Genomic DNA, 288,358 nt, shown 5'->3' with positions numbered 1-288,358 from the left:
TAAAAAAATTAGAAAAGATATTCAGTGTAAATAGAACAAATATATTGTAAGTAGGGGAAAAGAATGCTGACATATCAGATAGATGATGTTGGACTTTAAATAAAAAGTATCTAGCACTCTATTTCAAGTTTGAAGGAGAGTGGTAAGTACATTTTTACATCAGAAACATTCTTTGAAAGTTATTATTATTATATGAACAAATCATTTAAAAACATGTAATAAATCATTTATAGTGAGCATCATTTTAGTTATTTAAACCATAGAACTTATGATAATTTTCTGATCTAGAGCATACACACTGTAATTTACCATTATATAGCATCTATATAATACATAGGGACTGTACTGCATGGAAAATTAATGATAGTGTTTTTTATTTCTAGGCCAATTCAGTTATACTTACAATTCTTTTAACTTCCATTAAAGTGCAGAAAGCAAAAAAAAAAAGATTTCTATGTTAACTTAAAAAAGAACTTTCAAAATATAAGAAAATTATATTTATCATACTAATTTTTTCAACGAATTCTGGAAAGTTACATAAATGTAATTTCGTTTTATGGAAGGCATATAGCTCATTCTAACTAGCCAGTGTTTGCCCGGAAGCAATAATAATAAAGGCTCAAATATCATTCTTCAATTTCTCTGATTAAATATCTTGGTCTTCTAATATTTTACTAATATTTTATATTTTCTGGAGGTCTTTTTTTAAAGTTTTTTTTATGTGGACCATTTTTTAAAGTATATTGAATTGTTACAATGTTGATTCCATTTTGTGTTTTGGTTTTTTGGCCGCGAGGCATGTGGGATCTTAGCTCCCAGGCCAGGGATCGAACCTGCACCCCCTGCATTGGAAGGAGAAGTCTTTAACCACTGGACCTCCAGGGAAGTCCATGGAGGTCTTTTGTTTTTAAATAAATTTGACTGGTTTAGAATACATTGTGTTAAACAACATTTTAATTTTACACAGTCAGGTAAGCCAAAAAATGCAGTGAATGGTTACAGTAAACTGAGGTTTCACTGTGTTAATTAATAATATGATCATAATTAAAACAATTACTTACTGAAGAAAATAGATCTAGTATTTGTTGGTAAAATAAAAATTTGAGATGGAACAGGTTAAAACATATGGCACGTGTGAATTCTACCATATGGAAGTTAAAAACAGCATTTCTGTGGTTAAAACCATAGAATGTACATAGGAAAAATAATATTGAATTATTTATAGAAAAAAAAAAAAACAAGAATAGTATTTTCTCTGGAATTAACACCAACACCACCACCAACAAGTAATCTATCTGGCAGAACCAGAAGTGGTTAAAAATCTGTATTTATGAAGATTAAAAGAAAGAAAAAACCCAAATATTACACACTGATATGTGTCAAAACATCTCATAACCTAACTTCAGATACTGGATCAAGATTTAGAGGTTGTCCAAGGCCTTGGGTCTCTCTTGTACCCTAAGTCCAAGGATATAGAACAAATTCATGAACAGTTCTGAAATATCAGAAGAATGTGTAGAAATTAAGAGAAATCACAGAAAGAATAAGGGCAAATTTAATTGATTTAATAAGGAATTCATATCCTGAGGTAAGGTAAGAAAGAAGTGCTATAATAGTGCACAAAATAGGAGGACTCCTGGGGCCACTTTCATTGGAATGTTTCAAATTACCAGATAAGGAAAAGCAGGTAGGTTTATTATTTTCTGTGCCTCAGTAAACCTAGTCAACAGAGATGTTTGTTCCCAATTGAGATATGAGAATGGGTATGTTTGGGTTAGGGAGACAGAAAGTGTGATGTATGGCTGACCAGAGCCCAGGAGAATGGAGATAATCCACAAGTCTAGCGACTGGCAAAATCCACCAACACATTCCAAAGTGGCCCCATAACCACAAGGAGCGGGTATAAGTAAATGGTATAAAATCAGACACTTATTCACAGAACAGCTGAAAGGAAGTCTCAAATTTGTAAAAAGGACTCTTCTTCTTCACAGATAAATTTATACAGTATCTTTTAGAATTGAGTATGTTGTAATTGGAAAAATAGTAAAGTCACACTAGTTCTGCCAAATTCAAACAGTTTGCTTATAGTGAAAAAACACTTTCCTTTAGTGATTCCATGAGTTGTCACAATAGACACAGGCAATGATTTAATGATTTGGATGGTGCATATGATGAGCTGGCAGTCTCCAGGCCATTAGCTGTACTCACTACCGTTAGCTTTTTTAAGACAGATAAGCAGTGCAAACTTCTACCCATTACCCAGAGGGTTAGTTGCCTACAACCACTTCTGGTAAAAATATCTGTATCATCCATGGTTCCTAATTTAAGGACACTACAGATTTAATAAAAAGAGACTGAAGGCCTCTATGAATCCCTGCCAGCTCCAGAAAACTAGACTTAGATACTGAACAGGCAGGGAAAAATATTCACAAACTTCCATGGAACTCTTAGGTTCTCACTATGCCGCCACCAGACACAAACAGAGAACCTGTTGCAACAAAATTATCAATTCTGAAGTCTATGCACCTCCACAAGTGTGACTATGGAAAGTATATGTTGTTTTCTCAACTGCTTTTCTGCCTCCACTGAAAAATATTCTACATGGTCCCTCTTTTATCTTTTTTTTTCCTTCTCCTCTTCTTCCTCTTTTTAAAAAAAAATATTTATTTATTTACTTATTGGCTGTGTTGGGTTTTCGTTGCTGCGCGCGGGCTTTCTGTAGTTGTGGCCGGGCTTCTCATTGTGGCAGCTTCTCTTGTTGCGGAGCATGGACTCTAGTTGCACAGGCTTCAGTAGTTGTGGCACGTGGGCTCAATAGTTGTAGCTCACGGGCTCTACAGCGCAGGCTCAGTAGTTGTGGCACACAGGCATAGTTGCTCTGTGCCATGTGGGATCTTCCTGGACCAGGGATTGAACCCACGTCCCCTGCATTGGCAGGCAGATTCTTAACCACTGTGCTACCAGAAAAGTCCCAATAAATATCAATAGTAAAGTAAACTATGTACTCACTGGAGTGCTTTATAATTAATATTGTTATAAGATGGTATTTTCCTATCATCAGTGAGGCTGTGTTATTATTTATTTTGTGAGTCATAATCTTGGATAGTCACTGATCTATGCTTCTGTTGTAAGAGGTATTTATTTGTGAGCTAGAATTTTTAGTCTTGTGTAAGGCCTTGAAAGAGAGAGAAAATCACAGTTAGTCTTTGGAGTAAATGTAAAGTTTATACACTGCCCTATACAGCTCTCTTTTCTGAACCACCACTCTTAGTTTTTTATATGTTTCTTTAGAAAACAGGAAAGAACATTGACTATAATCCTTGTTTTCACTACCAAACAAGAATTGCACATGTAATAATACAAAGTGAGTTAGTTTGCAAAGTTAGCAACCTTGAAATATTTTATATAGAGCACTTCATGTGCCAGTTATTAAGTTATTTTGTTACCTATGTCTACAAAATCCAAAGTACTCCCCTTATTCTCTTCCTATCACAAAGGAGACATTTGCAGAACTATAAGTGATAGTGATTTGCAGCTCTTGGATGTGGAAAGAGAATGAATATTAAAATCAATTGTTAAAAAACCACTGTAAGCAAATTTATTTTAATTTGTTCTATTTTTTAAAAAAATTAGAGAAAATCACAGAGTTTAATAATAACTAATGTACAAATTAAGGAATCATGTTAAATTTAACATCCAAGTAAAATATACATTGTGGAATGGTTCTACATGAAAGAATTTTAATTCTGACTCACATAAAGTAAAAATAATGGTGTTTCTACTTGGCAGGGACTGTAGTGATTCATAGACCCTGGCTCTTTTCATCTTACAGATCTGCTATCTTTAATATATTATTTTAATGGTTCCTTGTGATGATTAATTTTATGTGTCAACCTGAATAGCCACAAGGTGCCCAGATTAGACATTGTTTCTAGAATTATCTAGGAAGGTGTTTCCAGATGAGTTTAGCATTTGAATTGGTGGACTCAGTAAGTGGAATACCCTCCCCAGTGCGTTTGGGTGGGCATTATTTAGTCTCTTCAGAGCCTGAATAAAGCAAAAGCTGGAGGAGGGAGGAATTCACCCCATTCTTTTAAAATTTATCCCAGTCTACCTCACTGGTTGAGGTGGACATCTCATCTTCATTTCTGCTCCCAGAATTGACATCATCAGCCCCCTTGGTTCTCAGGCCTTCAGAGTTGAACTGCATTACGCCATTGGTTTCCTAGGCCTCCGGCTTGCAGATCATGGGTTGTGGGTCTTCCCAGCCTCCACGTCTGTGTGATCCAAATCCTCATAATAAACCTAATGTGTGTGTGTGTGAGAGAGAGAGAGAGAGAGAGAGAGGGAGAGAATCTCATTGACCCATTAGGCAATAAGAGAGGGAAAAGACCCGGCAGGGAGTCTGTGTTGGGTGAGGTAGTGTTTCTCACACAGATCTGGTTTCTGTCCACATCACATCTACTTAATTCCCATTCTCAAGGACATAGTGACTTGGCTAAAACTAACTGTGGTGAGGCTGGAAAATGAAGTCCAGTTGTCCATGAAGAAGAGAAAATGGATTTGGTGAATAGCTGGCCAGTCTCTGCCACATAGAATTTAGCACTGAAATTGTGACTGTAAATTGAGTACTTTTAATGTCGAGTCTTTATGTGGTTAAGACTATCAGAATGACTTACTTCACTCTGTATGACAGATTGTAGTTCTGTCCACCTCATTACATATAGCTCCATCTCATCCCTTTTTATAGCTGAGTAATATTCCATTGTGTATATATGCCACATCTTCTGTATCCATTCATTTGTTGATGGGCATTTAGGTTGCTTCCATGTCCTGGCTATTGTAAAGAGTGCTGCAATAAACATTATGGTACAAGTTTCTTTTGGGATTATGGTTTTCTTTGGGTATATGCCCAGTAGTGGGATTACTGGATCATATGGTGGTTCTATTTGTAGTTTTTTAAGGCACTACCAACTGTAAAATAGATAGTCAGTGGGAAGTTGTTGTATAACAAAGGGAGTCCAACTCGAGGATGGAAGATGCCTTAGAGGACTGGGGTGGGGAGGGTGGAGGGGACTCGAGGTGGGGAGAGTCAAGGAAGGGAGGGAATACAGGGATATGTGTATAAAAACAGATAATTGAACTTGGTGTACCCCCCCCCCCAAAAAAAAGACTATCAGAATGGCCACTTTAAAATCTGTAATTTTATATTTGTATATTGTCATGCAGAAAAGAGTGTGAGTTACTAGTTAAAACATAGATATCATGCCCCTTATTAGTGCAAAGAAAGGATGTTAAACACACTTTCAGAGCAAACTGAAATCAGTGAAGACTTTTATAAAAACATTTTTTTGGTTTCATTTTTTTCCTTAATCTGGCTTTCTTAGTATTCTGTGTTCTGATTTGGTTTAGTAAATGTTGCAAAAATGGCCCACCTTATAACATAACATCAGTTTTGTTAGATAAAATTGAACATTTCTGTGATGACATCAATCCATTTAGATATTTCTATTTTTTAGTTAACCAATATTGTTGCTTTTGTTCAAAGAACTGTGACCAATTAGGTTGATTATGGAAAAGTGTCAGAAGTCTTCAGTCACAAAGGCAGCTGAAATCTGGAATGTTTATCATAACATGAAGTTTTAACCTCAGGCTATTCAAGCCAACATGAAAGAAGAAACAAATAAAAGACCGGGAACTGATCCTATGCACTAATCAATATTAGCTTCCGTACTGATGAGATGCCAGGGATAACGGACGTAGTCTCAGGCACTTGGCTAATACGACTTTATTGTTTGGTTCTATACTGGAGGTGTTCTGAGACTCACATAGGGATTGTTCTGTCAATCTTCTAGCAATTTCCATTATTGCAGTGATAGAAGAGCCTTACTCTAGTGTAGAGGAGATAAAACAGTGAGCTAGGATGTCTCAGTGCAATCTAATAATCACACACAACACTGTGTACACTGCACTCAAAATTAGTAACAAGTTCTACTGCTCTTGCCTCTGTATGTGCTGAACAAAATGTTTCTTCAAACTCCAAAGGGAAAGTAAGTTTTCTACCCAATTGCATCTCGTGTTCTTTGCTCATATCATACATGGATGAATTAGAGGAAAAGAAAAAGAGCAGGAGAAACGAAAACATGTGTTTGAATAAATATATACATAAATAAAGAAATGTATTATGTAAATATATCTATATATATATGCATTCCTCACAAAGCTTGTCATCAGTTGTAAATATTTAATCAGTGTCTTTAAGCTAGAAACAACATGAACCGATTGTCTCAAAGAAATTTTATTCTAGTAAAGGTAGTTAATAAACAAAGTCCAGACGTAATTGTCTTGAAGAAAATAACATAGAATATAGTAGGACCGTGTGAGAAGGGGTGTTTGAACAGAAACCTGGGTGCTGAGGCTCTGTCCCTGAGTCAATGCTCTCCACAGTCATGAAGGCGCTGCTTTTATTTTTGACTATTCTCTAGAAAATACAGAATGACTTAGACATATATACACTACCAAATGTAAAATAGATAGCTAGCGGGAAGCTGCCGCATAACAGGAGATCAACTCAATGATTGGTGATGACTTAGAGTGGTGGGATAGGGAGGGTGGGAAGGAGTCACAGGAGGGAAGGGATATGGGGATATATGTATAAATACAGCTGATTCACTTTGTTGTGCAGCAGAAACTGGCACAATGGTGTAAAGTAATTATACTCCAATAAAGAGCTTTAGAAAATATATAGAAATAAAAAAAAGAAATTAATTCAGCCCCATCAAGGGAGTTAACTGATGTAGAAAATAAAAAATGTGCTCATATAACTAAGTAGTTAGGAAAATATGCCTGCGCACTCTCAACAGTTGTCAGGACCTCTTTCTGATTCTTAGAAATGGACACTGGCATAACCATCTCCCTGCCCTATTACCTCATCTTTGTCACGTCCATGTTACAGGGAGGAAAATGAGGCTTTATGAGGGAAAATAGTTTTTCAGCTACTTAAGTCCAAGATCTAGAATTCTAAACTCAGATCCTGTGAATTAAATATCCCATGCTTTCTTCATAGCAATCTAATGTAATTTTTGAGTCCAGCTGTTCTAGCTTTAAATCCTGGCCTTATCACTCACTAGTTATTGACTGTGGACCCGACACTTAACCCTTCAATGTCTCAATTCCTCACTCATATATCAGAGATGATAAAACTTACCTTAAAACTTTTTTGTGGGTATTTGAGAGGTAAATTATGGATAACATATGTAAACTGGGCATATATAGTAGGCAGTAAAATATAATCTTTAAAATGTCTTATAATGTTATAATAGACATTAAAATAACATTGACAATGATAAAATAATAACATTAATAGTATTTTTTCCATTTTTATATAAATTGAATGCCTGGTTTAGATACAATTTTAATGAGAAAAACTACCAGTTAATAATTGCTAATAGCTTGCCATCAGAATCTAAATAAACACAGAGAATGTGGATTTATTTTTTAAATCCACGGAATGGTTCTTTCAAGTTCCATACAAAACATGTTCGTCGGTTATCTTTGGCTGTATAATGGAGTAGATTATATCAACAACCACTTCCTGTATCTTTTGACTCTGTGGGCAGCTGGGTGGGCAGCCAGTTGCACTGGACAGCTCCTCCAGGGTAAAAATGGCAGTTTTCAGAGGGGCTCACTCATGCAGGACTTGGGGCTCTGCTTGGCTAGGGCATCTATGCTCTCTTTTGTCTCATCCTCTTCTGGGATGAGCTGGCCAATGCAAGCATGTGCTTCTCGTGGCAGTGACAGTGTATATCAAATAGCACAGATGCATTTTCAAATCTCTGTTTACTTCACACCTGCTAGCATCCTATTGGCCAGAGCATGTAACACAGGCAAAGGAACTTGAGGGCCATGAAGGTATTCTCTGTCTTTTGAGGGGAGGAGTTATAAAAGCAGAGTAAAAGAGCATGGGCACAGGAAAGTTGAATAGTCTACCACAAGATGTAAACTTTCCCTTGGGAGAAAGGTATAAGAAAAACCCATTTTTGTGGTTTAAGGATGGATTTTCTTCTCCTTGGTAGAAGAGAAGTTTAGTGTATGGTTAAATATGTGCTGTGTGACCTTGGGAAAATTATTTAAACTTTCTGTTCTTTACTGAAACAGGATAATAATTCAACCTATGGCTTAGAGTTTTTTTAACAATCAAACAAGATAATCTATAGAACAGGCTTTAAAAAATAATGTCTGCATATAGTAAGTGATCAGTAAATGTTTGCTGTTATTTGTACCTGGTCTTTGAGGAAGAAAATTAACAATTTTATGTAAAGGTCTAAAAGCCTCCTGGGACAAGGGGAATCCAAGACTCCAGAGCCTCTTTATTTCAAGTTTTAAAATTGGTGGTGTAAATTTTAGAATTTTTTTCTGATTATTTTTACTATTCTGAGCCTGTGAATTTCCATTTAAATTTTAGAGTCAGCTTATCAAAATCTGCCAACAATCTGATGAAATTTTTAATGATATTGTGTTGAATTTTCCAATAAATTTAAAGAAAACTAACATATTATAACATTGTTTCTTTCAACACATGAACATAGTGTATCTCGGTAATTATTTAGGTTTTACATTTCTCTTTGATGCTCTGAACTTAGTGTAGAAATCATGCACATATTTTGTTACACCTTTGAACATTTTATATATTTCAATGTCATTGTAAATGGAATTATTTTTATTTTATTTCTCAATTGTTTAATTATATAGAAATAAAATTAACTATTCTAAAAACTGCTGCCACTTATTTCAGAAACCTTTTTGTAGATTTCTTAAAATTGTCGATTAACAGAACCAGGCTGTGCAAATAATGACAATTTTACCTTTTTTCCTAATCAGTGTGAATTTTATTTTTTTGAATTATTGAAATGACTAGGACCTCCATTACAATGTTGTATAGAGTGGTGAAACTGGCCATTCTTGCCTTGGGCCAGATCTTTGGATGGAGGAGAAATTTGTCTTTCAGTGTTTGTTGGTAATATCATGGATGCCTTTATCCGTTGAGAAGTTCCTTTTTACCACCTGTTTGTTGAGAGTTTTTATCACAAATAGATGATGAATATTTAAATGCTGTTTATGCAGCTATTAAAAGTATCATTTGCTATTTGTCCTTGTCCCATTATTATGGTAAATAGATTTATTTTGAATAGAAATAAAACTTCCCATTTCATTGATAAACTCCTTTTCTCCAATGCATTATTCTTATAATTAATGGGCTCATATTTACTTTCATATTGTTAAGGCTTTTAAACATCTATGTTCATGAGTGATATTCATTTAGATTAGTTTTTCTTTTTAAGGCACTGTTTGGTATTGGTAGTAAGGACATATTGGCCTCATAAAATAAACTGAGAAAGGTGGCCCCTTCTATATTTCCTGGTTAATTTTGTATAGACTTTGTGTTAGACTTTGTGTCATCTCCTCCATAAATGTGATAGCATAAATCAGTGACTCTACCTGAGTGTGGAGTGGTGTTTGTGGGAAGGTTTCATATTACGATGAGAATTTCTTCAGTGGACATAAGACTGATCAGAGTTTTCTATTTCTTTTTATATAAGTTTTGGTAATTTTTGTCTTTTCAGATATTTGTCAGTTTTTTTCTACATTTGTAAATATGTTGGCTTGGTTGTGCAAAATATTAACTTTATTATCCTTTGGATGACTTTGGAATCTCAATTAATAACCTTTATTTATTCCTGATATTGAAAATTCCATTCTATTTTCTTCTGACTTCTTTTTTTTTTGAGAAGTCAGTTATCAACTGAGTGTTTCTACTTTGAACATCATCTGCCTTGATCACTGTCTAATTTTCAGATTTATCTTTTCATTTTTTCATAGTTGTTATTATGAACTTACCAGGCATAGTTTTATTTTGTTTGGTGCTGCTTGGGGTTCATGGTGCTTTTGGAATCTATAGAAAGAACTTTAATAACTTTTGAGTATGTCTTAGCTATTATGTATTAAAATGTTGCTCTGTTTCATTGTTGAATTTTCTTTGATTCCAACAAATTGTCCTCTATTAATCTTCTTTCTACTTTGTCCACCTTCCTGCACTTCTCTGCTCATTCAGGAATTTTTCCTGAATTAAGTTTCACTTCCTCAGTTGTATCTTAATTAGTCTTATATGTTGTTAAACATCTCCATTGAATTTTGTTTTATGTTTTTATTTACAGAATTCCTTTTTTTATTACCTTGCACATTTTTTTTCATATCTATGTCCTTATCAGAAATTTTAGTACAAATTGCCTAGCGTATCATTATCAGGTTTGGAAGGCCAAAATGATTTTATGTTGACATTTTATATTTTCATAACTTTTTTAGCTATTTAAATCATTCATCTAACTGTACTTACTGTTATTCAAATCTCATCAACATTTCAGTGATTGTAATTTAAATTCACAAATAGACTCCTGATGGAAGAGAGAATGGTGAGCAAAAGACTTGTTAAACCAGTTTATTCTTTATATAGACTTAAGTTAGTGCATTCCAGTGTATATATCAATTTCTTATATGCTGGATGATGCTGAGAGAGTTTTCTTAGTTCCTCTTGGTTTCAATCAACTGAGATACACAGAAGATAGCTAAGTTATCTTCTTTGCCACTCTAATAACTGGATTTTGATCTGTGGTGACTATTTAGAGAAAATATCCATGCTCTGGAGGCTTTTTCATTGTCAGGCAGTTAGCCTTCCTAAGAAATACTTATCCTCTTATAACTTTTCAGTCATCAATAGGTATATAAGAGGTTAATTTCACATTTATTTGAGAGAAGTTACTTAGTAACTTCTTTCTTAGATTTACAATAGTCTGATCTATTTTTCTTTCTCATATCACACGATCAAAATTACTGCTGATAAAATCCCCATTGATTGGTGACACATTTTACCCAGTCAGGAATAATGTTAACTAGTTATTTGAATGGGAGTTTACATAATAGTATAGTCAGGGTAAATGGAAGCACTGTCACAAGAGGAGGAATGTACTAGTTCAAGATCTAGCTTAGTTGACAAATTAATAAAATTATAAATATAACCATATTTTAAAATAGAAGATGAACTTCTACATTTTTGCAAATTAAACAGGTCACGAGATCATCTAACTCTTTGCTTTATGAAATTGGTAGATGAAAACTTGAGAAAAAGGTGGGGGATCACTAGCATCTAACAGTAAGAAATGAGAGATACATGTGTTGCCTTTAAGCATAGAAAACAATATTTAAGAGAAAAATAATTCAGAAACAGCCACATAAATAATAAACACCAGTGGTGTTCTGCATTAGAGGAGTCATTGACTGTCAACAAGCTAATGTAATCTAAGCTGAAATAATATAAAGATAGTAGGTAGTGAGGCCAGTCTAGTTCTACTGCATTGATTAGAAACACGGGAAGAATTAACTTTCAAATTCTTATTTTAAGAAATCCATAGATGAGTCATACTGTTTACATAGGAGTTGCATTTGAATGAAGAGAAAGCTAGAAAACGAATCATATCATATATGGAATTTTAAAGGAAGTGTGAATTTTTGCCTGAATAAAAGATAAGTGTTTGAAGATCTACCGTGCAGAACAGAGGTTTGGGCTTATTATAATCAATAAGATACTGACAAGGTTGTCTAAAAATATAATTATTGTTCTGCCACTAAAGTTGTTCAAGAAGAAGATGACGACTTCAAAAAGAATTTTAAGAGGAAATTCAAATATCTGATGAGATATTCAAGTGAAAACTAGATAAACTTTAAGATTCCTTTCAATCAAGAGATTGCCTGACTTTATGAAAACAAACTAGCAAATTAACTGTTCTTCAAAAACACTGTATCTGTTCTCTTTCCTCCTATGATCAGTGGCATTTATATTTACATACTCCTTATATTTTTCATATTCCTTACATAGTTTTTCATGTCTTATAAATGTCTAATTTATGACAGATTTTTGCTTATAAATCTAAATTGACCTTGTACTCATGAATTTATTTTAGAATCAACTTCTTTCAAAACTGTTCCTCTGAAACTAATCTAAAAAACACTCCTGTCCGTTTGGAGAGAGAGGAGACATCATTTTGTTATTACTTGCATTAGTTTTCTAGGGATGTCGTAACAAATTGCAACCCTGGTGGCTTAAAATGACAGCAGTTTATCCTCTCACGGTTGTGGAAGCTAGAAGCCTAAAACTGAGGCGTCTGCAGGGCCACGCTCCCTCAGAAAACTCTGTGGGACAGTTGCCACTTGCTTCTTTCATCTTCTGGGGACCCTTCATGTGTCTTCACTTGTAGCAGCATAACTCCAGTCTCTGCCCCTGTCTTCACATTGCTTTCCTCTGCCTGTGTGTGTGTGAAAACTGGCAGAACGTGAACTGCCTTTTAATTACTGTTTGAAGGCCTGATGAAGCATGATACTTGAAACACTCTTGCTTAACATCCGCTTGTAGACTAAGATCATTAAATATTGTGTCCCGGGATTTGAGTACTATTATTGTCTGCCCTTGGTCTATCACGTTAAAGCTTTTCTTCGTGAGCACCTAATAACCTTCAAGCTGCCCTGCCCTTTTTCTGGAACTAATAAAAGGAGAGCGAGGTGGAATATTAATAAGCTTATACCCAACATATAATACAATTTTGAAATGTTTATTTCTACTTAACTCCTGAGATTGGGAATAATGGGTGACAGTCACTCATCAAAATAGATCAGCAGAGGAGCCAGGTCAGCTGCAAGGTTCACTTTTACCCTTCGCTTTCAGTCCCTTTGGGTCCTCCCCGCTCCCCACTAATGAGTGTGAACCCTGGGCAGCTGCTCTGTACCCCAGCCTTTTGTCAGTGTCTTGTTTGCTTTCTTAAATAATCAAAACAAAATAAACATTTTTCTTCAATAAAGAAGATTCAGTAGCTAGAAACCACTGGTGGATAAAAGAGTGGTTGCTATTTGTTGGAAAGAATGAAAAATTTCACACAAATGCAATGAGGAAGAAGCTGAACGTTGTAGATTCTTAACTAATCTTGAGGTTTTTATATCCATGAAGTTAGCTTGGAGTATAACTAAAACAAATTATTTTGTTAATGACAGGTATTTAGAAAAGCATATAGAGCATTAACTGATGTCAAAAACAAAATATAAGACCCTGCAAAAGAAATCTGAAGGTTGCACTTTGCAAATTGCCTAACAGTAATCAAAGGCAGTAGAGCATTTCTATTTTATAGAAATATAATAGATGAAAAATGAACAGATTACCTGGAAAGAAGATGCTTTGCTAAGATAATTCTTACATTGTTAATACAGTGAGGAATTAGGATTTCCTTCTGAATTTTTTCCAAAAGCATTTCAAATTTATTTCAGTAAATAAAATCTCATTAACTGAATTTAGCTGATACCACCTCTTTTTTCTTCTCAGATAAAATCTATATGGATAATTCTGTGACTCTTACCTATATTAATTACAAAGTTAAAAATGATTATACAAATGATGAGAGGTTTCCAAATTCATCCTTTATATAAAAAGAGACAATAATTTTGTACAAATTATGTAAAAAAATAAATTACATGAAACATTTGGAGAAAAGAACTGTGCCACAAAGTGTTAAATAAGTTCCCCAATATTACGCAAAGATGACAATATGTGTCAGAAGAATGTAGCAAAGAGTTTCTGACTAAAATAGACAGATGGACTTATCACAAAAGGGATCGCAATGCTTTGTATATTTACTATTCCTTTCTCGCTTTCACTCCTTACCGTCATTATCCGTATTCCTGACCACTCTTGATCTCAGTATCTAAATGGATATCTTTATGATGTTATTGTGCATTTGTTTTTAAGGGCAAGCATTCTCTAGGAGCTCAGCTCCACTGCAGTGGTAGTTTATTATGACACAGTAGAATTCTTAAAAAAAATGCTAAGAAACTATACAGAGATGCAATTAAATGGTTGTTACAGCATTGCTTTTCTAATGTTTCTGCTTCCTTTTGTTGAATAATTTCAATTTTCTAATTCAAAGCTTTATATGACTTTTAAATGCATATTATAATTAAAGTTATTAGATATATAGCTGTACATACACGTAGGAACAACTAAAGCACAGTATAAAAATAAAATAGGAAAGAGATAAAAGCAAGTAAAGCAGAAAAACAGAAAAAGACATCTAGGTCTAAAGACAGTGGTCTGGCAGAGCAATAAATGTAATACTATTTTCTTATATTGAAATAACGGAGATACTAGGTTTTAGTAAATATGCTGAGGAAGAAATCATTGTTAATCTTCCCAATAACCTAAAACCAGAGTTGTGTATAGGTTTAATTTGTTAAGAATATCTGTGCACTTTAAATATGGTAGATTCTTTTGCATTGCTCTTTATGACAGGTGAAGTATATGAATGGGTCAAATGCGTTAAGGGTACTTACGTTGTAGTATCATTATGTGTTGATTAAGATAAATGACAATGATTCACAGTGTACTAAGCCCTTCTTTCTTTAGATATTTATTATTATTTTAATTATTATTATAATTATTATTGTTTACCTTTAATACTCATGATTAAATGTTAGAACTTTTTTCCTTACTGGTTAAAGTGATTTTGATACTACTTTATTTATTTATTCTTCCTCAAACTATACCTGACATCTGACATAATCTGATAAATTTGAGTTAGGCATTTTTTTCTTCAAGCTATAACATACTTTGTCATTTTTTCTCATTTGGCTATTATTTTTCAATTCATTCTCAACTTACAAAGTTTACTCAAACTGTTGATTTATTCTACAATCAGCTATGTCGGCCCATATGTAAGGGTATTACAGAGCATAATTAATTGTGACACTTAAAAAGAAAGAAAAAAAAAAAGCCTGTATCACATTTTGGAACATGCCAGCACTAGCCAAGAAGGGCTTAACATTTTCCTGACCTGGGGGAATGCGATCTGAAGTTCCTTTGGCTTTCAGCCTCACAACAATGCTATCCATTATGCTTTCTCATTAGTCTCCATCTCACATCATCCACCAGTGCAGCTGCTTTTCCATCTTTTCCAGGTTTTAACGTACACCTTAGGTGTTATGTTAGCATCTTCCAGAGCTGCCTCATGTACAGATCAGCAAATGTCCTCTTCCTTCTTCTGAAAGTATTATTGAATGGTATTATTGATTCATTAACATTGAACTCACAGCCAACAGTACTCTACCTCACCCCTGAAGGAAACGCATCTAACTCACATTTTTTCCCTAATGCACCTCACAGCCATCTTGCTCTTTGCAACAGTAGACAGTACTTCATCACCACGTTTGGGGCTATATTAAATGTAGAAATTATCCAAAACACCCCATAAGAGTGTGAGAAGCAGTGACAGTAAACAGACTGAAAATAGGATACTTCTTTACAATATGAAGCTGAAACAATTAAGACCAAGTGTTGCTTCATTGGACCTCAGCTGGGAAGCCGTCAATCATATGACTCATATTTTGCTGCTCTGCACATGTTCACAAATGACCACAAAATCCTGCCAGTATTTGTCTTCAGGTAACAAATTTCAGGGAGCAGGTGAATCCGTGTATAATAAGGACTGTAGTTTGATTAGACTAGAAGCCCAGGTCAAAGGATACTTATTTAAAAAGTGAGTCAAGTTGGTTTGTTCTCCATAATCAATCATACGAACTCATGCCTTATTTTACATTGTGCATAGAAGACAGCTTTTGTTTTTAAAGTCTTTTTTAAATTAATGAAAACATTATTGTAAATGAAGTAGTCCAGGATTTTGGCATTTTTTAGTACAGAACTTTAACCATATATGAATACTCAGGTTAACAAAGCAAGAAGAAAATACTGGTATTTTCTTTTCATTTTTATAAATTAAGATTACTTACATTTAGTAAAATTCTCCTTTCTTTGTTTACATTTCTGAGGGTCTTGACAAAGTTATGCAATCATGCAAACACAATCAAAATCAAGATATAGAAGAGCTCCAACACCATAAAAAAATTTTTTTTTGCCCATCCTGTACAGTTAGCGATCTCCTCCACAGCCCCAATCATAGATCTGTTTTCTATGTCTATGGATTTTCCTTTTCTAGAATATCAAATAAATGGATAAATCCTAAGGTACATAGCCTTTTCAGTCTGACTGTCTTCACTTAGTATTATTTATTTGAAATTCATCTATGTTCTGGTATGGATCAATAAATCATTCTCTTAAATTGCTGGGTATTATTCTCTTGTGAGGATGTACTTCAGGTTGTTTATTAATTACCTAGGTAAAGGACATTTGATTTGATTGTTTCCAGTTTGGGGCATTTACAAATAAAATTTCTTTAAACATTAATGTAAATGTCTTTGCATACGTATATGTTTTCCTTGCACTTGAGTAAACATCTAGAAGTGAAATTGCTGGATATATTTAACATACTTCTGAATAAAGCCCACTTAGTCATGGTGTATAATTCTTTTTATTCATTACATATTAGGTTGGGTTGCTGATATTTTGTTGAGGATTTTTGCATCTATGTTCATGACAGATATTGTTCCATATTTTTCTTTTTTTGTAATTTTTTTTTTCCTGGCTTTGACATCAGGGTAATGTGGGCCTCATAGAATAAGGAAGTGTTCCTTCTGCTTCTGTCCTCTGAAAGAGACTGTAGAGGATTGATGTAATTTCTTCCTTAAATATTTGATAGAATTTACCAGTGAACTCACCTGGGCCTGGTGCTTTCTGTTTTGGAAGGTAATTAATTATTGATTCAATTTCTTCAAAAGATAAAGGCTTATTCACATGGAATGTTTTTTCTTGTGTGAATTTCGGCAGACTGTGTCTTTCAAGTAATTGGTCAATTTCATCTAGGCTGTCAAACTTAGGGACGTAGAGTAATTCATAGTATTCCTTTATTGTCTTTTAATGTCCACGGGATCAGTTTTTTCCCTCTCTCTAAAGAGCTTCATTTAACATTTCTTGCAAGGCATGTCTACTGGCAACAGATTTACTCGATTTTTGTTTGTTTGAAAAAGTCTTTATTTCTTCCTCACTTTTGAAGGATAATTTTACAGAGTACAGAATCGTAAGATGATGGGGTTTTTTTCCTCTCAATACTTTATTTTGAGATACTCTTTTCCCATCTGCATGATTTCTGAGGCAAAATCAGTGTAATTATTTTCTTTGTTTCTTTAGAGATGAAGTGATTTTTGCTTTTGTTTATTTTCTGCATTCATCCTGCTTGGCATTCTGTAAGCTCACTAGAGCTGTGATTTGTTGTCTGACATTAATTGGAGGAAATTCTCAGTTACTATTGTTTCAAATATTTTTTCGGTACTTTTCTCTCTTTCTTCTCCTGGTATTCCCATTATGTGTGTGTTACACCTTTTGTAGTTGTCCCACAGTCCTTGGATATTCTGTTTTGTTTTTTCTGTCTCTTTTTTCCCTCTGCTTTTCAGTTTTGGAGGTTTCTTTTGATGTATCCTCAAGCTCATAGAGGCTTTCTTCAGCTGTTTCCAGTCACTAATAAGCCCATCAAAAACATTCATTTCTGTTACAGTGTTTTTGATGTGTAGCATTTCTTGTTGCTTTTTAGGATTTCCATCTCTCTGCTTACATTGCCCATCTGTTCTTATATGTCTGCTGTATCCATTAAGGCCCTTAGAATAGTAATCATTGCTGCTTAAATTCCCAGTCTGACAATGCCATGTCTAGTTCTGATGTTTGCTCTGTCTCTTCAAGTTGTGGTTTTTTTTGCCTTTGGGTATGCCTACTAATGTTTTCTTGATAGCTGTACATGAAGCAAAAGGCACTGCTGTAAACAAGCCTTCAGTAATGTGATGGTGAAGGTGAAGCTTTCTCTAGTCTTATGACTAGTCTTTTTGTGAGCCTATGCCTCTGAACTGTGAATTTCACAAATGCTTCCTGGTTTCTTTCTACTCCCACTCCCCTGAGGTGGGACAGAGCGGCTAGAGTGGTTTGGAGTTAGGTATTTCCCTTCGTCTATGCCGAAAGCTAGACTTGGCCCCCAAGTCAGTTAGACTGATAAAACCCCAGGTTAGGTTCTGGTTAAATAGTTTTTCTTGAGAGTGGCCTTGTTGAGAACAGAATGCTCTGGTGTATTTCAAAATAGCTCCTTTCCCCTTTTCCTGGTGTGAAGCATGAGGGGATTTTTCTCCAATATTTACTTGAGAACCTTTTCAAGCTTCTGGAGGCAAAACTCACAAAAGTGTGCGGGTCACTGATTACTGGGTCCCTATATAATTTGTAACCCTATATAGTTTGTCAATTTATCCATATTGAGCCCCTAGGAATTCAACAATTACAGTTCAGCTTTTCCTCTCCTGGCACCAGTTTCCATGGCAGTCTCTGTTCATAAGTGTCTGCTCAGGTAAGCTGTTACTTCCTGTATTCACCTGTCTGTCTCTCCAGTCTAGGGGGCTGTGGTTTCCTTTGAGTCCTCAGCTCTATACAGATCCAAGAAGAGTTGTTGATTTACCAGATTGTTCAGCTTTTTACTTGCTGTTCGGAAGGAATGGAAACTTCCAAGCTCCTTGCATGCAAAACCCGTAATTTCCCTGAAAATATTTTTAAACTTTATTGTAAGGTGTGTGTGCATATCTAAGTGTGTATGTTTGTGTGTGTGTCTGTTTAACTATAGTAACCATAGGTTTTGTTTTCCTTCTAAGTCTGATTATTCCTGTTTATGAATATTCATGGGTCTTTTCCCTTTGGATGATTGCATATAGGACCTTGTTGCCTTTTTTTTTTTTTTTTTTTAATTTTAAGCTGTGCACACTCTCTTGGGAAATTATTTGGGAGAGTATTTAAGTTTTAGTTTTAAGATAATTTCCACCATAAATGATTACCCTTTGATATGCCAGGCACCAGGGAGTATTACCTATCAAGTATCTTATACTTAACTCAGAATTTGTATTTTTAACACCTAGGTTACATAAATTTTTATCTGTAAATGCAAGTGAAGATGAGCTTTCTGCTTTCTTAGATACTCATTTTGCCTTCTAACTTTGTTTACTGCTACAGTTTCTTTTATATCAGTTCTTTTTGGGTAGAGGCTCAAGAAAATATATTTGTTTCATCAAACATTGAAGGTGTTTCCTTTTGAAGTTTGTGCTTTATTTGGAAGGGTCATCCACCTTGTAGTGGTCCTGGACTTTGTCTGTTTCTCTTATTTTAGACAAAGCCAAGAAAACTAAAGTTCAATTTTTGTAAGACTCGGCAAATATCATCAAAACAAAATCTGCTTCTCTGAGTTTCTGTTTCACTGAAATTTTAACTTGATATTTTCCTACTGTCTTTCAAGAACTTTGATATTTCAGAGTATATTTTTGGGAGTTCATCCAGTTCAATTTTTGGTCAGAGGGTCAGAGTGGCTAGAAGTGGACTCCCTTACAAAGATTTTAATTCTTCTTTACCTCATACACTGAGAAGCATGTGCTTTGACTATATCACTAATTTTTTCATATTATTAATACTGTTTATGAAAGAGTTTTGCTTTAGGACAATTTTCTCTGATTTCCCAAAATTCCTATGTTATAATATCCGAATATCCCTTATGATGGCATTGTGTAGATCCTCAGTTCATTATAGCTCATTTTCTCTGTCTTTCTTGCAGTCCTGTAGGTGAAGTTAAAGTATTGATCTCTTAACTGATACTCTTTATTTTTTTTATTTTTTTTATTTTTTTTGGGGGGGTACACCAGGTTCAATCATCTGTTTTTATACACATATCCCCATATTCCCTCCCTTCCTTGACTCCCCCCCGCTCGAGTCCCCCCCACCCTCCCCGCCCCAGTCCTCTAAGGCATCTTCCATCCTCGAGTTGGACTCCCTTTGTTATACAACAACTTCCCACTGACTATTTTACAGTTGGTAGTATATATATGTCTGTGCTACTCTCTCGCTTCGTCTGTTTCCCCTTCACCCCCCACCCCCTCCCATACCTCGAGTTCTCCAGTCCATTCTCTGTATCTGCATCCTTGTTCTTGTCACTGAGTTCATCAGTACCATTTTTAGATTCTGTATATGTGAGTTAGCATACAATATTTGTCTTCCTCTTTCAGACTTACTTCACTCTGTATGACAGATTGTAGTTCTATCCACCTCATTACATATAGCTCCATCTCATCCCTTTTTATAGCTGAGTAATATTCCATTGTATATATATGCCACATCTTCTGTATCCATTCATTTGTTGATGGGCATTTCGGTTGCTTCCATGTCCTGGCTACTGTAAATAGTGCTGCAATAAACATTATGGTACAAGTTTCTTTTGGGATTATGGTTTTCTTTGGGTATATGCCCAGGAGTGGGATGACTGGATCATATGGAAGTTCTATTTGTAGTTTTTTAAGGAACCTCCAAATTGTTTCCCATAGTGGCTGTACCAACTTACAGTCCCACCAACAGTGCAGGAGAGTTCCCTTTTCTCCACACCCTCTCCAACATTTGTGGTTTCCAGACTTTGTGATGATGGCCATTCTGATCGGTGTGAGGTGATACCTCATTGTGGCTTTGACTTGCATTTCTCTGATGATGAGTGATGTTGAGCATCTTTTCATGTGTTTGTTGGCCATCTGTATGTCTTCTTTGGAGAAATGTCTATTTAGGTCTTCTGCCCATTTGTGGATTGGGTTATTTGCTTTTTTAGTATTAAGCTTCATGAGCTGCTTGTATATTTTGGAGGTTAATCCTTTGTCCGTTGTTTCATAGGCAATTATTTTTTCCCACTCTGAGGGTTGCCTTTTAGTCTTGTTTATGGTTTCTTTCACTGTGCAACAGCTTTTAAGTTTCATGAGGTCCCATTTGTTTATTCTTGATTTGATTTCCATGATTCTAGGAGGTGGGTCAAAAAGGATCTTGCTTTGATGTATGTCATAGAGTGTTCTGCCTATGTTTTCCTCTAGGAGTTTGATAGTGTCTGGCCTTCCATGTAGGTCTTTAATCCATTTGGAGTTTCTTTTTGTGTATGGTGTTAGGCAGTGTTCTAATTTCATTCTTTTCCATGTTGCTGTCCAAATTTCCCAGCACCACTTATTGAAGAGGCTGTCTTTTTTCCATTGTATATTCTTGCCTCCTTTGCCAAAGATAAGGTGCCCATATGTGTTTGGGCTTACCTCTGAGTTCTCTATTCTATTCCATTGATCTTCCTTTCTGTTTTTGTGCCAGTACCATACTGTCTTGATCACTATGGCCTTGTAGTATAGTTTGAAGTCAGGAAGCCTGATTCCACCAACTCCATTTTTCCTTCTCAAGATTGCTTTGACTATTTGGGGTCTTTTGCGTTTCCATACAAATCGTAAGATTTCTTGCTCTAGTTCTGTGAAAAATGCCATTGGTAATTTGATCGGGATTGCATTGAATCTGTAAATTGCTTTGGGTAGTACAGACATTTTCACGATGTTGATTCTTCCAATCCAGGAACATGGTATGTCCCTCCATCTGTTTGTGTCATCTTTGATTTCTTTCATCAATGTCTTAAAGTTTTCTGCATACAGATCTTTTGCCTCCTTAGGCAGGTTTATTCCTAGGTATTTTATTCTTTTTGTTGCAGTGGTGAATGGGAGAGTTTCCTTAATTTCTCTTTCTGCTCTTCTGTTGTTAGTGTATAGGAATGCAAGAGATTTCTGTGCATTAATTTTGTATCCTGCTACTTTACTAAACTCATCAATGAGTGCTAGCAGTTTTCTGGTAGAGTCTTTAGGGTTTTCTATATATAATATCATGTCATCTGCAAAGAGTGACAATTTTCCTTCTTCTTTTCCAATTTGTATTCCTTTAATTTCTTTTTCTTCTCTGATTGCTGTGGCTAAAACTTCCAAAACTATGTTGAATAATAGTGGTGAGAGTGGACACCCTTGTCTTGTTCCTGTTCTAAGAGGGAATTCTTTCAGTTTTTCTCCATTGAGAACGATGTTGGCTTTTGGTTTTTCATATATGGCTTTTATTATGTTGAGGTAATTTCCTTCTATGCCCATATTCTGGAGAGCTTTGATCATAAATGGATGTTGAATTTTGTCAAAAGCTTTTTCTGCATCTGTTGAGATGATCATATGGTTTTTATCCTTCAATTTGTTGATATGATGTATCACGTTGATTGATTTGCGTATATTGAAGAATCCTTGCATCCCAGGGATAAACCCCACTTGATCGTGGTGTATGATTTTTTTAATGTGCTGTTGGATTCTGTTAGCTAGTGTTTTGTTGAGGATTTTTGCATCTATATTCATCAGTGATATTGGTCTGTAGTTTTCTTTTTTTGTGACATCTTTGCCTGGTTTTGGTAGCAGGGTGATGGTAGCCTCATAGAATGAGTTTGGGAGTGTTCCGCCTTCTGCAATATTTTGGAAGAGTTTGAGAAGGATAGGTGTTAACTCTTCTCGAAATGTTTGATAGAATTCGCCCATGAACCCATCTGGTCCTGGGCTTTTGTGTGTTGAGAGATTTTTAATCACTGCCTCAATTTCTGTACTTGTGATTGGTCTGTTCACGGTTTCTATTTCTTCCTGGTTCAGTCTTGGAAGATTGTATATTTCTAAGAATGCATCCATTGCTTCCAGGTTATCCAACTGATTGGCAGATAGTTGCTTGTAGTAGTCTCTCATGATGTTTTGTATTTCTGAGGTGTCCGTTGTTACTTCTTTTTCATTTCTAATTCTGTCAATTTGCATCTTCTCCCTTCTTTTGTTGATGAGTCTGGCTAATGGTTTATCAATTTTGTTAATCTTCTCAAAGAACCAGCTTTTAGTTTTATTTATTTTTCTTATGGTTTCTTTGCTTTCTTTTTCATTTATTTCTGCTCTGATCTTTATGATTCTTTCCTTCTGCTCACTTAGGGGTTTCTTTGTTCTTCTTTCTCTAGTTGTTTTAGGTGTAAGGTTAGGTTGTTTATTCAATAATTTTCTTGTTTCTTAAGGTAGGACTGTATTGCTATAAACTTCCCTCTTAGAACTGTTTTTGCTGCGTCCCATAGGTTTTGGGTTGTTGTGTTTTCGTTGTCATTTGTTTCTAGATATTTTTTGATTTCCTCTTTGATTTCTTTAGTGATTTCTTGGTGGTTTAACAGTGAATTTTTTAGCCTCCGTGTGTTTGTATTTTTTGCAGTTTTTTTCCTGTAATTGATATCTAGTCTCATGGCCTTGTGGTCTGAGAAGATGCTTGATGTGATTTCAGTTTTCTTGAATTTGCTGAGGTTTGATTTGTGACCCAAGATGTGATCTATCCTGGAAAATGTTCCATGTGCACTTGAGAAGAAAGTGTATTCTGTTGTTTTTGGATGGAATGTCCTATAAATATCAATGAAGTCGAGATGGTCTAATGTGTCATTTAAAGCTTGTGTGTCTTTATTTATTTTCTGTTTGGATGACCTGTCCATTGATGTAAGTGGGGTGTTCAAGTCTCCCACTATTATTGTGTTCCTGTCGATGTCCCCTTTTATAGCTGTTAGCATTTGCCTTATGTATTGAGGTGCTGCTATATTGGGGGCATAGATATTTACCATTGTGATATGTTCTTCTTGAATGGATCCCTTGATCATGATGTAGTGTCCTTCCTTGTCTCTTGTAAGAGTCTTTACTTTCAAGTCTAATTTGTCTGATATGAGTATTGCTACTCCAGCTTTCTTTTGACTTCCATTTGCACGGAATATCTTTTTCCATCCCTTTCCTTTCAGTCTATATGTATCCCTTGGTCTGAAGTGGGTTTCTTGTAGGCAGCATATAGAAGGGTCTTGTTTTTGTATCCATTCAGCCAGTCTGTGTCTTTTGGTTGGAGCATTTAATCCATTTACATTTAAAGTGATTATTGACATGTGTGTTCCAATTACCATTTTCTGAATTGTTTTGGGTTTGTATTTGTAGGTGTTTTCCTTTTCTTGTGTTTCCTCCTTAGAGAAGTTCCTTTAGCACTTGTTGTAAGGCTGGTTTGGTGGTGCTGAATTCTCTTCACTTTTGCTTGTCTGGAAAGCTTTGGATTTCTCCCTCAAATCTGAATGAGATTCTTGCTGGGTAGAGTATTCTTGGTTGTAGGTTTCTCTCTTTCAGGACTTTCGGTATATCCTGCCATTCCCTTCTGGCCTGCAGAGTTTCTGTAGAAAGGTCAGCTGTTATCCTGATGGGTTTTCCCTTATATGTTGTTTGTTGCTTTTCTCTTGCTGCTTTTAATACTTTTTCTTTGTGTTTAATTGTCATTAGTTTGATTAATATGTGCCTTGGTGCATTTCTCCTTGGGTTTATTCTGTATGGGACTCTCTGTGCTTCTTGGACTTGGTGAATTATTTCCTTTCCCATGTTGGGGAAGTTTTCCACTAGAACCTCTTGAAATATTTTCTCAGACCCTTTCTTGTTTTCTTCTTCTTCTGGGATGCCTATAATTCGAATGCTGGTATGCTTAAGGTTATCACTGAGGTCTCTGAGACTGTCTTCTAATCTTTTTATTCTTTTTCCTTTTCCTGCTCTGTGGCAGTTATTTCTCCCATTCTATTTTCCAACTCACTTATTCGTTCTTCAGCCTCAGTCATTCTGCTGGTTATAGCATCTAGAGTATTTTTAATTTTAGTTATTTTGTTATCCATTGCTGTTTTTTTTTTTTCTGAGTTCTTATGAACTGTTTCTTGTACTTTCTCTATTTTGTTATCGAGATTTTGTATCATTTTTACTATCATTACTCTAAATTCTTTTTCAGGCATTTTTCCTATTTCCTCCTCATTTATCTGGTCTTGTGGGTTTTTTTCCTGCTCCTTTGCCTGCATGGTGCTTCTTTGTTTCCTCATGGTTGTCCAAACTTTTGAGGTTGCTTGTCCTGGTGATAGAGGTGTTTATAGAAGACTGTCCAAGCCTCAGACTAATGTCCAATTATTGGATTAAACGAATATTAAGTCTAGGAAACAGATACATGTATAAGACACACAATTACTGAATCCGTTAGGACATAAGGCTCTAGAAAGACCTGACAGAACCCCAGTGTGCTATCAGATATTCAAAGAGAACCCCAACAGAAATGGACAACTGAAACAGAACAAATCAGAGAGAAAAGCAAAAGCAAACACACAAACAAATAACACCTTACACATACAAACATTAATCCAGGGAGATTTTGTAAGCTAGGATCAAACATAGAAAAGAGCCAGAGTACCACCAGAGAGAATGGAGATTCTCAGAATGTAATTAGACAACTGTACTAAGAACTAAGATAAAGACAAAAGCCTAATATTAAATACCAAGGCAGTGCATCATCTGGAGAATAGAGCAAGGAGTCTGAGCAGACCGATAGTGTTGCTTATAAGTATGTTAAGATAAAATAAACTTAGAATGGCTGGAAGAAAGGGGAACAGAAGAGCGTAATGTGGTTGGAAATATGCAAATAAAAAGAAAGGAATAGAAATGTATAAAAGATAGGGATGAAAGGGAAGTATGAGAGATATATTGTCCGTACTACCAAAAACTTAGCTAGATGTAGAAGTATATAAAAAGGCAAAAAAATAAATAAATAAAAAATATCATTAAAAAATTATGTTATAAAACTTGTAGATCCCTTAGGGCTAAGATCTTATTTAATAAAGAAAAAAAAAAAAAGAGAGAGAAAGAGAAAAAGAAAAAAAAAAAATCCAGAACTGATCCCAGAATGGACCAGTTCAATAGGTATTGATACTACTATTTCTGTTTCCTTAGCGTCTCAGCTGTAAGTGTCCTTCTCCTTGCCTTGGGTTTTTTTGCATTATTCTGTGACCAGCAGAGGTTCCTTTATTGTTTGTCTGTAAGCGTCAGTGTGTGGGGAGGGAGAGGGTACAATAGTGGCTCCTTCTCCTGGGAGTGAGTGAGCAGTGGTTCACTGTTGTTTCAGTCGGGCTTGGAGGTGCCTGTTGCAGAGGGACGCCAGTGGCTCAGGTGTAAACAGAAAGTCTTAGAGTTGGGCCTCTCTCGGGTATTTTTTTTTTTCTCTAGGCAGCCTCCCTGCTGCTGGCGTTGCAAGGGGTTTTAATCTAGCCCCGCCCGAGTGCCTGAGGGTGCTTGTTATCCCTGAGCGCCTTAGGTGGCCCACAGGGCGTCTCTCCACTGCCTGTTGCAGAGGCACCGCAAGAGAGGGAGAGGCTACGCGCGCCGCTCCTCCCCCCGGCAGGTGAGTCTGCAGCATCCAGCCGCCATCATGGCCGGGCAGCTCTCAGGGACGGGCACTCCTCTCCGCGGACCTCCTCCTTCCTGTCCTCTCGGTCCGTCACCCTACCGGCAACAATGTTTCTCACCCTGAACCAGCTCTCCGGTTCCCACGCTCCCGCTCCTGGACCCTCCGTTCAGCCGCGGATCGATGTCTCGGTCCGGGAACGCTGAGCTGCGCTGCGGACCCTCCGTATGTTTCTCACTCCCTCCCGTCTGCCACAGCTCCGCCGCTTCACCCTCTTTGAGCCCTCGTAGATGCCTCCCTACCGGCTATGTCAGGCTCCCCGCGGTCCTTTCTGGTGTCTGAGGCCGTCTGCTGGTGTTCAGCTGGTTCTCTGTGGGAATGACTGCGTCCTTCCATGCATTCCCAATGCATCTGTGGAGAGGGATGCACTCCCCGTCTCTCTACTTCGCCGCCATCTTTTCTTAACCCATACTCTTAGTGTTGTTTTCCTTAGAAAGGGTATAAGTGACATACAAGTTTTGAGTTCTTGATTTTTTTTCTTATGTTCTTTGTCTGTTCTCATATATGCACTGAGAATACTACTGCATATAAATTCTAGATTCAGAATATTTTCTCATTTTGAGGGAATTGACGCAGTATAATTTTGTGAGTATATTTCCCAATATCGCTTATATTAATCTGATGTCAATCAGTTGCTTGTGTCTTTGCCAGTAGATTTATTTTCTTGGGAGAAAATTCTGTTCTATTTAGCATTAATGCATGGTACAGTTATATATGGATTGTTTTAATTTATTCTATATATTAATCTCTAAAATTAGTTTTGAAATTTCTATATGACTTAGATAATGAACATACTGTATTAAGTATCTATGTCTCTTACCTTTCTCCTACCTCATATTTATATTTTTCATTTTGTCTTTCTACTCTACTCTCCAGAAATTTACTTCACAATTGGGAGGGTTTTGATTTCTCATTACTTTTCTAACTTTTGAAGTTAGAAATTTACATTAATGACCTTTAATCTGTCTTCTTTTCTAATATATGCATTAAAATCTATAATTTTATTTCAATATCTGGTTTAGCTAAATCACAAAATTTGATATATTGCATATTTATTTTCTTAAAAGTATTTTCTAATTTGTTTTTCACAGCTATGGATTATCTAGAACTATTTTTATTTATTTTTTGTACATCCTGGTAATTTTTCAGAATTTACCGTATTCTGTATCATTACAATTTTTGAAATACTAGGACTTGCTTTTTGACTCTGCTTATAACCTCTTAAGACAAGTTCTATGTGCACTTAAGAATAATATATTCAGCATTTGTTGGAAAATGGCATGTAAGTAAGTCATATTGTTTAGATCACGTGTCTTTTTGGAAGATGCACAGAATAACTGAATGAACTTAATTTTCTGAAAGTCTGTGTTTTAATTTGCTTAGGTCTTACTCATTTCAGGTTTGCCCTAATTCCTAGGACATTGTTCTTAATCCTTGTGTGTGCACTAATGCCTTGAGTATGTACCTTAATCTCATTTTTTCTGAACTCTGAAATGAACTGATCAAAGGTCTTCTACCTTAGCTGGATTTTGAACTCAAAACTTATTCTCTTCACCCCTAAAGAGCTGTTAATATATCTGGGTATTAGAAATTAATCTATGGGAAAAATAAAAACATGTTGAACATAATAGTTACCTCATGTATTTCCTCTGTTCTGTAGGAAAATAGAGCCAAAAGTGCTGGCTGAAATAATAGCACTCTTAGCCTTTCTAATAAGAGGCTTATTTGCTAGAAACTGTTTCTATTGTGGGAAGCACCAAAAGTCCTTGGTAGCCTTTCAGTATTTTTCTCTTATAATTGTATTTTGAGTATCTTTCACATACTGTATTATAATAGCAGCTGATACTTATGGAATTCTTACTATATGTCAAGCCCTATTATAAGCTCTTTAAGGATGAATTCATTTTACCTGATAAATTCAATAGTATTATCATACTTATTTTAAGAATAAGGAAACTGAACCACAAACAGAGTATGTGATTTTTCCAACACTGAAGAGCTAGAACTCTGGGGATCCTGGATTCGAACCTGTGAATGTACCTCCAGAGCACTCATTCTCAGCCACTGCATTTATGTGTCTACTGTATGCCTTTGATAAATATTAATAAGTAAATGAGTGACATCAGTGTGCATGGATAGATGAAGTGACAAAAATAATCTCTCCTGGACTTAAGACAAAGAAGAAACTCTTATATAATTGATGGTTTTATATGGTCACTACTTGTTATGCATTGAATTTTGTCTTGCAAAGAAAGATATATTGAAGTCCTAACTCCCAATACCTCAGAATGTGACCTGATTTGGAGTGGAGAGTCATTGCAGATATAATTAGTGAAGATGAGGTCATACTGGAGTAGGGTGAACCGTGACTCCAGTATAACTTATGTTCTTACAAGAAGGAGACCACGTGAAGCCAGACGCACAAGAAGAACATCATGTAACAATGAATGAGAGATTGGAGTTATGCAGTTGCAAGCCGGGGAATGCCAAAGATTGCCTTCGAAAGCTTAGAAGCTAGTAAGAAGGAAGAAGGATTCCTCTGCAGGTTTCCATGGGTGCATGGTCTTGCTGATAGCTTGATTTTGGAGTTTTAGCCTCCAGGACTGTGAGAAAATACATTCCTGCTATTTTGAGGCACCCAGTTTATGATACTTTGTTAGGGAGTCCCAAGAATCCAATACACTAATAATGCATTTATTAAATCTTACTACAAAGAGTGCATAGTTGAATACTCACAACTACTACTTTGAATCTACTACTTCATGAGTCATTATAATATTCAAGAGGAATGTTATAAATTTTAACCAAGAAGTTGACTTTCTCAGAAGAATACCACCAGCAACAAAAAACATGATAAAATTTTCTTGAAATATTTATAAGGGAAAAAATGCTACCATAAAGTTAGGAAAAATTGATTTCTCTTTAATTCTTGAATGTGGTAAAAATAAGGAATTTTATAGCTTGGGTTCTAGTAATGTACTTATTAAAAGTAATGCTTGAAGTATTAGAAATAAGAAATCCTAAATAGTTGTGTTTATAATTGAAACTATGTCTTTGTCATTAAACCATAACTACTACACAGCTGCTTCTGTCCCCAAATTTCTGTGTTTTAATGGATACTTTTATTTATTTGTAAAAAATACATATAGGAACATATAAAACGTTTCCTATAGTTTTCTATAGGAATTGTCTTATTTAAAATAAATAACTTTTCCCTCAGAATTCATAATGTAGATAAATCATGCTTGATTAGAAAGATAAAACAAAATGTTAATTTTTTTCTCACAAAATACTGTGTATTAACATAGAGTTTAACATCTAGTTTCTAAGAGAAGTGAATACAAAACGAGAGATTTGTAGCTACTGTATGGAGATCAGATATAGTGCTTGACTTATATCTGGTTTGTGTAATTACTTTTTAAACTAGTAATTCCCTAAACTTCACACACACACACACATACACAGAGTCGGTAGCACCATTTTCCTCCATGGGAAAAATAAAACAGACTTTGGTAGTGCCTAATTCATTTAAACTTGTAGCAACTTTAAGCCTGCTAAGAATGTTCTTCTTATTGAAACACAAAATCACTTGTTGACTTCCATGCTACTTTTAAGTTGATATCTTATCTGTTTACTTTTTTTCTTAAACTATAGTCTGTCCCTAAATAATTGTATCCATTCACAAAAATGCAATTATCACCTATACTCAAATGTGTTATTGCTTTATAACTCTAACTTATGATTTTCTATTGAATGCTAACCATTTACGTACGATCCTAATTGAAATTGTACATATGTGAAAGGAACTTCAGTCATTCCCCTTCCTTAACACCTTAACTGGTACATTTTTTTAAAATTTTATTTGTTTCTATAAGTGGCAAGGTTCAATCTACATTTTTTTTTTTTTTTTGCAGGTCACAGAACTAGCAATAAACCGTATGTCCAGCTGCTTCACTCACAGTACTTAATTTATCACCAAGGCCTCTGTATTTTTTCATCCTCAACATTTCTAAAATCCGATCCACTTCTCTCCCTCTCTGTCACCAGTTCAAACTCACAACACCTCCTTTTGGGGCTTTAAGAAATATCTTTGCAAGTGGTTCACCTGCACTCACCCTGCCATCGGCTCTTGACATTGTGGACACAGTGATCTTGTTTTTATTCCCTCCCTCATATATCTGATTGTATAAGTTCTCCCAAAACTTTGACCATCTCAGAGGATTCTCATGGTTCTTGGAATAAAAGCAAATCTCCCATAACACGTCTTACAAATTTCCCATCGAAATATTCACTTCATATTGCAATATTCTTTTAATCCATCTATTCTAGCCATTCTGAACTTTTTCAGTTCCCTATCATGGAGGATCACAGATGATTTTCCTGCATCTTGAAGCATAATTTCCTCTTTTCTTTATTTAGATGGCTAAGATGCAATTCCACTTAAAATTCTCTTCCTCAGAAAAGCCTTTCGTAACCTCTCTGATGAGATCAAATCACTATTTTATCCTCTTCTATAAAACATTTTAAGTCTCCTGTGTGGCATTATTCTGAATTACAATTTCATGCATTTATTTTGAAATTATCTGGCCAAGTGTATTTTCCTCTCCAGACTATAAGCTCCTATAAATCATGACCATGTTTGTTTCCTTGCCCTGTACCCTGCATCTGCAGGATGCCTGGTATTCAGTGAATATTTTCAATCATTCATGCACTCATTTCTAAATAACTTACTAAACATTTTTTGTGGTTACAGATGCACATGGGCTAAGGGTATAACGTTGAGGGAAAGCACAAATGATCATTTCTCTAGGTGCTGTTGATCAAACTGAGCCAACAGAAATCCTGTCCTCTAAAAGCTTCATTTTAATGAATTAAGATTAAAAATTGATCATATAAATATGAAATATCAATCATATATAGAAGAAATAAAGCCGGTGAGTCATTGTGTGACTGAGATTCTACTATAAGTATGGTTTTCAAAAAAAAGGACCACTTAGATAAATGCTTTTAAAAGAATTATTGTAGTTGCTGAATGAAATGGATAATTATGATTAGTTACTTAAAATGGTAAACTTAGAGAAGTTTGTTAGAGGAAAAAAATCCCAAAGGAGTGGATAATTGAAGAAGATCCCTGATAAAGAAACTACATGCTAAAGTGCTAAAGATTAACTTTATCCTAATAATTAAGTAATAAGAAAGATAACTTTGCAATAGGGGGTCATGGAGGGTTATTTATACCCAAATATTTTAAAAATAAGGTAAAAAAATGGTTAAAAAATAATCAGTACAGCAGTAAATTAAGTTGGTAGAGGATGGATTAGGTAAACTTAAGCAATGTATGGAGATTTCAAATAAGGACAGTCCAAGTCTATAAAAAACCACGGACTGCCGACAGAACCTCTATTCTTTTTCTAGGGCTGCCTTAGTAAATTACCACAAAGTGGGTACAGATTTTATTGTCTCTCAGTTCTGCAGGCTAGAAGTCCAAGAATAAGATGTCATTTTGAGGTTAGTTGGCAAGGTTAGTTCATTTTGAGGAAGGGTCTCTTTGATGCCTCTCTCCTAGGTTCCAGAGTTTTACTGGCTTGTGGAAGCCCCATGAATCTCTGCCTTCACCTGCACGTAGTATGTTCTTCCTGCGTGTGTATCTGAGTCCAAATTTCCCCGTTTTATAAGGACATCAATCATGTCATATTGGAGGCCTACCCCACTCCAATATAATGAAATCTTAATTAAATAGAGCTATGACAATGCTATTCCCAAATAAGATCACATTCTGAGGTAGGGACTGGGCGAGAGCACTTAACTTGTGAGTCTTGGGAAGGACACAGATCAACCCATAGGAGGCACTCACACAAACTAACAGGCAAGACATTTTACAGTTGGCTATTTTTTTATCTGTTAGGAAAACTATGTACAACTAATATTTCTATCACATCACATCTTAGCTAAGTATATCCACAACTTTAATAGTTTAAACATTTTCATGCAAAATTTCATGTCATCTACCCATCACTTCTATGTGGTAGGTGTCGTTTTCTTATTTTACCTATAAAACTGAGACTTAGAATGGGGAAGTAACTTAGGCATTTTTAAGCTAGTGAGTGGTGGAGTCCTTATTTCAATTCTAAATTGCCAGTGTCGAAAATCCATTTAGACCACTAAGTGGACATTTTATGGACAGAGAAGGATAATTCAAGAAGCACAAAGCAAGCATCTGATGTTTTTTATTGTGAGGATGGAAACAAGTACATCAATTTGTCACATTATAAAAGTCTTTTAAAATGTATTATTATAATCTCAATAATTTACTTTAACAATATTATATTTATTTGAAATTTTATATGGCTGCTTCTTTTCCTTATCTAGTTATCAAAGTTTTTATTCAGAATATTTAAGTAGTATTTTTCTTTTACTTCAGTTTTTTACTTGCAATAAGTAATAGTTCTCAATGAACTCATTTCCACTTTTCCCATTTTAAGACCAATCACCAGTTTCTTTCACTACTGTCTTGAAATTTTATACTTTACTTTCTATTCTAGCAGCTCTAGAATTTAAGGGAGCTGAAGGAATCTGTTAAATATTCATTCACATCTAGTGACAGGCAACGAACTACTTATCACCAATTCTTCCTGGTTTCCTAAGACATAAGAAGGGGAGAAAAAAAGGCTTATTTTCTGTTACCCTTTTCTGATGAGAGTGACTCCTCTTAGTGTTAATTATATAGTTGGAACCTAAGTTCAACTGGATGTCACTGAAAAATGTTGTCAGCTTAATTGACTATAGAACATTTCCATAAATCTAGCAAGTGATAGGGGCTCAGATGTGACAGACGGAAAGACCTTCCTTCACAGAGCTGCTCCCAATGCAGTGAGTAAACCTAAGTAAGACAGTTGGTTATTTTTATTTATTTATTTATTTTCAATAAAGCTCAGAAAATTGGACAAATTGTATTATTTACTGGGATAAGGGTGGTGAATCTTTTAGATCGTTAACTAAAGAGACAAAATGGATTTTAGGAAAAATGATTACTCTAGATTGGACGGTTGTATATCCTATGGGGTAATGTTTAATATAATTTTTCTATTTGGATTTAAAAATTATCTCAACATTATTTGTTTAAGCTATTTTATATGTAGATATGGGTACTGTTCATAAAATCATGTTTGATGGTTATTGTTTTAAAACTTTAAAAGCTATGATTCTAGAATATTTATAAGTAAAGAGAATTTATGTTTATCAAAAGGAGTCAATATACGTTAATAAGAATTTGGTAAAAATAATTTGGTAATTTTAGTATTTAAAACTATGTACTTAAAAATAAAATCACACAAATAAAATGTAGTCTACTAATACAACAGATGAAATATAATATTGTATTAAAATACCTAGAAAAAAAGAATTTAAGAATGAAAGTTAAAATAATAATAAAAGAAAGAATATACATAGGATGAAAAGTATATTTTGTTTTTCCCAGAATTTTGATGATTTACACCTGTTTTCCTGGCATGCTTTCTGTTTTAGTATTTGCCCTTGAAAGTTCATTCTTAGTGGACTCTTATTTATCTTATAATTAATTGTTGTACTAAAATAACACTTGGTAGTTTGGGGAAATGGTCATTTTGTTCCTTTTCCTTTTTCTATTGTCTCTTCTAATTGTAAATTAAAATGCATTTGCAGTGACCAGTATATATTCAGAAGAGTATTTGACTAAATCTGGTAGACAGCTGTATTTGTCTTCACTTGATCGTTTCCAGACTCAATGTAATTATACTTTCCTTTCAAGGAAAAGAGGGCATTCACTAAAATATTGAGGAGTTCTTGGGATGTGAGTGGCCAGGGAGAGACAATTTATTCTATTTTCAGATGTTGATGGAAGATGTATTTGATACTACTGTGTCTGCCAGCCTTTAGGTAAAATAGCAAATTGTGCCAAGTTGGCTAGATCTGTGGGAAATGACATATGTGATACTTGAAATAGAGGATAAGCAACCTGCCATTGAATGTATTGAATAACATGAACTCTCATGTCAATGGTAGCACCATTTATTTTACACTGCACATTTAAATCCATTTATTTGTTATTATTTGGTGATTTTTTCATTTTATTTTTTAATTATTTGTTTTTTCATTTTGCAATAAACCACATAGGTTTTGTTGTTAAAAACAACAAAACAGAACTATATATTTAACGAACAAATCTAGTACTTAATTTTTGCTTTTAAAGAATGTTGACGATGAATGGGAAGCGGTAAAAATTGTAAATGTTTTGCAGCATTAATGTGGGGGGGAGTTGTAGTGACGTCATTGATTACACTAAAGTTAGATGACTCAAAAATACTAACAAAGTGTGTAAATCTAATGTTAGTAATTTTAATAAGGCTTTCCAGAAGACAGTGATTTAACATGCATGACTTTGAGGAAAGAACACTTACATGAATTATCTGGAATTCCACACGGAAGTTTTGTCTCTTCTTCTTTGTTCATTTATTTATTTAATAATTTATTTGCATCAATGTGGACACTTGGCTATGTATTTTATACTTACAGTTATAATCTAATACTACTTTATTTTGTTGCTCAAATTGTTTCAGCTTTGGCTATTGGAAACGCTTTCAGGTGTATCCTGTGTCCCTTTGACATACCTCATGAATATGGTTTCTTTTATTATTTGTTTTCTGTTTGTATTTTTTAAATTTATTTTATTTTATTTTTTGTTTGTTTGTATTTTTAGACTTCCTTGATGTCTGTCACTGCAAGATGCTTCATGCCGATCTTAGAAGTTTCCTGCCCAGTCCTAGAATCAGCTACTTCTCCAAGGTACACTGTTTCATTTTATTAAAAATGCTTTCGGAAACAAAGACCTGGGTGCAACGCGTACACTGTTACCATTGAAGTGTTGTTTCTTCTAGGGCTCTAAACTGACAGGGCTCTAAACTGAAGTCTGTGAATGTATACTAACCCTATACATATCTATAAATGTTTCTGTATGTAACCATCTGTGTCTATATTGAGCTAAAAATAAGTTCGCACTCACCTTACCCCCTTGGCTATCTGTAGTTTTTCCTTTCAAAAGTAAAAAACTTGGTTCCTAAGTAAGAAACATGGTATCAATTTACTTAATTTTTAAATTTCAGCATACATGGATAGCAGTATCAGATTGTTAACTCATACCCTTGTGGGATACATCTTGATCTAGTAAAGTGAAGTATTCTGTGCATGTGATTTTGCCTCTAGTCTTACAGACTCATATTTCCAAAGTTAATCAGGTCAGCACCCCCTTCAGTGATGTTGTTTTATTTTCAATACAGTTTGATTCCTTCCTCACAGTCTGCATTCCTTCCTGGGATTCCCTGACCTCCTGTATGATTTTTTTTTAATTGTGCACATTGTTTCTCTAATTGTGTTGTAAAGCTCTGTGGATTTTTACATATGCATAGTACTATGTTTCTATCATTACACGGTCATTCAGGGTAATTTATCCACCATAAAAATCTCCTGTGCTTCTGGAGAGTCAATCTTATACCTCCCCCCAGCCTGCGGCAACCACTGCCTTTCTGACATCCAAAGTTTTCAATGAGAAATCTGCAGAAATATTTAGGAGGACCCCTGTGTGTTATGAATTTCTTCTCTTTTGTTGCTTTCAGGATTCTTTCTTTGTCTTCCAGATATTTCCATTTTATACACTTCTTGACCTTCCTCATGTCTTCCTTTAGTTTGTTGAAGCATTTTTAACACAGCTGTTTTAAAGTTTTTAATTAGTAAGTGCAACATCTGGCCTTTTTTTCTGAGATAATTTTTGTTGTTGATTGCTTTGAATTGGCCATAATTTTAGTTTCTTTGTATGCCTTGTGATATTTTGTTTGTTTTTGGGAAAATGATATTTGAATCTAATAATATGATAACTCTAGAAATCTGATTCTTCTTTTTCCTGTTGGATATGTTGTTTTGGGTTTGTTTTAGCTTTGCTTCTTCTTCTTCTTCTTTTTTTTTTTTTTTTAAATTTGTCAGCTGTCTCCATGGTGAGGATCAGCCTGACCTGTAAACTCCAGGTCTTCTCACATTTTTTTCTGAGTCTGTGCCTTTCCCTGTGCATTTGTGGTGACTTTCTAAATTCCCCATAAATGAGGTTGCTTTTGAATGTTAGTCTTTAATGGCTGGCTCCCAAAAGGGGGAAAAAAAAAGCACCAGACCTTTAAATCCCCAGAAGTTACTTAAAGTAGAGGGAAGGGGCTTGCAACAATGCCAGGGTTGGGGGTGGGATTCAAGAATGGTAACTTCAGTATCTGCACCTCCATGATCTGAAGCAATAATCAGTGATCAGGACACAGATCCCCAATATTTGGAGCTTAGGGTTCTTATGGCCCACTCTAGCTCCTGCATTCTGCATGCAAGGCACTCCAGGAATACTGCTGGACTGCTACTACAAGGCTTCAAGTGGGAAATGGGTAGCCACTACTGAGCTAAGAGCTGAAATCAAGAGATATTAACAACAGCTTAATGCCTTAGCCTTCCTCAAAAGTTGCAAGCTTTTAATATATCCTAGAGTTCCAAAAAAGTCACATCAGATAGATTATACTAGAGCATTTGTTGTCTAGGTTAGGAGACAGAATATTGGTGCTTCTTACTCTACTATCTTAACATAATCCTTCAAACTTTCTTTGATTAGTGTTCATATGCTGTATTTGCCTGTTTTCGTTTACTTTTTTCCTCAAGTATTGTTGATTTATAATATTATATTTGTTTCATGTGTACAACATAGTGATTCAAAATTTTTATTGATTATTCTCCATTTAAGGTTATTATAAAATATGGGCTATATTCCCTGTGATGTGAAAGATATCCTTGTAGCTTATTTATTTTATACATAGTAGTTTTTATCTCCTTATCCCCTATTCATATCTCACTCCTATCCCTTTCCTCTCCCCACTGGTAACCACTAGTTTGTTCCCTATATATGTGAGTCTTTTTCTGTCTTTGTATATTATTCAATTGTTTTTTTAGATTCCACGTGTGAGTGATAACATATGGTATTTATTTTCCTCTGTCTAATTTATTTCACTAAACATAATACCCTCCAGGTCCATCCATGTCATTGCAAATGGAAAAATTTCATTCTTTTTAGTGGGTTAGTAATCTTTCATCATATATATACACCACACCTTCTTTATCTATTCATCTGTTGATGGACATTTACATTGCTTCCATATCTTGGCTATTGTAAGTAATGCTGCTATGAACATTGTGGTGCATGTATGTTTTTGAATTAGGGTTTTTGTTTTCTTTGGGTGTATATGTATACCCAGCAGTGGAATTGATGGATCATATGGTACTTCTGTTTTTAGTTTCTTGAGGCACCTCCATACAGTTTTGCATAAAAGTGATTCCATTTACATTCCCACCAACAGTGTACAGGGTTCCTTTCCTCCACATCCTTGCCAACATATGTTATTTGTCAGAATGGCTTTTTGATGATAGTCATTCTGACAGATGTGAATTGCTCTCATTGTGGTTTTGATTTGCATTTCCCTAATGATTAATGATGCTGAGCGTCTTTTCATGTGCCTGTTGTCCATCTACACGTCTTCTTTGAAAAAAAAATGTCTGTACAAATCTTTGGCCCATTTTTTAATTGGACTGTTTGCTTTTTTCTAAATTGAGTTATATTAGCCGTTTATATATTTTGGATGTTAACCTCAAGTCTCATATCATTTGTCAATATTTTCTCACATTTGCTAAATTGCCTTTTCTTTTCATCAATGATTTCCTTTTTCTGTGTATGTATTTTAAGTTTAATAAGGCTGTATTTGTTTATTTTTGGTTTTATTTCCTTTGCCTTAGGAGACAATTTCAACAATTTATTGCTACAATTTATGCCAAAGAATGTTTTGCCTACATCACTTTTAGGAGTTTTATGGTTTCTGGTTTTACTTTTAGGTCTTTAATCCATTTTGAGTTTATTTTTATATGTGGTGTGCGAAAATGTTCTAATTTTATTCTTTTAGATGCAGCTGTCCAGTGGAATAAGCATCACTATTGAAGAGACTGTCTTTTCCCCATTGTTTATTTTTACCTTCTTTGTCATAGATTAATTGACCATAGGTGTGTGAGTTTATTCTGGGCTCTCTGTGCTATTCAGCTGATCTGTGTGTCTGTTTCTGTGGCAGTACAGTACTGTTTTGATTATTATAGCTTTGTAACATAGTCTAAAGTCAGGAGGCATGATACCTCCAGCTTTGTTCTTTTTCTCAAGATTGTTTTGTCAATTCAGGGTCTTTTGATGCTCTGCATAAATATTAGGATTATTATACGGGGATATGTGTATAAAAACAGTTGATTGAACTTGGTGTACCCCCAAAAAATAATAAATAAATAAATAAAATTTAAAAAAAAGTGAAAAAAACAACAACACAAAACCATCCTTTCCCCATTTGGAAAAAAAAAAATTTAGGATTATTTGTTTTAATTCTTTGAAAAATAGCATGGGTATTTTGATAGGGATTGCATTAAATCTTCAAATTGCTTTGCGTATTATGGACATTTTAACTATTCTTCCAACCCATAAACTTGGGATATCTTTCCATTTTGCTGTATCATCTTCAGTTTCCTTCATCAGTGTTTTATAGCTTTCAGAATATAGGTCTTTCATCTCCTAGGTTAAGTTTATTCTTAGGTGTTTTATTCTTCTTGATGTGATTGTAAATGGAATTGTTTTCTTGCTTCCTCTTTCTGATTATTCTTTATTAGTGTATGGAAAAAGAACAGATTTCTGTATATTAGTCTTGTATCCTGTAACTATACTGAATTTATTTATTGGTTCTAATAACTTTGCAGGGGGGAACTTTTGGGTTTCTATACATAGTATCATGTCATCTGCAAATAGTGATAGTTTTGCTTTTTCTCTTACGATTAGGATGCCTTTTATTACTTTTTATTGTCTGATTACTGTGCCTTGGGCTACCAATACTATGTTAAATAGAAGTGGCAAGAGGGTTATCCTTATCTTGTTCCTGATCTTAGAGGAAGAGCTTTCAGTTTTTCACCTTTGAGTGAGATGTTAGAGGTGGGTTTGTGATAAATGCCTTTATTATGTTAAGATATGTTCACTCTGTACCACATTATGAGAGTTTTTAATCATGAATGGATGTTGAATATTGTCAAAAGAATTTTCTGTGTCTATGGAGGTGATTATGTGATTTTTATGCTTCCTTTTGTTAATGTGGTTTATCACATGGATTTGTGAATACTGAATCATGCTTGCATGCCTGGAATAAATCTGTCATGGTATGTGATGTTTTTTATATATTGTTGCATTAGGTTTGCTTATATTTTGTTGAAGATTTTTGCATCTGTATTCATCAGAGATATTGGCTTGTAATTTTTTTTTTCTAGTTCTTTTTCTGGTTTTGGTATCAGTGTAACGATGACCTCATGGAATAAATTTTGCAGTGTTCTATCCCCCTCAATTTTTGGAACATTTTGCGATAGATATTAGCTCTTCTTTATATATTTTGATGGCATTACCCCGTGAAGCCATTGAGTCCTGGACTTTTATTTTCTGAGTTTTTTGATCACTTATTCAATTTCACTACTAGTGATCAACCTGTTCAGACTGTCTGTTTCTTCCTCATTCATTCTTAGGATATTGTATGTTTCTAGAAATTTATCCATTTCCTCTATGTTGTCCAAATTGTTGGCATATAATTTTTCATAGTATTCTTTTATGAAGCTTTGTATCTCTGTGATATCAGTTGTAATTTCTCCTCTTTCTATTCTTATTTTGTTTATTTGGATCCTCTCTCTTTTTCTTGATGAGTCTGGCTAAAAGCTAATCAACCTTGTTTACCCTTTTAAAAAAATTTGCTCTTGGTCTCATTGTTCTTTTCTTTTCTTTTCTTTTCTTTTCTTTCTTTTTTCTTTTTGATCTTTGTTTTATTTATTTCCTCTCTAATCTTTATTATTTCATTCCTTCTGCTGACTTTGGGCTTTGTTTTGGTTTTTGTTTTCTAATTCTGATTATTTTTGATAGTAGGTTACATTGTTTATTTGAAACTTTTCTTGTATTTTGAGGTAAGCCTATATTGGTATAAACTTCCCTCTTAATGCTAATATTGCTGTATCCCATAGATTTTGGAAAATTTCCTGTTTATTTTCATTTGTCTCAAGGTTTTTATTTTCCTTGCCCCTTCTTAATTGATCCATTAGTTTTTTAGTAGCATGTTGGTTAGTCTCCACATGTTTATGTTTTTCCTATTTTCCTTCCTGTAATTGATTTCTAGTTTCATACTGTTGTAGTCAGAAAAATATGCTTGATATAATCTCTATCCTCTTAAATTTGTTGATACTTGTTTTGTGGCCTAACATGTGATCTATCCTGAAGAACATTCTATGTGCACTTGAAAAGCATTGACAATAATACAATAGTAGTAGGGGATTTTAACATCCCACTTGCATCAATGGACAGATGTCCATACAGATAAGGAAACAGTGTTTTTAAAAAAAACATTAGACAGTTGGACTGAGTAGGTATCTACTGAACATTTTTTCCAAAACAGCAGAGTACTTTTCATTCTTTTACTTTTAACCTGAGTATTTAGATTTAAAGTTCATATGTTATGAACAGCAATTACTTGTGTGTTCTTTCTATCCATTCTGACAATATCTGTCTATTAATAGGTGCATTTGCACCATTCATATTTAAATTCATTATTGATATAGTTATATTAATATCTGCTAAGTTTGTTACTCCTTTCTCTTTGTTGCACCCATTGTTCTTTTTTCTTCCCATGTTTTTCTGCTTTCTGTATTATTAGTTGACCATTTCATATGTCTCCACATTATATTCTGTCTTAGAATATCAATAATACATTTTTAACAAATTAATATTTACCCTAGAGTTTGCAATATACATTGACAACTAATCTCAGTTCCATTTCAAATAATACTATATCACTTTACTAATAGTGGAGGTACCTTATAACAGATTATTCACAATTTCTTTCTCCTTCATCACTTATAAATTTTTTTCACTTATCCATATACTGTAATCATCCAATGCATTGTTACTATTAATTGTTTAAACCGTTATCTATTAGCTCAATTAATAATAAGAAAAATAAGATATTTCCGTTAACTTTTTTTATTCTTTTCCCCATGTTTTTCCTTTCTTTATGTAGTTCTGTATATCTGACATATATCATTTTTCTTCTCCCTGAAGAACTTCTTTTAACTTTTCTTGAAAGGCAGGCTTGAGGGCAATGAATTCCCTCTGTTTGTTTGCCTGATAAATTTTTTATTTCTGCAGCACTTTTAAAGGCTCATTTCACAGGATATATAATTCTGTGAGGGTGGTTTTGTTATTTCAACACTTTAAATAGTTCACTTTCTTCTGTCTTGTATGGTTTCCTGTGAGAAACATGGTATAATTTATGACTTTAAGCTTTTTACATATTGGAGCTAAAACTGGAAGCCTCTTTTAGAATTTTATTTTTACTTAAAGTATAAATTTAGGCAACCTCACTCTAGATAAAAGATGTAAAGCACTGAATTAAGGAGCAGAGCAGTCATATATTAAAATCTAGAGAAATGAAAACAGTAGATAATAATTGGTGATTAGCAAAGGACTGTATAGGAGGAGAAATAAAAAATATGATTTAAATTCAGTTAAGCAAGGGTAATAACTTTTTTCATACCAACTTTCAGCTAATACCTTATACTGGACAAATTGCATATTAATGACCAAGTCACATTGGAACATACAACCTGAAGCACAAATGACCATTTAACATCCTTTCACATGTGTTCTATTTTTATAAAATTGACAGTGTTTTAGTATGTATGTCAGTGTTTAGCTCTAACAGAGGACTTGGGCCTTCAAATAAAGAGGGATAAAATCTTCAAGTAATCACTTTTGTTTTTGTAGTGCAGCTCTTTGAGAAACACAGTGCTCAGGCATATATTTCCCCAATAGGTAGGTACGGCCTTCTGACATTTAGAGAAGTGAGATACATACACATTGACACAGAATAGTGGTTGCTCAGCTTGTTCTAAATTTAAAAGAAAAATGCAATATAAAGAATATTTTAATAAAATTTTAGGTGATTGGTAATAAGTATTCATGATTTCTATTGAAACAATATTATGTTTTTAACTAAAATCATACATCAGCTTCATCTATAAGAAAACCCATTGGCTATCCAGAAAAAAAAAGTTACTTTGGACTTAATACATTTGTAAGATATATATATATATATATATATATATATATATATATCTAGCAATAATTACATTATATCCAAATTTCTTTTATATTGTAATTTCTCTCCACTAGACTGCAAGTTTCTTAAGAACAGTGAGTCATTATTTGTCATAATATTCTCACATTTTGGCATATATTAAGTTCAATTTAGAACTGTTGATTTTATGAATAATTGAATGAATGAATGGAAATAAAGCAGAATATATTCTTTTCCTTTTCTAGTACTTTTTCTTACGTAGGGGAATTCTTATGTGTATAATTAAATATTGATATTTCTGGCTAAAGAATCACATAAGATCATGAAAATCAAAGGTTCCATTCAAAAAAAATATATATATATATACATATTTAATATATTAAATGTATATAATATTTTTCTGAATAACTCATGCTTAATATATGTGTTAAGATATATTTATACATATTAATAATATATATGAATATATTTTTTCATTTATTTAATAAGATATAAGCATCAACAACGTGGTTGTGAGTGTAGTTCTGAATTTGAAAGTGCTATTCAGTTTGGGGAATTTTTCTATCCCAAATATTGGAAAACAGATAAAATTGTACTCACCTAAATCTTAGCCTGTTCTTATTAGGCATATGGTCATGTATGATTCCATTTTTTACTATTAAAATACCCCTATTGTAATGTTACCAGTACTTTTAGGGTTAAAGTATAGGGCTCTTCTATTTGTATGATATAATGTATTCATACAAGGGTCAGGTTTATGACCATGTCACCTTCAGTCATTGTCTTGCTTAAAAGCACAAGTTTAGAAAGACATCTACCTAGCTTCTCTCCATCTCCCATAAACATTAGAAGCCTTGATTACCCTACAAATATTAGAAGGCCCCCTCTCCAAAGAGGGCATGATGTTGAGTAGTCTCCTTGTGTTGAATTGGAAGTATAATATATTTTGAAGTGAGGCAAACATGGGACTAGCAGCCTTCATATACTAGCAGATATTTGTTACAAACTCAGAGGTTATGAGGATTAAATAAGGTGACATATGAAAGGACCCAGCACACTGCCTAAAATCTAATAGTTGCTCTTTCTGCTCACCACTTGACAAGTATTAAATGGTCACCATGCATAAAGTGACTTAAAGTTGGGTTGCACATGTTGCATATGCAAACAGTATTTGATTTTTATTTTAATTTTCTCGAAAATCACTTGAATCAGAATATCTGTCTTAAGGAGTGCTTATAAAAATTCCTTAGGGCACTACTGTAATATCACTGGGGAGCTGGGAATCTACAGTTGGACAAGCTTTTTGGATTATTCCTATGAACTTTAAATAAATAATACTGAATATTTAGCTTTGAGTTTAATGTTGTCTATTTTTGTAAGGGAAATATATTCATGACTTACTGTATATTAGACATTCAAATGATAACTAATGCTTATGGATTGCCTCCTATAAATTAGGGATGATTCTAATTTCTTTCACATTTTTTATCATTTAATCCTTACAACTTCATTTAATGTCTACTATTATATTTAAACTTTACATAGATTTACCAATATAACATATAGAGTTTAGACTGTTTGCCATGAGGTCATGAGAATCTAACTGAGTTTCATTTTTCCCAAATACATATCAATGTTGTGATAAAATTGGACAATCATGTGTGTGAAATTGTTTCAGAACTACTAAAACTCTCTGTAATTGTTGATATTCTGATATTACTGTTTAGAAAAATTAGAGAGGCATGTCCTTTCAAAAATTACTCTTACAAACAATGCATATGAGTGGTAATTTCAATTACTTTACAGATTTATATTTTAAACTTTAGGATAATTTACTTGATATTGTCTCTTCTATGGAAACAATAACTTTATTGTCTAAAACAAGCCTGAAAATAGTTATTCTATTTTGCAGAATGTAGTAACTCAGAAAGAATAATCTCCTACTACAAAGAATAAGCTTGAAACAAATTTCTCTCATTCTCTCACTTTCTAATATCATCTTCATGTAGCATAAGTAATGTGTCCTAACATTTATAATAAAAAAAACCTAGAATAAAAGTTTATCCAGGGCTTCAAGGAGGGGCTCCTGCCCCAGTGAGAGCCCGGGGTTCCGCATCTGCCAACCCACACCCTGCCACCTCCCAGCTCCCGGGCCAACACGGCAAAACCAAAAATCATATGAAATAGCATTTAAAACTAAGCTTGAAAGATAGGATCAAGATGGCAGTGTAGGAGGACATACGATCACTCCCTCTTGCTGGAGCACCAGAGTTACAACTGACTGCTGAACAATCATTGACAGAGGGACACTGGAACTCACCAAAAAAGACACCCCACATCCAGAGACAAGGGAGAAGCCTCAATGAGATGGTAGGAGGGGCAAGATCACATTAAAATAAAATCCCATAAATGCTGGGTGGGTGACTCACAAACTGGAGAACAGTTATAGTGCAGAAGTCCACCCACTAAAGTGAGGGTTCTGAGCCCCACATCAGGCTTCCCAACCTGGGAGTCCAGCAACGGGAGGAGGAATCCCCAGAGAATCAGACTTTGAAAGCCAGCGAGATTTGATTGCAGGACCTCTACAGGACTAGAGGAAACAGAGACTCCACTCTTGGAGGGCACACAAAAAAGTGTGCTCACCAGGACCCAGGGGGAAGGAGCAGTGATCACACAGGAGACTGAATCAGACCTACCTGCTGGTGCTGGAGGGTTGCCTGCAGAGGTGGGGGGCAGCTATGGCTCATGGAGGAGACAGGGGCACTGGGGCAGGGGTTCTGGGAAGTGCTCATTGGCGTGAGCCCTCTGAGAGTCCATCATTAGCTCCACCAAAGAGCCTGTAAGCTCCAGTGCTGGGTAGCCTCAGGCCAAACAATCAACAAGGTGTGAACACAGCCCCACCCATTAGCAGACAAGGGGATTAAAGTTTTACTGAGCTTCGCCCATCAAATCATATTAAAGTCTTATTGAGCTCTGCCCACCCAGCCCTACCAACCATCAGTCCCTCCCATCAAGAAGCACACACAGGCCTCCTAGATAGCTTCCTCCACAAGAGGGCAGACAGCAGTATCAAGCAGTATCAGCAGTATTTCATCTTGTGGAACTGAAAACCACAGCCACAGAAAGATAGAGAAAATGAAAAAGCAGAGGACTTTGTACCAGATGAAGGGACAGGATAAAACCCCAAAAAACAACTAAATGAAGAGGGGATAGGCACCCTGCCAAAAAAAGAATTCAGAATAATGATGGTGAAGATGATCCAGGACTTTGAAAATAGACTGGATGCAAAGATCAAAAAGTTTACCATAGACCTAGAAGAATTAAAGAGCAAACAAACAGAGATATGCAACACAATAACTGAAATGAAAAATACACTAGAAGGAACCAAAAGCAGATTAACTGAGGCAGAAGGACAAATAAGTGACCTGGAAGACAGAATGGTGAAAATCACTGATGCAGAAAAGAATAAGGAAAAAAGAATGAAAAGAACTGAAGATAGCCTAAGAGACCTCTGGGACAACATTGAATGCCCCAACATTCACATTATAGGGGTCCCAGGAGGAGATGAGAGAGAGAAAGGACCCGAGAAAATATTGGAAGAGATTATAGTTGAAAACTTACCTAACATGGGAAAGGAAACAGCTACCCAAGACCAGGAAGCGCAGAGAGTCCCAGGCAGGATAAACCCAAGGAGAAGCACGCCAAGACACATAGTAGTCAAATTGACAAAAATTAAAGACAGAGAAAAGTTATTAAAAGCAACAAGGGAAAAACGACAAATAACATACAAGGGAACACCCATAAGGTTAACAGCTCATTTCTCAGCAGAAACTCAGCAAGCCAGAAGGGAGTGGGATGATATATTTCAAGTGATGAAAGGGAAGAACCTACAACCGAGAATACTCTACCCAGCAAGGATCTCATTCAGATTCAATGGAGAAATCAAAAGCTTTCCAGACAAGCAACAGCTAAAAGAATTCAGCACCACCAAACCAGTCCTACAACAAATGCTAAAGGAACTTCTCTAAGCGGGAAACATAAGAGAAGAAAAGGACCTACAAAAACAAAAACAAAACAATTAAGAACATGGTAATAGGAACATACATATCAATAATTACCTTGCATGTACATGGACCAAATGCACCAACCAAAAGACAGAGACTGGCTGAATGGATACAAAAACAAGACCCATATATATGCTGTCTACAAGAGACCCACTTCAGACCTAGGGACACATACAGATGGAAAGTGAGGGGATGGAAAAAGATATTCCATGCAAATGGAAATCAAAAGAAAGCTGGAGTAGCGATACTCATATCAGATAAAATAGACTTTAAAATAAAAAATGTTACAAGAGACAAGAAAGGAGATTACATAAAGATCAAGGGATCAATCCAAGAAGAGGAGATAACAATTATAAATATATATGCACCTAGTATAGGAGCACCTCAATACATAAGGCAAATGCTAACAACTATGAAAGAGGAAATGCAAGGCAGAAATAGAGACACAGATGTAGAGCATAAATGTATGGACACCAAGTGGGGAAAGCGAGGAAAGTTGGGGGGGAATGAATTGGGAGATTGGGATACCAAATTGTATACTCCAAATATATGCTGTTTATTGTCTGTTAACTGTAGCTCAATAAAAGTTCTTAAAAAAAAAAGTTTATCCAAGCAAAATATGTCCATCTGCACTTTTTGCCTACTGCTAGGATCCTGTGTAAACCCTTCAGTCTTAGTTGGCTACTAGATTCATCTCTCCCTGGTCTCTGCACTTTACACTTCCTACTTCACAACACTACACGAAGAAGCCCGAGTCGTACTTGAAAATATGTATGTCAGACTATTGTACTCCTCTGCTTAGGAGAATCCAAATTTCACCAGAATGAAATCGTATGCTTTGATGTAGACAGAGACCCCGTATGGTTTGATCTCAGTTACTATTTTTAGAACCACAATGTTCTTTAGTTCTTTTTGTATAATTCTCTCTGCTTTTATATATCCCTCCAAATGGCTGGATCCTTCTCCTCCTTTAGGTCTCAAGGGTAGTAGGACCTGTTCAGAAAGGTTTTCCCTCTTTAACCAAACCAAAGATGAATTTTCCCCAGTTATTCTCAGTTATTTTTCATTATAGCACTGATCATGTTTTATTATGTATTTATATTTTATTTAGTTTATTCCATAAAGGCATACATTAGATATAGTTTTTTCCTTGGTGAGCATAGACAGTGAAGTGGTCGACAAATAACAGCTTCTCAATAAATATTGTCCCATGAATAAATAAAGACAGTAATGAATAAAAATCAATATGTTAAATAGAAAAATACAATGCATTTTTATGAAGATATTTTTATGTGTTTGTTGATTCATGTGGGATTAAATATTTTATTCTATTTTCTTTCTAAACAGCTTGAAATGTCCATTTATTTCAAAAATGAAAAGTAAAAATTAGATCATTTGTATTGTTAGGTTGACTAAAGAGTTATACTAAAAACAAGTTTCCTGCAGTGTTTGATTAGAAATACTACATAGTTGTTGATGATCAGTCTCCTCTACTCTTTCCTCTCAAAGATTCTATTTAAATCCAATTGTTATAAAATGAAATAAGTGAATTGCAATAGTATTTTAATGGGGAAGCTATAGGGTATCTGTTAATTGGAATTTCAAAATGTGTAAACTTTTTCATTAGCTACTGAGAGCATTAGCTATGCACAATATTACTTTCCTTTTGTTCCATAAAATTATCAGATTGCAAAATACGCATTACCCGAATAACCCAAAATGTAACATTTTCTTATTCTTTGTGGTGTCACAGTGTGATGGGATGAAAAAGCACAGTGATCCCTTTAGATCTATTAGATATTTAATTGGCATATTTTAAAATTAATTTTAACTGATGTGACTGCAAGAACCCATTCATGTTTTATGTACTGTTCTTTGCATCAATAGTCAAATCTTTAGGAAAAGCAGAGCAGTGAAAAGAAGTGCAAAATGTTTCATCAGGGTAACTCTTTAAAAAAATGTCCTAACACTATAACCAAATTCCGTTAATCAACACTGCTGGTTGCCTGCTTTTTAAAATCATTTCCAGAGTTAACTGGAAAATCTTGTAACCCTGTGCCAGCTGTGTGTTAGCTAGCTCTTTTTTGTTTGTTTTGTTATCTAGAAATCTTTTTTAGATACTTCATTTTTAAGTGCAAGTTCCTTGTTTCTCAATAGCACTTTAAGTACAAGTTAGGACTAGTTTATCTCTGGAGAATCTGCTTTAGCTTCTATATGCTATGAAAACAGAATAGGTTTGGGACTTCCCTGGGGGTCCAGTGATTAAGACTTCACCTTCCAATGCAGGGGGTGAGGGTTCGATCCCTGGTCGGGGAGCTAAGATGCCACATGCCTTGCGGTCAGAAAACCCAATAAACATAAAACAGAAGCAATATGGTAACAAATTCAATAAAGACTTTAAAAAATGGTCTACATTAAAAAAAAACAACTTAAAAATCGAAGAAAGAAAATAGAATAGGTTTAAACTTTTTGTTTAAGAGAGGTAGAATGATGTAGAGAGATAGAAAAGAAATTGAGAAGGATTTCTTTAACTGGTAGTTGCAAAAGAAAGACTGACAAATTTTATGTCATTTGGCCACCACGGATTCCCTGAAGAATTATAGAATCACAAAGAAAGTTCATTTCTTTTGATCTTCCCTTTATTGTGGAGATATCTCAAAATCGATACTAAAACCACATGGAGGAGACACTCTCAAATATATTTGCAGGAACATATTATTTTTGTTGGACGGCTGACTGCTCCAGAATGAACGTAGCATTTCAACTCCAGCTTCACTTAATCTGACTTCGTGGAGCGAAATCCGTTTTATCATTCTCTGTTTCTTCATCACAGATATAAATGGATTGTGTCCCCCTTGCGTCTAGGATGCTGCTGTGTTTCCTCCTTTGGGAGAATTGAGAAAAGAGCCACACATATTGTCTTCTTTAGGGTTTAATTCTGTTGCACAAATCTGGGTGAGAAATTTGTAACTCTGATACACAGTGTGTATCAGGGTTGAACCAGAAACATGTCCATCACCAGAGGATGATAAGAAATCAGAATCTTAGGCCCCAGCCCACATGCACTAAATCAGAATCTGGATTTTAATAAGATCCACAGGGGATTTATATGCATACACAATTTTGAGACGCACCGATGTTTTTATTAAAGCATTAAATTTTTTTATTTAAAATTTTTTGACTAAAATTTTACCCCATAATTTAGATTCTGTGGGACAGAAATTACAGAATGGTACAGGAAGAATGTCTTTTCTCAGTTCCACAACATCTGATGACACCTCTGGAAAGACTTGATGCTGGGGCAAAATCTTCTGAAGGTGTCTTTAATTGCAGGCACATCTCATTTTATTGTGCTTCACTTTGCTGTACTTTGCAGATACTACATTTTTTACAAATTGAGATTTGTGGCAACCCCATCTCAAGCAAGTCTATTGGCCCCATTTTTCCAGCAGCATTTGTCCACTTTGTTTCTCTGTGTCACGTTTTGTTAATTCTCACAATATTTCAAACATTTTCATTATGTTTATGGTGATCTGTGATCAGTGATCTTTGCTGTTACTAATGTAAAAAAGTTATGATTTGCGGAATGCTCAGATGATGGGTAGCAGTTTTAGCAATGAAGTATTTTTATTTAAGATATATACATTATTTTTTAAGACATAATCCTATTGCACACTTTAAAGATTACAGTATAGCATAATCATAACTTTTATATGCACTGAGAAACCAAAAAATTGTGACTTAGTTTATTGCGATATTTGTTTTATTGGCAATAGTCATTTTATTGTGGTGGTCTGGGAGAGAACCCACAATGCCTCTGAAGTCTGCCTGTACATGTTTTGCAGTTGACCGTAGACATCAGTTGAGAAACAGTTTCATTTTAAACTTACCATGTCCTAATTCCTTTCTTTATATTTAATAGTTTGTTCTTTAGCTGTTCTTTCACATCTCAGATTTATCATCAGATTTTGTCTCTTCTCGGTTCTTCTCATTGAGAAGAGGCCAGATTTTGTTTTCTTTCATTTTCTCTAAGGAAAGATTTTTAGCTAGATCAGTGAGTTCCTTAGAAATGTTTCCTGTTTTCCACATTACTACAAGTGACAGCTTTGCCAAACTCTCTTCTGACACATAACAAGAAAGATTCCAGGAGAGATACTGGTCTTTGAGTGTATGAAGATTAGTTACACATGAGATGGAAAGTTGGTGCTCCTCAACTCAGTAAGACTATAACAAGAGAGAGCATGGGCTTAAGTTGTAGTATAAACAATTTATATGCACAATTTCCTGGGCATGGGAAAAGTTAAACAATAGGAAGAATGCTTTGGGGGATGTTACCATGGCTGTATTGGTTAATTTTATGTGTCAACTTGACTGAGCCACAAAATGTCCAGTTAGCTGGTTAAACATTATTTCTGGGTGTGTCTCTGTGGGTGCTCCAGGAAGAGGTTAGCATTTGAATCAATGGACTGGACGTAGTGAAACAGGTGATTCTCCCCAGAGTGGAAAAGCATCATCCTATTAACTGAATGCCCAAATAGAACAGAAAGGCAGAGGAAGGGAAAACTTACCCTCTCTGCCTGACTACAGAGCTGGGACATCCGTCGTCTTCTCTGGGGCTGGGACTTATACCATCAGCTATCCCGCTTCTCAGGCCTTCAGACTTGGATTGAACCACACCCCTGGCTTTCTAGAGTCAGATGGGCTCCTCATGTTGATTCACTTAAGTAGCATTAGTGCTTCAAAGCTTAAACGTTTTGTTTTGACGAGCAACTTGTTTGGGTCATATGAAATAGTGTTTGAAGATTAGAGGATATCACAAATTCATTTGTCATTCTACTTGAAGCTGGAACTGAACCTAACTTAAATCACAGAAGTATTCTTAAACTTCTTCATAACTTTCCTTAGATAGCAACATTTAAAAGCTACTATCTAACAATTCTATCTGAGTGTAATTGAAATTAGACCTGTGGTTTACTTTCACTAGGAACTGAGTAGCTGTTCTGTTTATACTGTGCTTTTGGAACCATCAGTAAGTCAAAAAGAATTCTTTGTTTTTAAGAGAGAAGTTTGCGCAGAGGGCAACTTGCATGGTTTTTTCCTTACAATTCTGCATAAAAGAATTTAGATTGTGATAGCTCTATAGCTAACTAATGTACATTTACAACCAGCCTCTGATGGTCTGTATAAATAGCATTGTATTAAACACTATAGAATAACTGGGGTATTTCTTAATCTTCCCTCAATAATAATATATTTCTACACATTGTGCAATCTTTTAAACATAAATAAACATAAAACAGCTCAACGTTTATTGGGAGGCGGTGCTCCTGATATATACTTTCATTTAAATTAAGGTCTAAGCAAATGCTGAGGAAACATGAATTATTTCTTTAATGGTATGTGAAAATCATATGTATCTATGATATGAAAATATTGATTTTTAAGCATGGACAAATATATATATATTTGAATACATGCATATGTATGTGTTTTCCAGAAAGAAAGAGGGGAATATTCACTTTTCAGGTGAAACTAAATGTGGGACTTACTGAAAATATAAGAAATTGACTAGTTTTGATAGAAATTTCAGAGGACCAGAACTCTCCCTATGCTCCTCTACCAGCTTCCTGTTACGCTCACTAAACCCACAGGCATCCACTGAGTTGTCTCCTGCGAATTCTCTCGTGAGAGTCACATTTCTCGCTCTCCTCAGAATACTATATCTGCTATAATAATTTTGCACTTCTGTCATGACTCCATCAAAAGCCATAATTTCATTAGTGCCTCTATTTCATGTAGGCATTAGGAAGCTGAAAGGACAACTCAGTTAATGAACTACAGATTGAATTCTCTCAAGATGCTTGTGGTAGCAGTGAGAAACACTCCTCTGGCTCTATCACCATGGAAGGAAATTTAAATAATCCATTTCCCTTCTAATTGCTCATTACCAGTACATAAATTTTCTAAAAAAGTGTTTCACATGTGCTCCTCATGGCTTGCGTACCAATGAAATGAATGATTTCCCTCCTGTCCTTCCCAGGGCTTTTTGGTGGCATCTCTGCCACTCCTCATGCATAGCAGTGGGCTGCTTTGAAATGCAGTACCTTTCCCATCTCTCCATTAGGTCTTCCAATGTGCAAATAAAGCCTTTAACTTTTCACATCTCTTTGTGTTGTTTCGCATTGCAGATAAACAAAACCGTGTTTTTGGTGCCCCTAATATGTTATAGCAATTTTATTTTTATTTATTTTTTAAGAACTTTTATTGAGGTATAATTGACATACAATAAACTGCATATATTTAAAGTGTACTACTTGATATTTTTTTTCTTATTAGTAATGTTTATATGGCAATCCCAATCTCCCAATTCATCGCACCCCAACACCCTGCCCCCCCCCCGCTTTTCCCCCTTGGTGTCCATGTGTTTGTTCTCTACATCTGTGTCTCAATTTCTGCCTTAAAAACTGGTTGATCTGTACCATTTTTCTATATTCTGCATATATGCATTAATATACTATACTTGTTTTTCTCCTTCTGACTTACTTCACTCCGTATGACAGTCTCTAGGTCCATGTCTCTACAAATGTCCCAATTTCATACCTTTTTATGGCTGAGTAGTATTCCATTGTATGTATGTGCCACATCTTCTTTATCTGTTCATCTTTTGATGGACATTTAGGTTGCTTTCATGACCTGGCTATTGGAGATAGTGCTGCAATGAACATTGGGGTGCATGTGTCTTTTTGAATTACAGTTTTCTATGGGCATATGCCCAGTATAACAATTTTAGTTGTTATTTTCTAATGCTCCTATCCTATGGAGAGGTGTGAGAGAAAGAATTTTAGCAGCCTTTATCCTCCTGTATTTAAAATAATTCTTTTACTCTGTGGTTGACCGATTACTTCTGGCTCTCAACTGTTCATTTCTCCTCTTTTTTCCTGTAATCTACCTTCTTTCCTGTTACAGGTCTTCAGACATGGTAAAAAGTAAGCCCTAGTAGATTGGTCCCCGAAGTGCTCCACACATGAGTGGGACTATATAAAGCTTATGCCAGCCCTCTAGAAACCTACCGTAATACTATTGTGTGGATAAGTAACACCTTGTCTTTTCAAGGATAAACTGTTTTCTAATATAAAATCTGCTTTCCTGTAAGAAATTTGAACTGAGAAATCGTTAATAAAGCATCTCTATGCTGATAGTTTCCAAACTTGGGTGAACACCAGAAGGCCCTGGGAAGATTTTGCTGTATACTTACTATATTTTACCCCCAAACAATTCTGTGACTATTATTATTACTACTACCATTAGGAATAACAAGACATCACATGGGGCACAGGGACAGAAAATGCACCCTGGCCTCAGCAGTGGTTGAAAATAGGTACTGGAAAGCTGTTAGAGCAAAGGCAGAAACCGTTACCATTTCCTTCTCTGATGCCACAGTCTCTCATCTCTTCTGTATATTTGTATCTTGCTTGTCCTTTTTCTGGCTGTTGTCTCTACTCTGCTATTTATTTCCACATTCTGCCATTATGAATGATTCAAAAGAGAGATCTCATTCCCCAAGTTTTCATGTTCTCATTCTCTAGTCATCTCTATCAATTTAGTCATCTGCTTTTAACCCTATACCCTGATTCTAGATATTTTAAGGAGAAAAATTGTATTGAGCTACATTATTTCAGTTGTTTGCCAACACAGCTGTCAGAGATGGCTAAGAACAGCATCATAGGCTGTGTGTTATTTTCAGGACTATGATAAATACGTGCTACTATCAGAGCTATAGGAATTTTTCTTTATTTTTAAAAAATTTACTCTTTAATAGATCAGATAATATGATTCCACTCTCAAATTTCATAAATAAGCATATTTAGTTTATTTTAATGCAATATTTAAATTATTTGCAATATTTGCAGTAGTTTTTAATAATTTTTGCTAATGATTTATAGTAGATTGAAAATATGCATTGTCAAGCAAGTGACACCTGTTACCACCTCCGGGGGAAGAGTCCCATGCATGGAGGACAGCAAAGAACAAAGCAGTACCTGCCACCAAGAGCTGCAACCCCAGGAAGTCACCCTACTGAGTAGTCTGTAGGTGTGTCAGTCAACAAGAAAGACACGAATCACACAAGCACTGGATGGTACAACACTTTACCCATGAAGAGAAGACAGGGCAAAATCAGCCCAGAGCCATCGGGTCTTTTTTTTTTTTTTTTTTTTAATTTAATTTTATTTATTTTTTTTTTGGGGGGTACACCAGGTTCAATCAACTGTTTTTATACACATATCCCCACATTCCTTCCCTTCCTTGACGCCCCCCCCTCGAGTCACCCCCACCCTCCCTGCCCCAGTCCTCTAAGGCATCTTCCATCCTCGAGTTGGACTCCCTTTGTTATACAACAACTTCCCACTGACTATTTTACAGTTGGTAGTATATATATGTCTGTGCTACTCTCTCGCTTCTTCTCAGTTTCCCCTTCACCCCCCGCCCCCTCCCATACCTCGAGTTCTCCAGTCCATTCTCTGCATCTGCTTCCTTGTTCTTGTCACTGAGTTCATCAGTACCATTTTTAGATTCCGTATATGTGAGTTAGCATACAATATTTGTCCTTCTCTTTCTGACTTACTTCACTCTGTATGACAGATTGTAGTTCTATCCACCTCATTACATATAGCTCCATCTCATCCCTTTTTATAGCTGAGTAATATTCCATTGTATATATATGCCACATCTTCTGTATCCATTCATTTGTTGATGGGCATTTAGGTTGCTTCCATGTCCTGGCTATTGTAAAGAGTGCTGCAATAAACATGATGGTACAAGTTTCTTTTGGGATTATGGTTTTCTTTGGGTATATGCCCAGGAGTGGGATGACTGGATCATATGGTAGTTCTATTTGTAGTTTTTTAAGGAACCTCCAAATTGTTTTCCATAGTGGCTGTACCAACTTACAGTCCCACCAACAGTGCAGGAGAGTTCCCTTTTCTCCACACCCTCTCCAACATTTGTGGTTTCCAGATTTTGTGATGATGGCCATTCTGATCAGGCTGAGGTGATACCTCATTGTGGCTTTGACTTGCATTTCTCTGATGATGAGTGATGTTGAGCATCTTTTCATGTGTGTGTTGGCCATCTGTATGTCTTCTTTGGAGAAATGTCTATTTAGGTCTTCTGCCCATTTGTGGATTGGGTTATTTGCTTTTTTGGTATGAAGCTGCATGAGCTGCTTGTATATTTTGGAGGTTAATCCTTTGTCCGTTGTTTCATAGGCAATTATTTTTTCCCATTCTGAGGGTTGCCTTTTAGTCTTCTTTATGGTTTCTTTTGCTGTGCAAAAGCTTTTAAGTTTCATGAGGTCCCATTCGTTTATTCTTGATTTTATTTCCATGATTCTAGGAGGTGGGTCAAAAAGGATGTTGCTTTGATGTATGTCAAAGACTGTTCTGCCTATGTTTTCCTCTAGGAGTTTTATAGTGTCTGGCCTTATATGTAGGTCTTTAATCCATTTGGAGTTGATTTTTGTGTATGGTGTTAGGAAGTGTTCTAATTTCATTCTTTTACATGTTGCTGTCCAATTTTCCCAGCACCACTTATTGAAGAGGCTGTCTTTTTTCCATTGTATACTCGTGCCTCCTTTGTCAAAGATAAGGTGCCCATATGTGTTTGGGCTTACTTCTGAGTTCTCTATTCTATTCCATTGATCATCCTTTCTATTTTTGTGCCAGTACCATACTGTCTTGATCACTATGGCCTTGTAGTATAGTTTGAAGTCAGGAAGCCTGATTCCACCAACTCCATTTTTCCTTCTCAAGATTGCTTTGGCTATTCGGGGTCTTTTGCGTTTCCATACAAATCGTAAGATTTCTTGCTCTAGTTCTGTGAAAAATGCCATTGGTAATTTGATCGGGATTGCATTAAATCTGTAAATTGCTTTGGGTAGTACAGTCATTTTCACGATGTTGATTCTTCCAATCCAGGAACATGGTATGTGCCTCCATCTGTTTGTGTCATCTTTGATTTCTTTCATCAATGTCTTAAAGTTTTCTGCATACAGATCTTTTGCCTCCTTAGGCAGGTTTATTCCTAGGTATTTTATTCTTTTGGTTGCAATGGTGAATGGGAGAGTTTCCTTAATTTCTCTTTCTGCTCTTCCGTTGTTAGTGTATAGGAATGCAAGAGATTTCTGTGCATTAATTTTGTATCCTGCTACTTTACTAAACTCATCAATGAGTGCTAGCAGTTTTCTGGTAGAGTCTTTAGGGTTTTCTATATATAATATCATGTCATCTGCAAAGAGTGACAATTTTACTTCTTCTTTTCCAATTTGGATTCCTTTTATTTCTTTTTCTTCTCTGATTGCTGTGGCTAACACTTCCAAAACTATGTTGAATAACAGTGGTGAGAGTGGACACCCTTGTCTTGTTCCTGTTCTTAGAGGGAATTCTTCCAGTTTTTCTCCATTGAGAACAATGTTGGCTTTTGGTTTGTCATATATGGCTTTTATGATGTTGAGGTAATTTCCTTCTATGCCCATTTTCTGGAGAGCTTTTATCATAAATGGATGTTGAACTTTGTCAAAAGCTTTTTCTGCATCTATTGAAATGATCATATGGTTTTTATCCTTCAATTTGTTGATATGATGTATCACATTGATTGATTTGCGTATATTGAAGAATCCTTGCATCCCAGGGATAAACCCCACTTGATCGTGGTGTATGATTTTTTTAATGTGCTGTTGCAGTCTGTTAGCTAGTATTTTGTTGAGGATTTTTGCATCTATATTCATCAGTGATATTGGTCTGTAGTTTTCTTTTTTTGTGACATCTTTGCCTGGTTTTGGTATCAGGGTGATGGTAGCCTCGTAGAATGAGTTTGGGAGTGCTCCGCCTTCTGCAATATTTTGGAAGAGTTTGAGAAGGATAGGTGTTAACTCTTCTCGAAATGTTTGATAGAATTCGCCTGTGAATCCATCTGGTCCTGGGCTTTTGTGTGTTGGGAGATTTTTAATCACTGCCTCAATTTCTGTACTTGTGATTGGTCTGTTCATGGTTTCTATTTCTTCCTGGTTCAGTCTTGGAAGATTGTATTTTTCTAAGAATGTATCCATTTCTTCCAGGTTATCCAATTTATAGGCATATAGTTGCTTGTAGTAGTCTCTCATGATCTTTTGTATTTCTGAGGTGTCCGTTGTGACTTCTCCTTTTTCATTTCTAATTCTGTTGATTTGCATCTTCTCCCTTTTTTTCTTGATGAGTCTGGCTAATGGTTTATCAATTTTGTTAATCTTCTCAAAGAACCAGCTTTTAGTTTTATTTATTTTTCTTATGGTTTCTTTCCTTTCTTTTTCATTTATTTCTGCTCTGATCTTTATGATTTCTTTCCTTCTGCTCACTTTGGGGTTTCTTTGTTCTTCTTTCTCTAGTTGTTTTAGGTGTAAGGTTAGGTTGTTTATTCGATCATTTTCTTGTTTCTTAAGGTAGGACTGTATTGCTATAAACTTCCCTCTTAGAACTGCTTTTGCTGCGTCCCATAGGTTTTGGGTTGTTGTGTTTTCGTTGTCATTTGTTTCTAGATATTTTTTGATTTCCTCTTTGATTTCTGTAGTGATTCCTTGGTTGTTTAAGAGTGAATTGTTTAGCCTCCATGTGTTTGTATTTTTTGCAGTTTTTTTCCTGTAATTGATATCTAGTCTCATGGCGTTGTGGTCTGAGAAGATGCTTGATATGATTTCAATTTTCTTGAATTTGCTGAGGTTTGATTTGTGACCCAAGATGTGATCTATCCTGGAAAATGTTCCGTGTGCACTTGAGAAGAAAGTGTATTCTGTCATTTTTGGATGGAATGTCCAATAAATATCAATTAAGTCGAGATGGTCTAATGTGTCCTTTAAAGCTTGTGTGTCTTTATTTATTTTCTGTTTGGATGATCTGTCCATTGATGTAAGTGGGGTGTTCAAGTCTCCCACTATAATTGTGTTACTGTCGATGTCCCCTTTTATAGCTGTTAGCATTTGCCTTATGTATTGAGGTGCTCCTATATTGGGGGCATAGATATTTACCATTGTGATATGTTCTTCTTGAATGGATCCCTTGATCATTATGTAGTGCCCTTCCTTGTCTCTTTTAATAGTCTTTACTTTCAAGTCTAATTTGTCTGATATGAGTATTGCTACTCCAGCTTTCTTTTGACTTCCATTTGCATGGAATATCTTTTTCCATCCCTTCACTTTCAGTCTATATGTATCCCTTGGTCTGAAGTGGGTTTCTTGTAGGCAGCATATAGAAGGGTCTTGTTTTTGTATCCATTCAGCCAGTCTGTGTCTTTTGGTTGGAGCATTTAATCCATTGACATTTAAAGTGATTATTGACATGTGTGTTCCAATTACCATTTTCTGAATTGTTTTGGGTTTGTATTTGTAGGTGTTTTCCTTTTCTTGTGTTTCCTACTTAGAGAAGTTCCTTTAGCACTTGTTGTAAGGCTGGTTTGGTGGTGCTGAATTCTCTTCACTTTTGCTTGTCTGGAAAGCTTTTGATTTCTCCCTCAAATCTGAATGAGATTCTTGCTGGGTAGAATATTCTTGGCTGTAGGTTTCTCTCTTTCAGGACTTTCAGTATATCCTGCCATTCCCTTCTGGCCTGCAGAGTTTCTGTAGAAAGGTCAGCTGTTATCCTGATGGGTTTTCCCTTATATGTTGTTTGTTGCTTTTCTCTTGCTGCTTTTAATATTTTTTCTTTGTGTTTAATTGTCGTTAGTTTGATTAATATGTGTCTCGGTGTATTTCTCCTTGGGTTTATTCTGTATGGGACTCTCTGTGCTTCTTGGACTTGGTGAATTATTTCCTTTCCCATGTTGGGGAAGTTTTCCACTAGAACCTCTTCAAATATTTTCTCAGACCCTTTCTTGTTTTCTTCTTCTTCTGGGATGCCTATAATTCGAATGTTGGTACGCTTCATGTTATCACTGAGGTCTCTGAAGCTGTCTTCTAGTCTTTTTATTTTTTTTTTCTTTTTCCTGCTCTGTGGCGTTTATTTCTCCCATTCTATCTTCCAACTCACTTATTCGTTCTTCTGCCTCAGTCATTCTGCTGGTTATAGCATCTAGAGTATTTTTAATTTCAGTTATTTTGTTATCCATTGCTGTTTGTTTTTCTGAGTTCTTATGAACTGTTTCTTGTACTTTCTCTATTTTGTTATCGAGATTTTGTATCATTTTTACTATCATTACTCTAAATTCTTTTTCAGGCATTTTTCCTATTTCCTCCTCATTTATTTGGTCTTGTGGGGTTTTTTCCTGCTCCTTTGCCTGCATGGTGTTTCTTTGTTTCCTCATGGTTGTCCAAGCTTTTGGGGTTGCTTGTCCTGCCAGCCTTGCCTCGCTTTTCCCTCAGCCGACTCCACGCGCTGCCGCGTCCTCACAAGAGACCACTGAACGAGCGTCGGGGAAAAAAACTCTTCAGAACCGGGCCTGATTGCCTCAGCGAGTCCGACCTCTACGGCTGAGACAGAGACTCTCAGCTTTCGGTGGGTTCCACAGCCAGACGGGCCACCATCTTACATTAGGGTCGAGCCATCGGGTCTTGCCAGCAGCCAAGACAGGGATGTGGACAGCACCTTCTCGTGCTGCACAAAAAGTACCCAGTTCCCTCTCCACTGGGAACAAAGGTAGTTGTGGGGTTGTACCATATGATGTACAGGAATTAAGCAGAACAGAGAGGAACACATCAAGTCTAGACAGGGAAAGAGGTTCCCAAAGAAGCTGAGCTGCCCAGCACAGGCTGTGAGGGCTCTTTTATCCTCATGTAGGGAAATGTTCTGACCCAAAGCACACTCTTATGCATCCATGCAAGGGTGACCATCTTTCCCACCGCACATCTAACATTTATGTTAAAAACAATTGTTTTGCATGAATTTTGTTATATGTTTAAAAATTATGTGTTTCAAGTAAGCTAAAAATTTATTTCTCTAATTTTCTATTTAATTCTCAATATAAAATAAATATCAAAATACCCACATTGGTGGTTTGGCCTCAGTATTAGCATCTTCGTGTACTGAGAAGTGTGGTTAACATAGTCTTGGGAAAACAAATTTATATTAAATTAATAATCTTTGCTTTAGCATGTCCAAACATATTATGTTTGCTATGTTCATAGATTTATATAATCTATTCTGTTTATGTGACTCTATCACTTCATGATCTAAGATCAGAGGGAAAGCTCTCTGGGGCTCAATGCAATTTTGTTTACTTGTGTTAAAACAAGTATAATCAATTCTTGATTTACCATACCAGAGCAGACCAAGATCAAGAGAGAAAAGTAATGAGTAACCAAAATCTAGTTAAAATAAAATTTTTCAATATGTAATATGGAAGAATGTAATCTTTATCTTAAAGTTTAATCTTACCTGCATATAATACATCAGGGCATATTTGTAATTTTATAGACCTCATGCAAAAGTGTAAAGGCAATAGAAGTATAGGAGGGTAATTTATTTGAAATATAACCAGAAAGTCTCCTGAGAAATTAGTTTGCAGTTAGTATTTTATAACTATAAAAAGGAAGGGATGAGTTATTTTCTTCCCTACCAAGAAAATATCTGGGCCATTGTATCTAAGGTCCAGACTTCCTTTATAGTCATAAAAAATAAACATCCTCTGTTTGATCACAGGACTGGCTTGCTGAGTTACGCAGTGCTTTCCCAAAATTCTAGTTCAAGTGAATGGTTTGAAAGTGAATAAGAAGACTGAACCTGAGTGGGTTCATAAGAATGCAAAAGGAAGAACTCAGGAAACTGAGGGTGGAAACATGAACTCTTTAGAACCTTCAGACACTGTGGAATCACAGAGGGAATGTGGCTGTGGAATAATGGTCACAGCAGGTCACACAACTTAAACACTGTGTAGGCTGCACCATATCCAAGCTCCAGCAAACCTCTGCCATACGTCCTGGAAGCAGAGCAGGACAGGAAATGTCATAATTGCACTGGAAAGCACAGACAGACGTGACAGTAGCCTCTGACAGTGGTGATCAGTGGCTAAGTGTGGAGGTGAGATGTGTCTGCAATGGCAGAACTCGTTTATAAAAGTATCTCTGTGCAAAACTCAGCGTGTGTTGAGGATAGTGACAGAAACATAGAAGCTTATTTACACGCTCTCAAAAGCAAGCTCAACATACAAGAGGACAGTAATGCCACTTACATAGTGAGAGTTCAGGTCTTTGGATGTATATTTCTTGTTGTTTGGTTTGCTCTGGCTTTCCCTCAAATGCACAGTCAGCCCTGTAGCCTGCTTGCCAGGTTGTGGGGTTAATTTTGTGACTGTGACGCTCTCCTGTTCCTCCATTCCCGACACTCCGTCCACTAACTGGAGCAGGTCTGATGGGTTCCTCCTGGGCATGTGGACCTCTGGCTCCTCAAGTCCACACTCAGGTGGCTCTCTAATCATGCCCGCCTCCTCCGAGACACGTTTTGCTTTGGACGAGGACAGTTTTTTTGTTTGTTTGTTTGTTTGTGTCTTTTTGGCCAACTTAGAAGGACAGAACTTTAAATACTCCTCACAAATATTTCAATGCCATGACTCCTTTTGTGTATAAAATTACATAGTGTTATCTGGCATATCAACAGGCAGGTGGTTTTTGTGCTCCAGTTAGGACTTTTCATTTAGATAGAAAAATTACTAGACATTTTACAAAAGAATGTGGACAGAGCTGGAATTGAAGTTTGCTAAGCTCATTTTATTAGCTAAGTAAAAGTTTGGTATATGATGCTATAATTCCTCATAAAACCTTTAAACTAAATCTTTGTTCTCAGCTCATGTGATCAAAGGATCAATTAGGATGGTTCAGATGTGTAAACAAAATAAGTTAGTTTGGGGTTATGAAGAAAGAAGCATTGTTTCACATAATAAGCTGCCCACCAAGAAGTAAAAACTCCCAGCAACAATGTATTTAGGCTCTGGTTCTCTGTAAATGGGAGCTGTTCTTTATATGTCTCTGTTTTCAGGGAGGTTGCAAGATGGCCACAGCGTTTGCAGGGATTATAAACAGACACTGTTTTGTCCAGAAGCAGAAATGCAAATTTTCTTGTATTTGTTTTAAGAGCAACGAGGACACCTTTCATAAAAGGCCTTCAGCTAGCCTTCAAGATTTTTTGAGATACAAACGTGTGCCATTTGCTATAGTGCCCAGAATCTCAATATCACATTTCTGGCACCTAGATATGTTGCTTTGCTTCAGTTTGCCTTGCCTCAAGGATTTTTGTAGTGAAGAAATGGAAGATGAATGGATTTTTACATTATTGTTAAAAGCATTCACACATTGGTACGATTTTGTTAGCTGGTGGAAAGGAAGGGGGGGTGCGGGTTGGGAGGAGAAGGAGAGTCATCCTAGGTGACTGGGAAAGTGACAGAGTTCATCTGGATTGATGGTGAATAACACCTGTTCTGTTGCACCATTAAGAAGAAGTAAAAATACCAGAGAGAATAACCATGTGATACAAAATAAGGAAGCTGGCCCATAGGCACAGAAGTCTTAGCTTTAGCAAATTAATCACGGTACATCTGTGGCATAAAAGCAGAGAACCACCAAATTTTAGAGAATAATCTTCAGGTGAAGATCAGATCCATCTTCATAAGGCACCATCAAAATTTCTTAATATTTTACAGTAGCAGTCCCTAACCTTTTTGGCACAAGGAACTGGTTTCGTGGAAGACAATTTTTCCACAGACTGGGGTGGGGGGTTATGGTTTCAGGATGATTCAAGCACATTACATTTATTGTGCACTTTATTTCTATTATTACTACATTGTAATGTACGATGAAAAAATTATACAACCCACCATAATGCAGAATTAGTGGGAGCGCTGAGCTTGTTTTCTTGCAACTAGATGGTCCCATCTGGGGGTGATGGAAGACAGTGTCGCCTGACGTGTGTTGCTTATGTGCAGTCTACTGTGTGAGCTGCAGCTTAATTGTCACTTGCCACTCACTGATAGGGTTTTCTTTTTTTTTTCTTGTTTGTTTGTTTGTTTGTTTGTTTATTGGCTGCATTGGGTCCCCACACGGGCTTTCTCTAGTTGTGGCTAGTAGGGGTTACTCTTCATTGTGGTGTGTGGACTCTTCATTGTGGTGGCTTCTCTTGTTACGGAGCACAGGCTCTAGGCGCATGGGCTTCAGTAGTTGTGGCACATGGGCTCAATAGTTGTGGCTCACGGGCTCTAGAGCAGAGGCTCAATAGTTGTGGCGCATGGGCTTAGTTGCTCCACGGCATGTGGGATCTTCCTGGAGCAGGGATCAAACCCGTGTCTCCTGAATTGGCAGGTGGATTCTTAACCATTGCACCACCAGGGAAGTCCCACTGATAGGGTTTTTCTATGAGTCTGCAAGCAATTGATTTATTATGGTCTCTGTGCAGTCAAACCTCTCTGCTAATGATAATCTGTATTTTCAGCAACTCCCCAGCTCTAGCATCACTGCCTCAGCTCCACCTCAGATCATCAGGCATTAGATTCTCATAAGAAGCATGCAACCTAGATCCCTCACATGTGCAGTTCACAGTAGGGTTCACGTTCCTATGCAAATCTAATTCTGGCCACTGACCTGACAGGAGGTGGAGCTCAGGCAGTGATGTGAGTGATGGGGAGTGGCTGTAAATACAGGTGAAGCTTTGCCCATTCGCCCACCACTCACCTCCTGCTGTGCGGCCTGGTTCCTAACAGGCCATGGACCAGTAGCGGTCCATGACCCCAGGGATTGGGGACCTGTATTCTATAGCAATAAGTCACTCGTAAGGGAGATAATATATTTGGTGCTATGTAGGCAACAATCCAAATTTTGATGCATTCCTAGCCTTCTCTAATGTTTCTTAATAAAGCAATTGACACTGTATTTTGCTTATTCAGTAATAAGTTATTCATTTCATATATTCACCACATCATTATTGAACTATATCCTGTACCAGTAATGCGCCTTTGTTCTTGGGCCTTTTATTTTAGTGTGTATTAGGGATGAGGTTTGAGGAAAGATAAAAAAAAATGAAATATGTAGCAGATAGTAAATAGGAGCTATGAAGACAAATAAAGGTTCTGAGAAGAGAGTGAGTGTTATTTAATGAAATGTGATCTAGAAGATCAGGTAGATAAGGAGACATTTCATTAGGAGTCTGATGAAAGTAAAAGGCAGACGTTGAGGGCAGGGAGGTTTAAATAGAAGAAACAGCAAGTTCAGAGGTCCTGAGGAGACCTAATGGATTGTAGACTTCTCTACGCCATTGGCAGGTACCTCTTAATATTGAATACACAAAGTAATTAAGCTTTTGTATCACTTCGTGTTGGAAGATAAAGGAGAAGTTTGAAAATATGTAGGCATTTGGTACCATTTTTTATTTTTTAACTTATTAAATACAAAGTAAACGTGTGTATATATTATCACTAACGTACTTTATGTACAAGATGTGTATTTTATACCTATGAACTGACTGAAAACTCTTCTAGACATTGGAATAATGTAAAAAATTACATTACGGAGCATTTTATATGTTATTAATGGTTTTGTAAGCAATCAATAGAAATCTACTCTAGCTCATTTAAGCAAAATATGCATGTATTGGAAGGATTCAGAGAGACCCAAACAAAGAAGCAGCTGCTAACCCATGTTCCTTTGCTTGGGGAGAAAAACGCTCAGGAAAGCCATAGTGAGAAAAAGAAAGCTTTGCACAAAGAGCCCTTTCCAGGAGAAGGGAAAGTAAATGATAGGTGTCCCAACATGAAAATATTCTTTATTAATCTCTTCATTTCTCAATGATATACTAAATATTATTATAGCAAAATAATCATGTATCATAAGTTGATATAATAGTTATATTTTACATATACACATCCTTTCAGTAAAAATATATGAATACAGAATTGTTCTTTCACACTAATTTCAGGAACACTTGAAGGACTCCAGGAATTTCCATGGAGAGTGAAGGGCTTCGGTGAATAGGACAGCAGGGATATAGCAAGCATCGTGGTTGGAAAAATACAGAACTGTTTTAATTACAGACCAGACAGTTCCTAGGTTTGTGACCTTGGACAATTTAATTAATCCCTTTTTGCCTCATTTTTCTCATCTAGAAGAGTAGGGGTGATGTTGGCAGTGCTCTAATGATATAATGAGGTAAATTAAAGTTTGGTATACATTATATGCTCAGAATTCTTTATTTGCATAATACAGTGATATTTAGATATTTTTGACATGAAAGTTATATATAATAAGTATTAATAAATAACATAATTGGTCTTTTAAAATTAGGTAACAATATGCATACTGAACCTAAAATACTGGAAACTCTTACATTAAACTGAACTATTTTTGATCCAGGCAGTTAGGGCAGGGTGATAAAGTAACCATATCTGTTGCCATTGTGAATAAAGTCTATAAGCTTCAGTTTTCTTAACTATCAGGTAGAAAAATAGTAGTTTTCTTTTCTATTTTAAGAAATCACTGAGAGTCAAAATAATTAAGCAATAATAATTAATGAAAACAACGCTGGAACTATTTATCCTGTATGTTTGAGTTGTTGCCTAGCAAATCAGAATCAGTTTCCTACTTCTTTATTAGTACCCATTTTATTTTTCCCTTTCATTAAGAGTGTTTCTTTTAAACAAACACATATTAGCTTCTCTCATTTTTCTTAATTATCCATTTTTGTGATTAAATGATATATGCTCAATTCTCTGTTACATCTTCTTTTATTATATTGCCTATTCCACCTTATTGAATGGCATCTTAGTTTGTCCATCATGTATCAGCACTTTTGCTTACAGATTTTTATTTAGCAGTATCTCTGACCAAATAGTTCTATAAGCCATTGAAAATCACATTCTGTATTCTACTTTCTGATCCATCCAGAAATATAAAAGGATGTACCAGTAATATAAACTAATTGAGTTTATATCTAAAGCATACAGTGTCAGAAAAAAATACCACTAACAGAAGGTACTTTGCAGTCTCGTAAACTGTCATCTTGATTACTTGAAATTGGGTCATATTACTACTGTTCATATTATAGCTATTCATTGTTCTTAATACTTTTTTGAGGTTTACGTAACCAGTGTTTGTGGTATTTGATACCACACTCATGACATATTTGGAAGAAGAATGATTTACTGTTTCTTTCATTAAAGAATTTTACCAAGAAAAGGAGTAGTTTGTGTGTACAGTTCATGAGGCATCTACACTCTATAGGAATCAATTAGTCCTCCAATTTATTCTCAGAATTTATATATAACAAACATTAATGGACTATTTCCCCCAAGAGAGTGGTATAATTTCTGTAATATTATATAAAAATACATTGCAGAAAATAAAACTTTCTATGCAAGTATGTTTTGTCCTCTAGTGGAGAAATTCACTTCAAAATTTTGTAACTTAAGGAAATATTTTTATGAAAACTAACAGGGCATAAATTTTGCTTTACAAAGTTCTACAAATGTAATGTGTAACACTTGGCACTGGTTGAAGGAATCTAAATGGATATATATTTGTGTCTATGGAAGTAGATTCCGTATTGGTTGGATTGGATTCACATACTGAGTTTGATGTTAAAGGTAAAATTCTGGGGCATATGAAGAAGATGCTCATAATAGTGACTGATGGTCTTCAAATGTCTTTTAATTAGAAATCATTCCTGATGGTTTCTATATTTTAGTTATTTCACTTTTACTTGCAAAATAGAACCTTGACTATTACCATTTAAACTTGGCATTGACGAGTTCTTGCAGCAGCTGAAATTATAATTTCTTCATATGATATCACTAACTAGTTACATTTGAACAGATAGTTTAGGGCTTTTAAAGGGCAATTAAGATTATGTAGCAGGTGTTGATGCCTCAGTTCTTCAGTTGCTTGTATGAATGCATCATATAGTACTTCACAAACAGAAACACAACAATTAGAAACGTCTGCATATGCCCAATTACACTAGTAAAATATGTGTAGAAAGTCAATACCATTTCATTTAGTTTTATCCAAACAATAATTTGTAACTAACTTTGGAGTCTGAAAAATAATTTATTACTGTATAGATCTGTCTGGAGGTTGTAACCATTAGGTTCATTGTTTTTCAGCAGAATTTCTGCCCTGCGGACACTTTGTAAATGGAGGGAAATTAAGCTGACCAATAAAACATTATACTTCTAGAAATTTTGAGAAAAAAAATAGTACACTAAGGAAAGAATGCACATGTATTAGATATAATTTTGTAATTTTAATGCATGTACTTGGCATTTTTGTTTCATTTTACATACAAAATACACTCAAAATAAGACAAGATAATATCCTCTATAGCCCTCAATTTAGCAGACTGAAGGACGTGTATTTTTTTTTTTTGATGAAACTATTTGAGTCCCTAGTTACTTTCTATAAATTGTTCAACTGCGCTCTTTGTAGTTGGCTCCTCCAGGAGAGGGTATTTCTTTCCACCTAATCTCATTGTAAATGATTTGGTTTTATGGTTTTGGAAAATATACATTTAAATATTTTATTGTACTCAATATTAGAAAAAATAAACCTTCCTCAGCACTGCTAACCAAATAAATACCAACCAGTTGATTAGGCTTATTTTACTTACACTTATTTGGTGATTCTGTGAGTTTCGTTCTTTTTCCTTTCATTCTTGCAACAGAATTTTTGAATTACCTACCAGCTGAAAAACAAGGCACTGGTGTGTCTTATTCTGTCAGCTGTAACTGTATTTTTGTACTGTTTTCTCTCTTGGAAGGTAATTTCTTACTCATATGTTATAGTGTACATTTCATTATTCTCATTTTTTTAAGGAGTTAAAGCTTTTCTTTTTCTTATCACATCCACAGAAACTATTACATTATCAATGCAGAGTGACAGAAAAGAGATTTAATTTCCTGATCCTCACCCTATTGAGAAACAAAGAGAAATCATTGACTTTCTTTATTAGAGGATGTTTCAAATGTGAATTCACCAGGTTTTGGAGAGATAGGAGACTTGGTTTTTTGCCTTTTTTCCTTAGTATTTGTGAAAACAATGTTCCCTGCCTCCTATACATGCAGTGATGACTCCTCTTCTCATGCTGCATTTGTAAGAAAAGCATCCCACACAGATAATTATAGTCATAGCTCATTGGGGTGAAATTTGCATAGGCAGAAGGATAAGAAAATAAGACTAAGAATTTATTCTTATATGTTTCATGCTTCCATCGTGGAGCTCTGTCACTGGGGCATACTTTTCCTAAATTTAAGATGCAAAATGGGAGTGGGAATTACATTCTATTCTAGGGTCATTTCTGATAGGGAAAAAATCTCTTACATAGGAAAAGTGTCTCTGTCGTTACTGTTGATAGTGACCATCGCTTAGCAAGTATGTGTAACTTGATGTAGAGTGAAAAAGTAAAATAATTCTATAAATGAGGAAGTACAATTCAGAAGTAATCTCATATTTAAACATTTCTAACTTGGTAAGCATCACTCTAATTCTCCCGTTGGCTTTGATTGAATATCCCAAACAAAGGGAAACAAATGACCTAGCTGCATATACACTTACATAAAATCACCTAGATAAACAATCCCATGGCAAGCAAATAGTCTTATAGAAATGTTACTTTCTAGTCCTAAATATCTGTTCTTCTATCTGACCTATTTATACATTAAAAAGTATTTTCATATCAATCTCCTTTTTTTTTTTTGGTAACATGACACCGTATATTTACCTAACTATAGGCTTTTTCAGGATATAAAATATTTTCTAGAAACTACCTTAGTGATGAGGTCATAATAGGCAATGAATATATATTTGGATTAGATTGCATATCATATATATGATATGACAAGTAGAAATAAATATATGAAAGTTCTGTATTTTACCCTTTAATCGATTCTTATATATAATTTATGTCCCATGACTTAATATAGAATTAATTCTCATGACTAGGCAGTGCTACTACATAGAAAGATAAAGTAGGACTTTCAATTTCATTGCATTGTTAAAATTTACAGTACGGCAACTTGCTTTACATCAGTTTTCAGTGATAATGCATAAACTTTAGCTTTTTTCTTCAAGTTTTATAAAATCTCAATCATTTTAATGGCAGAGAACGCAGTTCCTAAAAGTGCTTAATAAATGTCCACCTAATGTATCAGAACCATGGAGGGCTTTGTGAATAGCAGAACTTTGGCAAGGCTATCTCTGTCCTCTTTCTTCTGTCTTATTTCGTCTCTACCTAACTCCATCCAGTCTGTCTCTGTGAAGCCTTCTCTCATCATTTCAATTAGAAATGGTCAATAACTTTCTGGAGTTTGTATTGCAATTACTAATTATTCCACTCATCTCACAAAAACCATATAGTTCTTACTTTACCCATATCATTATATATATTCAGGCACAAAATTATCTATTACATTTTGAAGTTTAATTTGTATCATGATAAAAATATCAGGTCATTTTTATATATCTTTCTGAATAAATTATGAAAATATAAAATTATTGATAAAAGAATTTGAGAATAATGAAGGAAAAGTCCCTAACTGGAAATTGAAGACTTAGGGAGTCGAGGTCACTTGCCCAGCTTCACGTAGGTAAATAAAATCTTGAGTAAGTTCCCCGATATCCTAGGTGCTATACCAGATACCACGTAGTGTTAATCTCATTATGCCGGCAATCATATGAATATTGGCCAAAATTTCCAGATTGTAGATTGCTGCAGTCTTTCCTAGACCCTCTTTTGACAAATGTTTTTCATGTCTATGATTTGAATAGTGGTATCATTGGTGTACACAGTAGACTAAATAATAGCCCCTCAATGATATGTCCACATCCTAATACCAGAACCTCTCATTAGTATCTCATAGGTAAAGTGTGAATATTACATTACATAGTAAAATATGTCATCAAGTTAAAGGTTTTGGGAGGAGACATTTATTCTGTATTGTCCATGAGGGCCCTAAATCTAATAACAAGTGTCCCTATAAGAGTGAGGAAAAGGGAGATTTGACAAAATAGGAGAAAAAAACGTGGCCATGGAAGTGGAGATTGGAGCGATGAGCTCACAAGTCAAAGAAAGCCTGCAGCCGTCCAGAGCTTGAAGAGGCAAAGGAGAAATTCTCCTTTTGTGCCCCTAGAGGGAGTGCAGCCCTGTCAAGGCTTTGGTTTGAAATTTCTGTCCTCCAGAAATGTGAGTGAATACATTTCTACTATTTTAAGCCATAGTTGGTAGTAATTTGTTTCAGCAGCCACGGGAAACTTACAGAGTACAGAAACCCAAATTGTACATGGCAAAATGCAGATTTGGATAAGTAGAGCACTTTCTGCCATCTGAGTGGCAAAATTTTGCCTAATTGAAAAACTGAACAGTTTTTATTTTATTTTATTTTATTTTATTTTATTTTATTTGTTCTTTATCGGAGTATAATTGCTTTACATTGTTGTGCCATTTCCTGCTGTACAACAAACTGAATCAGCTGTATTTATACATATATCCCCATATCCCCTCCCTCCCACGACTCTTTCCCACCCTCTCCATCCCACCCCTCTAGGTCATCACCCATCATCCAGTTCATCTCCCTATGTTATGAAGCAGCTCCCCGCTAGCTATCTTTTACATTTGGTAGTATATACATCAATGCTAGTCTCTCACTTCTTCCCAGCTTCCACTTCGCCCCCCACCCTGTGTCCTCAAGTCCGTTCTCTACATATGCATCTTTATTCTTGCCCTGTCACTGGACTGAATAGAGTTTTTAATGTGTTTTTACACAATAGGAAATATACATCAAACGATCAACATCATAAGTACTGATTATATGTTATTTCATTGATTCATGGCAAAAGGACTTGAAAGTACATAATCCTCAATGCAAATGAAGGAACTGAACAGGGAGATTTACCAACATCACGGTGCAAAAGTGAAGGCCCAAAGTGATGAACACATTTGTCCATGGTCAGGCAATAAGTAAAGACTAACAACCTAAATCCGATATGATTAACTTTCACAGAAATAAATGTGAAGTCACAATTTGCATTAAAATACAAACAAGGAAAAAAGGTGAAATTAGGGGATAAAATCAGCAATTCTTAATTATTCCTTGTGGACTTGTAGGCTGTAATTCAATGTGATACCAAATAAGCATTTGAGGGGAGAGAAGGTCTTAAAATAGTATTAATGCTGCTATGCTAAGAAGTGTACCATGGCAGTCATGATGTGCAAAACACGATCAGTGGTAAATTTTTACATCCATAATTAGATATCATTCTCCTTTCTGGGAATGGAAAAGCTGTAATGAGAATTTTGACAAAGTGAATAACACACAAAGTAATGAGCAACATGCAACAATATTTTCTGCAGAATGTTAGGCAATGTAACTTGGAAATGGGAAAATCTGTATCCTTAAGTTTATGTTCAAGTATGTGATAGTATCCCAAATGAAAGACGAAATACACTTATATTGGCTACAGCACAGAATCTGGACTAAGGGTAGAAATTGTAAGAAGATGGTTATTAATAATTAGAAAATCGCTAAGCCATGTGCAAAAGATTCTGAGAAACTATATAAAATGAAATGATGTATTACAGGAGAGATCAAATCAACTGAGGGCAAAGTGAAACTGTATGCTGATGAACTTGGACAGGCAATATTGAATGAAAAGAACAAGGCCTGGGAAGAAGCATAAAATGCCATATGATTAATCAAATAGAAATTCCAGATGTGAATAATCAAAAGATATACATGAAAGAGAGTATTTTAGGAAACCTGTTATGACTTTGATAGAGCTTCTTTTTTCCCTGCTTATTACAGTCCATACAAATTGCATTTCTTAATCATAAGAAGACCATATCTGACACAAGTAGAGACATGCCAAGGGCACATTTACTAGCAGAGTGAGAAGGCAAAGCAACTAAATAAGGTGTTTGCTTACCATTCACAGAGAGGGTGAAAATGAGATGGAGGTTGAGATTGGTTGAGATTCTGTTGCTTCATCAGGAAATCAGTTGTCCTGTGCCTCTTAGAGTGTGGACATCTCTTTGACTGAGCATTACCATCATATTTAAACATAGGAAATTTTCATGTAATACGTGCTCTAAACAAAAACTGAAGCTGAATCAAAACAATAATCGGGGCCAGTATCTGGAGTTAACTTTATTGAGATAAGATATTAATTTCCAAAGGTAATATTTATAAGCATTTAAGAGTGACTGTGATTGCCAGTTTTGCACCGTGAGATACTCTTTAAATAATCATTAATAAATCACAGGCCAGGCTGTTGAAGTGGTATCTTATATCTTTGGAAACCTATACTTTGTTGTGAAGCACTGAATGTTGCTGTCTTATTTGAATCAGCTTAGGTAGCTGGGCAGTATATATGCTTGGTTAGAGGGTTAGATATCAGGTTTGGAAAGAAAGGACCTGTGTAGATGTCCAGAGCTCTCATTAGCAGGAACTGGAGTCAAGGATCTACTGCAGCAGGAATGGTCTGGTCAGGACCCTTCCACTTCTACTCTGGAGGTCGCTATCATCTGTATTGCTGTGATGTCCAGTCCTCCAAGTGTCTCTGTTTTTTGTATCACATGCTCAAGCAAAAATATCCCAGCTGGAGCAACAGACGATAATTGTAAGTCACTTGCCTGCACTCTGGCTACCAGGGTTTGTATGAAGAGGGAGTTTCTCTTCCTGTAACAAGGGAGAGTGAAACTCAGCCCACCAGAAACACACACAGTGGGAGGGAGAGTCTAGCCAAACTGGAAAGAGTAATGCTACAGTTACAAGCAGTAAAACCAATTAGTGAATCAGTAGTCAAGTATTAAATGATACATTAATCTTTTACTGTAAGGTGATAAATCTAGGAAAGGCACATGGTATTCTGAAGTCCAGATGTTGAGAATTCTTGATAAACAGTGCTCCCTGGAAATGTTATGGGGCATTCTGGATAAATGAGTGCACTGCATTCGTGGGCATTCTAGAGCACTCAATTACTAGATTTCCTCCAGCATTTTCTAAATTTTAAGATTTTTCTCCCATAATTCCAAAGATATACTCATATTTAAGTGGCAGGTAGCTAAAAATATCTACTGAGTTTACAAACATTCAGAGGATGAATTCCATGGTCTCTAGTCCTTGGACCAGTCCTTGCAGGGAAGTGCTCAGAGAAGGCCAGGTAATACAATGTCCCTGATTGTATTTACATGAAGCAATGGCAGTAGTTTAGTGAAATAAAAGTGAAGGATGGATAAACTGTCAATCAGCAGGCTAGAATAACACATTTACACACAATTTAAAGCCTTACTGCCTTTGCTGTTCTTATTGTTTTGGAGCTTCTGTTTAGGGCTAATAACACTCCAACTAGCGAAAAATTTAAAGTATATACTTCCCTCTACTTTTCCTAAGATGACAGGGGGAGTGATGATAAGAAGGATGTGATGTCTTGCTTTAGGGATCTTTAAAATTTTTAGTCGTATATTCCTAAAATGATTTGTAATATGTATGCCTTTATCACAACTTTAATTTGTCTCCTGAAATCATTAAAGTAAGTTTAAATATTTGCAAAGGATGGGGTCCCAATATATTGTAAATATTTGACATTTTAAAATAAATCTACTATGATATGTTTTTTAATGGACCCAGTAGAGTCCATTTCAAAGTGAATACCATTCACTTTGAAAGTTAAATTCATCAATTAAAAAATAAATAGTATTTTAGGTATTATTAGAACACGAGTATTTTTGTTCTTGAATTTATATTTTTGTATTTTTCCCTAGGTCCAAGTATTTTATCCTCATGTAATATATTTATATGCTTGAAAATTTATTATTTATTTATTGTCATGCTTCTTAGAGGAAACATATATCTACATTTATTACTTTAAAAAACTTTCTGTGGACTCTAAGTGCTTTTTTTTCTGCATTGAGATAGCATTAAAAGTTTTAGTAGTACACAATTGGCCAATTTGATTTGTTGGAAATTTATTTCTTAATAACATAGATGAGATTTATATGTCCAAATACTTTCGGAATTCATAGATGAATATGACATAGTGCTAAAAAGAGTTTTCAGCATTTATTCTTATCTTCCTTTATATTGAGAAATCGTTTTTATGTAAACAAGTAGGTAGGAATGAAACAAGTTTTTTATTCTAACAATATCTTCAGTATTTTGATCTTTTTATATGTCAAAATCAAACATTGTTATAAAATAAAAATTAAATTTAGTAATCTCTCTGCTGTCGAATTTTACATTTCCTTTTAACTTCTTTGAAAACAATGAATCAGAACCCACCTGTTTATCAAGACATCAAATGATGTGGTTATGCCTGTAAAACATTCATTTCACCTTGTTTAATGAGTTGAAATGAAACTAGAACAAGTCTCACCATATAATTGGAAATAGTGCCATTTAAGATCTTGACAGCCACACACAGATTACATGTGTATCGAGGCCTGTTTTCATGTTCCATATCCTTTTAACATGTCTTGAATGACATGACTTGGACTTCCAGCTTCCGTTTAGGGTGTTGAAAGCTGGAAAGAGCATCTTCTCCAGCCTTACAAGCACACACAGAGACACATAAATTGCAAAATTACAAATTTTTTGGGCCCATCAGGGAGCTGATGTTGCAGGGCCACCAGATTACCCTAAATCTGAGGAATGGCAGTTGCCAAGAGCGATGAGAGGCAAGCACCGCTCACCAGGGTAGAAACCAGATGTTATAGAGACAGTAAAAAGAGTTTAGCTAATAAGTGTTGATTAATTGCTAAAGGTCAAGTGTGAAGTAGTGCGAGAGTGTAGAACACCTGGTAGTCCAGTGCAAGGGGCAGTCACAGCCACCGAACAATCTCTTCTCCACTGACCTCCCCGGATCCTCTGGGGAAAGATTGGCTTGGGGCAAGAGTCCTGAGAAAGTCTCCCTCACCTGAGGGCCTGGGGGAGGGAGCAACAGCTGCTGAGGGAACGGTACACAGCCCCGCCCCTGTCTCCCCTAACTCCCCCCAGAAACAGCAGCCTTAGGGGACTCAGTGGAGGGCAGTAAGACCTGTGGCTTGCTGCCTTGGGCACAGGTAAAATTAGACTCCAGCTGTGTGTGGAGGTGGTGAGGGAGATGCAGAGAAATTTTTACATCTGCAGGAGAGGGGCAAAAACACAGCCTTGGCCTCGGGAGGAGGGCAGAATTGCTAAATCCTGATTGGCCACATATTCAGGTACACAGTGCCTAAGATGGGTCAGTGGAACAGCAGAGAACAATCCAATCCCCTGCGGACCTTAATAAACCAAAAGACTAATAAAGGTCAAGTCTCAGGCAACAGATAAGAGCAGCCATTTACAGCTGCAGAATGGTCAAGCCTGCAAATGGGAAGATCTGAAGTTGAGGTTGCGGTCGACTCTGAGAAAAAGCCAAAGAACAAGGTAATCCACGCTCACAGTACTCGCCACGGGAATGCAGAGCAGCAGAGGTACCTGCTGAGTGCTCTGCAGGGCTGTGTTACAGCTCAGGAACCCAGAGCCTGGGAAACTTTCGATCTTACACAGAGGCTGATGGTAAACCTTCCCAAACTTTGCCTTGGAGGGAGGTATTTCTTTAGTATTTTGGTCAAAAAACAAATCTACCTTCTTTCCTGAAGGAAGACACCATCACTATCTTTCAAGACTATTTGCTCCGTAGACATCCTTGACAAATAGTTCAGAACAAACGATGTGCTTCTTCACAGCAGGAACCCAAGAAACCCATGAAGAACTGCTTCCCAGCGCTCTATTGTGCTCGGTTGTTTCCGCCAGTAACTTGTCTGTTAGATTGATCCATGGAGACGAATGAATCAGCAGCGTTATTTGCATTCTTGAGCTGTATTCCATTGTATCAATAAGTCTTTGTATCCATATGCCATGGTTTGTTTATTCTTTTACCTGCTGATCTATCTTTGTGTTGCTTTTGCTTTTGGATAGGATTTTTAGTAGCTGCTATGAGCATGTGTGTACAAATCTTCATATAAACATACGTTTTCATTATACTTTGGTAAATATATAGGAGTGAAATTGCTAGATCCTATGATATGTGTGTATTTAACATTGTAAGAAACTTTGAACGTGTTTTCCAAAGAGGTGGTACCGTTCTAACCACAGGTGTATGAAATTTCTAGTTGGCCTCTATCTTCGTTAACATTGGTAATGCCAACGATTTGAATTTTAGCTATGTCAGTGCTTGTGAAGTGGTATCTCATTACGATTTCAATCGACTAATCGTATTGAACAATTTTTCATGTCCTTATTTGCCATCCATATATCTTCTTTTCTAATGTCTTTTGCAAGCTCTTGCCCATTTAATATTGGCTTTTTTGTCTTATCCTTTGTAAGAGCCCTTTATAAAATTATGAATACACGTCATTTGTAGATCGTAAATATTTTCTCAAAGTCTGCACTTTGCCTCTTCATTTTCTTGAGAGCTTCTTTTGAATGACTTTATCAGTTTGAAGAAGTGGTATCATTATTTTATTTCATACTTAGTTTAGTCCCCTCTACAAAAATCTTTCCTTCTCTAAATGTTTACACCTAGAAGTTTGTAGTTTCAGATTTTGCAGTTAGATCTACAATATATTTTAAACCAAATATCATTATAATGTAAGAATGTGTTCAATATTCTTTTTTTTTTTCCATTCAGATATATAGTTGTCTGGGAATCAACTGTTGAAAGTGTGTCATTTTCATCTTCAATTACTTTGGTGGATCTTTTCAAAACCAATTGATGATGTATGTGTAGGTCAACTTTTGGACCCTCTATTCTGTTCTATTGATTTATATGTCAGTAATTCATACTAACCAAACCATATTTTATTATTTACTGTGGCTTTATATCAATTTATAAAATCAAATAGCATATATTATTGAACTTTGTTTTCATTTTTTAATAAATTGTTTTGGCTATTTTGAGTCCTCTGCATTTCCATATAAATTGTAGAATTAATTTCCCGATTTTTGCAAAAGCAAAAAAAGACAACATAAAATCACCCACTGGTATTTTCATTAGAATCACTTAAATCTACAGATCAGTTTAGGGACAATGCACCTCTCTATAATCTTGATTCTCCCAATCAATGATGTGTTATATGTTTTATGAAGTCTTTTCTCATTTATTTCACTAGTTTTGGTAAACTTCAGAGTAGACATTTTGAAGATAGTTTATTCACTCTCTTTCTAAGATGTTTTCAATTTTTCTTTAGTTTAAAAAAATAGGCAAAATATTTATAACATAAAAACTTACCATTTTAACCATCTTCAAGTGTACAACTGAGTAGCACTAAATACATTTACATTGTTGTTCAGCCATCACCATTATCCATTTCTAGAATATTTTCATCATTCCAAGATGAAACTCTGTATCCATTAACAATAATTCTCCATTTGATCCTCTCTTTACCCCCAGGAATCACTATTCTTCTTTCCATCCATATGTCTCTTCTATTCTAGGTAACTCATGTAAGTAGAATCATGTGATATTTCAATACTTGTCCTTCTTTGCCTAGATTGTTTCATTTAGCATAGTGCTTTCAAGGTTCAGCCATATTGTAGCATATATCAGAATTTCTTTTTATTTAAAGCTGAATAACATCCTACTGCATGTATATACCACCTTTATTCACAGGTTGCTTCCACTTTTTGGCTATTGCCAACAATGTTATGGACATTGGTATAAATATATGTAATCTGTCTCTGATTTCAGTTCTTTTGTGTATGTACCTAGAAGTGGAATAGTGATTTCATATCATAATCAGTGTTTAATATTTTATGGAACCACCCTATTGTTTTCCACAGCAGCTGCATCATTTTACGTCCCTACCATCAATGCACAGTGGTTCCAGTTCCTTTACATTCTTGCCTTTACTTTTTATTACTTATTTATTTATTTGATCATATCCATCCTAATGGGTGTGAAGGGGTATCTTGTTGGAGTTGTGACTTGTATTTCCCTAATTATTTGCGATGTTGCTCATCTTTTATTTGCTTATTGGCCATTTGTATATCCTGTTTGGAGAAAGGTCTATTCATATCCTTTGCTCATTTTTTAATAAGGTTGTTTGTCTTTTATTGTTGTTAAGTTGTGTGAATTCTTTTAAAAGAAGGTAATAATCTCTATCAGATATATAACTTGCAAATATTATCTCTCATTCTGTGGATTGCCCTTTCACTCTTGATATCGTGCTCAATGTTTTGAAACTTCTATTGTAAATGGCAGTTTTAAAATTTCATTTTCAAAATGTTTTTGTTTACAGTCTTGTGCTGCCTTTTGTCCACTGCCTAAAAACAGTTGCCTTATATGTGTTATTCAGATTTATCGATTTTTGGTGTAGAAGGACTCATCCTATATCTTTATCACTTATGACCAGAGGTGAAAGTTAGAGATACGCATGGTCTTTAAATTGAAATAGTTACCATCCTTTCTGTCCTACTCTACAATATATTTGAATTTAGAATGTGGGCCAAAATATCTATTTCTGTCTATACACTTTACTCTCAACACAAACATGTCTAAGGCGAAGAAAGCACCATGCCCCTCCCATGGGTTTATGGTGACTTAATTGTTTAAGGGAAGCTTCACTGCCATTCACATTTCAAATTTTATATTTGTTTGAAGGCCTGAACGCAGGAACAGATGGCCTTGAAGATAATGAACTTCAAGTTTTAGAGCCCCTCCCTTGAATAGAGAGTTTACTGTCAGTTGTAGACTATTCTAGGAGAGGAAATGAAGACAGATTACAAGCAAGAAGCATTTCTATGTAAGCGATTCTGGTAAATTGCCTAAAGCAGTTTCACAAGAAATGGACCTCAGACTCCAATGTTCCAGTAATTATTTATGACCTCTTTTCTTATTGCAAATAAATATTTACTTCCATACCTACCTTTATACTTATAATTTTGCATTCTTTTTCCTAAAGCAGACTCCTTATCTTTTATAAGTTTCAATCTCCTTAAAATCATGATCTGTCTTTGCTACTGGAGCAATGTTCAATTGTGAAAATTGATTAAATGAGAAATATGCCATTCTTTTCTGAATGTAGAAGAAGGATAATTTAGATAAAAAAAGATAAGATAGAGGACTTGACATGATGTGTCAAAAAAACACTTTCTTCTAGGCAGGACACATTCAGTATTTATAAAATTTGAGTACATAAAAAAAGTTCCTTTTTAACAGCCTTACTTATTTACCCTTGCAAAATCTTCAGGTATCTAGGGTGTGTGTGTGTGCCCCAGCTTGAGGATTGCATCCTGAGCAACTTTGTTGGTGGTTAACAAGCCTTTCAATGTGATTATTTGAATGGTTTAATTATTTAATGCTACTGTGTTATACCTGTGTACAGTCTAGAGATTGCTTTTCATTGTGTCATATAGAATCCAATGTATGTTCATAGATTCTGAATAATTTTTCACTGACAGATATTTTGTTCTTTTTTTTTTTTTGACAGATACTTGTTCTGTCTTTATACCTATTTATAATATATTTCCTTTATTTCTCAATGAAAACTAGTTAGCACGGTGTAAACAGCAAATCACTCAGCATAAAGTGAAGCTAGCCAGGGTCTGTTACTGGCATCTATTCATTGCTGTGTGACATTGGAACAAATAAATGTCTGGAGTCTCTGTGTTATCTCTAGGAGTTCTCAGTATTTGAGTTAGCCACCATTCACTTATAGTATATGCTGAACACTCTGTGAGGGTAGAGATACTACTTTCAGTTAAGAAGGAAGCTATCTTTTCTCTCTTTTTTGTTTTTTTCCTACATTTTTATACATGCGTGTGACGTAAAGATATAAATAATACCTCAAGGTTTGTGCAGTTGCTTGCCCCACTCCTCCGCCTTCCCAGCTGCAAATCTCATTCTAGAGACACAATCACTTTTAACTCACTTGTGTCTGTGTAAACGACCAGCTCTGTAATATTGAGTTCATATGTTTCCTAACCCATTACTCTGTCTCAGATTAGCTTGTTTCTTACATTTTTCCCCATGGCGTGCACATCGGTTTTAGCTACTCTGCTAAATCAGCTATGACTAATTTACTTGAATTTCTTCCAAAAGCTTTTACTAGCACTCATTTGTAGTTGTCCATTTTTCCTTCATTTTGATTCTATATTTTTGTACCTTTTCCCTTTCTTTTTATTAGCATTTTATTTGAGTTTCAGTAGAGAATTGATATAGTACTTATGTTTACTGCAGGATTTTTAAACAAGGACTTATCAATTACACGGGGTCACTCAGTTCATTCTATGGTACTCCCACATAAAAGCATTAAGTGCAGAAACTGACATTAAAAGACGTTTGATAAATGTAAGTCTCCTTTTCTCCTTCCTTCCTCGTCTTAGTACAGATGTAAGTACTCTATTAGGTTTGATGAAGCGTCTAGTAATGGGACTGCACTTGTGGATGGGTTCCTTTCCTGACATGCACAACTTAATGAGTTAACATAAAACACAAACCATTTTCTCTGGAATTTAGGTGATTACAGGAAAGGCATACACAGCTGATTTGTACTTTGCTTGCTTTAGATCACCTATAATAAAGCCTTTGTGTCAGTTCACATAAATAATTTCTAATATAGTATCTCATTTTTGGACTGAAATCATAATATCCTATAAATTTTCTAACTAAATTGTTTCTGTGTGTGACATAAATGTATAACATTTTTATAATAGGATCATAACATGTCAAGGAGAGCCTAACATATTGACGTTTGAAATTTTCTGGAAAGCCTCATAAATATTGTGGCTCAAACGTACACTTAAAAGCTCACAAAGCTTTCAGAAATCTAAATTCCAGCACCATGTGTTTATTTTTTCCTCAGGAACAAGGAATGCATTTTTACACGTGTATAATACATAAGGAAAAAAATTAAGATTTCATCCCCCAATTTTCAGAAACATGAATTACTATGCACTTTCATTTGTTCAAAAGAGCAACCCAATTAAAATTATGAATTACAGTATTTCAAAAATAATAAAACTATTATGATCTATCAAGTAGCACTCTTGGAAAAGTTATTGAAATTCTACATGATACTCATAGCTTGAAACTTTAGCTATGCTTGTATCTTGCCTTATAATCCAATTTTTGTGAATTGAATGTAGAAGCTAGAAAGACGGTTAAGATATGAAAATCTTATGAGGTAAGAGGAATAAACTTTATACAATGATGACCTCCAAGGAAGGATACAGTATAGGACTATTACCAATTTTTTGTGGTTTGAAGTTATTTACTATGTTGTGTGTTTTAGTTTTGATTCAGGCATAGTTTTTAGGCCATGTGTTTTAACAGGTGTCCATGATTTAAAGGATTTCAGGAGGTAGGTAAATCCATTAACCTTTTATGTAAAAAATATTATGCATATTAGTTTCTACATGTTTTCAACGAACTCTATAAAATAAATTTTTAAGAATTACTGCAAGCAGTACACTTAAAATGATCACTTGATGCTTCTATATCATTGACCAATTTTATAAATAGTAGTCACTGATAGACATTATCCTACTTCCTATTAAAAAATAACTATTTTTAAAAATCAAAAGTTCAGCATTTTTGCCTTTTGCAAAGTGCTTACCTATTTGAACTTTGCATGTGAGTTTATGTCTATAATATTTAAATTTTAAAGGCTAAAAACATAGAAACAAAAACAAGCAATACAGTAGAGTTTGAGAGAATTTCTCCCAATGTCACAAAATACAACTAAAGTCCTCAAAAAAGAAAATAAGATGAACAGCGTCATCTGAAAATAAACACCAATAGGCCATTATGACTTTCCCAGGCTTTACTTGGAAGCAGTAGAAGTTATCCAGTTACCATTACCCTATATTTCCAGTTTACATTAGGAAAGAAAAGAAAAGAAAAAAAGAAAAATTTAGGAAACAGTTGGGGTATTTGTTTAACTTCCAGATTTTACAGTGCTCATAGTGCAAAGTTACGCCCTTACCTCATGTGAGAGAACAAGTGGGGCCCTCAAACAAGTGGGAAGTGCTCTAAAATAATACGTTATTAGTGGAGATTGAGAATGTCTGCAAAAAGGAAAAACTGATATTTCCTTCCCTGTCAGATCTGCAAGCTCACCATTGTGTAACCAGCAGAATGAAGCAGAGGGTGGTGGGAGAATTCTTGGAAGAACTTGACATGGGTGAATACAGAAAGTTCCTACCTGTGATGCTGTAGTCAACCTCTCCTCACACACATCTCCACACCCGACCTTAGCAACTAGTATGCATTCCATGACCACAGACACATTGTTCATTTTCTACAATTACACAAGAATAGAATAATGTATATATAGGATATTTCTACTTAGTAAAATTTGTTTCCTTCCTTTTGTTTCATTCATCAGTTAGTTGACCCCCTTCAGTTGCTACATAGTGTTCTGTTGAATAGATATACCGTAAATTGTTAGCCATTCACTGGTTAATGTATATTTGGGTTGTTTCCAGATTTGGGCTATTGTTATTAAAGCTATTGTAAACACTTGTGTATATACGTTATAATGTGTTCATAAATTTTCATTTCTTTCGGGTAAGTAACTAGGAATGAAATTACTGGGTCAATTATAAATTTATAAGAATTTTTTAAAAAATAATTTTATTGTTTTACACTTAGACAAGCAGTGCATATGTGTTCCAGCAACTTTATATCCTCACTAAACCTGATATTGTTAATGTTTTTAATTCTACCATTTTAGTGTGTGTCAATACTATAATGTTAATTTCAAGTTCTCTGATAAGTAATGGTAAAGAGGAACTTTCTGTAATTTTATTGGGCATTCATATATTTGTACAATGTTTACTCAAATCTTTTGTCTGGATTGTCTTATTATTTATTTCTAGGAGTTTATTATAGATTCTGTTTACAAGCTTTTTATGTAGTATATGTTCCATGAACAATTTTTCCCAATCTTTGAAATATCTTTGTATATCTTAAGTGGTGGCTTCCAAAGAATAGAAAGTTGTAAGTTGTTGTTGTTTTTTAAGAGCTTTTATTGAGATACCGTTGACATACAATAAACTGCATATATTTAAAGTGTACAATTTGATGTTTTTTTTCTTGTTAGTGATGTATATATGCCAAAGCATAGAAAGTTGTAAGTTGTTTTTGTTTTTTAAGAGCTTTTATTGAGATACCGTTGACATACAATAAACTGCATATATTTAAAGTGTACAATTTGATGTTTTTTTCTTGTTAGTGATGTATATATGGCAAAGCATAGAAAGTTGTAAGTTTAATGTAGCCCATTCTGCTATTTATTTTCCTTTACAAGTTGTCTATTTTGGGCATTATCTACAAGATTTTTTGTCTACTATGAATCCCATAGATTTTGCCTCTGTTTTCTTCTAGAAGTGTTATACTTTTAGGACTATGATGACTATTTTTTGTGAGTACTGAGTGGTAATGATTGAAGATTATTTTCCATTTGAATATATAGTTGTTTCATCACCATTTGTTGAAAAGATTATTCTTTCACCATTGAATTAAATTGATAAAGTTGTTGAAAAACAGTTGAACATGTACATATGGGTCAACTTCTCATTCTCTATTCTGTTTTATTGATCTGAATGTTTATGATTATAAGCCAATTCGAAAGGACTTAATCACTGTAGCTTTAGAGTTTGGAAATTAGGCAATGTAAGTCTTCTAATTTTTTTTTTTCTCTTCCAGATTGTTTTGGATATACTAGATCATTTGAGTTTCATATAAAATTTAGAATAACTTTATCTTTATTAAGAAAAAACACAACTAATGTGAAATAGAGACACAGCTGTAGAGAACAAACGTATGGACACGAAGTGGGGAAAGTCGGGGGGGGGGTTGTGGGGTGGGATGAATTGGGAGATTGGGATTGCCATATATACATTACTAATAAAAAATATAAATTGTACACTTTAAATACATGCAGTTTATTGTATGTCAATTATATCTCTAAAGGTTGTTAAAAAAAAAGAATACATGAGGATCTCTGCAAGCCTGCAAAATAAATTATTCAGGACAGGCAGAAACTGCAGTGGAAAGGAGGTTAAGAAAGATTACAGACTTTACAGGAGAAGCAGAATGAGTACTTTCTCTAGTAAAGAAATTCAGAAAAGATTTTGTAAATAACAATTCATAAGGGCTGGGCTCTATGCACTTTAGTGAAAGTCCTTTCCGATTTTGCTGCACTTTCTTAGCTTAAAACAGTGACTGGCACACATTAGATACTCAATAAATATCTGTTGAATAAAACAAACAAACAAACAAAAATAAGCCCCCCCCCCAAAAAAAAGAGAAAATTAATATGATTACTATTGGGATTGCATTAATTCTACAGATCAATTTACAGAAAGTTGATAACCTAAAAATATTGTGTCCCAGTTCATTAAGTATATCTAAAATAATTTTCAGTTTTTCTTTGATCTTTCTCACAGTATTTTGTGGTTTCCAACCAATCTTTAGATAAATTAATCCCTATGCATTTTATACTTAATGATGCAAAGTAAATTAAATAATTTAATTTTTCTATTATTTGCTCCTATATAAAAATACACTTGACAATGTGTTAACTTTCTCTTTAATGTCCTTGATGACGTATTAGTTCTTGCCGAGTTTTAAGAATTCTTTACGTATTCTGGAAGAAATCTTTTATCAGATAAATGATTTTCAAATATTTTCTCCTAGTTTGTGTGTTTTTTTAAGGATTAGACTTTATTTTTTTAGAGCAGTTTTAACTTAATAGCAAAATTGTACAGAAGATACAGAAATGTCCTATATACTCCCTACCCCCACATGAGTGACACCGTTATCAACATCCCCCACCAGAGTGGCACGTATGTTATAGTTGATGAAACTGTAACATTGACTCGTTATCTCCCAAAGTTTATAGTTTACATTAGGGTTCACTCTTGGTGTACATTCTGTGGGTTTATACCAACGTATAATGGCATGTATTCATCATTATAGTATCTTTCTACTTTCTATAGAGTAGTTTCACTGCCCTAATAATTCTCTGTGTCTACCTATTTATCATTCATTTCCCCCTAACCCTGGCAACCACTAATCTTTTTACTGTCTCCATAGTGTTGTCTTTTTCAGAGTATATACAGGCATATCTTGGAGAAATTGTGGTTTTGATTTCAGACGACCACAATAAAGCAAGTATTGCAGTAAAGCGAGTCACAACATTTTGTTTTGTTTTCAAATCCATTTAAAAGTTATGTTTACACTAAACTGAGTCTATTAAGTTGCAGTATCATCTAAAAAACAATGAACATTCCTTAAACTATATTTTATTGCTAAAAAAACGCTGTCAACTGAGCCTTCAGCAAGTCATAAACTTTTTGCAATAGTAACATCAATGATGACTGATCACAGATCGTCAGAACAAATATAATAATAAGGAAAAAGTTGGAAATATTTTGAGAATTACCAAAATGTAACACAGACACAGAAGATGAGAAAAAGTGAAAAAATGGTGCCAATAGACTTGCTCGATGAAGGGTTGCCACAAAGCTTCAATTTGTTAAAATAAACAAAAAAAAGCAACATCTGTGAAGCATAATAAAGCAAATTACAATAAGATGAGATATGCTTGTGTACATATCATGTAGTTGGAATCATACGGCATGTAGCCTTTTCATATTGGCCTCTTTCACTTAGTAATATGCAGTAGTTTCCTCCATGTCTTTTTAATTTTTATTTGTTTTTATTATTTTATTATTTTTTACTTATGTATAGTTGATGTACAATATTATATAAAATATTATACAAGTTACAGGTGTACAACATAGTGATTCACAATTTTTAAAGGTTATACTCCATTTATATAAAATGGAGTATTTTATTATTATAAAATATTGGCTATATTCTCTGGGTCGTACAATGTGTCCTTGTAGTTTGTTTATTTTATTTTGTTCTTTTTTTTTAAATTAATTTTTTTGGTTGCACCAGGTGTTAGCTGAGGCTCCAGGGCTCCTTAGTTGTGGCATGCAAACTCTTAGCTGTGGCATGCATGAGGGATCTAGTTCCTTGATCAGGGATCGAACCTGGGCCACTTACATTGGGAGCGCAGAGTCATATCCACTGGATCACCATGGAAGTCCCTTCTGCCTTGTTCTTTTTTTTAATTAATTAATTAGTTAATTAATTAATTTTATTTTTCTTTGCATTGCGTCTTTGTTGCTGTGCACAGGCTTTCTCTAGTTGTGGCTAGCAGGGGCTACTCTTCATTTCAGTGAGCCAACTTCTGAGAGCAGTGAATTCTCTTGCTGCAAAGCACAGGCTCTAGGTGCACGAGCTTCAGTAATTGTGGCACTGCAGGCTCAATAGTTGTGGCTCGTGAGCTCTAGAGGGAAGGCTCAGTAGTTGTGGTGCATGGGCTTAGTTTATTTTACACATAATAGTTTATTTTATACATAAAAATTTGTACCTCTTAATTCTCTACCTCATCCTCCCCCATCACTCCATCCCTCTCCCCACTGGTATCCACTACTTTGTTCTCTATATCTGTGAGTCTGTTTCTTTTTTGTTATATTCATTAGCTTGTTTTATTTTTTAGATTCCACATGTAAGTGATATCATACAGTATTTGTCGTCGTCTGACTTAGCTCACTTAGCATAATATCCTCCAGGTCCATCTATGTTGTTGCAAATGGCAAAATTTCATTCTTTTTTATGGGTGAGTAGTATTCCATTCATGTGCGTATGTATACGTTATATACATACCATTTCGTTTTATATGTATATATATACCATTTCTTCTTTATCCATTCTTCAGATGATGGACACTTAGTTTGCTTCCATATCTTGGCTGTTGTAAATAATGCTGCTATGAATGTTGGGTGCATGTATCTTTTAGAATTAAGACTTAAGACCATAAGTCCTCTATGTCTTTTTTATGGCTTGATAGCTCATTTATATCTAGTGCTGAATAATATTCCTTTGGATATACCACAGTTGATTTATTCATTCACCTACTGAAGGAATCTTGGTTACTTCCAAATTTTAGCAATTATGAATAAAGCTGCTATAAACATTCATATGCTGGTTTTTGTGCAGACATAAGTTTTCAACTCCTTTGGGTAAATACAAGGTGCAGAATTGTATATCATATAATAAGAGTATGTTGACTTTGTGTAAAACTGCCAAATTTTTTCTAAAGTGGGTGTACCATTCTGCATTTCCACCGGGAATGAATGAGAGTTCCTGTTGCTCGACATTCTTTTGAGCATTTTGCCTTTGTCAATATTCTGGATTTTGGCTATTTTACTAATTATGTCATGGGAACTCATTGTTTGAAGTTGCATTTCCCTGATGGCATACAATGTGCAGCATTTTTTCATTGTCTTATTTGCCATCTACATATCTTCTCTGGTGAAGTGTCAGTTAAGGTCTTTGGCCTTTTTAATTGAGTGTTTTTTTGTTTGTTTGTTTTTTTGTTTGGGTTTTTTTTTTGTTTGTTTTTTTGATTATTAAGAGTTCTTTCTATATTTTGGATAAAAGTCCTTTATCAGATATATCTTTCGCAAATATTTTCTCCCAGTGTAGCTTACCTTTTTTTCCTGTTGACAGTGTCTTTCACAAGGCAGACATTTTAAATTTTAGTGATGTTAAGTTTATCAGTTTTTTCTTACATGAATCGTGTCTTTGGTATTGAATCTAAAATGTCATCATTAAACCTGAGGTCATCTAGAATTTCTCCTATGTTATCTTCTAAGAAATTTTATAGTTCTGAATTGTACATTTAGGTCTGTAGTCCATTTTGAGTTAATTTTTGTGAAATATAAGATCTGTGTCAGTTTTTCTTTTTATTCTCTTAACAGTTCTTTCAAAGAGTAGACCTTCTTGTTTTGATGAAATCAAATTTATCAATTTTTCCTTTTATGGATTGTGCTACTGCTGTCATGTAAGAAACATTTTGGGGGTTACAAGATCAAGTATGTTTTCTGCTTTGTTCTATCATGGAAGTTCTATAGTTTTAAGTGTTACATTTAAGGCTATAATTGGTTTTCAGTAATTTTTAATACATGATGCCTGATATGGATCAAAGTTCTTTGTAATTTTATTTTTTACATATGAATTTCTAATATTTCCTGTACTATGCATCAAAAAGGCATGCATGCATTTTCACATTTTAACTTGAAAATGAAATGTATTTTTAAAAAATTGAACAGTTAAAATGAAGAACAAAACAAAACAAAACAAAATACATAAATTCCCAATATAGAATTTAATTTAAATGTGTCATTTCAGGAAAAGTTTTGTTGAGAATATATAAAGCAGCTGTAAGAACACATTATAAATGCTGTCCTGGAAAGAGGGGGGCACAAGAGAGAAGGTCTACCTTACTTGAGTGATTGAGAAGGCTTACGTATAGGTAGAAGCCTTATGTGTTCAGCTTTGAAAAATGAACAGAAATTTATCAATTGAAATAAATGTGAGATTGTTAGCATTTCAAGGAATAAGAGAGAAAACGCTTGATAAGCAGCATTTGTATAGTCGTATATAAAACTGCCAAAAAATTATTTGTAGGACTAGCAAGAAACAGTTTGTAAATGAAATCTAGAGTTTGTAGAAAATTCTTTGAATCTCAATTCCTATATGATATAAATGGCAATAAGAAAATTATCCTAAAATAATAATTGCTCTAAGTTTCATAAGTTTCTTAGAGTCTGATAGACTCTCTGAATAATCATGGATTTACTGCATTCTTATGTGATGTGTGACTAATATTATTTGTTTCAATCATCATTTTATCAGTAACAAATTGACAATTGGATGTAAATTCCTGAAAATCAATCACACCAAGTTCCTTACCAAGATTGACGGTTAACTTGACCTCTGACTTTGAAATTAGACAAATTTTATTAACTAAAATTAATACTTTCTATTAGCCCTGGGCACTTCCTAACTTGACATTTGGGGGGATATTGTTGTGTCACAGAAAAGGAACTTGGAATCTGGAGTCAGAAAATGTAATCCTGAAAATCTAACCCACCATTAGCTTCTTTTATAACTTCAGACATATAATTAACCTCTTCTGGTTTCAGTGCTTTCATATCTAAAATTATGCACCAAGATAAATTCCAAGGTCACTCCAGGACAAAAATTCTATGGTCTATGTAAATGGAAGTTTTTTTGTTTGTTTGTTTCTCAGCAATAAGAATTTCCCTTAGAATTCACAAGCATGGTAAAATTTGAGAGTAATGTCAAATAAACATATGAAAATATTTAGATTGCTGCTAGAGTCCTAGATGGATATCAGAAATTTCACCCACTGACTAGAAGGTTATAGCCATTTTGCTAAATTAAAAAAATAAAATCTTAGTTAATGGCATGAACCGTTTTGTATTTTATTTAAAAAGGTGACACTTTTATCTCAATTCCTCCTCTTGTACACTGACTTTTTCATTCACTTCCCAAAAGCCAACTGTCCTAGTTATTAAATATACATTCCAAAATTCATTCATATTACCATTCATTCTGACACCCTATTCATTAATAATAAGCAATTCTTTGTTTATGTCTCTGATGGTATAGATTTGGCAGGACATTACATCAATCTGGAACAGTGACCATTTTACAGTTGTCAGCCCTTAAGTGGATTGTATTAATTGCTTTATTATGAACCCAGCTTCTACTTTGCAAACAGAATGTCATTTTACTGATAACTTCAGTTGAAAAATTAATTGCAGGAATATAAACATGTATTATAGAATATTGTGTGAATTTTTTTCAGTTTAGTATCCTGGGAATGTTCAGACTTTTTTGATTGTCTTTTCCCAGTCAATACATTCATACAAGTTTGTGTGTGTGTGTTTTTAAACAGAAATCTTTTGTAATGGAAATTTTATGAACTGTATTAGAGTAGAAATTGAAAATCTTAGAAGGCAGACTGAGCTTTGCGGTGCTCCTGAGAATATATACTGTTTGTAGACATCTCTTTCACAAAAATTATCCCTGTATAACTTTGAACATCAACCTGGACTGAGACTTAAGTCACAGGGGGTTGTAAAATATAAAAAAAAGGATTCATGGAGAACTGGCAAACTAATGTCTCAGTGTTTACCAAGAAAGATAATTTTATTTCATCTCAGTCACAAAAATGTCCTGAAAAATCTTAGCCTGCCGCATAAGAAATTGTATCACTTGGCCGTTTTAAGAGCAATAGAAGTATAAGATTTCCTCTTCAAATTTTGTTTTATAAAACATTTTATTATGAAACATAAAATGGTAGGAATGTAAATACAAAATAGGCCAAAAATTAAACCTATAGACTTCAGTCAATCAAAAACTAGTAAAATCTACAGAGTTAATATAGCTATCTGTGTAATAATTGTTGCATTTTAAGAGTCAATGTTTGCATGACATTGTAAAAAATAAAAATCTATAACTTGGGTATCTAAGATATTTGCTTCACCACCTGAATAACAAAAACAAAGAGATTTTCCCATTAAACACCTAAAATGAAATTTTGGGAGGAAGTACTAATACTTTGTAAATGTACTAGAGTTTTCATATATACTTCTCAATATCATTTATTTATGTAATAGTTATAAAAGAAGCCAAATTCAAACTAGAAATTGAGGTATTTGAATTACATAATGAAAGAAATACCAGAATTGTATTCAGGAAATTTGAGTTGTAATATTTCACTTGTATAAATATTTTCTAAACTACCCAAATTACTTAGGAATGTAAAATTATATACACCTGAAGAATTATCAAAACTAAACCTAAATAAACCCCACTACTTGAACCGTCTTAAGGTCATTCTTCTAAAGTAATTTTCCTAAACCTCAAAAAAAATTTTTTCTTTTTTCCCGTTAAATCTTTCCTAAATTGCTCAAGTACCATGAAAAGGTATCATGTTCCTAGGGTTCTCTTCCTCTGAAATTAAGCTTTCCTCATCTCTAGTAAATGTTTTACAGAATCTTCTTCTTTTTTTTTTTTAACAAAAATTACTTAAAGTGCTTGAAATAAAGCTACTTCTTATGTAGAAAATTGGTACTTAAAATCTCTGGATGTTTTTGAAGACTGGCACTCTATTTCTGCACAATGGAAAGAATGGATTTAAGGTTACTGAGACTAATAAATAGTCCATATAAAATATATCGACTCCCTCTCAATATATACTTAGTTAAGGTTATAAATATTCTTAACAACTTAACTTGATAGTTTGAAAGTAAAAGTATTTTATATATTTGAGAGAAATGTTTTTTATTTTAAATTTATGTTGATATTTTTCATATAAAGGGCACAGATTTCAAGATTGTTTGTCAGTGCAGATTCACAAGTCAAAGTCCTTCTACATAATATTGATACCACTAAAGCAACCAATTTCCTGAAACTGTACTTTACTTTATATATTTTTTCTTATTTGATGTTTTAGAGTCTCTGTACTAAAGATAATAAGCACTTATCTGTCATTTTATTATTGAAAAATCTCAAAACAAAAGCTAGTTTAAAATGTACATCATGTTGTACAGTAATGGTGCCATCTGGAATCAGGGGAATCTTTTGAGAATGAGCCTGAAAAATTGATAACTAGATGTTAAAATAATGAATGAGCTGATTAATTAATGAAGAAAGTATATTGGTCAATTTTCACTTTTCTTTTTTGATTTGATTATATTCTTTTGAAAATCAAATTTATTTAAAGACTACAGAAAGAGTACATTGTGGTTGTTTTCTAAAGTAATCCTTGAACAGTTTTAATTGTTCTTAAAGTAAGTATAAAAGTGATTCTAAAGTTAGAAAGTCCAAGATGGTAACTAAGTTTCAGTTTCATTTGTGGTTTTGATGCTCGTTTCTCATTTAAGGTTGGGCAGGTCCCAGTGCTTAAGTGGGATTTTAAGGTGTTTAAATGGTAGAAAATACATGTTCAAGTGGCAGTTATTGTGTGATTGGCTAAAAGCAGTAGCCAAAACTTTTTATTATTATCCCCCTTTAGCTAGCACTCAGAACTTAAAGGCACGAAAACATTCCTGCTATGGGCAATGTAGGTGCTTCCTTGGTAGCTATTTAAGTTACTCTTGAAGTTCACAGAGTGAAAGAAAAAATAAAAATTAAGGATGAAATGATTATAGTTAAATTCCTGTGGGAATGTGTAATGTGATGATATAGGCAATATTTTAGACTTGTTTCTCTCCTTACTATTCTAATGCTGAAATTCATTCACATGATCACATGTTGCTATAAGTCATTCACTATTAATTTGGTATAATATCCCATTGTTTGATATCATTTTGTCCACTTACCTGTTTATAGATTTTGGGTTTATTCAGGCTTTAGCTAACATAAAGAGTGCTTCTGTGCATACTTTTGTGCATGGTTCCTGGTGTACATGTGTAAGAGTTTCTCTTTAGTTTAACAGCTACAAGAGAAACCTTCACATTGTATGGAAGGAATATGTTCAATGTTATTAGAAAACACCAAATTGTTTCCCAAGGTATGTTTAACAGTTTTTACTGATATGAGTAATATTTATAGACACTATAGATTAACTTTCTCAGCAACAGTTGTTATGGTCAGACTTTAAATATTTCCCATTGAAATGATATCTATTTTTAGTCTCAACTGCATTTTCCTGGTCACCAGCAGGACTGACTTCATATGATTATTGGCAGTATTAATGTTATACAATTAAACATTTCTGATCAATAACTTACTATACTATTCTCTAGGAAAATGTAAAATAGATGAAGAATAAAATCCTCTATGTGACAGTCTAAGGTTGATTATAAATGTTAAGCTTGATTTAATTTTTTCCAAGTGCAAGACGCTTCAATCCTTTGATAACAGGGATAGTGAATAACGCATAGATGAGTCTACTTTATCTAAATGACCTGGAATTTGTGGCTTTATTTGTTCAATTATTTCTCCACTCTTTCTATAATTTTCTTTTATATTTATCATACATACAATGTACGTATCCTTACCTGATTTTTATTTAATATGTCTTTTCAAGCAACATTTGTAATACAGTTCATCGTTGTTTTCCTTGTTTTTTAATATCTGTTTTAATTTGTGTTATTGTTGGAATTGACCTTTTCCTGGTCCACTGTGCCTACATTTTAGACCCTTTAGGACTTGTCAAATTCATAATAAAAATGATTGAACTTATTTCTCATTTATTCTTCTTCACAAACTTACTAGTGACTTTTTATTCCTTACCACGTCAACATAACTGGCCCACATTTTTATTTTATATGATACATTCATAGAAATAGCACCTTAGCTTTTAAATTTTTTTTAACACATTAAGCTTTTTGTATTTTGTGGAATTTGAACAGCAGTGTGGTATTGAGAGCATATGCTTTTGATGAGAGATATTTTGTCAACTATTTAATGAAAATATTGCTCTTCTCATATTACTTGTCAGGGTGATAACAATAACACCAGTGTCATAGGCAAGGTTCTAAAAGATCAAGTTGAGAATTCCAGGTGAAGACAAGAGCAACTAAAGGAAGCAGCTCTCTACCCTGACACACTGATGCATGCTTGCATGATTGGTTAAGTAAGAGTAATTTATAGACTTAAGTGATGAGGGATCAGGATTATTTTCTGCCACCAGAGACTCAACTTTTGCAGGTGTCAGTGTATTTGGGTCTGGGAACTAGGGGAACTAGTTGGATATCAACAAATGTGTTAGTCAACAGCTAATGTGTATGGTCCCTTAAGAAAAAACTTTATACTTGGTGAAGGACCTTGCAAGTAAAAATCATAAAACCTTTTTCTCTTAAAAAATAATCCACTATAACCTAAGTTGTATCACATAGTTAAACTTAGTATTTGCGACCAAATTTACTGATTCCTTTCTTAATTGGTAACATTCACCCATTCAGCTTCCATTACTCCTAATACTCCTGAAAATACACCAAACTAAGTAAGGGCATCCTGTTAGGGGCGAGATTATCTTTGCAGACCTTCCGTCTCACAGCCACAATCACAGCAGTCTGGATCACACAATTAGGAGGCATGGGAATGGGAAACAACGTTTCAGAGGTTTCAAGGGAAGTGGGTGGTAGGAGGTCTGGGACCTGGGAGGAGAGAGGTGAAGGAAAAGATCCCACATCTAGGCCCTAATTTCTGCTGTGCCGGGGGCTTGCTCTACAACCACTGGAGTCACTAAGGCCGTCTGAGCTTCAATTCCCTGTCTGTCCAAGAGAGCTCTGAGCTACGTCTCTTTAATGTCTCCTTTCTATCTCAGGAAAATATTTCTAAAACACATTGAAAGTGGAGATGATCAAAAAGTCAGTACTGGTGATTAATAAACAATATATAATATATTCTTTTATTCATTTGATCCACTTATTTATTGTAATGTGATTGCCATTGTAGAGATAGTTAGCACCTCTATCATGTCATGTACATCATTTCATTTTTTGTGGTTGGGGTAATTAAGATCTATACTTTAGGCAAGGTTGACTATTATAATATTGTTGTCTATATTCACTATACTGTGCATTAAATCTCTAGGGCTTATTTACTACTCATTGCAAGTTTGTACCCTTAATCTCTCTCCTATCTCTCTACCCATTCCCTGGTAACCACCATTTTACTCTCTGTTTTATGAGTTTAGCTTTTTTAGATTCTACATATAAGTCATGCCATACAATATTTGTGTTTCTCAGTCTGACATCACTCTTAGCATAATGTCCGCAAGGTCTATCCATGTTGTTCCAAATGGCAGGATTTCCTTTTTTCTCATGGCTGAATAATAGTTCATGGTATACATGTATATGATATCCTTTTTTTTCTTATTTTATTTATTTATTTATTTTGAGGTACATCAAGTTCAATCTTCGGTATTTATACACATATCCCCGTATCCCCTCCCTCCCTCGACTCCCCCCCACCCTCCCCATCCCAGTCCTCTAAGGAATCATCCATCCTCAAGTTGAACTCCCTTTGTTATACAGCAACTTCCCACTGGCTATCTATTTTACAGTTGGTAGTATATATATGTCTATGCTACTGTCTCACTTCATCTCAGCTTCCCCTTCACCCCCCACCCCCCAAACTTTGTGTCCTCCTGTCCATTCTCTGCATCTGCGTCCTTGTTCTTGTCTTGTCACTGAGTTCATCAGTACCATTTTTAGATTCCGTATACATGAGTTAGCATACAATATTTGTCTTTCTCTTTCTGACTTACTTCACTCTGTATGACAGACTGTAGGTCTATCCACCTCATGACATATAGCTCCATCTCATTCCTTTTTATAGCTGAGTAATATTCCATTGTATATATATGCCACATCTTTATCCATTCATTTGCTGCTGGGCATTTAGGTTGCTTCCATGTCCTGGCTATTGTAAATAGTGCTGCAATAAACATTATGGTACATGTTTCTTTTGGGATTATGGTTTTCTCTAGGTATATGCCCAGTAGTGGGATTACTGGATCATATGGTAGTTCTATTTGTAGTTTGTTAAGGAACCTCCAAACTGTTTTCCATAGTGGCTCTACCAACTTACATTCCCACCAACAGTGCAGGAGAGTTCCCTTTTCTCCACACCCTCTCCAACATTTGTTGTTTCCAGATTTTGTGATAATGGCCATTCTGATCGGTGTGAGGTGATACCTCATTGTGGCTTTGACTTGCATTTCTCTGATGATGAGTGATGTTGAACATCTTTTCATGTGTTTGTTGGCCATCTGTATGTCTTCTTTGGAGAAATGTCTATTTAGATCTTCTGCCCATTTGTGGATTGGGTTATTTGCTTTTTTGGTATTAAGCTTCATGAGCTGCTTGTATATTTTGGAGGTTAATCCTTTGTTGTTTCGTTGGCAACTATTCTTTCCCATTCTGTGGGTTGCTTTCTTGTCTTATTTATGGTTTCTTTCATGGTGCAAAAGCATTTAAGTTTTTTAGGTCCCATTTGTTTATTCTTGATTTTCTTTCCATGATTCTAGGAGGTGGGTCCAAAAGGATCTTGCTTTGATAGATGTCATAGTGTTCTGCCTATGTTTTCCTCTAGGAGTTTGATAGTGTCTGGCCTTACATGTAGGTCTTTAATCCATTTGGAGTTTATTTTTGTGTATGGTGTTAGGAAGTGTTCTAATTTCATTCTTTTACATGTTGCTGTCCAATTTTCCCAGCACCACTTATTGAAGAGGCTGTCTTTTTTCCATTGTATATTCGTGCCTCCTTTGTCAAAGATAAGGTGCCCATATGTGTTTGGGCTTACCTCTGAGTTCTCTATTCTATTCCATTGATCTTCCTTTCTGTTTTTGTGCCAGTACCATACTGTCTTGATCACTATGGCCTTGTAGTATAGTTTGAAGTCAGGAAGCCTGATTCCACCAACTCCATCTTTCTTTCTCAAGATTGCTTTGGCTATTCGGGGTCTTTTGCATTTCCATACAAATTGTGAGATTTCTTGCTCTAGTTCTGTGAAAAATGCCATTGGTAATTTGATCGGGATTGCATTGAATCTCTAAATTGCTTTGGGTGGTACAGTCATTTTCACAATGCTGATTCTTCCAATCCAGGAACATGGTATGTCCCTCCATCTGTTTGTGTCGTCTTTGATTTCTTTCATCAATGTCTTCAAGTTTTCTGCATACAGATCTTTTGCCTCCTTAGGCAAGTTTATTCCTAGGTATTTTATTCTTTTTGTTGCAGTGGTGAATGGGAGAGTTTCCTTAATTTCTCTTTCTGCTCTTCCGTTGTTAGTGTATAGGAATGCAAGAGATTTCTGTGCATTAATTTTGTATCCTGCTACTTTACTAAACTCATCAATTAGTGCTAGCAGTTTTCTGGTAGAGTCTTTAGGGTTTTCTATATATAATACCATGTCATCTGCAAAGAGTGACAATTTTACTTCTTTTCCAATTTGGATTCCTTTTATTTCATTTTCTTCTCTGATTGCGGTGGCTAAAACTTCCAAAACTATGTTGAATAATAATGGTGAGAGTGGACACCCTTGTCTTGTTCCTGTTCTAAGAGGGAATTCTTTCAGTTTTTCCCCATTGAGAACGATGTTGGCTTTTGGTTTCTCATATATGGCTTTTATTATGTTGAGGTAATTTCCTTCTATGCCCATTTTCTGGAGAGCGTTTATCATAAATGGATGTCGAACTTTGTCAAAAGCTTTTTCTGCATCTATTGAGATGATCGTATGGTTTTTATCCTTCAATTTGTTGATATGATGTATCACGTTGATTGATTTGCGTGTATTGAAGAATCCTTGCATCCCAGGGATAAACCCCACTTGATCATGGTGTATGATTTTTTTAATGTGCTGTTGGATTCTGTTAGCTAGTGTTTTGTTGAGGATTTTTGCATCTATATTCATCAGTGATATTGGTCTGTAATTTTCTTTTTTTGTGACTTCTTTGCCTGGTTTTGGTATCAGGGTGATGGTAGCCTCATAGAATGAGTTTTGGAGCGTTCCTCCTTCTGCAATATAAGAGTTTGAGAAGGATAGTTGTTAGCTCTTCTCTAAATGTTTGATAGAATTCACCCGTGAATCCGTCTGGCCCTGGGCTTTTGTGTGTTGGGAGATTTTTAATCACTGCCTCAATTTCTGTGCTTGTGATTGGTCTGTTCATAGTTTCTATTTCTTCCTGGTTCAGTCTTGGAAGATTGTATTTTTCTAAGAATTTATCCATTTCTTCCAGGTTATCCAATTTATTGGCATATAGTATCTTGTGTAGTCTCTCATGATCTTTTCTATTTCTGAGGTGTCCGTTGTTACTTCTCCTTTTTCATATGATATCTTCTTCATCCATTCATCCATTGAAGCGTACTTAGGTTGTTTTTATTATCTTGGCTACTGTGAATAGTGCTGTAATAAACCTGGGAGTACATATATCTTTCAATACCCTATTTTTGTCTCTTTTGGGTATATGCCCAGATGTAAGATTGCTGACTTATATGTTAGATGTATTTGTAATTTTTTGAGGAACCGCCACATTGTTTTTTATAGTGACTGAACCCATTTGCTTTCCCAACAAGAGTATACAAGGGTCCCTTTTTCTCCACATCCTCACCATCACTTATTATCTCTTGTCTTCTTGATGATACCCATTCAAATGAGGTGATATCTCATTGTGGTTTTGATTTGCATTTCCCTGATGATTAGTGATGTTGAGCATCTTTTCATATATCTGTTGGCCATTTTGATATTTTCTTTTGGAAAAAAATGTCTGTTTAGTTCCTCTGGCCAATTTTTAATTGGATTGTTTGGTTTTATTTTGTCATTGAGTTGTATGAGTTCTTTATACTTTTTACATATTAACCTTTTATCAAATATATGTTTTGCAAATATTTCTCTTATTCCATAGGCTGTCTTTTTATTTTTGATTGTTTCTTTTGCTGTGCAGAAACTTTTAACTTTGATGTAGTCCCATTTGTCATTTATTGATCTTTGCTTTTGTTTTTCATGCTTTTGTTGTCATATCCAAAAAATCATTGCTAAGACCAGTGTGGAGGACTTTCTTCTCTATGTTTTCCTCCAGGAGTTTTATGGTATCAGGTCTTATGTTTTTCTTTTATCCATTTGGAATTAGTTTTTGTGAGTGGTGGAAAGGAGTCCAATTTCATATTTCTGCATGTGTTTATCCAGTTTCCCCGATACCACTTGTTGAAGAGACTATTCTTTCCTCATTGAGTGTTCTTTGCTTCCTTGCTGAATGTTAATTGACTGTATATGTGAGGGTTTATATCTAGATGCTGTATTCTGTTCCATTGGTCTAAATGAACGTTTTTATGACAATACCATACTCTTTTGATTACTTAGTTTTGTAATGTACTTTGAAATCACAAAGTGTGGTGCCTCTGGCTTTGTTCTTTCTCAGGATTGCTTTGGCTTTTCAGGCTTTCTGTGGTTCCATACAAATTTTACAATTGTCTTTTTCTATTACTGTTAATATATTCTTAGTAATAAAAGAGGTAATACTAGTTGGACTGTTCTTTTCCGTCTGGTATGCTGCTATGTAATTATTGATAAATTTGGGTTTGGTCTTCCATTTTATTGTTTTTTTGTTTGTCTCCTTTGTCTCTGTTTCCCCTTTTCTGCATCCTTTTGAATTATTTGAAAACTTTTTGTATTCCATTTTAATTTGTGTATTGGGTCTTTTATTATATTCCTTTGTATATTTTTAATAATTTCTCTAGGGATTACAATACATATTAAAGCTTTAACAGTGTAATTAAAATTAATATTTTACACCTTTGAGAGAAATGTAGAAACTGTACCACCATATCAGTCCCCTTGCCCTCCTTTATTTTTATTGTAGTTTTTATACATTTTATGTCTACATACATTAAAATTAACTCCAGACAATGTTATAAAATTTTACTTTTAACCCTCATACACATTTTAAAGAAAACAGTAGGGCAAAATAGTTTAGTATTGTATTTATCCAGATATTTGCTATTTTTCTTCCTTTTCCTTCATTCCTTTGTTTCAGTTTCTTTCTTCATCAGTTTGCCTTTTCCTAAAGAATCCCTTTAGCATTTATTTTAGAGCAAGATGGCTCACAAGGAATTCTCAGTTTACCTTTACCTGTGAATGTTTTTATATAACATTCATTCTGATGGTTATTTTTGGCAGATATAGAATTTGGGTTTGCAAGAATTTTTTATCACATTAACAGTGTTGTGCCACTGCCTCTATTCTCCATGGTTGCTGATGAAAAAATCTGTATTTATTCATATCATTATCTCACTATACATAATGTGTAGTTTTCTTTGGTTGGTTGCAATTTCATTTTGCCTTTGATTTTCAGAATTTCATTTGACTGTGATGCTTTGGGTGTGGAATTCTTTAAGCTAATGCTTTAGAGTTTACAGAGGCTCTCAAATCTATATGTTTGTGTATTTTGCCAAATTAGGGAAATTTGCAGACATTACTTCTTCAGTGTTTTATTTCTTTCTCATGCCTCTTTTTTCTCTCCTTCTAGGACTTTGATGGCATAAGTATTAGACCTTTTGTTATTCTTTCACAGGTCCCTGCTGCTTTATTTCTTTAAATATTTTTCTATTTTATCCAGATTCAATAATTTATATTGAGCCATCTTCATGTTCATTGACTGTTTTACTTAACATCACCATTCTGTTACTGAATTCATCAAGTAATTTCTAAGCTTGGTATTTTCAGTTCTACAATTGCAATTTGATTCCTTTTATAACTTCTATTTCTCTCCTCAGGGCTTCTAGCTTTCCTTTCATTTCATCAGCAATGCACAAAGGGTATTTCTGATTCACGTCTGCACATTTTCACTTGTGGAAAGGTGGTCTCTTCTATCCTCTTCCCTCTAAACATATCCAGAGACACCTAAACACCTAATCATTTTAATTCATATACACAAATAGGAATATAAGTTTGTTTTTCTATTTTCTGCCTAAGTATTTTTAGAACATATATCTTAATTCATTTTCTTTTCTTCTTTTAATATATGTCAACTTAATTTCTCTTGAAAAACCTCAAAATATATTCACTTGAAAACCTCAAAACATATTACATCCCAACATTTTTATATACTGTTACTCTGACTCAAAAATATTTGATATTTAGAACTTATGCAATTTTCAGTAGGTTGAAAATTAGTAGAATTGTTAGTTAAAGTTGTTGTAAGAGCAAAGGTGAGAATTGTAGTATCAGATAAACATGTCACTTCACTATTTATTCTATTACACTTACTTTCACATGTTTGGCAGATTTGCACTTAACCAACTTTATTGCTAAGGTGACAATGTAAGGAGCAAACACAGTACACTTGAGCATACACTATGCACGAATCTGAAGTGGAAAATATTTAGATTTACTAAAATGAGCTCTCTTTTTCCTATTCTTAGAGAAGTAAACTGATAAAAGACTCAGCTGCCCAATATTTTTGAGCAGTTAAAGAGTGTTGAGTGGTTACATGGTCATCTGCCAGGGCAATTTAGAATGTCTTAAAAGCACAGATGTGACAGCTCACAGGATTTGTGTGGAGAGAAAAATCTGTGTCACCTACTTTAAATAAAGTTTTTATCTGCCAGTCAAATAGCCTATATAAAAAAGAGTAAATTAATGTTATGCAAACCACAAATGATATTTATAAAGTTTTATTTGTTTTTACTTATAGGTAACATGAAAATGTGGTATTTACACTGTAACAAAATACCTAGAACACTGTTTTTTGTTTTTTTTTAATTTAAGATTAAGAAGCTATGAACTAAAATTATATAGGAAATTAGTGTATGATCATGTTGAATATCCTCACATGTTTCTGAAAGTCACATTTTTGTTTTCCATACCAGAACATATTTTGGTTTACAGGCTACTCTGTAACTTGGCATCTATTAAGACTTTCTGTGTCCCAGAAGTTTTATAAATTGACTATTTTATAGAGAGATGTGTTTCATATCCAAAAAGTCAAACCAAAATAAAACGGGATAAGATGAATGCTGCAAATATACAAAATATTTCATGACAATAACAGTTATATTTTAAAATATAACTATGCTCATGCATATATGAAAAACTGATTAACAATAAAAATACAGCTATATAGAACTATAATAATATTCCTTACTTGTATGAAAATTGCAAATATCAAGTTTTTTACCAGAGTGTTTGGTCATTTAACAGATATTTACGGATACCATACAATGTAAAAAAGCATTATTTTAAGGACTGGTAGTAAACAAATAATAATATAAATATTCTAAATATTTAATAAACTAAATAAGAGAAAAATAATAAAAGTATAATAAAGTAAATAATAAAATAAAGTATAAAAATAAAGTATCCCAAGTATATGTTAATTTCAAATAGTGTAATAAATAAAAATATTTGTTTTCTTTTTCAACATGTGCCCTGTATATACTTAAACATATGGAGACAGTTGATCTGATTCAAATGAGACACAGAAATGTAAATTTATTCACTTTCAGGGAAATTATCTTTGTTTCTCCTCTACATCTAATTCTTATCTACCTAATCTCCTGAGACAAACAGCTGCCAGGTTTGGGCTTCAGCAAGCAGGTTCATTCCCAGTTCCCAAGAGAAATAGGAAAATAAAGTTAGTTCTTTTCTTATTTAACTTTTTGTTGTTTGTTTCAGGATTTAAAATTTTTATTGGAGTATAGTTGATTTACAATGTTGTATTAGTTTCAGGTGTACAGCAAAGTGAATCAGTTATATGTATACATATACATATATCCACTGATTTTTTAGATTCTCTTCGCATATAGGCCATTACAGAGTATTGAGTAGAATTCCCTGTGCTACACAGCAGGTTCTTATTAGTTAACTATTTTATATATAGTAGTTTGTATATGTCAATCCCAGTCCCCAATTTATCCCTCCCTGCATCCCCTGGTAACCATAAGTTTGTTTTCTACATCTGTTACTCTTCTGTCTTGTAAATAAATTCATTTGTACCCTTTTTTTAGATTCCATATATAAGCAATATCATATGATATTCATCTTTTTGTGTCTGACTTACTTCACTCAGTCTGACAATCTCTAGGTCCATGCACATTGCTGCAAATGGCATTATTTTGTTCTTTTTTATGGCTGAGTAATATTCCGTTGTATATATGTACCACATCTTTTTCATCTATTCCTCTGTTGATGGACATTTAGGTTGCATGTCCTGGCTGTTGTAAACAGTGCTGCTATGACCATTGGGGTGCATGTATCTTTTCAAATTATGATTTTCTTTGGGTATATGCCTAGGAGTGGGATTGCTGGGTCATATGGTGGTTCTATTTTTAGTTTTTTAAGGAATCTCCATACTGTTGTTCATCTGTACCAACTTACTTTCCCACCAGCAGTGTAGGAGTGTTCCCTTTTCTCTACACCTGCTTCAGCGTTTATTGTTTGTATATTTTTTGATGATGGCCATTCTGACAAGTGTGAGGTGACATGTCATTGTAGTGTTGATTTGCATTTCTCTAATAATTAGCAGTATTAAGAATCTTTTCATGTGCTTTTTGGCCATCTGTATGTCTTCTTTGAAGAAATTTCTATTTAAATCTTTAGAGGTTGTTTTGAGTGTTGCCTGTCCTTAGTAGGAAACACCAGACATAGATTCATGCAACCTGGAGAAATCTTGGTGTCTATGAGACACAAAGACCGCTTAAGGAGGGAAGTGCACATTGGCCATGTAAGAAAAGCTATTCCCTGACATCTATGGAGAGGACAAGTAGAAAAGAGGTGTCTGATGCCCCTCCACTCTTTCTTTTTAAATTAATTAATTTTTTGTTAAGTGTAGCTAATTTACAATGTTGTGCCAATCTCTGCTGTACAGCAAAGTGACTCAGTTTTACACATATATACATTCTTTTTTTAAATATTCTTTTTCATTATGGTTTATCCCAGGAGATTGGCTATAGTTCCCTGTGCTATATAATAGGACCTCATTGTTTATCCATTCTATATTATATTCTACCAACCCCTAATGCCCACAAGTCTGTTTCTGTTTCTTAAATGTTTATTTGTGTCATATTTTAGATTCCACATGTAAGTGATATCATATGGTAATTTGTCTTTTTCTGACTTACTTCACTTAGTATGATAATGTCTAGGTCCATCCATGTTGCTATAAATGGCATTATGTCATTCTTTTCTGTGGCTGAGTAGTATTCCATTGTATATATGTACTACACCTTCTTTATCCATTCATTTATCAATGAACATTTAGGTTGTTTCCATGTCTTGACTATTGTGAATAGCACTGCTATGAACATACGGTTCATGGATCTCTTCAAATTATAGTTTTGTCTGGATACATGCCGAGGAATGATATTGCTGTATTATATGGCAGCTGTAGTTTTAGTTTATTGTGGAACCTCCATACTGTTTTCCATAGTGGCTGCACCAACTTACATTCCTACCAACAGTGTAGGAGGGTTCCCTTTTCTCCACACCCTCTCCAGCATTTGTTACTTGTAGAGTTTTTAATGATTGCCATTCTGACTGGTGTGAGATGGTACCTCATTGTCTTTTTGGTTTGCATTTCTCTAATAATTAGCAATGATGAACATGTTTTCATGTGCCTTTTGGCCATCTGTATGTCTTCTTTGGAGAAATGTCTATTTAGGTCTTCTGCCCATTTTTCAGTTGGGTTGTTTGTTTTTTTTGTTATTGACTTGTATGAGCTGTTTGATTATTTTTGAAATTAAACTCTTGTGGGTCACATTGTTTGCAAATGTTTTCTCTCGATCCTTGGGTAGTCTTTTCTTTTTGCTTATGATTTCCTTTGCTGTGCAAAAGTTTTTAAGTTTAATTAAGTCTGATTTGTTTATTTTTGTTTTTATTTCTACTGTGTTGGGAGACCAACCTAAGAAAACATTGGTATGATTTATGTCAGAGAATGTTCTGCCTATGCTCTCTTCTAGGAGTTTTATGGTGTCATGTTTTGTTTTTAAATCTTTAAGCCATTTGAGTTTATTTTGTGCATGGTGTGAGAGTGTGTTCTAACTTCATTGATTTACATGCCACTGTCCAACTTTCCCAGCACCACTTGCTGAAGAGACTGTCTTTTTCCCATTTTATATTCTTGCCTCCTTTGTCAAAGATTGACTGTAAGTGTGTGGATTTACTTCTGGGCTCTCTATTCTGTCCCACTGATCCATGTGTCTGTTTTTGTACCAATACCACACTGTTTTGATTAGTGTAGCTTTGTAGTATTGTTTGAAGTCTGGGAGAGTTGCATCTCCTTGCTTTGTTTTTGTTCTTCGGGATTGCTTTGGTAATTCAGGGTCTTTTATCATTCCAGATAAATTTTTGGATTATTTGTTCTAGTTCTCTGAAAAATGTCATTGGTATTTGGATAGAGATCACATTAAATCTGTAGATTGCTTTGGGTAGTATGGCCATTTTAACAATATTAACTCTTCAATCCAAGAACATGGGATATCTTTCCATTTCTTTGAATTCTATTTAATGTCCTTTATTAATGTTTTATTGTTCTCAGTATAAATGTCATTTGCCTACTTGGTCAGGTTTATTCCTAATATTTTTTTGTGTGCATTTTATTTATTTTTTGTTTTTTAGTTTTTAAATATTTATTTTATTTATTTAATATTTACTTACTTTTGGCTGTGTTGGTTCTTAGTTGTGGCATGCAGGATCTTTGTTGGGGCATATGGGATCTTTCATTGTAGCACATGGGCTTCTCTCTAGTTATGGCATGCAGGTTTTCTCTACTCTATTGTGGCACGCAGGCTCCAGGTTGTGTGGGCTTCTCTCTAGTTGAGGCATGCAAACTCAGTAGTTGTGGCACGTGGGCTTACTTCCCCCACAGGATGTGGAATCTTACTTTCCTGACCAGGGACTGAACCCTAATCCCCTGCATTGGAAAGCAGATTCTTTGCCACTGGACAACCAGCCCCTTTTGGTGCAATTTTAAGAGGTAATATTTTTTTTACATTCCCTTTCTTATATTTCATTGTGTTTTTTTTTTAATTCATAACTATATCTCTTTTTTTCTTTCAATCTTTATTGGAGTATAATAGCTTTACACTGTTGTACCAGTTTCTGCAGTACAACAAAGCAGATCAGCTGTATTTATGCATATATCCCCACATCCCCTCCCTCTCCTCTCCCTGCCCACCCCTCCAGGTCATCACCCATCATCGGATTGATCTCCCTGTGCTCTGCAGGTGCTTCCCACTAGCTATGATGACGGATAAATCCCTATTCTAGAGAAGTAGTGAACAGCACATCTAAGGGAGCCCCGTAGTCAGCGATGTGAATGCTGGATAGAATTCTAAGGGTAAGACTTATTTATACTTACATACCTATAAGTATAAATATATGTGCATGTGTCTTTGTGCATGGTTTTACATATATACATATTTGTATGTGTGTGGTGTGCTTATGGAATTTCATATGCAAGATGAGATCACTATTCAAAAAAGTAACACAATTTTAAAAAAGCAGTTATTAAATTAATTGAAGAAGAGGAAAGTCATTGCTGTGTTCAATTGATGTCTTGAAAAACACTCTTTGTAAGAAATATTTCAAAGCAAAAAAGCAAAATGATGAGGGTAAACACCTCCTTAAGACAATCAAAAGAGACCTGAGAATTTACCCAGGGAATCTGACATGAAAATTGGAGGAGTCTCAAAAGGAAAAAAATAGAAAAGATGGGGAAAAAAGAGAGAGAGAGAGATGGAGCCAGCACCATTGTATTGCACAGCAGCAGGGGGCACTGTCTGTGAGGCTGTTTGGTGATTCCGAATGGAGAGGAGGCAACAGTAAAGATATGGCACTTTCTTTCTTTTTTTTTTTTTTTACTTTGAAGAAAACCTGATTTTTAAGGCTTAATCTGCTGCTCATTAAATTCTTCAAGCATTGACTATAAAACATACATACGTAGATACATCCTAGTAAGATGACTGAATGCCTAGGACAATATTTTTAATACATAGTTTCAAAGAAAAAGAAAATGTGATTTACAAAGATATGACTCACACTGATATAGAACTTCTTATCTCCTAGAAATTGGTGGTAGAAGAGCAAGGCTAGTAAAAGAAGAGACCAGAACCCCATAATTCTATATATCTAGATAGAGTAAAAGGAAGGCATTTAGAAGAGGCAGAAATTCACAGAATATTTACCCGTACACTCATCTGAGAATGCACTCAAGAAAAACATTGGATTAGAGGCCGAGATGAACAGGAGAGAAGGCAGAAAGTAGTAAGTGATGTGCAATCTTGCTAAATATCTCTATCTATATTGTATCTGAAAGAAAAAAATGATATAGGAGGAGTTTTTAATGCAATACAAGTAAGTGTCCATGAAGTATAAGACACTTTTAGTAATATCCAGAAAGTAAAATACTCTTCTTGGGCACCTCTCTCTCTAGATACCCTAGAATACCTAAATAATACCTAAAACTCTTTTTAAACACACAAACCCAGAGATTCTTCAGGATACGCAATCACAATATTCTTATCACTCAGGCAACCAATACATTTACATTCTCATCATCTACAAAACACTACCTAATTTTTGTACTTCCTGAAAAAGTTTATCCTAGCATCAAGAATACTGCTAATCTCAGGCATACACAACACAAATGCTAGGTATTTGTTATGAGCTGTAAAGTCCACAAATTGGCTTCGCAAATATTTTATACTGTCCGTGGACCCATAAGGAATCTGTGTTTATCGACAGAAAATCAGATATTCCCTTTGTGTGTATGGGGTGGGGGCGTGATTTAAAGTTGAAATTAACTTGACAGTTTTGATTGTACCGAAATGGACAGTTTTCAGGGTCAGCCAACTATATTTTAAATAACTCCATAAACCTTTTGTGGTGAATATTTTCTATTTTGTGTGTGATAATTGTTTTAATTCCACGTACTTTGTACGATACTGATGCTGAAAGTGCTTTTAAGTACAAAACATGGTCAAAACTCATCAGTCTATAACATATCAATGAAGCAAAGCTCATGGTAAAGTTTCAGGATATAAATTAGAAACAAAAATTGCACTGAATTGCTTTCAGCAGGCACATTCCAAAATAATGTAGATTTCTGCTAAAATATAGCATTCTATAAAGAGAAAACTATTTACGTGGACTATTGCCTCACAGTGGGGAATTTGGGGGATGAAAATGAATGATTCCAGTAATTGTTTATATGCAGGAAAGTGTGTTTCCTAAGATAACTTAAGCAAAACAAAGATCACATAACCTTATGCCATGAAAAAAGTATTAGCACTTATACAGTATCGCTTAATGGAGTTCACAAGTATGTAGTGAATCAAAATCCTTATTTTTTGGTGGATTTTTATTCAGCACTTAAAATTATTAGATAATATCTTTGGAATTTTTTAGCTATAACTAAGTATAGTATAAACTATAAATCTGGGTTTTCAAATGATATATATTTTGGCAGAGTCTACCTTATACTAAAATTAAACTTAGTTATCTCCTTAAGTCAGAGCAGTTTTAATATTCATAGAAATAACATTTGAATGATTGGTGCTTCCTAAAATTTTCATAGGCTTGCTGAAAAAATAGGCTCATTAACTCTCAGTATTAAAGTGTGGAGTCATGCTTTTTTATGCAAATACACTGCAATATTATACAATTTATCTGAGAGAGCATTCAGATTATCAGAGAATACCCTTAACAGTTTTTTCAGCCAGAGTGAATATGTGCTGTAAGACACTCAGGAAGTGAACCAAGCAATAGGATAGTTCCTGACAGGAAGAGTTAAGTGGGAGAATTCCCAACAATAATGAATCCTAGCGTGAAATAACGTAGTTGGTGCCAGGCTTTTAGATCTAGGCTTGTGGGCCAAATGAGACACATGAATATGTTTTATATGATGGGAACAGTGTGCAACCGTGCTGTTAAATATTCAATATAAAATGGGAGATTTCATATCAAAATCATTTTTTTCATATCATCTTTTAAAAAACAGAAACTTTTAACACTAGCCTTCTGCGTAATAGGTCATAAATCAGTTGAAATGCCAGAAATGAAATCTCTGTTGGCACTACTTTTAATGGAGCTACTGTCACACTTCAGGTGGATAATTTCACCTTCTAAACTTGCAATTATGTATTACATTTATTATTGTCTGTCTGTCCATGTGGAAAATGAGAACTAGGGGGTAAAGACTTTTGTTTATTGGTATATCCCAAGAACATACGAGAGGGTCTGACACATAGGAAGGACTTAATAAATGTTTGATAAAGAGAAAGTCAGTTGGATAATTCATTAATAAATACTTGAATAATCAAATAAGCTTGGTCTTCTCTTGTCTGTCATTGCTGCCTTGACATTTAAGTCCCCTGCTTAAACCTTATTGACCATTTTGTAAAACAGAAGTTGGGGCATACCATGGGAGAGAAAGTGGCAAGCAATAAGCAATTAAATATATATAAGAGTGAGGCAAAGAAAAATGTAGGTGGTCAGTCAAGATAGAGAAGTATTTAATAACTAAAGTACTCAACTTTATAAACAAGAAGGAGAGGACTTACCGTTATCTTACTTCTGTGTTTTTAAGATGGCAGCACTAAAAAGTATATTTTTCAATTGGTGTTAAACATTTATTCATGAGTATTGAGAATGACAACTATGAAATGCAGAGTACCTGATATTTATACTTTAGAATTAGGAGTGAAATATGATCATTTCAGCTGTTTATACATAATCAGAGTTATTGAAAAAAATATGCTTCTGCACTTTTGAGTTTTTAAAAACATAAAAGTTTCATAATGATTCACTTCCTGTTCTTTAAATCATCAGCAGTGAGTGAAGGCTCACATGCCATGGACCACACGTTTGTGTCCCCCGACATTCATATATTGAAATCCTAACCCTCCAGGCGATGGTATTAGGAGATGGGACCTTTGGGAAGTGATTAGGTCATGAGGGGCTTCACCCTCATGACTGAGATCAGTGCCCTCATGAATGATGCCCTAGAGAGCCAACAGCCCCTTCTGCCACATGCGGAAATGAGGGGAAGTCTGAAACCCAGAGGAAGCCCCTCACCAGACCATGCTGGCAACATGATCACAGTCTTCCAGGCTCCAGAATTGTAAGAAATAAAATTCTATTGTTTGTAGGATACCCTACAAAGGATTTGTCAGTGGTATTTTGTTATAACAGCCTGAAAGGATTGAGACAATCGATGCTGAAAACTATTGCACAATCATCTTTTGGATTTTCTTAACTTTAGGCAGGGACACAAAACCTAGTATGTGGTGTTATTTTGAGGGCAAAATGGCACAGTTTGTGAAAACTTAGTGGAAGAAACTTGTGAACTTGTGTTCAGGTATTTGATTTCCCAGTCTTATGTAGTAATAGGACCTTTGGTTTTTAACTCTTTAACCAGTGTTTAATCTGTATAGATGAAGTAGCTAAACGTAACAGGAGTTGAACAAGTAGAAATCAGAGAAAAGCCTCCATAGACATTTTTTGACTTGCTGATTAATATTAAGCACCACTAGAAAATCAGAAAAGTTAGAAAGCACAAAAGAACAAGTATTGCTCTTTCAGTAGGAATGTTCAGAATAAATTGTTCAAAAATGTCTGTACACCATTAAGAAAGTGAAAGGCTCGCTGTTTCCGCAAATATTTCAAAACTTAATAAACTCTAAATAATGTGATTATTTGAAAAATAAGAACTTAAAAATAAGAACTTGAGAATTAAAACTTACTTTGTGTTCATTAGTTTTCTCCATCAGTTTATTTAACTCCATACTATTTGTTTTTAATGAGCTATGTAATGGTTCACTTCATATATGAATTCATCATTAGCATCTGCTAATGGCATTTTCATCAAAAGATTAGTTTTCAGAAAAATCAAATTATGACTTAATTAATACACGTTAAGAACAACAACAAACTCAAAGCAAATGTGATTAGACATGATTTTTGGAGCCGTTATTTACACAGCAATACTGCTGATACTTTATGTTAAGAAGACCTTTTTTTCCTAGAAGAGTTTACCTTACATTTAAAAAATAAATTAAGCGTGAATTGGTAACTATTTTTTCTTTAGGAGTTTAGAGTAATGTACATATTGAAAGACACTGCGAGAGAGAAGTTGAGTTATTCTGTCAGGTTGTTTCCTAATGACCTTGTCAATGTTACATTCAGCCAATCTGTGTAACAAACAATATTCCTCATGAATAATAGTATATTGTCCTGTTCATCATTGTATTAGTCAAATTCCAAAAGAGTTCCCTTTCCACTATCATATTTCAATATTCCTTCAAATGCACCTTTCACTGTAGCCATGCCAAACCACATTACATCAGGGGTGTCATCCCTGGATTGGTATTTGGTGTATTGGTATTTGGTGTTTTGGAATTGGTATCATGGTATTTGGTGTTTATGCTTTTGTTCATAGTCTCCCGGCCTGGATGGCCACCTCATACCTTCTATTGGTCATCTTTGTCTTTCAAGGATGGTCAAACATCATTTTCCTTGGAAGTACACTGTAGATATTTATTCAGGTTTTTCTAACCCTGGTCTATTTTCCATACCAATCTTTGTATTTAATAATTTTTATACTGCTTTATGGTTGTTGAGTTACTTTTCTTCAACTCGTTACTTTCTCCCATCTCATTCTGACATGGGCACACGTGCCTAAGACCAGACCATAACTGACTGTATATATACCAGTAGAAATATGCACCTCAAATGAGATAGACAATGGATAAATGTTTTCCTGAATTAATGAAAAAAAATGGTTTCTATTTAATACACTTGGGATTTAGAAATCTTTACATAGCAATGCACCACTGATTCTTTCTCCATTGTATTTGATATTTAAAAATTACAAAGTAAGACATGTTTCTCATTGCAAGTAGGATTGATACAAGGGTGCTCAAGGAACAATTGGTCTTTAGCCTCCCACTTCTGCAGAATAAAGAGGTTTTGTTGGTTTGCTGCATTATAAACCTAAAATTTGTCTATTGACACTATAAATAATAGGTTCCTAGAAAAAAATTATAAATGTTATATAGGCAAGTAGTTCTAGGCTTCATTTTTTAACCTTTTCATATCCAGTCTTTGTCAAGCAGGTACCACTATAATGATATTGTACTTCTCACATTCTAAAAATGCTTTTTAGGCATTTTGCTTTATTTTGGTAGTTTAAATGTGTATTGATTTTTGTATTTGTACATAGTATGAAGTAGTGGTATACTTTTATTATCTCTCAGATAGATGCTTTTATTTAATAAAATCACACTATATTTTGAAAGGCTACTTATTTATACAGTCATTTTATGTTTTCTTTAAGTGACTTTCATTTTTTTAAGGTTCCACTGACTCTTGGTTCATTGTTTTGAAAATTCTAGGAATATAGAAAAAGTTCTCACATGCTTAGAAGAGTTCTGATTATTCTAGAGCCATCATAACAAATAGCGACAAGAACCAGCTTCACTCTGTCTACAGCTTGCACCAGTGAACACTTTCTCGATGCAGCAGCCAGCATCGTTCTCACATCTCCTCCCCCTGTTCCCACTTCATCATAAAAATCAACAAATCAGGGATGGACACACTTTGGGGTGAAAATCGGTCAACAATACAGATTTTAAGTTTCCATAATTAAGATATATTAGCAAACTTCTTTTTATTACTTCATCTAACATTTATGGAATTACAATTTGAGAATGTGTCCTATAAAACCTTTACTTTGAAAACATTTATGTAGGATTTCTTTTTACCCAGAACATGATTATATGATAATAAGGGGAAAATTCTATTCCCAATTTTAAGAATATGTGTCTCTGTATCTCTTAAATGGAATTTGTCAATAAGATTTGAAAATATTTCTATTTAATACTCCCTTTTTTCTACTATAGATATCTGCTTCTTTTAAAATACATACATCAAAGTTTTTCACTATCAGATTTTTTATCTGATAAAAAATGTGACCAAAAATTTTTTTTTTAACGAAAGATTTAATTCACTCTGCATTTACTATAAATGTGGATAATGGTTCTTTTTTTTTTTTTTTAAATCTTACCTGTGTTTACTATTAATTTCACTTTCTGGCTTATCTTTCCAAGTTTTATCTAATATTTTTCTGATTTTACTAGGTTGCTATTTATTCATATTTCTCCTTGATTAATCTGGGAGTTCAACTTCATTTTTTTATATTAATTTCCCTTTTGTTGTTTTCATAATGGAACATGAATCTCTCTATCAATGTGTGAAAGCCAGATGTTATAATATCACCAACTGCTGCATTTTACCTGATCTTCTACTTCCATCCCAAATAAAATATTTGAGAACTTTTATTTTTTTCTTCAGTATAATCCTTCCCTCTCTAAATTTATTATTTTCTTAATTCAGAACAGTGGCTTCTGACAATTTAAATTTTTCATGAAAGTATATCCTTTCTGCATAAAGAATCGTATTTAGAACTTAAATTACATATCCCTAAGCACGCTCAAGGTTATCCATTGTGAATGTTTTCCCTTCTTCATCTTTCCTTATTGAGGTCTATATAGTGATTTACTTGTTGTTGAGTTGGATTTTTTGGTAGTTTCTTTAAAATACTTACCTGCTTATATATTTTCTCAGCATATTTATTTCACTTTGACAAGAAATTGATATTTTGCTTGAATGTAATATTTATCTTGTACAGTATTAAACATTAATGAATGTAATTTCGTTTGTAAAGAACTTAGAACAGGACCTAAAACAAAAATGTGTTTATTTTGTTTTTGCTTTTATTGTTTTATTACTTTGAAAAAACAATTTTGTTACCTTTATCTTTATTTTTAAGCTTCACTCTTTTGTAGAAATAGACACATTTATATAAAAACTTTTGTTATATACTGTTATGTAAATCCAATTTTAAGTGAGTGTGTTTGTATGTATATACTTATACACACATATTCTAAATATAAATACACATACATACACATACATGTATGTGTGTATATATATGCTACATACATAATACATTTATATATGTTTTACATACATATGTAATGGTAGGTGATAGGATTAGAGATTACTTTATTTCAATAATTTTGCTTTTCTGTAATTCTTAACAGATTAGTAATGAGCCTTTATGAATTCCTCAAGGTATTGTTGTATACAGTGTAGAACAATAATAGACTAAACCCAAGTTTATTTTTAAATTATATAGTTGGGCATTATAGGTCTCAAGAGGGTTAATAACAAATTCCAGTAAAGGAAGAAGCACAAAAGTGCAATAAGTCTTTACTTTTATAAATACGGTTATAAATACCAATTTAACTTTAATACACTTGGACACATTTGCTAACTTGAAGGCAAAGAAAATTTGAGTATCCTTTGAGTAAAATTACCCAATAAAATTTTTAAAGGGGAGTTTAAATGAAACCTTATTTCCTGCTCTCAACCATAAATAGAAATTATCATGAAAAATGTAATGCTAACAGCAATTTTTTTCCTTGAAAGATAAATTACATTTGTTTATGTGTTATGCTGAGAGCAGGTATCTAGTATAGAGGAATTTCTCAAATTTATTCTTAAGGTTTCATACATAGAAGATAATGGAAATGATAATAGTAATAGTTAAGGACACAGAGTCAAGATTTCCCATATGGGCCACATTCTAATTCTAGTTCTATCATTTAGAAGTTTTATCTTTGCACAATTAATCTGTGCCTTAATAATCATTGTTCTACCTATTTGGGATATTGTACAGAATTGGTGGCAAAAGTCCTCTTTTTATTTAAAGAAAAATTTTTCCTACAGAAGAATTCTCAATAACATGTATAAATGCTTCCTCATTCAGTAGGTAGAGCTTATTAATTCCTGCTCCTCCTCCACTTGAGGGTGGCCTAGACCTAGCGACTCCATTTCAGAGTATATTGGAAACCTTTGCCCTGGAGGAGCCTGATGAACACCACCATAACTGAATGATAGAGTCAAAATCATTAATGATGCCATATAGGTATCATCACCCCTGATATGATAGGACTAGAAGGGCAGTTTACCTCTGTCGCATCCTTTCAAAAAAGGAATAACTCAACTTAAATCATGAGAAAAATGTTAGACAAGCCTGGTTGGAGGACACTGTATGGGATTTCTGGCAAATATACCTTAAGTATCAATTTCATGAAAACAAAACAAAACTAAAACAAGACTGAGCAACTATAGCATAATTAAGACTTAAGCCCTCTCTCTTCAAAACCCATGTTCTTTTTCACATTATGTTTTAAAGTGGTTCATTTGCACTCTGTTCTCCAGGACAGTGTTGGGAATTAGAGGCCCTAAGTACCCTGAAACTGGATACAGGTGGGACTAAGACAGAAAAGACTATTTAAATGAATGTAGAGGAAAACTTGAGACCTTAAGATAATTTTTTTCTGGCTTCACAAAGGCCATGTGACTTCTCTACTTTTACTTTAAAGATATTACACTCTGAATTTATGAACAGTAGGAAGATCTGAGGGATGTGATGTTATAGTGATTACAGAGATATTAAGTGAAAAATCTGCGTATTAAACAGTGAAATTCCAGCCTCCTACTCCTGCTTGGCTTCACTGAAAAAAAAACTGATTGAAAGGTTTGTATTTTTGAATCAGAAACTTAGAAAATGTCTCCTTGGAGTAACAGAAAAAAGACAGAGTATCATACTATCAGTGAATGACCACCTGCCCCTCTCCTCCACCAACCAAGCTGCCATTGCCAGTGATTCTCTGTGGTTTAGCTCACTAGTCAATAAGGCCCACCCGTGCAAATGAAATGTTATTCTACTTTCACATTTATTCCACTTAAATGTCATGGACATCCAAGGAAAACCCCCTTTTTTCCCCTTGAAAAGTCAGAAGACAAGAATAAGCAAAAAGTACTTAGAAAAAAAAACACAAAACTGCCAACCCCCCCCCCCCCCAAAAACAAAAAACAACCCAACAACAAAGTGATTAGAAGAAACTGGATTATATGGATTTATATAATGACTTCTGAATAAGAGAATACTGCCATCTCACCTGAGGCCAAATTAAAGGAATGCAGGCCCTGCACATCAGCAACCCTGTCCTTGAACCATTGCTGTAAAACTCACTAAATCCCTTCAGGTTGGAACACAGTTTTGAGGGCTTGAGCCCACTGTTTCCACCTTTGCCTGGCAAAGCAATAAAGCTATTCTTTTTTACTTGACCCCCCCCCCAAAAAAGAAGAGAGAATACTGCATCTATTATACAAGAAGAATATATTGTTTAAAAAGATATAAAATCAGAAAAAAATCACAATGCTTAGGGGAATAGATATAGAAATGAAATTAAAATAACAATAGAAATGTTGGAAGAGGAAATTGAGAGAATCTGCTAGAGAGGAAAAATGAAAAAATGATGAAATTAAGAAGAAAGGTAACCCAAATAAATACAATCGATGGCAGAAACCACTCTCTCTATCTCTGAAGAACAGAAACACAAACTTTTAGCTGAGAACAAATTCCTTTTAGCTAGCTAATTAAGTTCTATATGATGCAAGGAGAAATATGGTGTGACTTCTGAGCCATCTCATATGGGATTAACACATCATTACTCAAGAATTCCTCCATTTTTCAAGACTGTCATCTACTTATAATGACTAGAGTTCAAGGAGCAATACTGGGCCATGAAATGTAAAAAAGACTTAAAAACTGAAAAATAGTAAATTCCCAGTCCCTGAAAATGAGAAACTCTATAGTAGTACTGAATTGACTCTCTCTGGACTTATGTTGGAAGGTAAAGAAATTCTGTCATTTTTAAATCACTGTCATTTTCAGCAAAAACAACCAAAAATTATACAAATGATTAATCTATAAATTCCAATATCTGAGCAGTATAGGAAGATTAAAATGGACAAATTAGACAGGTAAGAAACTACTGTATAGAAAGAAACTGGAATTAAGGGGAATAAGTTTCCAAATTGAAAATTTCCAACATAAGGGGTGGATGTGTGTTTACAACAATAACACAGTTTAGCAAGAATAATGGAAAAATAAGATGAATAGATTATCACTTAATTCCCAGAAAAAATATTCAAGACAGAAGAATAATATCTGATACCAACTTCACATTCAACTTTCAGCTACAATTCTGAAACCAAGAAGAAAACTTCCCCAAAGTTCGACTGGTATTAGTTTTTAAACTAGAATTTGAAACCTGTCCATACAATCAACTTAGGACAAGATAAAAAATTTTAAATACATTTTAGACATACAAGAACTGGTAGATATGACTTCTATTGCAGCAATTACCAGGATTAGTGGAGAGGGAAATCAAACATGAAATCTAGGGCATGGGATCCAGAAAACCAGCAAAGTAATAAAGGGAAGAATTGCAAAAACTTCCAAGATGCTTGAGGATAGATATGAATTGCAAGTATCAGCAGGGTAGCAGGCCTATAAAAAATACAGCCCAGAAATAGCTAACACTCTTGGAAATATGTCTCAAAAAAATAAAAAGAAAGAAAGAAGGGAGAAGAAAGGAAGGACAGGAGGGAGTGAGGAAGAAAATCATGGACTAGAATAAAGTAACTGATATGTGTGTGTGTGTATTTCTCACTGTCAGAATTCTGGAAGATAACTTAATTGTAGGTTTAAAAATTGAAGCCAAAAGAAGGTGTACAAGGAAAGAAACATAGTCATAGCACTTGCACGGTGATGGGTGAAGGCGTACACTACAATACCACACGTCGAAGGCACGAAGCAGGATTTACTGGGGAAACTTTGGAAAGCAGAGCATTAGTGTAATACATTAGTGTAATAAGTTACTTGGTTTCCAAAGCTCTACTCATTCAACAGCAAAACTTGAATTGATGAGGGCATAATGAATTATGCTCCAGGACAGGGAACCTGCAACCTGCTCCTTTATCTTTTTAAAGGATAAACGTGAGGGTATCCTTGTGCAACGGAGAGCCTGACCAAGATTTGGCCAGGGGATTTCTTCCCTGACGCCGCTGGGAATGCCATCTTCTTAGGAGCATTGCATTCCTTTGCAGACTTCCCTTCCTGGGGTTTGACGGCCACAGAGGTTCTGTATGAGATAAAGGCTCTTCACATCTCAGTCCACTCCCCAGACCCATCCTCAGTGCCCACAGGTGGCAGAAATCAATGGAGTTTCCAGTATTGGCTGAGCCCATTGGCAGAAACACTGTATAAGGGACCAGAGTAATTGTATAAAGTCCATGATGAAGTTGCTTGAGCAGTCTAGAGATGGCGTATGGACCAACTGAAAAATGGACCAAAGTTCTACTTAAGGGATTGACCAGAGCTTCTGCATTCACTGTTATGACTGCTCAGCTTGACCTGAATTGCTGACCCAGAAGAAACAGCAGGTGTTGGCCAAAAGTACGAGGGTGAGTCAAATTTTCCACACTCTGATTATATTAAAATGTCAATAAATTCTACAGCCAGAGTGTGGCTAATTTTTGACTCACCCTCATAATTAACATAAAAAAGTTTTTCAGTATTTTATTCAATATGTTTTTGCCTGCAGATATTTTACTACTGACCTGGATTTTTTACTGTATTTGTAGTTATTTATAAAAATATATAATTTAAAAAATCTGTATATTAAAAATATATATTTATAAAAATATAAAATTGCTTTTAAGTCCAGTGATCATGAGAAATGTTTCAAGGGCATATAAAAGTATAAACTTCAAAACAGTGAATCTAATTCTAATTCTGAGAAACAAGTTTTAGCACTGTGTGTGAAAGGTCCTTGGATAAGTTCTGCTGTATTGGTACTCAATAGCTGAGTCAACATGATCCCTTTATTCTGTATTCCAAGGGAAAATCAAGTGGAAACGTTTAGAGACATAGTGAAAGAGGTTAATAGAAATTTTAACTGAATAAATCTTTCATAGAAAATTTTAGACACATTAAAAGAAAGTACTTCTCATAGTTAAATATTTTAACAGTTCTACAGCTGTTTTATTTCAGCAGAGCCCAAGTTATTTGATCACATGCACCCACTTAAAATCATAAGTGGATAGTGTTAACTTTTTAAAATAATTTAATGAGTGCTTCATATGAAAAGATGCTTTTGATATTTTATTCTCCATTAAAAAAATGCCCATTTTCTTTCACAATTCCAATTTCCATAATCTTCATTTATTCATCATTGTTAAACAATTAATGAATTTATTGAATACAATTAAAGTACTCTCCAAAAGAATGTATACTTATTAGTGTCACTAGAAGTGAGGTTGATTTCATGTATACTTTTGTGTTTCAGTCTCACTGTTAAGCAAAATTTATCAGGAACATGAGAATATCCTCTTTGCTCTCAAGGGCTTCAAGGTTTAGTTGATGTGACACATATTTATATAACTCGCTAAAGCAACATGACAAGAACTCAAATACAGAGCATATACTTTGGAACCACAGAGAATTAATTATTTATAGATATTCCAGGAATGACATTTGGACTGATGCTAGGTAATGGGAAACTGATGTGTAAAGCATAACATGTATGAAAGAAAAATACATCTTGAATTTTTAAAAGCTTTTCACATACCACACATTAACCCTGTCTATACCAGGTAAAGTTCCCAGTGTTAACAGTCCCCTTGTCATTTGTCAGGTAGGGAATAAAACAACAGAGAAAGCAAGGACAACCTCACATCATTCAATGTGCAAAGTCTGATTTGTATTGGACACACAGTTCTGGAATGGTATCTTGCCTTAAGTTAATTCAGTGAACCTATTGGGTGGGTCAAAAGGTTCATTAATTTTTTTCCCATAAGATGGCTTTAGTAGCACTTAGTTGTCTTTAACTTCATTCAAAACAATTTCGTTAGATTGTATGTGACAGCTATCATATCAGCGTGCATTTTAAAAAAGACATCAAAATTGGTGAATTTTTGTGTAGCCATTTTCATATTGAAGATGGAAGAAAAATACACTTTCGGCATATTATGCTTTATTATTTCAAGAAAGATAAAAATGCAACTGAAACACAAAAAACGATTTGTGCAGTGTATGGAGAAAGTGCTGTGACGGATCGAACGTGTCAAAAGTGGTTTGTGAAGTTTCATGCTGGAGGTTTCTCGCTGGACAATGTTCCACGGTTGCATGGACCAGTTGATATTGATAGCGATCAAATCGAGGCATTAATTGAGAACAGTCAACATTATACCACATGGGAGATAGCCGACATAATCAAAATATCCAAATCAAGTGTCGAAAATAATTTACACCAGCCTGCTTATGTGAATTGCTTTCATGTTTTGGTTCCACGTAAGTTAAGTGAAAAAAACCTTCTTGACCATATTTCTGCGTGCAATTCTCTACTGAAATGTAATGAAAGTATTCTGTTTTTAAAACAAATTGTGATGGGCGATGAAAAGTGGAACGGAAGAGATCATGGGGCAAGCAAAATGAACCACCACCAACTACACCAAAGGCTGATCTTTATCCAAAGAAGGTGATGTTGTGCACATAGTGGGATTGAAAGGGAGTCCTCTGTTATGAGCTCCTTCTGGAAAACCAAACATTAATTCCAATAAGTACCACTCCCAATTAGACCAACTGAAAGCAGCACACAATGAAAAGCGTCCAGAATTAGTCAACAGAAAATGCATAATCTTCCAGCAAGATAAAGCAAGACCACATGTTTCTGTGATGACGTGGCAAAAACTGTTACAGCTTGGCTGGGGAAGTTCTGATTCATCCGCCATATTCACTAGGCATTGCAACTCTGGATTTCCTTTTATCTTGGTCTTTACAAAATTCTTGTGGAAAAAATTTCAATTCCCTGGAAGACTCTAAAAGGCACCTGGAACAGTTCTTTACTCAAAACATAAAAAGTTTCGGGAAGATGGAATTATGAAGTTGCCTGAAAAATGGCAGAAGATAGTGAAACAAAAAGGTGAATATGTTGTTCAATAAAGTTCTTGGTGAAAATGAAAAATGTGCCTTTTATTTTTACTTAAAAAACCAAAGGCACTTTTTGGCCAACCCAATAATAGCAAAATGATGGGTTTTTCAAAATAAAATGGGAAATAATAGCTTCCTTTTATAATATATGTGTAAAATCAATTTAAATAATAGCAATAAAACTGAATCACAGTCTTATATTTGACCTTGTTTTCATGAGGGTCAATCGACAGGCCAGGAGGTCTGTGAATCTATCCTGCCAATTTCTTGCCAGCTTTGGAATCTAGGGTTGTAATAGGTGTAATGAGCCAGTTTCAGAGTACTTTTGTTAGCATCCTCAGTTACAGAGAGTATTTTATTGTGGTAGGAAAAGCCAGTTGGAAACTACGGGTGCTTTATTCTCCACCACACTAAAAAGATCCACTACAGGGGTACGCAGGAGATGCTGAGGGTTTAGTTTCATACCACAAATATCACAATAAAAAGAGTCTCAATTTTTTTGGTTTTTCAGTGTGCATAAAAGTTATGTTTATACTATACTGTAGTCTAAGTGTACAATAGCATTGTAGTTTAAAAACAATGTAACTACCTTAATTAAAAATATTTTATTGCTAAAGAATGCGAACCATCATCTGAGCCTTCATCAAGTAGTAGTAGTAACATCAGAGATCAGTGATCATAGACCACCATAACAAATATGATAATGAAAAAGTTTGAGATATTGCAAGAATTACCAAAAAAGTGACAAAGAGATGCCAATTGAGCAACTGTTGTTGGAAAAACTGGTGCAAGTAGACTTGCTCCACGCAGGATTGCCACAAATTTTCAATTTTTGAAAAATGTAATTATCTATAAAGCTCAATAAAGAGAAGCACAATAAAACCAAGTGCAGTAAAATGAGGAGTGCCTGCATTCTCCTGTGTGAATCAGAATTATTACAATGCCCACTGATGACATGTTTACCATCCCACTTAACTGTCCTGTGCAGAGCGCAGGCAGGCCATGGAGAATGCTAGTGCATTATTGTAACCTCCAATTGCAGGTGCTCTGTGTGTGGTCCCTTTACTGAAGTGAATAGCATAGACCCTGCAACAGTTAGGCAGTCATTGATCTGGATTTTGCTCTTATTTCTTTTCTTTTTTTCTGTCATAATAAGTGACATTTTACACAGCAAGGACAGCAACATGTCTGAGCAGTATTGCAACAAGAATATTAGTAGAAACCAAGGTCTATTCCACCAGAAGTTCCTTGATCATTTTACCATTACTTAGATCCACTATACTGGTAAGATATCTTTCTAGGACCTAGGGAGTAAGAAGTAAAAGTACGCTCCTTTCCTAAACAAGAAAAAAATAACAATGCAATTATAGGATCCTGATACCACAGTATATTTTCTGAAGTCTCAGTGGTTTGGGATATTTTCACTATCTCCTCCACAGTGAAAAGCAAGTTTACTCTGCCTTGCACTCTTATTGCTAAAATATTTTATATGTAATAAAGAGGAACCCCTAGCTGGTATAGGATAAGGTGGAAGCAAGCTACTCCTGATGGCTGTTATGACATATCTAACAGTGCAAAAAATATCTCTGCTACAATATCGGTGTGATATATAGAAACGGTAGAAACCCTTTATAGGAGAATCAGATCTGACAGTCGTAAGGTTTTGGAGCAGTTTCTCTTTCAGAAGTTAGCTTTTTCACTTCAGAAATAGATCTTGGCTTGCTTCTATGTCCTTGAAGAAAATATAAACCCAAACATAGAAAACTAACTGTCCAAGTGAGCTAAAGTGTCCATCACAGATTGGATATTATTCATCCATTAGGTCATAATTTTAGAGTAGCCAGCAGTACTCAAACCTTGTCTGCAGCCACCATTCCCAGTGTGCCACCTCCTGCCACACTGACATTCCTTCTTAAACAAACATCTGTTACATTTTAAAGACAATCTCACCTCACACCAGTAAGAACAAGCATCATCAGAAAATCTGCAAACAGTAAATGCTGAAGAGGGTGTGGAGAAAAGGGAACCCTCTTGCACCGTTGGTGGGAAGTAAATTGATACCGCCACTATGGAGAACAGTATGGAAGTTCCTGAAAAAACTAAAAATAGAATTACCATATGACCCAGCAATCCCACTACTGGGCATATACCCCGAGAAAACCATAATTCAAAAGGACACGTGCACCCAAATGTTCGCTGCAGCATTATTTACAATAGCCAGGACATGGAAGCAACCTAAATGTCCATCAACAGATGAATGGATAAAGAAGATGTGGTACATATATACAATGGAATCTTAACCATAAAAAGGAATGAAATTGGAACATTTGTAGAGACATGGATGGACCTAGAGACTGTCATACAGAGTGAAGTGAGTCAGAAAGAGAAAAACAAATATCGTATAGTAACGCATATATGCAGAATTAGAAAAATGGTACAGATCAACCGGTTTGCAAGGCAGAAATAGAGACAGAGATGTAGAGAACAAACATATGGACACCAAGGGGGGAAAGCGGGGATGAGGTGGGGTTTGGGTGGGATGAATTGGGAGATTGGGATTGCCATATATACATTACTAATAAGGAAAAGAATATCAAACTGTACACTTTAAATATATGCAGCTTATTGTATGCCAATTATATCTCGGTAAAAGTTCTTGAAAAAACTAGGACAATCTCATTATAAACTCTGTGCATTTAGTCATTCATTGTACCAAACTACAAATGCATATGAACCCTAAGCTCTGGGAGCTAAGTGTGCTCAATGCTACTGGTGGATTGTTAATTCTAAATCTCAGCGTACAGAGCAAGACAATATATGTGCGGAAAAATAGCACATGTACACACACACACACACACACTCACACACACACACACACACACACACACACACACACACACACACACTAGTGCTTCAGGTATTTCCCCTAGGACCAGAACACATTGAAGGAAAAATACTAAGCCAAAAATGTAGGTAGATTGACACAAAATTCTGTTGTCAACCACAGGAGAACTTTTGCAGTAGATCTGTAGGTGGCTCAGAAGGAAAAGCAGAAGGAAAATCCTCCCAGCAGTGAATTCTCAAGTATCACATCATGTTTGCTCTAAAAAGGAGAGATATCTTTAGTTATTCCTCTAACAAATTTTGTTCAGTACCAAACATTTGAACTAGAAGGGAAAACAGAAAAGCAAACAAAAGAAATTGGAAATTATTTGACACAAAGGTGTGGAAATAGAAACTAGGAGGAACTTCTAGGACAGCTGCACTGCCGAGGTCCTGAGTGTGTATGTCACTAACTTGCTACCCCAGAACCCCCGCAACTGGGGTTACTTCAAACACTTGGACTTTACTTGACCCGAGCTCATCTAGCTGTGCTCAGTGTTCTGCTGACTGATCTTAAGTCTGTTTTCCAGGGGTTCAGCAAGTCTCCTGGTTACAGTTTCATTTTATTAGTCCACTTCCATGTAGTAGGGAACAAGGATTTTTTTATTACCATAAATCACTTATTCTTAATTTGCTTTCCATTCCTGTCATGCTTCTGCCGTAATGCCCTTTTAGTATTGAGTTCATATCTTTTCAGCATCATGGTATCACACAACATTTTGCTTCTAGTTGTTGCCTTCATTTTTTATGAATAGAAATAAGGAAACTTTAAGGGGCTGTTAAAATAAACCGATCTTACCATATCCCCTTTTATCCAGATGCACCTGTTCTTTGAGAATCATTAAATGATTTAATAAATGCTTGAATCAAACTAGTTGTGGGAAAAAAAAACTTGTGAAGTTGGGGTGAATTATCACCCACATAAAAAGGCTTTTTTCCTGTGATTGGAAAACATGTATCTGGGGACCAGGTGGTTGCCATAGTTTTCAATTGATGTTAACACAGGATTTGAAATTGAGAGTGGGACCTTGCACCAGTATATCTAGTGACACCTGCAAAAATGTGTTCCCTGCAGTCATGATTCAAGGCTGTATCTGTATCTGGATGGAAGACAATACTAAGACTTAGAGTACACTGAGCACAGAAGTTTAGCAATTTATTCAGGCACATCTGTTACTTATTTATTCATGGCTGCACCACGTGGCATGTGGGATCGTAGTTCTGGGATCAGGAATCGAACCAGCACCCCCTGCAACAGAGTCCTAACCACTGGACTGCCAGGGAAGTCCCTGTTACATTTGAAAGGCAATCTCATAATAAACTTCATGGTTTTAGCCACTTTACCAAACTACTTAAAACATCGTATTTTTTAGAGTGTGAGAATTTCATCGTTAATTTTGTTGTTTTGCTATTTGGTGGAAGTTTAAATGTGAAAAAGGAGCGTACAGTATATTGAATAGTCAAGGAATAGATAATAGTGATTAATCATATGTCATTTATTCCTGTACATCTTTTGAATATGCTTCTTATTTGGGGGAATTTTCCCATATTGCTAAGACCTGCTTCCCTGAGGAAGAATGGAAATCTGCTCTTCTTCCTTCCTTGAAAATAGAGTGCAGGTGTGTGACCTAGGTCTCCACAATCAGATACACACTTGTGAAGCTTTCACTTGAGAAGTGAGCCATGTGAGAGAGCAGATGTCAGGCAGAGTCTCTTTTCTGAGAAGGAGGGGATGGTGACATTTACCTTTGAATGCGAGCATCAGTGGTGTAAATTGTACCAGCACGTTGCCACTGTCACCAAGTAAATACCTACAGTGTTGATCATGCGGCCTGCATGGAGGTTCTCGGAGCTTCCTAACAGATTCTTCTGTTGGAATTAGCTAGGGTGTGTTCTGTTGTTTACAGTTTTGAACATCAGCTAATAGTGTCCTCTCGCCTTAGTGAAAACGGCATGTCGGTTTTAATATCAATTCATAAAAGGTAGGGAACATGAGATATTTCACTAGCTCTTTATGTCACACCATCTACTGAACTTGTGATCCTGTCACACTTTTTAAACCTGTTCACAATCATGACTATTAAATTAGAAATCTCTTTAAACACATGTCATTTTATCTTCTAAATATAAACTTGAAGACGAAAAATGAATAATATATTCACTCCTTTGGGGACGACACAGCTTTGGGTCCCTAGTAACCCAGACTCTTTTGTTGCATTCTTGCTTTTCCTCTGATTATGACTTTTTTCACCTTAATGTATTGCTTCCACTCATATTTACCCATCTTCGTCATCTCTATAAATACATAAATTTCTCTAAGATCACATAAGAGACAGAAGTAAAGAAATCAAAACAAATTCCGAAAGTTGATTTTGCCATATTATCAATGAATGTAAATGGAGCTAGCCTGATGCTTTATGTTACATTTGCATTTAATTTGCCTGTTTCTGTATATCTGCTTCCTTCTACCCTGCTTTCAGTTTCTTTTGCTTTCAGGGCAAGTTCTCTTTAATTTTGCTGATTTTTAGATCCCATCTTTCTTCCTTTCATAACTCTTTAAAAATAACTATAAGTGGTGTAAACTTGCTTCACAGAAGCCCAAGTGTTTAATATGTGAGTGAATCTCTGACAATTAGGAGGTTTTATTGTTTGGTTTTGGGGGGTTTTTTGGCCCTTCTACGTGGCTTGTGGCATCTTAGTTCCCCAACCAGGAATCGAACTTGGCCCCTTGGCAGTGGAAGTGCAGAGTCTTAACCACTGGACAGCCAGGGGATTCCCTAGGAGTTTGTTTTAATTCATATTATGTGCTTTATAGAGAAAAATGTTCATTTCATTTGTATTATTTTGAGTTTATTTCTTATAAAATTTATATACAATATTTTATTGAAATGCTAAGATATGAATACAATCTAAATGTTTGAGAGATGAACGGATAAAGAAAATGTGGTATACATACATTCAATAAAATATTATTCAGCCTTAAAAAAGAAAGGGATCCTGCTTATATAAAACAACATGGATAAACTGGAGGATATTATGTCATGTGAGATAACCCCCGTCACAGAAGAGCAAACTGCATGATTCTACTTATATGAAATATCCAAAGTAGTCAAACTCATAGGAACAGAATAGAACGTTAGATGCCAGGGACTGGAGAGAGGGGGAAGTGGGGAGTTGCTGTTCAATGGGTATAATGTTTCAGTTTTGCAAGGTGAGTAAGTTCTAGAGATTTGCTTTAAGACTCTATGATGTGCCTATAGTTAACAGTATTCTATTGTGCATTTAAAACTTTGTTAAGAGGATTGGTCTCATGTTAAGTGTTCTTACCTAGATAAATAAATAAATAAATAAGTAAATAAATAAATAAATAAATAAGCTTTGTCCTATGGACATGTTTATAGCAAACAAAAAACATAAGTTCACTTTTTCTAAAATTTTAGAAATTTACTAATTGTATTTTTTTCTTTATTTTTTTATGGAACAAATTGCTTTCCCATTTGTTACAGTCAATTGTTCAACTCAAATTCTTTTGAAAAATTTACACAGTGATAAAGGGAAGGAATAATAGGCATATTGTTTGAATAATCACAATTAGAACTTATCATCTGGTTTCCTATATACATTACCCTTACAATCCATGTATGTAGCTCTTGAAGATCACGGGGGTATATCAGAAAGCGGTTTGAGCCTGAGTTTGTGTATAGGGGAGGAAATTTGTACTAGAAATGGAGAAAGGAAATGGTTTTTGTAAAAGGAATTTAAAGTTTTAAAAGTCTAGATGAACTCATCAGAAAACAAAGTTAGGTGAAGGAAATCTTTTCATTTTATCCTGGGCAGTGATAGAATTGTGATCAATTATTTTTCTTTAGAGACTGAAGGACTTTCTGATTCTTTCATTCTTTTATATATTCTCTTTCTCTCACATCTATATCTATGTCAGATTGCTATTTAATAAATGGTCCTTGGTATATCTGCTAAACAACCGTTCATCCTACTTTATATTGAGAAAATTAAGTAGAACTTTTCTTTTTTCCAGTCTTAATTAAATACCAATGTGATCCAAACCATATTAATATGCATGTATAAAATTCCCATGCACCTATTTTATATATACTATAAACCTTTGCGTAATGTTTCTACAAACTCTGAATTAGTTATTCCAAGAATGTTTCTACAAATGATCCCCAGTGGATGATCTTATTAAAAAGGAACAAACAGAATTTAATCATTAGCTTTCTTCAAATTAGTTATGCTAAGTATCAATTAGGTTTTAGCTCAAAAAAAAGCAAATGTGTATTTTTAAATATTTATTGCGTGGTATTAACATTAATTGTATTAGCTATAATTTTGTATACATCAAAAATGTGTAGTAGGATCTGAAACTCACAAACTGATGGGTTATGGAGGACAACTGAAAGGGAGATTATTGCCATCCCTATACCTCTTCATATTTCACTCATATTTACTTTCCTTCACATATGGTCTTGAGTGTCTCCTTCCTACAGAGATAATCATAAACTTAAATACCTGTGTTGCTTTTATATGATTTTCTTTTAGAGGTTTCTATTTCTATTCTTTGCTCTTATAGTTTTACTGTATTTATATGACCCTAAACAATATTTTCCCCTTTGACATGTTTTAAAATTTATAGAGATGAAAATACATTGTAAATTATTCTGTGACGTTCTTCTCTTCACTGTGATATTGAAATCCAGCCATGTTGATGCGTGCAGCTTTAATTCATTTGTTTTCACTTGTAACAAATTCATTTTTTTTTAATTAACACAGTTTATCCATTCTACTGTTTATGAGCATTTGGGTTGTTCCATGTTTTTCCTGTTGTGGACCACTCTAAGAGAAACATTCACATTCACAGATTCTAGTGCTGTTGTATATGGTTCCTTAGAGTAATGTGATTGGGGGACACAGGCTATGCGTTTTTTACTAGAAAAGGCTAATTGTGCAAACTGCTAATAATCGCCTATGAATGAAGATGTTCCACAATTTTACCGTTTGTCATTTTATTTTTTTATTTTGTATTAATCTGATAAATGTGAAATCTCACCTGAGTTAATTAGCATGTCCATAATCCCTACTGAGTTTGAGCCTCCTTCATCTCTATATGGCTGGTCATAATTGTATTTATCTGACATGTCTGTTCATGTTCGTGTTTTTTGTTCATTATTTTATTGAACTGTTAGTTGTTTTCTTAAGAACTCTTAAATGTTTATTATAATTGTGAATACTAAATGACTTGGTTTTATGTATTATTAAAAATGTGCACGTGTTATAAATATACTATTAGTAAATACTCACTTTTTGGTATCTTTTGATGAACAAAAGTTCTTAGTATAATGCAGTTTAATTCATTGATTATTTATTTATTTATTTTTTGGCTGTGGTGGGTCTTCATTGCTGTGCATAGGCTTTTTCTAGTTGCAGAGAGCTGGGGGCTGCCCTTCATTGTGGTGAGTGGGCTTTGCATTGTGGTGGCTTTTTTTGTTGTGGAGCATGGGCTCTAGGGCGCACCAGCTTCAGTAGTTGTGGTGCGTGGGCTCAGTAGTTGTGGTTTTTGGGCTTTAGAGTGCAAGCTCAGTAGCTGTGGTGCACAGGCTTAGCTGCTCCGCTGCATGTGGGATCTTCCTGGACCAGGGCTCGAACCCATGTCCCCTGTATTAGCAGGTGGATTCTTAACCACTGCGCAACCAGGAAAGTCCCTAACTCATTGATCTTTTACTATATGATTTGTGCTTTTTGTGCCTTATTTAAGAAGTATTTCCGTATAGTGACATAAAGATATTTGTATATTTTCTTACAAAGGTTTTATATTTTTTTATATTTGTCTTTAATAACTCTGTAACTGACTATGTACGATGTGAAGGAGTAGTCCGTGTTCATTATAATCCAATACAGATAAATCATTCTTCCCGTAGCTCTTGTAGATCTACAAGTCCCTCATGATATATGCAGCTACTATATAAGTGTATTGTTGTTGCTTCTGGTTTTCTATTCTGTTTCTCAGTTTACTTTTCTATTCTGGCACTAGTGGCACACTGTTATAATAACTTCAGTTTGGCAAGCGAAACCAAATACTTGACCCTCGCAATAGAAGTGTAGGGTTTCTAGTATCCAGTTTCACAACTTTGGATAAGATTCGTCTCCTGGCCTTTTATAGATTGTGCATATTTGCCCTCCAGTCCTGCAAAGTTTTGCACAGTCCCAAGACCCTAGATAGTAGCCATTTGAGAAATTTCTAATTTAACTCAGGTTCTATAGACCGCTGAATTTAAAAGTTTTTTGGAGTTTGGGGTTCACAACTACTTTTTTTTTTTTTTTTTTTTTTCTGTTAGAGATGTCTCTTACTTGGACCCTAGCAATTTCTCTTCCTGATTTTCATGTGTGGACTGTCATTGGGTATATCTGAAGTAAATAGAAGGGAGGGATTCAAGATATGCTTAATCCATCAACTTAAAATTAAAACCATTGTAAACCTTTCATCTCAGTATATATAAATATGATGAAAATTTGGTTATACTTATAGAATGTGTCCAAATGGAATCAAAACATTTTTGGAAGTAACCACATTGAGTTAATACAGTTATATTACATTTCTAGTAATAAATCAATATTTTCTCTTAATACATTTTTTTCAAATATGATGGAGCCTTGCAAAAATATTAGCATTGTTGCTTTATAGTCATATATTATTTTTATTAAAAATAGTACTATCTAGCTTTCTAGCTCACTTTATTAGCCTTCCTTTTTCAATTTACTCCATAAATATTTATTGAACATGAGCTCTAAATGTCTTTAGATTGTGTAAAAACATTAAAATTCTCACAATTCAGCTCCTGAATACAATTATATACTGTACTAAGGACAGTGAAAACATGTTCAATATTTATTTTAAGTAAAGTTGCATCATGAAAAAAGATAATATAGCATCTTACATGAACTATTTTAAGGAAACATATATTTAGATACATGGTTTCAAATGTGAGATTTTTTTGTCTTCCTACTTTATAATCAACATTCTCAAAAAAAATTGGAAAGAGCATTAATGTTTTGCTCAATCATTTGCCACAGTTTTAAGAAGAGATGTTATTTGGTTAAGATTGTTATTTTCTCAGAAGGAACAGAATAGTTTCAATCATATATCCAATTATGTGTATTTTACATGTGGTTCATCTTCAAAATAAAAACAGTAAATTAGAGGTATTATTGTAACTAGGTAGAGATTTCTCAGCTAGAAAGGGAGACCTGTTCTATCAACAAGAGTAAGAAATATCAAGCACCACTTTCCAGTAATAGATCCACTTTCCTTCAGATTGATTTCACACCAGCTTGACCTTACATTTATACCCAAACCATTTACAATGAAAATCTCATTTCTTCTGGAAAGAGATGGGAGTTCAGTGTGTGCATAATGTCATAAAGAGCAAAAAAATGTTGTTTTTTAGAAACAGTATGATGGTGCATAATATATATCTTTGTTAATTTCTCACTGAAATAATGGGACAGTTTTATCGACAGCTCATTTATATGTATTATTTAAATTTTAAATGGTTAACTTATTAAAGTTAAGTAGTAGAAGTCATTGTGATTATAGCCACAGAGAGTTACAAATGTTGTCCCTATGAATAATAATGCTACAGGTTTGTTTGTTTGTTATTTGGTAACATATTTGGAGCTGTCATGATAGTCCAATTTAAAAATTGAACATTGTTTTTAATTTTTACTCATGTAGTAATAAATCATTATTCTGAAAGTTATGTAGGAGGCTTCATTGTTAACAATAGGACTTCATCATCAACAAATGTTACAAAGAAAATTGGAAGAAAAAAAAGTCTTTAGTTATCTTCATAGCAGTCACGAAGCAGTTAAAGGAGTCTCTCCTTGCTTTCACAGGCACTGCTAAATGAGAGAGCATGTTTTCATTAGTGGGCAATTTTCACCCCAGGAAGAAATGGGGATATTTTAGAGTCAAGAAACAGCCACAAAAGAAAGAGATCATATTCCAGGCAATAATCTATCCAAAAGATTTATGTTTTGTGTACTAAACCAATAAAACCTCACAAGTCCCTCTCTGTAATTCAAGGAGAGTGACAGAGGATGTAAGTTGTTTATGAAAGTTAGATCACCTGAAGTCTATATGTCACAGTGATTCTTTTTGCAGTAAGGGATTATCCCTATTATTATTTTCATTAAAAGTCACAAATCTCTGGAAGCTTGATTATGATCCCAGAACTGTGCCAAATGCATCATCTCACACAACACTGTCCTGTTCACCTCACAACGCTGTGTAATAGATAACACTATTGCCTTCATTTTATAGGTGAGCAAAATGAGCCTCTGAAACATTCAATCTTTTGTCCAAGTCACATGGCTGATAAATGTTACACAAAGACCTCACAACCCAGTCTAACTCTAGAGCCTGGCCTCTTCACAATGAAGAAAGGAGAATTACATAGAGTAGGCGAACTGCTTAGACATACAAAGCATCAACTTTGTTATTTATGTTAGTTATGGAAAGGCAGTTTTGAAAGAGGCCTCTACCAGCCTGATGTAGACCTACATACGAGAGAGGAATGAAGAACATAGCCTGAGTAATATTCCATTGTATACCAGCCATAAAAAAGAATGAAATTGAGTTATTTGTAATGAGGTGGATAGACCTAGAATCTGTCATACAGAGCGAAGTAAGCCAGAAAGAGAAAAACAAATACTGTATGCTAACTCATATATATGGAATCTAAAAAAAAATGGTACTGAAGAGCCCAGTGACAGGGCAAGAATAAAGACGCAGATGTAGAGAATGGACTTGAGGACACAGGGTTGGGGGGGTGCAAAGGGGAAGCTGGGATGAAGTGAGAGTAGCACTGACATATATACACTACCAAATGTAACATAGATAGCTAGTGGGAAGTTCCTGCATAACATAGGGAGATAAACTCGATGATGGGTGATGACGTAGAGAGCCAAGATAGGAGGGTGGGAGGGAGTCGCAGGAGGGAGGGGATATGGGGATATATGTATAAATACAGCTGATTCACTTTGGTGTACCTCAAAAATTGGCACAACAGTGTAAAGCAATTATATTCCAATAAAGAGCTTTAACAAAAAAAAAAAAAAAAAAAAGAACACAGCCTGCAGTTGACTCTTAAAAGCTTACATCAGAATGACTAGACAATGAAATTCTCTTATTGCTCTTCCTTGTCTGAACACAACGATATTACTTTTGGGCAGTAATATCTCTACCACAGGACATTTTCACATGCAATCCTTCCCGCCTAAAGGGCTTTCCCCTTTCTTTTCGTGGTGATCCCAATTACTCCTTTATGTATTAGCACAGTAGTGACCATATCAGGGGAGCCCTCTGGGAAAACCAAAATTAAGTTAAACTTTCAATTTGAATCTTTCACATTTTATTCCTCTTTCTTCCTTTATTTTTCCTCTTATCACCACATACTTTATAAATTTTAGTTATTATTGGACAACTGGAATGTGTTTCATGAAAGCAGGTAAACTTTTCTCTGTGTTTGTTCACGACTACATCTGCAGCATCTTGCCTGTGCTGCCAAATAGTGAATATTCAGTCAATTGTTTTTTGAAGGAATCAGTTAATGGAAGTAGTTGTGTGGTATCTGACAAGCGTGTATTTATTCTGCTAAACTACAACTCCATGAGAAGGAAAAGACTACATCAGTTTTTCCTCACTAACTATAATGCCCATCACATACTAGACCCTCAGTAAATATTTAATGAAAGAATTTTTTCTGAGGCTCAGGACCCTCCTGTTTTGACTGAGAACACCAAAAAATCTGAGTATATTCCCTTTATTTTTTTTTATTAATTATTTAATTTTATTTTTGGCTGTGTTAGGTCTTTGTTGCTGTGAGGCTTTCTCTAGTTGTGGTGAGTGGGGGCTACTCTTTGTTGAGGTTCGTGGGCTTCTCATTGTGGTGGCTTCTCTTGTTGTGGAGCACAGGCTCTAGGCATGTGGGCTTCAGTAGCTGTGGCACTCAGGCTCAGTAGTTGTGGCCATGGGCTTAGTTGCTCCATGGCATGTGGGACCTTCCTGGACCAGGAGTCGAACCCGTGTCCCCTGCATTGGAAGACAGATTCTTAACCACTGTGCCGCCAGGGAAGCCCAAGTACAGTCCGTTTAGATCTGTACCACTCAGCACTGATTTATTTTTAAATTGTTTAGTGCCACAGTGATCACAACAAAAATCAACTGTCCAGGAAATTCGTCTGTCCAGGCATATTTTACATACTTAATTTTCATGTTTTGTCAAATGATATTTTTGCCACTCTCCATCCCATTTTAGACTTGATGAGACTATAACCAGAGAGTTGAAGCGGCTGACCCAGAGTCCAGCTGTAGCAAGTGCCTATCCAGGATTCAAGTCCACATGCCTTGGGAACTGAGCCTGAATTCTTAACCACCGCATATGCCAGTTTGAGTGTTGCTGTGTGTTCTTTGTTCCAAATACTAACATACTGTGTCTTGATTAACTCAGATTGAGAATCTTCTGACATTCTGTTTCTTTTGTTTGATCTGGCATGGTGTTTTAGATGTTATCCTATTATAGCTCTGAGTTTCTCTATGATCAGCATAAAATTTCTATTTTTAAAGACCTTTTAAAATTATTTAATATTTTCAAGAAATATTTTAGAACATGGGATTATTTTAATGATTAACAGATATCTGGATATTCAAAACAATCTTGTCAATGACTTGGGGTATGTGAGCTTTAAGTGGAGGTGGGTTATACTCTCAAAAGTGTATAGAAAATGAAGAATGTAAATATCATACACAGATATTGAGAGAAATAAAAACTAGAATGGAGAACTCAGAGGAAAAGCTAATGTATATAAGAAAGGATGGATGTTATGTTTAGGTGCTAAATATAAATACAGTTTTTCTATGGTGGTTGGGAGCTCATTACAAACAGAAAAAACAGCCAGGATGTCTGAAACACTTTGTGGAGAGAGAAAAAGGTGGAACTTTAAAATAGCTTACATTCCTTTAAACAGGTTCAGGAAACTGAACAAATATATTTCAAGTTCTTAGTCAAGGTTGTGCCGTGTACCTTCCAATCCAGTCAATTTAGCAATGCACACCTCTTATTATGGCATTTGTGTTATAATTTACACACATAAAATGAGCAGAATAATTAAATATGAATGTACGTAAGAGCTACGTGAAGGGGCTCATTTCTATCCCCAGCTGCACACCCACTTCCCCTAGTCAAATGGGTGTAGATTTATATAAGGATTCTCAGAATTAATAACATTTTATGGTAATGTTGATAAATTATTAGTGACGTATAAGTTCTTGTTTAAATGTTTAGACAAAATACTGATAGTTTTTATATAGTGTTTTGTTTTTGTTCTTCATAAATAATCCTGTTTGTAAAATCTTGTTATAAAACCACTTTTTATATTAAATCTCTGATCCAAAATGACAAATGGGCAGGGTATATTTTTTTTAAAAAAGATAATATTTTTTGAGGAACACATTGTTTTGATCAACTGAGCAAAGGGTATTTTTTCTATAATAATGATAATTTTAAAAGTATCATTTTTGATTACCTGTATGTCAGGTATTCTGCTTGGTATTGAAATGCATAGTTTTTTCTCTAAATTTTACAACCTGGAAAGTTATGTATCATCACCCATATTTTTCACATATGGAAACTGAGTATCAGAGTTTAAGTATCTGCCATGGGGCATGCATTTATCAGTGGTTAATGCAGCCTAGAAATGCCTAATTTGAAAGATTAAGCTAAACTCACAGAAAAGGATGGGGGAGGGTAATGGGAGACACACTCACTGCTCAGCAGCAAATCTGATGTCATGGGAGACTGAGTGAAGTGAGGGGCTTCCTCAAACCACCCTGATTCTACTTCTGGACAGACACTCCTTTGTCCAGTGTCCTCTGTGGCCCCTGGCTACATTCTCCAGAAGACTTTTTTTTCCCATTATCTATCATTGGCATACTGGCTCATAGCCTGTGTATGGAAGAGCAAGTATCAGCTGACACATGGCCCAGCCAAGTCACCAGAAGAGATGACTAGAGGTTTGCAGTCAGAGACATATTTGACAGTGACAGTGCTGTGAACCTGCTACATCCTCCCTGGTTAGCAGGACCTGCTGTAGCTCTGTGAGAGTGAGGATGGATTTGGACTAAGAATCCTGACTGTGTTCATCATCCTGAATAACACTATGACAGAGCTCAACAGAGAACGCTATTTTATGTCAAATACTCCATTTCTTAGTACTTTGTGAGTGCACCTGACTTTTAGAAAAGGAAGAAAGTTCATAAATTTCAGAGTCATCATTCCAAAATATAACTAATGATCTGATTGTAAGGACACCCTTGACAATACAATACAGAGAACAACTAAAATATTCAAACATATAGATTTTTAAATAAAGAATTAAAGAATATTTATTTGCTTCATGGACTGTTGTAATAAATTTTAGTGTTTTGGGTTTATAAAAAAGATAGAAAATCTATAGTGGATTCCTGGCTGGCATAGTATGTGTTAAGGATTTACTATTGTTAGTGTGTTTAATGTTTGAAGTATTTCATGTCAAGCATGTATATCCAGGGAGAAAAACTGAATGTGAGTTAAATAACTATTAGACATTTAAAAAAACTACTCAAAGATTATTCATTTCAAATACAGTTTTACATTTTCACGAACAGATACATTTTTTATAATATGAAGTTTAAAAATGTTTGGAAAGACAGGCAAAAAAATGCAAAAAAGATGAAAAAAAGCATATTACACAAATACATTTGACATTTATGTAATGCCAAATGATATAATGTATTGGTCCCAAAATGGGAAACAGAAAGAATGAATGTAAATTAATCTCCATTTGTTAAGTATGCAGCTGAATTGATATATAATCCTCACAGAAAATATATTGTTGATGTTTAAACATTGGGTTTTTAATATTTGATATGAATTTGAAGATAATATTTTCAGTTTTCTGATGCGAAGTAATTAATACACCTTGACATGAATATAATTGCTGACCTTCATAACAAATGGTTAAATATTCCACCTAGATGACCAAAAGATTCGTATTTTAAATGGCATCTCTCGAGAGTCCATAGAAGCAGGGTTTTCTTTTTGTTTCTTTTGTCTTATTAAGTTCATATTAATTTTTCACCAGTAGCCTTTTTTATGGAAAACTTTTGCGGGAACTAGTGAAGATTTTGCAAATAAGGCATTAAAATTTTACTGATATAATGTTATTCTTACAAGAGAGAAAGATGTAGCTGTTTTCCTTGCTTCTCAAGTTTAATGTATTGTGACTTAGTCAACACAGAAGGAAAGCTACACAATAAGATAAAAGACATTACTTAGCTTCAAAAGATGTCAGTTGTACTACTGTAACAAAAAATGATCTTATTACAGGCGAAAAGAAAAAAAAATGTAAGAAACTTATATGAAGTTTTAATTTAGGGAGTTGTACAAAACATGCTGCTTTCCTCTGTTGAACATACCAGCATGTTCCCTACGACACAGTATTAAATCAAGCTGCAACTGGGCTCATAACGTGATGATCTTGATGACTTATTGTGTAGAAATAGTCATGGTATTGTATGGCTTGCTCTTAAAACAAATTTATTGGTTGAGTTTAGTACAGGCTATACTTTTCGTATACTAGCTCTATAAAAAATAGTGATATTAAGCATTCAAAGAAATATTCATTTAATTTGCTTTATTGCATTTTATTCTTCATATGCCACACAACTATCTGGTAACCAGAAATACAGAGCTAAATAAGACACAATTTCTATTCTAAGAAATAGCTAGTCTTGTGCTTTCTAAGTCATCTTTAATAAGCTTTTTTTCCACTTTGCCCTGGAAATTAAATAGAATTCTTCTTAAACATTTTTACTTATTTTGAAATAATTTTTGTTTTGCAGAAGAGTTAAAGAGATATTACAGAGAGTTTCTGTATACCCTTCATTCAGTGTAGCCTGATGTTACTCGCTTACACAGTCAGGGTACATTTATGGAAACTAAGAAGTTCACAGAGGTACAATACTACAAACAAAAGCACAGCCTTTATTAAATTTCAACATTTTTTCCCAATAATGTTACAGGATCCAGTTGAGATTCCATCTTGCATTTAGTCATCATGCCTGCTTAGATTCCTCTAGTTTGTGACAGTTTATCAATCTTGTTTTTCATGACCTTGTCTGTCTGAAGAACGCTGGTCAGTTATTTTGTAGAATGCCCCCTACATTTTAGTTTTTCTCATGTTTTCTCATGGTTAGACTGGAGTAGTACAGTTTTGAAAGCAATACCATGAGTATAATACCCTTAGCATTCTTTGCATCGTATCAGGGGCTATATGATATCAACCTTAATTATTATTATTGATGATGTTTGCCTTACCACTGGGTTAAGATGGTGTCTGAAGATCTTTACATTGCAGTCACTGCTTTTCCCTTTCTGTACTCTGTTCACTAGATGTGAGTTACCAAATGTAGTTCGTAGTTAAGGTGAGAAGAATTAAGCTCCACTTTCTTGAAGGTGGATTATCAAAGTATTTGTGGAATTATGTTAAAGTAACTACAGAAATTAGTAAATCTTTTGAGGTAAAAACTTTAAAACTATGCAAATATTTTATTTCCCCTAAATATGGCTCACTTTTGCTAGTATTCATTAGTGTTTCTTGCCTGCAGAAGTTATTACTGTGATGTTCTAATGGTGATTTTTTTATTTCTTTCATTTTACATACATGTATAAATATTTGGGATACATACTTGTGATTCTTCTATGAGGAAGATATGGACTATTTCCTCAATTTATTTATATCTCATTTAAATCAGTGTGGACTGATAGATATTTGTTTCATCATTTGTGTTATAATCCAATATATTATTTATTTTTATCACATATATGTGATATATATGCCATATTTTCTGTATCTTCTCATCTACTGAAATTTATATTGCTTCCATACCATGGCTATTGTGAATAACACTGCAGTGAGCATGTGAGTGCAGATAGAGGTATCAGAGAAGAGTTTGAGACCCTGACTTCAATTTCTTTGTATATATATACCAGACGTGGGATTGCTGTATCATATGGTAGGTCTATTTTTAATTTTTGAAAATTTTAATATTTATATTCCCACCAGAAATGTACATGAATTCCCTTGTGCTTCTGATGTCATAAACAAAAATATTGCCTGTATCAATGTCAAGAAGCTTATCCCCTGTGGTTTGTTCTGGGAGTTTTCTGTTTTCATGTCTCATATTCAAGTCTTTAAGTCATTTTGAGTAGATTTTACTGTATGGAGTAACATAGGGGTCCAGTTTCATTCATTTGCATATGGATATCAAGTTTTCCCATCACAATTTATTGATGAGACTATCCTTCCCCCACTGTTTATTTTTGCTACATTTGTGGAAACTTAATTGACCATAAATGCATGAGTTTATTTCTGACATTCCTTTCTGCTCCACTGTTCTATATGTCTGTTTTTAATGCCAATGCCACACACTTTTGATTACTAGAGCTTTGTAATATATTTGAAATCAGGAAGCATGATCCTGCCAGCTTTGCTCTTTCTCAAGATTGCTTTGGCTATTTAGAGTATTTTGTGATTTCATATGATTTTAGGATTTTTTAAAAAAATTCTGTGAAAAATGCCGTTGGAATTTTGATAGGGATTGCATTAAATCTATAGAATGCTTTAGGTCAAATGGACATCTTAACAATATTAATTCTTCCAATCATGAAGAATATCTTTCCAATTATTTGCATCTTCCTCAATTTCTTTCATCATATTTATAGTCTTCAGTATACAAATCTTTCACCTCAGTTAAATTTATTTTTGTTTTATTCTTTTTGATGCTAATGTTAGTGGAATTGTTTTCTTAACGTCTCTTTTCTACGGTTTGTAACTAGTGTATCAAAATGAAACTGATTACTATATGTTGATTTTGTATTCTGCAACTTTACAGAATCCATTTATTAGTTCTAATATATATATACATTTTTATTGAACTCTTTAGGGTTTCCTACATATAAGATCATGCCATCTGCAAACAGAAGCAATCTAATTTCTTCCTTTCAGATTTAGCTGCCTTTTCTTTCTTTTTCTTGCCTAATTGTTCTGGCTAGGATTTCCACTACCACATTGAACAGAAGTGGTGAGAGTGGGCATCCTTTTCTTGTCCCAATTTTAGAGGAAAAACTTTCAACTTTTCACCACTGAGTATGGAGTTAGCTCTGTCTTTGTCATATATGGCTTTTATTACATGGTGGTAAGTTCCATCTGCACCTAATTCATTGAGAATTTTTGTCATGACTGGATGTTGAATTTTTCCAAGTGCTTTTTATGCATCTATTGAAATGATCATATGATTTGTATCCTTCATTTTGTTAATGTGATGTATCATATTTATTGATTTGTGTATGTTGAATAATCCTTGAATTCAAGAAATAAGTCCAATTTGATCATGCTGTATGACCCTTTTATTGACTTTTTTTGTATGTATGTATGTATGTATGTATGTATTGGCTATGTTGGGTCTTCATTGCTGCACACGGGGTTTCTCTAGTTGCAGTGAGCAGGGGCTACTCTGTTGTAGTGCGCAGGCTTCTCATTACAGTGGCTTCTCTTGTTGTGGAGCACAGGCTCTAGGCGCATGAGCTTCAGTAGTTGTGGCACATGGGCTCAATAGTTGTGGCGCACTGGCCCTAGAGCACAGGCTCAGTAGTTGTGGTGCACGGGCTTAGTTGCTCAGCGGCATGTGGTATCTCCCTGGGGCAGGGATCGAACCTGTGTCCCCTGCATTGGCAGGCAGATTCTTATCCACTGCGCCACCTAGGAAGTCCCCCTTTTATTGACTTTTAAATTTAGTTGGCTACTAATTTGTTGAAGATATCTGTATCTGTGATCATAATGAATGTTGGTCAGTAATTTTGTTTTCTTACAGTGTCCTTGTCTGGCTTTGATATCAAGGCAATTCCGGCCTGCTAAAATAAGTTTGGAAGTGTTCCTTCCTCTTGAGTTTTTTGAAGGCATTTGAGAAATTTTAATATTAATTTTCTATAAATGTGTATCAGAATTCATCAGTGAAACCATCTGGTTATTGACTTTTCTGTATTGGAAGGTTTTTGATTACTGCTTCAGTCTCCTTAATAATTGGTCTATTCAGTTTCTATTTCTTGATGATAGGCAGCTTGTATGTTTCTAGGAATTTATCCATTTTTTATAGGTTATCCAGTTTGTTTGCATGTAATTGTTCGTAGTAGTTTCTCATGATTCTTAATATTTATCAGTTGTAGTGTCTCTTTTTGTTACTTCAGATATTACTTATTTGAGTCTCCTTTCTTTGTTAGTCTATCTAAAATTTTGTCAATTTTCTTTTTTTTTAAATAAAAACTAGCTCTTAGTTTCATAAAACTTTTCTGTTGTCTTTCTAGTCTGTTTTATGTATTTCTACTTTGATTTTTTTTTTTTTTTTTGCTCAGTTTGGTCTTACTGTTGTTCTAATTCTTTAAGGTATAAAACAGGGTGTTTATTTGAGATCTTTCCTTTTTCTTAACATAGGTGTCCATTGCTATAACCTTTTCTCTTAGAACTGCTTTTGTTGTGTCCCATAAGTTTTGGTATGTTGAGCTTCCACTTCCACTTGTCTCAAGATATTTCTTGATTTCTTTTTTGATGTCTTCTTTGACCCATTGAACATTTAAGAGAATGTTTTTATTCTTGACATATTTGTGAATTTTCTGGTGTTCCTTTTGTAGTTGATTTCTGGCTTTATACTATTGTGGTCAGTAAAGATGCTTGATATGATTTAAGTCTCCTTAAATTTGTTGACTTGTTTTTTGGCCTAACATATGATCTATCCTGGAGAATTTCCCAGGAGCACTTGGTGAAACAATTTGTATATGTCTGTTAGGTCCACCTAGTCTAATGTGTAAAGTACAATGTTTTGTTATTAATTTTTTCTCTGGCTGATCTATCCATTGTTGAAAGTGGGATATTAAATTTGCACTATTATCATATTGCTATATTTTCTGCCATAAAATCTGTTAATATATGCTTTATATATTTAGATGCTCTGATGTTCAGCACACATACTTACCATTGTTTTATCCTCATAGTAAATTGGCCCCTTCATCATTATATTATGACCTAATTTGTCTCTCATTACCATTTTTGGCTTAAGCTCTACTTTGTCTGATATAATTGTAGCTACCCCTGCTTTCTTTTTTGTTTCATTAGCATGTAATAGCTTTTTAAACCCCCTTACTGTGAGCCTATGTGTGTTGTTAAAGCTGAAGTGAGTCCCTTGTAGGCAGTATATTAATAGGTCTTGTTTATCCAGTCAGCCACTCTATGTCTTTTGATTGGAGAGTTTATCCCATTTACAGTTAAAATAATATTGATAGGTGTAGACTTATAAATGCCATTTTACATTGATTTCTGGCTATTTTGCAGTTCCTTTTTTCCTTATTTCACACTTGCTCTCTTCGTTTGTGATATGATAAATTTATATAGTGGTATACATGGATATCTTTATCTCTTGTGTATTTACTGTGTGCTTTTGTTTTATAGTTACCATATTGCTTAAATAAAACATCTTTTAGTTGCAGCAGTCTATTTTAAGCTATGATAAAATCGTGCAAATACAAAAACTCCACAATTTTGCATACTCCCTCATTATATTTTTAATTTTGTAATTTACCTCTTTGTGTATTGTGTCTGCTAAAAATGATTATAATTGTTTTAAATACTTTTTAATGTTTATACTAAAGTTTTAAATGATTATCTATCACCATTATAATGTAGAGTATACAGTATATATTTTTAAGTAGTCTGACTACACCTTCAAATATTATACAACCTCAGTAGCATCTCTTGTGTCATCATTATCACACATTTATCTTTTTTAAGTGTTATAAAAACACAACATATTTTTATTAACTTAGCTTTAAATCATCAACTTTTTTTGCTTTTGAGTAATTAAAATTGGAAAAAAATGATATTTTATTTTTCAAAATTCCATATCCAATTTTCTTTGTTTCTGTATATAGATCCAGTTTCTAACCCATATTAAATTCCTTCTCCCTGAAGAACTGTCATTAATAGCTTTGAGGACAGTCTGTTGTCAGTGAATTCTGTAACTTTTTGTGTTTGTCAGAGTCTTTTTCATTCAGAGTAAATTCATATTTGACTTCTAGGTTGACGGATTTTCTTTTCTATTTCATCAATTCAATTGTATCACTCTATTATTTTCTTGCTTGCAGGATCTCTAGAGAGACAACTGTTGTAAGTCTTTTCTCCTTAGTTTTACATATAATAGCTTCAAGTATATGAAAGATGTTTCACATTGAAAAATATCAGGAAAGAACAATCCCATCTTGAATGAACTGACCATTTGTGGAATAATCATGTCTAGGTAGAAGGGCAAATTGTACATTAAATGTCTCTTTTTTTTTCCGCTGAAAATTCAAATGTGATAACCAAGTGGTGAAAGAAAGCAGGTCAGGCAACTTATGTTTTTCAGTATATTGTTCATCTGATTTAAATTTTTATCTGATTCTAATAAACATTCTCTTACCCAGCACACCGCACAGCCTCCAGGTCATTTGTGAAAGACCCCAAAGAATTACATTTCATTAAATGTATCATCAAATATTTTATTTACCCCTTTGTTCCCACTGACAGCCTTCATTACTGTTCTATGCTTTCTCTCTTCTTGTTAAATGGAAGTTTTCTCTGTCCTAGCAAGTCATTTTACTCAAACTAACCTTTGGGTTTTTGCCTTTTTTCTCAGTTTCACCTCCCTCATCAGATTCTATCCTTCTTTCAAGCTATAATTCTTTGAATTGACTCCTGGAGAAAATATTTTATGGTTATGACATTTTTACATAGCTATATTTTTACCCATGAAGTATCATTTCTTTGCTAGTAATCTGCCTTGTATAGTTTAGGTTTTTATGTATCTTTTTCTGAGATGCAAAATAGATGCTAAATACTTTGATGGAAGTTACTTTTTCATCATTTGCAGTGACCACCATCTGCTGCATACATGAAAGATACTCCATAAATTATTGGTAATTTAGTCACTGAACAATTGGCTATCATTTCTTCCATTCACCAATTTACTGGACAATTTATAAGATTTCTTGGAGAATACATAAATGCGTATTACATGAGTGCATTTAGTTATATATTTAACTGTAAATAAAAAACATTATTTATATGTATTACCATACAAGTGTAAACTTGAGGCAAATAGTTAATGTATTTAAATCAGCTGATCTACACATACATATATTTAATATTCTTACAAACTGCTAATATATTCAAATTGAAATACTCTTCTTTTTCAGAAACATTTAAATCATGTATTAAGGATACAAACATTCTAAGGAAATGTGAAGTACTATGAATTATTTGATAGGGAAACTCTTAATAGACTCTGTTCTAACCCAACGGTCAGAAGTTAATTGGTATTCAAATCTCCCTTACTTGCTCATCTACCAAGAAAATAATCATCATTTTGCTCCTCCTCTTGAGTAGGGAACATGATGTTTAATGCTTATTCCAATTAATTATTCTCCACATCTATAGTCTTTGTTCATATCCAGAAAAAAATATAATTGTTCTTTCTCTGCAAGTGCAATAGGACTAGAATTTCACTGTGATTTTATGCCAATTAATTAAAAATCTGCTTAATCTTCAACTTTAAACTTTTTATCTTTGGTCTTAGTTAATATCCATCATTTTTGTTTTGGTAATGTAGAAAAACAGATGACCTGAAGGTAACTTATCAGGACTCAAAATAATTTTACTTCTTGTCCCCAAGATTGACACGTGCCCTCTGAGAAGGAAACTTGAAGCCCATTTCCCTTTTCAAGTTTCTTACTCTGGAGTCTTTGTTGCTTCAGAACTTATCAACTTCCTTTAAATGGTTGCATATTTTATCTGGCATTTCTGTCTATTTTTGGCAAGTGTGTTGCTCTGCCACCAGCTATTCCATCCCACTAGAAGCAAAATGTTGACTGAAAGTAGTTTGACTTTTACTATTATTTCAATGGAAAGATATTTGAAGTTAAGCAGGGGATACGATTAGTGTGTTTTTTTTTTAAATTGAAGTATAGTTGAATTACAATATTATATTCATTTCTGGTGTACAACACAGTGATTTGATATTTTATACATTATGCACCAAAGTTATTATAATATTATTGAATATATTCCTTGTGACTTATTTACTTTATAACTGGTAGTTTGTACCTATTTGTCCTCTTCACCTATTTCAACCAATCTTCCACCTTCCTTCCCTTCCCCCATCCCAGTTTGGCAACCACTAGTTTGTCCTCTATATCATTAATGTTTCTGTTTTTGTTATATTTGTTTGTTTTTTAGAGTCCACATATAAGCAAAGATACATAGCATTTATCTTTTTCTGTCTGATTTATTTCACTTAGCATAATACCCTCTAGGTCTATCCATGGTGTCACAAATGGCAAGATTGCATTCTTTATTATGGCTGAGTAGTATTCCATTTTATATATCGTATCTTCTTTATTCATTCACTTCTCTGATGGACGCTTTCTTTTTTAAGGGATTGATCTTCCTGATGTGTTGATAGTGGAATAGTCCAGGCAAGAAATAATGGTGATTTGAACATTGGTGGTAAAAGTGAAAAAGAGAGGGAAATGGACATTCAGGGTTTAAATTAGAGGTATACCAAGTTCTCATTAGGAATTAAGTACTTCTATGTGCAAAGATTTATTCACAGGTTTGTCCTTTGTTCATCCCTTCCCTCTCTTTCTTACTCTTTCCTTCCTTCCTCCCTTCCTCCCTCCCACCTTCCCTCTTTCCTCCCTCCCTCTCTCTTTTTCTTTCTTTCTTTCTTTCTTTCTTTCTTTCTTTCTTTCTTTCTTTCTTTCTTTCTTTCTTTCTCTTTCTTTCTTTCTTTCTTTCTTTCTTTCTTTCTTTCTTTCTTTCTTTCTTTCTCTTTCTTTCTTTCTTTCTTTCTTTCTTTCTTTCTTTCTTTCTTTCTTTCTTTCACTTCCTCCTTCCCTCTCTCCCTCCTTTCTTCCTTCCCTCCCTCCTCCCTCCCTTCCTTCCTTCCTTCCAAGATTTTTTTTTTATCACTGGTATGATTGTTTAATGTTAAACAATTTTAATGTTATATGAGTTACTGTAGTTTTCTTTTTACTTCTTGTGCTTAGTATTTCTCAAGCTTCTTAGATCTGTGTGCTTATAATTTTTATCAAAATTGGAACATTTTAGCCATATTTTCAAATACTTTTAGTGTGTCTCAACTCCTTTAGAATTTTCAATTACATGTTTATTAAGCCATTTGAAGCATTTCAACATCTCACTGATACTCTTTGTTATGTCCTTTTTTTTCCTGTTTCTTTTTTGAACTGTTTTTATTGACATATTTTCAAACTTACTATTTCTTTTCCTGCAGGATCTAATTTATTAATCCAATCCAGTGTACTTTTCGTTTCAGACACTATATTTTTCTTCTTTGCAAGTTGGATTTGTTTTTCATATCTTTCATATATCTTAATAGCATATTTAATTTGTCTTCTATTCTTTCACAAATATATTATTGTTACAATAACTTTGCTGCCCTTTTATACTAATTTTAACATCCATGTCATTTACAGATCTGCATCCTTTGATTGGTTATTCTCATTATTGGTTTGTTTTTTTTTTTTTTTCATTGTATGCCAGGAAATTTTGGGGGTTGGAGCAATGGAATGTATATTCTAGGATTAATTTTCCTTCACTACCGAGATAATACTGTTCTGTACACTCTTCCCATGTCACTTGAAATACAAGATTTTGCAAGGTAGCTATTTTATATTAGCCTATTTTCAGGCCTAAGTGATACCCAGTGTTCATTTTGCTCCTTTGGGTTGGTTCTTTACATTGTCTTGAGTAACTTTCTCAAGCACATACCCTGATCCGTACTCAACTGAAGAGCTGAGTTGAAAACTCTGCAAATCTCTAGACCTCTATTTCTATGCAGCTCCTCTTCTGCAGTGCTCTGTCTTGGGAAATCAAATCCCCTGGGCCCACTCCCCACACCCCAGCTGTCTGCTCAGCTCAGAAAGGCCACCAGGCTCCACTTGTGTTCCTCCTGCCTGCCCTGTGTGCTGGAAACTTTCTCAGAAGAAAATAGGGGTAATTGTTGGGCTCCCTCAGTTATTTACCTCTCTCAGGGACTGCTGATCTGAGCAGCTTGATGTTCAGTGTCTGAAAACTGCTGCTTCAGTTTTTTATCTGGATCTTTAATTCTTTATAACTGGATTGCTAATCTGGTCCCTTTATTTAATCTTGTCTAGAGGTAGAATTTAATATATTTTATTTTAAAATCATTGTTTCTTTTTCCTGAAAATCTGAAATTTTCTATAATGTGCACATTTTGGTTTGCAAACTAAAGAAAGGAATAAGCTATTATTTAAAAAATATGTAAGTATATATAATGGGAATAATAATAATTCAGGAAGAAATGTTATTTTTCACCAGTAAAATAAAACACAAACTATTTTTAAAGAAATCATTAATTCTCAAAATGAAAGTCTTTAATTTGCATTTGTTGATTATGTATAATCTTCCAGTTTCTCCATATGCACGCGAAAATGTTACATAACAAAGTTTTTAAAACAACATATGATGAAATTAATCTTTAACCTTAATGGGTAACACTGTGTCACTGAATGCTTTTTTAATGCAATTTGGATAGTTTACATCAAATTGACTAATTTGGAATCCTTCTAAGTTTTCCTTTTTGGGTTTTCTTAATCTTAGATTTGCCGCCTGCCAAATTCAGGACAATTCAGTCCAAGAAAATGCATCATATTTTAATTTTGTCTCAATTTTTAAGTAGCATGAGTTCTGGAAAATTAATAAAAGATTTTCACTGTGCATTCTTCTTATTATGTTCCCTTAGGGTAATTTTATATTCATAAATGATCATATTAATTGCCTCTATGTCTTGAATTTTCAGCATTTGCAACATATTCAAGTAAATTATCCCTTTAGATAAGCTATAAGACACTGACTTTGGTAAATATTACATACTCTTTGTTTTCTCAGGATCTTCTGTCCTGCAGAAAAAGAAAATACCATGTATTAAAATTATAAGTATATGAAAATCATCACTGAATATTTCTTAGGTTCTCTGTAGTCTTGTGGGAAAGCCTTAGGTTTCCATTCTCACTAGTGATTATCAGTTTTTTAACTTAATTTGTTACCTATCTTAGTAGTTAAGATGGAAAACCCTAGAGTAATACTGTTTGTGTTAAAAATATTATTTTGACAGTTATAAACTGTAACCTTGGGCAAGTAATTTAGTTTCTGTGTTTCTCTCTTACCTCTTTAATGTAATAGGAGAAAAGAATGGTATCTAGTACATGGGCTGTTATGAAGATAACAAGTTGAAACCCTGATAGAGGGCTGTGTTGATTGACTGTCTTTTACATAGTGAGTGCATGCCTGCTGCTGGAGGCAGTCCACGTTCCTTGTCCTGTGACTCTCTTTCTTCATCTTCAAAGGCAGCAACTTTGCATCTCTCTGACATTCCTTCTATTGTCACATCTCTTTCTCTGACCACAGTTCAGAAAGAACTGTTTGAAGAATTTATGTGATTAGATTGAGCCTACCTAGATAATCTAGGATAATCTCTCCAGCTCAAGATATTTAACTAGATATGCAAAGTTTCTTGTGCCAAGTCAGATAATATATTCAAAGATTCTGGGTATTAGGATGTGGACCTTGGGGGGAAGCCATTATCCTGCTGAATAACCCAGTTCTTTTGTTATTTTATTCTTCCATATGAATTTAAAGAGCAGTTTTTGAAGTTCTACATACACAGAAAGGAGGTTTTCATTAGGGTTACATTTCAAATGTTTGGGGAGGGTTCCAAAATGTGGAATAAAATAATCCTGAATGAGTAGATAGCTGACATTTCTGGGCTGTTTCTAAACACTGAGATTTGTGAATGGCTACTTCAGTTATCTGTCAGTATTTAATTAGGGGAATTTAGCAAAACTAGTAAGGATGTTATCATGGGTTGAATTATGTCCCTCCAAGATTCATATGTTGAAGCCCTGTTCTCCAGTACTTCAAAATGTGACTCTGCGTGGAGATAAGGTCTTTAAAGTGGTGCTTAAAATAAAATAAGGTGGTGTCCTGATTAGTTAGGGAACTGTGGATGCAGAAGTGATTGCACAGAGGCGAGACCATGTGAGGACACAGCAAAAAGGCAGCCATCTCTAAGGTAAGAAAAGAGACATCAGAAGTATCCCACCCTGCCAACACCTTGATCTTGGGCTTCTAGCCTCTAGAACTGTGAGAAAACACATTTCTGTTGTTGAAGCTCCAGTGTTTGGTATTTTGTTATGGCAGCCCCAGCAAACTAATACAGATGTCAAGTAAAATAAACAGCTGTTTGGAATGAAATTTGTTACAATCCATTTGAAAAGCAACTTGGAGTTAAATGTTAAAGTTTAAAATATTGCAGTTTTTAACTTGGCAGTTCCATTCCCCGACATATGGCCCCCAAATTGCTTGCACATGGAAAAGAGGACACATTTACAATGATGTGCATATGATATATTCTTCACATTGTTCGAATCTTCACTCAAAAGTCATAATTGCAGAGCAGCCTTCCCCAATCAATCAATGTAAAATTGCTTTGCCTCCCCTCTCCCTGAACTCTAGCACAAAAATGACTAGCATCTACTATGCTATAAGCCACTTATTTATTTTATTGATTATATATCACACCTTAAATTAGTATATAAGCTCCTTACAGATTGTGATAGTTTTGTTTCACTGTTACATCTCGAAATCCAAGGAAGATGCTTGCAGAAGTGAGTTGCTTTATAAATTAATTGAATAGCTATCTAAAAAGGAAATATTAAAATACTTGCTAATAACCTAGTGAAAGGTTTTTACGAAAGCATTTTATTGAATCAGACTGGCATATGTTGACAAATATTAAGGATGTATAATGAAACCAAGTTTCGATTGAAATAGGAGCTCTCCTAGATTGCCAGTGGGAATGAAATTTGTTGCAACTACATTGTAGACCAGATTGACAGTATTAATATAACTGAAAACACAAAAACCCTAAGATTGAACAATACTGAGTTAGACCAACACAGATGTTTTGCCAAAAGCAGTACTTTTGGTTTCAACGTTTGTAGGATTTGCTGGTAAAATAACCACTCAGTTAAACAAGAATTTAGAGAGAGTTTATTGAATTAACAAAGATTACAGTGTACTAAGAAAGAATAGTAAAGACAGAGGTTTATACATCACCGAATTGGGGAAGCTCCTACATCCAGATCCAAGCAGCGCTAGGAAGCCCCTGAAACAGCAACCTGGAACCCCAGTTGGGAAGGGTCCCGGGCAGTGCGTCCACTCCACGAGTGAGACTTCAGATTGAAGTTCTGGGGGCTCCTGCTTATAATTCCAGGCTGCAAACTGATGATATCAAAGTGTAGCAGATGCAAAAATGTAGCTCTGGATTTACTTTAACAATGTTTTTGGTTTCAATACATGAGTCACAAGATTCTCCAGACCCCGGGGGACTGACCAGGTCCCCAAGGCTCAAGAAATTCCAAGACCTACTCCCTTTGTTATTGTAAGCGCCGTGTGACTTGCTAGCAGCAATTGTTAGGTGTGTAAGCAGGCGCACAGTCCAGGCAAGGACACAGGTCGCTCAGAGGCCTGTTCCTGTCTCTGAGGCCTGAACAAGACTTTATTACTAACTTCCCCAACAACAGAGCATTGGCAAGAGGCTTGGTCACCTGTCCTGCCCTTAATGCTTCTACAGGAACACCATCTCAGAAATACTGAAGGGAGTATTGATGGCCATGACATTCCATTCAGTAGTCCATCAGACCAGAGAACTCACTTTTTCAGCGATTTAGACTGAGTGCTGACAGTGATTACGTTCAGTTGTGTTACTCTGTACCCTGTCATACTGAAGCAGTTAGACTTTTGTAACAGTGGAACTGTCTCTTGAATACTCAATGATGATGTTCCAGAATACGACAGCTTCTGATGTTAAAATACCACATTATAAGATAGTATATATAATCTGAATCAATGACTGATAAGTGGTGCTTTTCCCCATAATCAAAGTGAATGTATTTGGAAACAAGGTGTAGAAATGGAAGCTGTCCATCTATTTTTAACCTAATAATCAATTTGAAGTTTTTTCTATATCTTTAAAATAATTCACTTGCAAAGTTGTACTTCAACTCCCTATGACTTTTCATCAGGGTATATAACAATTGTTTAATTCAATTGGAAATTGAAACTGCCCCTTTCCTGTAGTATAAAAAGGGCAAAAGGGCATTACATGAATGGACTGCCTCATTGATTATATATTTCAAGAGGAAACAGAAAAAAGATTATCTGATACATGATCTGAGAACAGGAAAGTGCTCTGACCTTCAGCAGTCAAACCATCAGAAGCATTTCTCTCCCAGGTCAGAGCAGAGGTAAGGTGGTGACCTCCAAACCCCAACTGTAGTGCCTATGTCTGCTGTAAATTACTCCTCCTGCATTCTTTCTCCCTTCACCTAGGCATGGTAACTGCTTCTACTATTATTCATAACAGCATCATTTTTTTTGGTCTTTTGATCATCCAGTAATTGTGTAATCAATTATCTGTAGTATAATTATCTCCCTTTGAAATAATTAGCATTATATTGATGCCTTGAGTCAACTACTATTGCAAATCCCAGAGTTTATGATACAATCTCCACTGGAATTAAAAGTATGTTAAAAGTTCCTCAGATTTTTTTTTTTCCCTGAACATAAACAGTTTTGTTAAATTTATATGTCAGAATCTAAAACTGCCTTGAAATGTCATGATTTTCATATGTCAGCACCTTGATTTATATGTCTATCAAATATATATTTCATGGGAATTTTGCACTGTTACTCCAGAAGTTACTCATTATATTAATGCACTCATACCATATGTAGCACAATCAGAAATCACTTTGTATGAAATCGTTGACTGTAAAATCACATCTGCTGGCTTAAAATTGAATATAATATAAAATACACATCTGTTTATGCCTATATGCAACCAAAAGTTCCTAATTAAGAATCTATATCAAATATATAAAGGTCTTGCAACAAAACCTTATAAAATATAGTGAATTACTCATATTGGTAGAAAATATGCTTATTTTTATCTCAAAACTCAGCTATGTTAGCTGTGGACTGAAATTACATATTGAAATATCTAGATAAGTTACCTGACATCTGTGTTCCTTAATTTCTTTGTATGTAAAATAGAAATAATAAAAGTACTCAGATCCTTGGTTTACTGTTAAGATTAGGAAAGTGCTAAGACTGTCATCTTGTATTTGGTAAATATTGTGTTGACGTTATTACTATTAACATTTATATCATTTTCACTGATGCTACTAACATTACTAATCAAAATAATACTCATTTACTTGGGGATTGTGTAAAGAATACTTTTGAAGTTTCAGTATCTCAATTGCTCAAAGAAAATGTTCAAAACTTTAAATTGTTATGAAATATTACAGATGCCTTGAAAGAGTCAATGGAAACAAACTGATCATTTAAAAAATGTTTCCTGATACTTAGTCTCTCCAAATCTAACAATAATTCTAAGTCCTACTAATTATTAATGAGGTTCTATGCTATTTTAAGACTAAACAAAATTATGTCCGTACTAACATAAATGAAACATAGAGAACATGTATTATGAGAAATAATAATTAGAAACTTTGATGTATGTAGATATGCCCAGTTGCCTATGCTATATAGAAGATCTTCTTCTATACACCATCCTCTTCTTCATTAATAACAGAATACCAGTTGGGGCAGTGGAACAGGTGGACAACAATTTGCTAAATTAAAAATGTTCAGTCTTGGGAATTCCCTGGTGGTCCAGTGCTTAGGACTCCATGCTTCCACTGCAGGGGGCATGGGTTTGATCCCTGGTTGGGGAACTAAGATCCCACAAGCTGCATGGCATAGCCAAAAAAAAAAAGGACAAGAAACAAACAAACAAAAACAAGCCCCCCAACAATAAAAACAAATACATAAAAACATTAACAATAATAGAAATTTTCATTAGCTTTAAAAAGAATGTTCAGCCTTTCAAACACCTTTACATTTATCCTTGATTGTGTGTCACAAACCTAATGAAATGTAAGTGAGGTCATCTAATGAAGTTTGTTAAAAAGGGACAACTTAGCCAACATGCACATTCTCAGCATTCATTTTCTCATTAGTCTCAGCTAAGACATGGTCAACATGCCTGGATTTATAGGAAATGGAGAAGAATTAAAAAGGACAAAGAAAACAATTACTAGCATAATTTCTATAAGTACAATAATGAATATGTAGGCAGAATTCCAAAATGCCTTCCCCAAAATTTCCTGTGATAATTCCTGGAACTGTGAATATGATATTACGTCCATCGGTATATTACACGATAACAGGGAATTTGTAAGTGTAAATAAATTTCCTAATCAATTGACTTTTAGTGTTAAAAGGAAGATTTTCTGGGTAGGCGCAATCTAATCATATCAGCTTCTTAAAAGCTGAGTATTCTGTTGGCTTCTATTTTCTAGTAGATATTTCTTATTTTCTTCTTCGATACTCAGAATTATCTTTTAGTGACACCATCTGAACCTGGTGCTTTTCTTTTGGAAGGCTTTTAAAATTTGATTAATTTTAATAAATATACAGTTACTCAGGTTATCAGTTCCTGAAGATTTGCACCTTTCAAGTTGTAATAATTGGATTTAATTATATTACTTGTACCTTGTCATACTGTAATAGATAGACTTTTATAACAGAAGAATTGTCTGTTGAACACTCAGTTATGACAACTCTAGAGGCAACGCATTGTAGTAACACAATGTTACAGTAAAAGATAGTTTATATAATTTGAATCAGTGACTAATATGTAGTGCTTTTCTTATAACCAAAATGAATGCGAACAAGTTGTGGAAATAGAAGTTGTTCCATTTGTGAGCTATGCATTTTTGAGATGTTACTTTGTAATTTGATATCTTAGTTGATTCTGATCAGAAAATATACACATAATGACTTCAATCTTTAGAATTGTAATGATGCTTTCTCTAATATGACAGTTTATGGTCACATTAACTTTTTAAATATTTCATATATACTTTAAAAATATTTATTTTTTATCCACAGTAAAAATCACATTAAATTTTTTATCCATATTAAAATTCACATTAATTTTTTGACCTGTTTTATTTCTGTCATTTATTCAGAAGAGTGTTTACATTCACCATTATTATTACTGATTTATCTATTTATCAATTTACTTATGCTGAGTTTTGTTTTTATATTCTTACTATTATTCTTTCTATTACGCAGTGCTTATACATTTAAGTTGTAAAATCTTCCAGTTTGTTTAAACTTTTTAATTATGAGATGTTTCACTTCATTCTCATAATAATTTTTAGAGACTGTTTTGTTCTAATGTTATTGCAAATAACCCAATTTTAGTTTGGTTGTTATTTGCTTGATATGATCCTTTATTTTCCAACTCTAAACATTCTTATAGTCAGTGTTATTAGGAGCTTAAATTAACCTATTTGACAATCTCTATCTTTTAGATAGGCTTTAATGCATTTTGTTTAATGTCCATCTTGTTATAACTGTACTAATCTTTACCATCTCGTTAGCACCTTTCTGTGTATTACCTATAAGTCCAAATGGCTCTCATTCATTTTGTCTTTTGTACTCTAGTACCATTATGTGGATCAAATGAATATTTTTATCCAGTTTTCTCTATTACTTTATACATTATTTCACAGTTTTGAGGTGTTATTAAATTTTGCAAGATGTAATCTTCATACATACTATTAATTTTATAATTTCCATGATTAATCAAGACAATAGAAAACTTTGCCTCCAAACTCTTCCTTTCTACCTTTCACATTATTTTTGCCATTTGTTCTTACTGTAGCTATATTTTAACTTCCACAGAATATTATTATTGTTTATATAGTCAGTCAATTTTCATTTATATTTCACCTCACTTATACAGTTAACGTCATTCAGCATTTCCATTTTTCCTTTTGCATTAATACTAGTAGTTGTAGCAGTTATTTTGCTTAATGAATCACCCCTTTAAGTGAAACTGCTCTTTGAAAAAATGTCCTGCAATTTTATTTTTATGAAAATGATTTTATCTTCAATTATTAAAACATTATTGAGATAAAATTCACAGATCTTAAAATTTACCAATAAACTGTACAATCCATGTTCTATCATAAATCAGTACTTTAAGTGATTTTTTACAACTGAATAATGTTCCATCATGTGGATACACCACCTTTTATTTATACATTTATCAGTTGATGGACATTTGATTTCCACAGTTGGAAAATATTTTGTGTGGAGATACATATGTCTTTTTTAGGCACTTAGGAGTAGAGTTGCTGGGTCACACAGTAATTCTGTTTAACATTTTGACAAATAGCCAAACTGTTGCCAAAATCAGTGGCACATTTCCACCTGCAGTACATGAAAGTTCCAGTTTCTCCGCATCTTTACCAACCCTTGCTATATTCTTACTTTATAATTATGTATAGCCATCCTGCTGAGTGTGAAGTGGTATCTCACTGTGGTTTTTTTTTTTTAGGAAAATTCAATAAATTTATTATATAAAATGTTAAACATACATAAAATAATTACCATGTAGATCAACCAGACTCAATAATTATCAACCAGTGACTAATCATGTTTCATATCTATTTCCACCCATTCCCCATCCCATATTAGTTTGAAGCATATAGGAGGTAGATATATCATTTTATCTTTAAATATTTCAAAAAGTATCTTTAAAAATTAATAATTTTCAAATATACACACAATAATGTTGTCAAACCCAAATCTTAAAAATAATTCTCTACTGTTACGAATATAGTTAGTGCTTGGCCGGGATGCTGCGCCTCGGCTGCGGACTAAGGTATCTCGGAGCAGGACCTGGTGCTGCGGCTGCCGCCCGGCTCCCTTTAGGCGCCGATATGCCTAAGAAACCTGGTGCTACGAACAAGGGTAAAAGCCAGAGCAAGGAACCAGAGAGACCACTTCCTCCCTTAGGTCCTGTGGCAGTTGACCCTAAAGGTTGTGCCACCATAGCCATCCATGCCAAGCTTGGTTCCAAACAAAATGCTGTGACAGATTTGACAGCCGAGGCTGTGAGTGTAGCTCTTGCAGCGCCTCCGACGGGAAGAGAGGCTAACGCGGAGCTTTGCTGGTATCTTTCCAAAGTCTTAGAACTCAGGAAGAGTGATGTGGTTTTGGATACGGGTGGTAAATCTCGTGAAAAAGTGGTGAAGCTTCTGTCCTCCACAACTCCAGAAGAGGTCTTAGAGAAATTGAATAAGCAAGTTGAAAAAAAATAAAAGCAAGAAATGAAAAATACATCCTTGAGAAACTTTGTTTATGCTAATGATGAAGAGACTGTTAAAAAGGAAAATATATTTAAACAAACAATGTGGAACTATATATATTTAATAAGAACAGGACTCAAAAAAGAAGTATGAAGATCAAAAGTACTATTGAATTTAGGTTCTAAAAGTCCTGATCCCAAACAACTTGGGATGTGTTACTCTGGTTTCATGGCATTACAAAATAACAGATCTGGAAAGCATATTTAAGTCACCTTTAAGTCATCACCTGAATTCAGCCCCTTTCATTTTGTGATGGGGCTTCTGACATCCAGAAGTTGAGAGTATTCAGGATTACATGGTGCAAGATTGCAGCCAGAACCTAGGTCCCTTGGCTCCTAGTTGAATGCACTTTATCCTGATTGTAAATTAAAATATTTCCACAGCACTACTGGAATTCTGGGGATTGCCTTCTAATCCAGTTTACAAGTGACAGAGGAAAACCTGTCACACTGCTTCCATAGTGTCACTTCATATTTTAAAATGCTTATGTAAATGCAAAAATTTTTTCTGTCTTTTAAACAAAATATTCAATAGAATTTTTAAAAGTAAATAATAATAGTCAAGACTTGTAATTTAGGGAATTCCCTGGCAGTCCAGTGGTTAGGACTCTGTGCTTTCACTGCCAGGGCCTGGGTTCAATCCCTGGTCGGGGAAGTAAGATCTTGTAAGCCATGTGACACGGCCAAAAAAAAAAAAAAAAAAAAAAAAAGGCTTGTAATTTAATGTTAATTTTCATTTTTGAGAAGTCACTGAATTTTCTTCCTCCTTGGATGGTAACTGCTGTCATCAAATCTGATAGTGCTTATGAATCTCCTAAGATCCTCAAGACAGAATATGTGGAAGCTATTTTTGGTATTTATAAAAGCCTATCAGAAGTCATCTCTATATTGAAGCTTCAAAAGCTAATAATAAATATCTTGTTTTTAAATGTTCAGTACAAATTATAGTAATTTGTTAAGGTAAATAACTTGATTACCTTTGCTGATAGAAGAGTTGATTTGCTGTTGTGTACTTTGTCTAATTAAGTACATGAGAAAAATTTGATAGACCAAAATCTTTAAAAATATAAAATCCAAAAAAGACCAATAATAAAAATTTTGGGTGGTTAAAAAAAAAAGAATATAGTTAGTACTCAAATTTCCAATTGTTTCATAAATATTACATTGTTTTCCAGTTTGCTCCTTTGACTTAGAACTGAAAGTCTACAACTTGCAGTTTTTTAAAAATAAATCATTTGTCCTCCAAAGTTTCCAGTAGTTTGAATTTTGCTGGTTGTATCTCTATGGTATAAACATGTTTGTTCCTTTTGTGTATTTAGTATAAATTGTTAGTTGGTTATGGAGGTTTGATCTAATTTAGGCTCTTTTTTGTTTTGTTTTGCTCCTGCAAGGCTATTTTGTCTTTGGTCATGTCTTTTTCCATTAGAAGGCAAATAATATTTTATTGCAGGTCGAGAGTCATTGTGGTTTTGAATTGTTTCTGTAAAGACTAATGATGTTGAGCATCTTTTCATATGATTATTAGTCATTTGTATGTGTCCATTATGAAAGTATCCATTTGAATGCTTGGCCCATTTTAATTGAGTTATTTATCTTTCACTTTTGAGTTGTAAGCCTTTTTTACATATTACAGTTGGAACCTCTAGTTAAATATTTGATTTTAGATATTTTATTTTCAAGACATCTTTATATATCCTGGATACAAGTCCCTTATCAGGTACAGGATTTCCAAATATTTTCTCTCATTCTATGAGTTTAATTTTTACTTTCTTGATGATATTTGCAGAATATTTTTAAAAATTGATGATGTTCAATTTATCTCCTTTTTGTCGCTTTTGTTTTTATATCAATCATTGCCTAATAGAAGGCCACAGACATTTAACATTACACTTTCTGCTTTTAGTTTTTACATTTGTCTATCACCCATTTTTAGTTTATTTTTATTTATTGTGTTTGAAAGCATCTAACTTCATTCTTTCACATGTAGATATCCAGTTTTACTAGCACCATTAATTGAAAAAACTATTCTTTCAATAATTTTCTGCTTTAAGCACAATAGTTGAAAACCAATGTAAGAGCTTATTTCTGAACTCTGAATTACATTCTTTTGATCTGTACATCTATAGCTATGTCAATACCACACTGTTTCAATTAATGAAGCTTTATAGTTTCAAATTTTGAAAATGAGAAATTTGAATCTAATTTTTTTCTTATGTTTCAAGGTTGATCAGGCTCTTCTCAGTACCTTGAATTTCCATGTGAATTCTAGGATTATCGTGTCAACCTTGTGAAAAGACAGCTGGGATTTTTATACAGATTGCCTTGACTTGTTTGATCAATTTGCAGAATATTTACACTTAAACAATATTAATTCTTCTGATCCAAGAACATGGCATGTCTTTCTACTTACTTAGGTCTCCTTTAATTTTTTAAATTTGTAAATTTTTGTTTGTAAGTCCCACACGTCTTTTATTAAATTTATTTAAAATATTCCATTCTTTCTGTTGTTTGTAAATTCAGCTTTCTTCCTTTCATTTTCAAATATTTATTGATTGTGTATAGAAATATAATTAATGTTTTATATTTGTCATATATCCTGCAACTTTGCTGAACTTGTTTATTAGTTTTAGTAGTCTTGTGTGTGAGTATGTATGTATGTGTGTGTATCTGTGTGTATTCCTTTAAATTTTCTAAATACAAAATAATGTTATCTGTAAGTACAGCTTTACGTCTTCCTTTACGGTCTGGATGTCTTTTATGTCTTTTACTTAACTAATTTATCTGACTAAAACCCCCAGTAAAATGTCAAATAGAAATGATTAAAACAGATATCCTTGTCTTCTTTCTTATTTTAAGGAGAAAGAATCCAGTCTTTCTCCATTAAGTATAATATTAATCTGTTTTGCCTGTTTGCTCTTACAGATGGCTTTTTATCAGTTTAGACCTTTCTATTCTTAGTGTATTGGGTATTTTTATCAGGGACGGGTATTGAAATTGTTCGATGGTTTTTTGTTTCTTTTGAGATGATAATTTGCTTCCTGCCTTATTCTGCTAATAAGGTGTATTTCATTGATTGATATTCATACGTTAAACCAATCTTGCATTCCTGAAATGAATCTCACTTGATCATGTTGGAAAATTCTTTTAATATGTTTTTTGATTTTTCTGTATTTTTTTCTAAGATCATCTCCATTTTATTTATTTATTTAAAAAATTTTATTGGAGTATAGTTGATTTACAATGCTCTGTTAGTTTCAGGTGTACAGCAAAGTGAATCAGTTATACATATACATATATCCACTCTTTTTTCACCTCACACTGATCAGAATGGCCATCATCAAAAAATCTAAAAAAATCATCAAAAAATCAATGAATGCTGGAGAGGGTTTTGAGAAAGGGAACCCTCTTATACTGTTGGTGAGAATGTAAATTGGCACAACCACTATGGAGAAAAGTATGGAAGTTCTTAAAAAACTAAAAATTTGAACTACCATATGACCCAGCGATCCCACTCCTAGGCATCTATCCGGAGAAAACCATAATTCAAAAAGATACATGCACTTCTGTATTTTTTGAGAATGTTTTCATACAGGATTTTCCTTTATAGTTTTGTTTTCCCTAGACTAGGACCTAGAAAGAAAAGGGGCCCTGTTTTCCTCTTGGCTGCATATACTTGAAACAGAACAAATGTAGAGTGTTGTATGTGTGTATGTTTTAGCTCAAATGCCAGACTCTCACTTGTCTTATTGAGGTTTACAGGATGTCTTTGAATAGATGTCTCTTCATTTGCTGCATGCTCTTAGGATAACTTCCAGAGACCTTTTTCACTATAACAACCAGCAGTTAAATGGTTGTTTCACTGAGATATTCTACCATCTTTTTCATACCTTAATTCTGAAAGTCAATGTCCGATTTTTATTCTTAAAAGGTATTTTCAATTGATATAGAAAGGTATAATCTTGTAGTCATCTGTCTTCCATCATTTTGTGTTTTAAAACCAGCTACATATTTCCTTTTTGATCCTTTGATGGTAACCCTTTTTCCATTCTCTAGCTGCTTTTAATATTTTTCCCTTTATATTCTTAGTTTAGTTTTCAAGAGTTGTACTATACATAATGTCCCCAGACATGTGCATGTACATGTTCATGTATGTGTCTGTTAAAGCCTAGAGTATTATTTCTGCTCATTCCATTTGTCTGCTCCTTTGAGATCAAATAAATATATGTTAGTCTTAATTCCTCAGTCCCCTATACATCTGATAACTGTGATGCAAACTCTCATACACTTCTCTCCAGTCTCCCCTTTTCTTCTCTTTTAGTTTATGCTCTACATGCACATGTATTCTGATTCACAAGTATTCTCCTTTGCTGTGTCTAATATTCTTTTAAACACAATTATTTTTTCTTATCACATATTTTATCAACTCTTTATCTGATTTTTTGATTCAGACTTTCTAGTTGTGTTTTTCTTTTGAATATTTTATTTCCCCTTGTTTTTAGTCATGAAGTTCTGTCTTCTGCATTTTTGTTTTTAGTCATGATTTCTGCAGTGTCTTCGTTGTTTTATCTATGTCAGAGATTTAGTTTAAATAGTTGTGCCGTCTCTAGATGAGATCTTCCTTCTGTGAGGACTCAACATTGTCTGTGCTAGACAAATAAAGGAAACATCTTAATCTCATGAGGGACTATGTGGATTCAAGGCTGGATTGCACCCCTTAAAAGCCTCAGTCTACCTCTGCTTTGCTCATGACCCTCCAGGGTTTTCAACTGAGAAACTGGTGTACTCTGCAGGGTCTTTCACTTGAGCAGGTCCAGAAATCTAATATTTGTCTCAGCCACCTGCCTAAAATCTCAACTCTAATTTTCAGCAGCTTTCTGTAATGTACTACCTGCCTCCCCTGTGTTTGCAGGATTGGACAAATGAACTTGTGAAGGAAAGTAATTGTGTGCTTGAGGTTCCCCAAGTCTTTGCCACTGCTGGTTGGTTTCATTGTCTTGCACAAGAGCCACTTGTGGGCCCAAGATAAAAGCTGCACTAGAAGCTCAGCTTTCCACTTGAAGGTTTATCCCTTTCTGGAGTCTTAGTCCCTGTGGTGCTTTTTGCCTCAGCTCCTCTGCTGCCTTCAAATAGTGTTATAGTTGTCTGCCAGGGCACTTGTTTGCTGCCAGCGACTTCATCAGCAGAAAGGGATTTAATACAATGAATTTGGTACTTGTAAATGTATTGGAAATATTAAAAGAGTTGTCTCCATGCTTATATCTAGGATAAATGCCAAAGTCCACAATGCTAATCCGGTTCTCCTCAGGGCAGCTGTTACCTCTTCTACAAGCAGATAGATGGCAAACCAAGAGGAGTCCCCTGGAAATAATTGACTAAAAGAATATCACACCATAGATACAATCCAGATACCAGAAACCTGATGACACCACCAGTGCTCTGGACCTCCCTGCAGCTACCGATTAAACATTATCTTGCTGCTGCAGGCAAACAGATGAACCCCATCACCCCATGTCTGTTTGTCAGAACATTAGTTTTGGCTGCAGGAAGTTAGTCCATGCCTCGCTTTGGATTTCTTAATCTTAGGAGACTGTTTGGGAAATCTGTGTACTGAGAAGTAATATCATGTAGTTTATTGTTTTTTCATTTAATATTAATAATGCTACGTAATAATTAAAAACTAAAAAAAATCAATGCTCTCTCTGTTTATCCAATTTGATAAGATTGAGCTGATATGCTACCAAAATGTTCCTATTTTAATATCTAATCCTTTAATATTCTATAACCATTTTTAACGTAATCACTTTTATCATTTAAGTTTAGTAAGCAAACTATCTCGCAGATCCCCTCAAGTTTCTAGAAGGAAGAAGAGTAGAGATATCTTATGGCAATTTTACTTTTTGCTGCTTTACTGTTATAATTTTCCTATTTTTACCTGTGGCTATATATTAAAAAATAGTGCATTTGAAAAAATAGTGTATTTAAAAAAATAGTGACTTTAAGAGTAAATAGTATTAATTTATCTAAATTAAAATCGTTGTAAAACAGCAGCCAAATGGTTTTGAATAAACTGGTTAAAATAGTGTTAAAAATACCTAGACAATTTTAATATATTTCTTTCATTCTGTGTCCTTTGCCCATTTATTTCAATATAACAACTTTTAAAGGACTTCTTATAATGCTTTTCTTATCATAATACTGCTATATTTTAATTGTTGAAATCAAGTATTACCCATATTTTCATCTGGCATTTAAGACATTTAAAAAAATATTTTCTCTCTCTGATTACTGTTGGGCTAGATAAGAGGCTGACAAATGCAGTCAGCTGGCCCAATGAGAGAGTTTTATTGGTACATAATCATGTCTTTTGTGCACTGATTGTAACTGCTTCCACACTGAAACAGCTGAGTTAAGTAGTTGCAACAGAAAAGTCTGGCTGCTAAAGACTAAAATATCTATTACATAGATCTTTACAGAAAAAAATTAAAAACCGGTGACCCCTAGGCTGTGGTGTCTTTTCTTTTGTTATTTAAAAATCTGTGTTTATTTCTGTGAATTGTCTATTTATATTGTTTGCCCATTTTTAATTGGGATTATTATCCTTTTCTCATTGATTTATGTTACAAATATTTCTCCTCATCTGTTGCTTTTCTTTTTAAACATTTGCTTTTCACCATTTTTCTGTGGTATGGTGTAAATTTTGACTTAGTGAAATAAAACAATGTTTTATTTTTCCATTGCTTCTAGAGAATGCTTGTTTCTTAGGAAAACCTTCCCGCTCATTAAATAACATATTATTTGACCATGGTAATATTTTATTCTGTAATATGCATGTTATATTCTATTTTATCTATTCTGCTTTGTGTATAGTGTGGGGTAGAAATACAAATTTATTTATTTTAAAAGTAAAGCTTAATATCCCCAACACTGTACACTAAATTCTTATGTTTTCCCACTAATTTAATGGTAAATATTATATAGTAACTACTCATGTTACTAATACATCAGTAATGCATTTTTCATTTACACCTCTAGATAGACTGTGGAATAATAACCAAGTCAACAAAATATTCTGTTCCTGATTTGTTGTGAACCGCATTGAATTTATAATGATCTTTTGTAATATCAAATCCTCCAATTAAGAATACAATATTATTTTTTCAATAATTTTTGAAACTTTCAAGAAAGTTTTATATTTTTCTAGGTTTTAAATTTGGACAACTGTTCCTAAGTTTTTTTTTTCAGTCTACACCTATTTTTTAAAATCTATTGTTGGTTTATATGGAAATAGTGTATATTCATCTTTTATAGAGACAGTTTTAGATCTCTTTTTGGTTCCCTGTTATTGTTTGAGGTATTAAATTTTGTAAGTTGATAATTCTTGATTAAAAGATAAATCCCTTGTGTTTATCTTTTAACATTTACCTTTTCCTCCTTCAGTGCATCCTATTACCTAAGTATCTAATCATCTCTGAGACTTCATTCTTGCTGATAGAAATACAACTTATTTCTTATACAGTATGCTTTCTTCACGCTCTACAGATATATTCCGATTGCTCTAAACATATCAGTAAATGATTTAAATGTAGGCAATTAGTAATCCTGAAGTGTGGTCCGTTCAGAGGTTCTGGAACAGAAGCTGTTGATGATGCTTAGAACTGCTGCTTGCATCTTGTAACCATGAAATGAGCCAGCCTGAGAGCAAGGATGACACACTGAAGAAAACAGTAAAAAATGGAAAACAGCTTAATCATTAAGCAGCTGAAGAAGTTATTCAGAGCCCTGTTTCTGATAATGACATTCAGTAGTGTTAAGGCATTTGAGTTGCGATTTTCAATTATTACTTGCAGCCAATGGTATCTCACTGATAATGGTGGGTTAAATCCTTTAGAAGAATATTAATTATTGGTGGTAAAAGTAGCCATGCTTATATCATTTTAACTCAATCTTGCTAGGCATTATTAATCAGAAGTGAATGTGAAAATTTATCAACTGTGGTTTTACTTTTATTATAATGATCAAATAGCTAAAAGTAATCCATTATATTATTTAAGTGATGCTACAAAATCAAATCATATTCCTAGGATAAACCTTTTTGTCCATGATATACTAAGATTATTTTAATATACTTCCTAAATCAACTTATTAATTTATAAGTTAATAGTTTTCATATGCATGAATAAGGTTGGATTATTCTGATACCATCTATACCTCTGTATGTAAATACATCACCAAGCTATTTTAAAAACAACTTGATCTTTCTTACTTACTTCACTCTGTATGACAGTCTCTAGGTCCATCCACATCTCTACGAATGACCCAATTTTGTTCCTTTTTATGGCTGAGTAATATTCCATTGCATATATGTACCACATCTTCTTTATCCATTAGTCTGTCAGTGGGCATTTAGGTTGCTTCCACAGTCTGGATATTATAAGTAGTGCTGCAGTGAACATTGTGGTGCATGTGTCTTTTTGAATTATGGTTTTCTCTGGGTATATGCCCAGTAGTGGGATTGCTGGGTCATATGGTAATTTTACACTAATATGTATAAAATAGATAAGTAATGAGAACCTGCTATATAGCACAGAGAACTACTTCATTTTGCTGTACAGTAGAAACTAACACAACATTGTAAAACAACTATACCCCATTAAAAAAATAATAAAATGAAATTTATGGGTCAAAAATTAAAAAACACCCCAATGAATCTTAAAAACAAATCTTGATCTTAAATATCCAAATATCAAATAATATATATATTTCAATATGATAATTTCTAAGGAAGATTAATATAGAAAAAATATATTTACATAAATACCAAAATTGTATATAATATACTAGTACAGTGATCTATGAATAAAACCTAAAGTTCATTAAACTTAAGGGAATATCATAATAAATTTTGGACATTTTTAATTAGCATAGTTTACATATAATAAAATGATCTTTTTAAATGTATAGTTCGAAGATTTTGACAACCACATAACCATTAGGCAAGTCAATGTACACAATATTTTCATTACCCCATAAAGCTCCCTTATTTCCCTTTGCCAGTATTTCAGTAACCATTTGCCTTAGGCAAGCAGTGACTTTTCTCTCTAAATAGACTGTTTTGTGTATTCAAGACCTTCATATAAATTAAAAAATACATGTCCTTTGTTATGTGTGACTTCATTTCTTTAATATAATGCTTTTAAATTTTATCCATATTTTTTCATGTATCAATGATTTGTCCCATTTTATTACCAAGAACTATTGCATTATGTGAAAGTATTTAAATTTGTTTATCCATTCATCTTTTGATAGCTATATAGCATGTTTCCAGTTTTTTCTTACATGAATGAAGTTGCTATGAACATTTGTGTGGAAGCTTTAGATGGATTTATATTTTCATTCTCTTGGGTAAATACCTAGGAGTGGACTTGTCAGGTCACATGGTATGCCAGTTGTCAATTTATTGTCTCTTGACTCCACATTCACCTTCCATTGTAAAAAGTCCTCTGTCAAAATTGAATCTTGGCCATTAAATTTTTTTTTTCTGCCTGCTGGCATGAGGCTAATCTTTGTAGAGGATGCTGGAAAAAACATTACAGGGAGAAGGAGTTTTCTTTCAGAATTGTATTTGACGTAAACAAACCAATTTATTACAATTAAATATTATTACTCTAAGCAAAACCACCAATACCACCACTTAACATCTTTGATGTAGCAGATATCAATTTTCAAATATATTTTTTAATCTTTATAACAACCCTGTAAGGTGTAAGTACTATTATTTTGTTCATACAGATGAACAAACCTGCACCTGAAATCAGGTATCTAGTACAGATAGGAACAATGGTTTGACCCCAGATCTGCTTGGTTTTCCACTGCTGTACAATAGAACAAACATTGACATGGCTGGTACCCCGTACTGGTACAGTGGTGGTCCTAAGTACTGTGCAAGTATTGACTCCATTTTCATATCAATCCCACCGTGTAGGTACTATTATTGTCCTCGCTTATACATCCTGGATTGTATTATACGTGATGGAACTTGGAATGTAAGTGTAATGAAGGCAGATGTCTGTGTGCCTTGCTCACAGCTGTGTCACCAGTGCCTGGAAGAGAGTGGGTAATCAGTAAGGAATGTGGAAGGAGTACTTGAAAACAACCTTAAAAGCTGCTTGTCATTTTTCCAGCATTCTGGGTGTGACAGAGGTAGCATTCAGAATGATTCCCTGTACACTAACAGCTACTTCCTATTCCTCAGTTTCTCTGTTTGAAGAACATAAGGATATTCCTCGAGGCCTATTCAGAGACATTTAGAAGGAGAAAGAGCAAACTCTTTGAGGTATTTGACCTGTTTGATGTTCGTGACTTTCGAAAGGTAATTATATTTTATTTTTTATGTATTTTTAAATTTGAAAACATCTTATCAAATACTGTTGTTTCTTGTATTGAAGTAGGACATGTGACTTAAGTGATCTCAGTATCTCCATAATGTAGTTAAATGTCACATATAGGTGGCTTAGCCAAAATAACAATAGCAATAACAACTGTCCAAATGAGATTAGATTTTTTTTTTTTTTAGTTTAAAGCAGTATAAGGGGAATCTTTTATCTAGAGGTAACTTCTCCTGTTGGAGGGCAAGACTACTGCTTTCTATCTTTTGGGCTCTAATGTCTGAGGACCAGTATTCTTTCCCTCTAGTCTTCTCCATATCTGAAAAGCACCTAAATTTTGGAAGTTTAGAATGTTCTGTTGCCTGTTTTGACAGTTGGGTAGATGACTTGCAGAAGATATGAATCACTGAAATGTTTGAGATTGCTGAATAACTTCTATTGCTTGGATTTCAGTAGATACATGTTAGATTGTTAGATTTCAGTTATATTTGTCACGTGTAAATTGTTTTAATGTTTGCTCTTATTACTTGCATGTACACCAAACATATGTGTATAACAGGTGACATCCTTTCAAAAGGATTGAAAGGAAAAGGATAGAAATCATTCTTTCAAAAGTTACGTTCATTTATTTTGAAGTGACTGGACATAAAGTTAAACTTCTTGCATCTAAGAAACCATAAAAGAGTGAGGCAGTTAGGTAGCCCTGCTGACATAATTGCAGTATGAAAATGAGCACATACAGAAGGGAAAAACCTAAAAAGTATTGAGAAGTTTGCTGTTATTCTTGTAGTTAGGATACTAGTATCTCATCAAAAGGTTGCTTGAGAGTGACACTTCATGTGATTTCTAAGATGTAATATTTTGATTATGAAATAGAAACCAAGCAATGGATTGATTTGCTTGGCAGTGGGAATAAATAGCACAAATTTGAAGCAGAAACATTAGAAATTTGATGCCGAAATGCAGCAAGTATGGGGAAGCCACCTTGCCCAGAGAGAGAGAGAGAGAGAGAGAGAGAGAGAAAGTCTTAGGTTCTCAGAAGCAGAAGTCTTAACACTATAATTCTGAGTACCCTAAAAAGATGTATACATTTAAAAAATTGCTCCAAGCTCCATCGAAGAGTATGTGCGCCTTGTAAATTGCTTGAGAGAAGAAAAGATTAATAGCTTTCAAAGAAGCTATAATAAACATATTAACTATTTGGTGTTCAGAAAGTAATATTTTAATAATTTATTCTTAGTATAATGGCTATTTTTTCTGTATACATATATATTTTTTAATTTTTGGAAATTTTGGGCAAGGGTGTTATTATAGCTATATAATGCTTTCTAATTTTATCTTTTAAAACATAAAAATAATTTCACAGGTAACATTTTCACACATAGCCTGTCATCTTAAAACAAACACCTCTATATATCCCTCCCTTCTGAGTTTTCAGTCTTCTGTTTCAAGTTGCTTACTTAACATATTTACCCATTTGCCCTCTAGATACACTAAAAATGCCAATATCAGCTCATCATATTTCTTTTCAAAGTCTGTCCCTCACAGTCTAGATTAAGAATGATACCTCCTCACACAATTACCCAAGCCAGGAAACTATCTTTGCTGTTATTCTCTTGGCAATCACAGGGTCACATACGTTATGCAATCTTTGCATTTTTCATAGCATCAATGGGCCTTCCTGCCACAACTGATTTAATTCAGATTCTTATTATAACTCTAATAGTATTGGTGGTCTCTCCCTATTCTTCCAATGTTGCCAGAGTAATGTGTCCAAATGCAAGTGTAATCATGGGACTTTCTCTCCCAAAGAGTTATTGGGATTAAATTCTTACCTCTTAGCTCAACAAATCAATTCAAGATTTGATACTTTATTTCTTAGTTCCTCTTATACTGCTATATAATAGGTATGCATTCTTCCAGCCATACTAAGCTTTAAAAAAAAATTCTCAGAATGTGTTATAATTTCTCAAACCTCTGGGTTATTACACAGGCAGCTCCTCTGGTGAAATAGCCCTTTGAATCTCCTTGTGTTATTAAACTCTGCTCCTGTGGATTTCACCTAATGTTGCATCAATCCCAAAAAGCTTTTCCTATCTACCTCTTTTTTGAGATTTGTATGTCTACTTCAAAAAGCTAATATCACCTAGTGATAGAACTATTGAAGTACTTATCAAAGTGTATTTATTCCAATTTTCTGTTTAAATGTTTTCCCCCATTTGATCATCTTTAAGAAGATCCAATTTTAATAGACTTTGAAATGCTGGCGTTTAACAAAACATAGTTCACATAGAGTGTCATGTTTTAAAAATACTCCTTTGATGAATAATCTAAAAAGGCTTGCAGACATAATAGCATAATACAACATATCAAGTATATAGTCATATTTTCATCCTATATACCAAAATAACTACAAGTTGTTTAATGTGTCCTAATACATGTCCTCTGCTATATTTAGTCACTATTAAACAGTTAGACTTTAAAATAATCCTCCATAGAAAAGATAAATAGGACACTGAAAGAGTCCTGTAGGACACTAAGTTGGCATAAAATAGATTAAATGAGAGACAAACTTTCAAAGAATGTAGAAAGTAAAGGACAGGACCAAGTTTTGTAAAGATAAAATAGTTTGTTCCTCACAATATGTTCCTCGGAGACAACAAAAATCTGAAGCTTGGTCTATGTACTGGGGAGAAAGAAATAGAAACTATATGCTCAAGGGAATATAGCTATAAACAAATAGATTGGTGATGTTTATTTTAAAATATATTTTCTATCCTTTTGATGGGTTTTTGATTCCCACTATAATAGGAAAAGTGGTCCTTCACAACCTTCAGCAACTGACCTCAGATTACATAGCTCATGAGTGTAAGAACAAAATGGAAAAAAAAAAATTGTTGTGTGTTATGGCTTAAAACTAAGTATGAATAAGTCAGTAAGTAAATATTAAAATCAGACAAGCAAATAATTTTTGCACACTTTGTCTCTCAACTCACTGATCTTTCTTACATGCTCCATGTACTACTGGGTAATAGGAAAGGAAAACTAATTTTGGGCCAACGATTTCAAACTCAATAGAGACAGATGTATTAATGTTAAAATATTTTTGTACTCATAGGTTATATTTAGCTGTGAAGACAAAAAAAATTAACTGAGACATAAGCAGGTAGAAGTTTCTTGGTCATAGGCCAAGCAGCCCCTGCTGTGCGGTGGTACCATGACACTTAGGGACCCAGGCTCTTCTCCCCTGTTCTTCCACTAGGTGAAACTTGGGCATGTGGCCTCACCAGGTAGCACAGAGGGCTGGAAATTGGAGGATTTTGTTGTTGCTGCTGTTGTGATTTTAGAAGTTTGGCTACATGCAACATTAAAAATCAGAGACTATGTTTTTAAGAAAGATGAAAAGAATGGCTATTGAGGGACAAATTGGATTTAAATTCTCTTAAGGCAAACATGTTCTTTCTCTCTGAGTTCATACTTCCTTGCCCTTCTTTTCTTTATTTATTTGGATGTAGGTGGAGAAATGTGGCTTCAGTTACTTTATGAGGGTGAGGAAACATCTTTGACGGCTATACATTTTTGCAGGCTATTGCTACAAACTGGTGATTCCTGACAGTCTTCTAAACTGGTGGTTACTGAGATGCAAGGGGCATCTTTTGGTCACTCTGTTAAGTCTGGATCTGGTCTAATACAGGCCAAGTTTCTCCAGATTTGGCTGTAGCTTAGGCTATAATTTCAACCCAGCTTGAGCTTATGTCAGTTATACTTCTTTTCCCCCTCAGGCTAGATGGAGAGGAACCTCTCTTCTCTTCTTCCCTGGCTGGAACAATATGATGAAAAATAAACAAGTCAAGGCCCTCTATCAGGTTCCAAGATTTTACCTTTTGATGTATTGACAAGCTAAAAGGCTTCACCCGTAATGACAAATTTCATTTCAATGTGGAATATCAGATGCTTTGTTGTAATTGGTGTATATATTCTCTTACACGTATAAACGCTGAGGTTAAAAAAATGTTTTAAAAAAGAGACTACATAATATTTATGAAGATTATACATGACAAATATTAATAGAATAACTATAAATATAAGTACTAATTTATTTTTTTCTTTCTTTTTTTATTAAATTTATTTATTTATTTATTATTTTTTGGGGGGTACACCAAGTTCAGTCATCTGTTTTTATACACATATCCCCGTATTCCCTCCCTCAACTGCCACCCCACCCTCCCTTGAGTCCCCCCCACCCTCCCCATCCCACTCCTCTAAGGCATCTTCCATCCTCGAGTTGAAATCCCTTTGTTATACAACAACTTCCCACTGACTATCTGTTTTACAGTTGGTAATATATATATGTCTGTGCTACTCTCTCACTTCGTCTCAGCTTTCCCTTCACCCCCCACACCCTCCCAAACCTCGAGTTCTCCAGTCCATTCTCTGCATCTGCGTCTTATTCTTCTCACTGAGTTCATCAGTACCATTTTTAGATTCCGTATATGTGAGTTAGCATACAATATTTGTCTTTCTCTTTCTGACTTACTTCACTATGTATGACAGACTCTAGGTCTATCCACCTCATTACATATAGCTCCATCTCATCCCTTTTTATAGCTGAGTAATATTCCATTGTGTATATATGCCACATCTTCTTTATCCATTCATTTGCTGATGGGCATTTAGGTTGCTTCCATATCCTGGCTATTGTAAATAGTGCTGCAATAAATATTATGGTACATGTTTCTTTTGGGATTATGGTTTTCTTTGGGTATATGCCCAGGAGTGGGATGACTGGATCATATGGTAGTTCTATTTGTAGTTTTTTAAGGAACCTCCAAATTGTTTTCCATAGTGGCTGTACCAACTTACAGTCCCACCAACAGTGCAGGAGAGTTCCCTTTTCTCCACACCCTCTCCAACATTTGTGGTTTCCAGACTTTGTGATGATGGCCATTCTGATTGGTGTGAGGTGATACCTCATTGTGGCTTTGACTTGCATTTCTCTGATGATGAGTGATGTTGAGCATCTTTTCATGTGTTTGTTGGCCACCTATATGTCTTCTTTGGAGAAATGTCTATTTAGGTCTTCTGCCCATTTGTGGATTGGGTTATTTGCTTTTTTGGTATTAAGCTTCATGAGCTGTTTGTATATTTTGGAGGTTAATCCTTTGTCCGTTGTTTCATAGGCAACTATTTTTTCCCATTCCAAGGGTTGGCTTTTAGTCTTGTTTATGGTTTCTTTTGCTGTGCAAAAGCTTTTAAGTTTCATGAGGTCCCATTTGTTTATTCTTGATTTTCTTTCCATGATTCTAGGAGGTGGGTCCAAAAGGATCTTGCTTTGATAGATGTCATAGAGTATTCTGCCTATGTTTTCCTCTAGGAGTTTGATAGTGTCTGGCCTTCCATGTAGGTCTTTAATCCATTTGGAGTTTCTTTTTGTGTATGGTGTTAGGAAGTGTTCTAATTTCATTCTTTTACATGTAGCAGTCCAATTTTCCCAGCACCACTTATTGAAGAGGCTGTCTTTTTTCCATTGTATATTCGTGCCTCCTTTATCAAAGATAAGGTGCCCATATGTATTTGACTTACCTCTGAGTTCTGTCTTCTATTCCATTGATCTTCCCTTCTCTTTTTGTGCCAGTACCATACTGTCTTGATCACTATGGCCTTGTAGTATAGTTTGAAGTCAGGAAGCCTGATTCCACCAACTCCATTTTTCCGTCTCAAGATTGCTTTGGCTCTTCGGGGTCTTTTGCGTTTCCATACAAATTGTGAGATTTCTTGCTCTAGTTCTGTGAAAAATGCCATTGGTAATTTGATCGGGATTGCATTGAATCTGTAACTTGCTTTGGGTAGTACAGTCATTTTCACAATGTTGATTCTTCCAATCCAGGAACATGGTATGTCCCTCCATCTGTTTGTGTCATCTTTGATTTCTTTCATCAATGTCTTAAAGTTTTCTGCATACAGATCTTTTGCCTCCTTAGGCAGGTTTATTCCTAGGTATTTTATTCTTTTTGTTGCAATGGTGAATGGGAGAGTTTCCTTCATTTCTCTTTCTGCTCTTCCCTTGTTCGTGTATAGGAATGCAAGATATTTCTGTGCATTAATTTTGTATCCTGCTACTTTACTAAACTCATCAATTAGTGCTAGCAGTTTTCTGGTAGTCTTTAGGGTTTTCTATATATAATATCATGTCATCTGCAAAGAGTGACAATTTTACTTCTTCTTTTCCAGTTTGGATTCCTTTTATTTCTTTTTCTTCTCTGATTGCTGTGGCTAAAACTTCCAAAAGTATGTTGAATAATGATGGAGAGAGTGGGCACCCTTGTCTTGTTCCTGTTCTAAGAGGGAATTCTTTCAGTTTTTCCCCATTTAGAACAATGTTGGCTTTTGGTTTGTCATATATGGCTTTTATGATGTTGAGGTAATTTCCTTCTATGCCCATTTTCTGGAGAGTTTTTATCATAAATGGATGTTGAACTTTGTCAAAAGCTTTTTCTGCATCTATTGAGATGATCATATGGTTTTTATCCTTCAGTTTGTTGATATGATGTATCACGTTGATTGATTTGCATATATTGAAGAATCCTTGCATCCCAGGGATAAACCCCACTTGATCATGGTGTATGATTTTTTTAATGTGCTGTTGGATTCTGTTAGCTCGTATTTTGTTGAGGATTTTTGCATCTATATTCATCAGTGATATTGGTCTGTAATTTTCTTTTTTTGTGACATCTTTGCCTGGTTTTGGTATCAGGGTGATGGTGGCCTCGTAGAATGAGTTTGGGAGTGTTCTGCCTTCTGCAATATTTTGGGAGAGTTTGAGAAGGATAGGTGTTAGCTCTTCTCGAAATGTTTGATAGAACTCGCCCATGAATCCATCTGGTCCTGGGCTTTTGTGTGTTGAGAGATCGTTAATCACTGCCTCAATTTCCGTACTTGTGATTGGTCTGTTCATAGTTTCTATTTCTTCCTGGTTCAGTCTTGGAAGATTGTATTTTTCTAAGAATTTATCCATTTCTTCCAGGTTATCCAAGTGATTGGCATATAGTTGCTTGTAGTAGTCTCTCATGATGTTTTGTATTTCTGAGGTGTCCGTTGTTCCTTCTCCTTTTTCATTTCTAATTCTGTTGATTTGCATCTTCTCCCTTTTTATCTTGATGAGTCTGGCTAATGGTTTATCAATTTTGCTAATCTTCTCAAAGAACCAGCTTTTAGTTTTATTAATTTTTGCTATGGCTTGCTTCCTTTCTTTTTCATTTATTTCTGCTCTGATCTTTATGATTTCTTTCCTTCTGCTCACTTTGGGGTTTCTTTGTTCTTCTTTTTCTAATTGTTTGAGATGTAAGATTAGGTTGTTTATTCGATAATTTTCTTGTTTCTTAAGGTAGGACTGTATTGCTATATACTTCCCTCTTAGAACCGCTCTTGCTGTGTCCCATAGGTTTTGGGTTGTTGTGTTTTCATTGCCATTTGTTTCTAGATATTTTTTGATTTCCTCTTTGATTTCTTTAGTGATTTCTTGGTGGTTTAAGAGTGAATTGTTTCGCCTTCATGTGTGTGTATTTTTTGCAGTTTTTTTCCTGTAATTGATATCTAGTCTCATGGCGTTGTGGTCTGAGAAGATGCTTGATATGATTTCAGTTTTCTTGAATTTGCTGAGGTTTGATTTGTGACCCAAGATGTGATCTATCCTGGAAAATATTCCATGTGCACTTGAGAAGAAAGTGTATTCTGTCATTTTTGGATGGAATGTCCAATAAATATCAATGAAGTTGAGATGGTCTAATATGTCATTTAAAGCTTGTGTGTCTTTATTTATTTTCTGTTTGGATGATCTGTCCATTGCTGTAATTGGGGTGTTCAAGTCTCCCACTATTATTGTGTTCCTGTCGATGTCCCCTTTTATGGCTGTTAGCATTTGCCTTATGTATTGAGGTGCTCCTATGTTGGGGGCATAGATATTTACCATTGTGATATGTTCTTCTTGAATGGATCCCTTGATCATTAGGTAGTGTCCTTCCTTGTCTCTTGTAATAGTCTTTACTTTCAAGTCTAATTTGTCTGATATGAGTATTGCTACTCCAGCTTCCTTTTGTCTTCTATTTGCATGGAATATCTTTTTCCATCCCTTTCCTTTCAGTCTATATGTATCCCTTGGTCTGAAGTGGGTTTCTTGTAGGCAGCATATAGAAGGGTCTTGTTTTTGTATCCATTCAGCCAGTCTGTGTCTTTTGGTTGGAGCATTTAATCCATTGACATTTAAGGTGATTATTGACATGTGTGTTCCAATGACCATTTTCTTAATTGTTTTGGGTTTGTATTTGTAGGTGTTTTCCTTTTCTTGTGTTTCCTACTTAGAGAAGTTCCTTTAGCACTTGTTGTAAGGCTGGTTTGGTGGTGCTGAATTCTCTTAACTTTTGCTTGTCTGGAAAGCTTTTGATTTCTCCCTCAAATCTGAATGAGATTCTTACTAGGTAGAGTATTCTTGGCTGTAGGTTTCTCTCTTTCAGGACTTTCAGTATATCCTGCCATTCCCTTCTGGCCTGCAGAGTTTCTGTAGAAAGGTCAGCTGTTATCCTTATGGGTTTTCCCTTATATGTTATTTGTTGCTTTTCTCTTGCTGCTTTTACTATTTTTTCTTTTTATAGTTTGATTAATATGTGCCTTGGTGTATTTCTCCTTGGGTTTATTCTGTATGGGACTCTCTGTGCTTCTTGGACTTGGTTAATTATTTCCTTTCCCATGTTGGGGAAGTTTTCCACTATAACCTCTTCAAATATTTTCTCAGACCCTTTCTTGTTTTCTTCTTCTTCTGGGATACCTATAATTCGAATGTAGGTACGTTTACTGTTATCACTGAGGTCTCTGAGACTGTCTTCCATTCTTTTTATTCTTTTTACTTTTTCCTGCTCTGTGGCAGTTATTTCCCCCATTCTATCTTCCAACTCACTTATTCATTCTTCTGCCTCCGTCATTCTGCTGGTTATAGCACCTAGAGTATTTTTAATTTCAGTTATTTTGTTATCCATTGCTGTTTGTTTTTCTGAGTTCTTATGCACTGTTTCTTGTACTTTCTCTATTTTGTTATTGAGATTTTGTATCATTTTTACTATCATTACTCTGAATTCTTTTTCGGGCATTTTTCCTATTTCCTCCTCATTTATTTGGTCTTGTGGGTGTTTTTTCTGCTCCTTTGCCTGCATGGTGTTTCTTTGTTTCCTCATGGTTGTCCAGACTTTTGTGGTTGCTTATCTTGCTGATAGTGGTGTTTATAGAAGACTGTCCAAGCCTCAGACTAATGTCCAAGTGTTGGGTTAAACAAATATGAAGTCTTGGGTTTTTTTTTATTATTCTGTGGCCAGCAGAGCTTCCTTTATTGTTCTTCTGTAAGCGTTGGTGTGTGGGGAGGGAGAGGGTACAATAGTGGCTCCTTCCCCTGGGAGTGAGTGAGCAGTGGCGCAGTTATTTCAGTCGGGCTTGGAGGTGCCTGTTGCTGAGGGACGCTGGTGGCTCAGGTGTAAACAGAATGTCTCAGAGTTGGGCCTCTCTCGGGTTTTTTTTTTTTTTCTCTGCAGCCTCCCTGCTGCCGGCATTCCAAGGGGTTTTAATCTAGCCCCGCCTGAGGGCCTGAGGGTACTTGTTATCCCTGAGTGCCTTAGGTGGCCCGCAGGGTGTCTCTCCACTGCCTGTTGCAGAGGCCCTGAAAGAGAGAGAGAGGCTATGTGCACGGCTCCACCCCACCACCCGTGAGCCTGCAGCTTCCAGCTGCCATCATGGCTGGGCAGCTCTCAGGGCCAGGCCCTCCTCACGCGGACCTCTTCCCTCCTGTCCTCTCGGTCCGTCACCCTACTGGCAATAATTTTTCTCACCCTGAACCAGCTCTCTGGTTCCCACGCTCCCGCTCCCAGACCCTCTGTTCAGCTGTTAATTGATGTCTCAGTCTGGGAACGCTGAGCTGCAGTGCGGACCCTCCGTGTGTTTCTCACTCCCTCCCGTCTGCCAGAGCTCTGCCCCTTCACCCTCTTTGAGCCGTCGCAGATGCCTCCCTACTGGTTATGTCGGGCTCCTTGTGGTCCTTTCTGGTGTCCGAGGTCGTCTTCTGGTGTTCAGCTGGTTTTCCGTGGGAATTATTGCATCCTTCGTTGCATTCCCAATGCATCTGTGGAGAGGGATGCATTCGACGTCCCTCTACTTCGCCGCCATCTCATAAGTACTAATTTAAAGTGCCATATTTAATGTATATACCAAGTGGATTATTTTTTTCATATTTTATCAGCTTTCTTCAAATTATGTTCTAATTTCAAACTACTTTAATTATTCCTTGAGAGTTTTAAAAAATTATCTATGAAATGCAAATTCCCTGAAAAGAAAGATAGCCATATATAGAAATTTTTATTCAGATTTTTTTTCCTCTAAAACTTAGTCTTTTCAAAATGTATCAAATTTTGAAACTTTGTACTTTTAACAGCTATGCATGTTTAGATTCTAAAAGAAATATAATGCATAAAATATTAAAATATAAGGAGGTTAGTAGAAGTCCAGTTCCCCATTAATATAACACATTCACAGACACACAGGCACAGACATAGATACTTAAATATGAACTTGTAGACATCTATGGACTCATTTATATCAGATGGGTCTGAATGCAGATTGGTGGGGTATTTTAAAACTACTCTTTTTCATCTACTATATTTGGGCAGAATTCACTAGTTATGATGACAATTATATACAGAGAAAAGTGTTGAATGTATAAAAGGAACTTGGCATAACAAAACCATAAATAAAGGTCAACTTAGGAAAGTTTCCTGGAAGCCACTATTGAAATTGCTGTAAAAACTTAGAAAAATATGTGTATGTTTTAGAATGAGTAATTTCCTTGAATCCATTTATTACACATATATATAGATTCATAAATATCTGATCACAGAATATTTTTACATTCTGCTTTTAATACCATTAATTATTTTAAATATTCTCAAGGATCATTTTGTCATTCATTTTTTTATCTCACATTGTCTATTGAATGTTTTAATTTCAATCTTACACAAAAATTGTTTTGACCATACGCTGCTATGTTACTTTGGATATTAACCTCATATCATATATGGTTTGCAAATATTTTCTCCCATTCTGTAAGTTGCCTTTTTGTTGCGTTTAGTGTTTCTTTTCCTGTGCATAAGCATTTTAGTTTGATGTAATCCCACTTGTTGATTTTTGCTTTTCTTGCTTGTGCTTTTGGCATTATATCTGAAGAATCATTGCCAGGACAAATGTCAGAGGGGTTCTTCCCTATATTATATTTTCTGCTAGGAATTTTACAGCCCCAGGCCTTATGTTTAAACCTTTAATGCATTTTGTGTTAATTTTTTGTGAGTGGCATAAGATAGGGGTCCAGTTTCATTTTTATGCATGTCGTTACCCAATTTTCCCTACACCATTTGTTGAAGAGACTATTCTTTCTCTACTAGATGCTCCTGCCTCTCTTTTCAAATTAGAGTTGACCTTATATACATGGGTTATTTCTGGGCTCTCTATTCCGCTCCATTGGTCTAAGCATTTATGTGTATGCCAGTGCCATACTGTTTCAGTTACTATGGCTTTGTACTGTAGTTTGAAATCAGAACGTGTGATGATTCTGGCTTTGTTCTTCTTTCTAAGTATTGCTTTGGTTATTCAGGATCTTTTGTGGTTTCATAGGAATTTTACTATATTTTTCTATTTCTGTGAAATAATGCCATTAGGATGTTAATAAAGACTGCATTAAATATACAAATCACTTTGTGTAATAGGGCATTTTAACAATATTAATTCTTCTAGTCTGTGAATATGGGTTATTCTCCTACTTGTTTGTTTCTTCTTCAATAGCTTTCATCAAAAGCTTGTAGTTTTATAGTATAAATCTTTTACTTCCTTGATTAAATTTATTACTAAGTATTTTATTGTTTGTGATTCTACTGTGAATGGGATAATTTTCTTTATTTTTATGGATATTTTCTTGTTACTGTATAGAAATGCAACTGATATTTGTATATTGATTTTTATATCCTGCAACTTTACTGAATTATTTGATTAGTTCCAAAGTATTTGAATGTGGTCTTTAAAATTTTCTACATACTAGATCACATTATCTGCAAATAATGACAATTTTACCCATTCCTTTCTGATTTGGATGCCTTTTATTTCTTTGTCTTGCCTGATTACTCCAGCTAAAATTTCCAGGACTATGTTGAATAACAGTGATGAGAGTATACAACCTGTATTTTTCCTCATCTTAGAGGAAAATCTTTCAGTTTTTCAATATTGAGTATAGTGTTAGCATCAGTTTGTTTTTATGGCCTTTGTTATGTTGAGATATGTTCCTTCTACACCCAATTTGTTGACAGTTTTTATCACTAAAGGATGTTATATTTTTGTCAAATGCTTTTTCAACATGTATTGAGATGATCATGTAATTTGTATCTTTCATTCTATTTGTTATATTACATTTATTGATTTGCAAATATTGAACTATTTTTGCATTCCAGAGATAAATCCCAGTTGTTTGTGGGTTATGATCCTTTCAGAGTGTTGTCGAATTTAGTTTGCTGATATTTTCTGAGAATTATTTTCATTTATATTCAGCAGTGATATTTGTCTATAGTTTTCATTTCTTATAGTATCCTTATCTGGCTTTGGTATGAGTATAATCCTGGCTTCATGAAATGAATTTGGGAGTGTTCCCACCTCTTCCATTTTTTGGAGGAGTTTGAGAAGGATTAGCATTAATTTTTCTTTAAATGTTTGGTAGAATTCACCAGTGAAGCCATCTGGTCATGGTCTTTTCTATTTTGGGAGGTTTTTTTAATTGCAGTCTATCTCTTGTTATTGATTCATTCAGTCTTTTTTCTTTTCTTTTCTTTTTTCTGATTAAGTCTTGGCAGGTTATATGTTTCCAGAGATTTATGCTTTTCTTCTAGGTTATTTAACTTGTTGATATATTCTTTTTATAGTAATCCTTTATGATCCTATATATTTCTGTGGTTTCACTTTTGTCTCTTCCATTTCTGAGTTTTTAAATTTAAGTTTTCTCTTTTTTTTTCTTGGTACTTTAGCTAAATACTTGCCAATTTTGTTTATCTTTTGCAAAATTATCTCTTGTTTTGGCTTATGTTTTCTGTTGTCTTTATGTTCTCTATTCCCATTATGATTTTTATTTCCTTTTTTCTGTTAATTTTGGGCTTATTTCATTTCTCTTATCCTCATTCTGTGAGATGTAAAATTTAGGTTGTTTATTTGAGATCTCTGTTTTCTTCGTATATACATTTATTGCCATAAACTTCCCTAGAAGAATTGTTTTTGCAGCATCCCATAGGTTTTGGTGTGCTGTGCTTCCATTTTCATCTGTTTTGAGATATCTGTTATCTTTTGCTATCTTCTTTGACACATTTATTGTTCAAAAGTGTATTGTTTAGTTTCCACATGTGTGTAAATTTTCAACTTTTCTCTTGTTTTGATTCCTGGTGATTAGAAAAGAAAACTGGTATGATTTCAGCCTTCTTAAATTTGCTAAGACTTGTTTTTCAGTCTGTCATGTGGTCTATCCTAGGGAATGTTCCATGTCCACTGGAGAAGAATGTGTATTCTGCTGTTGTTGAATGCAGTGTTCTATATATTTTTGTTAAGTCCATTTATTCTAGAGTATGGTTCGATTCCAAGGTTACATTGTTGATTTTCTGTCTGGATGATATATTCATTGCTGAAAGTGGCATATTGAGGTCCCCAACTATTATTTTTGCTTTGTATTTCTCCCTTTAAATATGTTAGTATTTGCTTAATATATTTAGGGCTTTCTATGTTGGATGTGTATATATTTACAGTTGCTATATGTTCTTGAATTAACCACTTGATCATTATATATTGACCTTGTCTTTTATTGCCATTTTTGGCTTATTTTTTTCTGATATAAGTATAGCTATTCCAGATTTCTTTTGGTTTCGACTTGCATGGAATATCTTTTTCCATCCCTTTCTTTCAGTGTCTGTGCATCCATGTAGCTAAGTGAGTCAGTCTCTTGTAGACAGCATGTAGTTGGATGTGTTTATTTATTCATCTAGGCACTCTGTGCCTTTTGATTGGTGAATTCAATCCATTTACATTCAAAATGTTAAAAGAATGTTGCCAGTCAAGAGTACTCTATACAGCAAAGTTATCCATCAGATAGGAAGGAGAAATACTTTCCCATACAAACAAATGCTAAGGGGGTTCATCTCCAATAGACCTGCCTTGTCTGAAAAGCTAAAAGGAGTTCTTTAGGCTGAAATGAAAGATGATATTTAGTAAGATGAAAGCATAGGAAAGAAGACAACACACTGGGGTAAAGGTAAATATACCATCAGATGTAAAAAAATTTAATTCTGTAATAGAATGGTATGTTAGTAAATTAATGATAATTTCAGAATTCAGGGAAAATAATATTAAAGTAACTATACTATAATTTTTTAAAAAATACACACCATAATAAGAGGTAAACTATGTTATAAAAAAACAAAACAAAAAGGGGGGAGTAAAAGGGTGGAGCTTTCGTACATAATCAAAGTTAAGTTGTTATCAGCTTAAAATGGACAGTTTTATATATAAGGTATTTTTCGTAAGCCTCACGATAACCACAAAGCAAAAACCTAAAGTGGATTCACAAATAATAGATAATGGGGAATCACAGAATGCCACCATGGAAAATCACCAATTTACAAAGGTAAGCAGAGACAGAGGAAAAAGAAAAAAATGGAACTACAAAGCGGCCACAAAGCAGTTAATAAGATGGCAATAGTAAGTCTTTACTTATCAGTAATTACTCTAAATGCAAATGGCACTCTATTTCAACATTCTCAGTGATATAGAAATCAACAATATAAATAGATAGTAAAGACTGTGTGGAGGAAGATTGAAAAGAGGGAGGATGGTGTGAAAACATCATTTGGGATCATGGAAGATATAGATAACAGAATGATAGAATGACTATAATGTCAAGTATTAATATAATATTTTGAAGTTCTCTTCTGATCTAGCTACGAACTTTTTATCAGGTATTAATTCTACATTTGGTTTAGTCTCTCTTTTATGGTGTCTATTTTCTCAAATATGTGATGATTTTTTGATTAGGCACTCATCTATGCATCTGATATTACTAGTATATTGCCTGATTTTTATGGCAAATGTTTTGTACATGCCCTAACAGCCCTGGCAGATATCCTCTGGAGATAATTCTTGGATATTTCTAAAACACTAAGAAAGATTTTAAGTCTTGCTTAAAGCAAAAGTATGTGAAATATGCGCTACTCTGTCACAATTGTTGAAATGGCACATGCTTATGAGAATGAAAGAATATTTTATGTTATTAGAAAACTAGTAATACACATTCTGCTAATATCATCCCAGTAAATATAGTAAATGTCATTTAAATGTTTCAGTAAAGCATTACCTCTATGCTTACAAGTGTTCTACCAGCCAAATTTTGAAGTCCTAGCCTTAGTTTTACATACAAGTAACATATAGGTGAACCCTCCAAAATGAAAGACATTTTAAAGTAACCTAGTTTTTAACTCATAGATGTAAATCTCACATTTATGTCACTGTGGTACATGGTAAAGGCATAATTCTATGCAGATTTCTCCCCCCTTCCCAAACACTGAGAAATATTCAGTTTATGTTGTATTTCATATCTTTACATTCTTAGCAAAAATTGAAAGATAAATTTTATCATTATCTTAAATGACAGAGAAATAAATTGAAATACTGGTTGATGATGACAGAATTCTAACATTTATATCTGGAAGGGTTTTAGAGGTGCTTCAATTCAATTTCATAAATTAAAGAAGAAAGGAAATAGGATAGCTGAGTTTTTTATAGTTATTTGACCAGTTACAAACAGGGAAAAGGGGGAAGTCCCAAGGAATTCCAAACACTTTGCCTCTTCTTTCACCAACTCTGTTGATCTCAGCTCTTGTGGAAGAGTGTTGTTTGGTTGATTTTTACATGGGTCTCATGATATCTTAAGCTTTTCCTTGTACTGCTGTCAGAAAATTGCAACCATATAAACAAGATTGGGCTCATGTGCAGGTGGGTAAGAAACCTTGTGGAGAAGTAGGATTCTTCAACAGATTGATAACCAGCTTCCAGTTATATAACGGAAGTAAATTGTAGCCCAGAAACCTCCAATTAACATAAATAACCATATACACATGAGCAAGATTTGCTGAGAACAAATGAGGCCTGCCTAGATCAAAACTACTCAAGATTATGACTTGTGTAATTGGTTGTTTTAAGAGACTAAGTGGTTGTTATAAAGCAATCGAAGCAATAAAATAAATTTCTTACCAATGAATAAAAATGATTATCGATATTTATTGGGCACAATTAGCCTAAAACATAATGGATTTCATGAGGACAAGAATGAAAACCTTATCATTCACTTTGATAGTCACAGAAGATTGGTGTGAAATGTCTGCCTGAGATAGTATGAAATAATAAAATATACTACTCTAAAATGCTATAATCATGAAAATATATAGATTTTTCTTTAAAATTTAGGAGAATAACATTGCTTTCAGATAAACTGAAATTCAGGGAATTTATTGCCAGCAAAAATGCTATATGAGATATTTTAAAAAGTATTTATTCCAGCAGAAAAGATATGGTATCAGAGAGCAACTTGACTTTACACAAAAACAATATAAAATGCTGGAAATTGAATCTTTCCTTGTTAAATGGCTCTAAAATTTAAGTAAAGCAAAATTGTAGCAATGTATTATGTGTTTAGAAATACATAAAAATAAAATGTATAACAACAATAGAAACAAGGATAGCAGAGAGGAACTGGAAATATAGTGTTGTAAGATCCTTACACTACTGGTAAAGTGGTAAAATATTTTTTAAAGATAGACCCCAATTAAGTTATTGTAATACATTGTAAACTCTATAGCAACTACTAAAAGCGTTTTTAAAAGAGGCACAAAATTTTACTCAAGAGGGTCAGTAGAGAGATAAAATGGAACATTAAACAAAAAAAGTTCACATTACAAAAAGGAAGGCAGGAAATAAGACAAGGAAAATCAGATACAACAAAGAGAAAAAAGCAAGATGGTATATTTTAATCCAATCACATGAAAATAACCTTTAATTTAAATGGCTTTAAGGACACAGATTATATCATGAGATGAAAAAAAAAACAAGATCTCTACTGGAAACACATTTTTAGTTATGTTGAAATATACGTAATATAAAATTTGCCACTTTAATCATTTAAAACTACATGGTTCAGTGATATTATGTACATTAACACTGCTGTGAATGTACATATCTCCAGAACATTTTCTATCTACCCCAAACAGAATTCCATATGCATTGAATATTGACTCCATATTTTCTCCTGCCTTCACCCCAGCAACCACCATTCCACTTTCTGTCCCTGTGAATTTGACTATTCTAGGCATCACAAATGAGTGGAATCATATAGAATTTGTCTTTTGTGACTGGCTTATTTCACTTAGCATAATATCCTTGAGGTTTATCCATATGGTTACATGTGCCAGAATTTCCTACCTTTTTAAGGTTGAATAATATTCTGTAGGTATATACAAGATTTTGTTTATCCATTCATCTATTGATGGACACCTGTGTTTCCTCTTCCTTTTAGCTATAGTGGATATTACTGTTGTGAACATAACTGTACGAACTGAACTGTTTGAGTCCCTGCTTTCAGTTATTTTCAATATCTACACCCAGTAGTGAAATTGTTGAATCAAATAGTAATTCTATGCTCACTTTCTTGGGGAACCACCATTTTATTTTCCATGGTGACTACACCATTTGACATTTCTACCAGCAATGCACAGGGGCTCAAGTTTCTTCATATCCTTACAAACAGTTGTTATTTTCTGTGGGTTTTTTTTTTCCGATAACCTTCCTAATGGGTATGTTGAACTGTCTCATTGTGATTTTGATTAACATTTCCTTAATGATCACTGTTGTTGAGCATCTTTTAATGTGTTTATTGCCTATTTTTATGTCCTCTTTGGAGAAATGTCTATTCAAGTACTCTGTCCATACTTTAATTGGTTGTTTGTTTTGTTGTTGAATTATAAGAGTTCTTTATATATTCTGGATACTAATCGTTTATCAGATACCTAATTTTCAATTTTCTCCCTTTCCATGGTTTGCCTTTTCATTCTGTTAATATTGCCCTTGATGCACAAAAGTTTTTAATTTTGAAAGACTGATCTATTTTTTTTTTCTTTTGTTGCCTGTGCTCTTGGTGTCATATTTAAGAAATCACTGCCATATTTATGTCATGAAGCTTGTCCACTGTATTTTCTTCTAAGAGCTTTATGTTTCTGAACTTTGATACATTCTGAGTTAACATTTACATATGGTGTAAATAAGGGTCCAACTTTTTTCTTTTGCAGATACATATCCAGTTTCCCTAACACTATTTGTTCAAAAAAAAAAAAAAATCCTTTCTCCATTGAATGGTCTTGGCACCCTTGTGCAAATTATTTGACCATATATGTGAGGGTTTATTTCTGAGCTATTTTATTTTATTGGTATATATGTCTGTCTTTATGCCAGTGCCACATTCTTTTTGATTACTGTAGATTTATAGTAAGTTTTGAAATCATAAATTGTGAGACCTTAAAGTTTATTCTTCTCTTTAAAAATTGTTTTGACTAGAAATCAATTTTTAATATACAGACATAATAATTTAAAAAAAAAGAAATGGAGAAACAGAAATAGATATATATGGAACATTCACCAAGATAGACTATATTCTGGGCCACAAACAAAACCTTAAGAATTTTAAATAACTGAAATCATGTAAAGTATATTCTCAGGCCTATAGAGAAGTAAAATCAAACTAATCTATGCCCACAAATTGGTAACTTAGATAAAAATGGACACATCCTTTGAAAGAAACTTTGGAAGATTGCTCATGAAGAAATATTCAATCTGAATAGCCCTATACCTATTAGGGCAGATGAATCCATAGTCAGAAACTTTATAACATAGAAAACTAGAGGCTCATATGGCTTCCCTTGCAAATCCTACCAGTCATTTAAGAAAGGTATATCAATTCTGCACAAGTTCTTGCAGAATAAAGGAGAATATTCTAACTCATTTATAAGGTTAACATTACACTGATGGAAAAAAGATATTATAAGGAAAATAAATGAGAGAGCATCTATTGGACAGAGATGCAAAAAAAAAAAAATACAGTATTAGAAAAGCAAAGCTGACAATATATGTAAAGAATGATATTCCATGGTCACATAAGATTCATACTGGAATATAAAGTTGTTTTTACATTCACATGTCAATAAGTGTAATTCAGATATTAACAAAATAAAGAAGAAAAACCTTATGATCCTCTCAATAGAGGTAGAAACAGCATTTGATAAAATTGAAAATTGTCATGATTTAAAAAAAAACTCATTACAAAACTAGAATCGAAAGGAATATTCATCTTACTGAAGATGTCTACAGTTATCACAAGTATTGAAGATAACTGAATGGTTTTCCACTACGATTGGGAATTAAAAAAGATTTCTGCCATTATCACTTTTATTTAACATAATACTATTTCTATATTTGCAAACATTGATTATCTACAAAAAAGAATTCTAAAAGAATCTAAAAATTTAATAGAACTCTATATGTGAATTTAGCCATTTATCAAATATGTCACTATACAAAATTGATTATATTTGTATATAATAGCAATGAACAATAGTAACTAAAATTTTTGAGAAGTGCCGTTAACAGTACCACCTAAAACGTGAAATACTTAGGTTTTAACACAGCAAAATATGTGAAATATTTATGTATTTAAAATTGTAAAATGCTGATGAAATAAATCAAAGAAATAAATACAGAAATTTACTGTATTTTTGGATTAGTAGACTCAATTTCTGTAAGTTGTCAGCTTTCTTTAAAGTGATCTGTCAATTCAGTCAGTTTCAAAGAAAATCACAGGATTTTTTTTTTTAGAAATTAGTAAAGTCATTTAAAAGTGTATACAGAAAAGCAAAATAACTGGAAGAGCCAACACAATTTTTGAAATATGAGAAAAGTTTTGGAGGACTCTCAATGCCTAATGTTAAGCATTGCTTAAAGATATGGTAATAAAGGGAGTGGTTTTAGAAAGAGAAAAAAAAACATACAAAATGATGGAACAGAATACAGGCTAACTATAAACCCATACATACATGACCCAATGATTTGCCAAAGGGGTTAGATGAAAATGATTGATTGGAAGGCAACAGCATATGATTTTATTTAGATGACTTGAAAAACCAAGCTGTAGGGACAGAATACAAATAAATCTTCCGGGAGCCCATAGTGCCATGCATCTAGGCTATTTGTGACCTCATGATATCTTCAAGTTCAAGGTCTCACAACTTGAAGAAATGTAAATACTTAGGAAGATAACAATCCAGGTACTCTGGCACCTTGGGCCTTAATCTAGGGACCTAGGCTGGTTATAACCATTTGTCATTTTATAGAGATAATATAAACTTTATTATACTTCCAAATCAGAGAAATTTAATTTAAAAATGGCTATCAATCTAATTTGCATGGTATATGAAGTATCCCAGAAAGTTAGGGCTTTTTACAGGAATACTGACGAGACCTAGGATGTTTTATTTCTCCAACGCCTTAATAATAAGAAAAATAAAAATAGAATGAATTAAGAAATCAACAAGATAACTAGAAAAGCTTCAATATTAGGAAATAACCCAATTCTCAACCCATGGAGCAAACAAGAATTCAGAAGAGGTAAAATATAATGCTTGTTTTAAATGAAAATGAAAATACAACATGTAATAATTTTTTGAGTTCAGCTCTGAGCACCTATTTTAGAAGAAGAAAATAATTAAATTATAAGCTTCTATTTTAAGAAGCTAGAAAATATGGGCAAATTAAACATTAAATAATTGGAAGGAAAGAAATAATAGAAAGCAGAAATCAGTAAAGTAGATAACAGACAAGTAATAAAATAATTGATAAAGTCTTAACAGGGCTAATCAAAAAAAGAAGAAAACCAACTTAACTTATGTAAAAAATGAAAGAGTTCACAATTTACTACATTGATGAGGAAAAGCTGGAGTTCATACACAGCTAGAGAATAGCTTTCTGCCTGCTCTGCTTCTGTGAAACCTGCTTGCTGCACTAGAGTGAGGACAAAATACTTTAACAATCAAGTGGAACCTAAAAGATGATCAGATAAGTATGGAATGTTCTGTTCCTGGCCCTGCTCACCTTTGTTTGAAAACTCTTTGCATGTAACCCCTAGCAACTCCAGAGCTCTATAATCACCTGTAGCCTATGGAAACTGAGTAGCCAATCAATTAATGCCAACTGTAGCTATGTGTCTTAACCTATATAAGGAGAGAATGCACCTGGAACCAGACCCAGAATTTTGGAGTGTTAGCTCGTCTGGGTCCCTCAGCTCAATAAACCTGAGTTCTTCAACCCTTCGGGTGTGGTGCTTAGTTTCTCATGGGGTGGATTTCTGCAACAACATATGTTACAAAAATTTTAAAAGAATTGGCAAGATAAAAGGAAAGAATTAACACCAAATATCCTTCATTAACAGAGAGGGCTTCCAGACTTTCACTGCCATGGCCCAAGTTGGGATTGAACTGATGGGGAAATTGAAATTCGGTAAGCTGTGTGGCCAAAAAGCAAACACACAAACAAACAAAGAAACAATGCCAACTTTTTAACATATAAGTAAGTTGAATATTGTAACATATAAAGTGGATAATACAAATTATAAAGTGGAGTTGATTTTATAAATGCTAGGTTGGATTTAAATTAAAAAATCAAAGCATTTCACAATAGGAACAGATTTAAGGTGAAGTTTATATGACCACCTAATTGAGTTATTTGTAGTGAGGTGTATGGACCTAGAGTCTGTCATACAGAGTGGAGTAAATCAGAAAAAGAAAAACAAATACCGTATGCTAACACATATATATGGAATCTAGAAAAATGGTACTGATGAACCCACTGACAGGGCAGGAATAAAGACACAGACATAGAGAACAGATTTGAGGACACAGGCGGGAGGGGAGGCTGGGACTTAGTGAGAGAGTAGCATTGACATATATACACTACCAAGTGTAAAATTGATAGCTAGTGGGAAGCTGCTGCATAGCACAGGGAGATCAGCTCCGTGCTTTGTGACAACCTAGAGGGGTGGGATAGGGAGGGTTGGAGGGAGGCTCAACAGGGTGGGGACATGGGGATATATGTATACATATAGGTGATTCACTTTGTTGTACAGCAGAAACTAACATAACAATGTAAAGCAATTATACTCCAATAAAGATGTATAAAAAAAAGATGCATAAAAGCATTTGGCACCAATCCTTGATAAATATGTTCAACAAACAAGTACTGTAAGGGAACTTCTTCAATATAACATGTAGCATTGTTTTAGCAGTAGGGTAGCAGATACTAAGAAGCAGCTATTGTAGCCTGAGAAGAAAAATGAACACACGTATTGTGTTATGGAAAACATTTGATAAAGCGATTTCTATAGTAATAGAAAGCACATCAAGCACAGATGGAGTCTACAATCTGTAGGGAAGATGGTTTCAAAGGAGCCCAAATATTGTCTGTTGACTTTCTGTGTTGTTTTTAGGAAGATACTGGAGGAAAGAGATAACTTCATGCATTCATTAGATGCATGAGAGTGATAGTTGGAGTGAACGTTGGAGAAGGCAACTGCATCTAGATTTCAAACAGTAGGAGATAAAACTGGAATAGGCGTTGAGTGGCAAAATCCCTTTACCATTTTTCAGTCACAGGAACTCTGTCCCACTGCAAGGGTCAAATTAAAGATGTTGCAGTCTCAATAAATCTTTGGTTTCAGAAGTTTCACATTCAGTTTATATAGGGAGGGATAAAAGCAAAGAAGAAAAGAAATGACACATGCATGAGAATTCTGCATTCCAAAGAGCATTTGGTAGTGTTACTAAAATATGGGACTAATTGGAAGCAAGTATCAAATGTTTATTTAAAAACATATATTGACGAAGTAACCATAAGTAAGCCTTGGAAAGATTGTTTTTTTGTTAACTTTAAAATATTTATTAATTTAAAATATCAATAATAAAATAATTTGCTAAAAATAAATATTTTATTTAAAAGAAGTATATATTCTGAAACAAAAAGGTTAAAAAGAAAAAAGCCATTTTTTTTACAATTTTAGATTTTAATAGCATTTTAGGATATGATTTGCATATCATAAAATTCACCATTTTAAAGTGGACAGTTCAGTGGTTTAGTATATTTACAGAGTTGTCCAGCCATCACCATGTTTTACTTTTAAAACATTCATCACAAAAAAAATACAAAACAAAACAAAAAACAAAACAAAACCAAGAAAAATTCTATACCCAATAACAGGTAATCCCTATTACCCTTTCCCCAGACTTTAGAAAACACTGAAGTGCTTTCTGTCTCTAGAGATTTGCCTATTCTGGGCATTTTGTATAAATAGAATCATGCAGTGTATGGGTATTTTGTAACTGGCTTCTTCCACTTATCATAATGTTTTCAAGGTTTGTCCATGTCATAGCTTATCTCTGTTCTTCTTTGTTATTGCTAAATAATATTACATTGTATAGGTATATCACATTTTACTTATTCACTCATGAAATGATAAACATTTGAGTTTCTTATACAGCCTACTATCAATGATTCTGCTAAGTACATGCATGCACATGTTTTTGTGAGGATTAATGTTTTCATTTCACTTGGGCATACATCTAGGAGTGAAATTGCTGCATCGTATGGTACCTTACGTTTTACCTTCTGAAGAACTGCAAACTGTTTTATAAAGCAGCTGCACCATTTTACATTCCCCCAGCAATGTATGAGAGCCTCCATTTCTCCATTTTTGCCAACATCTGTTATCTTTTTGCTTGTAGCCAATCCTAGTGGATGAAAAATGGTAGCTCATTGGAGTTTTGATTTGCATCTCCTTAATGCATATCCTTTTTGTAGGACTTCTATTTACATCCTTTGTCTAGTTTTAATTGGGCTATTATTGACTTCTGAGAGGTATTTACGGATTTTAGATACACAGGTCTTGTTAGATATATGGTTTGCAAATATTTTCTTCTGTCTTTGAGTTTTCTCTCCACTTCTTCAGTGATGTCCTTTGAAGTATGAAAGCTTTTAATTTTGAATGAAATTAATTAATTTGTCATTTGGACTTTTGACCTCAGATCTAAGAAATCACTGCTTAACATAAAGTAGTGCAAATGGACTCTTAGGTTTTCTTTAAGAGTTTTGTACTTTTAGATATTATTTTCCAGTGTTTGTTTCATTTTTAGTGATTTTTTTATATGGTGTGAGGGAGTTCAATTTATTCTTTTGCATTTGGATATCCAGTTAGCCCAGAAACAATTTGCTGAAAGGGCTACTCTTTTCCCTTTAGATTATCTTTACATCCTTGTTGAAAATGAATCTATCATAAATAAATTAAGAATTTATTTTTGGACTGTCAATTCTATTCCAATGATACATATGTCTATAGTTGTACCATTACCACACTGTCTTAATGAAGCTTTGTAGTTAGTTTTGAAAATGAGCCCTTCATTCTTTTTTCTTTTGATTGAAGCTTATTTTGACTATTCTGGGTAACTTGAATTTCCATAAAAAATTTTGGATCAATTTGTCAATTAAGGCAACTGGGATTTTGTTAGGGGTTGCATAGAATTCTTGATATTTTAACAATATTAAGACTTTCAATTCATGAACATGGAATGTCTTTCCATTTATTCAGGTCTTTAATTTCTGGCAAAGATAATTTTTAGTTTACAATATATGCATCTTGCATGTCCTTTATTGATTATATTCCTAAGTATTTTATTCTTTTTGATGATGCTGCAAATAATTTTTTTCTTAATCTTATCTTTATTGCTTATGTATAGAAATTTACTTGAGTTCTGTATATTAATCTTGTATTCTGTAAATTTGCTTAACTCACATCTTGGTTTTCATAGTATTTTATTGTATTCTCTGGGATTTTTTGTCAACAAGAGTAGTCAGCTGCAAATGGATATATTTTTACTTTTTACTTCATAATCTGTACAACTTTTACTTTCTAATCTAATGTTTCTGGTTAGAACTGCCACTAAAATATACAGTGGAAGTGGCAAGAACAGAAATCCTTGTGTTGTTCCTGACCTCAGGGTGGAATAAGTCTTTCCTCGTTAATTATGATGCTAGCTGTGATTTATTTTAATAGATGATCTATACCAGATTGAGGAAATTCTCTTCAATTCATATTGTGTTGAATTTTATTTTTAATCATGAAAAAGCATTGGATTTTTTTCAAATCTTGTTTTCTACATCTATTAGGGTGATCATACATTTTTATTTATGGTATATTACATTGATTGATTTTCAAAAAGTGAACTATCCTTAAATTCCTATAAAAAAAACCCACCTATTTGTCTTTATATACTGTCAGACAGTCAACATAGACTTATAATTATTGTTTAATCCAGTCTTATTTTAAATAAATTTGAGAATAAAAGGGTTACAAAATACATTTATACTATCATTTGTATTTATCCATGTAGTTACCTTTATTTAAGCAATCTTTATTTCTTCCTGTAGATTTTTTTTTTACAATTTTTTTATTGGAATATGATTGCTTTACACTCTTGTACCAGTTTTTGAGGTACACCAAGGTCAGTAATCTGTATTTATACACATATCCCCATATACCCTCTCTCCCTCGACTCCCCCCCACCTCCCAGTCCCAGTCCTCCAGGGCATCATCCATCCTGGAGTTGAACTCCTTTTGTTATACAGCAACTTCCCACTGGCTATCTATTTTACAGTTGGTAGTATATATATGTCTATGCTACTCTCTCACTTCATCTAGCTTCCCTTTCACCCCCCCACCCCTGCAAACCTCGAGATCTCCAGTCCATTCTCTGCATCTGCGTCCTTATTCTTGTCTTGTTACTGAGTTCATCAGTACCATTTATAGATTCCGTATACATAAGTTAGCATACAATATTTATCTTTCTCTTTCTGACTTACTTCACTCTGTATGACAGACTCTAGGTCTATCCACCTCATTACATATAGCTCCATCTCATTCCTTTTTATAGCTGAGTAATATTCCATTGTATACATTTGCCACATCTTCTTTATCCATTCATTTGCTGATGGACATTTCGGTTGCTTCCATGTCCTGGCTATTGTAAATAGTGCTGCAATAAACATTATGGTACATTTTTTTTGGGGATTATGGTTTTCTTTGGATATATGCCCAGGAGTGGGATTACTGGATCATATGGTAGTTCTATTTGTAGTTTTTTAAGGAACCTCCAAACTGTTTTCCATAGTGGCTGTACCAACTTACATTCCCACCAACAGTGCAGGAGGGTTCCCTTTTCTCCACACCCTCTCCAACATTTGTTGTTTCCAGATTTTGTGATGATGGCCATTCTGATTGGTGTGAGGTGATACCTCATTGTGGCTTTGACTTGCATTTCTCTGATAATTAGTGATGTTGAACATCTTTTCACGTGTTTGTTGGCCATTTGTATGTCTTCTTTGGAGAAATGTCTATTTAGGTCTTCTGCCCATTTGTGAATTGGGTTATTTGCTTTATTGGTATTAAGCTGCATGAGTTGCCTGTATATTTTGGAGGTTAATCCTTTGTCCGTTGTTTCATTGGCAACTCTTTTTTCCCATTCTGAGGGTTGCCTTCTTGTCTTGTTTATGGTTTCTTCCACTGTGCAAAAGCTTTTAAGTTTCATGCAGTCCCATTTGTTTATTCTTGATTTTCTTTCCATGATTCTAGGAGGTGGGTCCAAAAGGATCTTGCTTTGATGGATGTCATAGAGTGTTCTGCCTATGTTTTCCTCTAGGAGTTTTATAGTGTCTGGCCTTCCATGTAGGTCTTTAATCCATTTGGAGTTTCTTTTTGTGTATGGTGTTAGGAAGTGTTCTAATTTCATTCTTTTACATGTAGCTGTGCAATTTTCCCAGCACCACTTATTGAAGAGGCTGTCTTTTTTCCATTGTATATTCGTGCCTCCTTTATCAAAGATAAGGTGCCCATATGTATTTGACTTACCTCTGAGTTCTCTCTTCTATTCCATTGATCTTCCTTTCTCTTTTTGTGCCAGTACCATACTGTCTTGATCACTATGGCCTTGTAGTATAGTTTGAAGTCAAGAAGCCTGATTCCACCAACTCCATCTTTCCTTCTCAAGATTGCTTTGGCTATTCAGGGTCTTTTGCGTTTCCATGCAAATTGTAAAATTTCTTGCTCTAGTTCTGTGAAAAATGCCATTGGTAATTTGATAGGGATTGCATTGAATCTCTAAATTGCTTTGGGTAGTACAGTCATTTTCACTATGTCGATTCTTCCAATCCAGGAGCATGGTATGTCCCTCCGTTTGTGTCATCTTTGATTTCTTTCATCAGTGTCTTAAAGTTTTCTGCATACAGATCTTTTGCATCCTTAGGCAGGTATACTCCTAGGTATTTTATTCCTTTTTTCCTGTAGATTTTTATCACTATTTAGTAGCCTTTAATTTCAGCCTGAAGAACTCCCTTACTATTTTTTGTAGGACAGGTCTGCTAGCAACAAATTTTATCAGTTTTATTTATCTTGAAATGTCTTAATAGCTCCATTATTTTTTGAAGAAGTGTTTTGCTGGATATACAATATCTCTTTGAAATCTTTTCCTTACAACATTTCAAATATGCCGTTTTCTTGTCTTCTGACCTCCATGGTTTCTGAAGAGAAGTCAAATGTTAATCTTACTAAAGATCCCTTGTATGTGATAAATTGTTTTTCTTTCACTGCCTTCAAGATTTTCTTTGACTTTGTCAACTTCACTATGATGTATCTAGGTGTGAATCCTTTTTTGTGTTTATTCTTCTTGGAGTCACTGAGCTTCTTGGAAGATTAATTTTCTTTCTTACTTCAAATGATTTTCTGCCTTTTGCATTTTCTTCTCTCATTCTCTGGCTTCCTTTGTGCATGTGTTGATGTGGTCACCAGTGTCCCACAGTCATTGAGGCTCTGTTTATTTTTCTCCTTTCATTTTTCCTTCTGTTCGTGAGAATGGATAATCTCTAGTGACATTTCTTTAAGTACACTGATTCTTCTTCCAGTTCAAATCTATTGTTGAGATTTTCTAATATATATTTTTAATTTCACTTATTTTACCTTTTAATTTCAGAATGAATTTCCATTTTGTGCTTTTACATTATTTTTCTTTGTTGATGTTAAATATTTGATGAGACATCATTGTTATTTGTCCTTTATTTTATCACAGTTTCTTTTAGTTCTTTAAATGTACACATACAGCTGATTTAAAATTTTTGTTTCTTGAGTCCTGCTCAGAGATATATTTTGCTAGCTAATTTTTTCCCAAGTTGTTGCATACTTTTGTATTTATTTTCATGTCTCATAATTTTTTGTTGAAAAGTTGGCTTTTTACATAATATAGTGTAACAAAGATTGGGTTTACCAAAGTCCTCATTCTTCAATTCCAGAATTTAGTCATTAGGAAGGTCTTGACTCCCAGAATTCTCAAACATCTTTAGCTTCTTTGTAATTGGCCCATTTAGAAAATAACTGAAAGATTTGCAACTTCCCAAAAGGACATCATCCTTAGAGGTTGATGGAAGAGTTCCTCTCAGAGAACAGATCTAGGATCTAATTGAAGGACTTCCTCCTCTGCCTGGCTGGAGTCTCCATTTATCTATGCAGTAGGATTACATCTTTGTTACCAGCTAGTGACTATTGTGTCCTTATTCTTCTCATATCTAGTCTGATTGTTAATTGTGATTTTTCAGTCTCCGTTCTATGATGGTTTCGATAGAGGTGGGGTAATTTGCTTGACTTGTAGTTTATGTACTATGAAAACATGAAGAAAGAAATCTGTATCTGATAGAGAAAAGTGTCACACAGAGACTCTGAACTTTCAGGTAAAAAAGGGATGTAACTTCAGGCCTTCTTTCTTGGGTAGGGGCTAAGTGTATCATATCCCTATAAAAAAAAGTGTAAACAGATTTCTTCTGGTCAGAGGTTGGACTGTGGCAAGGACCTCTAAGTTTTAGCCAAAATCCATTCTTGTTTCTGATTAGTATGGAATTATCTGGGAAGTAATTACTTAGCTTTTTTCAAAAAGCTACATTTCAAGCACCCCCCACACCTCAACTCAGCTCCACACCACCAGTCTATCTTCTTACATTAACTATGGTCTTGTTACTTGTTATTACCAATACAATGGAAGCAGACGTTTTGTATTACTTCCAGGACAAGGCTATTCATAACAGAATTTCTTCTTAGTTTATTTCCCATTTCACTATATGGTTTAAGAGTTTTCTGAGGCTCTAGGTTTGGTGATGACTGAAAAAAAAAGAAAAGAAAAAGGAAGCTGGGTCTGTGAATCAACATGTGGAAGAGAGATACCCCTAACATAAATACCCTTCTTGAACTGTCGGAGTGAGGCAAACTTCTATGAGTTTGAGCCATTAGTTTTCTGTGGTATAATTGTTATAGAAATTGAGCTTGCTGTCATTAAATCTTTCTTTACTATCCTTGCTGAAACACATGAATAAATAAAAGACAACTTTTTGAATGGAGGATAAATCAGTGTTTTACCATACCTCCTCATTTTTGCATATTCAGAAACCTATACAACCTATGTATGAATATATATTGGACATCTGTTTTTATAAATGGGTACAACTTCTATATTACCATATGTAAGGGTGATATCTGGTAACAGCAAGAAACAGCTACATGAGCATTGTAAGGACAGATTTTTTTCCCTCTAGCAATCATTTTAAGACATGCAGTCACTAAACAATATTGGTATTATCCAAATTATTTGTGATAATCTTGTTACCTAAACTGTATAATATGAAAATAAAAATGTGACACCACACACATACACACAAAAGGAAATAAGCACGTTATTTTAAATGTATGTCCATATTCATTACCACAATTTGTTAAGCCAAGTGTAAAATGATATCATCAGTAACTGAAGTTTGTCTTTATGACAGTAGACAAGCAATTACATGAGTTCTGGATTTGTATTTATCTAATCGATAGTCATAGCATATATTATTTAATTTTTAAATAGAAATGTGGAATTATCCAATCTGAAATCTACATTTTCTTTTTTTCAAGTGTTATGTTGATAGTGAAAAGAACATGGTATGTTTCTAAAAAAGGAAATGTGTTGAAAATTGTGTAGATAAAAATGAATAAGCTTATAACTTTAGTTGTTTATTGTTCAGCTAAAAGACATTCTTCCTCTTAGCAGAATCAGGAAAATACACAGTAGCTCAGAATCCACTAAATAAAAGTTCTCTGATTTTATAGGTTCATATTCAATTTTATATTTATGCATAGTCAATATTTTGAAAAAATAGAGGAAAAATAGTTATAATGCCTTGTTATATTTTAGAAAATATTTAAGTGAAAATGGTATATTTTCATAATTCAGTGTTACCCCTCCAAATTGCTTATGATGACATGCTTTTTCCAATATTACATCTTAAAGTTTCATCTTGATTGCTAACTTACATTTCATTTTTTGTATTTTATAAATATGTATATATATATTTCCCTCTGAGGATATGTCTTTATTTATTATGTAGGTAATAAATAGGAAACCATTTGTCATCAAAAGTTTTACTATTATAAGACTAGCAACTTCCAGTTAACACCGATATCAATTTTTGTTTGCTGTTCTTTGTTCCTTTATATCATTCCACTATATACATGACTGAACCTAGCACTTTATAAAATGTCAATCTCTTGGGATAGAGCATACATTTATTATAAGGTAAGCAAGTATATATCAATTTGTCTCCTATCTCCATTATACAGAAATTACTGTACTTTGGTGAAGGTCACCTGAGATGTCCACTTTTCACATTAAATGGACATATCAGGTCATCAGACTCAAACTATCAGCACTGTTAGCAACAGTTCACATCTTCTTTATTGAAACACTCCCTGTATGCAGCACCTAGGACCGTCAACTCTCCTCTCGGTACCATGAGATTTCATTTCACCAGTATCCAAGTGTTTTTCTTTTTTCTGGACTTTGGATTCCCTATGTACTCTTCCTCAGATAGGAAGAAGCTTTTTTTCAGCTGTATTTTATGGTTATTATCTTGGAGCTCTATTGGTGTTTTGGTTAAGATATAAGGCAAGAGAAGTGTTCTATAGTCTTCTGATTAAATGTAAGTGTTTTAGTGAACTCTGTCTTGGGATCATGGTCATTATAAATGTTTCTTCAATGGTAGTATAGCTTTTCTTCACTCTGCTCCCTGCTCAATTTCCTTGCTACAGCGTTTCCAGTGTACTTCCTTGAATTGCTGAGCCCTATAAAATGTTGCCTTCCTCCCTCCCCCTACCCCCTCACCTTGGGTGAGATAGGAAGTGGAAGGTAGCTGGAGTGGAGGGGAATTCCCTTTCCTCAGCCGGAATAAGGTTCCAGAATTGTGTTCTAGCGAACTCTTTAATCTGAATAATGAAGAGGGCTTGGGGTGTATTTCATAATGATCTCTTCCCTTGCCTCTGCCATAGCCACCAAGGAATTTTAGGAATCGTCATCCAAAACACTGGTGTGAAAGTTTGAAGGGATTTGAGATGGGGCTCAGCAGTTTCTCATTCTTACATTAGTGGACACTCAGCCTGCAGCAATTCATCAAAATTAGTGTTCAAGTGTTCTACCATTTCAAGCCTCCAGTGCCTACTGCTCTATGCTGGTAATTCTCAGTTGCTATCTCTCTCCTGATGTGACTTTCTCTCTAGATGTTGGAGTGGTCGCTTACCCTACAACCTGCAGTCTCAAATAAGCCCAAGAAGTCACTAATTTTCAGTTTGTCCAGCTTCCTCTTGTTGGAAGGATGGAAGTGAAGACTTATTAAGTTCTTCAGCTATTAGATCTAAAATCAGTAGTCTGGCTTTAAGGTAGTCTGTGGAACACATCAATCCTTCCAGTTTAGATTGTTCTCAATACACTTTCCCCTTGGATCTTGAAATGAATTCTTTTCATCTTTTAGGTATCAGCTTTAAAGCTCACTACATTACGGAGGCCTCCTTGTTATTCTACCTAAAACAACTCTTTCGCTCTCATCTTTATCTTTTAAATCATTCTTTAAGCACTTGTGAAAAGCTTGTATGCTGTTTAAAAAATTCTGTGTTCTCTTGTAGAATAAAAACTGTTGAGGGGAAGAAGAATGCCTAGATCTTCTTCACTCTTGTATTCTCAATATTTAGTATAATTTGTTACTTAATATTTTAAGAGTAAATAAATGTCTTATTTACACAAATGTATTTTTCGTAGAATAAATAATTCACATTATTTATTAAAATATATAAGACCTGTGTATGTGTTCAGATATCTTTTAAATGTTTTTTACTGAGGTCATGCCTATTTTCATGAAAATATTCAGGAAATGTTGATGACATACTTGAAATTAATTATAATCAACTTAATTTTTGTCTGAAAACCAAAGTTTTTCAAATATTTTTTGTAAGCCTCTTATATGTACTGTGATGGCTCTGTACTATGACCTAGCACTTATCACTTAAAAAATGCCTTTCCCTCATCAAAGACAATGTAATTCTCATTATTTCTCTCTTCTTAACTTCTTAATATTTACTATATGTAGTATAAGGATCTGCTGTAAGTAGTGTTTTTTTGTTTTGTTTTGTTTTGTTTTTTTGTTTTTTTACATGTAAGTAGTGTTTTTAAAAAAATACACTTATTTCCTGGCTTTCACTTTGATTTTACCCAGATTAGAGAAATAGGTTATTACTATTTTTTTCCATGAATTCTTTGTTTTTATAGATATACAGTTGATGTACAATACTATATGTTGCAGGTGTGTAATAGAGTGATGTCAATTTTTAAGTTTACACTTTATTTATAGATATTGTAAATATTGGCTATGTTCCCTGTGTTGTACAATATATCCTTGTAGCTTGTTGTATGCATAATAGTTTGTACTTCTTAATCCCCTACCCCTATGTTGCCCCTCCCCCTTTCCTCTCCCCACTGGTAACCACTACTTTGTTCTCTATATCTGGAAGTCTGCTTCTTTTTGGTTATATTAACTAGCTTGTTGTATTTTAGTAGCATACAGTATTTGTCTTTCTCTGACTTATTTTATTTATACTTAGCATAATACCCTCCAGGTCCATCCGTGTTGTTGCAAATGGCAAAATTTCATTCTTTTTTATAACCAAGTAGTATTCCATTGTGTGGAATATGTCTTTATCCATTCATCTGTTGATGGACGCTTAGGTTGATTCCGTATCTTGGTAGTTGTAAATAATGCTGCTTTGAACACTGAGGTACATGTGTCTTTCCAAATAAGTGTTTTTGTTTTTTTCAGATATACACTCAAGAGTGGGATATGGTAGTTCTATTATTAAGTTATTATTATTTTAAATTTTATACAATATATAACTTGAGCAAGCATCTGTATAAGATTTTGGATTTGCCATAAATAGGCTCAAAGTGCCATTAAATAGCTTTATATCATAACAACAACCAAAGAAACACTGTCATATACTTACTCATCATGATGAGTTACCAGACAACGGTATGCAGTGGGGTCCCCAGCCAACTCACAATGTCATGTCAGTTGAGCAGTAAATAAATGTAGATTGTTTAAAATTGTGAGAATTTAGGGTTGCTTGGTTTTACAGCAAAATGAAGCTTTATCACACTAGTACAACAAAATTCCAAATGAAAAATAGAACTTAACCTTACATTTAACATTTGTGATATACAGTAAACAATGTTTTTTTCATTTTTATAGTTGTTGCTTGATTGGCTATTTTATTGGAACCCACTCAACTGCTGTCAATTTATTTATACATTTGAATAACACTGCCATAAACAATATATAAACATGAGAAGTTTTCATGATTAAGGATTGGAATTAAAACATGTTCAGGAATTTACAGCAATTTCACATAGGACTAATGGAATGTTGAGGACATATCCACCTGGATGATATAAACTATACTTCTTTTTATACATTATATTTTTTTAAGATTTTTTTTCAGCCACTCGGCTTGCAGGATCCTAGTTCCCCGACCAGAGATGGAACCCAGGCGCCCCCTGCAGTGGAAGTGTGAAGTCCTAACCACTGGACCACCAAGGAGTTCCCTTACTGCATATGTTATTCTTTTACACACTTTTAAATTGTGATCTCCATGAGGCCTATATTCCCTTTTTTAATGGAATTGACTAGGTAGCATTTACTCTATTGGAATTTCAGGGTTAGCAATTATTAGTATATTTTTAGTGAAATTATAAGGACTTTAATTTCCCATAAACACATAGCTGATTACTTTTTTTCTTACAAAAATTATGTAAAATAACATTCCCCAAATTTATACAGACTTTTATACAGTCACACACATATGCTGAGGGGAATAAAAAACAGTTTAAAATTATTTGATTTAAAAGCTTCTTGGATTTATTGCCATTGTGCCTAAATTTTCAGACTGAAATGCAAAAATTAAATGACAGGATGTTTGGGTTGCTTAATATTAACTCTGAATGAATGTTTCCAAATGGTTTTGAGGAAATTATATTTTCCACGGGATGGCCTGATAGTAAGTGAAATGCTTTTTACCCCAGTGCTTAACATTCACTGAAGAGTCTTGCTAAATATATACGCTGTTTTCCTTGTCTTGGCACTGTCGCTGAATTGCTGTGATTCTTTTTTGCTTTCTTCCTCTTTTTTTAAACTTTTTTCTTCCTTCTCTCCTTCTTTCTTTTTTTCTTTCTCATTCTTACTGTTTTTTGTTGTCATTTCAAGTTGCATATCTTCTTGCATAGCCTGTGGAATTAAAATTATCTCAGTGAACACAATGTACTGATTTAGATATAGACAATGCCTTTAAAAAAATTTTGTTTACAATAGGCTAGAAATAGAATAAAGGTTTCATACAGACCAGAAACTGTGCTGAAAATCAATAGCTATGTGACTTTCGCATGTGACTTCATCTTTCAAAGAACTAATGAATGTTATCAGATGTACTGGAGCAGTCTGTTGTTCAATGAGCCTGAAGAACAGATGTGCATTATGTGTGTCTAGGGTAAACTTCAATGATGCAGCTATGTATTTGGCTAAGGTTCATCTGAACATTCTTAGTCACTTTTGAATAGTCTTTAGTAGGATCCCTAACTGCTTTGGGGCAGTAGTAAAGGAACCTAAAAAAAAAAAAATAGATTTGTGACACTGCTTACTTGGCTGTATCTTTCATTTTCTAAATTTAATGCCATCAAATTCTTAGTGTTTTCCTGAAATCACCTTGTCTCTAGAATATACATCTATAAATCTATATCTATATGTATCCAAGTATGTTATGTAGGTAGCTAGCTCTGCAGTTGTAGTCTACATTATGATGAAAGTCTGATTCAAATAATACAACAATAGAATATGGGTCCTATGGTACTTAGAAACAGTCTCTTGCTAATGGCCTGTAGGTGTTAGGCAATCAAACACTGTAATCATGATTAATTGCTAGCCAACTAGCAAAGGGAGACCCAGATGCATTTAAATACAGATTTCAGCTCAGCACGACATGCAAATTGAAAGCTCTCTTCTTTTTTATTAGTGTATCTATTAAAATAAGTTACTGTGCCTGTCTAAAGGCATTAAGAACCTTCAAGGGTACAAAAACAAGTTATAGTCCCATTAAATAGAAACGTTCGTGTATTTTAAGATCTTTATCTTGCTAAATGAACTCTGCTATTTGCCTGCTCTGTTAAGGAAAGAAGTGTTACATGGAGAAGTAGATTGACAGAATGAGAAAAAAAAAAAAAAATCTTAACTATTTACTTCTCCAGGCCCTAAACCCAAACAGAAAAGTTTCCTTTCTCAATAGAAGGATCATAGAATGGACCCATTTCAGACATAAAAATAACAGAATTTCTCTTCCATCATTCATCTAGTACCATATTGGACGCTCTAAGAATGTGAATATAGAGCTCTTAACTCTTCTGCAAATCTCAGATTCTTAGTTTAGACAGGGAGAAAGAAAGAGACTTTCACATCACCAGGGTGATTATCCAGGTAAAGAGGATAAAAACTTTAACATGGTCACAGTCTTCAACAAAGATGGTGGTAACAAACTGAAATCCTGGGAGTTCTAGTTCGTTGTGGCCTGGTTGTGGTCAAGTTAATATTCCTGCCAGATTGCTCTTTGGATTATGGTCTCTCTCTGACAAGCACTCTTTGTTTCTTCATGGACATGGTCTTTTGTTTCTCTGCCTCCTATACTAAAATTTTACCCAGGGGTTATCCCCTCCAGAATTCCTGAAACTCTGATATTAATTATTTGATTATAAGCCTTGACTAAACATTTATCCTGATATTTGTTTTCTGTATCCTACCTTGAATTTAATATTGCCTTGAGCTTTCAATTCTGAGACTTTAAACATATTACAAGGGTGAATGAAAAATTATCCACACTCTGGTTATATGAAAACTTCTATAAATTCTACAGCCAAAATGCGGATAATTTTTGACTCACCCTCATAGAAAGTTCAAATGGAAGAGTTCAGAGAAAAAAATGTTTATGTTTTAGAAATATTCCCTTAGTAAATAATGAGAAGTGTGCAAAAAATTATTGATTTAAGATTTTTTAAGGATAAAAATGGAAACAGTTATTCATAATTAAATCCTTTCAGTAGGAAATTGGTTAAAAATGTTTATATATATTCTGGGTACTGTGTCTACAAATAATGTTTTAATAAAATATACACATAGGCATGAATATACCAAAGAGCCTTTGAAACACTTTGCAAAACCTTGCAGGACTAGGTGCTTCTTAGCCATTTGTCATGTGATAATCCAAATTTTATCTGAAAAATGCAGGTCATAATTTAATACTAATGCTTCTTTAATGCGGTAATGCAAGGCCTGACCTTTTTGCCCTTCTATAATACAGTTTTACAAGTTACAAGAAGGGGATAAAACAAGCATGAAATATTGGTAAAATTTTTATTGACAACCAGGTGAACACCTGAGAATCAAGTGAAAAAGAAAGAATTTTAGCTAGAATTCATTATTTTTTGTTATCTAAGTTATAAGATAAGGGTTCATGTTGCCTTTCCCTGGAGAAACAGAGCATGGGTAGTGAGTATGTGGGAAAGGAAAGAGTAAGAACAGGGGTGAAACTCATTTCCCCTTTAATGAGGCGGTGTTCTCTGGAAAGAGTGCATCCCACTTGCAAACAGGTTAATTATCAGTAGACTTTATATGAGTCCCCATCCAAGAAATGGCTAAATGTCGGAGTCATGAAAGGCCGGGGAACTCTGAGGACTAATTTAGACTGAAAGAAACTGAGGCAAAAAGTGAAACATAAATCTGAAATGGATCTTTTTGCTGTTATAGATATTATTAGGACAACTGTCAACATTTGAACAGAGTCTCAGGATTAGATTAATAAAAAGTATTGTCTTATTTCAAAGTTTAAAAAAATATTGTATTTTCAGCAATGCAAAACTGGCCTTTCTCAATGGCCTATTGTAAATAAAATTGCAATTACTGGCTTATGGAGAATAGAGTAGTTGGTATGAAAATGAGAGTGAGTCACATAGGCATTTTTGCTGTGTACCTAAAGAATATAAAACTGCAGGGCACCCAACCTGAGACATATTCCCTAAAGAATAATGATTCTTCACATATTATTCAGAAGTCCTCTATTAATCTAAAACGTGCTTAGTGCTGGAGAAAAGGGGACATTTAGAAGCTATACTGCAGATTCAGGTTCCTTCAGAAAGCAGTGCTATGCCTAGCTTTTCCCTACATGCTTTTAAACATTAATAAAATTGTATTGATAAGATTCATAATTCACATGAGCTTACTTTGATTATTTTGCCATTTGTTAATATAGAGTTTTGTTTTCTTGTTCTGCCCCTGCTACAGGAAAATTAGAGTATTTTAAACAAAAAGAAACAAATCTGTGAGGTTCTGGAAAGCAGAAATTTGATCTGGGGCCTAGGAGGAAAACCAGGAAGCTCTGTATGTCTACAGTTACTCTTTATTTGAGGTCTCAGTTGTTTTTGTAAATAAATTTATCTGGAATATTGATGTAAGTCAGGAGCATGAAAGGACCTTACACAGGGAGAAGTGAGCTTCTCAGACTCAGCAAGACCTTATTTGTGCTGACTTGTCAGTGGTTGCTGTGTACTCCTTTCAGGAAATTTATACACCAACAGGAACAATTTCAGGGTATGCTGTAACTAGGACCACCTTGTGGCCGCCACACTTGCCTTCAAGTTTTGTATCCCTTCAGAGAAATGGAGAATATTATCTAAGTTACATTTCTGTGTGCTGTCTTTCCACCAGTATATAACTTATCAAAATAAGGAATATGTTCTCCAGCAGAAGGCTTAATAATTAGCACTGGCAGTACCTGAAAACTGCTTTATCTCATCTTAAGCACAAACTAAAGGATTAGTTGAAAATTTTTAATTAGTATCTGTCTCTTGGAATTCAAATCCTTCATTCACAATCCTATAAAAGAAACCAAGTAATTGATCTATAGCTTAGGAAGTTGAAAGGAATATATAATCTATTCATAATTCTCAGGTATAATATTATGTGAAAAGAGTACACACAGAGACTTAAACACACACTGTATGAAATTGTTAGTGAGTATGGATTCCTCCTAATAGATTTGGTCCAAACTTATGGAATTAAACATTTTTAAAATATAAATTTAGTAACACTGTATATTAAAGATTCTAACTAAAAGAGTATATATAACTTGGGAAATTATGATATTCCATTTGTATCCAAGGTTTTTATAAGATTCCTTTGTATATGCATATATTTATTATTTAAATATATGATATATTGTTATAATATTTAATACTGTACAACACATTTGGTAGAAAGAAAAGCACAAATACAAATATATTATTTGTGATTACTTCTTATACTCTTTTCTTCTATGTATGTTACTGTTTTTGAATTATTTAAAGTGATTAGTATTCTTAATAGTTAAAAATAAAGACCAAAGATTATATACCCTCAAAAATCATATGTATATGATTAGAAAGATAGATAAATGGTTGGATGAATGGATAGATAGACAGACAGACAGGCAGTGTGGCCTGTGACATTTAGAAGTTAATTGTTCTATCTTGTTCTATATAGCAATGTTTGTGTTTTTATTAAATAGTGATGAAAAGAGGAATTTACAAGAGAGAAAACTAATAATAGTTAAGATATACTATAAGGCTTTTCATATTATTTAACTCATTTAATCATGTTACAACTTGTCTAGATATATTTTAGTAGATGGAGAATGAAACTCAGAGGTATTAGCTAATTTTGCCAAGATGGCTTTAATGTCACAAGTCTATGAATTGAATATATGCATTTCTTTTAGTTTCCAAACTATATTATTGTCACCTCACCATACTTCCTGGTAGAGTAATCTCCAAGGTGAGTCTTGAGAGATGCTTTTTTCACTCTTGCATTTACATAAGCTCTTGCTCTTTTCTTGGTCTTGCAAAGGCTCTTTTACTCTTCCCTTGATTATCTTATTGGTTGTTTAATGTTGACCTTAATATAGAAATCTTTGAATAGAGGTGAAAATGAAAAGAACTTTTCCATTAGTATATGAGCTCATCTCCAGATTATAACCAGGTGATCCTATAGTAGTTTTTCAATTAACCAAGCAATATCTTTCTTTATTTAAAATGAGGAAATGCATTATTTTAAGTCTTTTTTAACAATTAAGTGTATTAGACAAAATAAAGGTACTATCAATCATCATACTTTCATACTATAAAGGACTTTCTAGTAATAAAAATGTATAAAAGCTATAATGCCAGAATAAAAAAAGACTTTTAAATTTAATGCATTAAACTTCATGAAAATCTCACTACAGCTTTTTAATTTCCATAATTACACTAGTGAGAACTTCTCAAGTGCTTCAGCTTATAAACTCACATTTGAGAACTTACCTAGTGGACTAAAAACCTAAATTCTTGTAAGACACAGTCTCCCAGAAAATGATCAAGTGATAAGATTGTTTTCATCAGAGCTGACAGTATCAGAGAGTAAAGCCTTCCAACAAAGTTGGTAATGAGAATTCAATATTTTTTTATTAATCTCAGATAGAGACCACAGGGCCAATCAGCTGTCTAGTATAAAAGAATTTTATTTTTACAAAAATATTGTATGTCACATTTTTTATAATGCAGTCTAGAAAATGTCTGTGACCCCTGAAATAGTTCTTTTTTCCTACCCCAATGAAGTTGAAATTCTAGATTAGTCAACTTTCATTCCTACACTCTGTGTACATTTTGTTTTTGACATGGTTTTGAAAAGTTAAAACAAGTTATTTAGTCCTTGTGCTATAATTTACCATAAAATATAAAACATCTAAAATGTACATTTTTCTCAAAACACGAACGTATGGATGAAAATGTTGACTGCAGCGTTTGTAAATATTTGATGCTATTTCCTACAGATATCATAGTTATGGTCAGTGAGACTATTTAGTGTTCAGATCAAATAAGACATAATCTAGCAAAGTGGGCTCGGGGGGCGGTAAAAGCATTCAAGCACAATTCAAGCAAGTTTGCAGCAGATTATAAAACTTCTAGAAATATAGCTTTAATTCTCTAATCACATATTTCTTTCTTACTGTCTTTCAACTGATTTCTGCCAAAGCAATGCTGGAGCTTTCTTAATTCATGCTCCTTTCTCACCCCTTAATATGATTTGTTGCACTTGGTACTGCTGAACACAAAAAAATCTTCTGCATTAATCCCCATTATTTGACATCTTGTTTGTGTATCTCCCTTCGGACTTCATTATATGAAAATTAAATACAGAAAAAAGTGGATTTTCTAGTTATATGTGGTTTCAAACAAGTGAAAAACCCCTGAACTGAAGCGTTTTGTGTGGCTTTATTTTCTTTGTATCCTCCGTGGTGCCTGAAGATGCTTTGTTTATCTCTCTCTAAACCGGGTCCTGTATTTGAGGGCTGGCCCCCAGCCCCACCTCCAGAAAGGCTGCCCAGGAGGCTGGCTTCAGAAGTCTTCACTGAGACATGGCTCCTTGGTGAGGTTTCTTTTGTGCTTTGGGTGTGACGAATCAGCTTTCATCCAGAGGTATAATTCCATCAAAAATGCTGTTTGAAACTTTTTTTTCCCTCCTTTTTACCCTTACTATTGACAACCTTCATTTTGCTAATATGTACAATTTTGTTCTTAACATACCTCGGAATCGCAGACCTCACCTCACTTGAAGGCTAGAGTTCATCATTTCCACTATTTTTTAAATTAATTTTTATTGGAGTATAGTTGCTTTACAATGTTGTGTTAGTTTCTACTATACAGCAAAGTGATCAACTATATATATATATATATATATATATATATATATATATAGATCCCCTCTTTTTTGGATTTCCTTCCCATTTAGGTCACCACAGAGCATTAAGTAGAGTTCCCTGTGCTATACAGTAGGTTCTCATTAGTTATCTATTTTCAACATAGTATGAATAGTGTATATATGTCAATCCCAATCTCCCAATTCACCAACCCCCCTTCCTCCTTGATATCTGTACATGTGTTCTCTGTCTGTGTGTCTACTTCTGCTTTGCAAATGAGATCATTTATACCATTTTTCTAGATTCCACATATACACGTTTATATACGATATTTGTTTTTCTGATTTCACTCTATATGACAGTCTCCAAGTCCATCCACGATCCTACAAATGATCCCCTGTGTAATTGCTGGATTGGGTTGACTCAGGCTGCAACTGGAAGATGTTCATATTACCTGTTGCTTCCTGCAATTTAAACTGATTTAATCAGTTTTGAATGTCTCTGCATTTCAAAGATACTGATTTAAGTTAAAAAAAAAAAATTGGCTTTTCTTTTGGTTCTGATGAATAATAACATTTTACTAATACACCAAACAGCTGTTCACTTTAGAACTATAATATTTCTTCAAAATACAGGCACGATACTACATAATTGAGATTGAGAATATATATTATAATTTTATGCCATAGGCTGAATTCTTTGGAATGCTCATAAATGAAGAAGTAAACCACTATTAATTATTTGCCTGTGTTGTGCTGGGATCAAAAATTTGCCGAATATTTGCCGAAGTAAAGTAAAACCTAGTACATGTGACATCTGTTTTGTAGTTTTTCTTTGTCATCAGTAATGAAGGGCTTGTCTGGATTTAAAAATCAAACAAACAAAGAAAAAACCTTTTGCTATATTTTATTTGCATATGGTTTTGTATGTATAGCTAAAATACAGATGCATTTTGTTCTTACATATTAATTATACATTTTTTTTAAAGATTTCAGCCCAAGATGCAGGCCACAACTCAGTCATGTCTCATGTCTCAATTTTAACCCATTATACCTTCAGCAGAAGCAACACTGTGACTGTCATTGTGCTCCATGGAATACTCTGCTTTAGATGGTACTTTTCTTGCAACATGCCATCTTTGTAAGGATTTATACACCTTTATATATATAAGTATATATATATACTTTCCAGTTCTCTTTAAATAGAACATTTCATTTTGGGGGTTAATTTATGGCTATCAGAGGGTTATTCAATTAAGTTTTGGGAAAGATAAACATGTAGATAAGAGAATATCAAATATGTATCATTGTCTTAAGAATTGAAAAGAGCAAAGTGTGTGAGATAGCTTTTAGGGTTTATAAGGATTACCATTTCTATATCTTCAGGATTTTATTTTGTAACAGTTTGCATCATTATATTGTAATATAATAATATTGCACTTAATTATATTTTCTTAAAAATATTTTAAAAGATATTTGCTTACTAAACAAATGTTTATTGAACATTTTGCTAAGCCCCCTTTTATTCTTGGAGTACACAGTATGAAAAATGCCAAAAAAATCTCCAAGCTATATAGATACATATAGATATAGATATATGATTTCTTTTGAGAGATAGCTATAGCAATGACAAAAGTGTTAAATTTAGGTACAATCTAAATTACAAAGGAAATAAATAAGGAGTTGGGATAGAGGCTCATGAGAGAAAAAGCTACTTCCAATGTAATGCTTCCAAAGTTCATTGAGTAAATGTATTAATTATAATAATTAATTAGTTAATGCTGGTACTAATGGAGAGGAAGAGATAGTCAGACATAAAGCAGGGGAGAGAACATTGTTTTAGAGAGTAAGAGTTGCATTCACTGCATCTGTGAATCTGAAATAATACAGCTCTGCTGTGGGGAGAACAGAAGAGCAGGTGGCATAAGATGAGTTTGAATAAACAGTTATAAACTTATGTCATGGCTTGTAGATGATGATAAAAATTTTAGACTATGTTCTTTTAGGTTGAACCATATGAAATTGCTAATATCTGATCATTTTACAACATATGGTTCCACTTACTATTAGAACAAGTAGGCATTGGAAATTCCCAGTACAGCAGAGTTGTAAATTTTAAGAAGTTGAGTCTTATATTGGATGGAAATATTACTAGACGGGGTGAGAAATAAATGGAAAAGCAAAACATTTAGGAACCTGCCTCAGTCATCTTTGCTTATGAAAAGCAATAGGGAACTATATTAAGGTGAGCTGGAAGGAAATGTGGTGAATATATACTAAGCACCTACTGTGCTTCAAAAACTATGATGGACATTAGGAAAACAAAGGTGCATAAGTGATTTCACTGCCATTCATAACACATTACAGGTCAATTGTTTTAAACCAAGATGTGTATCACAGTATCCTATGCTAATTTAAAAAATATAGATACACTGGCCAGTTCTTAGATCCACTGACTCAATTTCTGAATATAGGCCCACAGGAATGTGGGATGTGTGTGTGTGTGTGTGTATGTGTGTTTCAAATCATTTAGCTCATTCTGATATGCAGCTCAGGTTAAAAGCCCTGGAATACTTAGAAAGATATACAGTTAAATGGATAATTACAATACAGTGTGACAAATGTGATGACATAAGGAAGCACAGAACTAAGGAAACATAAACAAATTACCTAATTGAATAAATCTTAATTTACTGAGTGGTTTTTCCAATTATTTAGTTGTATACAACTTTCCGAAAGTACATTTATCTTGAAAGTCTTAAGCAGACTTTATGAAAATAAAGCAGCAAATCAACTATATTTGTTTAACCTTTCTGCCTTTTAACTCATTTATGTTAGAATTTGGGCAATGCGAAAATATTTTATTTCAATGAGATCATGATGTGAAAATGTATGACATGCTTTGATCATTTGTGACACACAATTTTCAAAGAATTGGAACACTCGTCCTTCTCAATGCTGATGTAAGGCAGGATTGAGACGTTAATATTGTACTGATTTAGCAAATAATTCTTCTATTTGTACTTTCCGGACAAGAAAAAGGTAACTGTTTTTTGCTTTTTTTTTTCCTTTTAGAGTTAGCATACACTTTTCTATAAAAATAAGTATGATTCTAATGTATGTCTTATATTAATTGTTACACTATTGGTCTTATTCACCTAATTATAAAAAGCAGCATTTTATTTTTTTTTATTTTTTTTTAATTTTATTTTTTTTGGGGGGGTACATCAGGTTCAATCATCTGTTTTTATACACATATCCCCATATTCCCTCCCTTCCTTGACTCCCCCCCCCTCAAGTCCCCCCCACCCTCCCTGCCCCAGTCCTCTAAGGCATCTTCCATCCTCAAGTTGGACTCCCTTTGTTATACAACAACTTCCCACTGACTATTTTACAGTTGGTAGTATATATATGTCTGTGCTACTCTCTCGCTTCGTCTGAGCTTCTCCTTCACCCCCCGCCCCCTCCCATACCTCGAGTTCTCCAGTCCATTCTCTGTATCTGCATCCTTATTCTTGTCACTGAGTTCATCAGTACCATTTTTAGATTCCGTATATGTGAGTTAGCATACAATATTTGTCCTTCTCTTTCTGACTTACTTCACTATGTATGACAGATTGTAGTTCTATCCACCTCATTACATATAGCTCCATCTCATCCCTTTTTATAGCTGAGTAATATTCCATTGTATATATATGCCACATCTTCTGTATCCATTCATTTGTTGATGGGCATTTAGGTTGCTTCCATGTCCTGGCTATTGTAAATAGTGCTGCAATAAACATTATGGTACAAGTTTCTTTTGGGATTATGGTTTTCTTTGGGTATATGCCCAGGAGTGGGATGACTGGATCATATGGTAGTTCTATTTGTAGTTTTTTAAGGAACCTCCAAATTGTTTTCCATAGTGGCTGTACCAACTTACAGTCCCACCAACAGTGCAGGAGAGTTCCCTTTTCTCCACACCCTCTCCAACATTTGTGGTTTCCAGACTTTGTGATGATGGCCATTCTGATTGGTGTGAGGTGTTCCCTCATTGTGGCTTTGACTTGCATTTCTCTGATGATTAGTGATGTTGAGCATCTTTTCATGTGTTTGTTGGCCATCTGTATGTCTTCTTTGGAGAAATGTCTATTTAGGTCTTCCACCCATTTGTGGATTGGGTTATTTGCTTTTTTGGTGCTAAGCTTCATGAGCTGAAAAGCAGCATTTTAAAATCCATGGTAGCTTTACATGGTGGAATGATATCCTGAAGTGGCTTGTTCTGACTCACCACAGTCAATTGTGCACATCTCTTCCCAACTCCATGTTCAATGATACCACATTTGTATTGGGAAATAATTCTTCACTGGTCTCTTATTTTCTGCACATCTTGTGAAGAGTGGCTATCTTTGTTATGCCCTATCTTTTCAAGGAGGTTTGTATAGTAATTTACAGGTTTGTGTAGTAATTTACAGTAAATTTGAAGGATGGCCTTTTCCTCTGAGCAAAAGACAGATTTGTAATGTTGCCCAGTAGGATATAGATACTATTTCTCTCTGGGAAAAGTCTGTCAGTCTATTGCCCACTATGAAAGATTCAGTTTCTAAACTCAGGGTTCCTCTTCTGCAACACACGAGCAAGTGTCACTTACACCTCTTTGTCTCACCCTGTGGAATTTGAGATTTAGGGGGTGGCACTAGTTCTGATACTCTGGCAACTGCTATTAGTATGGGTAATAAACTATCCTTTGTTCCTGACTTAGGAGTCTTGTAGCTTCTGCTAGTATCCATGAAACTGTGCATGCAAGTAGGGTAAAAATCTCATATCCTTCAGAGTCCTTGAAGTTTAGTAGCTTGAAATAGTCCCAAGAGAGTATTCACACTGCAAAAATCTTCAAACATTACAACTAGTGTTTTGTTGTTGTTTACTTTTGTTTTTCAAGAGTCAAGTGTTAAAATTTTGTCAGACTCCACAGCTTGGTTGTTTACTATGCTGTACATTGTTAGCCATGCTGTCTGCCATGTTTCAGTGACCAGCCCACTGTTACCTTCCAAACCATCATATTAGAAATATTGTGAGTGACTGATGCATCCCAATATCACTTAATGTGTTACATTGTAAAGAATACAGCTTTTGGATTTAGATAGATCTGATTGTCCATCTGGTTTGGGCCCTTTCAAAGCTACCTGGATATGGCATTTTATTAAAGCATTTTCATTACAGTTTGCCCTATTCAGAGGATTATCCCAGGTTCATAAATTTGTTTTGAAGATTTATTCCAATAATATCTAGTGTACAGTATGAATGTATCTCATGCCTTAAAATGTGCCCTCTAAATTCCCTTTTTACTCTCATTTTCTGTGACTGTTGCTGTTCACAGTGATTACAGAGACTAGTAGTGATGGAAGGATGGAGTGTGCTCATGTCCTGTCAGGATGCTGTCAGGATGCACATTTGGCAAGCACGTTGTTCCTTTCCCCAATAGAGAGGATTTTCTAATTGAGAATTACTGATGAAAAGGTAAAGATACTTTTAGAAATGATCAAAACTTTGAGGAAGAAAATCAAGAGCATGAAAATGAAGAAGCAACAAGGCCTCATAATTCAGCAAAGTACACATTTGACTTTAGCTTTGTCCTAAGATTCTGGAAGACTGAAGGGCCAAATGTCTCCTAATATCCTAAAATTTATGTTCAATCATCAGTAAGGTGATAACAGAAGTTTTCATGATATTTAAATATCATGAAATGATATCTGTACTAAGAATAAGGGTTCCATTCAGATTTGTTCTTAATATCTGAATATTTACCTTTAAGTGTGTAGTTTTGAGTTTCAAAATATCTGAGAAAAATAATGTGAAATTGTATTTTCATATATGTGTAAAATTACCATTTGAAGAATACGTGTAAATTTATTATTGTAAGAGTAAAATACAGCAGTGATTAATAATGATTATGAAACCTGGGTTATTTCAAGAAACTTTTTAAGATGTTAAATTGAGAACTGCTGTTTTGCAAAATACACTGTTAAGAGAATAAAAAAAAAGAGCACAGACTAGGAGAAAACATGTGCTTAGCTGACAAAAGCTGGTATCCTAAGTATACAAATACTTCTTACAAATCAATAATAAGAAAACAAGCAATCCAATTTAAAAGTGGCCAAAAAATCTGAGTAGCTGCCTTATCAATGAAGATATACGGGTTGTAAATAAGTATATGAACATCATTGTTATCAGAGAATTGCAAATTAAAACAAAGAGATGCCATTACAAACTTATTAGAATGGTTAAAACCTGAAACATTGACAATACCAAATGCTGGTGAGGATGTGAAGCAGAGAGTTCTCATTCATTTCTGGTAGGAATGTAAAGTGCTACAGCCCCTTTGGAAAATTTGACAGTTGGTTTCTTACAAAACTATTCATACTCTTACCTTATTTTCTAGCAATCATGCGCCATGTTATTTACCCAAATCAGTTGAAAACTCTCTTCACATGAAATCCTGCAGAGAAATATTTCTAGCAGACTTACTCATAATTACTAAAGCTTGGAAGCAACCAAGATTCCCTAAGCAACTATGATATATCCATGCAACGGAATATTATTTGGCAGTAAAAAACAATGATCTATCTAACCATGAACGAATATGGACCAACCTTAAATGCATATTGCTAAGTGACAGAAGCTAGTCTGAAAAGGCTACTATATGATTTCAACCATACGATAATGACATTCTGCAAAACTATGGAGACAGTAAAAAGATCAGCGCTTGTCAAGAAGTTGGGGTAGGGTTGTCAGTGGGGGAGGTGGGGGGATGAACCAGCAGAACATAGCATTTTTGTGGCAGTGAAACTATTCTGTAAGATTCTGTAATGGTGGGCATATACATTTGTCAAAAATACACAGGCTGTACAGCACATAAAGGGAACGTTCAGGTAAACCATGGATTTTTGTTAATAGTTTATCAACACTGGATTATCAGTAAATCAAAATATTGACATGGGGAGACCAGAAAGGATTGAGGGAGTGTATGGAATATTTTTGTACTTTTTGTTCTTTTTTATGATAAACCCCAGTCTGCTCTGAAGAATAATAGTCTATTAATTTAAAAAAATCACAAGGCAGAAACTTAGTGCAAAGCAATAAAACATTTCACTGTTTTCCGGTGCTGTCATAGACAGGTTTCCTCCTTTAAATTTTTAATTATCAGGTTATTCAGAAATGAACTAAATATACAGCTTTATAGCTTGAAATGGAGCTAAGTTTTACTTTAGTTAATTCTAGAATAAATGATCTGTTTTCCACAAAACACCGCATTTAATGGGTTTAGCTTATTTAATTCAATGTATTCGGTTAATGTGTTCTCATCTACAAAGGTTTGAATCTGTTCTTTGGCGTACACTACCAGAGATTCCTTAAACATCTTAGTTAATTAATTATGAAACAAATGAAATCTATGAGTCCAGAAAAATTGTGTTCCTTATTATACATAATGAGGATAAAATATTTTAGCAGTAAATTTATTTATTTGAAAATGCATGATGTTTTTGGTATGCTGATATCTCCAAGTATTTTCATATTCAAGCCAATCATTTGATATTTGAAATTACAGGCTTAAATAGTATTGAAAAGAATTCTGTACTTTAAAATCATGTTAATAGTACTTTTTAATTAGTACAGTTAATTAGATCAACCTTTATGAAATTCATTAGGTATTTAAATGACTAAAGTAGCAGACATCTGCTCTTTATTATTTTGTCTTTTTGGTCATATATGTTAATTAGAATGGTTGGCATTTCTCATATTTTCTTGAAATAAGAAACTTTTGTTACTCATTTACATGTTTTCAATAATAATAAATTCATGTTAGGGAGTTATATAGATACCAGAGCTAAATAAGAAGCCAAGATAGCCAATGAGTGATTATCTTTTGTTTGTGGGAAGAAAGGTAGAATGTCCCACCTATTATTTTAGAAAGCAGAAATTTGAATAATAAAGTTGTTAGGATACCAGAGAGAAAAAATTTTTCTATTCTCATATTTTCAAGAAAGAATGAAATTCAATATAAGTGATTACCTATCCTTTATTTTTTAAAAAAGGGGTTTGAGAAGTACATAATGTTTCATTCACACAAATATTTTGTAATTTAAGGAATAATAACCCCAAATTAAGAAACAGAATATAACCAGTACCTCTGACACTGTTCCTGACTGAAGTATACCTAAAGTCCTTATGTGTGAGCTCTTTCCTGTTTTGAGAGTATCACTTTTAATTTTTTGTTTTATGATGTGTATGTCTATCAAATATTTTCTAATGTGTCTGTAACATATATGCATTTCATTATACTCTATTTTGTACTCTGTGACTTGCTTTCATTCAACATGATGTGTGTTTCATTCATGTTAATGCACTTAACCTATTTTGATTACTATGTAGAATGTCTATATATATACTATTATACCGTACCTGCATTCAGTATATCATTATCATTTGGGTTCTTTCAGTTGCCTCTTTTGCTTTTATTAGCATTATTTCTGTGTATGTTACTGAGCACATTTCCTATACGTGTACTAGTGTTTTTCTGGAATATGTAGTTAGCCATGTGACTTCTGATGTTCTGTTTCACACTTCTACTCCAAGTAGTATCAAACATTTCTTTTTGATCCATGTCTTCCCATACTCTGGATATGGTCCAACTGTTTCTCCATTTGTTTCACTGACAATGAATCCTATTGTAGTTTTTATTTGTATTTCAGCAATTACAAATGAACTTAAAACTTTTTTCATGTGTTATGACTTTTTGTATTCTTTGACATGCCTGCTCATGACTTTGATTCATTATTTTACATTGAATTATCTATTTCTTAGTAAAATCTTTATATATTTGAGTGCTAATTTTTGTTGGTCTCTATATTGATTTTCTATTGCTGTGTAACAAATCACCACAAATTTAGCAGCTAAAATCAACAAAAATATATCTCATGGTTTCTGTGGGTCAGGAGTCCAGCACGACTTAGCTAGGAGCTCTGCACAGACCCTCCTAAAGCTGACATCAGCCAGTCAGTGAGACATGTCTTCATTTGGAGGTGCTTCCAAGCTCCCTCAGGTCGTTGGCAGAATTCACGTCTCTGCAGCTGTATGACTGACATCCCCACTTTCTTGTGTTACCTGTTGGCCAGGGGCTGTTCTCAGCTCCTGGAGGTTATTCTCAAGTCATTGCATAGGGTCCACTGCATAGGCCTTCTCCAGAATATGATGGTTAGCTGCTCAAGTTCAATATAACTGCATCTCCTGCAGCTTCAAACCTTTTTGACCTCTTCTGTCTCTGACTTCTAGAGCCTTTTAGAGAAGGGCTCATCTGATTATATCAGGCCCCCCCGTACTTGAGGGGAAGGGATTTAACAAAATATGCACATCAGGAGTCTTAGAGGCCATCCTAAAATTCTGCCTATCCAGTTATATAAATCACAAGTACTTTCTCCATGTTTATGACTCTTTTACCTCAACAAATGCTGCTTTTGATAAAAACAATATTCTTAACTTAAGTATTGCCAACTCTAATTTCTTCTTCACTTATGGTTTTCATTTTATATCTTTTTAAATAAATTTTTCTCCTTATTGAGATCCTAAACATATCTTTCTTGTGATAGATTTGATTTTTATATCTGAACAGTCTTAAGTTTATACTAAAAGCTTTATGCTTATTGTGTGAGATAGATTTAATTAACATATTTTTCTATCTGACAGTTCTCCCATTGTCATTTCTAAACCATCTGCAAGGTCAACTCTAATATTTCAAGTTTTCATAATAAAAGAGTACTTCTTCTAAAATAACAGTTTAGTTCATTTGGTCTTTTTTTGCTCTTTGACCTTTAGTTGCCCCTCTACTTACAACACATGTAATAAATTTTATCTTTAGTATTTCTTAAAAATAATCTGCATATGTTTTCTATTTTCAAATATTTCTTCTTTAAACTTGAATTTTTAGAAGTATGTGTTTACATTTTGAAAAATAACACTTTTTTACTGCAATATTATTATTGATTTTTCACTTATTTATGTAAAAGCAATTCATTTACTATGAATGGAGAAACACGTGCTAAAATCTTCCATTAATTAGTGAATTTGTCCATTTATCCTTGAATATGCTATTTTACAAATATATTTTAAATCTATGTAATTAGATTACTGAATATTTAAAATTAATATATTTCCTTGGTAATATAAAGATCATTGTAATAGAGACCATTACACTACTTTTCTGTGATTAATATAATCTTTTATTTGGTTAATATTTATGTTTGATGTTTTTATCTTTTCATACTGCCTTATCTATGTACTTAAGTTCAGATATACCCATATAACTAAGCACATAGCTACTTTTTATTTGTTTGGTATATTTTAATACAGTGATACATTTCATATGTGATAAATTTTTTGCATGTCTAATTATGCATTATGAAATAAATTATTCTTTTTACTTTTGTATTATACTTTTTCTTTTATTTTATTCTCCATTTTTCTATTTCAAAAGAAAGTGTTACTCATATGATAATTTTCTTCCACTAGTTTGCAGTCACATTTTCTACTTCATCTTTTAACATTACTATTCACATTTTTTTGTGAATTTTAATTTGACAAAGTTAAAAATTGATCAATATTTCTTCTTCCAAGAAATATAGTGTATTATAATTTTTATCCCTAGTTACAACTATTCCCAAATTCTCTGCTATTTTTGTCGACTATTTATTTTTTTTATGTACCACCTCAAAAATTTTTAAATTACTATTATTTTGTATAATTGACATGTACTTAGTTGTTTATTCATCCTTCTAATTGTATTAGTTTATGGTTTCTGTTAAAATACAGTGTCTTTTTTTTTTAATTTTCCATTTTCTTGATTTACCATTAAAAATTTTTGGTGAAGGTCTATTAATATTTTTTAATTTTTATTTCATATTGGAGTATAGTTGATTAACAATGTTGTGTTACTTTCAGGTGTATGGCAAAGTGATTCAGTTATACATATATATATCATTTTTCAAATTCTTTTCCCATTTGGATTATTACAGAATATTGAGCAGAGTACCCTGTGTTATATAGTAGGTCCTTACTGGTTATCTATTTTAAATATAGCAGTATGTACATGTCAATCCCAAACTCCCAATCTATGTCTCTCCCTCACCTTTCCCCTGGTAACTAGAAGTTTGTTCTCTAAGTCTATGAGTCTGTTTCTGTTTTGTAAATAAGTTCATTTGTATCATTTTTTTTAGATTCCACATATAAGTGATAACATACAATATTTGTCTTTCTCTGTCTGATTTACTTCATTTTGTATGCTAATCTCCAGGTCCATCCATCTTGCTGCAGTTGGTATTATTTCATTCTTCTTTGTGGCTGAGTAATATTCCATTATATATATATACACACACCACATCTTCTTTATCCATTCACCTGTTAATGGACATTTAGGTTGCTTCCATGTCTTGCTATTGTAAACAGTGCTGCAGTGAACATTGGGGAGCATGTATCCTTATGAACCATGTTTTTCTCTGGATGTATCCCAGGAGTGGGATTGCAGGATCATATGGTAGTTCAATTTTTAGTTTTTTTTAAGTAACCTCCATACTGTTTTCCATAGTAGTTGTACCAATTTACATTCCCACCAACAGTGTAGGAGGGTTCCCTTTTCTCCACATCCTCTGCAGCATTTATTGTTTGTAGACTTTTTGATGATGGCCATTGTGACTGGTGTGAGGTGATATTTCATTATAGTTTTGATTTGCATTTCTGTAATAATTAATGATGATGAGAATCTTTTCATGTGCCTCTTGGCCATCTGTATGTCTTCTTTGGAGAAATGTCTATTTAGATTGTCTGCCCATTTTTAATTGGGTGTTTTTTTCTTTTTAATATTGAGCTGCATGAGATATTTATAAATTTTGGAGACTAATCCTTCTCAGTTGAATCATTTGCAAATATTTTCTCCCATTCTGTGGGTTGTCTTTTCATTTTGTTTACAGTTTCCTTTTGTATGCAAAAGCTTTTGAGTTTAATTAGGTCCCATTTGTTTATTTTTGTTTACATTATTTTAGGAGACAGATCCAAAAAGATATTGCTGCAATTTATATTAAAAAGTGTTCTGCTTATGTTCTGCCTATACTAAGAGTTTTATAGTATCCGGATTTACGTTTAGATCTTTAATCCATTTTGAGTTTATTTTTGTGTATGATGTTAAAGAATGTTCTAATTTCATTTTTTTACATGTAGCTGTTCAGTTTTCCCAGCACCATTTATTGAAGAGACTATCTTTTCTCCATTATATAGTCTTGAATCCTTTGTCATAGATTAATTGACCACAGGTGCGTGGGTTTATTTCTCAGCTTTCTATCCTGTTCCATTGATCTCTATTTCTGTTTTTGTGCCAGTACCATTCTTTCTTGATTACGTTAGCTTTGTAGTATAGTCTGAAGTCAGAAAGCCTGATTCCTCCAGCTCTGTTTTTCTTTCTCAAGATTGTTTTGGCTATTCAGGGTCTTTTGTGTCTTCATACAAATTTTAAGATTTTTTCTAGTTCTGTGAAAAATCCCATTGGTAATTTGATAGAATTGCATCGAATCTGTAGATTGTCTTGGGTAGTATAATTGTATAAACTGTCAGTTGAAATTATATGAAAATGTTATTTCACTGTCTTTACTAAAATATATTTTTACTTGCTATATGATTTTCCAAATTAGTTATTTTCTCTAAATACTTTGAATATTTGTCATTATTGTTGCAACATAATCTGCATTCAGCCTTCTATTTTCTTGCAGGTAATTTATTTTATCTTTGACTCCTTTTAAGACAATGTCCTTGTCTTTGGGTTTTGTGGTTTAAGCATGTATTTATAAAATTATCCTATTTGAGGTTAGTTGGGCTTCCTGAGTCTCAGGATTATTATTTATTTATTTATTTATTTACTTATTTTCTAATTTTATTTATTTATTTATTATTTTGGGGGGTACACCAAGTTCAATCATCTGTTTTTATACACATATCCCTGAATTCCCTCCCTCCCTTGACTCCCCCCCCCCACCCTCCCCGTCCCAGTCCTCTAAGGCATCTTCCATCCTCGAGTTGAACTCCCTTTCTTATACAACAACTTCCCACTGGCTATCTATTTTACAGTTGGTAGTATATATATGTCTGTGCTAATCTCTCGCTTCGCCTCAGCTTCCCCTTCACCCCCCGCACCCTCCCAAACCTCGAGTTCTCCAGTCCATTCTCTGCACCTGCGTCCCTGTTCTTGTCACTGAGTTCAACAGTACCATTTTTAGATTCCGTATATGTGAGTTAGCATACAATATTTGTCTTCCTCTTTCTGACTTACTTCACTCTGTATGACAGACTCTAGGTCTATCCACCTCATTACATATAGCTCCATCTCATCCCTTTTTATAGCTGAGTAATATTCCATTGTATATATATGCCACATCTTCTTTATCCATTCATTTGTTGATGGGCATTTAGGTTGCTTCCATGTCCTGGCTATTGTAAATAGTGCTGCAATAAACATTATGGTACAAGTTTCTTTTGGGATTATGGTTTTCTTTGGGTATATGCCGAGGAGTGGGATTACTGGATCATATGGTAGTTCTATTTGTAGTTTTTTAAGGAACCTCCAAACTGTTTTCCATAGTGGCTGTACCAACTTACAGTCCCACCAACAATGCAAGAGAGTTCCCTTTTCTCCACACCCTCTCCAACATTTGTGGTTTCCAGACTTTGTGATGATGGTCATTCTGATTGGTGTGAGGTGATCCCTCATTGTGGCTTTGACTTGCATTTCTCTGATGATTAGTGATGTTGAGCATCTTTTCATGTGTTTGTTGGCCATCTGTATTTCTTCTTTGGAGAAATGTCTATTTAGGTCTTCTGCCCATTTGTGGATTGGGTTATTTGCTTTTTTGGTATTAAGCTGCATGAGCTGTTTGTATATTTTGGTGGTTAATCCTTTGTCCATTGTTTCACAGGCAACTCTTTTTTCCCATTCTGAGGGTTGCCTTCTAGTCTTGTTTATGGTTTCTTTTGCTGTGCAACAGCTTTTAAGTTTCATGAGGTCCCATTTGTTTATTCTTGATTTTCTTTCCATGATTCTAGGAGGTGGGTCCAAAAGGATCTTGCTTTGATGGATGTCACAGAGTGTTCTGCCTAAGTTTTCCTCTAGGAGTTTTATAGTGTCTGGCCTTCCATGTAGGTCTTTAATCCATTTGGAGTTTCTTTTTGTGTATGGTGTTAGGAAGTGTTCTAATTTCATTCTTTTACATGTAGCAGTCCAATTTTCCCAGCACCACTTATTGAAGAGGCTGTCTTTTTTCCATTGTATATCCGTGCCTCCTTTGTCAAAGATAAGGTGCCCATATGTATTTGGGCTTACCTCTGAGTTCCCTATTCTATTCCATTGATCTTCCTTTCTATTTTTGTGCCAGTACCATACTGTCTTGACCACTATGGCCTTGTAGTATAGTTTGAAGTCAGGAAGCCTGATTCCACCAACTCCATCTTTCCTTCTCAAGATTGCTTTGGCTATTCAGGGTCTTTTGCATTTCCATACAAATCTTAAGATTTCTTGCTCTAGTTCTGTGAAAAATGCCATTGGTAATTTGATAGGGATTGCATTGAATCTGTAAATTGCTTTGGGTGGTACAGTCATTTTCACTATGCTGATTCTTCCAGTCCAGGAACATGGTATGTCCTTCCATGTGTTTGTGTCGTCTTTCATTTCTTTCATCAATGTCTTAAACTTTTCTGCATACAGATCTTTTGCCTCCTTAGGCAAGTTTGTTCCTAGGTATTTTATTCTTTTGGTTGCAATGGTGAATGGGAGAGTTTCCTTAATTTCTCTTTCTGCTCTTCCGTTGTTAGTGTATAGGAATGCAAAAGATTTCTGTGCATTAATTTTGTATCCTGCTACTTTAATAAATTCATCAATTGGTGATATCAGTTTTCTGGTAGAGTCTTTCGAGTTTTCTATATATAATACCATGTCATCTGCAAAGAGTGTCAATTTTACTTCTTCTTTTCCAATTTGTATTCCTTTTATTTCATTTTCTTCTCTGATTGCTGTGGCTAAAACTTCCAAAACTATGTTGAATAATAATGGTGAGAGTGGACACCCTTGTCTTGTTCCTGTTCTTAGAGGGAATTCTTTCAGTTTTTCCCCATTTAAAACAATGTTGGCTTTTGGTTTCTCATATATAGCTTTTATTATGCTGAGGTAATTTCCTTCTATGTCCATTTTCTGGAGAGCATTTATCATAAATGGATGTTGAACTTTGTCAAAAGCTTTTTCTGCATCTATTGAGATGATCATATGGTTTTTATCCTTCAATTTGTTGATATGATGTATCATGTTGATTGATTTGTGTATATTGAAGAATCCTTGCATCCCAGGGATAAACCCCACTTGATCATGGTGTATGATTTTTTTAATGTGCTGTTGGATTCTGTTAGCTAGTATTTTGTTGAGGATTTTTGCATCTATATTCATCAATGATATTGGTCTGTAATTTTCTTTTTTTGTTACCTATTTGCCTGGTTTTGGTATCAGGGTGATGGTGGCCTCGTAGAATGAGTTTGGGAGTGTTCCGCCTTCTGGTATATTTTGGAAGAGTTTGAGAAGGATAGGTGTTAGCTCTTCTCTAAATGTTTGATAGAATTCACCTGTGAATCCATCTGGTCCTGGGCTTTTGTGTGTTGGGAGATTTTTAATCACTGCCTCAATTTCCGTACTTGTGATTGGTCTGTTCATAGTTTCTAATTCTTCCTGGTTCAGTCTTGGAAGATTGTATTATTCTAAGAATGTATCCATATCTTCCAGGTTATCCAATTGATTGGCATATAGTTGCTTGTAGTAGTCTCTCATGATGTTTTGTATTTCTGTGGTGTCCGTTGTGACTTCTCCTTCTTCATTTCTAATTCTGTTGATTTGCATCTTCTCCCTTTTTTTCCTGATGAGTCTGGCTAATGGTTTATCAATTTTGCTAATCTTCTCAAAGAACCAGCTTTTAGTTTTATTAATTTTTGCTATGGCTTGCTTCCTTTCTTTTTCATTTATTTCTGCTCTGATCTTTATGATTTCTTTCCTTCTGCTCACTTTGGGGTTTCTTTGTTCTTCTTTCTCTAGTTGTTTTAGGTGTAAGGTTAGGTTGTTTGTTGGATAATTTTCTTGCTTCTTAAGGTAGGACTGTATTGCTATAAACTTCCCTCTTAGAACCTCTTTTGCTGCGTCCCATAGGTTTTGGGTTGTTGTGTTTTCATTGCCATTTGTTTCTAGATATTTTTTGATTTCCTCTTTGATTTCTTTAGTGATTTCTTGGTTGTTTAAGAGTGAATTGTTTAGCCTCCATGTGTTTGTATTTTTTGCAGTTTTTTTCCTGTAATTGATATCTAGTCTCATGGCGTTGTGGTCTGAGAAGATGCTTGATATGATTTCAATTTTCTTGAATTTGCTGAGGTTTGATTTGTGACCCAAGATGTGATCTATCCTGGAAAATGTTCCATGTGCACTTGAGAAGAAAGTGTATTCTGTTGTTTTTGGATGGAATGTCCTATAAATATCAATGAATTCGAGATGGTCTAATGTGTCATGTAAAGCTTGTGTGTCTTTATTTATTTTCTGTTTGGATGATCTGTCCATTGATGTAAGTGGGGTGTTCAAGTCTCCCACTATTATTGTGTTCCTGTCGATGTCCCCTTTTATAGCTGTTAGCATTTGCATTATGTATTGAGGTGCTCCTATATTGGGGGCATAGATATTTACCATTGTGATATGTTCTTCTTGAATGGATCCCTTGATCATGATGTAGTGTCCTTCCTTGTCTCTTGTAATATTCTTTACTTTCAAGTCTAATTTGTCTGATATGAATATTGCTACTCCAGCTTTCTTTTGTCTTCTATTTGCATGGAATATCTTTTTCCATCCCTTTACTTTCAGTCTATATGTATCCCTTGGTCTGAAGTGGGTTTCTTGTAGGCAGCATATAGAAGGGTCTTGTTTTTGTATCCATTCAGCCAGTCTGTGTCTTTTGGTTGGAGCATTTAATCCATTGACATTTAAAGTGATTATTGACATGTGTGTTCCAATGACCATTTTCTTAATTGTTTTGGGTTTGTATTTGTAGGTGTTTTCCTTTTCTTGTGTTTCCTACTTAGAGAAGTTCCTTTAGCACTTGTTGTAAGGCTGGTTTGGTGGTGCTGAATTCTCTTAACTTTTGCTTGTCTGGAAAGCTTTTGATTTCTCCCTCAAATCTGAATGAGATTCTTACTGGGTAGAGTATTCTTGGCTGTAGGTTTCTCTCTTTCAGGACTTTCAGTATATCCTGCCATTCCCTTCTGGCCTGCAGAGTTTCTGTAGAAAGGTCAGCTGTTATCCTTATGGGTTTTCCCTTATATGTTATTTGTGCTTTTCTCTTGCTGCTTTTACTATTTTTTCTTTGTGTTTAATTGTCGTTAGTTGGATTAATATGTGCCTTGGTGTATTTCTCCTTGGGTTTATTCTGTATGGGACTCTCTGTGCTTCTTGGACTTGGTGAATTATTTCCTTTCCCATGTTGGGGAAGTTTTCCACTATAACCTCTTCGGATATTTTCTCAGACCCTTTCTTGTTTTCTTCTTCTTCTGGGATGCCTATAATTTGAATGTTGGTACGCTTAATGTTATCACTGAGGTCTCTGAGACTGTCTTCCATTCTTTTTATTCTTTTTTCTTTTTCCTGCTCTGTGACATTTATTTCCCCCATTCTTTCTTCCAACTCACTTATTCATTCTTCTGCCTCAGTCATTCTGCTGTTTATAGCATCTAGAGTATTTTCAATTTCCATTATTTTGTTATCCATTGCTGTTTGTTTTTCTGAGTTCTTATGAACTGTTTCTTATACTTTCTCTATTTTGTTATCGAGATTTTGTATCATTTTTACTATCATTACTCTGAATTCTTTTCCAGGCATTTTTCCTATTTCCTCCTCATTTATTTGGTCTTGTGGGTTTTTTCCCTGCTCCTTTGCCTGCATGGTGTTTCTTTGTTTCCTCATGGTTGTCCAGACTTTTGGGGTTGCTTGTCCTGGCAATAGAGATGTTTTTAGAAGACTGTCCATGCCTCAGACTAATGTCCAAGTATTGGATATAACAAATACTAAGTCTAGGAAACATATCCACGTATAAAACACACAAGTACTGAATCCATTAGGACATAAGGCTCTGGAAAGACCTGACAGAACCCCAGTATGCTACCAGATATTCAAAGAGAAACCCAACAGAAATTGACAACTGAAACAGAACAAATCAGAGAGAAAAGCAAAAGGAAACAAACAAACAAATAACACCTTACACATACAAACACTAATCCAGGGAGATTTTGTATGCTAGGATCAAATATAGAAAATAGCTAGAGTACCACCAGACAGAATGGAGATTCTCAGAATGAAATTAGACAGTTGTACTAAGAACTAAGATAAAGACAAAAACCTAATATTAAATACCAAGGTGATGCATCATCTGGAGAATAGAGTAAGGAGTCTAAGCAGATTGATAGTGTTGCTTATAAGTATGTTAAGATAAAATAAACTTAAAATGGCTGGAAGAAAGGGGAACAGAAGAGCGTACTGTGGTTGGAAATATGGAAATAAAAAGGAATAGAAATGTATAAAAGATAGGGATGAAAGGAAAGTATGAGAGATATATTGTCCGTACTACCAAAAATTTAGCTAGAAATAGAAGTATATAAAAAGGAAAAAAAATGAAAATAGAATAAAAATATCATTAAAAATTATGTTATAAAACTTGTAGATCCCTTAGGACTAAGATCGTAATTAATAAAGAAAAAAAAAAGGAGAAAAAAAAAATCCAGAACTGATCCCAGAATGAACCAGTTCAATAGGATCAATGCTAATATTTCTGTTTCTTTAGAGTCTCAGCTGTAAGTGTCCTTCTCCTCGCCTTGGGTTTTTTTGCATTATTCTGTGACCAGCAGAGCTTCCTTTATTGTTCGTTTGTAAGCCTCGGTGTGTGGGGAGGGAGAGGGTACAATAGTGGCTCCTTCCCCTGGGAGTGAGTGAGCAGTGGCGCACTGTTGTTTCAGTCAGGCTTGGAGGTGCCTGTTGCAGAGGGATTCAGGCGGCTCACGTGTCTACTTATTTATTTTAATTTTTTTTCTACATCATTATCTTCACATATGTTTCTCTCTCATTCTAATTTTTTTTTGCCCAGGAACTCTACTGAGATATAGCTTAGTCTTTCTCATGCTATTTTCATGTCTTTTAAACATTTGTTCATACTTTTCATTTCTTTACCTCCCTGTCCATTCTGAGTATCAAGAATTTCCAACAGCATCTAATTTGTACTTGATTCCTATTCATCACATTTCTAATGAGAATTACCATATTTTTCAGTTTTAGAAATTTCATATGCTTTTTTCAAATTGTTTGAGTCATTGCAATATCTTTTGGTACTTCTTTCTTTAAATAATCTATCATATATATATATATATATATATGAATGTTGTAGTCTGCATTTGATAATGCCAGTATCTGCAATTGCTGGAGGCTTAATCCTGTAGTTTTAGTTGACTCTCAGCATACTTCTTCAAAATTTTTCTGATTTTTGAGTATGGGTTCTTGATTTCTGAAAGCATATTTGAGGGAATTTCTTGAGCCCTGAAATAAAATTTATCCTGCTAGAAAAAAATTTTGGTTTATGCTCCTCCAAGAGATAGTTGAAGTAACTACAAACCTGAGACTATTTTGGTTTATGTTTTTGGCTTGAGATTTCTATCATATAAGTCACATGATGGTCAGTGTGTGGATAAGAATTATTTTTCTTATTATCCCCTCAACCTGTAATCAAGTTTAAAGCAACAAGTAGCACATTGAATCAATCTACAATGTGCATATGCTTTTTTCTTGTTTTCCAACCAAGAATTGTATTTTGGGGTTGCCCTAGGTGATGACACATTTCTAATATTATCTCCCACCTTGTGACATTTCCAGAGTGAGTCTCCTCTGTCCTTTATGCATCCTTTTAAAAGATCTCTAGTCCAGCAGGGATGGATAGATGTTCAAATGACAAGCCCTGGCTTTAGAGATCAATCACATTCAAAGAACATCTTTTTACCACAATATTTCAAAAAGGACTTCCTTTTCTTATTCATGTACTTGGCACTTTATTTACTAAAAACTTTTTAAAATAAATTTTTTATGAAGCATTTTTATGTGTTCTCTATGGGAACCTTATCCAGACATCCATTCTACGTCATTGCTGGACAAATATCCTGCAGTGCCCAAGGTGTTTTGTGCATAACAACAACAAAAAAAACCCACAACCACAAAACGTTATTTTAATATATGGTTTACTGTAATGTAACATTAGGAAGAATAATTCTTCTGGCCATTTCAAGCACATTACATGACAAGATATACAGAATTCTGAATCTTATGCAATTTATTACTGTGTGTATTACTTAGCCAATTCTACATATCAACATCATGATTAGTTTATTTTTTCATTACTTTTATACTTGTTTTCAGAGATTCTTAGAGTTATAACTTTATTTATTTTGGTACTTTCCTAGAATTTCTGTAATCTTACCAGAACTGAGAGACAAGCAATTTCACCTTAGACAAGCCGATATAGAAGCAGAATCTAGATTTTTAATAAATTGCATTTGCTTGAAATATAGTCCTTTTACCTTTTCAGCAGGCGAATTGGAACCCAATCGTCTGGGCACCTGGCTAAATTTTTCTTATAGAGTTAATCTTCCCTATGACATTAAAAGCATTTCTAAATTCACATATTTACTTAGATTTTAGCATTTTGGTACCTAGCATTTTTCTCTAAAATAATTTACTTTTAAGCATTTTCTAGCCAACATCACATAACCAATTGTTCTGTCACCATCACATATTTGTTTGGTCTGTTAGCTTTATTAAAAATGTATTACTTATTAGTATTTTATTGTAATTTGGAGGATCAACTAAATATCTCCCCAAGATATGATGGACTGAGTTTACTTAGTTACATAGTTAGCTTTCATCTTTTGGATACAGGGATAAGTATTATTAATGTATCATTTTAGAATACATTGTGGGAAATGATTTTACTTGGTCATTGTTTTGAACATCAGAACTGCTCAGTCATTACTATACTAGTAACATTCCAGCACTTTGAAAGTCTTCCTAGCTTATTCCTAGTTGCCTGTATTTAATTGAGAAAGAAGTGTGTAATTTATAAACAAATATAGTGGATTGAAGAAACAAAATGTTATTTATAAATATTCTCTTCTACCAATTATATTCTTTTAGAGATCAAATTTTATTTACCCCTTTGCCTTATTGCCTTACAATTATATTTCATGTATTTTATAATTATTATTTGTATTTAAGGGCGCATCATTTACAAATTCAACTCCTTTCAGTGAACCAAAATTCTTCCGCTAATACTTTTACTTCTGATGATAAAATTGTCACCATGTGTTCATGGCCAGAACCTTCAAATCCTTCCTTAAATAATCTCTGACTTTTTTCCAGAAGGTCAGTTCATATGCTCCATCATGGTCAGGAGCTCACTGAAATTGTAGGTGAACCACTGAGCCCGGCTTCATTGAGCAGCTCTCAGACACAACATTCTCATGCCATATACCTTTAAAAGGTTTCATTATGTGTGAGCCTTGAAATGAGCTTCCCTTTGTGGATTAAAAAGAAAATTATAAATGTAATATAATAATATGAAATTTCTAAATCAAACTAAATTCATAAAAATCTCAAAATAAAATTCCTGTATTTTATAGAATAAGATAAATTATATGTATAGATCTTTATCAATTTTTAGTAAAAAATTAAAAGAGTAATAACATATCCCAAAATATAGAAAAATATATTAATAGGGTATAATAATTAATTTCTTATTTGTAAAAGGACAGGTCAATGTAACAAAGAGAAAACAATATTTTCTATATGGGAAATTAGTATATGTGATAAAGACAGATTTTATATCATTCTGAGAAAGAATAGGAAAATTGGAAATTTTTTGAAAAAAATGAAACTAACTTTATTTTAAATATAGTTTAGTTGGGAATCCTCTGGATGTCCAGTGGTTAGGACTTGGTGCTTTCACTACCGTGGCCCAGATTTAATCCCTGATCAGGGAACTAAGATCCTGTAAACTGCACAGCCAAAAAAAAAAATATATATATATACACACACACACACACACACACACACACACGTGTGTGTTAAATATGTAGTACACACAGTAATTTATATAATTACTAGAAGACAATGTAGGTAAATGAATATACATATATGCTTATATAAATAACCTCAGCCTAATGTCACATTTGGGGTAGACAAGATGTCTATATTCTAAACCTCAGAATTTGTGAATATGTTACCTTACACCTTATATGGCAGAAGGAATTTTGTGGATGTGATTGAGTCTTGAGATGGGAATATTATCTCAGGTTATCTGGTAAAAAGGAGACCTTAGGGTCACAGAGAAGCAGAGAGGGAGAGGAGATATGAGGACAGAATCACTGGACCAGAAGAGAGAGAGAGAGTGAGAGCAAGAGAGAGAGAATAAGATGCTACGTTGCTTGCCTTGAAGATGGAGCACTGGAGCATGAGTGAATGCAGGTAGCCTCTAAAAGCTGGAAACATCATGTCAACAAATTCTCCCCTAAAGCCTTCAGAAGGAAAACAGCCCTGCCAACCAATTTTAGACTTTGACCTATAGAACTGCATGATAGTAAATCTGTGCTGATTTAAGCCACTAGGTTTATGGACATTTTTACAATAGCAATAGGAAACTAACACAACCTTACTAAACCAGAAACAAATAAGAACTTATGGGGGGAAAATTACAAATTTTTATGTCAGAGCCATTTTCAAAAATTCCCTATTTGGAAGATATCTACAACTAGTGCAAGTGACAAAATGGAGTGTAGTATTTGCAACACATATAAAATCACAAGTTAATGTACAGATTACTGATAGAGTTCCTTTGAGATAGAAAAAGAACAGATAGCCCTGTCATATCATGCAAAGTATAAAAGCAGGTTAACTATCAAATAAGAAATACAAATAGAGGGACATATCTTCAAAAGCAATCAAAGAAATTATTATTAAAATACGTTTTTTTTTTTTTCATCTCAGAATCAAGCTATAGCAGTTTGAGTACTTCATTCAGTTCATGGTTGGCTTATTTTAGGCATTTTAAAAATAGAATAGCAGAAGTTTTAATTATTATACAATTGAAATTATTTCTTTACATAGTCTTGATATGCTATTCCTTGATTTTTATTTAACATATTTCAGTTAACACTTTGAGATACAAAAAGTATTTAAAATTATGACTAAGATAATGTAATCATTTCATTTTTATAAGTGGACTCAAGCATGCTTGAGACTAAAAATTAGTGGGAGAAAAAATAGAATATAATGTTATCATTTTATCTAAAAATAATTTTTACATAAATAAGTACATTAATTTGCTTTTAAAAAGTGATTAGAACTGATATATAGGAACAAAAACTCTACTTCCATTTTAAAATTAGCTTGACCTTAAGCAAGTCATAAAATTCCGGATTTTGTGGTCCTTATCTATAAGATAATAAAATTTATTATAAATCAAGTAAAATAAAGACATCTTATCTCAGGGTGGGTGGAATTTATAATATGTGTAATAGCAAAGAGATAGTCCACAAAATAAAATTATAGGAATATAAGAGATAAAACTCAAGATATTTTAAACTCTGACATTTTTATTCTGATTTTTTGCTACCTCTTAAAGCTTATCCTGCTTTATCATTCCACTGGGGATTATTAAATTCCTCTCCCCCACCCTCAGCTGGATCTTATTTTAATACGTCCTTCTATTTCATTGCTTCCAAAAGCCCTTGTGCATCTGATGTCATGTTTATTTACTAAACATATGCATTTGAAAAATTTGTTTTGAGAAAAAAGAACTATGTTATAACACAGATTTTCTATCTATTTATCTATATCATTTGAAAACAAATCTATTAACATGCTATTCATGGGTATCTGCTCTCCCATGTTTATTGCAGGACTATGCACAATAGTCAAGATATGGAAACAGTCCAAATGTCCATAGATAGATCAATGGAGAAAGAAAATGTGATATATACATGCAATGGAATATTATTCAGGCTTAGAAAGAAGGAAATTTTGCCATTTGTAATAACATGGATGAACTTCAAGGACATTATGCCAAGTTAGACAAAGAAAAACAAATATTCTATGATTTTGCTTATTATGTGGAATCTAGAAATGCCAAACTCACAAAAACAGAAAGTAAAATGGTGGTTACCAAGCTTGGTGGGGGGTGGGGTGGGGTGGTGTCAAGGAATATGTTGTTTAAGGGTACAAAATTAAATTAAAAAGTTCTGGAGAACTAATTCACAATATAGCGATTACAGTCTACCATACTCTATTATAAACTTAGAAGATTCTCAAAGACTAGTGCTTAATTTTTATCACGTCATAATACATGGCATGATAGAAATATTAGTTAAAGGTACAGTGGTAATCATATTGGAATATATAAATGATTCAAATCAACATGTTTATACCTTAAACTTACATATTATATCTTTTTAAAAAGAAGCAAAACAGTTAAATAAATAACAATGCAGGTAATAAACATGGTTAAAATAAATTTAAAAGTGATATAAATGAATACCAAAACTGATTATTTAGCTTTAAAGTTTTATGTTCTTTCTCCTTGATCCAAAGAGTTGATATGTGGGTCTGAGGTGGGGCCCCGGCATTTACATTTTAAACATGTGTCCAGATGATTTTAACGCATGTGGTTCTTGCATAAGAAATCTAGTGAGGATGAAATAGGTGAGATTTATTGAGAAAAGGCCCAGATTCAGAGACCACCCCATCCTGGCAAAGACTGTCATTTAATTTTCCCATTTTTAGGGCAAAGCCGACCCTCATTTTGCATGTTAAGCTCTTAGAATGTGTTAGATCTGGTACCAGGTGCTTTTATATCCTTTATCTAATTTTAGTGTTCACATTAATCTGTCAGGGTAGTTATCCCAAACTCTATATTATAAATGAATAATCTATAGTGCAGTGACATTAAGTAACCTGATCAAGGAATGCAGACAGAAAATACGTTAAATTCAACTGTATTTATAGTTTCTAGTACGCCATGTGTTATCCTAAACCAATCCTGACAATGGAATTATCCCATGCAGAAAAATCCAAAATGCAAAGGAGATGTCTGCAAAGAAAAATGACTTTTTTCCTTGAAGTTCTTTCATAATATGTATTGTAAATAGATAGGGAAGAATCTTTTTTTTTTTTTTTTCTTCTAAATCTAGTACACAGTTTTGGGGGAACTTTTTCTTAACCTCTGATTATACTAACATCTTAGTATTTGCAGTTTCCATAAAGTAATTTCAAATGCTTATTAAAGAAAGGAACTTATTTATTATCACACATTTCGTATAAAAATAAGTTATTAAAGATTAGAATTATTTAAGTGAACATGTAATGACTGGATTAAATGTCTTTAATTTAAAAAGAAAAGACACAAGGGATTGCAATATTTCCATAGCTAATGCTCACATTTTTAAAATGTCTTTTACCCACATTAATGGCACCTTTTACTTTCTTTTTCTCGCTGAACTCTCTGCCTCCTCAGTTAGTAACTACTCACTCTGGACTACCTCTTCTCCTGCAAGCAAAACTTGGCCTAAAACAAGTCTTGATTCTTCATTGATGTAAAATCCACTTTACTTAAATTTCTTCCTAACATGAAGTACATGTAATTTGGTAGAAAATACCCTGGATTTAGGTTTTCTTTGTCTTCAGACTGAGCTGTGTAACACTGGTAGGGTGACTTACCTCTCCAATTTTACTCCAGTGTAAAATAGAAAATAAAATATCATTCCAAAAGCTAACTGGGAAAGACTAAATAAGTCGAATGTTTTTGTATATTAAAACAATCTTTGCTTATAAAATATTTTTTAATTATACAAAGATGAGGAGGAAAGTATTGATCAGAAATTTAGAAAAGAATTAATTATCTATAGTGGAGCACAAAAAGATAAGATGGGAAATGGTAAAGAGTGTACAGGTGGAGGACCTAGGCAGAAGTTCTGACATACGCTTTGGTGCTTAGGTAGTGGAAAAGAGAGGGGAAGATGAGGTTGGAGAAAAAGGAGAGGCTTTTCTTGATTGTGTAAGGAATAATGCTTTGTAAAAAGTTATACAAATGTCAGGTAATTACAGTCATCACAAACCACAGTATCCTCCTTGTCTTGGTGTTGGTGTCATTTCTGTGGTCAAAGCAGAGCGATGCACCCAGTCACACGGATGTTTTCAGGTAGTGCCAAGGGCAAAATGAACAGCAGTTGTCATCTCTAATCTTCCCTTTTCCAGAACAAGAAGAACTACCTTGGATAAGCTCAGGGGAAAATATCTGAATGTTGTCTCCTTTAACATGAGCATTCTCTATAGTCTGTACCTATACCAGTTAATATACCCACACAAATAACTACCATCACTCAAGGAATGAAGCAACCATGATAGCACTTTCTATGTACAGATCAGTGCCACTGGACTAAAGCAACATGTCAGTTTAGGTCCAGTCAATTAAAATAACCATTCACATTTATAACATGGGTGGGCTGTGAGCAAATCAATTCATGATGATTATTATGTGTTTACTAAATACAGATGAAACTATAAAACAGGTCAAGAATGATGCAATTAAAAATTATCATGATTTAAAAAATGGTCTTTTCCAAAGAGCTAGTACTGTTTTGTCTTACTTAATAGAGAATTTTTAATTCTCTATGAAATATCCAGCATGAGAATAAAAGTTTTGCATCAGAATCTTCTTGTGCATGAAGTGCAGAGATGAAAAGTCTTCTTAGGGTTCTCTTTTAAAAGGAACATGACTTACTTTCGAGAAGGGCTTTAAAAGTTATATTCCGGAGTTTCGCTTCTATTTCAGAGTCCAGAGAAACTGGAGACTGAAGAGTCAGGAGTTACTGACAACTGAAAGCATGAAGACATGAGGGGGTCTGGGGCTGGGGTGGGGATGCTCTGAAGAGAGGCTCAATAGTGGAAGTGCTGTACCAGGGGCTTTGCCACCCTATCTACCACTAACTAGTTTGTAAACATGAAAACACACCTAGATTTCACGGCTCAATTTTAAAATTTTTACAGTGAGGCTAGAAATGTTATCTTCGTGGAGGAAGATCATAGTCTCTTAAGCTCCCTTTCAGCTTTGGGGGCTGCAAATTTATGAAGCACCATTGAAATGAGGGCGACACCCCTCCAGAATGCTGTGGGGGAAGAAGCTTTCCATGGAACAGAATATTCTTGTCCTGCTATTTGCTGGTGAGGTGGTCTTTGAGAAAGTCATTTCACATTTTTTTCCAAAGGAAAGGGATATACTAGATTGATTTTCAAACCTTTTCCCCCTAGTCAAAATATTCTTTATTTTTAACAAAATCATTTATTTTAACTTCAATACTTAAAATTTTAAAGTTAAAGTTGGTCTAGTGAAACTGAGTGTTAAAAACTGTAATCCCCATGACTCAGCCCTGCATATAAAGTGGCATAAATCCTAAGAGATCACTCCAGTCAAACAATCTATAATTTCATCATTGTCAAGACTGAATTGCATGAAGTTTTAGTTTTATTGTACAAAATCAGATAAACCTTTATTTAGCTTTGGTTTCCTAAATAAAGTTTTCACAAGTGCTATTTCACAACGCTATTCCAACCCAGTTCTAAGAAATTACCAAAAAGCAACCTGCTCAGTCCCAGAACACTTTTACCTTCCACCTGGGGAGTGCCTGTGTGCATTCCGAGACCTCTCCAGAACACAACTCTTTTCTTTATTAGGAAGAGTGCCATCTTCCCCTCCTAGAAAAACATTTTTCTCAAAGAATTTATGACCCTCTACTCTCTGCCCAGCAGGTCAGGGCTCAGATGAGAAAGGTTCCTAAGGGAGATGGTAGCAGTTTAATAAGACAATTAGTTGTTGTGGCCCTGCAGTAAAGTGCTTTTGAAAAGTTCTGGTTATTTCCAAGGGAAAGTGTCTCTGACTGTGGCCATGGTTATAACTCCTACTATCAACCTAAATCTTAATCTCACTGTCCCTAATGAGTGACGTAACAGCTCTTGGCAAATCTTTTTTCCTCTCCCTGGGATTTGTGCTTTCTCACATCTCGAGAAGGTTGGTTCTCTGCATTCTACAGTTAGGAGGCCCCAGAAATTAAGAATCTGGCTGTAATATTTCAAAAATAGTCCAGTGATCATGATTATTCAGAAAAATTAAAACTGATTATGTGTCATTAACTAGAAACAGAAATTTGGGGATAAAAACATGTACTTAGGGAGATAAAGGAGATACAATTCTCAGAGAGCAATATGATTTTCACATCACAAACATTATATCAGAGATGTAAAATCAGGCCCTGGGTTTATAAGGTAATTTACAGAATATAATATCTAGATCTTGTTGTAGAAAAGTAGAAGTCTTGATTGATGCCTACGTGTGTAGTTGTGCAATAAAGTACAAGTTGGTTATTTATCTTATTTATTCATTTATTTATTTATTTATTGAGTATATGATGAGTTGGCCATTAGGAAGAAAGAAAAGATGTGATAGGTACTAAAATACACTTTGACTTCACTGAATTTTCTTACAGAAAGTTCAGGTTAAGTAGAAAGAAAATGTTAGCAGCCAGTTAATGCAGTTATACTTCAGAGGTTGACCTTTTTGATAATGTCTCCTTAAGCAATATAATATCATTTTATTCATGAAAGAACTCATTTTTTATATCTTCTGAAGCTTCAATCTATATATAGTCTAAAACTTTATATGTCACAGAAAGAAGTAAAATCCTCATGGATAATCTTAGTTTAACAACCGAGTACTTCTCAAACATCAAACAATTATACGTAATATTTATATTTAACTGTATTTGTAAAGTATCCTGAATCTGAGAACATGTCCTATTAGTCAGCATAACTATACCAAATAATTTTTTTTCATAATTATCAGATAGAAATAGTGGTAAAGCGAATTTGTTTTACTCCTCCCGTTTAGAAAACATAAGATGAAAGGAGATGAAAAACAAGCAACATCTTTGGATACTCTTGGAGAAGATGAGTTAGAAGATATATTTCCTGTGTCAGTCAGCTAGAAGAGTAGATTGTATAGAAAGGAGGTGTATTTCTTGTGATGGTCAGATAGACAAGTTGGTTGTATAAATAGGAGCTACTCAAAATGTGGTCCATGAACTGCTGCTTTTCTCCAACTCTTTATTGTCAGTCCTGATGAAGTAGCTTGTAACTTGAAAGTACTTAGTCACTTGCTAGATAACCATCTAACCACATAAACTTAGGAGTTTTGTTGCTATAAGAAATATGGGAGAATGGACTTGTGGAAATAAATAGCAGACTTTGCTATACTTGGCAAGTATGAGAGGTATATTTTCCTTTGCTGGGCAGGTGTTCGAGTGTAAATGTTGACATTTCCAGAGAGAGCCTTGCACAACACAGTGAAATAAACAGGCATGGAAATCAGCCAATCATTTTATATTTATTTAGAATTTGCTTAATAAGTTTCCCATAAAGACTGCTTTAAAATGTTTGAAGAAATATTTCTTAAAGAACTGAGTTAACCTAGTATATTATTTTTTAAAATATTACTTACTTTGAAATGTATTTGGTGCTTATTTCTGTCTTTATATAAGTCACTGAATTATCTACATACTTTGTACTTGTTGATTAGGGACGGCCATGTGAACCAGGGCAGGTGATGGAGTTAGAGTACTAATAATCTTAAAAGGACTAGGAGAGTCTTCAGAAATACTGAGAATCACAAAAAGTATTCCATCCAAGGTGCATTTATTTCATTCTTGACAAGCTAACTATGTGATAAACATTGAATCAGAATTAACATGATCCATACACTATAAAGATAACTATACAATCATTTTCAGCCAGTCACATAGAAATGTATATCCTAAATATTGGGCTTAAGCTACTTGATGACAATTAAGAGAGCACTCACAATGGTGTACACATTTCAAGTATGTAGCACTGCTCATTCAAGAAACTGGCAATAATCAATTAGGAAGTCCCCAATATTGAATTATTTGAACTATAGTTTGTCAAATGGAAAAAAAAAAAAAGCTTGTTTATTTCTGATTTGAATTAAAAATGTAATTAGTTGCTTATTGTCTTTATTTCTCATAGCATAACTAAAAGTTTAGTTTCAACCCATGAAAGTAAAATATGAAATACTGGTAAATAAGGCACATCATCTTTATATTTTAGTCTTAAAGTCCCAGAGGAATTAAGAATGTAATACTGATGTAGATAAAATTAATTTACATATACACATAGAGCTAGAGCCTTAGACATATATACCCATATATTTTCCCCTTGTGAATAACATCCAGGATCTTAGAGCTAATGACAAAGCAACTTCTAGTTTTCCTATAAAATTATAAACCTAAATGTAATCTAAATATTGCACATCATATTTATATTCTGCAGCTTTTTAATTTCTTTGTTCAACATGTTAATCAATAACCTATAGACCTTTTAAATCTAAATGCATATTAGGTAACATTCAGTGACAGAATTTCAAAGGAAATGAATAAATCAGGGGTCCCCGACCCCCCGGGCTGGGACAGATACCAGGCCGTGGCCTGTTAGGAACTGGGCCGCACAGCAGAAAGTGAGCGGCGGGTGAGTGAGGGAGGCTTCATCTGCTGCTCCCCATGGTGCCCCGTCACTCGCATTAGGACCTGGACCGTCCCCCCGACCCGCCCCTCAGTGAGAAAATTGTCTTCCACGAAACCAGTTCCTGGTGCCGAAAAGGTTGGGAACCACTGGCTTAAATGACTATCTTCTCACTAGAAAGCAAAATAAATACATGTGACTATATATAGGTATATGCCTTTTTTATAGCAAATAAGGAAATATATAGTGGGATAGTAGATATTTAGTAGAAAGCATGATGAAGTGTAAAATGAAAACAAAAAAAAGACAAAAAAATTTAAAATATCACACTGGGCTTAATTGTCAATATTTAATAGGATGTTTTGTCCTTAGATACTAAATCCACAATAAAATAAAGAAAAAGAGAAAAGACAAAAGAGGAGAAAGGAAGGGAAGATAGAGTAGAATAGAATGTAATAGAAAACAACTACCTGTTAGAAATTGCTTAATTTAGTACAGGAGTACTAAACAGTAAGCAAACAGTTCAATAATTTTGGAAGCCAGGCAAAGTATTGTTGCTGTTGTTGACATAAACATGATTTCTGAAAGGCATATCAACATGTATATTGATTACAAAATGAAATGATTCATGATATTTTAATGATGTCCTTTGAACTGCCCTTTGACATTTGAGTTATTTTATCAACCATTTCATGTTGTCATTACTTTGTCCATTTATAAGCTTTTGCAATTTGAAAAACTGAAACTTAAATACAGTGGTCCATCATAACTCACTTCAGAATGGTAAAATAATTTATTACATTTGAATAGATTTTTAAAGTAACTTATAGCAGTTCAATTCCTCCTTTATTGGAGGTTTAGAAGAGGTGTAAGCTTTATTTTCTTAACATTGTATATAAATACCCCCTCAAAAATTCTAAAACAATTTCACTTTCTAAAAAATGTCATTGTTTCTTTGAGTGACCCAAGATTGTGACTTAATAAGGGTATTGACAGTACTTCTATTTTTTTTTTTTTTTTTTTTTTTACAGAAGTATAGATGATTTACAATATTGTGTTCATTTCAGGTATACAGAAAAAAGTGATTCAGTTTAGATAGATAAATAGATAGACAGACATATATATACCTGTCTATCTATCTATATATTTATATATTTTTTCAGATTCTTTTTCATTATAGGTTATTACAAGATATTGAATATAGTTCCCTTTGCTATACAGTAGGTCCTTGTTGTTTATGTATTTTAGACATAGTAGGATGTATCTGTTAATCTCGAACTCCTAATTTATCCCTCCCCCCACATTCCCCTTTGGTAACCACATTTCTTTTATGTGTGTGTCTGTTTCTGTTTTGTAAATAAGTTAATTTGTACTGTTTTTCAGATTCCACAAATATGTGATATCATATGATATTTGTCTTTCTCTGCCTGTGTATGATAAGCTCTAGGGCCATCTGTGTTGCTGCAAATGGTATTATTTCATTCTTTTTTATGGCTGAGTAATATTCTATTGTGTGTATATATATGTGTGTGTGTACATATATACCATGTAATCTTTGTTCATTTGTTGATTGGCATTTAGATTGTTTGGCTGTTGTAAATAGTGCTGCTATAAACATTGGGGTGCATGTATCTTTTTGAAATGTGGTTTTTGTCTTTTCTGGCTATATGCCCAGGAATGAGATTGCTGGATCATATGATAGCTCTATTTTTAGTTTTTTAAGGAACCTCCATACTGTTCTAATAGTGGCAGCACCAGTTTACATTCCCACAAACAGTGTAGGAGGGTTTCCTTTTCTCCACACCCTCTCCAGCATTTATTATTTGTAGAGTTTTTGAGGATGGCCACCCTAACCATTGTAAGACGACACTTCATTTTCCCTTTGACTTATGTTTCTTCTGCCCATTTTTTGATTGTGTTGCTTGTTTGTTTTTGATACTATGTTGTATGACCTGTTTATATATTTTGGAATTTAAGCCCTTATTGATCTCTTCATTTGCGAAAATTTTCTCCCACTCTCTAGGTTGTCTTTTGGTTTTCTTTATGGTTTCCTTTGCTGTGCAAAAGCTTACAAGTTTTATTAGGTCTCATGTGTAGACCAGTACTTCTAAACCATAGTACCCTGACAGAGTACTAGATTGACAACACACTACTATAAAAACAGGTGGGGATCCTCACATCTCACCCATCCTGGACACTCTGGAAACATTCTTTAGTGACATTTCATGTGATACATGCACTGAGACCTATACAAAGAAGCATCAGTATCAGCACACGTTTTGTTCCGGGAAAGGGGGCTTTCTTTCACCCCAGCTCCATTTGTGCAGTAGGGGTTCAATACAGAAAACGTGAGAAAAAAAGTTTAAGCAAAATATCACTCAGAGGTGACCTTTATCAACATTTTTGCATATCCTCTTTCAGCCTACATAAGTGTATTACACACAAACTGGAATACTAAAGTATATAGAATACTCTACATTCTAATTTATAAAGTATTCTCGCACTTAACTTTATACACTAAGCTTCAGAAGTTAGTTAGATCTTAGTGTAAGTTTTACCAGATTGACCCTGAGTAATTTTTGAAGGATGTTGAAGAAGAGGCTGCAAAGATCATCACTACTCGAGGCGAGTGGAAAAAGCACCACTACTTGAAGAGCAGGAGTTTTGAAAGGGAAAAAGCTCCCTCTTTCATAAACTTTTATATACTTGACATTTGCTTAGTAAAAGAAATATAGATCAATGTTATTAGAAGACTTCTGTGCATGTGGGAATCTCAGTTAAAGACAATAAACTCCCATCTTTGCAAACACTACATAATGCCTTTCATGTGCTGATGGATCTCAATATTTAAGCTGAACATGAAAATGAATAGGTATGTTCTCTTCTTGACAAAGGAGGCTAATGGAACTTACCCAACTAAAACTTTTCACATTAAATTGAAATTATACCTCTAAATCTCAGAGGTAGGGAAAGCCAAGCATACCTCTTCCATGTTAAGACACTGCAAAAATATTGGCCAAAGCAAAGATTTATAAGATGTCACTGAAAGCATTCACTCTAACAATAAAGAAGACAGCAGGATAGTGAAATGATGGTTGCGATTCAAAATAAATCACATGGCACTGTAATAATTCCATAGCCGTTAGACCTCCTTTACCAGACCGCATCTGGCATCCTATCATGCTGTATTTTAAGGGAATAATTGTTCTTCATAGGTATAACAGTTCAGTGTTCAGAGTCTGAAGTTATAAAGAAATATTTACCAAAAAAGGGAGAGCTTCAGTGAGGTTAATATGCTTTTAAGTTTTAGAGATTGATATTTTGTCAGCATGCACTTTAAAAGGAAAAAGAAAAATAAACATATTGTGAGGAGAATGGATTTTTTTGCTGTTGTGTAAGGCTGGAATTCTAAGCTTGTCTGGTTAAAATTATCATGGAATTTTCTTTAAATTATAATAATAGTTACTATTTTTTACTCTCAGACGAGAGAACAAAAGTGACCGCAGTGATGAAAATTCCTTCCTCTGCTCATGGAAATGTTCCTTCTTGTCAGTCTCCTCACTCTAGCCTACTGTCCATATTGTCCATCAGTTTTGGACAGTCTCAAGATTTCATGGAAAGAGAAGATAATTTAAAAGAATAACATTAAAAAATAGTTATTAGTCTTTCCTCTAGAATCAATGACATTCGTATTTGACTTTTGATCAATTCTCCTTGTATCAATACAGTGGTTTGAGTTGTTTGCCCCCAAAATTTATTTCTACCTTGAACCTCAAAAATATGTCCTTCTTTGAAATAAAGGTCTTTGCAGTTACAATCAGTGAAGGATCATGAGATGAAATCATCCTGGATTTAGAATGGGCCCTATAAGAAAAGAAGAAATAAACACACAAAGAGAAGGCCAAGTGAAGACAGAGGCACTGATTGGAGTGTTGTGTCTATAAGTCAAGGGGCACCAAGGACTGCCCACAGGCCTGGAACAGAGTCTCCCTCAGAGCCTTCAGAAGAACAAACCTTGCCAACATCCTGATTTCCAAAATTTGGCTTTCTAGACTGAGAGAATAAATTTCTGTTGCTTTAAGTCACCCACTTTGTAATAGTTTCATATGGCAGCTTTAGGAAACTAATACTACTGTTAACTCAAGGAATTGTTAGGAGGTTACCCAATATGCTAGCCAGCACTATGGGCTGAGCCATGTACCTGTAACTAATTTTCAAGGTTTGATAGAGCAGTTAATAAATGGTACCCGTGAGAAGTGGCTGATTTGGAGAAACAGGTCTAGTCACATGCATTTGAGCAAGTCACATGGTAAAACGTGATGGAGCCCACATGTTATGACTTTTGTGGGCCGAGGTATCTAAACAAACTTAACTTTTCATCATACCTGGCCCAAGTGCAGAATAACTGGAGCTGGGCTTAGAAGTCAGGGACTTCTGTGTTGATATTGCTATAGATGTTGTGTGTTTGTTGTTTGTATTCTTTCTCAAAGCTAAGTAACCTTAGTGTTCATTAAAACCTATTGTGTCAGCTTCCTAGGTGGCGCAGTGGTTAAGAATCTGCCTGCCAATGCAGGGGACATGGGTTCAAGCCCTGCTCCAGGAAGATCCCCACATGCTGTGGAGCAACTAAGCCCGTGCGCCACAACTGTTGAGCCTGAGCTTTAGAGCCCGTGAGCCAAAACTATTGAGCCCATGTGCTGCAACTACTGAAGCCCACGTGCCTAGAGCCCATGCTCCACAACAAGAGAAGCCATGGCAATGAGGAGCCCGCGCACCACAAGGAAGAGTAGCCCCCACTCACTGCAACTAAAAGAAAGCCCACGCACAGCAAAAAAGACCCAACACAGCCAATAAAATAAATAAATAAATAAATTTATTAAAAAAAACAAACCTATTGTGTCTCGTCATCTGCCAACAGTGACTGTTTTACTTCTTCCTTTCCAATTTGGATCACTTTTATCTTTTTCTTCTCTGATTGCTATGGCTAGGACTATCAAAACTATGCTGAATAAAAGTGGCGAGAATGAGCATGCTTGTCTTGTTCCTGATCTTAAAGGAAACACTTTCAGCTTTTCATTGTTGAATGTGATGTTGGTCATGGGTTTGTATGACTTTATTATGTTGAAGTATGTTCCTTTTATGGCCACTTTCTGGAGAGTTTTTATCATAAATGGATGTTGAATTTTGTCAGAAGCTTTTTCTGAATTTACTGAAATGATCATATGGTTTTTATTCTTTAATTTGTTAATGTGGTGTATCACACTGATTGATTTGCAGGTACTGAAAAATCTTTGCATCCTTGGAATAAATCTCATTGTGTCATGGTGTATGATCCTTTTAATGTATTATTGGATTCAGTTTGCTAATATTTTGTTGAGGATTTTTGCATCTATGTTCATCAGTGATATTGACCTATAATTTTCTCTTTTTTGTGCTATCTTTTTCTGGTTTTACTATCAGGGTGACGCTGGCCTCATAGAATAGTTCAGAAGTGTTCCTTCCACTGCAGTTGTTTGGAGTAATTTGAGAAGGATAGGTGTTAACTATTCTCTAAATGTTTGGTAGAATTCACCGGTGAAGCCATCTGGTAATGGACTTTTGTTTATTGGGAGTTTTTCAACTGTGAGTCTGATTTTCAAGCTGAACCCAAAACCAAATTCCTTATAGAACAGACTGGGCATTACATCATTCTCTTTATTTATATAAATACATCTATATTTATAGATACACATACACATCTATCTATCTATCTATCATCTACCTATCTATCATCTATCTATATCTATCATCTATTTACCTATCTCTCTACCTGTCTGACTAGCTATCATCTATCATCTGTCTATATTTACATACTTAGCTCTGTCTTGTAAATATATTTAACTTTAACATTATAGGAAATTGTGCATTAGGTGTTTCATAGTTTTTTAAAAAAAGATAAGTTTGAAGTAAGTTGTTTTATGATGGGTAAGGTTTTAATGGAGAAGCCTTTTTAGGAGCATATGGACTGTCAAAGAGTAGCGTTAGAATAAGGCATGGGGATATATGAAGCTGGGGGACCAAGATTGCATGGTGAGTTTTTGTTTCCAAATATATTTAGTGCTGCTTTTGAAAAGATATAGAGGATCAAATGAGTTTATCAATAAAATAAGTCAACCTAAAGAGAAAAAGATGTTATCAACTATTGAGATCCAACAATGTGTTATGATTAATGACATTATCATGAATTATTTTATTTATATTTAAGTTACTTAATATTGTTGATCATCAAATAAGAGACAGATACACCTGGGATACTTGGAGAACTTAGATGTCTTTAGGAGAATTAATGTTCTTAAATTGTTATACACTCTTTTCTAAATGTATTTGCTGGAAAACTGAAGAGCCTATGGTGAACCATTATGAAGATTCCTCTTCTCTGTCTTCCATTTCACAATCAGCCCTTTTGTTACCGCTCCCACCCCTGACCCCCAAGTCTAACCTGTCACTAATCTTACCATACTGCCCTTTCCTAAGAATGAGGAAACCTCTAGAATTCCAAATTATGAGATAAATTATGTATTAGGGTATGTAGGGAGAAAGTGAATGACCTTAATGAATAAAGAGGGAATCTTTTAACAACTCAGGTATTCTATGATTCTTAGCTTTCAGCAAATTTAAGAATAATATAAAGACATTTTCAGCTGGCACCTCATTAAAAATTTTTTAACGCTAGATCGCTGTATGACTTTGGCTTACTACTCCAAAGAAGTTCAAGGAATTGAGTGACATTACTAAAAGCCTATTACCATTCACTTATGCATATGGATAGATCTTCTCTCTACCTACATAAAAATTTAAAAAATGGATTCTGCTACTTTTATTACTGGGACAATAAGTGATAGTCATGAACAAATAAATGACTAATAAACATACCCATTCCATTTCATTAATGGTAAAATTTTTCAACAATAGTTTGCTTTTTGTGATAAATACTAACTAAAATTTGTAATATATTCATTTTGAGCAGTTATATACAACTAATAATGTTAATGGTTATTCAATCCTGAAGGAAAAAATGTTAGCAGAGTTTTATGGAAACAGGATAGTAAAATTACTTTTAACATCAACAGATTAATTTTTCAGAAAAGTATCATTTTAGTAAAAACGATATTTTTAAGTCCACGTTTATTTTCAACAGGGTAAAAATTCTCTGGAGGAATTATCAAACAGTAAAAGAAACAATGTAGAATGTCTGACTGTCAGGGAAGAGCCTATTCATAAATTTTTAGACAGTGATTATGGATATCACATTCGTTTAGGTATTTAGATTCTATTAGATATATTTAGATGACTAAATATATTAGTTTTATTTAAAATGCAATATATGCAATAATTCATCAATTGTATTCTTATCAATTACTTCAAATTAGGGTAGAAAATGTCTTAGAAGTTAAAATAAAATGTGAGAGGTACAGGACTATGAGCATAAAAACATCTTAAGGAAACTAAAGGCATTTGGGCAATTGTAGCAAAATGCAATAATTCCTTCTTAGTTAAGAGCATCATAATATGAAATAATTTACTCATGTTTCAAAGACATTAACAATCTGCTGTGCGTCAAAAGTAATTCCATGCCCTAGACAAATAAAACATAGTCTTGTCTTTGAAAGACATAGGGACTCTTATGAAGAGATCGTCGTATAAACAATATGTAATGTAGGGTCATTTAGGTATTAGAGATAAGTATACATTGTACATAGCAAATGAGAATTACAGAAATCATATAGGCTCCTCTGAGTGCAAGACAGACTTGCAATCAAGTAACGTCTCTACCTTCATTTTATTGAAATAGGTTATTATATGCATTTTTATAATATAAATATTTAATAAAATATTTGAACAAGCAAATTTTTGCATTTGTAGAGTGATTTGTTAGAGTGATTTCTGGGTTCATATTTGTTTCTAATGTCACACTTTGAGGAACTCACTGTACTTTTTCTATGTCTAGGATTTAATCAAGAAGTAAAGTATAATCAGCCTTTATAAATGAAGGAGTATTATGCAGACTTGCTGAAATTCAAGTTAATCTGCATTTTTAAGTACATCTGCATTTACCTAAATAAAAATTTCAATTGGTATTCTTTTAAATTATCAAATAATGTGAATTAAGTGTATAAGTAGTTACTAATACTGATAGAGGTTTTATAGGAATATCTTGATGACTGAAAAATGATTTAGACAAGTTATATGAACTGTATAATAATCTGTAGGTGGTTAGAGCAGTCCTTGATGACTCTTTAATCCCCCTGTTTTGATGATTTTGTTCTTTAGACACCAAAATAGAATAAAAGACATCATGCAGTTTGGATAATAGAAACGATATACAGTATTATTCTTCTTATTGCCTAATTATTCTGAAAATAACTCAGAATTAGAGATAAGGTAATGAACAGATTCAACAAAAATATCCCATTTATGCAATGGCAATATTATTAATAAAAATATGCATTGAAGTCCTCCCCCCTTCAGTGGTATTTTTAACTCAAGAGCAATTGTAATCAAAGAAACAATTCAAAGGCATCCACAACTCTGATTCAGTATTACACTGGAGGTTCTAACCAGTGTAGCAAGAAAAGAAAAGTAATTTAAAATCCAAGTACTGAAAAGGGAACATATATCTGTCATTAGAGAAGATACGAATGCCTGAAATATGGAAAGCTATCTACAGAGAAACAATTAGAATAACTATGTGTATTTAGTAAGATCACAGTATTTGAGATCAACAGAAAAAAATCAACTGTGTTTCTAAATACCACTAATTCTTCTGCTTCTCTTCAATTATAATACAGGATTTTTTTCTTCTCTTATCTAAATTCAACCTCTCCACATCTCCAGGATGGAACAAGCCCTGGGGGCTGCTTCCCTTCACCAAGGCCTTGCTTTTCAGAAGTATCATTTCCAGGCTTTTCAAGTCCTATTCAAATTAGAGAATCCCAAAAAAAGGAGGATGAGGGAGCATGGTTATCTCAGGAAACTTGTCCTAGATACTCATTTCAGTAACTTGCGGTACCAACTTGAAACACAATTAGCCAATTCTTTTCAGGTTTCCCAGAGCAGGGGCTGAGATACTATCCCTCCTCTGCCACTCAAGACCTGTATCCTCTGGCCTTGGGCTCAAATATTTCTCACCTGTAATTCAAAGACTTTGAAAAAACCCATCAGGAAACAGAAAAGGAAAAACAAAACCAAGTCTTTGTTTTCACTATATATGATACATCTGCCCCTTTACATTGCTTGGCCCCTTGGGCCTAGGATGGTACTACTGCTGGGGAAGTGCTTGAGCCTCCAATACTGGATCCTATCTATCTGCTCCATAAGTTGACTTATCAAAATCTCTTCCCAGGACACCTTTGGCCTGGGGCTCTGCAGCCCTAGGTGTACCTACCCTTTTTTGAATGCAGTGAGAGCACTGAAGGTGGTCTCTCATAATACACATAATTTTGAATTGATAAATGCATATTTAAAAGAGAAAATGCTTTCTCAACTGTGTCCTTGAAATTCAATGAAACATTTGAGCTCTTATCTCTCCAGTGACCTAATTGATTAATGATAATAATAAACATTTTCTGAATTAAAGAAGTATGAATACTCACTATTATTATTACAACCATGCTGAATATAATGTGCTAAACACTCTGAAATACCACTTCAGGTACCATCCATCACAATCTTATGAGACGTTTACTGTTATTACCACCTTCATAAAAGTGGAAAATGAAACATGGAATAAATAAATTACCCAAGGTTCATTCAGCCATTCTGTGAGCATTTTTTGAGTATCTACTGTTTACTGGATATGGGTTTTAGTGTCAGGAACACAAAGTTGAACAATTGGAAAGGCCTCTTCTCTGGTATCACTTTCAGATCTAACCTGTGGCAGTGCGGGGCTTAAACTCAGGCCGTTGTCTTCCCCAGTAGGACCTTGTAGCTGCTGGGCTGGACTGTCTGAACTGCTGCATCTCTGATCTTCTGTTTTGAGCAAAAAAGAATATGGAGTCAGCACAAAACTCTGGTGATTGGATAATGTTAATCAACAAAGAAATTTATTCCACAGGATTCCACAGCCTCTTTGAACCTGTGGGTAGGTTTATACTTAGATTATGAGAGTTCTTTGTTTAGTTCTGTTAATAATAAGGCATATAATTGGGCAACTTACTGGCGCTTTTAGACTCTATTTTGGTCTTTTGGGAAAAGGGAAGAACCTGTCTTGCCTAGTGTTAATTTTGTTCCTTTTAGAGGCAGAGTTTATTGATAAGTTATATAAATGCATACATAGTTCAAACCTGATGAACAAAAAAATGAAAAAAAAATACATGATGCTAATTTAAAATAATTGAAAGTTTAAAAAATCTACCAGAATAAAGTTTTTAAGCAGACTTAAGAGTTTTTGTAAGATTTTTTGTGTGATTTTAAAAGTTTATTTATAAAAATCTAGAATCATTTTGAAGAATAACACTGACAAAAATCTTATATTTTTGAAGTTTATTTTTTATATGAGAATCATTGTTGTGTCAATAAAAAGAGAAGTGCCAATCAGTTCATTCCTCAGATATAGAAATTCAGTTACTGATAAGTCATTAGGAACCAAGCTTTGGTTAAATGCAGCCACCGTTGTTCATCGCCTGCGGTGCAATAAGGCTCACGGAGAACAGGTGATGATTACTGTAGTTTGCACTTATGGAGAATGAAAGTACAGTGACTGTAATCATTCTAAAAATCACTTCATAAGAGTCACACTGTTAATTACAGTTCAAAGAATTAGCATCTGGTTGAAGTTATAGGTGCAGCTTTGAGGAATTGGTATTACAAGAAATGCATTTAAAGAACCTTTAATTACAACATAAAATGTTCTCTGTCTGGCTTTGGGTACCCTTATACAGTAGTCACACCTGGTGTTTACTCTAAATGCCTAAGTATAAACAGCAATTGATACTGTATTTTCTTCAGTGGAACAAGGAAAACAGTATCATTTTACATATTAAACATTGTGGTTCCTAAAAGAACTAAAATTGTTGGACTTTTAATGAAGTTTTAAGTTTTAGTAACATTGAAGGTGTAACTCAGTTATAATAATGTGATCTTATTTATAACCAATGTGTAAATGAGGTATGAAGTTACTAAGGAAAATTAAATGTGACATTAACTTGTTTTTTATATAAACTGTGTAAGGAAAAAATGTGAAAAGACTTTGAGAAAACTTTCATTGACAAGGAGGCATTTTAAAGATTATTCTGAAAGAACTGGGATTATTTTAGAGTTTTGATTTGCAAGTTAGTGTTTGAAAAAAACAATGGAGATAAGCTCCATGAACAGACTCACATATTTTATTTAATATATAACAAACGCAGTATTTAAAATCAGTGAGAAAGAGATGTTTGTTTGTCTGTTTGTTTCCTGAAATAACGTTGTTAAGATGAGCTAACACTTGGGAAACAAATATAAATAGATGAAAATGTAAAAGCAAACACATAATCAAAAACATAAGGAATAAAACATAGGGTTAAAAGGTGGATTTGTTTTTATTAAAAATGATACTAAACTTGGAATCATTTAAAAATGGACATATCTGACTTCATAACAACACTTCTGCATAATAAACAAAAAAATGTAAACAGGATATCTATTAGCTTACCAAATTTAAATGCATTTGTATGTATCTGTATATATACACACACACATATATATCCATATATAGTAAAAAGAGTGAACCTATATGAAGACCTCTTTGTTGTTTTCAAACAATATGGAAAAAGAAATAGTATCACCAAAGAACGAATGTAAACAGTTAATAAACACATAATGGGATTCAAACAGATATAAAATTGCAGGCAAACTATAATAAAATTTTATAATATTAAAAATTGTAAAATGATTGGGTATTTGAGAAAAGTGCGATGAAGTGGAACTGCTGGAGGGAACAATTCATATGATTATGAACATTATCGATGGGGACTTTCTATGATGGTTAAAATATCCCCAAGAAATACACACTAAAGAAATGAAAAGAGGACTTCCCTGTTGGCACTATGGTTAAGAATCCACCTGCCAATCGACTCGAGTTCGACCCCTGGCCCGGGAAGATTCCACATGCTGTGGAGCAACGATGCCCATGAGCCACGACTATTGAGCCCGTGCTCTGCAAGGAGAGAAGGCACTGCAATGAGAAGCCTGCGCACTGCAAGGAAGAGTAGCCCCCGCTCACTGCAACTAGAGAAAGCCTGCACTCAGCAACGAAGACCCAGTGCAGCCAATAAATAAGTAAATAATTTAATTTTTTTTAATTTAAAAAATTAAAAAATTAAAAAAAAATAAAAAGAAGGCACCTGAGCAAAGATTTATATAAAACAGGTTAGAATTCATTTTTAAATAAGTATTATTTTGACAAGTTTGAAAATATCCAGGATTGTATCTATATTCAATGTATGATAGTACACATATTACGTAATAATATAAAGCCATTAAAAAGCCTACTATCTATGATAATAGATATGGAAACATATATATAAATACATACGAATGGAGAAAAATTGGTTAAACTGAAAAGATGGACAGAAAAGAGACTAGGAAGAGGTATTTGTAGGTAATATTATAGGTGATTATTATTTCAACTTTTCTCATTTCATTTTACAAGTTTCTTCAAGTAGGTGTGTGTAATTTACATTTTTTCATTTTATTTTTAGTTTTCATCTAGTGATACATTTCAATTAAACAAAAATTTGGCAGAAATTATCATCTACCCTAACATAGGTGCCTCTCCAGAGGTATCCAGTGTTCTGAGTTTTGTATTATTTTTCCTAATATTTCTGTTCATTTACATACATACATTTATGTCCAATAATGACATATAGAGTTTATTTCTGTTTGGGGCATGTAATTTGCAAATTACTGAAATAATTTATTCATTAAGCATCTATTAGATGATAGGCCATATAATCCTTGAAGGAAAATTTGAGGTGAAAAAAATACAGAAAAAAAAATCCTGCCCTTTTCCCTTAAATCTTAGTGAAGTAGAAACACATTAAAAAGGGTAGGGTTGGGCTTCCTAGGTGGCGCAGTGGTTGGGAATCCACCTGCCAATGCAGGTGACATGGGTTCAATCCCTGCTCCAGGAATATCCCACATTCCACAGAGCAACTAAGCCTGTGCGCCACAACTATTGAGCCTGCGCTTTAGAGCCCATGAGCCACAACTATTGAGCCCATGTACTGCAACTACTGAAGTCCACATGCCTAGAGCCCGTGCTCTGCAACAAGAGAAGCCATGGTAATGAGCCCGCACACCACAACAAAGAGTAGCCCCCACTCACTGCAACTAAAGAAAGCCCACGCACAGCAAAAAGACCCAACACAGCCAATAAAATAAATAAATAAATAAATAAATTTATTTATTTAAAAAAAAGGGTAGGGTATTCATTACTGAGTTCTCTGTGTCTGTGTGTGTTGTAAAAGGACGGTATTGAGTAAAGGAGTAATGTGACGTGACAGGTATTTCAAAGATCTCTGTGGCTACTTTAAGAATAGACAATATAGATGTGACAACACATTTAATCAGGTAGAAAAAGAGGAGTTAGGTGAGTAGATTGTTAGTTCCTGGGCTTGGTAAGGACTTCTATGTAGACAAGTTAATTCTGAGATATGTGTGGTTCATCTAGATGGATGTGTTAAATAGGCTGTTACAGATCCAGGCTGCCATTCAGGGGATTTTAGATTTCAGACTGAAAAAATACTTGGAAATATTCAGTATATTGATGATATTTTTAATTGATGCATCTGAAAAAATAAATCATACAGGGAGGGAGTGTATTTAAAGCAGAGAAGAGTTCCAGGAATTGAGCCTGTGTCATTCCAACATGTGAAGTGCAAAGAGATGGGGAAGGATAAAACAAAAGCAAGAAAGGTAAGGAGAAACCCATGAATCACGAAGAAATGAGTTAGGAAGAGTATGTAGTGTCCCAAAACTCTCTCCCTCTCCCTCTCCTTCCCCCTGCCCTTCTCTCTCCGCATTTATACATGGACACACACACACACTTATGCATCTTTCAAGAAAAGGGGAATGATATGCTTCATCAGATATTAATAATGGATCAAGTAAGCTAACTACAAGTAAGTTATATTGGCTTTGGATTTAACAAAGATGTAAATGATGACTTTAACAAAGGTGAGTTCAGTAAAGCTCTATGATCAACCATCTAATTAAGGAGGGTTCCAGAGAAATGGCAGTATTTCGCTTTTTGTCATTTTAATAAGCTAAGTAGTTTCAGAGACCTTCCTGCATCAGAAAACTGAGATAACAAATAGAGTTGCCTGAGTAAGGGAAAACAATAATAATCCTTCCCTTCCTCCAAAAACAAGCAAATCAAAAAAAATCCTAAGTTTGGTCCAGACCTCAGAACAGTGAGCCAGTCTACCATTAGCAGAAGAAAGGGAAGAAGCTGTCCTGAGAGTACCTGCTATTTCTCGGTATATGATACTGATGAAGATTGAATACCGAGCTTTCAATCAAAGATTGCCAAACAGGTGTTACCATGAGCCACCATAAGAGAGAATCATTTGGGGCATTATCTAACATGGTTAACTGCCAAAGACTGCAGATGTTAAAATTTTCAGACATAGATTATAGAGTAACTAGTCTTATTTAAAGTGGATACATATTGAGCATCTAAAAATGAGAAAAAGAATGTAATGTTTGATATCGCACATTCAGTGAATACATAAACCAGGAGGTTGTAAACAACTAAAAAGAGAATGTGTACAGTGAAAGATATAGTTGAAAAATTATATGGGATTCATTATAGAATGACCTAGAAAGGTCAGAGAAAATATTAATGAAAAGGTATTGACCAATACGCCTTAGCATTCCCCTCAAATGTACTAAAATTTAAACAGGTTTCTTCCTGACTATAGTCCCTTGACCTCCCCATTCTTCTTCTTTTTTAAATTGAAGTATAGTTGATTTACAGTGTTGTGTTAGTTTCAGGTATACAACAAAGTGATTCAGTTATCCATACATATCTTTTTCATATTCTTTTCCATTGTGGTTTATTATAGGGTATTGAACATAGTTTCCTATGCTATACAATAGAACCTTGTTTATCCATTCTATTTATAATAATTGCATCTGCTAGTCCCAAATTCTCAGTTAACCCTCCCCTTCTGCCTCCCTGCCACCCCGCCCCTTGGCAACCACAAATCTGTTCTCTATATCTGTGAGTCTGTTTCTGTTTCATAGATAAGTTGATTTGTGACACATTTTATGTTCCACATATAAGTGATATCACATGGTATTTGTCTTTCTCTTTCTGCCTTACTCGGCTTAGTATGATAATCTCTAGTCCCATCCATGTAACTGACAAAGGCATTATTTCATTCTTTTTTATGGCTGAGTGACATCATACACACACACACACACACACACACACACACCCCACATCTTCTTTATCCATTCATCTGTTGATGGATGTTAGGTTGCTCCCATGTCTTGGCTATTGTAAATAGTGTTGCAGTGAACATTGGGGGTGCATGTATCTTTTCGAATTATGATTTTCTCCAGGTATGCTCACAAGTGGGATTGCTGGCTCATATGGTAGCTCTATTTTTAGTTTTTTTGAGGACCCTCCATACTGTTCTCCATAGTGGCTGCACCAAATAACATTCCCACCAACAGTGTTAGGAGGGGTCCCTTTTCTACACACACTCTCCAGCATTTGTTATTTGTACACTTTTTAATGATGGCCATTCTGACCAGTGTGAGGTGGTACCTCATGGTAGTTTTGATTTACATTTCTCTTGAATAATTAGCAATGTTGAGTATCTTTTCATGTGCCTATTGGCAAACTGTATATCTTCTTTGGAGAAATGTGTATTTAGGTTCCCTGCCCATTTTTTGATTAGATTGTTTGTTTTTTGTTATTGAGTTGTATGAGCTATTTGATTATTTTGGAAATTAAGCTCTTGTTGGCCACATTGTTTGCAAATGTTTTCTCTCAATCCATAGGTTGTCTTTCCTTTTGGTTTGTGGTTTTGTTTGCTGTACAAAAGCTTATAAGTTTAAGTCCCATTTGTTCATTTTTGCTTTTATTTCTATTGCTTTAGGAGACTAACCTAAGAAAACATTGATACGATCTACCTCAGAAAATGTTTTGCCTATGTTCTCTTTTAGGAGTTTTATGGTGTCATGCTTATGCTTAAATCTTTAAGCCATTTTGAGTTTATTTTTGTGCATGGTGTCAGGGTGTCTTCTAACTTAGATTCAACATACACAAATCAATCAATGTAATACACCACATAGACAAAAGAAAAGACAAAAACCACATGATGATCTCAATAGATGCAGAAAAAGCATTTGATAAAATTCAACATTCATTCATAATAAAAACTCTTACCAAAGTTGGTATAGAGGGAACATATTTCAACATAATAAAAACTATTTATGACAAACCCACAGCCAATATAATACTCAATGGTGAAAAGCTGAAAGCCTTTGATACTATATATGATACATGATACTATATATAGAAATCCAATCTACATGCAGCTGTCCAAATTTCCCAACAGCACTTGCTGAAGAGACTGTCTTTTCTCCATTGTATATTCTTGCCTCCTTTGTTGAAGGTTAATTACTATGGCTCCCTATTCTGTTACATAGATCCGTATATCTGTTTTTGTGCCAATACCATGCTTTTGTGATTACTGTAGCTTTGTAGTATTGTCTGAAGTCTGGGAAGGTTATGCCTTCTGCTTTGTTCGTTTTCCTCAGGATTGCTTTGGCTATTCTGGATCTTTTATGGTTCCATGTAAATTTTAGGATTATTTGTTCTGGTTCTGCAAAAGTGTCATGGATAATTTGATAGGGATTGCATTAAATCTGTAGATTGCTTTGGGTAATATGTCCATTTTAAACAATATTAATTCTTCCAATCCAAGAGCATAGGATATTTTTCCACTTCTTTAAATCATTTTTAATTTCCTTTATTAATGTTTTATAATTTTCAGCATACATATCTTTCACCTCCTTGGTCAGGTTCATTCCTAATTATTTTTATTTTAATTTTTGATGGATTTTGAAAGGTATTGTTCTTTAACTTTCCCTTTCTGATATTTTATTGTTAGCATAAAAAATGCAACTGATTTCTATATGTTAATCTTGTATCCTGCTACCTTGATGAATTTATTTATCACTTCTAGTACTTTTTGTGTGGAGTCTTTAGGGTTTTCTATATATAGTATCATGTCATCTGCATGTAATGACAATTTTATCTCTTCCCTTACAATTTGGATAACTTTTATTTCTTTTTCTTGTCTTATTCCTATGGCTAGGACTTCCAGTACTATATTGAATAGAGGTAATGAGAGTGAGCATCCTTGTCTTGTTCCAGATTTTAGAGGGAAGGCTTTCAGCTTTTCACCATTGAGTATTATATTGGCTGTGGGTTTGTCATAAATAGTTTTTATTATGTTGAAATATGTTCCCTCTATACCAACTTTGGTAAGAGTTTTTATTATGAATGAATGTTGAATTTTATCAAATGCTTTTTCTGCATCTATTGAGATCATCATGTGGTTTTTGTCTTTTCTTTTGTCTATGTGGTGTATTACATTGATTGATTTGTGTATGTTGAACCATCCTTGTGACCCTGGGATGAATCCAACTTGGTCCTGGTGTATGATCTTTTTCATGTGTTGTTGGATTTAGTTTGCTAATATTTTGTTGAGAATATTTGCATCTATGTTTATCAAATATATTGGCATGTAATTTTCTTTTTTGTTACTATCTTTGTCTGGTTTTAGTAACAGGGTGATGGTAGCTTCATAGAATAACTTTATCAGTGTTCCCTCCTCTACAGTCTTTTGTAAGACTTTGAGAAATATTGGTATAAGTTCTTCTTTGTATGTTTAGTAGAATTCCCCAGTGAAGCCATCTGGTCCTGGACTTTTGTTTGCAGGGATATATTTTTTTTTAATAACACATTCTATTTCACTTCTAGTGATTGGTCTGTTCAAATGATCTATTTCTTCTTGATTTAATTTTGGTGGGCTGTATGCTTCTAGAAACCTGTCCATTTCTTCTACTTTGTACAATTTGTTGGCATATAATTGTTTTGACCTCCATCTTCTTAAAACATTTACTTTAGAAAAGTTGTAGTTACAATTTTCTTCTTGTCCTTCTGGTATAATCTTCTCCCAGCCTCATAAGTTTCACAAAGACACAGGAATGTCTTTCTCAACGATCTGGGAGCCATCCCTTTGAGATGTAATCATGAAGGAAGATAGGGCCCTGTTTACCAGTCTCTGTCGGAGGTAAGGACCTTATGTCAATAGGCATGGATTAGAAAACACTGATGGCCTAATCACATTGACCACCCTCCCCTCAGTGTCTTCCATTAGCTCACCCCAGTGTTTCACAATCCTCGTGCCCTTTGTTTCAGTGGAGTTGAATTTCATCTTTCTCCTCTGTTGCAGTAGTTCTGACCCTGGTTGCAATAGTCTTGAGTAGAGTCCACCTTACTTGTTTAACTCCTTCCAGTGCAATATTTCCCTGATAAGATATGTAAGCTACAGTGAGACCTCTAAAATATGTGTAATTTGAGTTGCAAAATAAAATAAAAAGAATGGAGAGAAGGCAAGATTTGAAGAGATAATGGTTAAAAATTTTCCTGATCAAATAGAAGTCACTAATTGATAGACCCAGGAAGCACACTTCCCATGCATGTTAAAAAAAGAAAAAAGAAAGAAGGAAAAGGAAAGGAAAGGAATTAATTAAATTTATCTGTTAGTTAGATTATATGTTTTCAAAATATTAGTCACAGGAGATATTCAGTTTGGGAAAAATTAATATGAGCCTTATAGTTTACCTATATTGTCATCATTTTTTTTAAAAAAGTGTCTTTCATAAAATACATAGTTTTAAATAAATCTATGTTATGATCAAAATACAGGTTTATGAAGTGTATTTCAATAAACAATGGATGTTTCATATTTTTCCTTTAATTCTTATAGTTTATTTATGAGATCTACAAAAAATTTTAATTTTTTCCTTGCAAAATATGATATTGAATATTGTATTACCAAATCATTACACTAAAATTTTTTTCACCCATATAATCTGGTAATTTCTTTAACACTCACCTGTGCTGAGAATTGCTGTTAGAAACAAATAACTGATCCTAGTGCTTCATAATCAACTTGAGTAACTCTGCTTAGTTATTTGCATCATTTTTGTCTGTTGAAAATGTTCACCTTCTGTATAGTAGTATTTACAACATATTCCATGTGAAATACTAAGTACATTCTTAACATTAAACACTAAGGAAGCTTTTCAGATGAAATTCCCAATTTAACTTCACTTTTCTGGCTTATTTGTACATATAGTGATGAAATATATTCTTGAAATCTGACAATAGTCATATTCTACATCATTTATATTATGTAATAGTGAATATACATAATTTTAAGGACAGAAGGATTTTAAAATTATACCATTTATTTACATTTATCAATTACACTTTTTATAATTAAAAATGGTCTCTGTTTTTTTCAAAAAAATAAATTGCTTAATTATTGATGATATTCATGCTTCAGTCAAAGAAATTTTATCTAATTCCTTTGAAATTCCTGAAAGTAATTTCACAATTTATTCTCATGACAAACCCAATAGCTAAGAGGACACAATGATAAAATTGGAGATAATAGTAGTGGTAATGATAACCCCCACTGAAGTATTTAAGAATTATCTTGTGCCGTTCATTTTAAAGCTTCATACTCTATTTCCACACAGTTTTACACTTTACAAATCTGTTATATAATAGATTTGTTTCATCTCTTTGGTGAATGTGCACTGGAGTTTGGCATATAAACATATAAACTACTTTGGTGTAAGTTGCAGTAAGTTTTCCATGATGTAAGTGAGAGAAAAAAATAGTGGTCATAAAACAGAAATATTATCACGAGGAAAACAGAAAGCTAGAAACTGATCCAAAGTGCCTCCAAGAAATATATTAGTGCTTTATTCCCTTAAATATATATATATATAGGCAACACAATATAATGTAAATAATGCAAATGAAACTTTTCATGCTAAAACTGTTCAGTAGGTAAGGAACATGGGCAGAATGTATAAATCTGGTATTTCTACAGCATGTAAGGTTGTAACTTGTTTAGAAAAAGGCATCACAAAGAAAGAATACTAGGACCAGAAGGCCCTGTGCATATATCTAATTTGAAATATGTATGGGATTGGTCAAAAATGGTATACTGACTTGTCTATTTGGGGTATATGTATTTGAATCAGCATGGATTTGGGAGATAGTTACTAGAGTTTTATTTCCAAATAGATGGAAAATATTTAGAAAATTACTAATTATCTAATACTTGAGGTGACGACAGTGACTAGAGGATATAGGACCAGTGATATCCTGATAAATGTTCAAAAACCAGCCCTCTGGTGGAAAGAATAGTCTTAATTTGTAGAAGCTGCATTTCTGTAGTTATAAATGTTGCCACCAAGACCAGTTCCAAGATAGCAGTGTGACATCCCTAAATATAGCCAGTAGAAGGCAGTTCCAGCACATCATCACATAAGACAGTTAATGTTTATATACATGTTGAATGTGAGCATTTAGAAAAATTGAAACCAGAGCAAACCTGGAGACCAAAGAGTTAAAGACTCAATACTCAGTGCATAGACTAAGTGGGTGAGCTAGTATGTCTGGGGCTCTCACAGGATCTTTTTTATTGCATAGCTTACTATTAAGCCATATTGATATATTTTAAATGAATTGCCCATGTAACTTATTCACCTGTATAGATTTTGTACATTGACGTTATAGTCGGTATTATCTGTGTTTTAATGAGGACACTATGAGAAAAGGGTGTGAGACAACTAACTCTCAATTAAAAAAGTCAAAAACATTTATTCTGCAAATTGCATCTACATCAGGCAAGACATATTAAGATATTTTTCTAGAAGAAACCGTTAGTATAATTTATTGAAATAAGAGTTTGTGACTCAAATTCCTTCTAATAACATCTAATATTTAAAAGTATATAAATGATGAGATACTGAAAAAACATTTAATAAAACATGCTTTCATACCTTTAGCTGTTGCTTCATTTAATAGTTCACGTCATGTAAATATTTGTTCTGCAGGAAGAGGGCCCTCACCAAACACTGGAATCTGCAGACCTCTTGATCTTGAACTTCCCAGGCTTCAGAACTATGAGAAATAAATGTCTGTGTGAGCCACCCAGTTTGTGGCATTCTGTTACTGCAGGCGGGGGTGACTAAGACATGGGCCAAATTGCCATTATTTCCTATGATATAATTGCCAACTTGGAAGGCCCAAGATAAGACATGGGAAAATAGAGATGATAATAACATTTTATTTTCTCAAATATAAAATATACCCAAAAAGCACTTATGTAAGAATTACAGGGAGGAATCCACATTCACAATATTACCAGCACTGACAAATAATAGCTTTGCAGATCTCTGTGATACACACACACACACACACACATCTGTCAAGTAATGTTAAAAATAAAATAAATTGAAGCATATACTGCAAGTTATATGCAAACCCTCACTACTGTAAAAATGTCAATTCTCATAACTACTCAGAAAAAATCCTAATCTGTAATAATACTGATGTTAAGAAGAAGAATCTACTACATGTTTATTGAGTTCCGCCTAAGTACATATGGCTGAAACTGATAAACTTTCTTCCTACATTTATTCTTTTTGCAACCTAACCTTTAAGTTAAATCAGGTCACATGGCCATCTGGATGGAATGTCTTGAACTGAGAATGAGACTGGAAGTAATGTCAACATTATTTCATAAAAGATAAAACTTCTTGCACAAACGGGAAAAGCACAACTGTCAAGAAGGAAGACACATCTGTGAATAGTGGGGTCTCCCATGCCTGGAGCAGACTCATCCCCTGGCTTCAATTTTATGTGAAAGAGCAACTCTCCTGTCCTAAACATGCCAGTTATTTTGAAACTACGTCAATGCAGCAGTATATCTTGGACTTCCAGTTTTATTTATATTTTAGGGGAGGAAAGGTAGTTAGCGGATCTAGGTCAGAAAATAATCAGAACATTCAAGACACATAGCATAAGACATCTGTCATGTGACTACTGCTCATGCCTCCTACCCATACAACAGTGTTTTCTTTTTATCTTATCATGACAATTAGAGTTCCAAGTTCAGCTTGGTCACAGTGTTGGGGCTGGCCAAAAGTTTCATTTTTTTTTTTTTTTTTTTTTGGTAAGATGGCTCTTGTAGCACTTCGTTGTCTTTAACTTCATTCGAAACGATTTTGTTAGATTGTATTGTGATAGCTGTCATATCAGTGTGCATTTAAAAAAAAGACATCAAAATTGGTGAATTTTTGAGTAGTCATTTTAATATTGAAGATTGAAGAAAAAAAGCAATATTTTTAGTGTATTATGCTTTATTTATTATGCTCTATTTATATTGTTTCAAGAAAGGTAAAAACGTAACCACAACACAAAAAAAAGATTTATGCAGTGTATGGAGAAGGTGCTGTGACTGATCGAATGTGTCATAAGTGGTTTGTGAAGTTTCATGCTGGACATTTCTCGCTGGACGATGCTCCATGGTTGGTAGACCAGTTGAAGTTGATAGCAATCAACTCGAGATTTTGATTGAGAGCAATCAATGTTATACCACATGGGAGATAGCCGACATACTCGCAATATCCAAATCGAGCATTGAAAATCATTTGCACCACCTTGGTTATGTTAATTGCTTTGATGTTTGGGTTCTACGTAAGTTAAGCCAAAAAAAAAAAAAAAAACCCTTCTTGATCGCATTGCCATATGTGATTCTCTATTTAAACGTAATGAAAACATTCTGTTTTTAAAACAAATTGTGACAGCAATGGAAAATAGATACTGTACAATAATGTGGAACGGAAGAGATCGTGGGGCAAGTAAAATGAACCACTACCAACCATACCAAAGGCCAGTCTTCATCCAAAGCAGGTGATGCTGTGTATATCATGGGATTGGAAGGGAGTCCCCTATTATGAGCTCCTTCTGGAAAACCAAACAATTAATTCCAACAAGTACTGCTCCCACTTAGACCAACTGAAAGTAGCACTTGATGAAAAGCATCTGGAATTAGTCAACAGAAAACGCATAACCTTCCATCAGGATAGTGCAAGACCATGTGTTTCTTTAATGACCAGGCAAAAACTGTTACAACTTGGCTGGGAAGTTCTGATTCAACCATATCATTCACCAGAGATTGCACTTTTGGATTTCCATTGATTTAGGTCTTTACAAAATTTCTCTTAATGGAAAAAGTTTCCATTCCCTGGAAGACTGTAAAAGGCACCTGGAACAGTTCTTTGCTCAAAAAGATAAAAAGTTTTGTGACAATGGAATTATGAGGTTTCCTGAAAAATGGCAGAAGGTAGTGGAACAAAAGGGTGACTACATTGTTCAATAAAGTTCTTAGTGAAAATGAAAAATGTGTCTTTTATTTTTACTTAAAAACTGAAGGCACTTTTTGGCCAACCCAATAGAATACTTTGTTTCCAAGTTTGTTGTATCAGTGTTAGAGTTTTCACATGTAAGTAGGGTTTACTTCTGACTGGTGCAGCTAACTCAGCTCCCCCAAATTTAACAAACTAATTAAAAATCTACACATATTTCTTGTTAACTGTTTCTGATGTGTCTAAAGTTTCTAATGCAATCTTGTCATCATACTCAGAACACCAGTAACACAGGTTCAACACTTGTTATCTTTTGCTAACCTCCAAACTGAGATAATCACCAACTTTTAGAAATTCCACTAGATAACAGACAAGAAAAGAAATATCAAGTGAGATAAATGTTGAAGATTACCCAAGTGGAAGGAATTTTAACTTATCTGCTGTTCCATTGATAGTTGCAGACTAATAACACAGCCTGTTTTGTAATTGATAATTCCAGAGATAGAAGAAAATGTGACTGGATCCCATTTTTCAGGCCACTATAGACTATGAGATCATTTGTTTTTCTGCTCTCTCAAGTAAAGGAGCCATCCAAAATGATCTAGTAATAGAGCAAGTCTTTAAGATAAAGGTGAAAAATATTCAAAATATATCCCTATTTGTCCCTCTAAGTATTATAATAACAGCTAATAGTAGATAATTCTTACCAATATTGACTCTTACAGCAATTAAAAAATGCTGGTTGTATGCTTGCATATTCATTCATGTTTCATTAATAACAACAAAAACAAAAATAATAAAGTTAACAATCCTCTCTCTTTTTTAAACTGATGGAAAACTCTGTGTTGGCTTCATCTCTGCTTAAAATTCCTATAAGGAGTCTTCATTATTATGCCAGGATTCTTAGCTTTGGCATAAGTGAAGATCTTTTTTTACCCTTTTATATTAAAGGAGTAGAAAAGATGTATTAGTTCTCTTTCTAGTAAAACAACATACAAAGTATATTTAATAACTCAGATGAATGGACCATCATTTTGGAGATCATGCTCAACAAAATAGCAAGCAGGAGTAATTAAACTGAAATGAACATAGACAGAAGGAAGAGTTACCTTGGCTACAATAAAACTGAGTAAGTATATGTGTCATAATTGCTCAGAGTCTGAAACATCGTTTCATACATTTGGCGGTTGCTTCATTTAGTAGTTCACACTATTTCAATATTTGCTCTGCAGTTTATTCCACTCAGTTATAAACATTCTCTCAGATATAAGTTAAAGAGTAGCATTCTGCTGTCTAATAGATAATTAATTGTAAATTCCCCTCTTGATTATGTAAAGAAAGTTGAAATCTGTGCAGTTCCCTAACATCTTTGGGAGTAAATTTATTATCTTTTGAAGAGAATGTTTTCCAAATATAAAAACTTTCAGTATTAAGTTTTGGACTAATTTATGCATTAGTTAACATGAATTTGACGTATTCACCATTTCACTCAAATGACACTCAATGTCCACTTTCCTTAAAATTTTGAGGACCATGAAAAATGTTAGAGTTTTTCTAAAGTGAAAGAATTTAGTACAAAATAAATTAACTTTGAATGAAACATACAATCAAATTTTAAAATCAAGCTCAGTGAAATAGTTTCTTAATTTACCTCTTGCATTTTTGAAAAATAATATTTGAAGTAACTTTCAAGGTCTCAGTGATAATGAAAGCTCTTTACTCATAAAATATGAAGATAAAGTTCTAACAATTTCTCAAAAATCTATAGTTTCTCAGAGACTACACATACTTTCTTATATATTGGCTTCACTATCAGTCTGCTTTTAATTTATAAATCTTTTCACAAAAGAATTGATACAATAGTGTACAGTAGAGCAGTTTTGATTTTTCACAATCTCTCTCTGCTATAATTGTGCACAACACTATTTTTTAATGATCCAGTCTCTAAAATTTATTTTCTTTTTAATTTTTCTTGGAGTATAGTTGATTTACAATGTTGTGTTAGTTTCAGGTGTACAGCAAAGTGAATCAGTTATACATATACATATATCCACTTAATTAATTAATTAATTGATTGATTAATTTATTTTTGGATTCTTTTCCCATATAGGCCATTACAGAGTATTGAGTAGAGTTCCTTGTGCTATACAGCTATACAACAGCTCCTTGTTCCTTCTTATTAGTTATCTATTTGATATATAGTAGTGTGTATACATCAGTCCCAGTCTCCCAATTTATTCCTCCCTCCTTATTACCTGGTAACTGTAAGTTTCTTTTCTCCATCCATGACTCTACTTCTGTTTTGTAAATGAATTCATTTGCACCTTTTTTATTTTAATTCCACATATAAACAATATCATATGATATTTTTTGTTTCTGTGTCTGACTTACTTCACTCAGTATGACTCTAAACTTTATATATACCTCTAGCTTTTGGGTCATTTATCGTCTCCCCAGTCTATTAAAGACTCAAAACTGTTTCTGTATGCAAATGCTTCCATTTCCTATTTCCCATTCTTTCAGTGTTTATTCCTGCTGTACTATATGATTTCTACTTACTAATAATCTACAATTATCTGCATTTTGCATATACATTAATTTCTTTTATTTAATTTATTTATTTTTGGCCAAGCTGCGCAGCATGTGGGATCTTAGTTTCCCGACCAGGGATCGAACCCATGCCCCCTGTAATGGAAGCTCAGAGTCTTAACTACTGGACCACCAGGGAAGTCCCTACATTAATTGATTTTAAAATTTGGAGTTAGTTGAACATTTTTTCTAGGTTTAAATTATTAAATTACTTTATCAGTTTTGAAAATGTACTTCACTTGGTTTCAATATACCGTTCTCCTGGTCATCCTTCTATCTTACTGATCAGTTCTTTAGATTGTCTCTTTCTGGCTTTTCTTCCTTAGCTCAAAATTTGGGAATGTCTAGAGTTTAGTTTGTAGCACTTCACTGTTAATGCAATGTTCCTAGGTTACCAATGGCTTAAAACCCACCCACATATAGATAATTCTCATGTTTATATCCTCAGTCAAATTGTCTCTTGTAAGCTACAGGTGAGAGTAACCAGAGTATTCTACTCAATATAAATATTAATTAATTTAATTAATATTAAGATTAATATCATTTAATACTAAAAGATATGTCAAACTTAATCCATCTGAAACAGAAAGTGTTTTTCACCACAATAATATTATCCTTTCCTTGTCTTACATAATTTCATGGCAAAGCTATCAATCGTGCAGTGACTAAAATTTAAACAAAAAAGATTTAAAAAAGAAAACAACAGAAATCTAGAAGTCAATTAATTCCTCTTTCTTGCATTCTTCTTCCCTACCCTATGGTAGTCTGGCAGGTTAAATTTCAACTTTTTATCCAAATTTGGTTATTACTTACCACCTGTCCATCATGCCACCAAGAAGTCTCCTTTCTTGCAGTCTTATTCCTGACCCTAAATTACATGTCCCACACTAGAGACAGAGCAGGTCAGGTCACTCCTCACTGCTTTGTTTGTAGTCCACTGACTTCCTGTCACATTCAATGTAAAACACAAATGTTCCCTGTGACCTCCAAGATGGTCTTGTTTTGTCCTAACCCCATTCTTTCAACCTCTCCTTTTTTTCAGTCTCTCTACTGCATACTCCATTCCAGGCACTTCTGCTTTCTGCTTATTTCTCAAGTACGACAAGCTGATTCTTGCCTCAAAAGCTTTGCGTTTGTAGCAACTTCTGCTTGGAATATTTCACCCCAGATTTTTCAATAACCACTTCCGTACTTCATTTAAGTTTCTTTTCAAATTTTACCTTCTCAAAGGCCCCACTCCTATTGTATGATCTCTATGCTTTTACCTTTATATCACATGTAAATACATGAAATAACACTTATTTTTAGTATCTGCTTTTCCATTAATATGCAATTTTAATGAAAATGATATTAATTTGTCTTACTCATTTTCTTATCACCAGTGTCTTGAACAGAACTTAAAATATAACAGGCTGTACATAAAGATTGATTGAATGGATGATTTGACAAATGAATTAATACAAACAATTTGGTATTTTTAAATACATATAAACAACCTCATTCACTTTTTTTTCCATCAAACTTCGTTCAGTCAGCATAAACTAGCATTCCTTCAAATGCAGTTGATCCTTGATGTATATTTGAACTATGCTGTTCCACTTATAAGCAGATTTTGTTTTCCTTTATTTTCCTGTATTTTCAATTTGCAGATCTTTAAATTAACTAGTGTGGAGAAAAGTTTGTGTTCCATTAGAGATCACAGTATGTCGAATCAAAGAAACTAGAGTTTGAATGCTGAATCTATCTAAACTGTTTCAGCTTCCTGCCCTTGGGTGAGTCATTTATCAAATCCTGTGTTTCTGAGGCAGAGATGGCAGTACATGGATTTGATTTGCAATTCACTCAGCATACTGTTGCCACAGCAATCTTTCAGATATATTAATATGTTCCTGTCATTCTCTAACGCTTAAAATTGATGAGTGACATGTTATGTCTTCAGGATAGAGTTCAATCTCTTTTTCATAATATTCAAGAGCTTTGAACATTCGCGAATCCCGTATCCAGCTTGGCCCCTCTCCTAGATTATCCTGAATGAGGTACTGGGTGTGGATGCCCCCTTGGGTTTCCCCATCCCCGTCCCACAATGCCACTGCTCTCACAGCTTTATTGAAGACCAATATTGTCACACATGCTTACAATAAACTATAAAATGTGTGTAGGAGTTACAAGGTATAGTTCAAAGCTGTTTTTTAAATTTAAACAACTGCACAGGCTGCACTTGAATACGTTGATATGGTGCATGCATTGTCTAGTTCACTACAGTCCCTGCTTCTCTTTTTTTTCCTTCCTCTTGACTTATTTGACTAATTTCCACTTTTCTTGCTTTTCTGAATGTATATTTAGGCTGTTGAAGGCATCTAAAACAACTCTTCAATGCAGAAATGGAAACTGAAAATTAGAAATCACATCTATCATGATCATTCTAACTTGTATTCCGTGATTGACATAAGTGCTACAATTGTTGATACAAACATTCCAACAGTTAAAGCACACAGCTAGCTGCCTTTAATATAGGTAAAGCATACAAAGACTTACTGAAAACAGAAGTTTGTAATAATCAGATTTTTCCTCAAAATTTCATACCACTGTGGCCTGTTTCTCATAATCTTTCTTATTTGGGTGAGGATCTGGTCACATGTTTCCATATCTTTCAAGAAACGTCCCTTTTCCATTCATCTATTTGTTTTGTTCTTTTGTAATGTTCACCTGATCCCTTTTGTCTTTGCAGGTGTTTGCGGTAGACACAGGTCTGTTGCACACCAGAAGCCTAACCTGTAACATACCAGAGTTTTGTTTTGTTTTGTTTTGTTTTCAGAATTGTGAAGATTATTTCCCCAGAGTCACATTCCCAGGCACTAGCTTCCTTTGGTTTTAGGGCTCTACCGATCTGTTTTTTTTTTTTAAGCTCTTTATTGAAATATAATTTCTTTACACTGTTGTGCCAGTTTTTGCTGTACACCAAAGTGAATCAGCTGTGTTTACACATATATCCCCATATCCCCTCCCTCCCACGACTCCTTCCCACCCTCCCTATCCCACCCCTCTATCACCCATCATCGAGCTGATCTCCCTATTTTATGCAGCAGCTTCCAACTAGCTAGCCATTTTATGTTTGGTAGTGTGTATATGTCAATGCCACGCTCCTACTTCGTCCCAGCTTCTCATTCACACACCCCCCGCCCCGTGTCCTCAGGTCTGTTCTCTACATCTGCATCTTTATTTTTGCCCCGTCACTGGGTTCATCAGTACCATTTTTTTAGATTCCATATATGTGAGTTAGCATACGGCATTTGTTTTTCTCTTTCTGGCTTACTTCACTCTGTATGAGAGACTCTAGGTCTATCTACTTATCTGTTGCTTAGGTTTAGTAACTTAGGTTGCTTCCCTATTTTGGCAATAATAAATAGTACTGCTGTGAATATTGGGGTGCACGTATCTTTTAAAACTAGTATTTTTGTTTTTCTTGGATATATACCCAGGTCTGGACCAGAATCTTGGTCACCAAATTGCTCTTTATTTGCTCTCGTCATGAGGGCTAATTCTGTTATGTGTGTGCATGAGTATGTGTGCATTTAATTCTGTATTTTCACTGTGAATGAATGAGTTTGGAATAATCATTTTTCCTATGCTTTGTGTACAGATATCTAGATAATTTATAATTTGCTGTAATTTTCACCTTTGGGTTTAATGATTGTGTCATTAAAATTAATCACTGTTCTGGTGATTTTTGTTTGTTTATCGAGGGATATGAGTGGTGTGAAATTTCTTAGATTTACAAATCACTAAATACCCTTTTAAACCTCAACATTTCATCTGTACAGAAATATAGTTAGTAGTTGAAGAATTTTGATTAACACTTTCAATAAGTGTATTTATAAATTAAGAGTTTAGATAGAAAATAGACAGTTTTCTCAAGGTTATTTAATAAAGACTTTCATTAAGAACAATAATATTTTTCTCAGTTAGCCCTTTAATTAAAACCTGAACATATGCATTACAATACAATGTACCTACAGTAGCCCCTAAGTACACCTTATACATCCAGATTTTACAGTCTTCAAGATAGAAACTATCCTAAATATTTTAGGAGAGTTTAATTACTTATTCAATTTTCACATTGTTATGCTTAGTATAATATTGAATACTTTTTTTATTTAGAATTATTTTATCCTAATTAAATTTTTGTTTGAACATGCACAGAATAAAGAAATAAAATAATTCAACATTGTGATCAATACCAAATATTCACCAGAAATAGTCTGCACATAATCCTGTTCATGAGAAATAGTCTGCACATAATCCGATACAAAAATCATATCTATAGTTCTCGTTTATTCGTTTAAACTATTGGTGCTTGGTGCATCTCACGTAAGTCTCCACGTTGCAATTCAAGCAAACTTTGAAAGAGTACTGAAGACTTCCCAGGAGCTTGCAGCTGGCTTGTGTATAGGAGCCTTTCTGATGACCACATAATCTGCAAAGGAACCCTAAGGATTTGGTTTTCTACTGGGTATTTATTAAGGGAACTGTAGTTTAATATTAAGTAAATTAAATAAAGCTCATCTTCATAAATATATGAATCAGGAGATACTGAAAAAAATCCTGTGAGACCATTTATTATTTTGTTCTTTGTTGTTTGTTTTGTTTTCTGAGAAGCATACAAGGTAAGTTGTTCTTTATTCTGTACATAAGCATTATTTTTGTGACATTCACCAGTTACTACATTGGGAATAATTAGTAGAAACTATTATCTTCCTAATTAATTAATGCAAAAAGTGCTACAGTATGCTGTAAAGGCACTTGTAAATCCTTGCATACATTTAAATTTTGCAAATGCTCTCTATAGGACAAATTTTTATATGATTTATATTCCTCTAGATGATGTAAAGTATTTTACAATAGTTTAATGACATTAAAATGATAATTAATGACACAACAGAAATCAAGGGCTTTCACATGATGGGCTCAAAGTGGTAGGAAAATAGCTTATTTATTAGAACATTACAACTCTAATTTAAAATTGTAACCCACATTCTTTAACAAATTATTTTTAAACATAACTTGGGAAGAGTTAAGCAATGATGAATATAAAACATTTGCTAGACTTTATATACCACCAAGAGTGAAAGTTTTAGGAAAATAGAGGAAAGAAAAGTGTTAGTAGTCTGTTACTCAAACACCCAAAACAAGGTTTTCCCAATGCCTCTGACATTTCATTACCATTTTGTTTTGATAAAATATGATGTGTTTGAAAGATAAGTTTTTACAACATGACAACAAAATAACAATTACAAATAGCATGCAAAATATTTGCCATCTGCCATTTTCACTTATTTTTCTAAAAATTAAGCTTTTGAATAAAATCATGAAAATGAAGCAAAGTATGAATGTAAATACTCATAATAATGCTTATTTTTCATCAGCAATGACATTGTTAACTGTATATGTATATATATGGTATTGGTATTAAAGAGGCAAGAATGTTATAGATAATTGACTTAGAGTAAGAAGAAATTATTTAAATTACTTATCAGTTACATGACTTTGAGTAAGAAATGTAATGCCTCTGATCTGTGGGTTCATCACCTACACAATATGACAAACATTAGCTGAACTTGAATGTTGTCATGTTGGCTAATGATGAACTGTGTGTAAAATCAGTTTGGGTACTGCAAAGAGTTACACAAGGTAAAATATTTTACCTATAGTTGTAAGAGACCATATTAATTTATAAAATAAGTATTATTAAATTATAATTAAATAGTTTTGACCAACTTTTTAAAATAATTTAAAGAGATTGTTTTTTGAAAGGAGTTTTAGGTTCAGAGCACAATTGGGAAGAAGGTAGAGAGATTTCCCATATAGAATCTGCCCCCCCACATGCATAGCTTTTCCCATTATTTACATCCCCCGCCACTGTGGTACCTTTGTTAACAACTGACACATTGTCAATTGTACACTATATCAACACATACAATTACCCAAAGTCCATAGCTTACCTTAGGGTGTAACTCTATATAATAGGTTTGGACCTGTACCTATCGTGGTGTCACACAGAGCATTTTCTCTGCCCTAAAAATGTTCTGTGCTCTACTTATTCCTCCCTCCCCCACCCCTAAAACTATGGCAACAACTGGTCTTTTAACTGTCTCCATAGTTTTGTCTCTTCAAGAGTGTAATAAAGTTGGAATCGTATGGTATGTAGTCTTTTCAAATTGGCTTTTTTCACTTAGTAATATCCACTTAAGATTCCTCTATGTATTTTCATGGCTTGATAGCTAATTTATTGTTAGTGCTGGATAGTATTCCATTTTCTGGAGGTACCACAGTTGATTTATCCATTCACCTACTGAAGGACATCTTGATTAGTTCCAAGTTCTGGCAGTTATGAATTTGCCTTATGAAGTTGCCATAAACATCCTTGTGCAGGTTTTGCTGTGATACAAGCTTTCAGATACTTTGTGTAAATATTAAGCAGCACGATTTCTGGATTGCATGGTAAGAATATGTTTAATTTTTCAACAAACCTCCAAATTGTCTCCCAAAGTGGCTGTACCATTTTTCATTTCCATCAGCAATGATTGAAAGTTCCTGTTGCTCCACATCCTTGTCAGCATTTGGTGTTGTCAGTGTTTTGGATTTTTGGCCATTCTAATAGGTGTTTAGTGGCATCTCATTGTTTTAATTTGCATTTTTCTAATAATTATAATTTGGACATATTTTCATGTACTTATCTGCCATCTGTCTGTATATTTTCTTGAGTGAGGTGTATGTTAAGGTCTTTGGCCCATCTTTTAATCGAGTTGTTTTATTTCTTTTTGTTGAGTTTTAAGAGTTATATATTTTGATAGCAGTATTTTATCAGATATATCTTTCAAAAATACATTCTCCTACTCTGTGGCGTGTTCTCCCATTCTATTGACATTGTCCTGACAGAAGCTTTAAATTTTAATGATGCCCAGCTTATCAGTTATATCTTTCGCGAATCATGCCTTTGGTGTTGTATCGAAAAAGTCATCACCATGCCGAAGGTCATCTAGGTTTTCTCCTTTGTCATCTTTTTTATAGTTTTGCATTTTACATCTAGTTCTGTGATCCATTTTGAGTTAATTTTTATGAAGGGTATAAGGTCTGTGTCCAGATTCATTTTTACATGTGGATGCCCAATTGTTCCAGCACCATTTCTTGAAAAGAGTATCTTTGCTTCATTGTTTTGCCTTTGCTCTTTTGTTAAAGATTTGTTGATTATATTTATGTTGGGGTGATATTATGATTTATGATAAGAAATCATTTTGGTTCCTTGTTCACTGTCCTGGTCGTAGCTCCTAAAACTCTTGCAGTTTCCTATATAGGAGCCATAAGGGAATCTTCTGTTATATTTAGTTTTTTTCACTCTTCCTAAAATACCTCCAGAGTTGTAGCCCTTTCAACCACACCTGAGTTTATGTTATGAGGTGACTTTTAAAAAGCATCTTAGGAACTTGGTGTACCCCCCCCCCAAAAAAAAAAAAAAAAGCATCTTAGGATGGTGTTTGTTTGCCAGGGGAACCAACCATGTAATTTAAAGGTTGGAACTTTCAGTCCCATCTCAGACCTCAGGGGAAGGACAAGGGCTGGGGGTTGCATCAATCACCAAATGGTCAATGATTTAATCAGTCATGCCTGCATAATGAAGCCTCCATAAAAACCTAAAAGGATAAGGTTCAGAGATTTTCCAAGTTGGTGCACACATGGAGATGCAGGGAGAGTAGCACATGCACCAAAAGCATGGGAGCACTAGTTCCTTCTCACACACCTTCCCTTGTGCATCTCTTCTCTCTGACTACTCCTGGGTCATATCCTTTTTATAATAAATCAGTAATCAAGTAATCAAAAATTTACCTGAGTTGTGTGAGCTACTCTAGCAACTTAATCTCAGCCAAGGAAGGGGTCTTGGGAACTGCTGATTTATAGCCAATTGGTTAGAAGCACAGATAACAGCCAGGACTTGTAATTGGCATCTAAAGTGGAGAGGGGTACAGTCTTGTGGGACTGAGTTTTTAACTTGTGAAATCTGATGCTGACTCTAGGTAGATAATGTCAGAACTGAACTGAATTGTAGGACACCAGCTGGACTTGTAGAATTTCTTGCTGTGGAAAACTACCCACAAACACTTTTGTGTTCAGAAGTGTCAGAAATTTATTAGTTGACAGTAGAGGAGACACAGGAGGACTGTTTTTTCCTCTTCAGTGTGTCTACTTCTGGGATCTCTATTCTATTCCATTGGTCTGTTTGACTGCTTTTTCCTCAGTGCCACACTGTCATGATTACTGTGGCTTTATAGTAAGTCTTAAAGTCAGATAATGTCAGTCCTCCAAATTTGTTCTTCTCTTTCAATATTGTGTTGACTATTCTGGGTCTTATGCCTCTCCAAATAAATCTTAGAATCAGTTTGTTGATATCCAGAAAATAACTTGCTGAGATTTTGGTTGGGATTATTTTGGATCTATAGACCTACTTTGGAAAAACTGACATTTCGACAATATTAAATGTTACTATCAATGAATGTGGAATATCTCTCAGTTTACATTGTTTTCCTTTTCAGTAAGACACATGGTATTTGACAAGTTTGGTACCTATACCAATATTTAGATTTGGAATACACTATCTTTAATTAACTGTTTTTGAATTCAAAATCTTTTTCAGCAGGCCTCAAATGGAATTCAAAAATAGGATAAGACATTTTTTTAAATTAAGTAACATTTATGTTGACTGTTTACTATAGTTCAGAGGCATATTAAATTAGAACCTATGCTATTTGGCCAATTTCCATTACTTCCATTTGAAATTATTTACAAATGAGTACAGCTGCAATATATACCCCAGTGCCTCACTTATTATTTCAGTGGATGCAAAATCAATATTTTCTGTAGTAAATCTGATCTAAATTAAATTCTTGTAGCTATTTGATTTGAAATATATCAGAATCATCTCAAATAACTCAAAAGATAAGTTGCCATTTGTATATATGTTGACTTATTATGTTTTGGTTTTAAAGCCTTTTGGGGATGTTCATGAATTAAAATATTCTCTGGATATGATATTTTCAGATGGCAAAGTTTAGATGAAATGCTCACCTTTTTTGATTGATCTATTTCTCCTTTGAGAGTAGTGATAATCTCTATTTATTTAATTGACCTTAGGATAAATTCCTAATTGGTTCACTGTCAGTCAAAGTCTTAAAAATCTGGTTTCAATGACAATTTCCTACTGTTATCTAATGAAAATAATTTCTTTATGACAGGTCAATTTCTACACTAAATTTCCAATATATCCTGCTCATTCCCTTTAATATGTTATGTAAAATTGGTTTAAATAATGTCTTTTTTTATCTTAAATAAGACTTTAAATTCAGGGAATATAAACAGGATATATATAATAATCTCAACCATTTTTAGGTATGTAGGATATATATTATATATTTATACAATTCATATATTATACTAAATCTTTTTTTCTAAATTTAAATATGAAAATAATTGTTTTCTAAAATTTTAAGTAACTTTTTTTTCTACAAGTTATTATGTAATGTATTTGGGAGAAATGTTGTCATGATCTCAGGCATCAATAGCTCCTAGGAATAGTTCTCTGTTTCCCTAGCCACTTCTTACCTTCTCCACGGAAACTCTGTCAAAGCATCTCCTTCTTAAAAACTCTTTTCACTTCCCTCTCTACCTTTTCCTCATTAGTGATGTTTCTTCCTATTTCACAGAGAAAAATAGATGTTGTATACCTGTAACTTCCTTCTACTAACCTATTGTTGGATACGTTATCCTAAATTGAAAAATCATGTTGTAAATGACTCTGATTAAAATCCTTTAATTGTGACTCTTTGTGGGTATAGGTTTGTTGCATGTGCTGTAGATGGGATCATGTAAAACATGTTCCAACTACCTTGCTTGTCTGTATTGAAGAAGCTGCATCATTAAACATTGACATTCCCAGTCTCCTTTTCAGGTAAATAGCAATGTAATGCTCTTCTGGCCCATGAGATATAGGAAAATCCAGGGGTAGGAACAATGCTTCCTCCCTTTTGTAATGAAGATCAGGTTTTTAGGTAGAGGAGGATGTTTTTAGCACGACTCCCACAGGGTTTTAAAGGGTCCCTGGCATTGTGCTAGTGTATTTATATGCTATTTCACACTACTGTCACACAAATTATAGAAAGTAGGGTTACTCATTTCACTTTTACACATGAGAAAATATATATTTGAAAAGAAGTTAGTAACTGGCTCAAGGACATGTGGTTGATAAGTAACAAACTTGGACCCATACTCACAACAATGTGACTCCCAAACTCATATACATAGATCTTCTTCAACACTGTGATGGTTTACTAGTCATTTCATGACTTTCCATTTCTAATCTCCTCAGTATTCTCCTTACTGCTTGCTCTCTCTCTCTCTGCAAACAGTACTGCATCTCTCTTCATTGTTTTCATAAAGCCTACACTCTCTTTTCTTTGGGATTTGCAGGTAATCATTGTTCTTCCTCACCTCTTCCCTTTCCATGTGGTAACTATCCTGCCCTGTCTCAAATTGCCTTACCACTTAATTTGCTTACCCGTCTTCACTTTGTATTCTCATATACTCTAATATTTCTCTTATCATTGTATTTATTATTGAAAGATAATTTTACTCCTCACAGGAGTGAAGGGAAATAGACTGCCTTGGAGGGAAGAAAACAGCAGTCTGGAAATTTAAGATTTAATCCTCAACTGAGGTAGTAACGATGTTTGTTCATTTTTCTCATTTTTCTCATGTATAGATTAAATAGACTGGCCCCAAATTTTCCATTTACTTTCCAATGTGCTGTACTGATGACACTATTTAATTGAAATATAATGATAAAATATTATAACATTTAATATTGTCACACTATTTGAGATAAAACATATTTTAATACACTGGTATACAAAGTGAGTCAATGGGATATATCTAGAGTGATTGATTTTCTCAAAAACATCATGTACATAGATCTAGATCTAGGTAGATAGATAGATGGATGGATGGATGGATGGGTGTAGGGTGTGTATGTATGTGTGTGTATAGTGTTATATATAACAGTTTTATAAAACTTGAACTATGTAATTTGTATGAATTAGAATATTATGTGAACTACATAAATTACATGAATCCTTAATATTTATAAAGACAAATAAAAGTAAGAGCCAGTATGGTTTAAACTTGAAAATACAAATAAAATTTTTCTCATAGTACCTCATAGAACCAAACAGAAAGTCTAAATATAATGGGTTGATCACAGCTTCAAAAAACCACTTTAGAACAACCAAAATTAAAACAATTTATTCCAGATTTCTTATACTTTTTAAATTTAGACATTAATTAACATGAAGAAAATTTGTTTTTATATTCCCTAGGGACTTGAGGTTAAATTGATTTTACCATCCAAATAATTATTTTTTAATGAAATATGTAAAAGTAAAAGTAATAAAATATTTTTACCTGCAGAAATTCATCCCTATATTAAGCAGATTAAAAATTACATGGGTCATATAAAAATATTTTTATGCAAAGAGAGTAGTTTGACAGATATTAAAATTATGTTAATTGTAATAAAGTTAGGATTTCAGTTATCTAAAAATGTTTTACATTTTTACAAAGTTTAATAATTTTACTAGCATCACACATGTTGCTTGAAATGTCACCTATAAATTGTGATTAGTACTTAGAAATTCTACTTTATGAAATTCAAGACATGGTACGGGATTTAGGTGTAATCCATATATTATGAAAACATTGCATACCTCACAAATCCATTAGACAGTAGTCTTAATGGACTTTTGTGTGATGGTCCCTATAATACATCCTCAAGGAAATTAAGAAATCACCTTATTCTAGCTATAATGTGAGACAACGTTTATTGACAGACAAAAAGTAGCTTTATTAAAAGGCTAGATGATGAAAAATAATTATTTTGTTTGAGGTTTTAACTTTATTACAGGGTGTTTTGGTATGACTTAGGAAAAAATATAGGTTAATTAGCTAATATTGTTTTGTTTAAAGATAGTCCATTAAACTTCTAGGATTGTCATTCGTTAGTTGGGTGATCCTAGGCAAGTTCTTAAAATCTTCTGACCATCAGGCTTTTCTTGTTTTGCTTTATTTTAATTCAAGGGGTGGGGGACTGGCAGTTGAAAGAATATACAGAAAACGTCTACCACAATAGGAAGCATACGTAGCCCCTTAGTGACTAACGTGGCAATACAAGCCAACAAAACAAAATAGAAACATGACTTTGATCAAACCACTTTTTGTGTGGTTTTCCTTTTTGATTCTTAAAAAATGTCTACCACAGTATCTGTCCATAGTAGACACTTAATAATATAGCTATTTTTATTCTGATCATACTAAAGTGATCTAGGACTTCTCCAGTGGTTCATTTAATAACTACTCTACTAACCAAGTATAGTATAATATCAAGAAGTTACTTTTCAGTCCTAAATAACTCCTAGGAACAAAAAAATACTAATCTTTTATTAATATTTCTATTTCCATAGCATAGAAAACATGATGGAATTCTGACCTATGGTTATTTTTCATCTACCTGAGAAATTTGGAATCTCCCTAAGATTGTAGAGATAGTACTGAAACTATTATTCTGGAAAACTATGAGAATTTCAATAATTGAGAGTGGTCCACAGGCGTTGCCTCAGACCTCCAGAAATTACAAAGCTGTCATGTACATGGAAGCACTACCAGCTGGGTTCCATCCTGCCTGAGGAGCGATGTATTTGAGGTGCACCTTTATTTCTGCAGTCCTAGGCTACAGTCCTTTTATAGAACTAGAATTTACATTTTGTTTTTCTAGTCCTGGCAGGTCACTTATAACCATTCTCAGCTGCCTCTATTTGGAAAGCAAATGCTCTCAAAGAAAAAGCAACCCAGACGGCTGAGCTCCACGTTTGGTTTGTATTTTCTCAATCTTAAGTTATAAAAGCCTCCCATTGATCATTTTATGGGGTGTATTTGGAGAGTCACAGGATTGATATTGTCCTCTCTTCCCTTATTCTGTATTAGACCATGTGTCTGAAGGCCCAATTTCACATACATTTGTATATGTATACATTGATGATGGCCTCTATTAGTTCAGTGTGTCATAGATATTTGTTTGTCTGACGATATGTTTTTTTTGGGTTTTGCTTGAGAGACCTTTTTAAAGTTTGGCTTTTAGAACCCAGCTTTGAGATTTTCTTTAAAAAATTTAGAGAGGTCTTACAATACTGAAACTACATTCTAAGATAGTGAAAACAGGACAGAACTACGGAGTTAAGGAATGCCTGCCCTTTCATCTGAAATATAGGCTCTTCTGTTTGCCACCATGTCCATTATTACCTACATGCTCATCAGTCCTAAGGATCATGTCCAATTATCATTTTATATCACTCTTGCATCATTGCTTTCTTTTGAGGGAAGGTAATTCTCTATTTCCATGTTCATTGCAGAGATAATTACTTGGGCCCAGTAAAATTCAAGACAGTAGGAGAGAGATCTCATAATATAGATTATATTAAGCTTTCCTTGTTCAAATTGCTAGTGGTTTCTCCTTTCTTTTTGGAATAACTGATGTCCAAGAAAGCAGGACATGATGAATTAGCAGAATAGTATGACCAGGAAGAGTCAAAGACAGCAGGGGAAAATCAAAATTGGGATATACGGTATCATAGACATGAATGAAACAAAGAGTGGTCTAGAATATTGAATGTCACTCAAATTAAGTATGATAACTGGAAAATGCCCATTTGATTTTGCTTAAGGTATCTTAGTAAACTCACAGGGGTCATTTTACTAGAGTCCTGAGTGAAGTCAAAGCAATGTAAATTGAAGTAGAAAAATGGAGACACCACGTTTGACATGTATTAAGCAAACAGGCAGATATCAGGGGTGTATACACAGTTTTCTGAAACCAAATGTGTTTTAACTGTTATTGCTTTGTTTGAATGTATGTTTTAATAGTCAGGAAAAGTGAAAATAAGCAATAGTGGAATGATAATGTTAAGCCTCAATTTAGAAAAGGATTTTGAAGTCATATAACAATTTCAAAGTGAAATATATAGTGATGAAATGAAAGAAATAAAGATTTACACTCATATAGCTAATTTTAAAGGGATGTTAAAAGACAAATAAGAGGTAATGGTAACTTCTAACTTGAATCACTTCATAATATTTATGGACAAAATTATAAGAATAGGTATTTTGCTAATAGAAAAAAAAAGGCAAAGTAAAACACTATCTGTTTTGGTTGGAATCCTTAATGAGAAGAATCCTCCAATTTCATAAAATAAAACAATAACTTCCAATAGTATCTTAAAACTTGAATTCATATCTTTACAATAAGTCAAAAACACAGAGAAGCTTGAATATTGATAGTTTGTTGAACACAACAGGCTAATATCGCAAGCACTTTTAAATTATCTTCTCACCATAACTTCTCCATTTATTGATTTTATATAACGTTGTGTGTTTGTGTAAGTTATTTCAAATATTATTTGGAATGATAAATTATTTAACTTTTGAATGTATTTTAACAGCAAAGGAATGAAGTATATTGTCTTGATAAGGTCTAGTGCAGTGACATGATATTCATGATAATTATGTTTCTGTACCTCAGTCAAAAATGCATGATCTTAAAATTTAAGTATGTATTCTTGGTTAACACTGTTTTTTGAATGCTCTAATAAACAGGACTGAAAAATCATTAACATTAATTAAATTGGAAAAGTATGGCGTAAGTCATAAGCAAGAAATATGCTACACAAATACTTGGCAATATATGAGAGTACAAGCAACTTGGAAACAAAATTACATAGAGGCCTCATGTGAAGATAATCAGTTGAAGAACTGAGACTTAATTTCATTGCTTTCCTAAATTGAGTTAGAATATTGGAAACCAGTTCCAGCTTCCTAGCTTAAAAATTATACTGGCAATATTATAAAAAAAAATTTCATATCTGTAATAACCATGCTTCATAATAAAAGTTGGCCCTTTATAACTAGCATGGGGATACAGGGAGTATGTCTATATATATATACACATAAAAATGAATTCCATCAAACCATTTTTTTCTGTTTGGTTTTATTTTTGATTTTTAAAAAATATTTTCTCTACTAAACAGCAAACTACTTTTATTATCCTTATTTTATTAATGAGAAACCTAAGAATCAGAGAGATTAAACAAAATGGGCCTAATATTAATGATGTTTATGTTTTAGCTATGATTAAATATCATTCTTTATACCTCAGAACTTTGTATGTTATCACATGCAATGTTGTTTTTATTACAAAAAGTTTCACTTATTTTACTCACCCCCCCCCCCCACTGCTGTTGTTTCAGTAAATGACTTTTTTGTTCATTTACCTGTGTTCTGTATTCAGTAGAAGCATTTAACTATATAATGACTATGTTTCAATGTTATGGAATATGAACTAAATGTTGTGGTATATTTACTTCTTTCATGTTCACAGAATCTAAGGCTACTAAACAAATTATATGTGAAGATTATTTAAATTGTTTTTATTAGTAAACATTTGCAGATTCTACAATTATTAGTTGTATGTTATTAAACTGACAAACTAATCAAGATGTGAAGCATTCATTTGTAATAGCCTGTCAACTCTTTTGCATATCCTGCTGGTATAGCCTATATTGACTACTACCAACTATTAATATATTTTGTGCATCATATTACATTAAACTCATTTTTATTAATAATAAGCATTTATTATCAAAATATAAAATTCCCCCCAAATTTAGATTGCTTTCTTTTATCAGAAGTAAATCTCCACTTTGGATAATACATCAAAATTAAATTTGAAGTTTGAATTCAATGACTATTTCATCTATAATTTTATTTTATTTCATGTTCAGATATCATGAAATTTTTCTTTGTGTTTTTATTGTATGTCTCCTTGATTCTCCTAAAGAAATGAACTGAGTAAAAATTCTAAATGAGGAAGTAAACCAATAAGAAATAACTGTTCATGGTTTACAAAGAATGTAGGTGGCTCATGCTAAATTATATTATTTAGTGAAATTATTTTTTAAACATTGAAGCTAGTTAATCAATGTTAAACAAAAATAATTGAAAACTTCACTCAGAAAAAATGGAAATGGGTGATTAAATCTTTATATTTGTGCCCATAACATAAATTAGTGACTTTGAGGAAAAAGCTTCAATACATAAATCTTTTTACACTCATTGACTGATTACACAAATTTCCACCAATCCAAAGGCAATTGCAATCTTATAACCATATGGCCAAAACCACAGACACGTCTGAGTTTTAGTAGTTTTCAGATTCAATTGACTCAGTATAATTAATCACTGATTTTCTGTAGGTTTCTAGGCTTATAGTCAGAAAATAAGAGAAAGAATTTAGATTCTAATATAGATTCCCTTTCTGTATTCCACAGAGTTCTCTTTTTTACATCTTATTCATAATAATGGTCTAATCTATGAATATTGTCTCCAAAGTGAATTCCATGTATAATTAAATCTTTGCTGATATATTGTCTTTATCTTAAAGAAGGAGTTTTCAAAGCACCATTGTATTTAAGACATTGAGATAAGCATATAACATTAAAGCCTAGTGTCATTCTAGATCATTTATTGCAATAACCCTTTTGTACAAAGAATGTTGCCCAGACTGATTAAGTGACTTGTACAAGGCCAAACAGCTGGTGAATGTTCTTTTCCTAATTTTAAGAATTTTTTTATTGAATAAGTAATTAGCGATTTATAGAAAAAAATAAATAATTGCAATGCAAGTTGTCATAGAATGAGTACCAAGGACCATGTTTTTATCCATACAAACTGAAAACCACTTGATTTAAAAACTATTTTATCTTCAGTCTTAATCTTTCTGTTGCTTCTGATGTGTTCACAGCAGATTTGGTAACTGACCTTTTAATGTTACGTATTTGCATCCTGTGTGGTTGTTGTAAATCCAATCTCAATGTATAGTTTATTTTTGCATGGCGATGGGTCTCCAAATGGACAGAGAATAGAACATTTGGTGCAGAATTTGTTATATTTTTAGGATCTACATGATTAATCTGTTATTAACAGTTCAATAAATATATTAGTCTACATTTTATGCATATATTTAAGTTTAATAAGAAAATAATCTCAGAATTGACATATTTCATATTCTGAAAATATTTGGTGTTTGGATGAAAATAAATGATTTATAAATTAAATTTGGAGAGGTAAAGTTAAGATGACATATTTTATTTACTCTGTTGTTTCTTTGAGTGTTTGTCCTTTATATAGAACCCAATATTTGTTGTTATTCGAAGAAAATAAGCAAGTGTCTTTACCTGGGTAACAAAGAATTTTGGGTCGTAGTTTTAGTAAGGATATAAGAATGCTGATATATTGGGTAGCATAAGAACTATTGTCTTAGACCATAATTCCCCTCTATTTCTGGGAAAGCATGTTGTTTGTTATATTTTGTTTTAATTTTTGATATAGATATTGAATTCATCACATTCCTAGGTTTATGATGCACTGTTTGGTACATTTATGTCTTTGCTCTTATTCAGCCCTACCCCTTCATTTCTTCCAGCTACTTCCTTTCCTTTTCTTCTAAAAGTAGCCAGTTTAATGTAATAGATCTATGCAAATATGCATATGTGTATTTTTTAATACAAAGAGAATACTGCCTCAAACAGATAAGTTTGGGTTTTTTTTTTTTTAATTTGAAGTATTTACTGCTGTTTTAAAATTTCTCCAAATTTGTGAAGTAAATGAACTTATTTAATATGAAATATGTAGCCCGTTTTTTTATAAGCTTGTTAGAAAATGGGATAATCTTTTTTGTGTGTGGTAACACATTTTTCTAAAGAATTATGAAATCCAATTGTATAAATTTATGTATTAGAGTGGTGCTGTCTAATAAAACTTTCTCTAATGATTGAAATTTCTATAATATATGCTAGCTGTTGAGCATGTGAAATGTAACTAGTACAACTGAAGAACTGGATTTTTAATTAAATTTAATTTTAATTTTCATAGCCGTACTTGAATAGCACAGACTTACAATATGAGTTGCTTAAGATATACTTATATATGAGTTACATTTAATTTCTGATAGATACATTACAAAGAAGGAAAGAATAATGTAAAATACTAATTTTATGTCAGTAGTCCAGCAGGATGTTTTGTATTGTGATAATAAACTAATCAATAAGAGGAAGAGTTTGATATAGATTAATAGTTGGTTAATTTTTCCTTGGACTATATTCAATAATAGATTTTCAATCAAACTTATTATGTATGGCTTCATAGTCTATTAATGTGTGAATTGTTCAATACTGTTCATATTTGACTAAGAAAGCATTCATACACATACATACACAAACAACGCAGTGACTACAAAATGTGTTTATAAAATGCTTGGAAAATTTTGGCAATTCTCAGAGACAGGTCAGTCTTATTTCCATACTGGAAAAGCTAGGAATGTCTATGCAAAGGATCAGATTAATTCAATAGAATATTTTTACCTGCTAGAAGAACCTGGAAAAGTCTTTTCTGAATACCCTAAATCTTATGCCAGGAGCACTAATTAGCAGACTTCTAAACAAACATCAGTATGATTGATTTTGAGAAACGCACTATCAACTGATTAGCTACAAACAAGCTGAAAAATGATGTGGCCTTTTAGTATTTGGGGATTGGTTATTAACGTTTGTTCTTTTGTAAACACAAAGTTTTGGATGCTTTTTATAGAAAACCTGAAAATGCCAAATAGTGGAAAGAAAAGAATCAGATTTACTTGTGTATATAAAATTTTCCTCTCATGGTCTCAGGCTAAGCATATAAAAACTGAATATAAAGGTAAATTATTCTGACCCTGAGTTAGATGGGTTAAGCATAATCCTTTTGATATATAGTTTATGGGATACCATTTAGCATTATTAAATTTGTTATGAGCCTGTTTGATGAACTATTTTGTAAGTTGTTCAGGAATCTACAAATGGAAAAATGGTTAAAAATTAAATTATCATTGGAATTTAGATTTTCACTGGTTGAAATTTTGCATAACCATTGGCAGTTCTAGCACTAAATTCTCCTGAATTTTTTTTAACCTAACAGAAGTTGAAAGGATGCCATCAAATCACCTTCCAATATCTCATAGCTCTGTATGCCTTCTTAGTGAAGTATTAAGACTTGTAAATTCAAATTTTCTAATAATTCTGATAAAAACATTATTTACCACTCAAATATTAAGTTATCCTACCTATCTACCCTTTATTTGGCAATCTCTCAGCCCATTTTTTTTGAAGTATCTGAGCAAATCATTGAAACTATGTTAAAAACATCTTCTCTAAGGAAATATCCTCTAGAGGTTCTCATCACTAAGTGTGATTGTGGAAAGGAGGGGGGATGCCTCTTTATTTACTTGGTTAAAGTGAGAATATCAAGCTTTTCTCTCTTTTTGAGTATGGAAGGTATCCATTCATTATTTCTTCATCTGTCTAATAACACCTGATTAAGTGTCTACTATGTAGGAGATATTGTGACAGGTATTAGGCAGATATAGTTAACCGAACTATGGTGCCACCATCGGCAACTCAGGCTACTAGAGAACAGAGCTATGAAAATGGATAAAGTACTCTGTGTTATACATATATGCCATATGTGTAGTGAAGAGTGGTAGAAAAGTTATATTGACTAACAATATTGCAGGTAGAGGATGTGTTTTATAACAGGCATCTTGGATATATGGTGGAACATTTATGATCTGTAATAAGTCACAATGAGAGGTAGGTAGAGAGAAAGGAATGGGTGGATGATGAAATTTGAGAGTAATCACTCTGAAGTGACTCGTCGTAGCAGTGTTTGATATTTTGTTAAAGATTTTGGATGTTTTCTACAGATATGGGTGCCTATTGGGTGATTTTAATAAAATTGTTATATTATGAAACTTGGGTTCTGGTAATGTCTTTCCTAGTGTTTGTATGCAAGATGAGAAAAGGGCTTTGTTAGGTTCTGTGGGAGGAATGAAAGGGTAGATGGCAATATAAAATATTGTGTTAGGTGTGTTACCAAACTCAGGTCTGGCTGCTCTCTGCTCAGAAATCAATAGTTGAAAGGCAAGTGTTGGTAGAAAGGGAAACATTGCTTTTAATCAGAAAGCCAGCAGTCTGGGGAGAAGGTGTCCCTGAAAACAAACTCTGAAGATTCTGCTCAGCCTTGAAAGTTTTTAAGGGAAAAGGGAAGTAATTTTAATTATTGAGATAGCAGGTCAGAGTCGTTGCCATCATCTTTCTTTAGATGCTATTTTGTTCATATAGTTTGTGAGATTACGGAAGAGGAAGCTAGGGAAGCAATCTGGTCATCTGCTAATTACTTATTCTTCATTTCTACTTCTTTGTTCTAGAAAGAACCAACAGGCTAGGCAAGGTTTTGTGTGGTCTAAAGACTTGAAAGGTGTGCTAGGGCCAGAGATGAGTAGAGCATGGGGACATCTGATTTAAAAGTTAGTTACAGGGTCTTCCCTGGTGGCACAGTGGTTAAGAATCTGCCTGCCAATGCAGGGGACACGGTTCAATCCCTGGTCAGGGAAGATCCCACATGCTGAGGAGCAACTAAGCCCATGTACCACAACTACTGAGCCTGCATGCACCTGGAGCCTGTGTTCCCCAACAAGAGAAGCCACCACACTGAGAAGCCCACACACCACAACGAAGGGTAGCCCCCACTTGCCACAACTAGAGAAAGCCCACACGCAGCAATGAAGACCCAGTGCAGCCAATAAATAAATAATTAATTTCAATTTTTTTTTTAAAAGTTAGTTAAATTTTTGCTTTGCTAAATTGGAAAGAAAAGGGATTTCCTGCAAAGAGTTTTTAATAGTAGGAACAAGAACATAAGAGCTTTGAATTGGAGTATTAACAATGATGTAGTGGACAGATGCAGTCACCAATAACCAAAGCCATTAATTCATACTATTCTCCTCCCTTTTCTCTCTTTCCCTTTCTCTCTCTCCCTTTTCCTCCCTATAAAAAGTCTCCCCCCACCCCCGCCAAAGCTACTAGGCATATTTACTCTTTTTCATTGCCTTATTTTGTTCTCCATTCATTCCCCTTTCGTGTGTAGCTTTATGTAACAATAAGGAATTAGACATAAACACAACTTGCAAGAATCTTTTTTAGTTCATTAACAATAATACTACAACATAATTCTGCTAAGATACAAACATCCCAACAACAATCATATTCCCTTCTCAAATTGTAATTGACTTTCTCAATTACATGTTTATTCTAGTCTGTTTCTATCATGGTGATGTAGCATCATCTTACAGCTTTTTAAAATGACGACTGCATGCCACTATCAAGGTAGCCAATTACATTCTCCTACACTTTTTTTTTTGTATTGTGTGGAACATTTTACTAATTTGCTACATTTTATTTTAATATCTGTATGAATTACAATCCCCGCACTTTACCAAAAGGGATTTTCTCAACCAAGTTGTCAGTTAACATCTTTCTGATTTTCTTGAGCTACGTTTCTTTTTTTATTCCTTATTCTTTCTTTATAGTTAATAACTAAGAAAATATACTTGTTAAGTGATATTGATATAGCAAAACCACAACTTTCTATACAAAATTTGTTTTCCCTCTTTATTAGTAGATAAGAGGAGTTCTCAAAGTTCTGAAATAGAAAGAAATTACTTTTACAATCTAAGATCCCTGTAAATAAATGATCTTAAATCTAGCATTTGCTTCTACCAATTTCTGATTTCCAAAAGTCTCTAAAGAGGAACTAGCATTTATTGGGTATTACAGAAAATACTTTTTTGAATATTGAAATATCACATATTAGCTTTATTTTGTGTATATCAAACCTAGATTTACAGAGTTAGAACAACTAGCACACCATGAAACAGTAGCTATCGAAAAATGTTCTGTGAATCTAGAATCGGTAAATTTTCCAATATATTTCATTTCAATCAGTTGGCTTAGATCTGTTCATTTTATTCAAGATTAGGAGATTTACAGTCACGCTGATTTAAGGTATGGTTCACTCACAGGAACCTTATATTAAGCAGTAACTTATGAGTTTTCTATCCCATTCCATTCTTGTTGGAAAATATCAAGGAAATAACCAACATGAAATAATAATTTTATACTACATCTTTTCAAAGTGGAATTAGATAACTTTATGAGCAGAAATTAGAGAAAATGTTTAAAGTTAAAGTATAGTATAAAATAAGATATTTTGTGTTGTTACGTGGTAAGAATTTCATTTCATTTCAAGAAGCTTTCCAAATAGAGAACAATTCCCAGTAAACTGAGAGCTCATGATATTGGAAGAAGCATATTGAGAAATTATTGGGTGGAAGTATTAAAAGATAGACTTCAGAGTGGGTAGCTTAGAAATCAATTTCAAGAGATCTTGCTTAAATAGATTGACATGCCAAATTATCTCTCATTAAGGATGAGATGGTAGATTCCCAGAAATTTGAGGTGGTGTTATTGCCTTAGTATGAGTCATCAGGATCACAAATGTAATTCGTCTCTTACTTTGAATTGGTTTTATATTTCAGTGATGGAAAAATCTCTTTCCAAAGTCAAATCATTATATTTTGGAGGCAGTTCTATAAAGATGTGATCCAAGTGCATCAGTCAAAATTTTGTTCCTTGTAGCCTCCAGTTTATGATCTTAATTCTACCTACTAAGTAAATGAAGACTAATTTCAAACCCATATCCACAGTATTTAAACTCATCAAAATTTGGAAATTCCAAGGATCCTGTAAAAGTCCTGATAATTTTAAACCATTTTATTACATTCCTTCCAAATTATTTCTTCTCTAGGTTAAAGATCCTCAAATCCCTCAACTAATGTTATAAAATCTCTCCCATTCTGGACATACTATACTGAATATATTTCAGTTTTTCTCTCAGAAGAGTTGCTGCATCTAGAATTTAAAACTATATCCATTGGTTTTCATATTCTCAGAGAAAGTAAGACTGTTTTCTTCCTATTATAAATCACCTAAATCTATATATAAGGTGTTACATTTACACATTTATTTATAGAGAGACTACTCTCAAGTCACCATCGCAGACAGTCATAGGAATTACACTGGTAAGGAACGTTTAAGCTATCAAATGAGATGGAGGATTCAGATTGTAAAGTAGTTGTAATTAGTGACAGAAAGAAAACAGGTGTAATATGAAGAACTCTGAATTTTGATTCAGGATACCTGTGTTTCATTCTAAGCTGTGTCACAAAATTATTATGTGACCTTGGACAAATCACTTAACTTTTGAGCCTCTGTAAAATGGGGTTTAGAAAGATCAATGATTCTCATTCAGACAAATACTGGAGCATCCCTGTGGGTGATAGAACATATCACTAAAGGGAAGATGTCGCATTAGTGCAGCAGTAGAGGCACGTGCTGGGAAACACTGGACTGAATAACTTAAAGTCTTAACAATCCTGGCTTGTATTTACAATTTTCTTT

At 34.0% G+C, this 288,358-nt stretch overlaps 1 protein-coding gene across 1 annotated transcript; it reads left to right on the top strand.

Annotated features, from left to right (window-relative positions):
* The first annotated feature begins 155,634 nt into the window (after nt 1–155,634).
* LOC130850343 (UPF0235 protein C15orf40 homolog) lies at nt 155,635–156,099 on the top strand. Its single transcript, XM_057729805.1, has one exon. It carries the CDS (start codon nt 155,635–155,637, stop codon nt 156,097–156,099), a length of 465 nt encoding a protein of 154 aa, XP_057585788.1.
* The last annotated feature ends 132,259 nt before the right edge of the window (nt 156,100–288,358 follow it).

The sequence above is a fragment of the Hippopotamus amphibius genome, chromosome 3, assembly GCF_030028045.1.
Source record: "Hippopotamus amphibius kiboko isolate mHipAmp2 chromosome 3, mHipAmp2.hap2, whole genome shotgun sequence".
NCBI classification, from domain to species: Eukaryota; Metazoa; Chordata; class Mammalia; order Artiodactyla; family Hippopotamidae; genus Hippopotamus; species Hippopotamus amphibius.
The sequence above is the reverse complement of the archived record's forward strand: the minus strand, read 5'-3'. Positions and strand labels throughout refer to the sequence as shown.

What these genes read in the sequence shown, in the direction of transcription:
- LOC130850343 (XM_057729805.1), top strand. Translation starts at nt 155,635, where the DNA reads ATGCTGCGCCTCGGCTGCGGACTAAGGTATCTCGGAGCAGGACCTGGT.